General features: G+C 49.5%; 3 protein-coding genes and 1 long non-coding RNA gene across 41 annotated transcripts; 1 reads left to right on the top strand and 3 right to left on the bottom strand.

Annotated features, from left to right (window-relative positions):
* The first annotated feature begins 40634 nt into the window (after positions 1-40634).
* Positions 40635-118199, top strand: PIK3CD (phosphatidylinositol-4,5-bisphosphate 3-kinase catalytic subunit delta). Of its 30 annotated transcripts, none has more exons than XM_063786475.1 (25): positions 40681-40821; positions 53647-53809; positions 80194-80298; positions 99653-99825; positions 104799-105027; positions 105107-105336; positions 105698-105877; positions 106217-106366; positions 106795-106884; positions 107952-108173; positions 109182-109278; positions 109373-109503; positions 109871-109921; positions 110002-110169; positions 110387-110508; positions 110704-110847; positions 111021-111120; positions 111235-111413; positions 111504-111616; positions 111788-111866; positions 112385-112552; positions 113229-113352; positions 113553-113698; positions 114081-114213; positions 116186-118199. In XM_063786475.1, exons 4-25 carry the CDS (start codon positions 99685-99687, stop codon positions 116321-116323), a joined length of 3135 nt encoding a protein of 1044 aa, XP_063642545.1. In that variant the 5' UTR covers positions 40681-40821; positions 53647-53809; positions 80194-80298; positions 99653-99684; the 3' UTR covers positions 116324-118199. The 30 variants fall into 30 exon arrangements, 29 of the variants coding, with proteins under 29 accessions (XP_016809158.1, XP_063642618.1, XP_063642603.1 ...); XM_063786541.1 differs by having other exon boundaries at positions 40745-40821; positions 106304-106366; XM_063786568.1 differs by having other exon boundaries at positions 40745-40821; positions 106228-106366.
* LOC746645 (putative uncharacterized protein PIK3CD-AS1) lies at positions 41618-44134 on the bottom strand. The gene is made up of 2 exons (XM_001160864.7): positions 43261-44134; positions 41618-43106 (listed from the first exon to the last, which is right to left on the bottom strand). The coding sequence occupies exons 1-2, from the start codon at positions 43497-43499 to the stop codon at positions 42842-42844; spliced, it is 504 nt and encodes a 167-aa protein (XP_001160864.1). The 5' UTR covers positions 43500-44134; the 3' UTR covers positions 41618-42841.
* On the bottom strand, positions 61441-76293 carry LOC107974851 (uncharacterized). 2 transcript variants are annotated; one of them, XR_010148297.1, is made up of 3 exons: positions 76045-76284; positions 69422-69845; positions 61441-61753 (listed from the first exon to the last, which is right to left on the bottom strand). It is a non-coding gene; the product is annotated as an uncharacterized LOC107974851 (long non-coding RNA). The 2 variants fall into 2 exon arrangements; XR_001717906.4 differs by lacking the exon at positions 61441-61753 and having other exon boundaries at positions 69555-69845; positions 76045-76293.
* A 100-nt stretch (positions 118200-118299) lies between the features above and the next one.
* Positions 118300-214317, bottom strand: CLSTN1 (calsyntenin 1). Of its 8 annotated transcripts, none has more exons than XM_003307798.7 (19): positions 213434-213784; positions 162764-162886; positions 145864-145893; positions 144494-144689; positions 140853-141061; positions 139132-139281; positions 138829-139014; positions 133749-133997; positions 133238-133359; positions 130444-130606; positions 126815-126871; positions 125203-125360; positions 124785-124933; positions 124266-124492; positions 123282-123452; positions 122711-122856; positions 121073-121208; positions 120514-120698; positions 118300-119998 (listed from the first exon to the last, which is right to left on the bottom strand). In XM_003307798.7, the coding sequence occupies exons 1-19, from the start codon at positions 213522-213524 to the stop codon at positions 119801-119803; spliced, it is 2946 nt and encodes a 981-aa protein (XP_003307846.3). In that variant the 5' UTR covers positions 213525-213784; the 3' UTR covers positions 118300-119800. The 8 variants fall into 8 exon arrangements, with proteins under 8 accessions (XP_003307846.3, XP_009446201.3, XP_016809218.2 ...); XM_009447926.4 differs by lacking the exon at positions 213434-213784 and adding an exon at positions 212755-213013; XM_016953729.4 differs by lacking the exon at positions 126815-126871 and having other exon boundaries at positions 213434-214317.
* Between the last annotated feature and the right edge of the window lie 16482 nt (positions 214318-230799).

The raw sequence follows: 230799 nt of genomic DNA, 5'->3' as shown, positions 1-230799 counted from the left end.
AGCAGAGAAGCTCAGTTTTCTTAGGCAGGGTTTCAACTGAGAAGAATTTACAGGTTACAGTAAAGAAATCTTGGGCCGGGTGCGGTGGCTCACGCCTGTAATCCCAGCACTTTGGGAGGCTGAGGTGGGTGGATCACCAGAGGTCGGGAATTTTAGACCAGCCTGACCAACATGGAGAAACCCCATCTCTACTAAAAATAATAATAATAATAATACAAAATTAGCCAGGCGTGCTGGAGCATGCCTGTAGTCCCAGCTACTTGGGAGGCTGAGGCAGGAGAATCTCTTGAACCCAGGAGGCGGAGGTTGCAGTGAGCCAAGATCGCACCATTGCACTCCAGCCTGGGCTACAAGAGCGAAACTCCGCCTCTAAATAAATAAATAAATAAATAAGCCTTATTGGTTTTGGTAGATTTTAGCCAGCTGCTTTATTGCAAACTGTTTTATCAGTAAGGTCTTTATGACCTGTGTCTTGTGCTAACCCACTTTTTTCTGTTTTATATCAGAAAAGTCTACCGATTTTTCTTTTTTTAAGTTCAAAAACTACTATAGCATACCACCCACCATACCAACCTACTAGCCGTGTGACGCTGGACCCCTCTGTGCAACAGGAAAGGGCCTAGGTGACCCCCTGTTTCTTCTGAGGGACGATCAGAGGCAGGAACTCTCCCCCCACCCCCACCATAGGTGTCTTCTGTGGGGTCCAGAGTGGCTCTACCACTGCAAAATGCTTTCTGTGATTTCAACTGAGGATATCTTGCTACAAAGGCAGAGGGAAGTGGGGAAAGCTGTTTTCAGTCCTTAAAGGGCTGAAGTGCAGCCCCCTGGGCTTGGTGCCAACTTGGGGTTCTCCACACACCCTTTCACCAGCCAAGTGTGCGTGTCCAGCCCTGTTCACCGGGTGGGACTGAGCTGGACCACAGTGAAGGAGGGGAGGACTCCGGGATTTCCACAGCAGGTTCTTTCCTTAGTTCATCCATCCTCAGCCACTGTGCAGCCATCAATACGGTGCCCCTAGGGTGGGCCAGACTGTGCTGGGTCCACGAGATACAATGAATGATGAGCAACACTGAGCTGTCCCTGTCCCAAAGAGCTTACCTCGAGTAGGGGGTCAGACTTGGGCAGGCACACAGATACTTATGTAATTATCCACTTAAAAGTGCAGCAGAGGCCCAGGGAAACGCCAGCAGGGGCATCGCATAGGTTGTGAATTTAGTTTTTGAGTTTTTTTGTTTTTTTTTTTTTTCCTGGAGATAGGGTCTCGCTCTGTCACCCAGGCTGGAGTGCAGTGACGCGAACTTGACTCACTGCAGCCTCCATCCCCTGGGTCCAAGGGATTCTCAGGCCTCAGCCTTCCGAGTAACTGGGACTACAGGCGCACACACCACGCCCGGCTAAATTAAAAAAACTGGGGGCTGGGCACAGTGGCTCATGCCTGTAATCCTAGCACTTTGGGAGGCTGAGGCGGGCAGATCACCTGAGGTCAGGAGTTCGAGACCAGCCTGGCCAACATGGTGAAACCCTGTCTCTACTAGAAATACAAAAATTAGCCAGGCAAGATGGTGCACACCTGTAATTGCAGCTACTCGGGAGGCTGAGTCAGAATTGCTTGAACCCAGGAGGCAGAGGTCGCAGTCAGCTGAGATCGCACCACTTCACTCCAGCCTGGGCAACAGAGCAAGAGTCCATCTCAAAAAAAAAAAAAATTTGTATTTTTGTAGTACAGACGGTGTTTCACCATGTAGCCCAGGCTGTCAACTGAGTTTTGAGCATTTGCACTGGACGCTTCAGAGACGCCCACTGGAGTCCTCTGCCCTGTGTTCCCTGCCTGGAGCTTGCACAACCATGCAGCACGCACCTCTCATCCTTCAGTTCTCATCCTAAACGGCCACCCACCGCCTGCGAGAGGCCTTTTCCCACTGTGCTCTCAATATCCGCGAATCACTTCCACTAAATCTGGGCTGTGATTGCCTCATGACCGCTGGACTGCATGCCTCCCCCATTAGAATGTCATTTCCACTAGAACAGGGCCCTTGGGTCGTAGTTGGGGCTCATTAAACATTGAATGAATGGTTGAATGAAATGTCCCTTAGCTACATGTAGGCATCTCCCGGTCTCAGCTCTGAGGGGAGGTGGCAGGAGGCACACACATCTGGAGCTCCTGAAGCCAGGGTGAGAACAGTGAGCTGCAGCTGAGGCTCAGAGCTCCTGGCTTCGGGGCACCCGTTCTGGAGCTGGAGGGAAGGGAAGTGGGTTGGAGGTGAGCCGGTGGCTCAGCTGGGCCAGAGCTGAGAACAGATCACGAGGGAGGCTTGGGAAGGGCCGTCCTGCGTGCTCCATCTCCAGAGAGTTCCAAAATTCACTTGGGGCTGGGTATGGTGGCTCACGCCTGTAATCCCAGGCATGGGAGGCTGAGGCAGGAAGATCTCTGGAAACCAGGAATTTGAGACCAGGCTGGGCAACATAGTGAGACCCCATCTCTACAAAAAACTTTAAAACAATTAGCCAGGCAGGCCGGGCACGGCGGCTCACGCCTGTAATCCCAACACTTTGGGAGGCCGAGGCAGGCAGATCACCTGAGGTCGGGAGTTTGAGACCGTTCTGGTCAACATGGTGAAACCCCATCTCTACTAAAAATACAAAAATTAGGTGGACGTGGTGGTGCGTGCCTGTAGTCCCAGCTACTCGAGAGGCTGAGGCAGGAGAATTGCTTGAACCTGGGAGGCGGAGGCTGCAGTGAGCCGAGATCGCCCCACTGCACTCCAGCCTAGTGACAAAGCGAGACTCTGTCTCAAAAAAAAAAAAAAAAAGAGTGACCTCTGGTCGTCCTCACTGCTGCACTCCCACCAGCGCCATGACAGTTTACAGATGCCATGGCAACGTCAGGAAATTACCTTCTATGGTCTAAAAAGGGGAGGCAGGAATAATCCACCCCTTGTTTAGCATATCATCAAGAAATAGCCATAAAAATAAACAGAGCAGCCCATGGGCTGCTGTGTCTATGGACTAGCCATTCTTTCACCACTTTACTTAATAAATTTGCTTTTGCTTTGCACTGTGGACTTGCCCTGAATTCTTTCTTGTGTGAGATCCAAGAACCCACTCTTGGGGTCTGGATCAGGACTTCTTTCCGGTAACACAAGAGTGCAGGGACCGTGACCCCCTCTACCTGGAACATCAAACAGGAGTGCAGATGTAGTGGTGCTGAATGAATTTTTTTTTTTTTTTTTTTTTTTGAGACAGAGTCTTGCACTGGTTGCCCGGGCTGGAGTGCAGTGGCACAATCTGGGCTCACTGCAATGTCCGCCTCCCGGGTTCAATCGATTCTTCTGCCTCAGCCTCCTGAGTAGCTGGGATTACAGGCACCTGCCACCACACCCGGCGATTTTTTGTATTTTTAGTGGAGATAGGGTTTCACTATGTTAGTCAGGCTGGTCTCGAACTCCTGACCTCGTGATCTGCCTGCCTCGGCCTCCCAAAATGCTGGGATTACAGGCGTGAGCCACCACGCCTGGCATGAATTTTCCTTCACTGAAATTTTTTTTAGAGACAGTCTTGCTCTGTCTCCCAGGCTGGAGTGCAGTGGCGCTATCTCGGCTCACTGCAACCTCCGCCTCCCGGGTTCAAGCAATTCTCCTGCCTCAGCCTCCCCAGTAGCTGGGATTACAGGCATGCGCCACCATGCCCGGCTAATTTTTGTATTTTTAGTAGAGAGGGGGTTTCACCATGTTGGCCAGGCTGGTCTCAAACTTCTCACCTCAGGCAATACACCCGCCTTGGCCTCCCAAAGTGCTGGGATTACAGGCATGAGCCACCACCGTGCCCGGTCAGATCTCTTTCACTGTCATAATTTTCTCACTATTATGATTTTTGCAAAGGTGGCTTCGTTCAGCCTGGGAACCTTCCAGCATCCTGCCTCAGCTCACTAGAGGGTCAGAGCTTATGTCACCCCAGACCTCTTGTCACCTCTGGCCATTCTTGTCACCATCTTGGTTTTGGCGGGTTTTAGCCAGCTTCTTTATTGCAACCTGTTTTCTCAGCAAGGTCTTTATGACATGTGTCTTGTGCTGACCTCCTGTCTCATCCTGTGACTTAGAATGCCATAACCATCTGGGAATGCAGCCAAGTAGGTCTCAGCTTCTTCACCCAGCTCCTATTCAAGATGGAGTTGCTCTGGTTCAAATACCTCTGACACTTGGGCTAACAGTGTGGATGGGAGGGGAAGACAGGATTAAAGGAACAGTCACAAATAATGAATTACAGTTATCAGAAGAGACAGCAGAGGGCTGAGTGTGGTGGCTCCATGCCTTGTAATCCCAGTACATTGGCAGGCCGAGGTGGGCGAATCACCGGAGGTCAGGAGTTTGAGACCAGCCTGGCCTACATGGTGAAACCCCGTCTCTACTAAAAATACAAAAATTAGCCGGGCATGGTGGTGCACACCTGTAATCCCAGCTGCTCCAGAGGCTGAGTCAGGAGAATCACTTGAACCTAGGAGGTGGAGGTTGCAGTGAGCCAAGATTGTGCCATTGCACTCCAGCCTGGGTGACAGAGCGCGACTCTGTTTCAAAAAAAAAGAGAGATCTGAGCTAAGCAACTCCCTCTTGCCTTTAACCTCCAAACTGCCCTTGATCATTCCGGGGGCATGGGCCAAGCTAATTTTGGGAGGAATTTAGTTTATGGTTTAACCTTAAAGCGAGGATGAAAATAACCCTTCCCAAAACTAAACTGGATTGGTAAGACTAATGAAAGGCTACAAGGTCAGGATTGTGAGAGGGGCCTGAATTCTGTAAAATGTAGGTGTAGTTATAAATGATTACCAGCCATTGTTCCGGGGCTCATAAGATTTGCAATTTCTCCAGTTGCTCCTGTAAGTAACATCACTATTGTATAATTTGAGATTGGCCTTTTGTGATATCTTTTCAGACTTTGTATTTCTGAAGACCAGGTGCTCCACCCAGCCAGAGACTCAGGACTCAGCTGGTCCTGTGGCCCCTACCCAGAAGTGGAATCAGTAGAGAGGACCAGTTTCCATACCCCTATGATTGCATCCCCAATCAATCAGCCACACCCACCCTCTAGCCTCCTGCCCACCAAACTATCTTTAAAAACCCTAGTCTCTGAATTTTCCAGGAGAGTAAATTGAGTAACAGCAAAACTGTGGTCTCCTGTTTAACCAACTCTGTGTGAATTAAACTCTTTCCTTTGCAATTTCCACCCCCCGCGTTTTGTTTTTTGTTTGTTTAGTTTTTGTTTGTTTGTTTGTTTTTGAGACGGAGTCTTGCTCCGTTACCCAGGCTGGAGTAGAGTGACAAGATCTCAGCTCACTGCAACCTCAGTCTCCTGGGTTCAAGCGATTCTCCTGCTTCAGCCTCCCGAGTAGCTGGGATTACAGGCGCCCGCCACCATGCCCAGGTAATTTTCCGTGTCTTGATAAATCGGCTCTATCTGGGCTGTTACATGAGGGCCACTGGGGATGTCCCAGGTGGCAGCTCCTCACCAGTCTCATGCTGGAAGACACTGGGGAAACCGGATCCATTGATCACTTTGCTTCCTTGGAACTGTTATGGGGAAGGTGCCTGTGCCACCCACACTCCATACTTAGTCTGTGAGGTTTAAGACTCGGGTAGGGGTCAGGGTATAGATCCTCCCCCACCCCCTCAGTCTGGCGGTGCAGGGATAGGAATGGACATTTTCATCTTCATACCATAATTTTTTTTTTTTTTTGAGACGGAGTCTCGCTCTGTCACCCAGCCTGGAGTGCAGTGGCGCGATCTTGGCTCACTGCAACTTCCGCCTCCCGGGTTCACGCCATTCTCCTGCCTCAGCCTCCCGAGTAGCTGGGACTACAGGTGGCTGCCACCATGCCCGGCTAATTTTTTGTATTTTTAGTAGAGATGGGGTTTCACCATGTTAGCCAGGATGGTCTCGATCTCCTGACCTCGTGATCTACCCACCTTGGCCTTCCAAAGTGCTGGGATTATAGGTGTGAGCCACCGCGCCCAGCCTATATCATAATTTTTTTTAAGCAATGATGGGGTTGTGCCTCCACCCCTTCCAGCGAAATGAATAAATAAGAGCCTGTCTGGACAGAGTGTTAACTTCCAGTCCCTCCTAGATTGGACTCTGGATGCATGTTCATCTTCTCTGATAGATAAACATTCCCAGAGAGGGTTTTTATGATGATTAGCTTCCTTCTGGACAATCTACCTTTAATCAGATAAGAGAAATTCAGGAAAAGCCCCTTTGTGCATTTGCTGGTTTCCAAATCCCTTCAGTTTGAAGTCATCATCATAGCAATGCGGCATATTTTGGGATGTTATTTCCTGGATTCCTTCAGCAGCCACCTGCTGCTGGGTATTTAGGCTTAATTAAAGTTGGCAAGGCATGCTCAGCTAGAGGCTCAGCTGCATGGGAGATGAGTTATAGGAAGTCCTATGTACCTAAGGGAAGCTCAGAACACTTTTATTGCACATTTTAAATAAATGCCTCTGGGCTGGGTGCAGCGGCTCAGGCCTGTAATCCCAGCACTTTGGGAGGCCAGGGCGGGTGGATCACCTGAGGTCAGGAATTCGAGACCAGCCAGGCCAACATGGCGAAACCCCATCTCTACTAAAAACACAAAACTTTAGCCGGGCTTGGTGGTGGCGTGCGCCTGTAATCCACGCTACTTGGGAGGCTGAGACACAAGAATCACTTGAACCTGAGATGGGGTGGTTGCAGTGAGCCAAGATCGCGCCACTGCACTACAGCCTGGGCAACAGAGCAAGACTCTGTCTCAAAGATAAATACATACATACATACCTCTGACCTGTGCCTTGGGGTGGGGTCTTACTCCCTATACAAATGGCCTGGGTGGGAGACAGCAGCAAGTCCTGATACAAGAATCCCTCTGGGTTCTTAGAATTTTTTTTTTCTTTCTTTCTGAGACGAAATCTAGTTCTGTCGCCCAGGCTGGAGTGCAGTGGCACGATCTCAGCTCACTGCAACCTCTGCCTCCCAGATTCCGGTGATTCTTCTGCCTCAGCCTCCCAAGTAGCTGGGATTACAGGCACCCGCCACCACGCCCGGCTAATTTTTGTATTTTTAGGAGAGACGGGGTTTCACCATGTTGGCCAGGTTGGTCTCGAACTCCTGACCTCGTGATCCACCCACCTCGGCCTCCCAAAGTGCTGGGATTACAAGTGTGAGCCACCACGCCTGGCTGGGTTCTTAGAATTTTGAGTTGTAAAATAAAATTTGGAGACCCTCTAAATTTACTAGGGCAGAAGGGAACTAAGCCCTGGAGACTGATTCACATAGCATGTTTGTAACTCCTGCCTTTCTTAGATTGCAGATTGACTTTCTTCCCCATTGTTCTTGTTCTGTAAATGACTAGGAGAGATCAGAGACCAGACCTCCTTCCCCTCCAATCACTGATCTTTGTTATAAATTAACTGCCTCCTCTATTGTCCTGTGCCTAACTCAGACCAGATGGCCCAAAGGACCCCAAGACTGTTACATCTTCAGTGTTAAGGTTAAAATATACCTTTCCTGAAAGAAAAAGACCACCTCAGCTAATCAGATTGCATTAAGCCTTATAGAGAAATATGTTGAAATTCTGTTAAGCGGCCCTGAACTTTATCTATGTAAACAATCCCGAATTTCTACACTTCAGATCGAAACTGCCTTTGCACAGATTATGACAGTGAGAGGAATCTAACATGGCTGACTCCATCTTGCTTCTAGCTTCCCAGGCTGGCTGTCCTCACTCAGTCCTGGGCGTGGGCCAAGCTAGCCTTGGGAGGAATTCAGTTTATAGTTTAACTTTGAAGCAAGGATGATAATAGTCCCTCCCTACAACTGAGCCGTCCTTGTTTGGGGGCTGAAACCGCCTTTGTGAGACTAATGAAAGGTCACAAGATTAGGATTATGGGAGGAGGCTGAATTTTGTTAAAACATAGGCATAGTTGGCCGGACGTAGTGGCTCACGCCTGTAATCCCAGCACTTTGGGAGGCCGAGGCGGATGGATCACGAGGTCAGGGGTTCGAGACCAGCCTGACCAACATAGTGAAACCCCGTCTCTACTAAAAGTACAAAAAATTAGCCGGGAGTGGTGGCAGGCACCTGTAATCCCAGCTAGTCAGGAGGCTGAGGCAGGATAATTGCCTGAACCCGGGAGGTGGAGGTTGCAGTGAGCCGAGATCACACCACTGCACTCCAGCCTGGGTGACAGAGTGAGACTCCATCTCAAAAAAAAAAAAAAAAAAGGAGCATAGTTTCTATAATTCCTTACTGCTCAGGAGTCATATGGCCAGAGGTCACAAGATGTGTGGCTTCCCCAATTGCTCCTATAGATAACATCACTATTGTAGAAACTAGGATTGGTCTTTTGAGATGTTTTTCAGACTGACCCCCTCCAGACTCATGACTAATGACTCAACCAGTCCTGTAGCCCCAGCCAGAGATAGATGGACCATTTCCTACACCCTGTGATTTTTATCCCCAACCAATCAGCAGCATCCATCCCCGAGCCCCTGCCACCAAACTGTCCTTGAAAAACCCCTAACCTCCGAGCTTTGGGGAGACCGAGTTCAATAATAACTCCACCTTCCATGTGGCTGGCCTCGAATTATTAATAATTAAACTCTTTTTTTTTTTTCTTTTTTGAGACGGAGTCTCACTGTCGCCCGGGTTGGAGTGCAGTGGCACGATCCTGGCTCACTGCAAGCTCCACCTCCCAGGTTCAAGCGATTCTCCTGCCTCAGCATCCAGAGTAGCTGGGACTACAGGCACATGCCACCATGCCTAGCTAATTTTGTATATTTAGTAGAGACGGGGTTTCACCATGTTAGCCAGGCTGAACTCGAACTCCTGACCTCAGGTGATCCACCCGCCTCCGTCTTCCAAAGTGCTGGGATTACAGGCAGGAGCCACCGCGCCCGGCCCTAAACTCTCTCTTTGCTGCAATACCATAGTTAATAAATTTGTATGCCTTTTTTCCTTTTTTTCTTTTTTTTTTTTCTTTTTTTTTGATACAGGGTCTCACTTATGTTGCCCGCGCTGGAGTGCAGTGGTTTTTCACAGGCATGACCACAGCACACTACAGCCTTAAACTCCTGGGCTCAAGTGACCCTGCTGCCTCGTCCTACCAAGTAGCCCTTTTCTCCTCTTAATCTGCCTTTTGTCAATTGATTTTCATCAAAACTTCAGAGGTGGAAGGAGAAGTTTGCCCTGGGCCCCTGTAGTTTTGGCACAGTGAGCAGGATTCCAAAACCACTCTGCTCTTCTAGAAGCTGTAGTCAAGGGAACCCAAGGCCTGAGGAGCCAGCAGAAGGGTAAGAAATTCTTACCAGCCAGGTTACTGGCCTCTCTCTCTGTAGAGTCTGGTTGAGCAGATGGTAAAAATTACTGTTTATCTCTTTTTCCTCTCCAAAATCTTGATTAATGAGAGAAAAAGATTTGTATGATTAGTCTTGGGTATAGCAACCCTGATGTACTTTTTTTTTTCTTTTAAACAGAGTCTCACTCTGTCACCCAGGCTGGAGTGCAATGGTGTGATCTTGGATCACTGCAACCTCCCCCTCCCAGGTTCGAGCCATTCCCCTGCCTCAGCCTCCTGAGTAACTGGGATTACAGGTGCCCACCACCATGCTTGGCTAATTTTTGTATTTTTAGTAGAGGCAGGGTTTCGCCATGTTGGCCAGGCTGGTCTAGAACTCCTGACCTCAGGTAATCCATCCATCTCGGCGTCCCAAAGTGCTGGGATTACAGGTATTAGCCACCGCGCCTGGCTTGGTGTGCTTTTTGCTATGAATATTCATATTGTCTGATCCTTTTCCCCCCAGGAATAGTATTTTCCTCTGTCTTTGTCTTTCTGTCTTGTTCTGTCATAGACAAGGGCACCACAGGGTGGAACACAGACTTAAAACTCCTAGAAGTCCACTGTTCAAGCTGGCCCTGCATACTGGTCAGTTTTGCCATTCTGACCAGGTCAGCTTCTATTTAGACAAATCTTTTTTTTTTTTTCTTTTTTTTTTTTTTTGAGACAGAGTTTCGCTCTGTTGCCCAGGCTGGAGTGCAGTTGCGCAATCTCGGCTCACTGCAAGCTCCGCCTCCCGGGTTCACGCCATTCTCCTGCCTCAGCCTCCAGAGTAGCTGGGACTACAGGCGCCCGCCAACACGCCCGGCTAATTTTTTTTTGTATTTTTAGTAGAGACGGGGTTTCACCGTGTTAGCCAGGATGGTCTCGATCTCCTGACCTCGTGATCCGCCCGTCTCGGCCTCCCAAAGTTGCTGGGATTACAGGCGTGAGCCCCCGTGCCCGGCCTATTTAGACGAATCTTGCTCAGGGTCCCCACAATAAAAACCGGATGAGATACTGTGTTAGGCAGTTCTTTTTTTTTTTTTGAGACTGAGTTTTGCTCTTGTCCCCCAGGCTGGAGTGCAGTGGTGCAATCTCGGCTCACTGCAACCTTTGCCTTCCGGTTTCAAGCGATTCTCCTGCCTCTGCCTCCCGAGTAGCTGGGATTACAGGCACCCACCACCACGCCCAACTAAGTTTTGTATTTTTAGTAGAGATGGGGTTTCACCATGTTGGCCAGGCTGGTCTTGAACTCCTGACCTCATGATTCACCCGCCTCGGCCTCCCAAAGTGCTGGGATTACAGGCGTGAGCCACTGCACCTGGCCTGCACAGTTCTTGCATTGCTGTAAAGAAATACCCGAGACGGCCGGGCGCGGTGGCTCACGCCTGTAATCCCAGCACTTTGGGAGGCCGAGGCGGGCGGATCACGAGGTCAGGAGATCGAGACCATCCTGGCTAACAGGGTGAAACCCCGTCTCTATGAAAAATACAAAAAATTAGCTGGGCATGGTGGCGGGCACCTGTAGTCCCAGCTATTCGGGAGGCTGAGGCAGGAGAATGGCGTGAACCCGGGAGGCGGAGCTTGCAGTGAGCCGAGATTGCGCAACTGCACTCCAGCCTGGGCAACAGAGCAAGACTCTGTCTCAAAAAAAAAAGCATAACAAAGAAATACCCGAGACTGGGTACTTTATAAAGAAAAGAGGATTAATTGGCTCACGGTTCTGCAGGCTGTACAGGAAGCATGGTGCTGACATCCGCCTGGCTTCTGGGAGGCCTTAGGGAGCCTTTACTCATGCGGAAGGCAAGGTGGGAGCAGGCACAGCACATGACAAGAGCAGACATGGGTGGGAGAAGGTGCCGCATGAGATGTCACTCACTATCGCAAGGACAGCACCAAGGAGATGACGCTAAACCATTTATGAGAAATCCACCCCATGATCCAGTCACCTCCCATCAGGCGCCACCTCCAGCATTGGCAATTACAATCCAGCAGGAGACTGGGGGGACAAATAGCCAAACTATATCAGGCTCCCTCTTGTCTTGTTTTATGTCCTCGAGAGCTTGACTTGTGGCAAGGGGGAGCACTCTCTCTTAGTCTTCACCATCTGCGGGGCATGATTTTGGGATCACATCCAGTGTCCAATCTGAAAAGATTGGGAACCCCAAGACACATGAGATTTTAGGCAGGTTACCCTTTGTTCCGAATGTGTCAAGCTCTCAGGGGAGTTTGAGGAAGTCCCATTTGTAAGGGGACTTTGTCATCTCAATGCATGCTGCTTGGTTAGTCCCGGGAAAATCCAACCCCAGGAGGACCTACCCAGTATCACAGAGTAATGCGCCTGTGACTGGCAAACACCCCAAAATGTGCAGGGTACTAGAAGTACCTTATATACAAACACCATCCTTAACTGTCTGTGGCAACAAGAGTCTTTTGCCACTCAGGCACAGTGGCTCACGCCTGTAATCCCAGCACTTTGGGAGTCCAAGGCAGGTAGATCACGTGAGGTCAGGAGTTCAAGACCAGCCTGACCAACATGGTGAAACCCCATCTCTACTAAAACTACAAAAAAATTAGCCGGGTGTGGTGGCGCATGCCTGTAATCCCAGCTACTGGGGAGGCTGAGGCAAGAGAAACACTTGAACCTGGGAGGCGGAGGTTGCAGTGAGCCAAGATCACGCCATTGCACTCCAGCCTGGGTGACATGAGCAAAAATCCGTCTCAAAAAAAAAGAGTCTTTTGCCATCTTAGCCTATTCCTGGGAGTGATCATTGAGACTGCCTCTTCTATGCCTGTTCCGGAAAACACCTCTTGACTGTATGATAAAAACTTATTAATCCCAGCACTTTGGGAGGCTGAGACGGGCAGATCATCTGAGGTCAGGAGTTCGCGACCAGTCTGACCAACGTGGAGAAACCCCATCTCTACTAAAAATACAAAATTAGCTGGGCGTGGTGGCGCGTGCCTGTAATCCCAGCTACTCTGGAGGCTGAAGCAGAAGAATCACTTGAACCCGGGAAGCAGAGGTTGCAATGAGCTGAGACCGTGCCATTGCACTCCAGCCTGGGCAACAAGAGCAAAACTCTGTCTCAAAAACAAACAAACAAACAAAAAAAACACAACTTATTGTTAACCTGGAAAATTACCTCCTGGGCTTTCCATGAAGAGGTGGATTGGACTGAGTCACTATTAGAATAAATACATCACTGAAATTTTAATTCTCCATGGCTAAAAGATGAATATTTTAAATTAGAAAGACTTCTATATTTGAAAAATATTTTAGACCTCTCTCATTCCAAACAATTGCTTATTTGAATTTATGGTGGTTGAAACTTTTTTTTTTTTTTGAGACAGGATGGAGTGCAGTGGCACGATCACTGCTCACTGCAGCCTTGAACTGCTGGGCTCAGGCGAGCCTCCTACCTCAGCCTCCTGTGTAGCTGGGACTGCAGGGGCAGGCCACCACCCTCAACTTTTTAATTTTTTTTAGAGATGGGGTCTCAACTGTGTTGCCCGGGCTGATCTTGAACTTGTGGGCTCAAGCAGTCCTCCTGCCTTGGCCTCTCAAAGTGCCGGGATTACAGGTGTAAGCCACCATGCCCAGCCCAAACTTTTTAGAAAACACACATAATAACTGGGAGAGGTGGCTCATGCCTATAATCCCAGCACTTTGGGAGGTCGAGGTGGGCGGATCACTTGAGGTCAGGAGCTCAAGACCAGCCTGGCCAACATGGTAAAACTCTGTCTCTACTAAAAATACAAAAATTAGCTGGGTGTGGTGGTGCATGCCTGTAATACCAGCTACTAGGGAGGCTGAGGTATGAGAATCACCTGAACCCAGGAGGCGGAGGTTGCAGTGAGCCTAGATCACGCCACTGCATTCCAGCCTTAAAGAGCAAGACTCTGTCAGAAAGGAAGGAAGAAAGAAAGAGAGAGACAGAGAAAAAGAAAGAGAGGAAAGAAGGAAAGAAAAAGACAAAGAAAAGAGGAAGGAAGGAAGGAAAAGAAAGAAAGAGAGAGAAAGATGGTCTGGAGTTAGAAGGTTCAGTTGAATTGTTTGGGGTGACAAGGCAGGAGAAACTGACTCTACCAGGCTATGGACCCAGGTTCCCTGTCCTCTGCCTTCCCACCTATCACAGTGGGCGAACTGTCCATGCTGCCATCCCAGCCCATACCCCACACCTCCTACCCACCACACCTGATCCCAGTCTGCTCAAGGACCCGGATATGGCAGCTGCCCACCCCTCCCTCCTCTCCCTCTTCTTCCTCCTCACCGCTTTTCCTTTTTCCTGGGTTACTCCCAGGATTACTCGCAAACAGGCCGCCATTTCCCCCTCCCATCTGGAGACACCTTTCTTTCCTTTTTTTTTTTTTTTTTTTGAGAAGGAGTCTCGCTCTGTCGCCCAGGCTGGGGTGCAATGGCGCGATCTGGGCTCACTGCAAGCTCCGCCTCCCAGGTTCACGACATTCTCCTGCCTCAGCCTCCTGAGTAGGAGTAGGTGCCTGGGACTACAGGCACCCGCCACCATGCCCCGCTAATTTTTTTTTTTTTTTTTTTTTTTTTTTTTTGTATTTTTAGTAGAGACGAGGTTTCACCTTGTTAGCCAGGATGGTCTCAATCTCCTGACCTCGTGATCCACCTGCCTCGGCTTCCCAAAGTGCTGGGATTACAGGCGTGAGCCACCGCGCCAGGCTGGAGATACCTTTCTTTAGGGTATATGTCTTCATTGTATTTTGTTTTTTTTTGTTTGTTTGTTGGGTTTTTTTTTTTTTTTGAGAGTTTGAGATTTTTCTCTTTTTATTTATTTTAGAGACAGGGTCTTACTCTGTTGCCCAGGCTGAAGTGCAATGGCACAATCAGCTCACTGCCTCAAACTCCTGGGCTCAAGCAATCCTCCTGCCTCAGCCTCCTAAGTAGCTAGGACCACAGGTGTGCACCACCACACCCAGATAGTTTTTAAAATCTTTTGTAGAGACAGGGTCTTGCTATGTTGCCCAGACTGGTCTCAAACTCTTGGCCTCAAGCGATCCTCCCACCTAAGCCTTCCAAAGCGCAGGGATTACAGGCCTGAGCCAGTGTGCCAGGCCACAAACTTTTTTTTTTTTTTTTTTTGAGATGGAGTTTCGGTCTGTCACCCAGGCTGGAGTGTGGTGGTATGATCTTGGCTCACTGAAACCTCCGCCTTCTGGGTTCAAGTGATTCTCCTGCCTCAGCCTCCCAAGAAGCTGGGATTACAGGCGTGTGCCCCCACACCCGGCTAATTTTTGCATTTTTAGTAGAGACAGGGTTTCACCATGTTGGCCAGGCTGGTCTCAAACTCCTGATCTCGGGCAGTCTGCCCACCTTGGCCTCCCAAAGTGCTGGGATGACAGGCATGAGCCACCACGCCCGGCAGATTTTTCAAGATATAATATCAAGTTGAGGGACAGCTCTCCCTCTTTGCCTTTCATTTCTTTCCTTCCCTTCCTTGGAAATTCAGTCCAAAAGGCACTGGGGGAGTTACAAGCCATGGAGCGGCCCCCCTGGGTGGCCAGGTGTGCCCATCAGACCTCCAGCCAGGTGAGGGTGGAAGTCACCCAGGAGGGCGACCTGCTGGGAGGTATCAGAGCCTGGCAGGGGTGGAGAGGAGGGAGTCCTGTCAGGGAGTCAGAGTGGAGTGAGAAAGGCAATTGGTGGGGTGTGGGAGCCCGAGTGGGGTGAGGCGGCACCTGGGACATGGCACTGGTGACCAAGGGCCCTACCCCACTTTACTCTTCTCCATAGCACTTACCACTGTGCAAGATGTTAGGAATGTACTTGTTTGTTTCTGTATCATCAGCCGCGCCCACCCACCCACTAGAAGATCCTCCAGGGCAGGGACTTGGTCACTGCTGTATCCTCAGGGCATACTGGTGGCATTTGATAAAGTGCAGAATGAATGGGTGTAACTTGTAGCCCCTGTCCCTTGACCATCTCAGACAGCAAGACTTGGCAACACCTGCATGAGGCTGCGGGCAAGAGAGAGAAGTGAACCCTGTTGGGGATTTCTGCTTTGACCACAGAGGAGAGAGGGGATAAGCTTTCGCTGAAGCAGAAAGGAAGAGTGAGCCAGGGGCAGATCCGGGTGGCTGGGGAGTCGGGTTGGGGCAGATTCCGTTTGCAGGGGCCTGCAAGTGCCTGGGTGGGGACGCCCGCAAGGCTGCTGGAGAGGGGGTCCGGGGCACAGGGTCGCAGAGCTGGGCAGGGAGGAAGGGAGGGTGAGCTCCAGGCTGAGCTGCCAGTACCAAGGCTGCGGCAAGCAGCTCTAGAACAATCTGCCACTTGCAATGCAGGAATTAAGAAAGGAGGCCAGGCGCGGTGGCTCACGCCTGTAATCTCAGCACTTTGGGAGGACGAGGCGTGGGCGGATCACCTGAGGTCAGGAGTTCAAGACCAGCCTGGCCAACATGGTGAAACCCCGTCTCTGCTAAAAATACAATTAGCTGGGTGTGGTGGCGCACGCCTGTAATCCCAGCTACTCAGGAGGCTGAGGCAGGAGGATCTCTTGAACCCAGGAGGTGGACGTTGCAGTGAGCCGAGATCGCACCATTGCACTCCAGCCTGGGCGACGGAGAGAGACTCCGTCTCAAAAAAAAAAAAAAAGAAAGAAAGAAATGGGAGGTTTGGAGGGACACAAAACACAGTTTCAACAAAATGAGCTTTGCTGACTCAGTACCTGCCCCAGGACCCCAGCAGCGCCAGGGTTTACGCTCATTTCTCCATCCCTGGAGGAAGCGGGCAGGAGAGAAAGTGAATTCCGCTTTCCCAGTCCCGAGAGTGCGGCGGAAACCACGCGGCGCCGCCGGGCGGGCAGCAGGGGGAGCCGCTGAGCCAGGGGCTGAGGGTTGCAGGCGGCTGTGGCCTTGGCCAGGCATCACCACCAGGTGGCGCCGCGCGCTTCCCTGGCGCCCAACCCGGAGGCCGCGAGGTCGGGGAGCGGATGCCCGGGGGAGACGCCGGCTGGGCGACCTAAGGCTCCGGGCACCCGGGCTCCGTGGCGGCCTCTTTGCCTCCTGCAGGGGTGGCGGCAGCACAGAGGTGTGCACCTCCACAGCTGGCTTCACACCCGCGGAGATGGAAACCCGTGCACGAGGCTGAGAGCACGAGCATCCAACAGGCTGGGGTTTGAATCCCTGCGCAGCTGCCTGCACGAAGGCGTGCGGCCTCGCCTCTCTCCACCTCAGACTTCGCGCCCGTCAGTGGGAGCATGACGCTGATCTCACAGGGCGGCTGTAAGGATTAAATTAGGTGGCAGTGGTGATGATGACGATGATGATAACTTGTGTACTGAGTTCTCATCCAGGTCTGGCATGGTTCTGGGCACTTTACAGATATTAACTTATGATTCTAGTTCCCTGTGATGTTGGGGTGGCTGAGGACCAGGGGCTGAGTCTCCTGCACAAAGGGAAGGGCGGCCAGGCCTCCCTTATCGCGGCCACCTTCCCTGCTGGCCCCGGGTGCTGTTGGTGCTGAGGGATGACTGCTGCCCAAAGGCAGTAGAGAGAGGAGGGGCCTTCGATGCTGAAGGCCAGGGGGCCTCTTGTTTCTAGTTCCGCAGCCCCGCAGCCCACGGCTACAGGGAACAGAGGCCGCGGGTGGCAGAGCCCCACTGTTGATCTGAGAACTATGGAGGAACCATGGAGGCAGATGGCACCTCCCGCAGGAGCCAGGGGGTTGAGGCTGCAGTGAGCTGAGATCGCGTCACTGCGATCCAGCCTGGGCGACAGAGCAAGACGCCTGTAGTCCCAGCACTTTGGGAGGCTGAGGCCAGTGGATCACCTGAGGTCACCAGTTTGAGACCAGCCTGGCCAACATGGTGAAACCCTGTCTCTACGAAAATACAAAAATTAGCTGGGCGTGGTGGCGCATTCCTGTAACCCCAGCTACTCGGGAGGTTGAGGCAGGAGAATCGCTTGAATCTGGGAGGCGGAGGTTGCAGTGAGCCAAGATTGTGCCACTGCGCTCCAGCCTGGGTGACAGAGTGAGACTCCATCTCAAAAAGAAAGAAAGAAAAATACTGTTAGCGCAGAAACATCCAGTCTCACAAAGCCCAAAGATGCCGTTCTAGAATATACTAGAAGGATAGCTCAAACACTCACATTTTATGGGGGTTCACTCTGTGTCAGGCACGATTATAAGCATTTTTACATATATGAATTATTTCCAACAACAATTCTAAAAGTTGAGCACCGGCCTCCGCTGTGGTCTAAGCAGCCCCAGAGCCTTCTGGGAAAGGCGCCCCTGCCATGGAGGGAGGATGGGCCAGTGGTGGGTGAGTGGAGGCCACAGCTCAGCTCTGAGGTTTCAGCCTCAGTGACCAGGCAGACTGCCTTCTTTGCCTTCCTCACACGGAGGTGGCCCAGAGTTGGTGGCCCTGGTGAGATTGGTTGGAGGTGTGTTGAGTTTGAGGGCTCTGTGGAATGTTGGGGGGATTTCCAGAGGCAGCTGGAGGGGAAGAGCTGGTGGCCAGGGTGGAGGAGTGGGTGGTGAAGGAGGAGTGGGTGGTGAAGGACAGACGAGCTGCGGTCAAGACTAGGGAGACACTGGGCAGTAAGGGTGATCCCGAGGACTCAGATCCCCCAGGGCCCTCGGAAGGAAGAGGTTGGGCGGTGGGAACTCCATGGGAAGGTCCCCAGAAGCCCCCGTTTGCCGTCTGTGGTCTGCCCTGGGGCAGGCAGGGTGAGGGGGCTTCATGACCCAAGTGAGGGGCGGGCCTGGGTGGGGAGTATTTTCAGCGGGTTCTCTCCCCACTGTCACCCCAGTGAGGCCACCTGAGGTCACCTCTTCCCCTGGGGGTCTCAGGCCACTGACGCCTCTAAGGACTGGGGCTGCTGTGAGTTGCGGCCCCGGGAGGAAAGGGTGAGTCTGAACTCACTTGAAGCTCTGAGTCCTGGGGCTTCAAGGCCACACCTACCTGAGTTTGTGTTGGGGGTTGGTGCCCTCCCTCTGCGGTTGTCACTGGGGTGCCTTCCCCCCAGGCTCCTTCTCCTCTTCTCCAAGAAAGAGGCCGGGGCACCTGTCCTCCCAGCTCACACATTCCAGGAACCCCCAGGGGAGGACGATCCTCAGCAGCTGACCCTCTCCCCTTTCTTACCACCAGCCGAGAATGAGGATGTGCTGAGAAGCCAGAAACAGCGCTCCCTGCCCCCCACCCCCGCCCCCACCACCACGCTCAGAGGCCTAGAACAAAAACATACCACAAATAGAAATCAAAGCCTGAGAAAGAATCGAGGAGCCACGACCCTGCCGTGGGAAAGGCTGTGTGACCTTGGCCAGATCACTTCACTTCTCTGAGTGCACTTGCCTGTCTGTAAAATGGGGTCATGGTCTCAACCTTGGGTTGCTGCTGGGAGAAGGTGAGCTAAGATGTCAGAGGCAGGGTGCAGGTGTGAAGTTCGGTCTAAAACAAAGCCCCTCGCCACAGGGTACTGGCCGGACTCCCAGCTCGCCCTAAGGCTCCCCGACCCCTGCAGTCGGGCCGGGACCGCCCCTGAGCACTTCCCCGTAAGGCTGCGGTGCACGGGCTGGGGAGCACTTCTGCACCCTCGCTCTCCACTTCCTGTTTTTCTCCCCAACGAATTTTGCGCCATTACTCTTTCATGGGGTGAGGGGGGAGTGGGGGCGGAGGCGGAGGCCTGCCTGGGAAGGAAGCCCGGGGGTCAGAGGCGCCCAGGACACCACGAGGTTGGGAGAGGAGTGTGCTTTGCACTCTGCACTCTCCAGCTCAGAGTAGCTGAGGATGCTAGGGAGACTGGGGGCTGGCCCACGGGGGGAGCAGAGGAGTCCTCAGTGCGGTTCTCACTCTGAAAACAGCATTTTTCCCTAGGCTTGAGAATGCCTCCGGGATTGGACTGATCCAGGCTGGACCCACGTCTGTCTGGTGATACCAGGGGCAGAGGGACCACTCTGACGGGTGAGTCTAGCCTCCCTACTCCCCGGAGGCCGTCAGGCCTTGGATCATGGACTGCAGGGTCACTCGGTGTCAGGCCCCTCCTTGAAGGGTGTGAAGGGGCTGTTCCTGCACTGGCTAGGATGTGGACACTTGTCCTTTCTCTTCCTCGGCTACAGCCCCCTGGCCCCTGGGCAAAGCATCATCTTGTCCCTTCATGACCACATCACTCATGTATTCCTTCATTCAGCATTTCTACAGACTCACTGGTGATGCCCTCTGGGTGCCAGACACAGGGGAGCAGCCCAGGAGCCTGTCCAGATCCATGTAGAGTCCCTGCTCCCAGGAGCAGCTGAGCGAATAGGCAATCATGGTTGAGTAGACCAAGAGCTGGGAGGGGATGATATAGCCAGGAGTATGATGAAGGGCCCCTTCGGGCAAGGGGGCCAAGGCAGGTAACATCTGTGCTGGGCCCGAATTCTACTGAGTAGTTAGCAAAGAAAGTGAGTGTGTGTGTGTGTGTGTGTGTGTGTGCAGAAGAGGGCAGAAGGAAGTGTGGGGAAGGGCACTCCAGGTAAAGGGAACAGCATGTGCAAACATCCAGAGTCAGACAGCAAGCCTGGGATGTTCTGGAGCTACAAGTCCCGGCTCCTGGCCCAGCAGGGAGGGCAGAGAGGGGGAAGTGATGGGAGGTGACCCTGGGAGGCTGGCTGGGTTGGCTCCATTCAGATGATTGGTCATCCATTTGTTCTCAAGCTATAGCCTCACCCTGCACACCAGGACAGAGTTCATGCCCCAGCCTAAGCTCAGAAACCAGCTCCCTTTCGCTCAAGCAGGAAAGGGGACTGACTTTACAGCAGAGATGCAGGGTGCTCTTATCAGACCCAGAGTTGCAGACAGCCCAGGGACACTTCTCAGTGCCACTCACCTGTCTGCCCCCATCTGCCCATCTGCATCACACCTGTCAAGCTGCTACATCCTGGATCCCTTCACCCAAAGAGAACTATGTGTGGTCCCAAGCCCACCTCCCTGGGAAGGACTTGATTAGCCTGTGTTGGATCCAGGCCTCCCTTCCAGTCCGTTCAGCTGGCTAGTGGTCAAGTGTGAACGCTAAGCATCTGTCCTCATGGGTACATGACAAAGGATTACCAAAAGGGGGTCAGACTGGCCGGGTGCAGTGGCTCATGCCAGTAATCCCAGCATTTTGGGAGGCCAAGGCAGGCAGATCACTTGAGGCCAGGAGTTCAAGACCAGCCTGGACAACATGGTGAAACCCCGTCTCTACTAAAAATACAAAAAAATATCTGGGCATGGTGGCAGATGCCTGTAATCCCAGCTACTCAGGAGGCTGAGGCAGGAGAATCGTTTGAACCCTGGATGCGGTGGTTGCAGTGAGCTGAGATGGCGCCACTGCACTCCAGCCTGGGTGACAGAGCAAGACTCCAACTCAGAAAAAAAAGGGAGTTGGGCAGGTCGGCCTAATGGCCTAAAGGCCAGTGGTGTCCATTCTAGTTCATTCCATTCTGGTCCTGCCCAGCACACAGGCCCTTGCCCGGCTCCTTTGGCTTTTCCCAGATATCCTCATTCCAGTTGTCCTTGCTTTACCTCGTCCTGCCACACCTCAAAGTCAACCTCAAATACCTCTCCCCCGTCAAATGAGGTGATCCAAGCCATCTCACCATGTCAAACTATTGCATCCAGGGCTCTATTCGCAGAGCTGCCATCTTCATCTGATATCCATCCTTCTTCCCTCCCTCCCTCCCTTCCTTCCTTTTTCTATCTTTCTTTTTTTTATTTTTGTTTTTTTGAGATGGAATTTTGCTCTTGTTGCCCAGGCTAGAGTGCAATGGCGCGATCTCAGCTCACTGCAACCTCCGCCTCCTGGGTTCAAGCAATTCTCCTGCCTCGGCCTCCTGAGTAGCTAGGATTACAGGCATGCGCCACCACGCCCAGCTAATTTTGTATTTTTAGTAGAGATGGGGTTTCTCCATGTTGGTCAGGCTGGTCTCAAACTCCCGACCTCAGGTGATCTACCTGCCTCTGCCTCCCAAAGTGCTGGGATTGTAGGCGTGAGCCACCGCACCTGGCTTCTTCTTTCTTTTTTTTAAAGACAGAGGGTCTCAACTATGTTGCCAGGTTGGAGTGCAGTGGCTATTCACAGGTGCAAGGATAGTGCACTACAGCCTCAAACTCCTGGGCTCAAGCGATCCTCCCACCTCAGCCTCCCAAGTAACTGGGACTGCGGCCATGTGCCGTCATGCCCAGCTGCCCTCTGTTTCTGCTGAATCTCTTCCCTGGTGGCTCTCCAGGATCCTCTCAACAGAGGAACAGATCAATTTAACCTCTCCTACCATACTTGATCTATAGAGCAAAAATGTGGATGCAATATACAAAGCACGCGCTGCAGCATTCCAGGTGGGCTGGGTCAATTGAACATTAGGAACAAGGTATCACTTGGGGTTTGCTCTGTGGCTACCTTCCTTGGCCCCTTTGTTGACAAATGTGACTACCCCAAGTTCTGCCCATTGAGAAGGAATCTCTAGATCCCTTCTAGTCTAGAGCCTCTCAGACCCACCCTTGAGAGTTTCTTGGGAAGGCGGCTTCTAGGAGGTGATATATTTACCTTAGCAACCTGATTCTTTTTTTTTTTTTTTTTTTTTTTGAGACAGAGTCTCGCTCTGTTGCCCAGGCTGGAGTGCAGTGGTGCCATCTCGGCTCACTGCAAGCTCCGTCTCCAGGGTTCAGGCCATTCTCCTGCCTCAGCCTCCTGAGTAGCTGAGACTACAGGTGCCTGCAACCACACCCGGTTAATTTTTTGTATTTTTAGTAGAGACGAGGTTTCACCATGTTAGCCAGGATGGTCTCGATCTCCTGACCTTGTGATCCGCCCGCCTCGGCCTCCCAAAGTGCTGGGATTACAGGCGTGAGCCACCGTGCCTGATCAGCAACCTGATTCTTGTTGGTGCTGGTACTTTGGCTTAGGAATTCTCCAGGTGGGGATGAGAGATCACAAACCCCAATTTGTCAGGCGTGGTTTCCTGGTTTTCAACTCTCGTAAAACGCTAGTTGGTTGCCTGTAACTTTTATTTGGGATCATGCCATTTACCAATAATCAATGTCGCTCTTGTCGCCCAGGCTGGAGTGCGATGGCGCAGTCTCGGCTCACTGCAAGCTCTGCTTCCTGGGTTCAAGTGATTCTCCTGCCTCAGCCTCCCTAGTAGCTGGGATTACAGGCGCTCACCACCACGCCCAGCTAATTTTTTGTATTTTTAGTAGAGATGGGGTTTCACTATTTTGGCCAGGCTGGTCTCAAACTCCTGACCTCAGGCCATCCACCTGCCTCAGCCTCCCAAAGTACTGGGATTACAGGCGTGAGCCATCGGGCCCAGCTAATGTCATGAAATCTTATGCGGTTGAACATTCAGCCTTAGACTAGGTCATAGGTCATGTCCCCAAGGTTTGGGTTTCTTAGCAGCAAATGTGAGGGCTAATTTCTTCTTTCAGCCTAAGAGTGAAAAGAGGAAATCATCGTCTGGCTTGGGATAGAAAGAAGGTTTTTTTTCTCTAATTTCTCTTGGAATGCTACCTCTGCCTGCCCTTCTACCACTGGACAATAGGAGATACCATCATGTTTGTCTGGGAAGAGGAAGTTCTTAAGAGGGACCAGAGACCTGTAATCCCAGGAGGTTAAGGGTTGTGTGCTCCTGTGGCTCTTTCCAGATATTCCCATTCCAGTTACTAGGCTCACAGACTTTTCTTTTTTTTCTTTTTTTTAGACAGGGTCTTGCTCTGTTGCCCAAGCTAGAGTGCAGTGGCGTGATCTCGGCTCACTGCAACTTCTACTCCAGGGCTCAGGTAATCCTCCCTCCTCAGTTTCCTGAGTAACTGGGACCACAGGTGTGTGCCACCACACCTGGTTAATTTTTGGGTGGTTTTTTTTTTTTTTTTTTTTTTGAGACAAAGTCTCACTCTGTCACTCAGACTGGAGTGCAGTGACATGATCTCAGCTCACTACAACCTCCGCCTTCCAGGTTCAAGTGATTCTCCTCAGATTCTGCCTCAGCCTCCTGAGTAGCTGGGATTACAGGCGTGCATCAGCAGGCCTGGCTAATTTTTGTATTTTTAGTAGACACGGGGTTTCACCATGTTGGCTAGGCTGGTCTTGAACTCCTTACCTCATGTGATCCACCAGCCTCGCCCTCCCAAAGTGCTGGGATGACAGGCGTGAGCTTCCATGTCTGGCCCTAATTTTTGTATTTTTTGTAGAGATGGGGCCTCGCCATGTTGCCCAGGCTGGTCTCAAACTCCTCAGTTCAAGTGATCTGCTCGCCTTGGCCTCCGAAAGTGCTGGGATTACAGGCATGAGCCACTGCGTCCAGCCTCCAAGTTTCTTAACACTTCAGCCTTTGAGTCCCATGAGGTCACTGAAAATAGTTTAACTCATCTGTTAACACAAAACAAGAACTGCCAGTGTCCCGTCCAAAAATAGGAAAACCTCATTGCCCCTCACTCTGCCTCGAGTCAGCTAGTTTCATACTTTCTTTGAAAGTAACTTGAAACTTAACGCCCCACTTCTGACACCAATATCTATATTATTTGGGATTTTTTTGTTTTGAATAACAATATCCAACTCAAGAGAGTTTATACTGAGCTGACTATTGTCTCCCCAAAATTTGTGCTTACCCAGAAACTCAGAATGTGATCTTAATTGGAAATAAGGTCTTTGCAGATGTAGTTAGTTGAGATGAGGTCACATTGAACTTGGGTGTCCTTATAGGAAGAGGGAAATTTACACCAGACGCGGTGGCTCACGCCTGCAATCCCAGCACTTTGGGAGGCCAAGACGGGTGGGTCACCTGAGGTCAGGAGTATGAGACCAGCCTGGCCAGCATAGTGAAACCCCCTCTCTTAGCCAGGCGTGGTGGTGCACTCCTGTAATCCCAGTTACTCAGGAGACTGAGGCAGGAGAATCGCTTGAACCTGGGAGGTGGAGGTTGCAGTGAGCCAAGATCTCACCACTGTACTCCAGTCTGGGCAACATAGCAAGACTCCATCTTGAAAAAAAAAAAAAAGCTACAGGAACCAGGAGCTGAAAAGATGAGAATTTTCTTTCTCATCTGTGTCCCTCTCTTCCTCTCTGTGCATCTGCTGCATGATTCTCCCCCACTCTCTCTTCCTCTGCATATCCACTCCTCTGATTTCTTTAGTCCTTTTGAGGGCAAAAGAGGCCCTGCAGCTCCCTGGCTCCATGTTAGACCACCCACGCTCCAGGTGTCTAACGAACACTAACTCTATTCCCTTGATTCCAATTCCATATTCCCAGGGAAATCACTGATTGGCTCGCCTTGGGTCAGGTGATGACCCCTGGTCTTATCAACTTGGATAGGGTCAAGGGCATGCTGGGCAGTCACACCTGACTGGAGACTGCTGGTGTAGCCATGTGGATGCGTGGGGGATCTCCTAGAGCCGGAGCTGGGCATCCATTGCCATAGCACTGTGCTCTTGCCATCTTGCAATTGCCTGGATTACAGCTGCAACTGGTTGAGGCTCTGCTGTCCACTGACAGACTTCTCCCATGCCAAGTGCATTCCTAAAGGAGTCCTTCTGATGGGTTCCCATCCCTGTACGGGGCTGCCCCTGTTACTGATGGAGCAGGCAGACATGTGAGCATCTGGCTGCCACAATTAGGGCCTGGAGCCCAGACAGATGAAACACTTGCCCATCCAAGGTCCTGGTATGAGCAGCAAGAGGGATTTGCTCTGACTTGGGAAAGGAAGTAAATAAATAAATACCCAGCTTTTTAATCTTACATTTATGTATTTTTATTACAGTGTTAGCAAAATGTGAGCAGACAGACAAAAATGGAGATAAAACATTTGAAGCCCCACCTCTCTCTCAGCTTCCATTGTTCTAAGTCCCCTCCCACTGTGCCCATGTGTGTATGTCACACACAGTTGTGACCCAGGTACAAACAATTCTGCATTTTTTGGGGGGGGGGGACATGGTCTCACTCTGTTGCCCAGGCTGGAGTGCAGCAGTGCAATCTTGTCTCACTTCAGCCTCCACCTCCTGGGTTTAAGCAATTCTCATGCCTCAGCCTCCCCAGTAGCTGGGATTACAGGTGCCCACTACCATACCTGGACAATTTTTGTATTTTTAGTAGAGACAGGGTTTCACCATGTTGGCCAGGCTGGTCTTGAACTCCTGGCCTCAAATGATCCACCCACCTTGGCCTCCCAAAGTGCTGGATTACAGGCATGAGCCACCTCACCAGGCTTTGCATTGCGTTTTTTCAGCGGAAGACACCCTCAGTTCCCATGATGCTGTGGGTCTTCAGAATTGTCATTTTCAGTGGCTGCTTGCTCTTCCATTGAGTGGATGTACCATGCCTTTCTCTGGACGGTTCCAGCCATAGGGAGAAGGCAGCGGCTGGCCCTCCAGGTGGTAATGGGACACATTTTCTTCCTCCCATTTTTGGTTCATGGGCCAACTTAATGTTATCGCTTGTCCAATAAGCCCTATGCCCCTCCTCCTACCCGGCTTCAGGGTTGTAGAAAGGCCACCAAGGAGGGCGAAGCGCACAGCTTAGGGCTTAGGTGGATAGAGTTCATGAACCTCCACCTATCAAGTTGGTGATCTTGGCAAGTTACCTATGGCATGGTTTCTTTTTTTCTTTTCTTTTCTTTTCTTTTCTTTCTTTTTTTTTTTTTTGAGACGGAGTCTCGCTCTGTCACCCAGGCTGGAATGCAGTGGCCCGATCTCGGCTCACTGCAAGCTCCACCTCCCAGGTTCACACCATTCTCCTGCCTCAGCCTCCTGAGTAGCTGGGACTACAGGCGCCCGCCACCACGCCCGGCTAATTTTTTGTATTTTTAGTAGAGATGGGGTTTCACTGTGTTAGCCAGGATGGTCTCGATCTCCTGACCTCGTGATCTGCCTGTCTTGGCCTCCCAAAGTGCTGGGATTACAGGTATGAGCTACTGGCCCTGAGGCCACATCTTTATACTTCTCATTTTATTGGCTGCATAATAATCCATAGAAGAGGCCAGGTATGATGGTTCACACCTCTAATCCCAGTGCTATGGGAGGCCGAGGTGGGAGGATTGCTTGAGCCCAGGAGTTTGAGACCAGCCCAGGCAACATAGTGAAACTCCATCTCTACAACATTACAAAAATTAGCTAGGCATGGTGGTGTGCACCTACAGTCCCAGCTACTCCACAGGATCACTTGAGCCCGGGAGATCGAGGCTGCACTGAGCCATGATCACACCACTGCACTCCAGCCTGGGTGACAGAGCAAGACCCTATCTTAATAGATAAGTAAATAAACAACAGCCAGTTTATTCTCTTCCAGTTCAGGTGGTCAGAAGTCTGAAGTCTCGGTGGAGACAGGGCCACACTCTCTCTGGAGGCTGTAGGGGAGGATCCTTCCTAGCCTCTTCCACCTTCTGGTGGCTCCAGGCACTCCTTGGCTTGTGGCCACATCACTCTGTGGGAGACTAAAATCTACCACCCCAAAATATATTTCTTTGCATATTTTGAGATGGCTCTTTAGATAAGCTGCAGACACAGGAATACCTCTGAAAAGTTGTTCTTTTGTAAAAACCATACACCTGTAAAGAAGTTCTAGGCCGGGCGCCATGGCTCCCAGCACTTTGGGAGGCCAAGGCAGGCGGATCACTTGAGGTCAGGACTTCGAGACCAGCCTGGCCAACATGGTGAAACCCTGTCTCTACTAAAAATACAAAAATAATTAGCCAGCCATGGTGGCAGGCGCCTGTAGTCCCAGCTACTCGGGAGGCAGAGGCAGGAGAATTGCTTGAACCCGGGAGGTAGAGGTTGCAGTGAGTTGAGACTGCGCCATTGTACTCCAGCCTGGGCAAAAGAGCGAGACTCTGTCTCAAAATAAATAAATAAATAAATAAATAAATAAATGAAAAATAAAGGAGCTCTACGTGAGTAAGCAGTGGATGCAAGCAGAGGCTTTCTCTAAGGCTCCTTATCAACCTAAAGATGGGTCTAGGAAAGATCCTGTCAGAGGAAAAGAGACTCACAGGCAACCGCCCAGATAAATTGCCACAGACCATCACCTGTTCTGCTGAGGGCAGTTCCAAAATTACCTGAGAGCCGTTATCTGCAGCTTTTCACTCGCTGTGCACTCCTGCCTCCCTCACCTCCCCATAGCTTGTCACCCCTCCCTGCAGAACCTCCAAACCCGCTTCCGATGCTATAAAAACTTCAATCATCTAGGCCGGGAGCGGTGGCTCATGCCTGTAATCCCAGCACTTTGGGAGGCCAAGACAGGCAGATCACGAGGTCAGGAGATTGAGACCATCCTGGCTAACACGGTGAAACCCCGTCTCTACTAAAAATACAAAAAATTAGCGGGGTGTGGTGGTGGGCGCCTGTAGTCCCAGCTACTTGGGAGGCTGAGGCAGGAGAATGGCCAGAACCCGGGAGGCGGAGCTTGCAGTGAGCCGAGATCGCGCCACTGCACTCCAGCCTGGGTGACACAGCGAGACTCCTTCTCAAAAAAAAAAAAAAAAAAAAAAAAAACTTCAATCATCTGACCCTTTTGCAAGCTTTTTTTTTTTTTTTTTGAGACACTCTTGCTCTGTCGCCCAGGCTGGAGTGCCTTGGTGTGATCTCGGCTCACTGCAACCTCTGCTTTCTGGGCTCAAGTGATCCTCCCGCCTCAGCCTCAGGAGGAGCTGGGACTACAGGTGCCCACCACCATGCCCTGCTAGTTTTTGTGGAGATGGGATTTTGCCATGTTGCCCAGGCTGGTCTCAAACTCCTGGGCTCAAGCCATCTGCCCACCTTGTCCTCCCAAAATGTCGGGATTACACGCGTGAGCCATCGCCTCCGGCCTGGGATTAGGATTTGGACGTATCTTTTTAGAGGCCACCATTCAACTCACTACATGTGGGAAATGGTTTCTTCTAATCCTAAACCTTCTCCCTCTCCTGCATGTACGCTTTTTCATCCTTGTCTTTCTGTCCTGGGAAAAAGTAACCATCTCTATTCCTTCTCATAGAGGATTTTGGGGATTCACGTGGGGTTACTCCTCACACTAGGTGCTTTTCAAGATAGAGGGCTAACTACCGAGAGTGGGTATTTATCTAGAGAGATAGAGGCTTTTGGAGCAGGAGCACCCTAGGTAGTGGTGGATGGGGCAGGGCCCAGCTCCATCCTGCTGAGCATCCCCGACAGGGTAACCTATTTGCAAAGCTTTTACTCGTCTCTAAACCACTTTTGCTAAAACGTCTATTTTTAGCCTCACAACTTCTCTGAAGTTGGAGTAACAAACCTCATTTTTACAGAAGAAACAGACTGAAAGGTTGGGGGCAGGGCTGCATTTCAGGGCCCCCAGAGGGGGAGGCTGAGCCCCTCCCCAGCCCCAAGGACAGAATTTCCAGGGCAGGGCTGGGAGAATAAGGCCTCGCTTTCTGGAGTTTTGCGCCTCCCTCTTCTGGGGCTCTGCCTCTGCCTGCCCCTCAACCTCAACCGTTGTCTTCAGGGTTTTTGTTTGTTTGTTTGTTTGTTGTTTCTTTGAGACAGAGGCTCGCTCTGTCATCCAGGCTGGAGTGCAGGGGCGCGATCGTGGCTCACTGCAACCTCTGCTTCCCGGGTTCAAGCGATTCTTGTGCCTCAGCCTCCCGAGTAGCTGGGATTACAGGCACCCACCAGTATGCTTGGCTAATTTTTTTGAATTTGTTTTTATTTTTAGTGGAGACGAGGGCTCACTATGTTTCCTAGGCTAGTCTTGAACTCCTCAGTTTAGACAATCCTCCTGCCTCACCCTCCCAAAGTGCTAGGATTACAGGTGGGAGCCACCGTGCCCGACCTCCTTTCTTTCTTTCTTTCATTGCTCAAGTTGTTCTAGCTTTGGCCACTGGAAGCTTTTTCAGTTCATCGCTGTGACCCCCTAGATATGCACCCATCATTGTGGTGTTTTGTTTGGAAGCACTTCTTTTCTTTCTGGAACTTTAAGATGCTCCAGTTTCATCTGTCCGTTTCTTGCTCTCATCCTAGAATTGCCAATTTCCCCAGGGAGCCCTGGTTCCTTTTGTGGAGGAAAATGGTATCAGAAACCAAGATCCAAGCCAGGCACGGTGGCTCACACCTGTAATCCCAGCACTTTGGGAGGCCAAGGCAGGTGGATCACCTGAGGTCAGGAGTTCAAGACCAGCCTGACCAACATGGTAAAACCCCATCTCTACTAAAAATACAAAAATTAGCTAGGCGTGGTGGTGGGCGCCTGTAATCCCAGCTACTTGGGAGGCCGAGGCAGGAGAATCGCTTGATCCAGGGAGGCGGAAGTTGCAGTGAGCCGAGACTGTGCCATTGTACTCCAGCCTGGGCAACAAGAGCAAAACTCTGTCTCAAAAAAAGAAAAAAAAAAGAAACGAAAATCAAGATGCTGGTGTGCTGGTGCATTCTCCTTGCTCCTGAGGTGTTGTTGCTTCTAGGTCTTTCCATTTGACTGAGCAAGGAAATGTACGTGTGTCTATTGCAGGCTTTTTCACATGTGAATCACAGTCCCGCCACTCCCCGGCTCAGCCTGGAACCTTCCCTCTGCTTTTCAGTGCTCTTTTGGTCAAATCCAAATCCTCAGCTGCCCCCTCCCGCATCCTCCTTGCTATCTGCACCCAACTTGGGCCTCTCTGCCTCCAGCATGCCACCACTGCCCAGGGCCTTTGCACCATTTCTTCCCAAAGCCTGCGATGCTCTGGCCTTCGAGACTCACGCGGCTTCTCCTCCGTCAGTCCATCCAGGTCCGTGCTCAGCTCCAGTGTCCTGATCTCAGGGAGGCCTTCCTAGCTCTGTAGTCCCCCTTCCCCTGTCTCTCCCCTCCTATCTTACATTTCGTGGCAGCACAACACTGTATCTTATTTTTATTCTTCTTAGTTTCTCTTCCTTACTGAGTATAAACTCCAGGGAGTTGTGGGGGTGGCAGGCCTGGGGCTTGTCCAGTGCTGCATCTCCAGGGCCCAACTGTAACAGGCACAGCTTGCTGCAAGATACACACTTGCTGAATGAATCAGTGTTGCAAAGCCCGGGTCACCTCCAGTGTATGGAGGGCATGAGGTTGAATCCAGGTGCCTGACCCCAAACTCTGCTGCTCCCCCACTTCCTCCACCACCTCTTGAACTTTGTATCAGAAGCAGGACTAGGGATTAATTGAACCCTCCCCCAGCCCTGGGTCAGAGGGTACATTATTGTTCCCTTGTGCCAGATGGGGAAACTGAGGCAGAAGTGACTCCTTCAAGGTCACACAGCCGACAGATGGTGGGGCAGGGATGTGAACCCTAGGTAGCCTGGATTTTGAGTATGTGTGTTTTACAGAAAGAATTTCTGGGGAGCCCCCATCTAGCTGGACCCAGAAACACAATCTTCACCAGCTCATTCCTGCCCTGGAGTCCTGGAGCACCTGGCCACCTCTGCGCTGTCTGCTCTGGCCCAGAATCAAGTACAAGGGGCACCATCCCCTCCACCTGCAAAACCCACAACCCCTGATCCTTTAAGTCATTCTCCAGCCCATCGGTCACAACCTGGGGATGGAGGGCACAAGGCCAGAGACTCCCAGCTCCTTTTCCCCAGGTATTCCCACCTGGCCACCTCTCAGCCCTCCTTGGAACCTGAGTTCCTGCAAGTCAGACTTTCTAGGAGTGGAATCTGACCTTGGCCTTGTTCTCTAACCATCTGCTCCACCCTTTCTTTGCCGTCAGCCTCACGTGATCCAGGGCAGCAGCTTTCTAGTTGTGTTGACTGGAACCTACGGTAAGAAATGCATCTGACATCTTGACTTCACACACACTCACACCTAGGAATGGAACCAAAGCCTGGGGAAGCAACACCCGCCCTTACTACAGGGAGTGCAGCCTGACACTGTCTTTCTGTTCTATTTTTTAATTTAATTTAATTTAATTAACTTGTTTATTTTGAACCAGAGTCTCACTCTGTTGCCCAGGCTGGAGTGCAATGGTGCGATCTTGGCTCACTGCAACCTCCACATCCCGGGTTCAAGCAATGCTGGTGCCTCAGCCTCCTGAGTAGCTGGGACTACAGGCATGCACCACCATGCCCAGCTAATTTTTGTATTTTTAGTGGAGACAGGGTTTCACCATGTTGCCCAGGCTGGTCTCGAACTCCTGATTTCAGGTGATCCACTTGCCTCAGCCTCCCAAAGTGCTGGGATTACAGGCGTGAGCCGCCGTGCCCAGCCTCTGTTCTATTTTTTTAAAACTTGGCCGGGCGCCATGGCTCACGCCTGTAATCCCAGCACTTTGGGAGGCCGAGGCGGGTGGATCACGAGGTCAGGAGATCGAGACCATCCTGGCTAACACGGTGAAACCCTGTCTCTACTAAAAATACAAAAAATTAGCCGGGCGCAGTGGCGGGTGCCTGTAGTCCCAGCTACTCAGGAGGCTGAGGCAGGAGAATGGTGTGAACCCGGGAGGCGGAGCTAGCAGTGAGCTGAGATAGTGCCACTGCACTCCAGCCTGGGCGAAAGAGCGAGACTCTGTCTCAAAAAAAAAAAAAAAAACTTGACCCACTGAATGGTTCTCCAGCACACTAGCGTGTCGCAACCTGCTGTTGCTGCTATTGAAAAATGCTCTTGGCCAGGCATGGTGGCTCATGCCTGTCATCCCAGCACATTGGGAGGCCAAGGAAGGTGGATCACTTGAGCCCAGGAGTTCAAGACCAGCCTGGGCAACATAGCGAGACCTCATCTCCAAAAATAAAAAAATGAGCCGGGCGTGGTGGCATACACCTGTGGTCCCAGCTACTTGGGAGGCTGTGATGGGAGGAGGATTGCTAGAGCCAATAGGTCAAGCCATGGTCACACCACTGCACTCCAGCCTGGGGAACAAAATCCTGTCTCAAAGAAAAGAAAAGAAAGAAGAGAAAGGAAGAAAAGAAAGAGAAAGAAGGAAAGGCCAGGCATGGTGGCTCATGCCTGTAATCCCAGCACTTTGGGAGGCCAAGACAGGTGGATCGCCGGAGGTCAGGAGTTCGAGACCAGCCTGGTCAACATGGCGAAAACCCATCTCTACTAAATATACAAAAAATTAGCTGGGATTACAGGTGCGTGACACCACACCCAGCTACTCGGGAGGCTGAGGCAGGAATTGCTTGAACCTGGGAGGTGGAGGTTGCAGTAAGCTAAGATCACGCAACTGCACTCCAGCCTGGGCGACAGAGTGAGACTCCATCTGAAGAAAGACAGAAAGGGAGAGAGAGAGAGAGGGGAAGGAAGGAAGGGATGGAGGGAGGGAAGAAAGATTAAAAAAATAAATAAATAACTCTTCTAGAGCAGAAACATCCAATCCTGCAAAGCCCAAAGATGCCGTTCTAGAATATAACTAAGATAGCTCAAAAACTCACATTTTCTGAGGGTGCCCCCTGTGTCAGGTACAGTTATAAACATTTTGCATATATTAATTCATTTAATCCCAACAGCAGTTCTGAAAGTTGAGCACCATTATTAGTGTCCCCAGGCTACAGATGAGGAAGCAGAGGCGTAGAGAGGTTAAGTCACCTAAGGTCACACAGCTCCACAGTGGCAGGGCCAGGCAGTTTGGTTCCAAAGAAGGTGCTCTTAACCCCTAAGCTTCACTATACTTTTCCTGGCCAAAGCAAAAGGGTAAAGACTCGAGCTGGGTAGTTTCTGCCTCGCCTGGAAGGAAAAGACCCACACCCAGCAAAGTGGGCTTCCTGCCAGGATGGGGCATGGAGGCAGTGTCTGGAGTCCCTTGTGCAGGGGCTGAAGAAGTGGGCTTCTCACACTTGCAGCCCCCACTCCCTGGGTGCTCAGAGTGGCTGCCCTGTGATAACCCTTCTTGTGGGCATGCGTGGGTGGCGGTGGTGAAGCCACTCTGGGTTGAGCAAAACAAAAATGTTTGCAGCATTTGTGAGAAGAAGCTGTGAGTTGCTTGGCTTTTGGAGGGGAAGTTCTGCAGGGACGTTCTGCAGGAGAGGGTTACAGGAAAGAAGAAAGCCTGGGCTGGAGTGGTGGCTCACGCCTGGAATCCCAGCACTTTGGGGGGCTTGAGTCAGGAGGATCACCTGAGGTCAGGAGTTTGAGACCAGCCTGGCCAACATGGTGAAACCCTGTCTCTACTAAAAATACAAAATTAGCTGGGCGTGGTGGCGGGCGCCTGTAGGTAGTCCCAGCTACTTGGGAGGCTGAGGCAGGAGAATCACTTGAACCCAGGAAGCGGAGGTTGCAGTGAGCCGAGATCTCATGACTGCATTCCAGCCTGGATGACGAGGAAGACTCCGTCTCAAATAAATAAATAAATAAATAAATAAATAAATAAATAAATATAAATGTAACCTTCAAGAACAGCCATCATTGTTCTTCAAGTTCCTGATAGAATCGGCTGCTGCCTTCCTCTATGCAGTTTCTGAGCTCTCTAGCTTTATTTTTAACTGTTGTCATGTGTGCCTTGGAGGAAGCTACCTCAAGTTCCCTTTGAATTGTCAAAAAAAAGAACTAGTTGCAGTGGAGAATGGACAGCAATCCTAGAAGAAACATGGCCCCTTAGCTGCAAGAAAGTCAACCAACATGCATTACTTACATCAGCTCTGGGGCCTTCCGCTCCTTTCTCAGGAAATTAATACTGATTGGGAAATACTTTGGCCCCATTTGATGGAAGAGAAAAGAGGTGTTAGTCATTAAAGGGTGGGGCTGGTCAGTGGAGAACAGGCTTGGACAGGCAGAAGCACACTGCAGGCCCTTCCGCAGAGCTTGCCCAGACCTCCAGGCCTATTTTTCTTTTCTTTTCTTTTCTTTTTTTTTTTTTTTTTTTTGAGACGGAGTCTTGTTCTGTTACCCAGGCTGGAGTGCAGTGGCGCAACCTCGGCTCACTGCCACCTCCGCCTCCTGGGTTCAAGTGATTCTCCTGCCTCAACTGGTAGCTGGGATTACAGGCGCCCACCAACACACCTGGCTAATTTTTGTATTTTAGTAGAGATGAGGTTTCACCTGTTGGCCAGTCTAGTCGCGAACTCCTGACTTCAGGCGATCCACCTGCCTCGGCCTCCCGAAGTGCTGGGATTACAGGCGTGAGCCACCGCTTGCCCAGCTTGAATGTTAAATTCAGCTTAAGCTTCCTGGCACCCCAAGCAAAAGAGAGGGTCATGATAAGTCCCTAGGGTCATGGTTTCAAAAAGGAAGTGTATCAGGTTTTCAGGAAAGTGAAACTTCTATTTTATTTTATTTATTTATTTATTTTTTTTGAGATGAAGCTTCGCTCTTGTTGCCCAGGCTGGAGTGCAATGGCATGATCTCGGCTCACTGAGGCAATTCTCCTGCCTCAGTCTCCCAAGTAGCTGGGATTACAAATGCCTGCCACCAGGAATGGCTAATTTTTTTTTTTTTTTTTTTTTTGAGACGGAGTTTCGCTCTTGTTGCCCGGGCTGGAGTGCAATGGCATGATCTTGGCTCACTGCACCTCTACTTCCTGAGTTTAAGCAATTCTCCTGCCTCAGCCTCCTGAGTAGCTGGGATTACAGGTGCCCGCCACCACGCTCAGCTAATTTTTTGTATTTTTAGTAGAGATGGGGTTTCACCTGTTGGCCAGCGTGGTCGTGAACCCCTGACCTCAGGTGATCCACCTGCCTAGGCCTCCCAAAGTGCTGGGATTACAGGCATGACACTGTGCCTGGCCATATTTTTATTTTTTATTTTTTATTTTTTTATTTTTATTTTTATTTTTAGTAGAGATGGGGTTTTGTCACATTGGCCAGGCTGGTCTCGAATTCCTGGCCTCAGGTGATCCGCCCACCTCAGCCTCCCAAAGTGCTGGGATTACAGAGCCACCGCACCTGACCGAAAGTGAAACTTCTTAGGACGGAGGCCTAACGAGACCCATGGCATGGTGAAAGTAGCAAGGATCTGGAAGAAGTTATTATAATAGATATTTATAGACTGTGTGGCCCTGAAAAAGGACTCAACTTTCCTGAGCCTCAGTTTTCTCATCCGTAAATTGGGGATAAGATTTACCTTGCTGGGCGGCTGTGTGTATCAGGGAGAAAATATAACTTCTCCTCAGCCCCGGTAAGTTCATAGTTGGGACAGCCCGCCGTAACAAAAGACAGATTCACGTGAAAACCAAGCAAGTTTATTAACAGATGCAGTGCACATCACGAGGCAGAAACCTCAATGAAAGGTGACCCAAAGCAGTGGCTCAGAACTCTGGCTTACCCAGAATCTTTGACAAAGAAGAATGAATTTTCAAGAAGTGACAAGACAAGGGAAAGCAGTTTTAGGCTTCCAGAGGTGGGGAACTGTGGGAAGGTAAACATATGGGAGAAAAGGAATGGAGGAAGGTTTGTTTGTAGACTCTTCTGGTGCCTCCGAGCTGATAAGCGTTGTCTCCAGTAAAGTAGAATTTATGTCCTGTATTTAGGCATGTAAAAAGTCAAGACTGAGCCAGGTGTGGTGGCTCACGCCTGTAGTCGCAGCACTTTGGGAGGCCGAGGCGGGCGGATCACCTGAGGTCAGGAGTTGGAGACCAGCCTGGCCAACATGGTGAAACCCTATCTCTACTAAAAATACAAAAATTAGGGCCGGGCTTGGTGGCTCACGCCTTTAGTCCCAGCTACTCAGAAGACTGAGGCAGGAGAATCGCTTGAACCAGGGAGGCGGAGGCTGCAGTGAACCAAGATTGCACCACTGCACCCCAGCCTGGGAGACTCCATCTCAAAAAAAAAAAAAAGAAAAGAAAAAATTAGCTGGGCATGGTGGCGGGCGCCTGTAGTCCCAACTACTTGGGAGGCTGAGGTGGGAGAATTGCTTGAACATGGGAGGTGAAGGTTGCAGTGAGCCGAGATCGTGTCATTGCACTCCAGCCTTGGTTACAAAAGCGAGACTCCATCTAAAAAAAAAAAAAGTCAAGACTGGCAGGGCAGGATGGTTCACAGCTGTAATCCCAACACTTTGGGAGGCTGAGGCTGGCAGATTGCTTGAGTCCAGGAGTTTGAGACCAGACTGGGTGACATGACAAAACCCTGTCTCTACAAAAAAATTAGCCCATGCCTGTAGTCCCGACTACTTGGCAGGCTGAGATGGGAGGGTCACTTGGGCCTGGGAGACAGAGGTTGCAGTGAGTTGAGACTGCACCACTGCACTCCAGCTTGGGTGACAGAGTGAGACCCTGTCTCAAAATAATAATAAAACAATAATCATCTTTTAAAAGTTAAGATTACAACAAATCTAGTTTACAGATCTTAACTTTTATTCATGATTCTTATTGTTATTATTATCATTATTATTATTATTATTATTAGAGACGTGGTCTCACTTTGTCACCCAGGCTGGATTGCAGAGGTGAGATGACAGCTCACTGCAACCTTGAATTTCTGGGCTCAAAGGATCCTCCTTCTACCTCAGCCTCCCAAGTAGCTAAAACTACAGGCACATGCCACCATGCCTGGCTAATGTTTTATTTTTTGTAAAGATGAGGTCTCACTATGTTGCTCAGGCTGGTCTTGATCCTCTAGCCCCAGCCTCCCAAAGTGTTGGAATTCCAGGTGTGAGTCATCCTGGCCTACTAATGAGTCTAAAATTGGGAGTCCCTCAGAACCAGGACAGGTTCAAAGGGCTTCAGCCAGTAACACAGTCAGAGTGTTTATGGATGGAAAACAGAAGTAAGCTATAGAGCTTAATTGGTTACAGTGTTTGCTTTGTTTGAATCAGTTGGCCACCTAAGATCTACTAAAGCTCAGCTGCTATAACTGACAAAAACTCAGCTATTTGCTACATGTATATACTCTTAAGTTAATTAGTTTCATTTACCATGAATGACTCCATATTGGTTTGGTCTGCTGGACCCGGTACAGGGGTCTTGTCCCAATCAATGGCCTCCTGCAAATTTTATTTAACAGGCAGAAAAGGGGAGATGATAGAAAGATCTCTTCATCTGCCTGCTGCTTCTTAATTGCCTTAAGTTCAAAAATATTTACGTCAAAGAGGTATATTTTGGGGGGACATATTCTGGTTTCCTTCATGGGGATCAAAGAGAACAATATGTAAGGCACATCTTAGTGCTTGACAACTTGGCATGCCTCCATTCTCCCGGCAGCATCTTGCATAGTAAAAAGCATGATTTGAATTGCTGTCAGCAAATACATATTCAATGAAGAATTCCTTTGGAAGATGCAAAACCATTCGTCATCTGGCTGTTTCTTGAAACAAACTCTAAAGACCAGAGGGCAGCGTTGAAAGTGCAGCCTAGCAAAAGCATGGTTAGGGCCAGGTGTTAGGAAACCTCAGGACGGGCTGCTCACTCGGCCGTCAGAGTTCCTTCTGAAACGTCCGTTTGTCTTCTGGCTCTTGGCATCCTTGAAACAGGCTAGAGACCGCTGCTAAGGCTCAGTGATCTGAGCCTGGGGTAAGCAAGAGGCTGTGAGCCTCAGACACTCCACTAGAAAGGATATTAGTGTGCATTCCTGGGGACAGGCCCAACGTTCCTTCCAAAAGGGACCTGTGGTCCTTCCTGGCTCCTCTGCAAGTGTCCACTGGAGAATACAGAACCTGCAGCCTGCATCTTAGAAAACCTGGACCAGGCCGGGCGCAGTGGCTTATGCCTGTAATCCCAGCACTTTGGGAGGCTGAGGCAGGCAGATCACCCGAGGTCTGAGTTTGAGACCAGCCTGGCCAACATGGTGAAACCTCGTCTCTACTAAAAAATACAAAAATTAACCAGCCATGGTGGCACGCATCTGCAGTCCCAGCTACTTGGGAGGCTGAGGCACGAGAATCGCTTGAACCTGGGAGGCCAAGGTGGCAGTGAGCCAAGATCATGCCACTGCACTCCAGCCTGGGTGACAGAGCAAGACCCTGTCTCAACAAACAAACAAACAAAAAAAGCAAAAACAAAAAAAACTGGAACAATTTAGCAAGCCACTCCATCTTACCCAAGCCCTCTCCCCTTTCCTGGCTGGAATAATGGCCTCTGGGCCTCTCTCTCTCTCTTTTTCTTTTTTTTTCAAAGCAGAATCTCACTCCGTCACCCAGGCTGGAGTGCAGTGGCACAGTTATGGCTCACTGCAGTCTCAACCTCCAGGGCTCAGGTGATCCTCCCACCTCAGCCTCCCGAGAATCTGGAACTACAGGTGCACACCACTAAACCCGGCTAATTTTTTCTATTTTTTTGTAGAGACTGGGTTTTGCCATATCACCCAGGCTGGTCTCAAACTCCTGGCCTCAAGGGATCCTCCAGCCTCGTCCTCCCAAAGTGCTGGGACTACAGGCCTGAGCCATCATGCCTGGCCTGGGCCTCTGCTTATTGCAGCCTCTGGAGCCAGCACGGGGCCCAAGGTGGTCCTGAGAGGCCCAGGCATCTCTTGGGTAGAAAAAGTCCTTCCCTAAGCCTCAGATCCCTCATCTGTCCAAGGGACCAATAACAGCTGCTTTACCTCCCAGGCTGGATTGAAGAGGGTCCTTTAAGCCATTGTTTCACTAAGCAATTGACCGGCTCACCCTTCACCCTATCCTGGGAGGGCATGAAGCCACTGTTGTAATCTCAGGGGTGGGCTCACCCACCACCCCCATACTCTTGGTCCACCAAAGCCTGGAGGTCGCTGCTGTCAACCCAGGGCTGAGCAAGGAGGGACTTAGGCCCTGGGCTGTCTCCCCCAGCCTCTCACTCATGCCTGCTGTAGGGGAGGAGAGAGTGGCCTCCCTCTACCCTCTAAATTCCTTGGCTGGGCTACACATTAAATTTACATAAGGCAGATTAACAAGAGAAAAACCATGTGTAACTACGACCTATGCATGGGAATCCCACAAAATACAAGACTGGATGAAGGCTCAGATGAATAAAGCTCATATAACATCCTACAAGGGACAGGAAACATTCCTTCAGAAAGGAATAGGGGCTTGGGTCAGGTGTGGTGGTTCACGCCTGTAATCCCAGCACTTTGGGAGCCTGAGGCGGGTGGATCATGAGGTCAGGAGTTCAAGAGCAGCCTGGTGAACATGGCGAAACCCCACCTCTACTAAAAATACAAAAATTAGCCAGGCACGGTGGTGTGCACCTATAGTCCCAGCTACTCAGGAGGCTGAGGCAGGAGAATCGCTTGAACCCAGGAGGCTGAGGCTGTGGTGAGCCAAGATCATGCCACTGCACTCCAGCCTGGGCAACAGAACAAGACTCCTCAAAATAAACAAAACAAAAAAAACAAAACAACAAAAAACAAACAAAAAAACACGAAAATCAGCTGGGTGTCGTGGCGTGTGCCTGTAATCCCAGCTACTTGGGAGGCTGAGGTAGGAGAATTGCTTGAACCCAGGATGCAGAGATTGCAGTGAGCCGAGATGGCGCCACTGCATTCCAGCCTGGACAACAGAGCAAGACTGTCTCAAAAAAAAAAAGAAAAGAAAAAAGAAAAAGAAAGAAAAGAAAAGAAAAAAAGGAATAGAGGCTTGGGATCCTGGGGAGGTGGTACACAAGTTAAGGGAGAGTGAGGGGAGAGAGGGTAAGGTGAATGAAGCTTGTCTTCTTATGCGGATAAAATTTCTCAGGTAAGAAAAGTTAGCTCTGAGCAGCCCTCCACCTGATACTAATACTTTACCAATGGAGATTTTCCTTTTCTTTTCTGTTTTTGAGACAGGGTCTCACTTTGTTTCCCAGGCTGGAGTGCAGTGGTGCCATCATGGATCCCTGCAGCCTCCATTTCCCTGGCTCAAGCCATCCTCCCACCTCAGCCTCCCGAGTAGCTGGGACTACAAGGTGTGCACCACCACGACTGGCTAATTTTTAATTTTTTTGTAGAGACGGGGGTTTCCCTATGTTGCCCAGGCTGGCTTGAATTCCTGGGCTCAAGTGATCCTCCCGCCTCGGCCTCCCAAATTGCTGGGATTGCAGGAGTGAGCCACAGTGCCAGGCCTGGAGATTTTCTTTATAGATAGAAATCATTTTACAAAAGGACAGCTTTTCAGATCTACTCCTGTGCCTGCAGTTTCTAAGAATAATCCCTTCAAAATATGGCGAAGAAGTATATTTTGGGGTGGCACACGCTAGTCTCCCACAGTCACATTTTGGGTGTGTGTCCTGAGCCCCAACACTGGTCACCTCGCAGTGGCGCTTGGGGTCCCTGGGTGCCTAGAGCTGCAGGTTACCCCCTCTTCTCCTGCTCTCAGCCTTTCTCCCGCTCCTGTTGAAATTCTTTCCTGCGTGAAGGCGGAGCGCTTAAAGGCGCCTAGGACCTTTATTTCGTTGTTTTCCTTTGCATAAAAAGAAAACTTGTTTTGTAGAAGGGCAAGCAAGGTGCAGCTTCCAGAGGCACCTGGGATGATGCCCCTCTAGCGGTAGGCGAACTGGGGGGTGTGGGCGGCGGGGGAAGGCGAGGCCCTGGGGGACCTGTTGTTTTTCCTGTTGCAAGTGAAAAGGAAACAAAGTGGGAAGTGGAGTGTGCGGGCTGGCGGCAGGCGGGGCGCCCCGCCGCGCCCCGCCGCGCCCCGCCTCCCTCCCTCGAGGCTCACTCGCGCCCAGCGCAGTCGCTCCGAGCGGCCGCGAGCAGAGCCGCCCAGCCCTGCCAGCTGCGCCGGGACGGTAAGCGATCGCCGCTGGCTGCGTCAGGGGAGGTGGGAAGAGGACCGCGGCCAGGGGCTTTGGGAGCTGCGGCTGCGCTCGGGGGCGCGGGGCTGGCTGGCGGGCGTCTCTCCGGCACACACAGCCCGTGCGCCCTGGCCCTGGGCGCCTCCCCGAGTCTAGCGAGCCGGGCCCTGGGAGCCCCGGGGGCCGGGCTGCTGGGACCTGGGCGGGGGCTGCCCTAGAGGCCCGGGGCCGTCCCCCGTGGGCCCGCCGAGAGGGGCGTGCGCAGCTCCCCGGCGCCTGCACTGCGCGCCTTGCCCGCCTGGCCCGGCGGCGGGGTTTCAGCTGCGCTCACAGCGGCGGTGCGGCCTCCCGTGCGCCGGCTGAGGCGCGAGGATACTGGAAGCGCTCAGCGCGTGCGCCCGCTCCGAGCGCTGACTAGAGGACCAGGGGCCTCCTCTGTACGGCAGCGGGGTCCACAGAGAGCGCGCTGGTGATGTCGCCCGAGTGCCCTGGCGCGGAGAGAGGGCTGCGCACAGTTCGCCGGCGCCCGGGTCCTGTGCGCCCTTCCCAGCCTGGGCAAGTGGGGAGCGGAGCTGCAGAGGGGCCGGGGTGGAAGTTTTCGGGGCTTCCTCCCGGCTCGTGGACCCGCGCCCCGCCTCCCAGTCCCGGGCCTCCCGCGTTGCTCGCCGCGTTTGCTGCAGCGGCGCAGGCGAGATCAGCTCCGGATCTGCGGCCGAGCCGGGGTTACGCCGGCAAAACCGCCCCCAGCTTTGCATTTCCGGACTTTTTAAAAAAATACTCTTACCCGTAATTCAGCCTGAATGAGGCTTTTTAAAAAAATCGAGTTTCCTGTTTTTATTTAGGCTTCCTCATTTGCACCTCCTCCTTTGAGGTAGAGAAGAGGAGAACTGGGACGACCTTTCGTGGGCACCAGGATGGGGGCGTTGCAGGGCGGGGAGACGGGGGTCCAGAGAACCGGGGAAGGGCCGCTGGGAGGTCCCGAAAAGTGCGCTGTGGGTGGGGCGAGGGTGAAGCAGGTAGGGACGAGATTTCCGGGGTCGCGGGTGGGGGGCGCCCTGGAGCGGCCAAGGTGCAGGGTCCTCGCGTGGCACCCTTGGGATCTGCCCAGTTTGCGGATGGAGCGCGGGGCTGATCGGGCAGGTCTCACTTGTGCAGGTGTTCCCTGGAAGGTGGGACCTGCAGATCTTGAACCCCACCAGATTCCATCAAGGGGGCTTCTTCCCGCCGATTCCTGAGAAGTCCTATCTCTGAGATGCTGGGCACAGCCGCACGTGGATGTGGGCGGGTGTGCCGTGGGTTGGAGTGGGAAGGGGCAATTATTCCTCTCTCAGGGCTCTCGGAGGGGAAGGTTTACTGCTCCCTAAGGACTTTGAAACCAAGGGCTAACCCCCTGCTCTCTTCCAGGAGAGTGGGATACCGCCCGGGTGCCTGACGGTGCCTTGGTGTTCTTGACAATTGAATGGTACCATCGGGACATTACTCCCCAAAGAACTGGTCGTTCTTACCTAGGTGATTTCAGTTGGACAACTGTAGGAGCTGAGTGGTGGTGTCTTCATTTTACAGTTAAGGAAACGAAGGCTCAGAAAAGTTAAATAACTCACCAAGCCACACAGTTTACAAGCAGTTTCTCCAGAATCCCAGCTCTTTCCGACGCCAGCACGTTAATCATCTGGGGGTGCCGTTGCTTGCGGGGGGAAGGAGAATGTCCTAGTAATTCTCTTGGGGGGGATTTGGAGGGGATGACTTTTCAGAGAGGCACCCTCTAAGATACCCTTGAGACTCCTCTGTAACACCCGCTGCTGCTATTCACACCCCCTCCCCAATTTGATTGATGTGTTGAGTGGGGCGGAAGGTTCTTTTGGTTGATGAGGAAGGTTCTTTTGGTTGATGAGGAAGGTTCTTTTGGTTGATGAGGCTGCGACCAAACGCAAGGAGATATAAATAGAGCTTTCTCTTTGGCTCTCTCTAGAGCAGAAATGCCAACCCCTTAGCATTTCCATGGCCTGCTGGAGTTTCATTTCTTGATATTAGGATTCCAGCCATCTTGGCTGGTGAGAGGCCTGCTGGCGGCTTCCTGGGCTTGGTCCTCTTTTGGTACTTTCACAGAATGATGGAAGACACTGGAGTGGGCTGGAGGAGTGCGCTTAAAACCCAGTTGTGGCTGAGAGCGGTAGCTCATACCTGTCATCCCAGTGCTTTGGGAGGCCCAGACGGGAGGATCACTTGAAGCCAGGAGTTCAAGGTTGCAGTAAGCTATTACAGTGCCACTGCACTCCAGCCTGGGTGACAGAGCAAGAGCCCATCTCTGAGAAACATAATACAACAACCCAGTTGCCTGCTCCAGAGACAACTAAGCTAGCCTCCTTCTGAGCCCCACTTCCCCCACCCTTCAGCCCCTGTTCAGAAACAGACTACATTGGCCACACTACTCACTTAGATGTTTCTGGAATTAGGGCACGTGCCCCAGAGGTACTCCCGACCACGCAGATGTCCCCTTCTGGCAGGAAAAGCGCGTTTCTGCGTTTCTGCAGCCTCAGTCCACGCCGCCAGGTCTTTGCACTAAGCTGTGGGCTCCGTTTCTCCTGCGATACTATGTTTAGCAAGTATTTCCTGAGATCACACGGGGGGCCAGGGGCTGTGCTAAGAACAGGGCAGGCAGACTGGGAGGGCATCAGCCCCTGGGGGGCTTACAGGACAGACAGTCCACCAATGGTTGGAGGCCAGACCCCAGAGCCAGTCCGCTTTCGCACAAGTGTCCGATGGAATTCATGGAGGTGGGAGTGGGGATGGTGAGAGTCGGTTCCTGCTTCACCTTGTTTTACTTAAATTGCACAGTGAAAGGGAGAAGTGAATGTGCAACGGATGAAGCAATTCCCCTTTGGCTGGGTTATTTTCAAAACCATTTTTGTGTAGAGAGCAGTTCCCGCCCTCCCTGAGGCCAGCTGCCGGTGTGGGCCTGATGGTGGGGTTTGGGGCCCCAGCAAATGTTTCCTTAACGTGGGACCTTCAGAAGGCTCTTTCAGGCTGGGCGCGGTGGCTCACGCCTGTAATTCCAGCACTTTGGGAGGCCGAGGTGGGTGGATCACTTGAGGTCAGGAGTTCAAGACCATCTTGGCCAACATGGTGAATATCTGTCTCTACGAAAAATGCAAAAAAAAAAAAAATTAGCTGGGCGTGGTGATGAGCACCTGTAATCCCAGCTACTTGGGAGGTGGAGGCAGGAGAATCGCTTCAATCCGGGAGGTGGAGGTTGCAGTGTGCTGAGATTGTGCCACTGCACTCCAGCCTGGGCAACAGAGTGAGACTACATTTCAAAAAAAAAAAAAAAAAGAAAGAAAAAAAAGCTCTTTCAGCCAGGAGGGTGGCTTCAGCTACTCCCCAGGGGACAAGTGTGTTTTTCAGCAAAGCTGTTAGAGAAGATGGTCTAGAAGCAGTACCCCAGGATGGAGGAGATAAGGAAGGGCCCTATCCACTGGAGGATGGCAGAGCCTGGCTTGTTTGAAAGGGAGGAAAATATTGTCATCTTGGTACCGGTGACAGTGTTTCATAAATAGCGAAGGTGGCAAAACGCCACCTCTCTCCCTACAGTTAACGCTAAGACTGAATTGTCTTTAGTTTGGTTGGTGGAAATCCCCGGCAATCATAGCAGAAATGCTGCTAGTTTCAAGATGGAAAAAATAAAAAACCCAGGAACCCCCCGCCCCCCCTTTTTTATTGCAGCTAAACACTGTGACTTGCTGTAGGTCCTACCAAAATAATGGGCCATTCTCCCCTCCCTGAGGGCCAGCACAGTCCCTAGGGCCTGTGAAAGTTCCCCTTCCAGCTGCACTGGCTGGATATGCGTGAAACTCCCCTCCCTCCCCAGAAGTCACAACCTTACCACCTCGGATAAGGGTCAGGGCTCCTGGAAATGGGTCCCTTTTCCTATTACTTTCTTTCTTTTTTCTTCTTCTTTTTTTTTTTTTTTTTTTTTGAGATGGAGTCTCGCTTTGTCGCCCAGGCTGGAGTGCAATGGTGTGATCTCGGCTCACTGCAACCTCTGCCTCCCAGGTTCAAGCGATTCTCCCACCTCAGCCTCCTGAGTAGCTGGGATTACAGATGTGCGCCACTATGGCCAGCTATTTTTAGTATTTTTAGCAGTGACAGTGTTTTGCCATGTTGGCCAGGCTGGTCTCGAACTCCTGACCTTAGGTGATCTGCCCACCTTGGCCTCCCAGAGCGCTAGGATTAAAGGCGTGAGCCACCATGCGCGGCCTTCCTATTACATTCTGAGCACAGGGGGAGTGATCAGAGTGAAGGGTGTGGCATTTCCAAAGTGGTGTTTCAGTTGGCTTCTGTTTCACTCATATTGGGGGAAATTGCTTCCACTTAGAGAAAATGCCGGAAGAGTGGGCGGTGCCAGGAGTAGGGTGGGGGAGGAGGAGATGCAGAAAGGGATAGACCTATTTGGGATTTTTGGTCCTGGAGGGATGCTGTACGGGTTAAGTATCCCTTATCCAAAATGCTTGGGACCAGAAATGGGGTGGAGTTTGGATTTTGGAATATTTGCATTATATGCTTACCAACTGACCATTCCAAATCCAAATATCTGACATCCGAAATGCTCCAAGGAGCTTTGTATTTGATCATGATGGCACTCAAAAATTTTGGATTTTGGAACGTTGTAGATTTCAGATTTGGGATGCTCAACCAGTGTTAACCTCCTGTGGTTGCTGTAACAAATGACCTCAAACTTTGTGGCTTAAAACAGAAACGTGCATGCTTATAGTTTCAGCTACTTGGGAGGCTGAGGTGGGAGGATCACTTGTGCCCAGGAGTTTGAGGCTGCAGTGAGCCATGATTGAGCCTGTGAGTAGCCATGGCACTACAACTTGGGCAACATTGCGAGATCCTGTCACTAAAAGAAAACAACAGCAATGGGCTGGGTGTGATAGCTAACGCCTGTAATCCCAGCACTTTGGGAGGCTGAGGCAGGTAGATCACCTGAGGTCAGGAGTTCAAGACCAGCCTGGCCAACATGGTGAAGCCCCGTCTCTACTAAAAATTCAAAAATTAGCCAGGCGTGGTGGCACGTGCCTGTAGTCCCAGCTATTCGGGAGGCTGAGACAGGAGAATTACTTGAACCCAGGAGGCAGAGGTTGTAGTGAGCTGAGATTGTGCCACTGCACTCCAGCCTGGGTGACAGAGCGAGACTCCATCTCAAAAAAAAAAAAAAAAAAAAAAAGTATTCTCTCACAGTTCTGGAGGCCAGAAGTTAAAAATTAAGGCATCAGCAAGGCCTCGCTCCCTCTGGGGGCTGTAGGGGGAGAATCCTTCTTTGCTCTTCCTTCTGGGGGCTCCAGCGTATCTTGGCCTGTGGCTGCATCACTCCAGTCTCTGCCTCCGTCTTCACAAGGGCATCTCCTCCATGTGTCTAGGTCTCCGTCTGTCTCTTTTAAGGACACTTCTTGTTGGATTTAGGGCTCCCTCAGATAATTCAGATAGAAATCATTTCAGGATCCTTAACTTACTTACATCTGCAAAGACCCATTTTCCACATTATTATTTTTCCAGATAATGTCCAGGTCCTGGGGGTTAAGACCTATCTTTGTGGGGGCCACCATTCAGCCCGCTTACAGATAAACAGGAATGTCTTTCTGTATTTTCTGGGGACGGTGGGAAGTGCGGTTATCTTTGCAGGGAAGCCGCCCTGTTCTGCCACTTTCCCCTGGGTGACTTTAGGCAAAGATGTCAGAGTCCCTGGTGGTCTCTGCTGGACCATTGACCCCAGCCTCCTTCCTGCTTTCCGTTCCCCAACTTTTATGAACTGGCAGTCCCCACCCCACCCCCAACCTCCTGGGGTCCCAGGAGCAGAAAACTTCTGGAGCTCAGGAGGAGAAATGCTTCTCTTACTTTCCCCAACAAACTCCTCCCTCTTTATCTTCAACAACAGTCCCTGCCCTCCGCAGCCCATTCCCAGCCCAGGGCTACTCTCTCTCTCTCTGAGGTCACACAGCCCCTCACATTTTGAAATTTCATCTGTTGGGCAGAGGTGGGGGAGGGCTCAGATGGTGACACAGACACTGCTCTGTTCCCACCTCTTACCCCAGGACATGGTATGGGGCTGGTGGCACTGGGAGGGGTTTGGGGAGCCCCATTAATCATTGAAGTTTGTAGGAGGGGTGGATAAGGACATGGGAGAATGATTGGGTGAGGTGCTCCAGGGCTTTCTGGAAGGGCTGGGCCCCCCCCTTGCATCAGCCACAGTGGGGGCATTGCTCTTTTCTATGTTGGTCATGAAATCTGGAAGAAGTGCTTTCTTACCAATAGAGAAGCATAATCAGCCTTGTTTTTGAAACTTTGGAAAACCATTTATGGCTGGGCATGGTGGTTCATGCTTGTATTCCTAATGCTTTGGGAGGCTAAGGAAGGAGGATCACCTGAGCCCAGGAGTTTGAGACGAGCCTGGGCAACATAGTAAGACCTCCATCTCTGCAAAAAATAAAAATAAATTAGCTGGGCCTTGTGATGCACGCCTGTAGCCCCAGCTATGTGGAAGACTGAGGTGGGAGGATTACTTGAGTCCAGGAGTTCAAGGCTGCAGTGAGCTATGGTTGCAACACTGCACTCTAGCCTGCGTGACAGAGTGAGACCCTGTCTCAAAAAAAAAAAAAAAGTCATTTATGTCCAGGTGAGGGTGGGGCTGGGTGAGGTGGTGGTTTTAGGGGGATTGCCACATGGGAGAAAATGTACTGTCTTTGGAGTCAGCTGAACTGGGTTTTTTCCCAGCCACATTTTTTTTTTTTTTTGGTGAGGCAGAGTCTCCCTGTGTCACCCAGGCTGGAGTGCAGTGGTGGGATCTTGGCTCACTGCAACCTCTGCCTCCAAGGTTCAGGAGATTCTCCTGCCTCAGCCTCCCGAGTAGCTGAGATTACAGGCACATGCCACTATACCTGGCTAATTTTTGTATTTTTAGTAGAGACAGGGTTTCGCCATATTGGCCAGGCTGGTCTCAAACTCCTGACCTCAGGTGATCTACCTGCCTCGGCCTCCCAAAGTGCTGGGCCTGGCCACCAAGCCACTTTTTATCTGCTGGGTGACCTTGGGCAAGTCACTTAACCCATCAGAACCTCAGAGTCCAGTTGTAACACTGAGACAGCAATACCTATCTGTTAGTCTTGAGGATTTTGTATATTATCCTGTGTAAAGTGCCAGGCACATAGCAATCCATGCAGTGTCTGCAAAGGAGCTGGTGTGGAGTGGATTAGAAACAGAAGTCATTTATCATCATCCCTCCAGCCCAACACAGCGGTTGCCCATTTGGGTATCCTTTCCATTAACTTCTTTTGGATGTGCATTTTAACTTAGTTGTAATTATGAGAACACATGGACACAGGGAGGGGAACAACACACACTGAGGCTTGTGAGGGTGGGGTAGGGGGTGGGAGAGCATCAGGATAAATAGCTAATGCACACGGGGCTTAATACCTAGGTGATGGGTTGATAGGTACAGCAAACCACCGTAGCACACGTTTACCTATGCAACAAACCTGCACGTCCTGCACATGTACCCCAGCACTTAAAATAAAAAATAATTTAGTCGTAATTAGTAGGCATATGCTTTTTATCTTAATGTTTATGTTTTAATTATAACATATACATAACATAAAATTGACCATCTTAAGCATTTTTAAGAGCGCAGTTCTGTGGGATTTACACTATTGTGCAACCGTCACCACCGCCCACCCTCAGGCATTTTTTTCATGTTGCAAAATTGAAATTCTTTTCCCCTTAAACACTAACTCCCCTCTCCTCCCAGCCCTGGCAGCCATTCTGCTGTCTCTGTGCTTTTGACAACTCTAGGTACTGCACATGAGTGGAATCCTACAGTATTTGTCTTTTTATTACTGGCTTCATTAATTTAGCATGTTTCTTGAAGCTTAATCCGTGTGGGGGTATGTATCAGAATTTCTTTCATTTTTTAAGGCTGGACATTCCACTGTGTGTAGGTACTACATTCTTTTCTTTTTTTGAGACAGTGTCTTGCTCTGTCACCCAGGCTAGAGTGCAGTGGCATGATCTCAGCCTCACTGCAACCTCCACCTCCCTGATTCAAGCAATTCTCCTGCCTCGGCCTCCTGAGTAGCTGGAATTACAGGTACGCACCACCACACCTGGCTAATTTTTGTATTTTTTTGAGACGGATTTTTGCTCTTGTTGCCCAGGCTGGAGTGCAATGGCGCGATCTTGGCTCACCACAACCTCCGCCTCCCAGGTTTAAGTGATTCTCCTGCCTCAGCCTCCCAAGTAGCTGGGATTACAGGCATGTGCCACCACGCCCAGCTAGTTTTGTACTTTTAGCAGACGGGCTTTCACCATGTTGGTCAGGCTGGTCTCAAACTCCTGACCTAAAGCGATCTGCTCGCTCGGCCTCCCAAAGTGCTGGGATTACAGGCGTGAGCCACCGCGCCTGGCCAGGACCATGTTCTTTCGTTCCATTCACCCGATGGACACTTCTGTTGCTCCCACTCTATGGCTTTTGTGAATAATGCTGCGCTGTGAACGTGGGTGGACAGAGACCTGTTGAAGTCCCTGCCTTCAGTTCTCTCAGGTATATACCCAAATTGCTGGATCATATGGTAATCCAATTTTTAATTTTTTTGAGCAGCTAGGCATGTGCTTTTGTGGTTTGCTTTTTTTCACTTAACATTGGCTCATTAACAGTTTTCCACGTTGCTTCATAACCTACGCATCCTTTTTAGTGGCAGTGTAAGTGCCATTGAGCTGCTATTGGGAAGCAAGAAAAAATTATAGTCATTATACCAGTCTTAGCAAGAATTATAGTCATACCATCATCCTTCCCACCCTTCTTGCCCAGATCCACCGGGAAAACAGAGGAATAGCACATGGGGATACTCCTTGGTGCCTCCCAGGCTGAGCGTGGGCGCACAGTCGGGAAGGCAGCTGAGCCACCCCTTCATGCCTTTATCTCCCCACTTCAGACAGCCAGCCTTTCAGTCGCCAGTTCTACTTTTTTGGGGTTTTTTTTTTCCATTTTAGCAGTTTTAAGGAACATTTGTATATAAAATGACTTTATTCTTGCATCTTGTTAATTATTTCTTCCTTGTATTTTCCCCTTTCATTTCCTACATGGTGAGATTTGGCTTTCCATTCAAGGATTTGTTCTTGCTTTCTTTTTTCTTTCTTTTTTTTTTTTTTTGAGACAGAGTCTTGCTCTGTCGCCCAGGCTGGAGTGCAACGGTGTGATCTCGGCTCACTGCAACCTCCGCCTCCCGGGTTCAAGCGATTCTCCTGCCTCAGCCTCCAGAGTAGCTGGGATTATAGGCATGCGCCACCACGCCCAGATAATTTGTGTATTTTTAGTAGAGATGGGGTTTCCTCGTGTTGGACAGGCTGGTCTCGAACTCCTGACCTCAAGTGATCCACCTGCCTCGGTCTCCCAAAGTGCTGGGATTACAGACCTGAGCCACCGTGCCCGGCCACGCCCAGCTAATTTTTGTATTTTTAGTAGAGATGGGGTTTCATCATGTTGGCCAGGCTGGTCTCTAATTACTGACCTCAGGTGATCCACTCGCCTTGGCCTCCCAAAGTGCTGGGATTACAGGCCTGAGCCACTGTACCCAGCCAAGGATTTTTCTTTTCTTTTCTTTTTCTTTTTAGGGTCTCATTCTGTTGCCCAGGCTAGAGTGCAGTGGTGCAATCACAGCTCACTGCAGCCTTGACTATATGGGCTCAAGTGATCCTCCTGCCTTAGCCTCTGGAGTAGCCGGGACTGTAGGTGCATGCTACCACCCCTAGCTAATTTAAAACATTTTTTTTTTAGTAGAGGCCGGGTGTGGTGGCTCACACCTGTAATCCCAGCACTTTTGGAGGCCAAGGCGGGTGGATCACTTAGGATCAGGAGTTTGAGACCAGCATGGCCAACATGGCGAAACCCCGTCTCTACAAAAAAATACAAAAATTGGCCGGGCGCGGTGGCTCACGCCTGTAATCCCAGCACTTTGGGAGGCTGAGGCGGACGGATCACGAGGTTAAGAGATCGAGACCATCCTGGCTAACACGGTGAAACCCTGTCTCTATTAAAAATACAAAAAATTAGCCGAGCTTGGTGGCGGGCACCTGTAGTACCAGCTACTTGGGAGGCTGAGGCAGGAGAATGGTGTGGACCCAGGCGGCGGAGCTTGCAGTGAGCCGAGATTGCACCACTGCACTCCAGCCTGGGTGACAGAGTGAGACTCTGTCTCAAAAAAAAAAAAATTAGCCCGACATGGTGGTGCATGCCTGTAGTCCTAGTTACTCAGGAGGCTGAGGCAGGAAAATCACTTGAACCCTTAACCAGGGAGGCGGAGGTTGCAGTGAGCCGAGATCATGCCACTGCACTCCAACCTGGGCGACAGAGCGAGACTCGATCTCAGATTTTTTTTTGAGAGACAAGGTCTTGCTATGTTGCCCAGGCTGGTCTCGAACTCCTGAGCTCAAGAGATCCTCTTGTCTTGGCCTTCCAAAGTGCTGGGATTACAGGCGTGAGCTACCACGCCTGGCCCGTTCAAGGATCTTTTTGTGGTCATTGTCCAGTGTTAGCCTAATGATAACAGCCTGGCTGGGATGAATGCCAGCGTGGACAGTCGTGCCATTAGACTTTTCCCACTGCACTCGTTCAGTGTAGATGACGTATTTCTTCCTTTAAACCTGGACCCGCTTTGCTGGTTTGCTGGCCTCTGTGGTGTCCTCACACAACCTGAACTTAGGCTTCTGCCTCAGCTCTTTGGAAAGAGGGAAAGACAATCTCTCTTCCTGCGAATATGGGAAGGTGCATAGAAACGCCTTTTGTGGTTCTTGCGGTGGTTCTAAGTCACGAAGGTATTGAACTTCATTTTGGCCACTCCGGCTTTGGTGATGGCCACAAAAGGGAAGAGCGGTTCCATTACTTTTTTCTTTCTTCTTTTTTTTTTGAGACAGCGTCTCGCTCTTTTTCCCAGGCTGGAGTGAAGTGGCAAGATCTCGGCTCACTGCAATCTCTACCTCCCGGGTCCTAGCAATTCTCCTGTCTCAGCCATCTAAGCAGCTGGGATTACAGGTGCATGCTACCATGCCTGGCTAATTTTTGTATTTTTAGTAGAGACGGGGTTTCGCCATGTTGGCCAGGCTGATCTCGAACTCCTGACCTCAGGTGATCCACCTGCCTTGGCCTCCCAAAGTGCTGGGATGACAGGAGTGAGCCACTGCACCTGGCAACGGTTCCATTTCTTTATCAAACTATTGCTCTGCGGAGGCTGTCTCTCTGTCCAGCCCATACCTGGACATTATGGGCTGTACAGCATGTTCTGTGGTCTGAAGAAATGACAGCCATCCAAACCCACACGGTGTCTTCTGTTCTGGTTTGGCTCTGGCGCTCTGAGCATTTGCATTTTCCACTGGGTAAGCAAAGCCCACTCCAAGTCAGCGTCCATTCAAGACCCAGTCGTAGTCCCCAGGGCTACCAGCCTCAGTTTCACTTGCCAGCTATGTTCAGGGCCTCCCACCAGGGAATCTACCCCACAGCCCTGTGCAGTGTCTGTCTCTCTCACTGGCACACAGAACAGTTCTTCCTGGCATTATGTGCCCGAGAGGGTGCGGAGGAACATGCTAGATCCAGCCCATCTCTGCACCGCTGTGGGGCCTGTATCCCCTCATTTCATGGACCCAGGTGGCCACCTCAAGGGAGCATGTGGGATATCTACCTGTTGATATCTACCCGTTGATTCCTGTCACCTTCCAAACCTAGAAGGCTCTTCTGGTGGGCATTAAGAGGTCTGACTTAATTTACTTTATTTTTCTATTTTTATTTTTTTAATTTTTTTTTATTATACTTTAAGTTCTAGGGTACATGTGCACAACGTGCAGGTTTGTTACATATGTATACATGTGCCATGTTGGTGTGCTGCACCCATTAACTCGTTATTTACATTAGGTATATCTCCTAATGGTCTCCCTCCCCACTCCCCCCATCCCAAAACAGGCCCTGGTGTGTGATGTTCCCCTTCCTGTGTCCAAGTGTTCTCATTGTTCAATTCCCACCTATGAGTGAGAACCTGCGGTGTTTGGTTTTTTGTCCTTGCGATAGTTTGCTGAGAATGATGGTTTCCAGCTTCATCCACGTCCCTACAAAGGACATGAACTCATCCTTTTTTATGGCTGCACAGTATTCCATGGTGTATATGTGCCACATTTTCTTAATCCAGTCTATCATTGATGAAGAGGTCCGACTTCAATGCACCCCTCGTTTTCTTTCTTTTTCTTTTTTTTTTTTTGAGACGGAGTCTCACTCTGTTGCCCAGGCTGGAGCGCAGTGGCATATCTCAGCTCACTGCAACCTCCACCTCCCTGGTTCGAGTGATTCTCCTGCCTCAGCCTCCCAAGTAGCTGGGACTACAGGCAGGCATCACCATGCTCGGCTAATTTGTGTATTTTTAGTAGAGACAGGGTTTCACCATGTTGCCCAGGCTGGTCTCGAACTCCTGGCCTCAGGTGATCCACCTGCCTTGGCCTCCCAAAGTACTGGGATTACAGGCGTGAACCACTGCACCCAGCCTACCCTCATTTTCTATAGGGCTGTGTCCCAAAGAAATATCCATTTAATAGGTCAGGTTTGCATTGCCCTCCTGTCTAAATGCATGGCCAGGCTGTTGACCACCGCCCACAAGGGGAGGGTGAACTGGCACCCAAAGCCCTGCACAGATACAGGGGGTTTGTACCACTGTTCAATTCTCCCATCACTGCTGGGAAAACAGCATGCAATTCGGCCCTTAGAGCTGATTTGTTTTTACCATCTTTGATCAGATTGGCATCTTTGCAAACGAGGCATTGTTCACCTTGGAACTGCTAGCCACCACCCCAGCAGCTCTCGTTTGGTCAGGGAGAGCTGTTTGTTGGGCACTACAGAATCCAGCTGCTCATCATAGTGCCAGAGTCAGTCCTAGGGGAAAAGAGGATCCCTGCTCATGTGAGTATCTCCTCCTTGCCTTCCCCAGGTAATGCCATCGTGTATAAATGATTTCTGTTTTATTAGGGAACTCTACTGGGCATTGTCATCCCTGTTAGAGTGTTTCCTTGACATCACCTGAGATGTCCTGGGTATTTCAGTCTTAAGATTATTTTATGTCCTAGCTGGGTGCAGTGGCTCACACCTGTGATCCTACCACACTGGGAGGCCAAGATGAGAAGATTGCTAGAGCCCAGGAGTTTGAGACCAGCCTAGGCAACCCTGTCCTACAAAAAATAAAAACAATTAGCTGGGTGTGGTGGTGTGCGCCTGTGATTCCAGCTACTTGGGAGGCTGAGGCAGGAGGATTGCCTGAGCCCTGGAGGTCAAGGCTGCAGTGAGCCATGATCGCACTAATGCATTTCAGCCTGGGTAACAGAGTGACAGCCTGTCAAAAAAAAAAAAAAAACCTGAGCAAGTAATTTCATGTTCTTCAGTCATATCTATCATAGGGGTAGCTTTGGTGAATGTCCCATGGCAAGGTAGTAAATGCCTCTCAAGTGGAAATGCTCTACTCCAAAGTCCCAGTAGTTACCTCATCTCTGGGAGATTTGGGTGCCGGTTCACCCTCCCCTACTACAGGTGCACGCCGCCATGCCTGGCTAATTTTTTGTATTTTGGTAGAGATGGGGTGCGCTCACAAGCTCTTGCCGTAGCTCTGGTTTACATTCCGCCCAGGGCTGTGGAACAGAATTCGCTCATGCCAGTACATGCCGGCACTGCAGCTTCTATTCTACACTGTGTGGGCTTGGTGTGGACATTGAGATGTCCAATTAATACTGCTTGAGGAGGGGATTTACACGCTTCCTGGTTTCCAATAGTAGTCAGGGGAAATATTCTGCAGCCAGATATAATATCCATTCTCATAAAATATTTAGGTAAAGGAGACTTCTTTCTGTTGAAACATTTCAGCTTTCATCATCCTATAAACCCTTTCATTCTTTTTTTTTCCCCCAAGACGGAGTCTCACTCTGTCACCCAGGCTGGAGTGCAGTGGTGCGATCTCCACTCACTGTGACCTCCACCTCCTGGGTTCAAGCTATTCTTCTGCCTCAGCCTCCCAAGTAGCTGGGACTACAGCTGCCCACCACCATGCCCATCTAATTTTTGTTTTTGTTTTTGTTTTTTGAGGCAGAGTTTTGCTCTTTTGCCCAGGCTGGAGTGCAATGGCACAATCTTGGCTCACTGCAACCTCCTTCTCCTGGCTTCAAGCGATTCTCCTGCCTCAGCCTCCAGAGTAGCTGGGATTACAGGCGCCCGCCATCATACCCTGCTAATTTTTTGTATTTTTAGCAGAGATGGGGTTTCACCATGTTGGCCAGGCTGGTCTCGAACTCCTGACCTCAGGTGATCTACCCGCCTCAGCCTCCCAAAGTGCTAGGATTACAGGCATGAGCCACCGCGCCCGGTCTTTTTTTTTTTTTTTTTTTTTTTTTTTTTTTTGAGGTGGAGTCTCACTCTGTCACTGAGGCTGGAGTACAGTGGTGCAATCTCTGCTCACTGCAACCTCTGCCCCCCCGGGTTCAAGTGATTCTCCTGCCTCAGCCTCTTGAGTGGCTGGGATTACAGGCACTCACCAGGCTAATTTTTGTATTTTTGTAGAGACAGGGTTTTACTATGTTGGCCAGGCTGGTCTTGAACTCCTGACCTCAAGTGAACCACCTGCCCTGGCCTCCCAAGTGCTGGGATTACAGGTATGAGCCACCATGCCTGGCCGTATTCAAAGATTTTCTGATTGGCAACTCGTTGAAAGAGTTAAGCTTTGTCTTGAAATCAGTAGAAATAAATGCTTGAGGTCAGGTGTAGTGGCTCATACCTGAATTCGAGACCAGCCTGGGCAACATAGTGAGACCCTCCCCCCATCTCTACAAAATTCTTTTTTAATTTTTATTTACTTATTTATTTTTTGAGGCAGAGTCTCGCTCTGTCACCCAAGCTGGAGTGCAGTGGTGCGATCTTGGCTTACTGCAACCTCTGCCTCCCGGGTTCAGGCAATTCTGCCTCAGCCTCCCCAGTAGCTGGGATTACAGGCTTGCGCCACCATGCCTGCTATTTTTTTTTTTTTTTCAGAGATGGAGTCTCGCTCTGTTGCCCCGGCTGGGGTGCAGTGGCATGATCTCAGCTCACTGCAACCTCTGCCTCCTGGGTTCTAGTGATTCTCCTGCCTCAGCCTCCTGTAGCTGGGACTACAGGCGTACACCGCCATGCCCGGCTAATTTTTTGTATTTTAGTAGATACGAGACCATGTTTTCCAAGCTGGTCTCGAACTCCTGAGCTCAGGCAATCTGCCCGCCTCTGCCTCCCAAAGTGCTAGGATTACAGGCATGAGCCACTGCGCCCAGCCAAAAATTGTTTTTAAAAATTAGCTGGGCACAGTGGCATGCACCTGTAATCCCAGCTACTTGGGAGGCTGAGGCGAGAGGATTGCTCGAGCCCAGGAATTCAAGGTTGCCAAGGGTGATGATCACACCATTGAACTCCAGCCTGGGTGACCAATTTATCCCAGTGACATATAATAGTTTCATAACATCCTTGCCAGCATTGAATAATATTGAAAGAATTTTTTTTTTTTTTTTTTTTTTTTGAGACGGAGGCTCACTCTGTGGCCCAGGCTGGAGTGCAGTGGCGCAATCTCGGCTCACTGCAAGCTCCGCCTCCCGGGTTCAAGTGATTCTCCTGCCTCAGCCTCCCAAGTAGCTGGGACCACAGGCTCCCGCCACCACGGCCGGCTAATTTTTTGTATTTTTAGTAGAGATGGGGTTTCACCGTGTTAGCCAGGATAGTCTCCATCTCTTGAACTCGTGATCCGCCCGCCTCGGCCTCCGAAAGTGCTGGGATTACAGGCATGAGCCACCGCGCCCGGCCGAAATAATGTTTTGCTAATAGGCTCAGAGGTAATTATTTAAAACATATCTTTCTTTTCTTTTTCTTTTTTTTTTTTTTGAGATAGGGTCTCACTCTGTCGCCCACACTGGAGTGCACTGGAGCAATCACAGCTTATTGCAGCCCCGACCTCCTGGGCTCAAGTGATCCTCCCACCTTAGCCTCCCAAGTAGCTGGGACTACAGGTGCTGCCACCATGCCTGGCTAATTTTTGTTTTTTTTTTTTTTTTTTTTAGTAAAGACAGGGTTTCGCCATGTTGCCCATGATGGTCTGGAACTCCTGGGCTCAAGTGATCTTCCCGCCTTCGCCTCCCAAAGTGCTGGGATTACAGGAGTGAGCCACCACGCCTGGTGTAAAACCTAGTTCTTTTATTGCCAATAAGTTTAAATAGCTTTCTTTCTCTTTACTGGCTGGATGTATAGCACGAGGTCTGCACTTCCTTAGTTGTCCAGTGAACCAACTCCCCGGGAGTTGGATTCACCTTGAAATTCAGTAATGCAGTAGTTAAACCCATGAACTCTAGTGCTGGACAGATTCAGATTCAAACCGTAGCTCTTCCACTTCCCAGCTGTGTGACTCTGAGGTGCCTACTTAACTTCTCTGATCCTCTATTTCCTTGTCTGTAAAATGAACCTGAATGGACCCGTTCCTAGGTTTGTCTGAAGGATTAAATAAGGTAAATAGATAATGAACATCACCTTCCACATAGTTGATGCTCTGTAAATATTAGCTGTTCTTATTCTTTTTTTTTTTTTTTGGTTTGGCAAATACTTTATTTTTATTTTTATTTCAGTAGTTTTTGGGGTACAGGTGGTTTTTAGTTATACGAGTAAGTTCTTTAGTGGTGATTTCTGAGATTCTGATGCACCTGTCACCCAAGCAGTGTACACTGTACCCAATGTGTAGTCTTTTATCCCTCACCCTCTCCTATGCTTCCCCTCATTCTTATTATATATTAATATAAATTAACAAGTCTCTGTTCTCCCTCAAGATTGATTTTGTTTTAATCTATAGCAGATTGATTTTTCTGCCTTAGAGGTAGATGATCCCAGAAGGGGAGCTGACAACCTCTTTCTGTCCAAATAGACTGTGTCCTCGGCTGGCTGACTGGATCTGGGTGTGAGCCTCCCTGAGCAAGCCGGTGAACCTATCCCATGTGGTCTTAGCTCCCTGAGCAGATGAGTAGGGGCTGACGGGGCTGTGTCTCCAGGACTCTGAGTCTGCTGTGGTCCTGCAGCCTCTGGAGCATGGAAATGGGGGCTAAGGACTCACTAATGGTTTCATTCAAGTCCAGAATTTGTCTTGGTGACTGTTCTGCTGCTCACATCCAGATGACCCTATATGCTGTTTGGGAAACTGAGGCAGCCAGGTGGATTCCTCAGGTATTTCAGGGGACAGAATCTGGGGCTTTGACTCCAGCTTGGGTTGCTGCCCATAATGCCTGCTCTTGAAACCTTTTAATTATTTTTATTTCTAATTAACTTTTTTTGAGACAAGATCTTGCTCTGTCACCCAGGGTGCAGTGCAGTGGAGCTATCACAGCTCATTGCAGCCTCAGTCTCCTGGGTTCAAGTGATCCGCCCACCTAGTAGTTGGGACAACAGGCATATGCCACCACACCCAGGTAATTTTGTAGCTTTTTGTAGAGATGGAGGTCTCCTTTTGTTGCCCAGGCTTATTCTGAGTCAACATGAGTGACCATGGCCCAAGAAACAGTCTCGAGAGGTCCTGAGAAAGTGTGCCCAAGACGATTGGGTTACAGTTTGGTTTTATGCATTTTAGGAAGACAGGAATTGTAGGTAAAATCATAAATCAGTACATGAAAAGTATACATTGGTTCAGGTCTCAAACTCCTGGGCTCAAGCGATCTTCCTGCCTCGGCCTCCCAAAGTACTGGAATTATGGGCATGAGCCTGCGCCAGACCTCTTAAACCCTTCAGAGTGGCCTTGGCTTTCGTTTTGAGGGGGCTTCAGGGAGCCTTAAGGGAGGAGAGGAAAGTCACGCAAACAGGGTGTGCTTGATGCCTGCGTTTTCCTCTTTACTGCTGACCTGCTGTTGAGGAGGAAGTTAAGAACATCAGGATCTTGGTCTCAAATGAACTACTTCATGAGAATTTTCTTCTAGGAGGAAAAACAAAAACCTCGACTTTCTCGTTACACATCCTTCTAAAAAATTCCATTAAAAATGTTTCTTGCCAGGCGCGGTGGCTCACGCCTGTAATCCCAACACTTTGGGAGGCCAAAGCAGGTGGATTACCTGAGATCAGGAGTTCGAGACCAGCCTGGCCAACATGGTGAAACCCTGTCTCTACTAAAAATACAAAAATTAGCTGGGCGTGGTGGTGGGTGCCTATAATCCCAGCTAATTAGGAGGCTGAGACAGGAGAATCACTTGAACCTGCGAGGCAGAGGTTGCACTCCAGCCTGGGTGACAAGAGAGAAATTCCACCTCAAAAAAAAAAAAAAAAAAAAAAGTTCCTCATATTCAGAGCCAAGGAAAGGAGATGTACTCCCAGACCACAACTTCTGTTTCTGATGGTTTCAAGCATCCAGGAGCCGTGACCAGGTCATGAATCTTTTTTTCCCTGTTGTGTGGTGTGATGAGTATTTGAATAATACAGCCCATCTGCTGTCATTTGGAAACCGGTGATGATGTGTGGTCTATTTTTAAATTGAGTGCAGCACATCTAATATGTGATAGTTTCCTAAGATGTGAATGGCTCCGTTTCTCCAGCAGGACCGTGTTTTGAAAATGAATAAAAGGTTGGCTTCAGATTAGCATTAAAAGCAAGAGTTTTAGAATTACAGGCTTCATATCTTGGCTTTGACACTTAACGTGTAGGGGACCTTGACAAGTTATTTAAGTTTCTGGGTTCTCATCTGAGAATTAGGATGATAGTACCTCTTTGACTGGATTGTCGTAGAGATGTCGTAAAGATTGGAAATAATGAAACACCTGGACCAAGTTATGGGTACCCAAAAAGTTGCAGTTTTTACCATTGGATGAATGAATCTTTGAGGCTCACACTGTGGTAGGGAGTGGATTTTTAAAAAACAATTTGTTTTTGGTTTTTTTTGAGATGGAGTCTCGCTCTGTCACCGAGGCTGGAGTGCAGTGGTGCGATCTTGGCTCGCTGTAGCCTCCACCTTCCTGGTTCAAGCGATTCTCATGCCTCAGCCTCCCGAGTAGCAGGGACCACAGGCACCCACCACCACACCCAGCTAATTTTTGTATTTTTGGTAGAGATGGGGTTTCACCATGTTGGCCAGGCTGGTCTTGAACTTCTTACCTCAAGTGATCTCCCTGTCTCAACCTCCCAAAGTGCTGGGATTACAGGTGTGAGCCACCGCGTCTGGCCTAAAAATTTATTTATTTAGAAACGAGTCTCACTCTACTGTCCAGGCTGGTCTTTTTTTGAGATAAAGTCTCACTCCGTCGCCCAGGCTGGAGTGCAGTGGTGCAATCATATCTCACTACATCCTTGATCTCCTGGACTCAAGCGATCTTCCCACCGCAGCCTCCCAAGTAGCCAAGAGTACAGGTTCATGCCATCACACCCTGCTCATTTTGTATTTCAATGGAAGACAGGGTTTCACCGTGTTGCCCAGACTGGTCTCCAACTCCTGGGCCCAAGAGATCCACCCACCTTGGCCTTCCAAAGTGCTGGGATTATTGGTGTGAGCCACCAGGCCTGGCCTGTCCAGGCTGGTCTTGAACTCCTGAGCACAAATGATCCTCCCACCTCAGCCTCTCAAGTAGCTGGGACTATGGGTGAGCCCTGCTCAGCCTGGCTCAGAGTGGATTTTAATGACAGGTGTTCCTGTCATGAGTTCTTGAGGTTTGCAGGGTGTAGTAAGCTTTATTCATCCATTACCTTATTTGATCTTCCCATGAATGACTCAGATGGAATGCGCAGAGCATGTGTCAATAAATATCCCATTTTGCTATGTTGCCCAGGCTGCTCTTGAATTCCTGGACTCAAGAGATCCTCCCGCCTCGGCCCCCCAAAGTGCTGGAATTACAGACATGAGCCACTACATGTGGCCTTGTCAGCATTTTCTAGCCTTTCAAGGTAGGAAGGAGCTTGGGTATCTGAGGTAAATACTGCTGGAAGTGAGATCTTGAGCAGGCCATTTTCTTCCTCTCCCAGGGTGGTGGCAAGAGCCGCCCCTGGCCCCACTCAAGGGGCCTGGACTGGAAGGTATGGCAGCTCACAGTGCGGTCTGCCCTCTGGTGACCTTGGCCACAGCAGTGGATTCTGGTGTCACCTGTGAGGCTCACAAGGCAGCACCCCAGGAGCCCTTGTGCTGCGGGTTCCCAGGGGGAGTGGGTAGGAGATGGCCGGGCAGCTGGCAGTAACCTTGACCCTGATGGGCCGTGTTTCTCCAACTTTCCCACCATCCCTCCAGCCTGAAGAGATGGGATGTGCAGCTCTTGACCTGCAGCTGCCCACCCCAACTGCGACCTCGCTTTGAAGCTTCAACTTCTATTTTTAATGCTAATGTTAATTTTACATTCGATTCCATGATATATCCATGTTTATTTTATTATAAAGCATATTTTCCCCTAACTTTAGAGTCAAATGGGTGCTCTGGGAAGATGTTTATGTTTTTTCTGTGGCTTCCGCTACTCCCAGCACAGCGACTCCAACCAGTTTTAAAAATGTGGATTAGTACCAAAGAGGATGATGAACCATTAGACGCAATTAGGATGAGAAATGCCGAGATTATTTATTTATTTATTTTTAGAGACAGGGTCTAGCTCTGTCTCCTAGGCTGGACTGCAGTGGTGCCATCATAGCTCAATGCAGCCTTGAACTCCTGAGCTCAAGTGATCCTCCCGCCTCAGCCTCCTGAGTAGCTCCCAAGTGCACACCGCCATGCCCAGCTAATTTTTTTCATTTTCTGTAGAGACAGGGGTCTTGCTGTGTTGCCCAGGCTGGTCTCCAACTTCTGGGCTCAGGCAATCTTCCCACTTCGGCCTCCCAAAGCGGTGAGATTATAGGTGTGAGCCACCGTGCCTGGTGGAGAAACGAATAGTTTAATAGCACTTTTATCCAATGTGCTTTGTTGGTTGAGTAACTGACTTTGGTTCAGGTAGAGAATTATTAAGATGCATTACCTCAAATGTAAACATTTTATTTTATTTTTTTCCATGGCTGGCCGCACAGAGTCCTATATACCTCTCCAGCAGCACTCACCTGGAGAAGCTGCTATGGATGCCAGCTACTGTTTTTTCTCCCTTCCCAATAAATATTTCATTTTCACTTAAAATATGGCAGTGTACGTTGGTTCCCTGATCTGCTCTCAGATGGCCAAGGGCTTATGTTTGAGTAGGTCACAGGTTCATCTTTCTGTATGAGGCGTACATGCAATGTATAATCCACTTTTTTAATCCTACTTTTTTTTTTTTTTTTTTTTTGAGACAGGGTCTCGCTCTGTCACCTAGGCTGGAGGGCAGTGGTTCAATCACAGTTTTCTGCAGCCTTGACCTCCTGGGCTTAACCCATCTTCCTGCCTCAGCCTCCTAAGTAAGCAGGGATCACACACACCTGGCTAATTTTTTTATTTTTTTAATTTTTTGAAACAGAGTCTCGCTCTGTCGCCCAGGCTGGCGTATAATGGTGCGATCTCGGCTCACTGCAACCTCTGCCTCTCTGGTTCAAGCAAACCTCTTGCCTCAACCTCCCGTGTAGCTAGGATTACAGTCGTGCACAACGCCACATCTGGCTAATTTTTGTATTTTAGCAGAGATTGGTTTTCACTATGTTGTTCGGGCTGATCTCGAACTCCTGACTTCAAGTGATCCACCCACCTTGGCGTCCTAAAGTGCTGGGATTACAGGCATGAGCCACCATGCCTGGCCTTGGCTAATTTTTTTGATTTTTAGTAGAGACGAAGTCTGGCTATGTTGCCTAGGCTGGTCTCGAACTCCTGGGCTCAAGCATTCCTCCCAGCTCAGCCTCCCGAAGTGCCGGAATTGCAGATGTGAGCCACAGTGCCCGGCCTTCCTTCTACATTTTAATAATTCCTGCTGAGCTTTTACAGTTGTCTTGCCTGGCCTAATTCCATAATTCTACAAGAAGTTTGTTTTATTGGGTGACTTGTCTTTTACTAGGTTTCTGAAGCACTCAGCTTTGTTTTCTTCATGGAATCAGCTTTCACACCCAGGGTGCACCCTCTTATGTAATAATTACATTATATGATTACACAGGTAAACAACTGCCATCCGATTGGAGCAGGCATGGCGACCTCTGTGGGCATGCAGAGACAGGAAGGAGGGCTCGACTCCATGGCACCCCGGGGGTGGTCAGCACGTAGAGGCCATTGGCCAGGGTGTTTGGTAAGGGCATGGAGAGCGCCATTCACCCCTGATTCTGCTAGGTAGGAGTCAGGGTAAGTCGTAGGGATCACAGAGCCTGGGCCAGAGGCAGGTTCAACTTAGAAATCCCTCCGGGACTAGGGGAAGCCCTCACTCTGAGAATGAGCACATGCTCCAGAAAGGGGGCATCAGGTAAAGTTTCTTTTCCCGTGGGTCCTGTCAGTAGCATTTGTACTTAGGAGCTTTGCCGTTTGCCAGCTGAAAGTTGCCATTTTCATTAACCTAGCTTGCCGTTTCTGTATCTAATAACAACAAACACTTTTGTAATATGTACCCTGTGCCAGGCAGTGTACTGGGCACTTTGAAAATATGAAGCTTGGCCGGGCGCGGTGGCTCATGCCTGTAATCCCAGCACTTTGGGAGGCCAAGGCGGGTAGATCACCTGAGGTCAGGAGTTCTAGACTGGTCAAGACCAGTCTGACCAATATGGTGAAACCTTGTCTCTACTACAAATACAAAAATTAGCCGGGTGTGGTGGTGGGTGTCTGTAATCCCAGCTACTCGGGAGGCTGAGGCAGGAGAATTGCTTGAATCAGAGAGGCGGAGGCTGCAGTGAGCTAAGATCGTGCCACTGCACCACTCCAGCCTGGGCGACAGAGCGAGACTCCGTCTCAAAAAAAAAAAAAAAAAAAAAAAGAGAAAAAGAAAAGAGAAAAAAGTAAAATACTAAGCTAGCCGGATACCGTGGTTCATGCTTGTAATCCCAGCACTTTGGAAGGCTGAGGTGGGCAGATCGCTTGAACTCAGGAGTTTGAGACTAGCCTGGGCAACATGGCAAAACTCCATCTCTACAAAAAAATACAAAAATTAGCCAGGCATGATGATGCACACCTGTAGTCCCAGCTACTCCAGAGGCTGAGGTGGGAAGATCGCTGCTTGAGCCTGGGAGGCAGAGGTTGCAGCGAGCCGAGATTGCACCACTGCACTCTAGCCTGGGCGATGTAAAAAAAAAAAGAGAGAGAGAAAGAAAGAAAGAAAGAAATACTGAGCTAATTAGCCTTATGACAACCCTGTTTGGTAAGTGCTACTGTGATTCCCACTTTACAGATGGGGAAACTGAGGCACAGAAAGGGGAAGTAACTTACCTAAGTCTTACCCAGCCAGAAAGTGGCAGAGGCTGCTCCTAACCCTGCACCATGCTGCCTCCAAACACAGGCTTGTTCCCAGGAAGAAGTGCTGGGTTGGGGGAGGGGAGTCCAGATCCCAGGGAGGAGGACTCAGGAGGCCTCTGGGAGTCAGGCGGCTATGCAGGAGGGGTTTCCTGGCTCTTTTTCACTTGTCCCCTCATCCCCACCCCCCGTCCCCACCTTCCCAGGACTTAGTTGGACTCCCAGGCAGAGTTCCTTGTTTGTTTTTGTTTTGTTTTTTCCTTTTTTTAGAGACAGGGTCTCGCTGTGTCACCCAGGCTGGAGTGCAGTGGTGCGATCATAGTTTACTGCAACCTCAACCTCTTGGGCTCAAGCAATCCTCCTGCCTCAGCCTCCTGAGCAGTTAGGACTACTGTGTGCACCACCACACCAAGCTAATTTTTTTTTTTTTTTTGAGACGAAGTCTTGCTCTTGTCCCCCAGGCTGGAGTGCAATGGCGCAGTCTCGGCCCACTGCAACCTCTACCTCCCGGGTTCAAGCGATTCTCCTGCCTCAGCTTCCCGAGTAGCTGGGATTGCAGGCACCCACCACCATGCCCAGCTAATTTTTGTATTTTTAGTATACATGGTGTTACACCATGTTGGCCAGGCTGGTCCCAAACTCCTGACCTCGTGATCCACCCGCCTCGGCATCCCAAAGTGCTGGGATTAGAGGTGTGAGCCACCGCACCCAGCCACACCAAGCTAATTTTCAGATTTTTTTAGATATGGGGTCTTGCTAAGTTGCCCAGGCTGGTCTCAAACTCCTGGGCTCAAGTGGTCCTCCCACCTCAGCCCCCCATAGTGCGTAAGCCACCGTGCCCAGCCTAGTTCCTTGCTCTTGAAGGTCCTTGTGTCTGATGGAGCTGGCGTCTTGGACTCTGATCCTCTACAGCAAGAGTGGGCAGAAGGATGCAGCTCTGGTGCCTGGCCCTTCCCCAGTTGGCCTGGGGTGGTGCCCATTCTCCCCAGTGCCAGGGGCAAGCAAGGCCTGGCCTCTACAATCTCAATGGCCTCCTTGCCCAACCCCTAGGCCTCTTTTGGGAAGTTGACCTAGGTGTCCTTGAGCTGGCAGTTCATACCATCTGGCTCCAGTGCACTGGCCTGGGAGAGGCAGTGGTACGGTGGTAAAGAGCAGGCTCCAGAATAAACCCAAACCCACTTCCTTCCCCGTCACCTCCTTGAGTCCCACTTTCCTCATTCATAAAACTGAATGCCTGCCTTCGGGGCTTGTCATGATGTTTAATGAGAAAATGGACATCAGGTGCCTAGTCATGGGGGCTGGCCGCTATAGCCTTGAAGATGAGCCTGTTGAAAGATGAAGAGGCTGTGCTATGGGACAGAGTCTGAACCGATCCCAGAGGCTCCAGGGGCAGGAGTGGCCCAGAGACCTGCTCTGAGAATGGAAGCAGTGTCACGGGCCCCCTGCCAAGGAGAGAGTGTGACCAGGACAATGACTGGTGGGATGAGGTATCCAGAGCCCTCTATGTCGTCCCCAGGATTTCTTCCTCTTTGGTTCAGAGCTTACAGGGTTGTCTGCAGATCTCACGAGGATAGGTGGAGGAGGACCCCTAAGCTGACAGCCGGGTAGGGAAGGAGGGCCTGAGTGCCGAGTGCCTGGGCAGAGAGCCAGCTGCAGATCTCACCCCAGGAGAATGGGGTGAACTACCACATAGCTGACACTTGACAGGGGGACTGCCATGAGTGTGTGTGTGTTTTGGGAGGGAGGTTGTTTGTTTGTGATTAAGTTGAGGTCAGGACAGAAGAAGGGAAGTGGAATTTGTAGTTTTAAGAGATATTATGTGGCCATCTTAAGATTGCAGCAGCAGACCAGGTGCGGTGGCTCACGCCTGTAATCCCAGCACTTTGGGAGGCGGAGGCAGGCAGATCACTTGAGGTCAGGAGTTCAAGACCAGCCTGGCCAACATGGTGAAACCCCGTCTCTACTAAAATACAAAAATTAGCCAGGTGTGGTGGCATATGTCTGCAGCCCTAGCTACTTGAGGGGATGAGGCAGGAGGATCGCTTGAACCAGGGTGGTCAAGGCTGCATTGAGCCAAGATCGTGCCCCTGCATTCCAGCCTGAGTGAAAAAGTGAGACCCTGTCTATAAAAAAAAAAAAAAAAAAAAAATTACAGCAGAGCCTGCATCTGGGAATTAGAGGCCGTGATCTTCCAGATCGTGCATGCGGATGTTTTAAATATATATGCCGTATGTTTTATAAATGTGTTTATTCATGCATACTGTACGTTTTTAATTACATGGAATCAACACAAGTTAGTTATTAAAAGTTTATAAAATATAGATTTGCCAGAGTAAGAAAAAAAAGAATCTGGGCCGGGCGTGGTGGCTCACGCCTGTAATCCCAGCACTTTGAGAGATCCAAGGCAGGCAGATCACCTGAGGTCAGGAGTTCGAGACCAGCCCATGGTGAAACCCCGTCTGTACTAAAAATACTAAATTAGCCGGGTGTGGTGGCGCCTGCCTGTAATCCCAGCTGCTTGGGAGGCTGAGGCAGGAGAATCACTTGAGCCCGGGAGGCGGAGGTTGCAGTGAGCCGAGATCACGCCATTGCAGTCTAGCCTGTGCAACAAGAGCGAAACTCCATCTCAAAGAAAAAAACAAACAAACAAACAAAAAAACACAAAAATCCGGCCAGGCACTGTGGCTCTCACCTGTAGTCCTAGTACTTTGGGAGGCCAAGGCAAGAGTATCAATTGAGACCAACCTGGGCCATATAGGGAAACCTTGTGTCTACAAAAAACAGCAACACAAAAACTACCCAGGCATGGTGGCACACACCTCTAGTCCCAGCTGCTCGAGAGGCTGAGGCGGGAGGATTGCTTGAGTCCGGGAGGTTGAGGCTGCCATGAGCCTATTATGGCATTGGACTCCAGTCTGGGTGACAGAGCCAGACCCTGTCTCCAAAAAAGAAAAAGACAAAAACTCCATCTTCCACCTACCCCAGAACCACGTCACCCAGTGGTTCCTAACCTGTCTCAGATTTTAAATCCCTTTGAAAACTGCAGAAAAGCATGGACTCTCTCCAGAAAAAGGCTCTTTCATCCATAGACTCTGTTGGTATGCAGGGAAGGACTGTTTAGGTCCAACCTCTAGCTTCTCTGTCGTATGAGATTCTGACTCTGAAACCAACCTCAAAGGGGCAAATCATTCTGACCCTGTGACACCTCTGTAAGAGACACTTGCCAGCAACCTATTCAAAGTCTGTCTTGAACCTGTTTCTATTTTCTTTCTTGACCACCTCTTAAAGAAGACATTGCACAAGTTTGCCCCTGCCATTTAAATCCTTTGTCCTAAATTTACAGCCCCTTTTTGGGGCTTTCAGCAAGGATCGACTTTCCCACATCATTGGGTGACTCTCCACTGTAGCATCGGCTCATTTCTGGAAGAGGACCATCCTTTGGGGCATGTGTAAGTCCCCTTTTGTGGGAAGGGCCTTGGCTTAGGCACGTGGGGAAGCATGCCTGCGAGAGCTGGGTGTGTGAACCTTCTTTCCAGATAGTCAGGAGAAACTTCTTTTTTTTTTTTTTCTTTTTGAGATGGAGTCTTGCTCTGTCACCCAGGCTGGAGTGCAATGGCACGATCTTGGCTCACTGCAACCTCCGCCTCCCAGGTTCAAGTGATTCTCCTGCCTCAGCCTCCTGAGTAGCTGGGATTACAGGCACGCGCCACCACGCCTGGCTAATTTTTGTATTTTTAGTAGAGACAGGGTTTCACCATGTTGGCCAGGCTGGTCTCGAACTCCTGACTTCAGGTGATCCGCCCACCTTGGCCTGCCAAAGTGCTGGGATTATAGGCATGAGCCACCGCGCCTGGTCTGGGGGAAACTTCTATAGAGGATGAGAAGTCAGGGATGTTGACTTCTCATGCTGGGCCTCAGGTGCTTGAGACCAGTCAGGCTCTCCCTGTGAAATTAGCAAGAACTTACCCTTTGGCCAAGTAGGCTGAGCGCCCCACACCCACATCGCCTGTTTACCTCTCAATATTCTCCCAGGCCTTGGTTAGCCGCCCTTAGCCCATGTCCTATTTCCCAGGCATGAGGAAGGCCCCTGATGACAGCATCACAGAGCTCTCCCAGCCCTGCAGGTGGCCACCCTTCCTGGAGACCACTCCTGGTGCTATTCCTTGGGCACCAGTGACTTTGCCTCTTCTCCTCCTCCTCTTCTTCCTCGTCATGTTTTAGCATAAGAAGCTTTATTGAGCTAGAATTCACATACCATACAATTCATTTAATGTGCACAATGCAATGGTTTTTTGTTGCTGTTGTTGTTATTGTTTTCGTTTTTATTTTTGAGATGGAGTTTCACTCTTGTCACACAGGCTGAAGTGCAGTGGCGTGATCTCAGCTCATTGCAACCTCTGCTTCCCGGGTTCAAGTGATCCTTCTGTTTCAGCCTCCCGAGTAGCTGGGATTACAGGCGCCCACCACCACACCGGGCTACTTTATGTATTTTTAGTAGAGATGGGGTTTCACCATGTTGGCCAGCCTGGTCTCGAACTCTTAACCTCAGGTGATCCACCCACATTGGCCTCCCAAAGTGCTAGGATTACAGGCATGAGCCATCATGCCTGGCCTAATGGTTTTTATTTTTATTTTTAAATTTTTTGTAGAGATGGAGTCTTGCTATGTTGCCTAGGCTGGTTTCAAACTCCTGGTGTCAAGTGATCCTCCCACCTCGGCCTCCCAAAGTGCTAGGATTACAGGTGTCAGTCACCAAACCCCGCCTCAGTGGTTTTTAGTATATTCACAGTTATGCAACCATCAGCATCATAAATTTTAAGCTGTGCATGGTGGCTCATGTCTGTAATCCAAACACTTTGGGAGGCTGAGTCTGAACTCACTTGAGCCTAGAAGTTCAAGACCAGCCTGGGCAATATAGTGAGACCCTGTCTCTATTAAAAAAAAAATTAAAACATTTTCATCACTCCAAAAAGAGATTTCACACCATTAGCAGTTACTCTCTACTTTTCTTCCATCTCTCAGCCTCTGGCAACCACTAATCTGCTTTCTATCTCTATGGATTTGCCTGTTCTGGACATTTCATATAAATGGGATGATACACTATGTTGTCTTTTGGGGTTGAGTTTGCACCTTAGCATATTGCCTTTAGAAACCTGTCTGCCTCATACCATTACAGAGGAGCTGTTGTTTGTACTGACCATTTAGTCCATCACAGGTATTGATGGAGCCTCTAAGCATGGAATAGTGCTGGCCCCACAGCAGGAACGCGGCAGCCATGGGTGGCGTATTAGTTACTGATTGCTGTTTAACAAATCACGCCAACACTTGGCAGACTGAACAGCAAGCATTTATGATCCTGTAGTTTCTGTCAATCAGGAATTCAGGAGCCGCTTCGTTGGGTGGTTCCGGTCCAGGGTCTCATGAGGCTGCCGTTGAGCTTTCAGTGGAGGCTGCAGGTGTCTGGGGCTGGAGGTACCTGCCGCAGTGTGGTTGGCAGGCTCAGTGACCGGCTGGCTGTTGGCCAGATATCTCAGTTCCTCTTCATGTGGGCTTCTTCATAGGGTGGCTTGAGTGTCCTTATAGCATGGCCACTGGCTTACCCCAGAGCAAGAGATGAGAGCACTGGAGAGAGAGAGAGAGAGAGAGAGAGAGAGAAGAGGGGAGGAGAGGGGAGGGGGTGCATAAGCCCAAGACTGAAGCCCCAGTGATGTTTCATAACCTAATTTTTTCATTAATTAATTAATTAATTTTAGAGATAGGGTCTCTGTTGCCCAGGCTGAGGTGCAGTGGCACAATCATAGCTCACTGCAGCCTCCAGCTCCTGGGCTCAAGCAACCCTCCAGCCTCAGCCTCTCAAGCAGCTGGGACTACAGGTATGCATCACCATGCCTGGCTGCTGCTGCTGCTTTTTTTTTTTTTTTTTTTTTTTGAGACGGAGTCTCACTCTGTCACCCAGGCTGGAGTGCAGTGGCGCAATCTCGGCTCACTGCAACCTCCCCTTCCCGGGTTCAAGCGATTCTCCTGCCTCAGCCTCCCGAGTAGCTGGGACTACAGGCGTGCGCCACTAGTTTTTGTATTTTTAGTAGAGATGGTTTCACCATGTTAGCCAGGCTGGCTTGAACTCCTGACCTCAGGCAATCTGCTCGCCTCGCCTCGGGCTCCAAAAGTGCTGGGATTACAGGCGTGAGCTACCGCACCTGGCCCGGATTCTTTTATAATCTAATGTTGAAGGTGCTATCCCATCACTGCGCCATATTCTTTAGGTCACGTTGACTGTGAATGTGGGTGGGGGCTACACAACGGTGTGAATCTCAGGACGGAAGTAACTGAATGTAGTTTCATATGGAGAGTGATCCAGCTTGTTCTGGAAGGGACTGCAGTCTGCCCGGGACTTAGCTTTGGAGAATGAGCCAGCTTATTCTGGAAGGGATTTCAGTCTGCCCAGGACTTAGCTTTGGACCAGCTATGAGTTCTCTGTGATGAAATCTCAGCTTTTCCCAACTGCAGCTTCAACCTCCTGAGTTCAAGTGATCTTGTTGCCTCAGCCTCCTGAGTAGCTGGGACTACCACCACGCCTGGCTAATTTTTGTATTTTTTGTAGAAATAGGGTTTTGCCACGTTGGCCAGGCTGGTCTCCAACTCCTGAGCTCAAGCAATCTGCCTGCCTTGGCCTACCAAAGTGCTAGGATTACAGACATGAGCCACCACACCTAGCCAAGGCTGCGTTTTTATTTTTTATTTTATTATTAGTATTATTTGAGACAGAGTTTCACTCTTGTTGCCCAGGCTGGAGTGCAGTGGCGCCATCTCAGCTCACTACAACCTCCGCCTCCGGGGTTCTCCTGTCTCAGCCTCCTGAGTAGCTGGGATTACAGGCATGCCACTACGCTTGGCTAATTTTTGGTATTTTTAGGAGAGACGAAGTTTAACCATGTTGGCCAGGCTGGTCTCGAACTTCTGACCTCAGGTGATCTGCCCACCTCGGCCTCCCAAAGCGCCGGGATTACAGGCGTCAGCCACCACATCTGGCCTGGGTATTTATTTATTTATTTCGAGACGGAGTCTCGCTGTCTCACTCTGTTGTCCAGGCTGGAGTGCAGTGGCACAATGTCAGCTCACTGCCATCTCTGCCTCCTGGGTTCAAGCGATTTTCCTGCCTCAGCTTCCCGAGTAGCTGGGATTACAGGTGCACACCGCCACACCCGGCTAATTTTTGTGTTTTTAGTAGAGACAGGGTTTCACCATGTTGGCCAGGCTGGTCTCAAACTCCTGACCTCAGGTGATCCACCCTCCTTGGCCTCTCAAAGTGCTGGGATTACAGTCATGAGCCACCACTGGGGTTTTAAGTGTGTAACAATGGATGTCCATTTTAGTGGGAACTGACCCTGTCCCTCAGGGACACTCATGGGCCAACCAGGAAAGGAGATGTCTCTGCTGACTTCTGTTAGATGGTGTAACCCATCATAGGGGTGACCCAGCGCCATGGTGGGACGTGTCAAACGCTTTCCCCACTGGGATTGGGCCCTGGACCTTTTTTTTTTTTTTTTTTTTTTGGCTGGGTCTCGCTAAGATGGCACCACTGCACGCCAGCCTGGGTGACAAAGGGAGACATTGTCTCAAAAAAAAAAAAACAAAAAACCAAAACAGGCTGGGCGTGGTGGCTCACGCCTGTAATCCCAGCACTTTGGGAGGCAGAGGCGGGCGGATCACCAGGTCAGGAGATTGAGACCATCCTGGCTAACACGGTGAAAACCCATCTCTACTAAAAATACAAAAAATTAGCCGGGCGTGGTGGCGGGAACCTGTAGTCCCAGCTACTCGGGAGGCTGAGGCAGGAGAATGGCGTGAACCCGGGAGGCAGAGCTTGGAGTGAGCCGAGATCGCACCACTGCACTCCAGCCTGGGCGACAGAGTGAGACTCTGTCTCAAAAAAAATAAAATAAAAACAACAACAACAACAACAAAAAAACGAGCCTTGTGCCTTATAGCAGTGGGACAACTTGGTGTTAGAAGCAGTTTTAGGTGGTGGTTCCAGGTGGGTTCTGATTCCTGCTCTGTCACTTCCTGCACGGCTTCGGCGTCAGTTTCCTCATGAAGATGACTATTGTAACTATTTAGTGGGGTTGTTTTGAGGATTTTATGAGATCTTCAGAGTTCTAGGGATCTCTTGCTACATAACAGCCTGTCCCAAGCTCAGCAGTATAAAGCAACACTGTGATGCTCACGGTCCCAGGGGCCAGGAATTCCGACAGAGCTCAGCAGGACGGCCTGGCTCTGCTCCCATGATATCTGGAGTCAGCTGGGAAGACTCTCAAGGGGTTGGTAACAACTTGAACAGGTGGGGTCTGGAATCATCTGGAAGTTTCGTCACTCATGTCTGGTACCTGGGTGGGATGACGAAGGTTGGGCTCAGGTGGGACTGTCAACTTGAGTGCCTTCACATGGTTTCTCCTTCTGGCTTGCTTGGGTTGTGTCACTGCATGGCAGCGTCAGGGTAGTCAGACCTCTAACTTAATGCTCAGAATTCCAAGAGCCAGCATTCTAACCAAGGAGGAAGCGGCATGGCTTCTCATGGCCTCACCTCTCAAGTCACTTAGCATCTCTGCTGCCATACTCTCTTGGCAGTCACAAGCCCACTTAGATTTAAGAGGAGGGGACACAGAGGCCATCTCTCAACGGGAGGAGTCCCTGCAACCACGAGCCACACATGCTTTTTGGCTGATACTTGAAAGAATGAGCAATGCAGGCTGGGCGCAGTGGCTCACGCCTGTAATCCCAGCACTTTGGGAGGCCAAGAGGGTGGATCACCTGGGGTCAGGAGTTCGAGACCAGCCTGGCCAACATGATGAAACCCCGTCTGTACTGAAAATACAAAAATTAGCCAGGCATGGTGGCAGGCCCCTGTAATCCCAGCTACTTGGGAGGCTGAGACAGGAGAATCGCTTGAACCTAAGAGGCCGAGGTTGCAGTGAGCTGAGATGGCGCCACTGTACTCCAGCCTGGGCGACAGAGAGAGACTCCGTCTCAAAAAAAAAAAAAAAAGAAAAAAGAAAGAGCAATGCAGTTGGGTGTGATGGCTCACATCTGTAATCCCAACACTTTGTGAGGCCGAGGCAGGCAGATCCCTTGAGCCTGGGAGTTTGAGACCAGCCTGGACAACACAGCAAGGCCTCAAGACCTCATCGCTACAAAAATTAAAAATGAGTTGGCACACACCTCAGCTACTCGGGAGGCTGAGGTGGGAGGATCACCTGAGTCCACAAGGTCAAGCACCTGTGATCGCGCCACTGCACTCCAGTCTGGGTCACAGTGTGAGACCCTGTCTCAAAAAAAAAAAAGAAAGAAAAAAGAATGAGCAATGCAAACCCAAGCTTTTTTTTTCTCTCTCTCTGCTTATATCCCCAACCCCTCAACTCCTGCCCCAGGTCACAAACTCAGGAAGCCTCAATTAAGACAAACTTTTAGTCTAAGCTTGGAGAATTGAGGAAGGAAAGAAGGAAGTGCCAGATGCTAATTAACTTTGCTTTTTAACTACAGATGAGCCACTTTTTGAGTTACCCAGGGGTGAGAGTCTCAAAGATAAATGAAAATATGTAAGGATGGCAGGAGAGCAGGGGCCTCTTATAATTAGGTCCCTCATTCTTGTGCTTTGAGAATAAAAATATCAAGGGTGGAATATGTGAGTAAATATGGAAACTCCTTTGAGGATTTTTTTGGAGCCCTCCTGTTTATTCTAATAGAATTAAAAACAAACATGTAACTGGTTTTTTTTGTTTGTTTGTTTGTTTGTTTTTGGTTGTTGTCTTTAGTTGCTTTTTTTTGGTTATACTTAATTTATTTTTTTTTATTTTTTGAGATGGAGTCTCGCTCTGTTGCCCAGGCTGGAGTGCAGTGGCTCAATCTGGGCTCACTGAAACCTCCGCCTCCCAGGTTCAAGCAAATCTCGTGCCTCAGCCTTCTGAGTAGCTGGGATCACAGGCATGCACCACCACACCTGGCTAATTCTTGTATTTTTAGTAGAGACGGGGTTTCACCATGTTGGCCAGGCCAGTCTCGAACTCCTGACCTCAGGTGATCCGCCCTCCTCAGCCTCCCAAAGTGCTGGGATTACAGGCGTGAGCCACTGCGCCCAGCGGTTATACTTAAAAATTTTTTAAAGAGATGAGTATCTCACTGTGTTGTCCAGGCTCGAGTGCAGTGACTATTGACAGGTGCTATCAATAGCGCACTGCAGCCTCAAACTCAAGCGATCCTCCTGCCTCAAACTCAAGCCATCCTCCTGTCTCAGCCTGTGAGTAGCTGCAACTACAGGCGCCCTCAGTGGTGCCTGGCTTTGCATCTGATTTTTTTCTGACTTTAGCCTTCCTGGTCTTGTCCCCACTCAGCAGTGGTGTCTTACCTGACCACACCTAGAAATGCTGAATGCCAATTTGAGTTAGAAAGAGAATAGCAGAATTCCAGCCAGGTTGGAGGCTAGGATATTGGTGAGCATTTGGGAGAAGCTGAGATTTCATCACAGCAAAAGTGTGATGAAATCACACATCATAAAGTGTCAGGAGAGGGAGAAGTGACTGATGCAGCAAATACTCTTCCATCTTCTAGGGCTCCTTGAAGGGAACAAGGGCTCCAATGAGTGGGAGCAGAGGCTCATTTGGTTTCCTGCCTTGTGTTTTGGGATTTAACAAGAGGATTGGCCCTTTTAGTAGCAAGTAGAGGGGCAGGAATCTAATTTATTGGCTCCATCATAGCTCACCGCAGACTTCTGGGCCAAGCAATCCTTCTCCCTTGGCCTCCTAAGTAGCTAGGACTACAGGCAAATGCCACCATGCCAGGCTCATTTTTTATTTATTTTTATTTTTTTTATTTTTAGTAGAGACGAGGTCTCGCTGTTTTGCCCAGGTTGTTCTTAAACTCCTGGCCTTAAATGATCCTCCCACCTCGGCCTCCCAAAGTGCTGAGATTACAGGCGTGAGCCACCATGCCCGCCTTAATTTACTCTGATTTTTCTTTTCTTTTTAAAATAGAGACGGGGGTCTCACTATGTGGCCCAGGCTGGTCTTGAACTCCTGGGCTCAAGTGATCCTCCTGCCCTGTCCTCCCAAAGTGCTGGGACTACAGGCGTGAGCCACTGTGCCAGGTCTGCTCTGATATTTAACAGTGGTAAAATTCATTTATCCACTAAATGACTTTATTTATACTCTCACTTAATTTCAGAAAGGACTGAAGGTACCTGAGCTGTGAACAAAGAATCAGAGACTGGTTTTTCCTCCATCTCTGCCACTAACTAGTTGTGCCACCTGGGGCAAGTCACTTGGTCTCCTTGGGTCTGTTATCCATGTGTGAGAGCCAATACTTAATATGAGTGCCAGGCACTGTTCTAGAGATTTTCCATGCATCTGTATTCACTCTTTTAATTCTTCTCTAAACAATTTATTAAGGTCTCTATCTTTTTAGAGTTTGTCAGGGCAGTTCCAGTTCATCGTGGCAATACAAGAAAGTCACTTTTGGGGGCTTTTGCCATTTCAAAGAATCTTGGATTTTTCTCTGGGCTCCAGAGACACCCGTGCCTGACACCCCCAATTTGAACCCCCAGCGGATCATTGGGTTCCATTGCTGATGGGGACCTTGTGTTTGAGCTTGACTTTCCCTCCATCCATGCTGGAGATAAACGGAAGTCTTCGCGCAGGGGGACGATTGCAGGACGGGGCCGCTAGGGAGGAGGGCTCCCACACGTGGGGAATGGGGGTGGAGGAACCGCTGAAGCTCGTCTGCCCTTTGGAAAATCTCGTTGGTGTCCTAGCCCTGGGATCATTGTACTTACCAGGTTGGGGGGCTCTGCACCCAGAACTCCTCCCAGCCTCTGTCTGCCCGTCCAAGGTCCGGCGTGACTTCCGGTGGCTGATTTCTCATCTTGGGGAAATCCCCGCCCTGGGGGGGTCCGGTGTGGCCTGCAGGGAGCCTGACTCACCCGTCGGCTGAGTCAGGGGGTCCCAGCTGCCCTCGGATGTCTGCTGCACCGCTCCCCTCCCTCAGGCGGGGGACGGCAGGAAGGAGGGAGAGATGGGAGGGCGTGGGGGCGGGGCCGGGGGCGGTCTCCAGCCCCCGGCCCGGGCTCCGCCCTCTCCCGGGATCTGTGAAAGCACAGCCAGGGTGCGGGCGGGTGAGTGCCCACCTGGTGCAGGGTGTGAAGAGCGAGAGCGCGTGTATGAGCACGAGCGTCTGTGGTCTCTGTGTGTCCGTTTACATGATTGCGCCTGTGTCTGTGTGTGCGCATCTGCATGCGTGTCTTTTTGAGTGAATGTCTGTGTGTGACTTCTAGGGACGGCCAGGGAAGAGGAGTGTCCCCTCCCACCCTGGCCCCCCGTCTTCTCATCCTGGCCTCCTCTCTTCTCTCTCCTCCTTGGGGGGTGCTCTGGGCATCCGGGACCCCTGGCAGGGCTGCCGGGTGCTGGAAGGACGCAGAGGCCGCCGAGGGCGGAGGGAAGCGTCAGGCCTGGCTGCGCGCCCCCTGGCTAGGGAGCTCCGAGTCCCGGCCGCCTGGTCCTTTCATTCTGGGCTTCTTCGAGATTCTCGAGGGCTTCCAGCCGGCAGTGTTTTCTCCTTGCCGTCTTCTCAGGCACGAGGAAGGCTCCTGGAGCTCATCTGCCTGGGATGGGCGGGCCCTGCCTTGACCTCACGTGCAGCAGTTAGGACCACCAAGGAGTGTTCTTCAAACCACCTTCTACCACCCCGCGGGACACGCCAGGGCTGATTCTGGTGCTCGCACCCCGCTTCCTCCTCTGCGTTCCCCTGTGGCAAAGGTTTGTCTTGGGCTGTGGACCCGAAAGAATATTCTAAGGGGAGATGGGCTCTTGCAGAGCAAGAGGGGTATGGGTTCAGCACCAAACTAAACTGGTGCCAGCGCTAGCTCTGCCCAAGAGGCTGTGCAGACAGTGTTTGTGTGAGTACGTGAGGGTGAGAGTCCCTGCCCGCCTAGCTTCGGCTTCCCCAGTTACAACCAAGGGAGAACAACATCTATCTTACAGTGTAGATGCCTGGATAAAAACTGGAGCGCCTGGCCGAGCACTTTGGGAGGCTGACGCGGTAGGATGGCTTGAGCCCAGGAATTCGAGACCAGCGTAGGCAACATAGTTAGACCCCCGCCTCTACAAAAAATTTTTAAAAATTAGCTGAGTGAGGTGGTGCGCACTTGAGGTCTCAGCTACACGGGAGGCTGGGGTGAGAGGATCGATTGAGCCAGAGAGGTAGAGGCTACAGTGAGCTATGATCGCACCACTGCACCCCCAGCCAGGGCAACAGAGCAAGACCCTGTCTCAAAAACAAAAACACTGGAGCGCCCAGAGTTTTTTTAAAGTGCGGGACAAGGATTGTCTCGGTGTTGTTACTGCACGCACACCGCCCGTTGTAATGGATAGATGCATTAGTGAAAGTGCTAGGTACACTCATTTATTTTCTAAATCTCACATATAAGGGAACCCCCGATGGAAAGGCCCATCAGCTAGGGAACAGCCAGCAGGCTGGATTTGAGCCCAGAGCCCGGGCTGGCCAATTACTCGAGTGAGCCTGGCTCCGGCTCTGTGACCTGGGTCCAGTACCCCGCCCTTTCTGCGGATGCCTTGCAAAGCGGGGAGCGGAAAGCAGTTTGGTGGACGACCAGCCCTCCCTTGCTTTGCAGGTGGCGCTTTCTATTTATTGATTGTAAGGTGAAACCTAGGCCAGAGCCAGCGTGCGCGCGCCGTCGGGGTCCCGCGGCTGCTCTGGGGCTCAGGGTGCGAACCCCAAGGGCCCCGCCTGGCAGCGTCCTGGGCCTCCGGGCGAGAACAGCGGGGGTCGGGGAGGATTTGCAGCGTCCACTCCTCTCTCCGCCGCCCGTGTGAGCTCGGGCGCTTCTCCCGGCTGGGGGTGTGAGAATTTGCCGACGGTGCCCGCGCCGCCGCCGGCCCCGGCCCCGCCCCAGCCCCGAGGACGCCCCGCCCCCAGCCGGCGCCCCGCCCCGCCTGCCCGTAGTCCCAGCCCCGCCCCGGGCCGCGCCCCTCCGCCGAGCCCCGCTCGCCTGCACCTCGCGCGGCGGGCCTGCCCTCCGGCCCCCGCCGGCCCCGCGCCGCTGCCCGGAGGCTGGCGTCTTCCCGTCACTCCGGGACCCGCCCGCTGTGTCCCCTGGGCAACTGTCTCCAGGGAGATCGGGCCCCGCCCCCGGCACCGACACCCGGTACGGAGCCCACCTGTGCGGGCGTCTGCGGGGTCCCCGTGCCCCGCCCCCAGCCCCGCCGGGCGTCCCACCCCGCCCAGCCCCGGGCTTTGTCCGCCTGGGGCGGGGTGGGCAGGGTCGGTGGAGGCGATCGGGGGTCCGGGGCCGTGGGGGCTGGGGGGGCCGAGGCAGGGGATTGCGTTCGCGGTGGGATTCTCAGCTATGGGCCGCGCGACGCTCTCCTCTCCTAATCTGGTTGCTTCCTTTTGTGCCCCCCGGGGGTCGGGAATCCCAGGTTTCTCCGCTGCCGCCCTTGATGGGATCCGTGAGGCCTCCAGCGGGCTTCGCACGAGGACGCGCCTGTTCGGGGCAGGCTGTTTACTTGTCGGGGACCCAGCAGTGGCTGTGCGCGTCCTCCCCTCCCCCTGCCCCCGATTCGGGACGGAGCCTCCTGCGCTCTGTCCCTCCCGAGCTGTGCCCTTGAGCCCAAGGGGGCTAGAGGGTGGCAGACCCAGATCCTGAGGTCCTGCGGCTTCCTCCCCGGGGGAGCGCCTTCTCCCTGGCCGCCCTCTTGTGGATTTTGTCCTGGCTCCTTATTTCCTGACCCGAATTCCTGAGGATGAATTCTCTCCTTCTCTTCCTTCTTGGCTCCCTCTGCTTTTGGCTTTGTTTTTCCTGTTTTGAAAGGGCTTTCCTTATGATCCTGTCTCATTTCCCTGTGCCAGAGCTACTATAATTTGTCGTGGTAACGGGTATTGGCCAGTCACTTAATTGGTCAGCAATGGAAGGGATTTCTTCCTTAGCCTTTGGTGCTGACCTCCTGTTTCTCTGGTGGCAGTGCCTTGCGAAGTGCTTGCCACTGTCCCCTGGATGTTGAGGGAAGGGAGCATCCGAGCCCGCATGCCTGGGCTCCCGCAGCAGGGTCCCTGGAGCATCTTTGCAGGGATAGAGGCCGCAGGGAGGACTCCAGCTTGGTCCTTGGGAGATGTGTTCCTGCAACCCATGCCTTTTCCAGCGGGTTCCTAGGGCTCTGCTGTTTGACTCATGGAGAAGCCGGTGGTTTTGGTTTTGTGCTGAATCGAAGCCCACCTAGTGGGCTCTGGGCCGAAGGCTCCCAGCTGTGGAGGTAGCTATGCCCAGGGCCTGGGGATGGGAGAAGGGGTTGGGTCTTTAGACTGGGCTGGAGCTCTGGTGTCTTTTTTCCCTCTTTGGGGTTCTGTTATTTCCTGGAGCGGCTGAGGTGGGGGAAGAAGCACCACAGATGCAAGGAGTGGGCGGCCCCTCCCCTCACACTCTTCCTTTTTATCTCCAGCCCAATAGGGCATGAATTTTCCTTTAGACCTGGGCCTCGAAAACAGATCCACATGGGGAATAAAGATTTCAAGTTCACCAACCTGCTTTTTGCATCCATCGAATGGAACTCGAACCCAGGCTTGGCTCAGATCAATTACTTTGCTTTCAAAAAACCAAACAAAACCAACAAACAGCTCTAAAAACGATCTGAGTCATCTGAGTGCACATTCCTGCTCCAGGCACTGGAAATGCTCCTGTGGTTGGTTTCAGTACCACCAAAGGGAGCTGGGGGTGGCATTGACGCAGATGGCAAGAAAGGCCGATCAAGTGGAATGTGATTGGTTTGCAAAAAGGAGAGACCTAGATGAAGCAGTTGATTTTGAGCTAATGTCCTGTAAGAGAATGCACAGGTTTCTGAAATTCTCTCTTGTTAAAATAGTTTTCTTTCTTTCTTTCTTTCTTTCTTTCTTTCTTTCTTTTCCCCAACAGATAAGGAGTCAGGCCAGGACGGGATGACACTCATTGATTCTAAAGCATCTTTAATCTGCCAGGCGGAGGGGGCTTTGCTGGTCTTTCTTGGACTATTCCAGAGAGGTAGGTTGGGGGAACGGGCCAAGTGTGTGGGGGAAGGGAAAGGAGATGTTATTTTGTAGATGGGTTAAGAATGTGAACAAACCCATCCTCCCCGACTCTCCAGCCAAAGGAAGACTTCTCTGTAGGACTAGCACACCCAGAGGAAGAGAGTGACCCAAATTGGTGCTAGGAGCGAATGAATGGGGAAGTGAACTAGACCTCAGCCATTCCCAGGAGAGAGATGCTGCTGCCTGGGAAAAGAAGGAATGGCTTTGCTTTGAGGAGTCCTGGAGCCCATTACTAAGCTGCAGCATTTGGTATTTGACTCACACTGGCCACGGTAGCGTTGGACTTGCCTGACTGGGGAGAGAAATATTAAAAGTTTTCTGGAGGAAATGGATTGAATTTTTATAATTCAGTATTGCTTCTCAAGGAGTCCCTAGGTGGGGCCGTTCTGTGTCTTCAGAGAGCTGGCAGTCACTGTCTCAGTAAGAGGATGCTCTTTGGAGTTTCCAGGACATTAGCTTAGAAGATGAATGCAGTCCTTTCATGGTGCAAATGAGGACACTGAGGCCAGAGACCGACACTGGCTGGACGTTGGCTACGCACACCCATCTGGGGGCCTGGAATAGCTGGGTCTGGCTTGGGAGCTCCATGACTGCGAGCCCTGCCGGTCCCCTTGCAAGCTCTGGGTGCATAACATATTCTGTGTGTACCCAGAATTCCACTGGAGCCGCTACTGTCATTTCAGGATGGAAAGGGGCAGGCGTTAGAGCGCGGTGGCGTCCTTAAAGGCTTTTTCCCCAACCTCAGCCTCATTTTCTCTAGCTCTTCATTGGTACTTTCCAAACTTGTTTGATGATTGCGGATCTCTTTTTAAAAATCAAAATATAGGCCGGGTGCCGTGGCTCATGCCTGTAATCCCAGCACTTTGGGAGGCCAAGGTGGGCGAATCACGAGGTCAGGAGTTCGAGACCAGCCTGGCCAACCAACATGGTGAAACCCTGTCTCTACTAAAAATACAAAAATTAGCTGGGAGTGGTGGCTCATACCTGTAATCCCAGCTACTCGGGAGGCTGAGGCAGGAGAATCACTTGAACCCAGGAGGCGGAGGTTGCAGTGAGCCGAGATCACACCACTGCACTCCAGCCTGGGTGACAGAGTGAGACTCCGTCTCAAAAAAATAAATAAATAAAATAAATAAAAATATAAAGCAGAATTTTAACCTATAAACCAGATCAAAACAGCCACTGTAAGAGAAACTAGCCCAGAACTCCTTCTGCTCAGCACCCTGTCCCACTCCCACCTACCTCTGAAGGCCTGGGGTGCTTCTTTGGAACCCCAGCGCTCCCCTGCACATAAGCAAAAGCCATAGATCATGTAGACCCCTGTTGGAGGATTAGAATTTCTTCCACACATCTATTTATACTGACTTGATCTTTGTCTCAGAAAATGCCTTTTAATAATATTTTTAATCCTCATGCTTTTTTATTTATAAAAATAGGAAATTAATGTCAAGTTTGGAAAATACCAAAAACATACAAGCATACTCGTCTATCATCTTACCGCCACCCCACCCTGCACCAGAGAAAACCACTGTTTCCTCGTTGGAGTATCCTCCCCCAAACCCCTCAGAGAGAATTCTGTCTGTATCTTTTATTTATTATTTATTTATGTACTTAATTTTTTTGAGATGGAGTCTTGCTCTGTCACTCAGGCTGGAGTGCAGTGATGCAATCTCAGCTCACTGCCACCTCCGCCTCCCGGGTTCAAGCGATTCTTCTGCCTCAGCCTCCCAAGTAGCTGGGACTACAGGTGTGCGCCACCATGCCCAGCTAATTTTTGTGGTTTTTTTTTTTTAGTAGAGACATTGTTTTGCCATGTTGGCCAGGCTGGTCTCGAACTCCTGACCTCAAGGGATCCACCTGCCTCAGCCTCCCAAAGAGCTGGGATTACAGGCGTCAGCCTCCACGCCCTGACCTGTGTTTGCACCTTTTAAAACTTGACTTTTATTTATTAGTAAGTATTATTATAGACTTTGACATCAACATAACAATCGAACATATATGTATTTCTCTGCTCTGTTTCAAAATCCCACTAAAATGAAAGTAAAGGAATAAGAAAAAATGTAAATTCTTAAAAAAAAAACTAGAAAAGTAAATGGTTGAGGAGGGTGGTATGAACAAAACCTTTGCAGGACAGGAAACCGATAGGCGAGAGGGAAGCTGAGTGGAGAATGTCCAATGTCTTGGGCCATGGGGGAGGCAGGTGGAGAAGGCAAAGGAATGGGGGCTCTGGGGATGGAGTGCTTCGAAAGGTGGTGTGTGCAGGGTGGGCTGGAAGCAGGAAGATTACTTGAAAGAGCATGGTAGGGTGACAGACCACCCCCCCAGCCACATAGCCAGATGGTTCCCTTCCCCACCCCAGCAGGTGGCAGGTTTCCGGCAGGCAGTGTTTTCAGAGAGGTTGGCCCAGCCCAGGGCAGCAGAGGCACTGCATGGAGAACGAAAGGGTCAAGCGAGTTTGTTTGCCAAGCAGTGAGGCCATATCCTGGGTAGCTCCCCAAACACCACAGCTTCCATACAGCCTCTGGGCAGACCCTTGGAGAACTTCTGTCTGAGCAAACTGATCTCACGAGAAAAATAACTGTCACATATTGACATTGAGGGGGACCTTGTTGAAAAGCCAGCTTGTTGCTAGGCACGGTGGCTCACACCTGTAATCCCAGTCCTTTGGGAGGCCGAGGCGGTAGGATCATCACTTAAGGCCGGAGTTTGAGACCAGCCTGGCCAACATGGCGAAACCCCATCTCTACTAAAAATACAAAAATTATCTGGGTGTGGTGGCGCGTGCCTGTAATCCCAGCTACTTAGGAGGCTGAGGCAGGAGAATTGCTTGAACCTGGGAGGTGGAGGTTGCAGTGAGCCAAGATCACGCCACTGCACTTCAGCGTGAGCGACAGAGTGAGACTCCGTCTCAAAAAATAAAAGTCAGCTTATTGCTTTGTCATTTCACACTGAAGCCTACCGAGCAGCTAGCCCTACCTGTGTACAAGCAGGGTTAGTGCCTTTCCCTTAGATTTGAATGGGCAGCCAAGGGCCATCCCACATGGAATGAGATTTACAGGCTAAATGTGGTGGCTCATGCCTGTAATCCCAGCACTTTGGGAGGCTGAGGCAGGAGGATCGCTTAAGCCCAGGAGTTCGAGACCATCCTGGGCAACGTAGGGAAATCCTCTTTCTACATAAAATAAAAAACAAGCCAGGTATTGTGGCACATGCTTGTGATCCCAGCTACTTGGGAGGCTGAGGTGGGAGGATTGCTTGAGCCTGAGAGGTTGAGGCTGCAGTGAGCCATGATCATACCAGTGCACTCCAGCCTGGGTGACAGAGTGAGACCCTGTCTCAAAAAAAAAAAAAAGAGAGAGAGAGAGAGACAGAGGGAGACTTCTAGTGTGAAAGACAGAGACCCAAATGAACAGAAAAAAAAAAATTTGAGAAGTCACAAACAGGGTTGTATGGGAAAAAAAAGGCACATTCATAAAATAATAAGCTGTTAGGTATTAAGATAGCAGAAGTAAAAATAGCAGAAGTAAAAATTTCAACAGAAGAGTTGGAAGAGTGAAAAACAAATTTCCAGAAAGTAGAACACAAAGACTTAAGAGATGGAAAATAGGAAAGAAAATATAGAAAAATTTGACTTCAGTCCAGGAGACCCAGCATGCACCACATAGGAGCTCAAGAAAAAAAGGCAAGAGAAACGGAGGAAGGAAAAGTATGTAGGAAAGAATTCTAGAACTGAAGGCATTTCTACTTTTAAACAGTCTTGAAGTAGTACCCAATACCATGAGTAATAAAAGGCCCACGCTATAGGACACCATCATGAACTTTCAAACTCCAGAGATAGAGAGAAGTTACTAAATGTCATCAGAGAAAAAAAAGGCCACATACAGATCAGAGAATGAGATGGCTTTGGACTTTTCAAAAGCAACAGTAGAAACTACAAGACGGGCCAGGCGCAATGGCTCACACCTGTAATCCCGGCACTTTGGGAGGCCGAGGCGGGCAGATCACTAGGTCAGGAGTTCAAGACCAGCCTGGCCAACATGGTGAAACCCTGTCTCTACTAAAAATACAAAAATTAGCTGGGCGTGGTGGCATGTGCCTGTAATCCCAGCTTCTTGGGAGGCTGAGGCAGGAGAATCGCTTGAACCTGGGAGGCGGAGGCTGCAGTGAGCCGAGATTGTGCCACTGCACTCTCCAGCCTGGGTGACAGAGCGAGACTCAGTCTCAAAAAAAAAAAAAAAAAGAAAAGAAAGAAAGATACTACAAGAAAATGGTCAGTGCTTTTAAATTTCTGAGAATTAATTAATTCTGAGGGAAATTAATTCTGTAATTGTCATTCAAATAAAAAGTACATTAAAGACTTTTTTTTTTTTTTTTTTTTTTTTGAGATAAGGTGTTTCTCTGTTACCCAGATTGGAGTGCAGCAGTGTGATCACGGCTCACTGCAGCCTCGACCTCCTAGGCTCAAGCAATCCTCCTGCCTCAGCCCCCCGAGTAGCTGGGACTACAGGTGTACGCCACCATGCCCAGCTAATTTTTATCCTTTTTGTAGAGATAGGGTTTTGCCATGTTGCCCAGGCTGGTCTCAAATTTCTGGGCTCAAGCAATCCACCCACCGTGGCCTCCCAAAGTGCTAGGATTACAGGTGTGAGCCATGGCACCTGGCCCACAAACTCATTTTCTAAGGTAAGAAGTTAAAATTTGACAGTGGGGTGGCTCGTGCCTGTAATCCCAACACTGGAGCCCAAGGCAGGAGGATCACTTGAGCCCAGGAGTTCAGGAACAGCCTGGGCAACATAGTGAGACCCCATCTCTACAAGAAATAATAATAATAAAATTTAAAAAATTTAAAAGAATAAAATTGGCTAGGTATGGTGGTCTACACTTGTAATCCTAGCACTTTGGGAGGCTGAAGCAGGAGAATTGCTTGAGGCCAGGAGTTTGAAAGCAGTCTGGGCAACATAGTGAGACCCCATCTCTACAAGAAATAAAAAGTTAGCTGGCGTGGTAGCATGTGCCTGTAGTCATAGCTACTCGGGAGGCTGAGGCAGGAGGATTGCCTGAGCTAGGGAGGTTGAGGATTTCACCACTGTACTCAGCCTGGATGAGACCCTGTCCCAAAAAAAAAAAAAAAAAAGAGAAGAAAAAAATAAGTTGAAAGTTGAAAACCAAGAAATATTACCATAAAACTGTTATTTAGAAATATCAAGGTCAAGCATGGTGGCTCATGCCTTGTAATCACAGCACTTTGGGAAGCCAAGGCAGGAGGATCGCCTGAGCCCAGGAATTTGCATCCAGCCTGGGCAATGTACTGAGACCTTGTCTCTACAAAAAATTTAAAAATTAGCCAAGTGTGGTGGTGCATGCCTGTAGTCCCAGTTACTGAGGAGGCGGAGATTGCAGTGAGCTGTAATTGTGACACTGCACTCCAGCCTAGGGGACAGAGTGAGATCCTGTCTCAAAAAAAAAAAAAAAAAAAATTGTAGGCTGAGCACAGTGGCTCATCCCTGTAATCCTAGCACTTTGGGAGGCTGATGTGGGGGGATCACTTGAGCCCAGGAGTTCAAGACTAGCCTGGGCAACATAGCAAGACCCTGTCTCTATTTTCATAAAAGATTTTTTAAAAATTTTGCCTGAGGTATAAAAACACACAAAATCTTAAATAAAAAATGGAAATATAGAGATAAATACTTAAGCAACTGAAATTTATTGGGTGTGGTACATATGTGGAAGTGGAGGTCGGAGGACTGCTACTTTGTACTGTAAGAGTTTTAGTTTTAATTAATTTTAAAAATCATGGACTTGTGGCCAGGCACGGTGGTGGCTCACGCCTGTAATCCCAGGACTTTGGGAGGCCAACATGGAAAGATTGCTTGAGCCCTGGAGTTTGAGACCAGCCTGGGCAACATAGTGAGAACCTATCTCAAGATAACAAAATTGTATTTCATTATTATTTTTTAAAAAAAAGTTTTTTTTTAATTAGCTAGGTATGTGGTGTGCACCTGTAGTCCCAGCTACTGGGGAGGCTGAGGTGAGAGGATCACTTAAGCTCAGGAGTTCAAGGCTGCAGTGAGTCATGATCACGCCACTGCACCGTAGCACGGGCAACAAAGTGAGACCCTGTCTCTAAAACAAAAAAAAAGTGCTGAGCGCGGTGGCTCACACCTGTAATCCTGGCACTTTGGGAGACTGAGGCGGGTGGAGCACTTGAAGTCAGGAGTTCAAGATCAGCCTGAGCAACATGGCAAAACTCTGTCTCTATTAAAAATGCAAAGGAGTATCTGGGTGTGGTGGCGTGCACCTGTAGTCCCAGCTATTTGGGAGCTGTGATGAGAGGCTGGCTTGAGCCTGGGATGCGGAGGTTGCAGTTTGCACCACTGCACTCCAGCCTGGGAAACACAGCCAGACCTTGTCTCAAAAAAGAAGAAGAAGAAAAAAGAAATAAAACCACGTACTTGTATAACTTTCCTAGAAATTAAAATAATAAATTTATTATGACATCCATATTCATTCATAACATTTCATTTTTTCTATGCTTTTTTTTTGAGACGGAGTTTCACTCTTGTTGCCCAGGCTGGTGTGCAATGGCACGATCTCGGCTCACTGTAACCTCCGCCTCCCAGGTTCAAGCAATTCTCCTGTCTCACCTTCCCAAGTAGCTGGGATTATAGGCATGCGCCACCATGCCCAACTAATTTTGTGTTTTTAATAGAGATGGGGTTTCACCACGTTGGTCAGGCTGGTCTCGAACTCCCAACCTCAGGTGATCCACCTGCCTCAGCCTCCCAAAGTGCTGGGATTACAGGCGTGAGCCACCATGGCTGGCCTTTCTATGCTTTCTAAAATGCTTTATCAACAAGCATATGTCACAGTGATAAATGTCTGTGCACTTAATGTGTGGGATATTTGCAGTGTTGTGTAGTGTGCCCAGGTGTCATTTTGATGACTGCATTCAGTTTCATTGAGTTAATGCATCATTTAGCCATTTCCTTATCACTTTCACAAACAATACCACATTGAATATCTTTGTGTATATAGCTTTTTTGACTTTTGAATTGCTTCTTTAGGATAATTCCCAAATTCCCAAAGTTACTAGGTCTGAGACCATGGATGTTTCTTTCTCTTGATTTTGATGTGTAGTATCTGAGGCCTCCACCTGGGTGCAGGCCTGTGGCCTCCCTGGTGGGCCGTGACCTAGGATGATGATGAGATGGTGGGGATAGCATTTTTTTCAGGGTAGTTAGCTTTTTTCTGATGGCAGCAGTAGAGGTCAGAAATCTTTGTTGCGGAGGCCAGGTATGGTGGCTCATGCTTGTGATCCCAACACTTTCAGAGGCCGATGCAGGAGGATTACTTGAGCCCAGGAGTTTGAGACCAGCCTGGGCAACATAGGGAGGTCCCGCCCCCTACAAAATAAATAAATAAATAAACAAAGCTCTGCACAGTGATGCACAGTGCAGTGATTTGTGTCATATTCCCAGCTACTTGGGAGGCTGAGGCAGGAGGATCTCTTGAGCTTACGAGGTCAAGGCTACAGTGAGCATGATGATGACACTGTACTCCAGCCAGGGCGATAGAATGAGACCCTCTCTGCGAACCGTGCCAAAAAAAAGAGTAGGCTGCTGGGATGAGTTCGGGCATTTCGGGGCATGTGAGCCCAGCACTTCCCCTCATCAACCCAGCCCTGCCAGCTCTTGCTGTACTTGTCCTGCACACGTCTCCTCATTGCTTTCCTACTTCCATTCTGGCCTCGCTCCCTTCCATTTTCCCACAGCAGCCAAAGCCATCTTTATAAAGCATAAAATCAGGCCGCCTCAGTCCTCTGCTTAAAACCCTCCAGTGATTTCTCCTTGTAATGATACTGGACTCCTCACCATGGCTACGGGGCCCTGCAGGGTCAGACTCACCGTCTCTCCCAGTCACCCTCTCCCAGTCACGCCCTTGACTTCAGGCACCTGCCTCCTGCCTCAGGGCCTTTGTACTTTCTTTTTTTTTTTTTTGAGATGGAGTTTCACTCTTGTTGTCCATGCCGGAGTGCAATGGCGCAATCTTGGCTCACTGCAACCTCTGCCTCCCAGGCTCAAGGATTCTCCTGCCTCAGCCTACTTGGGATTATAGGTGTGTGCCACCACGCCTGGCTAATTTTTTTGTATTTTTTTAATAGAGACAGGGTTTCACCGTGTGGGCCAGGCTGGTCTTGAACTCTTGGCCTCAAGTGATTTGCCCGCCTCGGCCTCCCAAAGTGCTGGGATTACAGGTGTGAGCCACCGCCCCCGGCCCAGGCCTTTGCACTTTCTGTCCCCACTGCCCGGAACCCTATTTTGTGGATTTTTGCTGGATCCTTCTCTCACTTGAGCCTCAACTTCAGAATGATCTCACCCGAGGACCCTTCCCTGACCCACCATCCAAAGGAAACACTGCCTGCAAGCCCCTTTTTATTATATTCCAGTGCTTTTACTACCTGAAGCATCTTGTTTATCTATTTGTTTTCTTTTTAACTTTGTATTTAATTTTTAAATATTTATTGATTGATTTTTGAGACAGAGTCTCACTCTTGCCCAGGCTGGAGTGCAGTGGTGTGATCTCGGCTCATTGCAGCCTCCCCCTCCCAGGTTCAAGTGATTCTCGTGGCTCAGCCTCCCAATAGCTGAGGTCAGATCCCTCAGACGTTCACAGCTGGGACGCCGTTCTTCCACCTTGGGCTCCAGAAAGAGCACCAAGGAGAACATTTCAGGACAGACTGTAAGGGTGGCGTGGTGTCCTGACCAGAACCCCATGTGCGGGAGGGCTCCGCTTTGCACAGCTGTTTCTGTGGATCATGCTGGCCAGGAGGTGGGAAGGTGAAAGGAGTTGTGTTCTTATCCTGTTTCCTTGGATATTTTATGAGTGACTTAGATGTGGACACAACTCATGCCTCAGGATTCTGGATGAGTCAGTGAGGAGGGATTGGTCACCGTCCATCACTGGGTGACGCGACCCCAGTTCCCCGCTCTGTGTCTAGGCCGTCTCACCTGCCCCCCGGCTCCACATCTGTCTGTAGCCTGCTGACTCCACAGGTCTGTCCCCCGCCCTCCCACCTGGGGAGTTTGCCCCTGGCAGTCTTTACGTGGCTATTCATTAAGCAGCTGAGATTCATTTGGTCTAAAATGGGGCTCCGGCTGTCTTATCCCACCAGCAATCTCTTCCTTTCCTGTCTCAGTAAATTCCCACCACCACTCCCATCTCCCAAGCCCAAACCTGGCTGTCGTCCTCACTTCCTCCTGCACCGTCCCCCAAGGGTCCCTCTGATTTAAGTATGTCTGGATTCCGTTGCTCTCCAGTGCTGTCTCCTTCTGGGTCAAGCCACTGTCATTAGTGGCACCGGCCTCCTTCCCCTGCTCCCTACTCCCCTTCCTCCCTGCTTCTCTGCAGTCCTTCCACACCGCAGCCAGCAGCGTAGTTGTGGATGAAAATCGCACCCCTCACTCCCTCACCTAAAATCCTCCAGGGCTGTCCATCTGCTCAGCGCAAGCCCCAGGTGCCAGCCCTTGTTCTGAAGGCTCTGCAAGACCCAGCCCAGTTGAAGTCTTCAACTTGCTCATGCCACACCCTCCCCTCCGTGCCCACCACCCCCTGCTCCAGCTGTAGTGGCCAGTTCTAGAAGACTTGAGTCCCTTTCCCACGAGATCCCCTGCACCTCGTGTAATTTCTGGCACTTAATCAGACTCCATAGATACTGGTGGGATAAATGAATCTACCTCGGACTGAATGATGGAGACAAAACATAAAATCAAAGCCGGGCGCGGTGGCTCACGCCTGTAATCCCAGCAGTTTGGGAGGCCGAGGCGGGCAGATCACCTGAGGTCAGGGGTTCAGGACCAGCCTGGCCAACATGGCAAAACCCTGTCTCTACTAAAAATACAAAAAATCAGCCAGGCACAGTGGCAGACACCTGTAATTCCACTTACGAGGCTGAGGCAGGAGAATCGCTTGAACCTGGGAGGCGGGGATTGCAGTGAGCGGAGATTGTGCCAGTGCACTCCAGCCTGGGCGACAGAGCAAGACTCTGTCTCAAAAAAAAAAAAAAATCCAATAAGATATGAGAGCCAATTATGTTCACAAGATGAAACTACCAAGGATAATTGTGAATTCCTTCATTTAGATCAGGAAATTCATGTTCCTGTACAGGCAGGGAGAACCTGGCTTACTGTGAAAAATCCCTGGAGGGCTGGCAGCCAATGAGTTCATGATGTGGCCACCAAAAATCTGCCTTGGGGTGAGAGTAGGGGAGCATGAAATACTCTCAGGCTAAGCAAATAGGAGCTCGGTGCCCAGAACATTCTTCTACAGCTCGACCTGCCAGGCCCTGTCTGTAGCATCTTGTTTTTGTTTTTTTGGTTTTTTTTTTTTTTTTTGAGATGGAGTCTCACTCTGTTGCCCAGGCTGAAGTGCAGTGGTGCGATCTCGGCTCACTGCAACCTCTGCCACCTGGGTTCAAGCGAGTCTCCTGCCTCAGCCTCCCAAGTAGCTGGGATTACAGGCAAGAACCACCACGCCTGGCTAATTTTTGTATTTTTAGTAGAGACGGGGTTTCACCATGTTGGCCAGGCTGGACTCGAACTCCTGACCTCAGGTGATCTACCTGCCTTGGCCTCCCAAGGTGCTGCCCTGGAGCATCTTGTTAGCTTGGAGTACCACACTGTGGCAAAAGGGTCTAAAAACTGTATCACAGGGAGAACACTGAGTGGTTTTGGGAATGCCTGGGCTGAAGAGAGACGCCTTAGGGCCTGATGGGGCCGCCATCCAGTGGTCCTGTGGACTCCTCTGTGTGCCTCTAGATGGCAGCACAGAGATTGGAGTTTGACTCTTAGAGGCAGGTCCACTTCCAAGGAAAGAACTTTCTTTCCTTTTTTTTTTTTCTTTTTTGAGACAGAGTTTTGCTCTTGCTGCCCAGGCTGGAGTGCAGTGGCACCATCTCGGCCCACTGCAAACTCCGCCTCCTGGGTTCAAGTGATTCTCCTGCCTCAGCCTCCCAAGTAGCTGGGATTATAGGCATGTGCCACCATGCCCGGCTAATTTTTGTATTTTTAGTAGAGACGGGGTTTCACCATGTTGGCCAGGCTGGACTCGAACTCCTGACCTCAGGTGATCTACCTGCCTTGGCCTCCCAAGGTGCTGCCCTGGAGCATCTTGTTAGCTTGGAGTACCACGCTGTGGCAAAAGGGTCTAAAAACTGTATCACAGGGAGAACACTGAGTGGTTTTGGGAATGCCTGGGCTGAAGAGAGACGCCTTAGGGCCTGATGGGGCCGCCATCCAGTGGTCCTGTGGACTCCTCTGTGTGCCTCTAGATGGCAGCACAGAGATTGGAGTTTGACTCTTAGAGGCAGGTCCACTTCCAAGGAAAGAACTTTCTTTCCTTTTTTTTTTTTCTTTTTTGAGACAGAGTTTTGCTCTTGCTGCCCAGGCTGGAGTGCAGTGGCACCATCTCGGCCCACTGCAAACTCCGCCTCCTGGGTTCAAGTGATTCTCCTGCCTCAGCCTCCCAAGTAGCTGGGATTATAGGCATGTGCCACCATGCCCGGCTAATTTTTGTATTTTTAGTAGAGACGGGGTTTTACCATGTTGGTCAGGCTGGTCTCGAACTCCTGACTTCAGGTGATCCACCTGCCTCAGCCTCCCAAAGTGCTGGGATTACAGGCATGAGCCACCGTGCCCGGTCAGGGAAAGAACTTTCTAAACACTAGAAGCTTCTAAAAATGGAAGTGCAGCTGCAGTAATGAAAATAGATGTTTTTAGCTGTAAGCGGCCAAAAACTCAGCTCAAACTGCTGTAAGTTAAAAAAGAAAAAAGGCTGATGAGACTGAAGAGTCCAGGGATAGACTGTAGCTTCAGGCATGGCTGGATCCAGGGAATCAAAGTTCGTCCTCAGGACCCAGGCTTGTACTGTCTGCTTTAGCCCCACTTTCCTCTGTGTTGGTCTCTTCTCAAGTTCTGCCCCTAAAGACAGCAAACAGTTGCTAGCAGCTCTAGGTAGACAGTCTGTCGTTTCTGCTACCCCAAGAAGAAGTCCCAGAGAAGCCTAGATGTCAAAACCCACTGGACTGACTTGATAGTCATATGGCCATCCTGGAATCCTGTAGTCAGGGAGATAACGTGTAGTGATTGGCTGGGCCTAAGTCTCATTCCCACCTCCAAGCCAATCCCCATGGCCCGGGCAAACTCAGGCCCCTGATTGGCTGTGTCTGAGTCTCAGGCTATCCAGGGAGCTAGGGGTGAAGTCAGCTTATCCGAACCACTTGGACTGAGTGTGTTGAGTTTTTGAAAAGTCCCCAGCTCCCAGATTAAAAAAAAAAAAAAAACGAACGTAAAGTTACTAGCACCCAGAAACCTCCCATGCGCCCTTCTAGTCACTCCCCCAAACCTGGGGTAACCCCTATTTCTTTTGCCACCATAGATTTATTAATTCTGCCTGTGTTTGTTTCTTTGTACAGTTGGAATCATAAGCACATATTTTTTTTGTGTGCAGCTGCTTTTGTCCAGCTTTATGTGTGTGAGAGTCATTGATACTGTTGTGTGGACTTGTAGAGTGCTCATTCTCATTGCTATATAACATTCTGCTCAGAGAGAGTATCACACATTATTTTGCCATTCCCCATTCTGTTGATGTGCATTTGGGAAGTTTCCACTTTGGAGCCATCATGAATAGTGATGCCATAGACACTCTTGCCCGTGTCTTTTGATAAATATACATGTATTTGCATTTCTCTGGGGTGTATACTTTGGAGCGGAATTGCTGGGTCCTAGGGCATAGGCATGTTCAACTTTAGTAGATATTGTCAAACAGTTTTCCAAAGCAGTTGTACTGGTTCGCATTCTTGGGGCATTTCTGAAGTCCCTGTACTCACTGGCATCTCTGTCCTGTACATATCAGAGAGCTATGGTTCTGGGCTTCATTCAGGGAAGAGTTAGGGCTGGTTGGCCACTGTGCTAGAGAGAGGTTCTTGGCCCAGAGAGACGGAAGGCACTTCCACTTTCTCCTGTCCTGTCTCACTGGTGACAGGACCTGGCATTTGATGTCCTGTGCAGACCAGTCTGATACTTTCTTTATTAGGAATGAGATTTTCTGTGAAAGTATTTCCCTACATCCCATTTAGGTAAGGTGTAGTTGAAGACTTCGTTTCCAGAGTGCTAAGGGGCAGGAGAGTGAGGGGTGTATTTTCCTGGAACCCAGGCTGTGGGTTGGAGTCCCTGGGAGCTCATGCCTCATGTGCTCATCTTGGGCCTCACCAGACTGAGTGGCCAAAGATGCCCCTGACTTTCCAAGCATGGTCAAAGCCCATTTCATATCATAAGTGGATTCTCCAGGATTCCTGACTCTCTCCCAAGTTGTTTTTTTGTTTTGCTTTGTTTTGTTTTGTTTTGTTTTGTTTTTGAGACAGGGTCTCACTCTATTGCCCAGGCTGGAGTGCAGTGGCACGATCTCAGCTAACTGCAACCTCCACTTCCCTGGCTCAAGCAATCCTCCAGCCTCAGCCTCCCAAGTAGCCGGGACTACAGGCGTGAGCCACCATGCCCGGCTAATTTTTGTATTTTGTGTAGAGACAGGGTTTTGCCATGTTTCACAGGCTGGTCACCAATGCCTGAGCTCAAAGTGATCCACTGGCCTCAGCCTCCCAAAGTGCTGGGATAACAGGCGTGAGCCACCACGCCCAGCCGGTCCCCCAAGTTTTGAAACAAAAGGAAGACTTTGGCTTGGCCATTCTCAGCAAGAGGAACCCAAAGTAGGATGTGGTTTTGCAATTGGAGGAAGTGGCGACCAGCAGTGGCAGCGCCTAGAGATATGCAGCTCTCGCTCCTCAGGGCAGCTGGGGTCCAGCTGACGGTGAGGCCTGGGCCCAGCCAGCGCTGCCACCCAATCAACATCTGTCTTCAACCAAATATTTCTTTTCAACTGTTTTTACAAGTCTTTAAAATCCAAGAGAATGTGATCTTTAAGTAGAGAAGTCTTTTCTTAAAGAATAAAAATCACAAATCATAAAGGCAAAGATTGATAATTTGACCGCATCAACATTAAAAACTTCTACTCACCAGGCTGGGCATGATGGCTCACGCTTGTAATCCCAGCACTTTGGGATACTGAGGCCAGTGGATCACTTTGAGCCCAGGAGTTTGGGACCAGTCTCTACTAAAAACATATATTTTTTTAAAGTCTCTATTAAAAATACCAAAAAAAAAAAAAAAAGGAAAAAAAAAGGGTGTAGTGGCATACGCCTTTAGTCCCAGCTACCTGGGAGCCTGAGGTTGGGAGGATCACCTGAGCCTGGGAGGTTGAGGCTGCAGTGAGCTGTGATTGCGCCACTGCACTCCAGCCTGGATGACAGAGTGAGACCCTGTCTCCTAAAACAAAACAAAACAGCAACAACAAAAAACCTTCTACTCACCAAAAAGACACCATAAGCAAAGCAAAAAGATGACTCAGATTAGAAAATATTTCCCGCTCATTCAACCAACAAAGGAATGGAATCTAGAATATATAAAGAAATCCTACAAAGCATTAAAAAAGATTAAGTAACCCCACAGGAAAATGGGCAAAGGTTATAGTAAGTAGCCTATTTGTAGAAAATAAAGGTTTTATGGAAAATCAGGGAAATGCAAATTAAAACAAGAGATAATTTCATTCACATCAAATTGGCAAAAATGAGTAAATTTGACAATACCAAGTGTTGACCAATATCTGGAGATTGATCTCCATACCACAGTTCTGAGATTGCTGACGGGCACCACCATCTTGAGGACAGTGTGGTGATATTTAGTAAAGTTAATGGTGTGGTTATACCGATCGTAGGTTATGCCACATGTGACTCTTGAGCACTTGAAATGTGGACAGTGTGAGGAATGGAATTTTAAAACATTTAATTTAATTTAAAATTGCTGTTGATTCATTTATTGGAATTTTTTTTTTTTTTTTTTTTTTTTTTTTTGTATTTTTGGTAGAGACAGAGTTTTGCCATGTTGCTCAGGCTGGTCTCAAACTCAAGCACTCCACCTGCTTTGGCCTCCCAAAGTGCTGGGATTACAGGCATGAGCCACTGCGACCAGCCTTAAGTGTGTTTAGAACAAACTGGGTCTGGCTAGGAGCTCACACCTGTAATGCCAGCACTTAGAGAGGCCGAGGTGGGAGGATCACTTGAGCCCAGGAGTTCGAGACCAACCTGGGCAACATAGCAAGACCCTGTACCTCAAAAAAAAAAAAAGTTAGCAGGGCATGGTGGCACAAGCCTGTAGTCTCAGCCACTCAGGAGGCTGAGGCTGGAGGATCGCTTGAGCCCAGGAGTTGGAGGGTGCAGTGAGCTATGATTGTGCCACTGTACTCCAGCCTGGGCAACAGAGTAAGACCCTATCTCAACAGAAAAAAACAACAAAAACCTGGGTCTGTGAACCTACTTTTCACCTGTAGATTGGATAAAATCTACATTCAGATCAAGTATTTCTGATGATAATCTAGAAATGAAATTGCAGTACACACTAAATGTAAAACACACACCAGATTTCAAAGATTCGATACCAAAATAAATGTCAAAATATCTCATTAGTAATTTTCTCTATTGATTATGTGTTAAAGTGACTATCTTTTGGCTATATTGGGTTAAATAAAATACATAATGAAACTTCATTTTATCTGTGCCTTTTCACTGTTTTTGGCTTTTTTTGATTTCTTTTTTTTCTACTTTTTTCTTTTTTTTTTTGAGACATGATTTTGCTGTATTGCCAAGCTGGTGTGTAGTGATCCATCATAGCATCTCAAACTCCCAGGCTCAAGTGATACTTCCACCTCAGCTTCCAAGTAGCTGCGACTACAGGCACGCTCCACCATGCTTGGCTAATTTTTAATTTTTTTTTTTGTAGAGATGGGCTCTCACTATGTTGCCCAGGCTGGCCTCTTAACTCCTGGCCTCAAGTGATCCTCCTACCTTGGCCTCCCAAAGCACTGGGATTACAGGCATGAGCCACCATGAGCCCAGCCTTTTCACACTTTTTAAAGTGGCTTCTGGTAACCTGGACATTACCTATGTGGTTCCTGTTGTCTTTCTCTTGGGCAACACTCAGCACTCTCAGATGAGCACAAGGGGATGGATTCAAGAACATACATTGTAGCATCGTTAAAAGTAACTAAGAAAAGTAGAAACCAGCCTTCATCTTCATCAACAAGAGAGAGGGTAAATAAATTGTGGTTTCTTTTTTTTTTTTTTCCTTGAGTGTTACATTTTTCTTTTTTTTTAATTTAACTTTTAAGTTCAGGGGTACGTTGCAGGTTTGTTATATAGGTAAACTTGTGTCGTGGGGGTTTGTCATACAGATTATGTCGTCACCCAGGTATTAAGCCTAGTACCCATGAGTTATTCTCCCTCATCCTCTCCCGACTCCCACCCTCCACCCTCAGGCCCCCCCCCGTGTGTGCTGCTCCCCTCTGTGTGTCCATGTGTTCTCATTTAGCTCCCACTTAACAGGTGAGAACATATGGTGTTTGCTTTTCTTTTCCTACATTAGTTTGCTGAGGATAATGGCCTCCAGCTCCATCCATGTTCTTGGAAAGGACGTGATCTCTTCTAATTGTGGCTTCTTTACACAATGAAATATTGTGCAAGAGATAAAACGAATGAACTAAAGCCATGTGTGTATCCGCCTGGGTAAATTTTTTTTTTTTTTTATAATTTTGTGTTTTTTTTGAGATGGAGTCTCGCTCTGTCGCCCAGGCTAGAGTACAGTGGCGCGATCTCGGCTCACTGCAAGCTCTGCCTCCCGGGTTCATGCCATTCTCCTGCCTCAGCCTCCTAAGTAGCTGGGACTACAGGTGCCCGCCACCACGCCCAGCTAATTTTTTTGTATTTTTAGTAGAGAAGGGGTTTCACTGTGTTAGCCAGGATGGTCTCGATCTCCTGACCTCGTGATCCACTCGCCTCGGCCTCCCAAAGTGCTGAGATTACAGGCGTGAGCCACTGCGCCTGGTCCCGCCTGGGTAAATCTAAAGAACAGCACAATGAGTGACCAAAGCAGGTCGCAGAAGACTCCGTGTGTACATACAGGCCTTTTGTTTGTTTGTTTGTTTGTTTGTTTGAGACAGTCTCACCCCGTCATCCAGGCTGGAGTGCAGTGGCGCAATCTGCTCACTGCAACCTCTGCCTCCTGGGTTCAAGCGATTCTCATGCCTCAGCCTCCCGAGTAGCTGGAATTACAGACATGAATCACCACACCCAGCTAATTTTTGTATTTTTAGTGGAGACAGGATTTTGCCATGTTGGCCAGGCTGGTCTCGAACTCCTGGCCTCAAGTCATCTGCCTGTGTCAGCCTCCCAAAGTGCTGGGACTGCAGGTGTAAGCCACCATGCCTGACCATGTGCAGATTTAAAGCACGCACTAGTACCGGGAATTGGATGTGGATACATGTTGGTATAATAAAAATATAAAAACATGCATGGACATCGGGCCAGTGGCTCATTCCTGTCATCCCAGCACTTTGGGAGCCCAAGGCAGGTGGATCACTTGAGGTCAGGAGTTCGAGACCAACCTGGCCAACATGGTGAAACCCCCATCTCTACTAAAAATACAAAAATTAGCTGGACGTGGTGGCAGGCGCCTGTAATCCCAGCTACTCGGGAGGCTGAGGCAGGAGAATCGCTTGAGCCCAAGAGCTGAGATTGCACCACTGCACTCCAGCCTGGGCTACAGAGTAAGACTCTGTTTCAAAAAAACAAAACAAAACAAAAAACATGTATGGAAATGATAAACAACCAGACTCCAGGTACTGCTAACCTGTAGTGGAGTAGGCTAGAGGCGGGGAAGGGAGAAGGGGACCTGGAAGAGGGGGTACACCAGGTCCTTTGTGTTTGTAACATTTTGTTACTAGGGGTGGGTATGACTGGAGGGTTTGGTATGATTCAAATTTTTTCTTTTTTTTTTGAGACAGAGTTTCGCTCTTGTTACCCAGGCTGGAGTGCAGTGGTGCGATCTCGGCTCACTGCAACCTTCAACTCCTGGGTTCAAGCGATTCTCCTGTGTCAGCCTCCTGGGTAGCTGGGATTACAGGCATGTGCCACCATGCCCGGCTAATTTTTATATTTTTAGTAGAGACAGGGTTTCATCTAGCTCAGTTCATCATATTGGTCAGGCTGGTCTTGAACTCCTAACCTCAGGTGACCTGCCTGCCTGGGCCTCCCAAAGTGCTGGGATTACAGATGTGAGCCACTGCACCCAGCCTGACTGGAATATTTTAACAAATTATTGGATGACCAAAGCCATTTTTAAACCTTTTGGTTTCTGGTCAGAAAGTTTCAGAGAGGCTGGATATGGTGGCTCATGTCTGTAATCCCAGCACTTTGGGAGGCCAGAGTGAGAAGATCCCTTGAACCCAGGAGGTCAAGACCAGCCTGGGCAATATAGTGAGACTGTCTCTACAAAAAATTAAAAAATTAGCCAGGTGTAGTGGTGTGCACCTGTAGGCACCTGGGAGGGTGAGATGGGAACATCACTTGAACCTAGGAATTTGTGTTACAGTGAGCTATGATGGCACCACTGTACTCCAGCTGGGGCAACAGAGTGAGACCCTGTTTCAAAAAAAAAATCTATTTCACAGCTGGGTATGGTGGCTCATGCCTGTGATCCCAGAACTTTGGGAGGCCGAGGTGGGCAGATCACTTGAAGTTAGGAGTTCAAGACCAGTCTGGCCAACATGGTGAAACCCTCTCTCTACAAAAGTACAAAAATTAGCCAGATGTGGTAACGCATGCCTGTAATTCCAGCTATTTGGGAGGCTGAGGCAGGAGAATCTCTTGAACCCAGGAGGCAGAGATTGCAGTGAGCCGAGGTGGCGCCACTGCACTCCAGCCTGGGTGACAGAGCAAGACTCCGGCTCAAAAAAAAAAAAAAAAATGTATTTCAAAGAACTGCAGCCTTTGGCCTCTCAGGTCTCAGGGCACCTGACCAGCTGTCCTGCCATCTCCCTTCTGTGCCAGCTGGTGGCCATGACTGGCTTTCGTGGATGTGTATGTTCCTGAGGAAAGATGATTTGCTGTGCGTGCTCCTGTGGGGAGGACATGCAGTGTCTGCCTGGGAGAAGGGGCAGCTGAGGCCGTGGCCCGGAGTGGTAGGAGCCACAAGCCACCCCGGGCAGGACGAGGCCTTGAGGGAGGTGAGCTTTTTGTACCCACAGGTCGGGAACTCACTCCTGAGCTTCCTGCTGTCCAAGGACCCCACCGTTTTCCAGGGAGTCCCTTCCAAAGGTCTCACCCAGCTCAGCTGAGGTAACTCATTTTGCCATTTCTTCATTTTTAGGACCACTGTCATCTGGGAAGTAACAACGCAGGATGCCCCCTGGGGTGGACTGCCCCATGGAATTCTGGACCAAGGAGGAGAATCAGAGCGTCGTGGTTGACTTCCTGCTGCCCACAGGGGTCTACCTGAACTTCCCTGTGTCCCGCAATGCCAACCTCAGCACCATCAAGCAGGTATGGCCTCCATCCGGTCCTCAGACCTTGGTGCTCAGAGAGAGAGAGAGAGAGAGAGACACAGACAGACAGACAGACAGACAGACAGACAGACGGACAGATGGACAGACAGATGGATAGACGGACAGACAGATGGACAGATGCATTGCTTTTCAGACTTGGGATCCTCAGATGAGAATTTTAAAAGATAAATAATGGTTGGTTTGTTTGTTTGTTTGTTTGTTTTGAGACGGAGTTTCGCTCTTATTGCCCAGGCTGGTGTGCAATGGCGCAATCTCGGCTCACTGCAACCTCCAACTCCCGGGTTCAAGAGATTCTTCCGCCTCAGCCTCCTGAGTAGCTGCGATTACAGGCATGCACCATCATGCCCGGCTAATTTTGTATTTTTAGTAGAGACAGGGTTTCTCCATGTTGGTCAGGCTGGTCTCAAACTCCCGACCTCAGGTGATCCACCTGCCTCGGCCTCCCAAAGTGCTGAGATTCCAGGCGTGAGCCACTGCATCCAGCCGATAATGGTTTTTTTGGTTTTTGTTTTTTGAGACAATCTCGCTCTGTCACCTAGGCTGGAGTGCAGTGGCATGATCTCAGGTGACTACAACCTCCGCCTCCCAGGCTCAAGCAGTTCTCGTGCCTCAGCCTCCTGAGTAGCTGGGACTATAGGTGTGCACCACCACACCTGGCTAATTTTTGTGTTTTTTAGTAGAGATGAGGTTATGCCATGTTGGCCTGGCTGGTCTTGAACTCCTGAGCTCAAGTGACCCACCCGCTTCGGCCTCTTAAAGTGTTGGAATTACAGGTGTGAGCCAACGCGCCCGACCCAAAAGATAAATCACGTCCATGAGTTGTTGAAAGACTTGTGGTTGCATCCAATTATTCCAATTTCAGCTTTCCCCATTTCACAGTGTATGTTTCCCTCTACTCAGTTACCCGATTATTCATGACTAGATGAGATTAGGGGCTGCCTCCCACGGTGGGCTTTCATCCTATTCATGACTGTGTCATCATTTTTTTTTTGAGATGGGGTCTCACTCTATTGCCCAGGCTGGAGTGCAGTAGTGCGATCACAGCTCACTGCAGCCTCAATCTCCCCAGGCTTAGGTGAGCCTCTTACCTCAGCCTCCTGAGTAGCTGGGACTACAGGCACGTGCCATCACGCCCAACTAATTTTTCGTGTGTGTATTTTTTGTGGAGATGGGGTTTCACCATGTTGCCCAGGCTAGAATGTGCCTTTCATTTTTGAAACCACACTCCATCCATGGCTGCCTAAGTGGTTTACAGGTCTTTTGTCTTTAAAGCTGTTGCCATAGTAAACAACATCTTTTTTTTTTTTTTTTTTTTTTTTTTTTTTGAGATGGAGTCCCGCTCTGTTGCCCAGGCTGGAGTGCAGTGGCGCCATCTCGGCTCACTGCAAGCTCCACCTCCCAGGTTCACACCATTCTCCTGCCTCAGCCTCCCGAGTAGCTGGGACTACAGGCACCCACCACCACGCCTGGCTAATTTTTTGTAAACAGCATCTTTGGAAAGAGATTTTGGTTTGTTGAATAATATTCAGGATGGACTACTGAGTCAAAGGATTAAATATGTAGACAATATTTGGTGGATATTGTCTTGTGACCTTCTAAAGGGCTCGTGCCCCTTACTAAGCGTGGGACTTGAGGGATCATGCCTTGGGCTGTGGGAGGGCAGGACCTTATCCCAGAATTTTATTTTATTTTTATTTATTTTTATTTTTTGAGACAGGGTTTCACTCTGTTGCCCAAGCTGGAGTGCAGTGGTGTGATCTCGGCTCACTGCAACCTCCGCCTCCCAGATTCAAGCAATTCTCCTGCCTCATCTTCCCAAGTAGCTGGGACTACAGGCACGTGCCACCACGCCCGGCTAATTTTTGTATTTTTAGTAGAGACGGGGTTTCACCATGTTGGCCAGGCTGGTCTCGAACTCCTGACCTCAAGTGATCTGCCCACCTCGGCCTCCCTTAGTGCTGGGATTACAGCCGTGAGCCATGGCACCCGGCCCTTATCCCAGAATTTTAAAAGCTATAATTGGGAGCAGGGAAAAAATACGAAAGAAGTAATGGATCATCTTTGAGAGTTTTTTCTTCTTCTCTTCCTGGAAGATGTCTTTAAAAATTAAGTTTCTTTTTCCTTCCATTGGAAGAGTAATATGGACACATTACAATTTAGGAAAAGGCCTGGCATGGTGGCTCATGCCTATAATCCTAGAACTTTGGGAGGCTGAGGCAGGAGAACTGCTTGAGCCCAGGAGTTCAAGACCAGCCTGGGCAACATGACAAAACCCTGTCTCTACAGAAAATGAAAAATAAAAAAATTAGCCAGGGCCAAGCATGGTGGCTCACGTCTCTTATCAGCACTTTGGGAGGCGGAAGCGGGTAGGTCACCTGAGGTCAGGAGTTTGAGACCAGCCTGGCCAACATGGTGAATCCCCATCTCTACTGAAAATACAAAAAATTAGCCAGGTATGGTGGTGGATGCCTGTAATCCCAGCTACTCGGGAGGCTGAGGCAGAAGAATTGCTTGAACCTGGGAGGTGGAGGTTGCAGTGAACCGAGATGTGGGCCATTGCATTCCAGCCTGGGCAACAAGAGCGAAACTCTGTCTCAAAAAAAAAAATTAGCCTGTGTGGTGGCATGTGCCTGTGATCCTAGCTACTCAGGAAGCTGAGGCAGGAGGATCGCTTGAGCCTGGGAGTTTGAGGCTGCAGTGAGCCATGATTTGCCACTGCACTCCAGCCTGGGTGACAGAGTGAAACCCCGTCTGTAAAATAAACAAACAAACAGACAGACAGACAAAAACAAACACAAAAAATAAATAAAATGTAGGAAAAGAAGAAAAAGTAGAAAAAGGAAAAAAATTACCTCTGATCCAGCCATATGAGAAAACCACAGTGAATACTTTGGCTGTTGCCTGTTTTCTCCTCTATGTACAGTGTTTTTTTTGTAATAATTCTGACTATGACCTTTCATTATCTTTTTTTCTGAGTTAACGGTATAACATCTTATTCATGTTATTAACTTTATATAGATACCATTGTATTTTATTTTGCTTGAGAATGGTCTCACTTTGTTGCACAGGCTGGAATGCAGTGGCATAATCCTAGCTCTCTGCAGCCTTGACATCCTGGGCCCAAGCGATCTTCCCATCTTAGCCTGCTGAGTAGCTGGGACTATAGGCATGCACCACCACGCCTGGCTAATTTTATTTATTATTATTATTATTATTTTTGTAACGGTGGACCTTGCCATGTTGCCCAAGCTATAGATAGCATTTTAGTTTTTTATTTTTATACTTTTTTTTTTTTTTTTGAGACAGGGTCTTGCTCTGTCATCCAGGCTGTAGTGCAGTGGCATGATCACAGCTCATGGCAGCCTCAACCTCCTGGGCTCAAATGATTCCCCCATCTCAGCCTCCTGAGTAGCTGGGACTACAGGTGCATGCCACCATAACCAGCTAATTTTTTATTTTTTTGTAGAGATGGAGTCTTATTATGTTGCCCAGGCTGGCCGTGAACTCCTGTGCTCAAGTGATCCTCCCACCTCAGCCTCCCAAAGTATTGGGATTACAGGAGTAAGCCACCGCACCTGACCTAGATGTCATTTTAAATCAGTCTTATTTTTCCACTTACAGAGCTGTGCATGTGGGTTATTAAAATTCAAACAGTGCAGAGGCATAGCATACACATCTCGATTTGGTCCCAATTCTTCATATTTGTATTTATCCCAGGGGCCAGATAGTAAATATTTTAGCAGTTGCTGGCTGGCTCTGTTATCTGTTGCGATGATTCAGTCCCGCCACCATAGGACAGGAGCAGCCCTGAGTGATATGTAAATGAAGGGGCGTGGCTTTTTGGGGTTAACCAGGTGGCAGGTGGATTTGGCCAGGAAAAGGGTGGTTTGCTCACCCCTGGTCTATGTTAATTGATATGTTTATTAGGGGTTTTTTTGTTTGTTTTTTAATGGAAATGGGCTTGACCCACACCTGCTGCTCTGTATCTTGGGGTTTTCCCCTCACTTAATGACACATCTTGGACCCCTCCAGGCCGGCACATAGAGCTGCTTGACAGTCCCTAGACTGTCACAGCTTGGCGCCATCCCACTGCTTGACAGACCATAGTTAGCCGTTGCCCTTGGTAGCAACACTGGGAACTTTCCTCCTTTCCCGTCTTCTTTGTGACTCAGTGGTGAACACCTTTCAACTGCTTGTTGCTGTGGGAGGGCTGGAGGCCCGCCATGGAGAATTCTCTTTGGGCCCCCTTGCTGTGCTAAATATTTCTGAGTTCGTTGCCAACATTTAAAAATCAGGGTTGCCAGGCTCAGTGGCTCACACCTGTAATCCCAGCACTTTGGGAGGCCGAGGCGGGCGGATCACCTGAGGTCAGGAGTTTGAGACCAGCTTGGCCAATGTAGCGAAACCCCATCTCTACTAAAAAAAAATACAAAAAATTTAGCCAGGCATGGTGGTGCATGCCTATAATCCCAGCTACTCGGGAGGCTGAGGCAAGAGAATCACTTGAACCTGGGAAGCGGAGGTTGCAGTGAGCCAGGATTGCGCCACTGCACTCCAACCTGGGCGACAGAGTGGGACTCCATCTCAAAAATAAAATAAATAGGTGAAGAACTCCAGGACAGTTAGCTGGGCTGCATGAAGGTCATGGCCCCCCGTCTCTGGAGTGACCTAGGGTGGTCCTGCGCTCTGGGAGGGGAGCCTGTAGGACGTGGTGCCAGCCCCAGATCCCAGCACCTCCCAGGTGCCCCCACAGAAGGGCATCGGTGGAGAAGCCTGTCCACCCATGGTCAGCACCCGGGGGGCTGCAGAGAGTGCAGATCTTGGGGTCTGCCTCTGCCCTCTGGGAGGTTTGGACCCCCAGGCTGGAGGCCAGCTCTCCACCCTCCCTCAGCCTCCCACCTCCCAGTGGCTGCCTTGGGTGGAGGGGCTGACCGGTGACTGTCCCTCCAGCTGCTGTGGCACCGCGCCCAGTATGAGCCGCTCTTCCACATGCTCAGTGGCCCCGAGGCCTATGTGTTCACCTGCATCAACCAGACAGCGGAGCAGCAAGAGCTGGAGGACGAGCAACGGCGTCTGTGTGACGTGCAGCCCTTCCTGCCCGTCCTGCGCCTGGTGGCCCGTGAGGGCGACCGCGTGAAGAAGCTCATCAACTCACAGATCAGCCTCCTCATCGGCAAAGGTAGCTCTGCCGAGTGGGCCGTGTGGCCGGGCTGGCCCTGCCTGCCCCACCCGCTGACCCAGCCCTCCCCACCCCGCAGGCCTCCATGAGTTTGACTCCTTGTGCGACCCAGAAGTGAACGACTTTCGCGCCAAGATGTGCCAATTCTGCGAGGAGGCGGCCGCCCGCCGGCAGCAGCTGGGCTGGGAGGCCTGGCTGCAGTACAGTTTCCCCCTGCAGCTGGAGCCCTCGGCTCGAACCTGGGGGCCTGGCACCCTGCGGCTCCCGAACCGGGCCCTTCTGGTCAACGTTAAGTTTGAGGGCAGCGAGGTGAGCCCATGCGTGGCCTGCGGCATCCAGGCTGCTCTGTCCATGGGGAGCACTTCCTCTGTGAAACTCCTCAGTCATCCGCAAGCCCCCCTCCCCCAGTGGCATCAGATGGTGTTTGCCAGGTGTCTGTGCATGTGTGGGGCTCAACTGAACGTCCCCCCAGGCAAGCTCAACGTGGCAGGATAACCAAGTGGCGTGGGGCGTTGGGCATCAGTTTGTTCATTCTTTGAACAAATATTTCCCAGTGTCATTTGTGAACTCCCCAGACCCTGCCCTTGGGGGCAAATAGGCAACCCTGCCCTGTGCCCCAGAACCCCGGGGGGCCTCGAGGGCAGAGGACTGACCTCCCTCCTCCCCACAGGAGAGCTTCACCTTCCAGGTGTCCACCAAGGACGTGCCGCTGGCGCTGATGGCCTGTGCCCTGCGGAAGAAGGCCACGGTGTTCCGGCAGCCGCTGGTGGAGCAGCCGGAAGACTACACGCTGCAGGTGAACGGCAGGCATGAGTACCTGTATGGCAGCTACCCGCTCTGCCAGTTCCAGGTGAGGCCGCCGAGGCCCTCTGCACTCTGGGCTCCCTCCGCCCTGGATAGGGCCTGGGTGGGAGTCGGGGAGCTGACATTTGGGCGCACCTTGAGCCTGCTGAGCCAGGCCTTTGGGTCACCGCCAGAGCATCCCCTGGTAGGGCTGGCCCTCTCTGAGAGCACAAGGAGGGGCTCCGTCTTGGGAGGTGGAGGTGGGGCAGGAAAAACCAGCAGGAAGCCCTCCCCTCTCCCAAGGCCTAGGACAGGCAGTGGGCAGCTTGGGGGGTCCTGGGAATCCTGGTGTCCAGGGAGTGGTTGGGGCCGCCCCACCGGCCGCTCACCCTGCACACCGTCTCAGTACATCTGCAGCTGCCTGCACAGTGGGTTGACCCCTCACCTGACCATGGTCCATTCCTCCTCCATCCTCGCCATGCGGGATGAGCAGAGCAACCCTGCCCCCCAGGTCCAGAAACCGCGTGCCAAACCACCTCCCATTCCTGCGAAGAAGGTGAGATGGCGCCTTCCGCCTCCCCTCTGAGCCACCCCTTCTTTCCACCTGGCGTCCAACTCCATGTGCTACTGGCATGGGTCCAGGGGCCCTTGGTATGGAGAGCTGGGGCTTTGAGCTGGGGAAGCCAACACAGCTGACAAGCGTCCTGGGCTGGGGGCCTGTGGGACTGCCGTGGGTGGGGGGGCAGCCCCATGCCTGGCTCACCGGCTGCCCTTCCCCTCTGCAGAGCTCAGGGGTGTTGGGGCCCCCTGGGGAGCCCGCATGGCAGGTTTTCTGGGAAAGGATAGCCTTGTGGACAGGCCCAAACCTGGCCGCAAACCTGTGACCCTCTCACCCGCCCCCAAGTGGTCACGGGCCTCACCATAGGCCAGGGAGACAAGCTGCACTTTGAGCCGTGTTAACAGCCCTGCTTCCCCGGCCCCCAGCCTTCCTCTGTGTCCCTGTGGTCCCTGGAGCAGCCGTTCCGCATCGAGCTCATCCAGGGCAGCAAAGTGAACGCCGACGAGCGGATGAAGGTGGGGCTCCTGGGATAGGTGGGAGAGACACTGTTTTTTTGCACAAACAAGGTGGCTGTATCCTGGAGGGGTAGCAGAGGAAGGAGGGGGATCACATGAAAGCCACCTGACCACATTACCCAGCATCCCTGCCTGGGGCGCTGTGAGCGGCTTGAAAACAGGAAGTGGGGAGGGGGTGGGCCAGCCGGCCCTGGAGGCCGATTCGTAGAAACTTGGGCCAAGCAGCGTTCTGGGTATTTGACTTTGGTGGAGGTTATGGGACCAGGTTCAGCCCAGGGATCCGGGACCGCAGAGCTGGGGGAAGGGCCGGGCATGGAAGAGGGGCTGGGTCCAGCTGGGCTGGGGGCTGTGGTGCTCCCTGGAGGCACCAGGGCGGTGCCTGCAGCCTGTGAGGGCTGCACCTGCCTCAACCTCTAGGGGCTGAGCCCACCTCCCTGTTGTCTCTTCACACTTTCACACACTCCATCGCAACAGCCTGCAGTCATGGGTTTTATTGTCCTGTTTGCTGGACATGATACCTGAGTCCTCAGAGGTTGGCCCTCCTGCCTGGAGTGTGTTTCACTGGGGAAATCGTATAAGCAGGGCAGGTCTGGGTTCCACTGGCAGGAATCGAGGGGGACTGGATCAGAGGGACTTCCAGGGTGGTGTTGTCAGGTGGAATTGGAAGGGGCCGGACATCAGGTGGCAGGAAAAGTCCTTCCCCACCCACATGGGCTCATAGGAATCTGAGAAGTCCAGGGAGCCCTAGAATGTTAGAGCAAGGGTCCCTGAAGTTCTTGATCCCTGATGGAGAAACTGAGGCCTGGAGTGGGGAATGGACATGCCCCGAGGTCCCCAGAGTTGGGGTAGCTGAGACAGGGCACCCATGCACAGCCCGTGGTACCCTCCCTCACCCCAGGGCCGCTCATGCCCCTCAGGCCTTCCCTGTGCTGCACCACCTTCCTTCGCGTGGGAAATAGAGTTCAGACCCACCTGAGGACATTCAAGGGGGAGACTGACACCTTAAGGGGGAGGGGAGAGGGGCTGGGCCTCTGCCTCCTCACCCATCATCCCGGCACCTTCTACAGTTGGTGGTGCAGGCCGGGCTTTTCCACGGCAACGAGATGCTGTGCAAGACGGTGTCCAGCTCGGAGGTGAGCGTGTGCTCGGAGCCCGTGTGGAAGCAGCGGCTGGAGTTCGACATCAACATCTGCGACCTGCCCCGCATGGCCCGTCTCTGCTTTGCGCTGTACGCCGTGATCGAGAAAGCCAAGAAGGCTCGCTCCACCAAGAAGAAGTCCAAGAAGGCGGTGGGTCCCAGGGCCGGCTGGGAGGGGTGCAGGCCCCGGAGAGCCAGTACAGCCCCTTGCTGGGCCACTCACCACTCTCCTCCCGGCAAGCACGCAGCCTGGGGATGGGGGTCCTGGGATTGCTTGTGGACCCCAGCCTCCTCACCCACCCTAGTCTGGCCACCAGCCCTGCTCGAGGGACACTCTGGGCTCCTGGGCTCCTGTGCATGCGGCCTCAGAATATCTGGCCTGGGCTGTGGTCCTGCAGGAACCTGCAGGTAGTGCCCTGGGATGGAAGGACAAGCACAGTGTCATCCCTGGAGCAGAAAAGCCTGAGTCAGCGGCTGGCCGGGAGGCGTAGTGGCTGGGTGCTGAGTCACGGTCCCAGGATATGGCTCCCCTCGGAGCTGACTCACTCTGAGCTGAGCTGGGCTGGCCTCTGGGGCTGTGCCGTCTGTTTGGGGATTTCTCAAGAAGCCAGGAGGGCCAGGCGTGGTGGCTCATGCCTATAATCCCAGCACTTTGGGAGGCCAAGGTGGTCGGCTTACAAGGTCAGGAGTTTGAGACCAGCCTGGCCAATATGGTGAAACCCTGTCTCTACTGAAAATACAAAAAAATTAGCCAGGCGTGGAGGCGCATACCTGTAATCTCAGCTACTTGGGAGGCTGAGGCAGGAGAATTGCTTGAACCAAGGAGGCAGAGGTTGCAATGAGCTGAGATCGTGGCACTGCACTCCAGCCTGGGTGACAGAGCAAGACTCCGTCTCAAAAAAAAAAAAAAAAAGCCTGAGTAGGGGTGAGGTGGGAACAGGAGGGTGCAGCAGGTGTCAGCTGGCTTCACCACTGGAGCCCTCAGAGGAAAGAGGAAAAAGCGGCTCCTCTCCTTCCCCAAGCAGGGTCTCCCAGGGGTCTGGTTGGGAGACGTTAGCTGGGCTCTGGGTCTTCTTGGGTGGGGTGCCTGGGGGAGGGCAGGGAAGCTGGGTCTGGAGGCCCCTGAGTGGCTGTCCTCACCTGCGCTGTCCTTCTGCAGGACTGCCCCATTGCCTGGGCCAACCTCATGCTGTTTGACTACAAGGACCAGCTTAAGACCGGGGAACGCTGCCTCTATATGTGGCCCTCTGTCCCAGGTCGGCCCAGGCCCAGGAGGGAGAGGCGTTGGGAGTGTGAGGGTCCCAGAGATGCTGGTCACCCCTCTACAACTTCATCTGCCCCTGTGTTCAGATGAGAAGGGCGAGCTGCTGAACCCCACGGGCACTGTGCGCAGTAACCCCAACACGGATAGCGCCGCCGCCCTGCTCATCTGCCTGCCCGAGGTGGCCCCGCACCCCGTGTACTACCCTGCCCTGGAGAAGGTCAGTGGGGGCCCCGCCGCGTGAGGCTGAGGGGCTGGCGCGGAGCTCTCCTGGCCCTGCTCCTGCAGCTCTTCAGAGGTGCTCCCTGGCCATGTCGGGGCTGGGCTACCAGGCATATCTGGGGCCTTCCCAGGGGCCATTTTGCCTGCAGGGATGCTGCGCAGTCTGATGACATTTTCGGTTGTCACAGCTGCCGGGAGGGATGCTCTTGGCATCTTGTGAGTGGAGGCCAGAGCTGCTGTGGATGCGCCTCCATGCAGAGGACAGCGCCCCCTCAAGGATGATCGGGGTGGCAATGCCCGGCCTGGGGGTCCTGCCCGGGCTGGTCCAGGCCCCTGGGGACGCTGAGTGCAGCTGTTTGTTGCAGATCTTGGAGCTGGGGCGACACAGCGAGTGTGTGCATGTCACTGAGGAGGAGGTGAGTGGGGTGGGGGTGTGGGGTGGGGGGCATGGAGCCGGCGTGGAACCAGCACCCTCACCCCTGCCCACACCCCTCAGCAGCTGCAGCTGCGGGAAATCCTGGAGCGGCGGGGGTCTGGGGAGCTGTATGAGCACGAGAAGGACCTGGTGTGGAAGCTGCGGCATGAAGTCCAGGAGCACTTCCCGGAGGCGCTAGCCCGGCTGCTGCTGGTCACCAAGTGGAACAAGCATGAGGATGTGGCCCAGGTGGGTGGGGAGGCACACCTGGGGGCGGAGCTGGGGGCAGACCACAGCCTCTGGCTACCCACCACCCTGACCCCGGCCAACCCCCACCCTCACCCTGGCCAACCCTCACCCTGACCCTGGCCGCCCACCACCCTGACCCTGGCTGGCCATCACCCTTACCCTGACCACCTCCACCCTGACCCCAGCCGCCCCCAAGCCTGACCTCGGCTCCCCCCAGATGCTCTACCTGCTGTGCTCCTGGCCGGAGCTGCCCGTCCTGAGCGCCCTGGAGCTGCTAGACTTCAGCTTCCCCGATTGCCACGTAGGCTCCTTCGCCATCAAGTCGCTGAGGAAACTGACGTGAGTCCCAGCTGGGCGCTCCCCGCTTCTCCAGAGGGCAGCTGTGTCCTGGCTGCCAGGACGTGGGCTCTGGGTGGGGCCTGAACCTTCCCGTGGGCTTGCTCCCTCCTGCCTGGCCTCCCTCTGGCTGCCGAGGGAGCTCCCTCCTGTCCTGAGTCGGGGAGCTCCAGGCCCCAGCGCCTTCCTTCCCTGCAGGGACGATGAGCTGTTCCAGTACCTGCTGCAGCTGGTGCAGGTGCTCAAGTACGAGTCCTACCTGGACTGCGAGCTGACCAAATTCCTGCTGGACCGGGCCCTGGCCAACCGCAAGATCGGCCACTTCCTTTTCTGGCACCTCCGGTAGCGGGACTTGCCCCAGCCGTTCTGTGGGAATCCCAGCCCCTGAGTCTCCCTGGAAGGCCACTGGGGACGTTTCCAGCAGGCCTGGGTGTCCTGGCCTCGCTAGGTCCTGCTGGGCGGGAGGGGCTGCGTGGTGCTGCCTGGTGAGGCTCAGCCCTCCCTTCACCTTCCAGCTCCGAGATGCACGTGCCGTCGGTGGCCCTGCGCTTCGGCCTCATCCTGGAGGCCTACTGCAGGGGCAGCACCCACCACATGAAGGTGCTGATGAAGCAGGTGAGGCTCAAGGCCCTGGGGGGCGGGCAGGGGGCGGCCCTGAGCGTCTGGGAATCCCCAGGGCTGGGTCAAGGCTGGGACCTGCCCACTGCCGCCCTCCCATCTTCCCACCAGGGGGAAGCACTGAGCAAACTGAAGGCCCTGAATGACTTCGTCAAGCTGAGCTCTCAGAAGACCCCCAAGCCCCAGACCAAGGAGCTGATGCACTTGTGCATGCGGCAGGAGGCCTACCTAGAGGCCCTCTCCCACCTGCAGTCCCCACTCGACCCCAGCACCCTGCTGGCTGAAGTCTGGTGAGCCCAAGCCCCGCCACAAGGGTTCCTCCCACCCCTGGGAGGCCAGCAGAGGAGCCCCTGCTGACTGCCCGCTCTCTGGCCTGGCAGCGTGGAGCAGTGCACCTTCATGGACTCCAAGATGAAGCCCCTGTGGATCATGTACAGCAACGAGGAGGCAGGCAGTGGCGGCAGCGTGGGCATCATCTTTAAGAACGGGGATGGTGAGGGCCTGGCCTCCCCACACCCCGCCTGTACTGCCCTGGGGGGTCCTGGGGTGCTCCTAGAGTGGGGGTGGAGAAGACAGAATCCTGGGACTTAAGGGCTTGGGTGTAGCTGGAAGCAGAGAACCTACCAGAAACTCACACTTCTCCTCCCACCGGCCGGCGGCACAGACCTCCGGCAGGACATGCTGACCCTGCAGATGATCCAGCTCATGGACGTCCTGTGGAAGCAGGAGGGGCTGGACCTGAGGTGAGGACCCTCACCCCACATCGTCCCTTGGTGTCTGTGCCCAGCCTGGGAGTCTGTGCCCCTGGAGGGGTCCTTGTTGAAGGTGGCATGACCATCTCAGCCGGGGAAAGGGCTTTCCTAGGAAGACCCGGAGGCGGTTTAACTCTAGGCCAGGAGGCGGCGGGCAGCAGGATGCGTGAAGGCTGCTCCTGAGGCTTAGCGTGTACCCTGCTCTGTTGCTTTAGTTGCCCAGGTGCCCCTGGCTTCCCCAGCCCATCTTGGGAAGCAGTGGCGTCTTCTCCCAAGGCCTCTGGCCGGTTCTCTTCCAAGCAAATGTGAACTCAGCTGTGGTGCTTTCTGCACCTCAGATGCTGGTGCCGGCATCTCCAAGGAGCCAGCATCTCTCACCTGCTTTTTAGCAATGTGGGCAGCAGCATCTTCTGTGGCTTTTTGGGGCACCATGAGTTTCTGGGGCTCAAGTGGCCTCAGGGACAGCCCTTGACCATGCCATTTGCCCATCCCTCTTCCCCCTTGCCTAGGATGACCCCCTACGGCTGCCTCCCCACCGGGGACCGCACAGGCCTCATTGAGGTGGTACTCCGTTCAGACACCATCGCCAACATCCAACTCAACAAGAGCAACATGGCAGCCACAGCCGCCTTCAACAAGGACGCCCTGCTCAACTGGCTGAAGTCCAAGAACCCGGGGTGGGTTTCAGGCCCAGGGATAGGTTCCCTCTCCTTTCCAAGAGGTGTGGAGTGGGAGGGCCTCGCCTGTCAGAACAAAGGAGCGGGGAGGGGCCTCAGACCATCTTTGTGGCTACTTGGCTCAGTTGAGGACCAGCCTGTGTCTGGGTTGGGGTGAGGTAGGTCTCTCTTCCCCAAGTATCAGTGTCTCTTGCTATGCAACACCATCCAAAGCACAGGGCTTTAAAAAACAGCCATTTACGATTGGCTCACAGATCTGCAGCTGGGGCTGGGCTCAGCCGGGTGGCTTTTCTGCTGGTTGCGCATAATCACTCATGCAGCTGTTCTCATCTGGTGCCTTAACTGGGCCAGCGGGTTCTGAGATAACCCATCTCATTCCTGGGGCCTTGGCGCCAGCTGTCTGTGATGCCTCTCTGCATGTGGCCTCCTCATTTAGCAGCCTCACCTTCCTTCCGTGGCTCTGTATTGAGGGTATGGGGTTCAAGATCTGCAGGGGTCTTCATGCCTTGGCTCTGGAATAGCGTCTGCAAGCGATGTCCAGCATTGTCCCCTCCATGTTCTGTTGGTCAAAGCAAGTCACAGGGCCAGATTCAAGGGGAGAGGGAGTAATAACCCACCTCTTGATAGGAGGAGCTGCAAAATGGTATGGCCATGCTTTTTAATCTTCCCCACCCAGGGAGGCCCTGGATCGAGCCATTGAGGAGTTCACCCTCTCCTGTGCTGGCTATTGTGTGGCCACATATGTGCTGGGCATCGGCGATCGGCACAGCGACAACATCATGATCCGAGAGAGTGGGCAGGTACAGGGGCTGGTGCTGGCGGCTGCTGTGGGGACTTGGCTTCTGGCCCCAGCCTGCTGGCCCCTCTGCCTAGCACACAGCTCTGTGGCAGGGGTCCCCCAGCCCTGCTGGCTTCCTGTCTCCCCTGGATTCTCTCCTGGATTCTCTCCTGTCTGACACCTTCTCAATCCTCCCCCTCCTCTCCTCTCCCCTCCCCTCAGCTGTTCCACATTGATTTTGGCCACTTTCTGGGGAATTTCAAGACCAAGTTTGGAATCAACCGCGAGCGTGTCCCATTCATCCTCACCTATGACTTTGTCCATGTGATTCAGCAGGGGAAGACTAATAATAGTGAGAAATTTGAACGGTGAGAGTGCCTGAGCCCCACCAGATGCCCCTCGGTGTGGGGCCCCAGGGAACAGGGCAGAGGTTCCCAGGCAGGGTGCAGGATGGGGCTCAGGTCTCAACCCCACACCTGGCCCCTCACCCCAACTGTTGATGGGTTTGGAACATGCCCCTGCTCCACCCTGCAGTGCCCCTTTTGGGCAATGTGGGCAGGTTTGTGGGTCATGTAGCAGGAGGCTGGCTGGGGCACAGGGGTCAGTTAGCAGAACTGGAGGCCTTGTGTCCACCCATTATCAGGGCAAGGGCAGGTGTCCTTGGGGAAGGGGCTGGTTGGATGCAGAGCAGCCCTCTGGCCTGTGGCTGGGAGTTCCCAGAGCCTCACTTCCTCTGTCCCCTACCTGCAGGTTCCGGGGCTACTGTGAAAGGGCCTACACCATCCTGCGGCGCCACGGGCTTCTCTTCCTCCACCTCTTTGCCCTGATGCGGGCGGCAGGCCTGCCTGAGCTCAGCTGCTCCAAAGACATCCAGTATCTCAAGGTATGTGCCGGGCAGGAGACTGCTGTCGCCAGTGGCCTTCCAAGGCCTGCCCCCGAGCAATGTGACCTAGGAGGGCCCTGAGTGCAGTAGGCCCCAAAGGGCACTGAGCTGTGTGTGCCTCATGCCGTCCCAGGACCCAGCAGTGGAGCTGGTGGGCGGTGGAGGGGAAAGTGGCTGGACCAGAGTTGAGCCGCCCGGGCATGGTTCCACTCAGTGGCAGATGTGTAGTGACCTCTCCTGGTTGGGGCGCTGTGCTCAGGGCTGCGGGGCTTTCAGGCGTCCACTAGGGGGCCTCGTGAGCTCTGGCTCCCTCTGCCTTCTAAAAGATATTATTTGGCCGGGCGCGGTGGCTCACGCCTGTAATCCCAGCACTTTGGGAGGCCGAGGTGGGCGGATCACCTGAGGTCGGGAGTTCGACACCAGCCTGACCAACATGGAGAAACCCCGTCTCTACTAAAAATACAAAATTAGCTGGGCATAGTGGTGCATTCCTGTAATCCCAGCTACTTTCGGGAGGCTGAGGCAAGAGAATCGCTTGAACCCAGGAGGCGGAGGTTGCAGTGAGCCGAGATTGTGCCATTGCACTCCAGCCTGGGCAGCAAGAGCAAAACTCGGTCTCAAAAAAAATAAAAATAAATAATAAAAAAAGATATTTTTCCAGGCCGGGCGCGGTGGCTCACGCCTGGCTCACGCCTGTAATCCCAGCACTTTGGGGGGCTGAGGTGGGCAGATCACGAGGTCAGGAGTTCGAGATCAGCCTGACCAACATGGTGAAACCCTGTCTCTACTAAAAATACAAAAATTAGCCAGGTGTGGTGGCACACACCTGTAATCCCAGCTACTCAGGAGACTCAGGCAGAAGAATCACTCGAACCTGGGAGGCAGAAGTTGCAGTGAGCCGAGGTCGTGCCACTGCACTCTAGCCTGGGCAACAAAGGCAAAACTCCGTCTCAAAAAATAATAATAAAATAAAAATAAACATAAATAAAAGATATTTTTCCAGGCTGGGCATGGTGGCTCATGCCTGTAATCCCAGCACTTTGGGAGGCTGAGGCAGGTGGATCACCTGAGGTCAGGAGTTTGAGACCAGCCTGGCCAACATGGTGAAACCACATCTCTACTTAAAATACAAAAAATTAGCCAGGCATGATGGCACATGCCTGTAATCCCAGCTACTCATGAGGCTGAGGCAGAAGAATCACTTGAACACGAGTGACTGAGGCTGCGGTAAGCCTAGATCGCGCCACTGCACTCCAGCTCGGGTGACAGAGCAAGACTCTGTCTCAGAAAGAAAAAATTGGCCGGGCACAATGGCTCACGCCTGTAAACCCAGCACTTTGGGAGGCCAAGGCGGGTGAATCATGAGGTCAGGAGATCGAGACCATCCTGGCTAACATGGTGAAACCCCGTCTCTACTAAAAAATACAAAAAATTAGCCAGGTGTGGTGGCGGCTGCCTGTAGTCCCAGCTACTTGGGAGGCTGAGGCAGAAGAATCACTTGAACCTGGGAGGCGGAGGTTGCAGTGAGCCGAGATCATGCCCAGCCTGGGCGACAGAGTGAGACTGTCTCAAAAAAATGTATATATACAGATATATATGTATTTTTTTTCCTTCTTGTGTCCTCTCCATGTGAGAAGGTGGGATGGGGCGGTGAGGCTGCTGGGGCCACACATGCTTGCCAGGACCATCCCTCTGGTGACCAGTCCCTGCAAAAGCAGCTGCTCCCACGCTCCTCCCAGAGCCATTTCTCCAGTAGGGGAGGCGAGGTCACTTGGGAACTGGGGGCTCTGGGGCCAAGATGTCTTTGGCACCTTCATTTGAGGGTGGGAGCGGAATAGAGAGCTTTTCCTGAGATGCTGGGAGCTCTCTACTAACCATTTCATTCAGTGACTCTGAAGTCCCCAGAGAGGGACACATCCCAGAGCAAAGTCCGGGCCCCCTTTACGTGGACACCGCTGTGATTTGTTTGCAGGACTCCCTGGCACTGGGGAAAACAGAGGAGGAGGCACTGAAGCACTTCCGAGTGAAGTTTAACGAAGCCCTCCGTGAGAGCTGGAAAACCAAAGTGAACTGGCTGGCCCACAACGTGTCCAAAGACAACAGGCAGTAGCGGCTCCTCCCAGCCCTGGGCCCAAGAGGAGGCAGCTGCGGGTCGTGGGGACCAAGCACGTTGGTCCTAAAGGGGCTGAAGAGCCTGAACTGCACCTAACGGGAAAGAACCGACATGGCTGCCTTTTGTTTACACTGGTTATTTATTTATGACTTGAAATGTTTAAGGAGCTAAACAGCCATAAACGGAAACGCCTCCTTCGTGCAGCGGCGGTGCTGGGCCCCCCGAGGCTGCACCTGGCTCTCGGCTGAGGACTGTCACCCCAAGTCTTCCAGCTGGTGGATCTGGGCCCAGCAAAGACTGTTCTCCTCCCGAGGGAACCTTCTTCCCAGGCCTCCCGCCAGACTGCCTGGGTCCTGGCGCCTGGCGGCCACCTGGTGCCTACTGTCCGACAAGATGCCTCGATCCTCGTGCGACCCACCCTGTGTATCCTCCCTAGACTGAGTTCTGGCAGCTCCCCGAGGCAGCCGGGGTACCCTCTAGATTCAGGGATGCTTGCTCTCCACTTTTCAAGTGGGTCTTGGGTACGAGAATTCCCTCATCTTTCTCTACTGTAAAGTGATTTTGTGTGCAGGTAAGAAAATAATAGATGACTCACCACACTTCTACGGCTGGGGAGATCAGGCCCAGCCCCATAAAGGAGAATCTACGCTGGTCCTCAGGGCGTGTTAAAGAGATCTGGGCCTCCTGTAGCTCACCCCGGTCACGCGTGAAGGCAAAAGCAGGTCAGAAGCGAATACTCTGCCATTATCTCAAAAAAAATTTTTTTTTTTGAGATGGGGTCTTGCTCTGTTGCCCAGGCTGGAGTGCAGTGGTGCAATCTTGGCTCACTGTAACCTCCGCCTCCCAGGTTCAAGTGATTCTTCTGCCTCAGCCTCCTGAGTAGCTGGGATTACAGGTGTGCACCACCGTACCCAGCTAATTTTTGTATTTTAGTAGAGACGGGGTTTCACCATGTTGGCTGGGCTGGTCTCGAACTCCTGACCTCAGGTGAGCCACCCGCCTCAGCCTCCCAAAGTGCTGGGATTACAGGCATGAGCCACCGCGCCCGGCCCACTCTGCCATTGTCTAAGCCACCTCTGAAAGCAGGTTTTAACAAAAGGATGAGGCCAGAACTCTTCCAGAACCATCACCTTTGGGAACCTGCTGTGAGAGTGCTGAGGTACCAGAAGTGTGAGAACGAGGGGGTGTGCTGGGATCTTTCTCTCTGACTATACTTTTAGTTTGAAATGGTGCAGGCTTAGTCTTAAGCCTCCAAAGGCCTGGATTTGAGCAGCTTTAGAAATGCAGGTTCTAGGGCTTCTCCCAGCCTTCAGAAACCAACTAACTCTGCAGATGGGGCTAGGACTGTGGGCTTTTAGCAGCCCACAGGTGATCCTAACATATCAGGCCATGGACTCAGGACCTGCCCGGTGATGCTGTTGATTTCTCAAAGGTCTTCCAAAACTCAACAGAGCCAGAAGTAGCCGCCCGCTCAGCGGCTCAGGTGCCAGCTCTGTTCTGATCCACCAGGGGTCCGTCAGTAGTCATTGCCACCCGCGGGGCACCTCCCTGGCCACACGCCTGTTCCCAGCAAGTGCTGAAACTCACTAGACCGTCTGCCTGTTTCGAAATGGGGAAAGCCGTGCGTGCGCGTGTTATTTATTTAAGTGCGCCTGTGTGCGCGGGCGTGGGAGCACACTTTGCACAGCCGCAGCGTTTCTGGTTTTTGGGTGTACAGTCTTGTGTGCCTGGCGAGAAGAATATTTTCTATTTTTTTAAGTCATTTCATGTTTCTGTCTGGGGAAGGCAAGTTAAGTATCACTGATGTGGGTTGAGACCAGCACTCTGTGAAACCTTGAAATGAGAAGTAAAGGCAGATGAAAAGAAAGAAAAAGCCTTTTTTTATGTTCTTATGTTCTCGGCTCAAAAAGAAACAAGGGAGTGTAGGTTTAAAACCAAAACAGGAGAGAAGACAAACCCCGCTCCGGCTGGAGTTAGTTAGAACCAGAACTTTATTGTAGCGGATACACTTTCTGACCTATCATGAGTATACACATCTGCGAAGGGAAACCGCGCGGCGACAGCGTGAGGACATCCCCTGTGCGTGAGCATCTGTCCGCTGTCTAAACAAACAGAGCAGCTACAGGGATGGGACATGGAGGATGGCCACACGTAGCACAGCCACCAGTGTCCTCAGAACTAGCAGTCAGGGTCACAGAACAGTATTCAAAATGATTGCCCACATGTTTTAGAAATCTAAAATTTTACATGTAACTAAGAGCAAAGTGCTATGTGGGTTTTAGACCATGACTGTTCGTTTGCTCTCCTTCTGCCCTACCACCAAGCAAAGCAGCAGGGCTCCTGGGGGAGAGGGATTTCAACCCCCCTGATGGCAGGGGGTGCTCTGGGGAGGAGAGAGGAGAGAACAGGCTGTTTTGGAAAATTCCAGCACTTTGACTTCGGGCCATGCGTCTCTCCTGGACGTTCTGAGTACGGATCGCTCAGGCCTCCTGCCGTCTCCAAAAGGAGTGGTCAGCCGGTCTGCAGGACACCTGTCAGTTTCTCCTTTTACCAGCAAGAAAATGTACATTTAAGCATAAACCACAAGGCTGCACACGGTGAGACCAGGCCACTGCCCAGGGAGCTGCTGTCGGAGGAGGAGTGTGGAAAAGGGGCCGGGGACCCCGCACGCCACACCAAATTAGGAACAGGTAGAATCCCAAAGGCAAGGCCCGGCTACTTGTAGCTACCAAAGAGCGGTCCCTGATCCAGTCTCTTGAGCAGCACAGCTAGAGGCCTGTGGCCCCCGACTCCCAGCCACACTCAGACCTGAGCAGGGGCTGGGGCGGGGCTGGGCGGGGTGGGCCTCTCCCTCTGGGGTCTGGGGAGGGAGGACCCGGCGGGAAGAGCCCGTGCTCAGAGCTCCGAACTTCACTTTACATTCCAGTCCCGGGTTACACTAGCACAAAGGACACAAGGAATCCGATTTATTTACAAAATATTAAAAAGTCAGTTAATCATCTACACAGTACCCCCCATCCTGCCATTATTTATACATGCACTAGTTTGGAAAAAATAAAAACTTTTTTTAAAAAAAGAAAAAAATGATTACCGGGTGGGAGTGAGCATGTTTTACCCTTTGTCAACGAGTCCAGCTGGCATGGCTTTTCTGGAGTGCGAGGGGCCAGCGTCCTCTCCCCGGGGGGAGACTCCAGACACAAACGCGGGGCCTGAGGCGCTGGGAGGCCCCTGTGCGAGCCGGATGGCGGCCAGAGAGGACGTGTCAGCTCCTCGTGGGACTGAAGAGCGCGACCAGGCAGAGGGTGGGCGGGGAGCCTAGGGTCCTACACACCAAGCACGGCGACGATCGTGGCGGGGAGGGGTCTGCACACCTACTGGCCGAAATGACTTTGTACATCGTGGACCCTTGGGACTGGGAGAACGGATGGCAGCAGAGTCTTCGAAAGCAGAAACCGAGGTGGCCGGGGGCACGGGTCAGTAGCTGAGGGTGGAGTCATCCCACTCCAGCTGCTGCTGCCGGGTTGCGTTCTGGGGGTCGCCCTGCTCCCCCTCCTCCTCCTCGCTGCTCTCCGACTCTGCGCTGGTGATGTCATCCTCGTCTTCGCCGTCCTCGCTCTCCTCTTCCTCTTCCTCTTCCTCCTCCTCCTCACTGCTGTGCTGGTCCTCATAGGTCTGGCAAGGAGAAGTGACGGCCACATGAGTCCGGCCCTGCCCACAGCCCCGTCACCCGGCATTCTCCTCTCGACAGCCACAGAGGAAGGAGAACTTGCCCCAGCGTCTCCCTCCCCAGCGACAGAGCAGCCAGGACGGCACCGGAAGTTATCTTATTAGAAGTGAAGGGAAAACAAAGCTCCAGTCAGCACCCACGGAGGCACCCACGGAGTCACCCACATACAAAGCAGCTTGGGACAGCACCTCGGCTGTCCCACCAGAGAACTCTCTCAGGATTACCATGACCCAAGAGCGCCAAGCCCTGGCATGGCTCATCTCTACACTTAAGGCAGAACGGCCTTGAATAAGGTCTCTCTCAGCCTCGGTTTACCCACGAAGACACCTAAGCCCCAGGCTTGCTGAGCAGATGACGCGATGGAAAGCACGTGAACCCGAAGGAGCCGCGCCGTACCGGCTTCTCGGAGGCCCTGGCCTGTGCTGCCTCTCAGTCCTGGAGGTCGCCCGCCCACTCCTACCTCCATGGGGTTGACGGTGATGGTCAGGGCAGAGTCGTCCCAGTCCATCTCGTTCTCCTTCCCAGTGTCCTGATCCCGCATGGTCCGCTGATGTGCGGCCCGGATCCGAAATACCCCCAGGATAATCATGAACACCAGGAAGCTGACGCACACCACGATCACAACGGTCGCAGTGCTGGGGACGACTGCGGGAGAATGAGGGGGCGGGGTGTGAGTGAGGTCACTCAGCCCAGAAGGCCACTGTGCCCTTGACCTCCTCGGCTGTGCCCGGTCAAAACGGGCTGGACAGCATGCTTCAGCTGAACCCACAGGCCAGGAGGAAATACCAGGAAAAGCTCGCCATGGGCCTCCAACCTGGCTCGGCCACATCCTGCTCTATGGCTGCGGGTGACATCATCTGCCCTCTTCGAGGGCTTTAGTTTCCTTGTGTGTGATGGGGAATAATTGGGACAGGGAAAGACTGGCGGTCATGCTGAGCAGGAGGCTGTGCCCACGGTGGGGTGGGGGCAGGGTGGACGGCATGGAGCATCTCCACTTGGTCTCCCTCCCCATGTCCTACCTGCGAACGGGTGGGGGTTGGCCAGGTTGTGGCCTGACAGGTCAACAAAGGAGCGGTGTTCCGGGTGCACGAACTGTGGCTGGGCAGCCATGTGGTTGGCGTGTTCCATGGGGTTGGCCGTGTGGATTACATTCACCTACAGCAGAGAAAGAGAGGATCGCTGGAGACAGGCATCCTGAGCCTGTCCAAGAGGTGACAGTGGAGTCCCGCAGCTGGCATGACCAGTGCCACTCAGAGTGGCTCCTGGACCGCAGCTGGGGGCAAACGGAGCTATGGGAAAAGGACAGAAAAAAAAAAATCAAGAGTAAGCACTTAAAAAACAAAAACAAAGAAAAACAAAAACCAACAAAAAAGAGTAATAAGCACTTAGAAACTGCTATAACAATCTAATATTCTCACACATTCCAGAAATGTATCACTTTTCTACTTATTAGTATTTGTTGAGACTGGGTCTTGCTGTGTTGCCCGGGCTGGAGCGCAGTAGCTATTCACAAGCATGATCACGGCTCACTGCAGCCTGGAACTTCCCTGCTCAAGTAATCCTCCCACCTCAGCCTCTCAAGCAGCTGGGACTACAGGCAAGCACCACGCACCTGGCTGCAATCCATTTTTATTGCATTTTATAAAAGATTATGCCCAAAACAAGAGCAGAAAAAGAAGCCGATGGTCCTTCCCCATGGGTCGTTTGGGAAGCACTGGCGTAGACCTTTTTCCTCAAACCACAGCCGTGTGAAAGACAGCACCAATCACTGCCATGGATTTCCTTTCAAATCTGTTACCCTCTGACTCAAACAAAACAGGCACCGAATTTAGCATTCTGCTCTTGAGTTCACGGTGATATTCCATTGCTAAGAGTAACTTTGGGTCAATTTTCTCCAGGCCACAGAGGGCCTGAGCGATGAAGCAGCTGCTGGATAGGTCTGTAGACGACCTCAGAGCAGGACGAGCTACCCTCCAGCCTGTGTGGCCTGTGAGTCACCAGCGCCAGCCTTGGCAGCACTGGTCCTGCCCGTGCGGGTCCCTGCGTGAGCCCCTCTCAACCTGGGCCGAGGACTCGACTTCATTCACAGGAGGGCCAGTGACCTGGCACAGATGCAGAGAACTTTTGGTTCCCTGGATGCTGCTCTTTCTAAAACAGTGTCCTTGGCTGGGCACAGTGGCTCACGCCTGTAATCCTAGCACTTTGGGAGGCCAAGGCAGGTGGATTGCTTGAACCTGGGGGCACAAGACCAGCCTGGGCAACATAGTGAGACCTCGTCTCTAAAAATAAATAAATAAATAAAACCACATCCTCCTGTTTCTCTGATGGGAAATCTCAAGAAGCTCCAGAGGCATTAACTGCCACTCGCTCTTTGTCACCTCCCTGCAAAGTTCCTTAGGCTCCAACTCAGGCTGAGGCAGCCAGGGAAAGGGGAGCACCCCCCACCCCAGCTCACCCCAAACACAACTTGTCACTCCAACAAGCCCAGGTGCAACCTGCAGCAGGCCCCAGGCTGGAAAGGCGACCCCCTAGAATGAGCCTGTATAGCTGCCATCGTGAATGCTCTGAGGGTTGGCGTTTGTGAATATTAGGGCTGCGAATCAGCGCCCTCACTCACTGCTGCTATTGGCCCTGCTCAGTGGGAGCCTTGTACTCACCTCCACCTTAAATTCATTGCTGATGTAGCGGCCATTCAGCTCTGAGCAGATGAGCTTAAACTTACGGTCAAGCAAGGACCTGGCGTGCCAGTTCCGATAGCGCAGCAGGTGCAAAACCTCCTCGTAGCTGGCCATGGTGTCCACGCCTGCAGGGGTTGAAAGGGGGAAGATTGCCAGGTGGCTTAGGGCAGGAGCATGGGCAGGGCTGCAGCCGTCAGCACAGGCAGGCTCAATTAGACACCCAGGTTAGCTAGGCCAAGGGGTCACACAAGTTGGCTTTCTAGCCATGGGAATAAATGCAATGTGCATAGGGGCATTCTTCCCTCTGTGGGGGACGTGTCATCCCACGCCTCAACCCTCCCCCTTCAGAGAGTAGTGGCTACACATCCGGTACCTGTCCAGGAGACAGGAGTATGCGTGCAGCCAACAATGATCCCAGCGAACGTGCTCCTTCCCCATCTCCCTCTAAGATAACTCAACATTCTCAGATGGCAGGCAGCAGCCAGCCAAGAGCTCTCAAAGTCCCCTCTTGCAGCCTGGCCCACCTGCGTGGCTGCAGCGCTCCCCTTACCTGTGAAGGTCATGCCCAGCTCAGAGCTGCTCACTTCAATGCCCTTCTGCTGCAGGCGGGCCATGTCCACCTCCAGGCTCTCCTGCTCGTGGTTCAGCTCCTCTCCCTCCACCGTGACCTCACAGGTATCCAGGTCGTGCACGATCTCCTCAGACACCAGTGATTCTTGAACTGCAAAAGAGGCCCAACCAGAAATATTAAGTAGGGGCAGTGGGGCCCAGCGTGGCGGGGCACACTGGATGCCCTGCCAGCTCACCCCAAACCTACAAGAGCCAAACCTACATGGCTCTTGTAACGACCAATGACAGAAGCAAGCGAGAGTTGCTTTCAAGAAATGGCTGGGCGCAGTGGCTCACGCCTGTAATCCCAGCACTTTGGGAGGCCAAGACGGGTGGATCACCTGAGGTCAGGAGTTTGAGACCAGCCTGGCCAACAGGGTGAAAGCCCGTCTCTACTAAAAATACAAAAATTAACCGGGCGTTGTGGCAGGTCCCTGTAATCCCAGCTATTTGGGAGGCTGAGGCAGGAGAATCACTTGAACTCAGGAGGTGGAGGCTGCAGTGAGCCAAGATGATACCATTGCACTCCAGCCTGGGCGACAGAGTGAGACTCCATCTCAAAAAAAAAAAAAAAGGGGGGAGTTTCATGTGTCCTGAGCAAGAATTGTGGGGACATTGTGCCCCCATGGGCTGGCCAGCCTGGCAGGTGCAAGCAGTGTCTCCCGCAAGTGCCCTCAACCCCTCAACCTCAAGCCACATCTCAAAGCCTGGCAGCAACCAGGAAAAGATGTAAGACCCCTCCAGATGGGATTCCAGAGATCACCATGAGCTCCAGCTCATGGGTCAGATTCCAGAAGCACACCCAAGAGAACACCAACGAAAGATTAAAACCTCCCCAAATCCCACAAAGAGCCCCGCCAAGTACATGGGGACAATGGGGTTTCCGGCCGAGGCGAGGGAGCCCGCGCCCCACAGAGCACATTACCTGTGGGGTCCTCAGCCCCGTCCCCTTCAGGCTCCACTTCTCTCGTGATGGTGCTGATGATGCGAAGCTCAGGGAAAAGGAACACCCCTTCTGAGCTTTCAAATTCAGAAGCTGCTCGGGCAAAATGGTGGACGCCGCTCAGGCTGATCTTGGGCTCCTCGGGCTGTAAAACCATCACGTAGCCATCTACCGGGGGGACCGAAATGCAGGTGGCCTCGTTAAAACACCTGCCAGCAAGAAATGGGGAAGGGTCAGGGCTTTGGGAGCCGATCTTGGAGCCCACCTGTGCAAAGGCACATGGAGGTGGGATACAGAGGCCCCCACTAACACCTGCCGGGGCCACTCCAGGAACACACTTGCAAACATGATGCAGAAATATCACTCAGCTCTCTCCCCCACACTTTCTGGTAACACACGATGGCTCACCTTTCCTTACAGAAGGGGTTAGGCTGTCTTAAAAACCTAAATATACAAGTGTCATTGGGCAAAACAGGCCTGCTGTTGAAAATCAGGACGTACTTGATTGTGCTGGTGATTTTGAGTCTGCGAATTCCGGGCGTGGGGAACTGCCGGGAGTTCAGGTACGAGATGTGCTGCATGGCCTTATCCAATTCCCCGAGGTCTTCTCCCTCCAAGGTCAATACCAGCTGGCTGGGGTGTGCTTGGATCTGAAATCACACCAGGCACAGAGAGGAGAGGAATAAGCCAGTAACTGCAGGAGCTGAAACCACAGATGCCTCCACAAAGGGGATTGGCCTGGGTTCGATTTGAATTGCTGACTTGAAAAAGAAAAGCTCGTTTAAGTCCAGCGAACACAACTCTTTTACCCAACAGTAAACGTATCAATCACAGATTACCCACTCCCTCATCCCACCAGCCTCCAGGGCTGTAGTCTAAGGGGCCCATGAGTGGTGTGCAGTCGAGCGCTCGGTGTTACCTGCACGCCTCTGCCACTGTCTTCGAGGACCTGCAGGTCCAGCCCCTCCTTGCAGGTATACAGACAGTCGATCACCTTCTTATCCGCGAGTTTCCCGGAACGGAGAGTTAAGCCAGCCAGATTGCCTCGGAAAAACTGGGTCATGTGCAGGTCGCCACCTTTGGGTCAGGGGAGAAAAGGCGAAGTCAGGCGTGCAACCCAGCATCGCCCAACTCACTTCTCACTCAACACGGTGTTACCGGTGCTGGCAGCTCAGTGGATGGACATGCAGGTTAGTTCATACCAAGTCCTGTTAGCCTTGCAATCTACATGGAAGCGCAATGAAGAAATTAAACCGTTTATGATCATGCACATGGCCTGGAGAAAGGGAGAGTTGGGGGTGTCTCACCTGAAGCCAAGAGGTCCCCTGAGGGTCCCCACACCTCTGGCCACTACCTGGTAAGGTGGCCTACCCTGTTCTCATCACCAGGGTGCATGGTGACACTTCCTACGCCACCAGCCTCTCCAGCCACTGCCTTCTCAGCTGGCTGGGTTCCACATGGCTGTTTTCTCTACCTGGCACGCCCTGGGGAATGAACCCACACAAGCGAGGCAGGGAGGATAAAAGGGAGGCTTAAAATACTCCCTGCACGGAACGGCCTATTTCAAGGATGCTATGGTGTTAAGTCCCATCCTTCCTGCCTCCTCCTGAGGATTGCTGAGAAGTGCAGATGTTACAACGAAAACCAAAACCCAGAAAATGGCCCTTGACAGATGACAAGAAAGAGCCAGAAACAGGTTACACTAAACCTTGTTCTTAAACTGAAAAGGAAAAGGGACAAATTTTCAGCAATGTGTCTCATTCTGGTACGGAAATCAGGCACTGTAAATCATGACTAGGAATTGAGGTTTCTAAGAAACGGCTATTTGCCAGGCATGGTGGCTCATGCCTATAATCCCAGGGCTTCGGGAGGCCGAGGCGGGTGGATCACCTGAGGTCAGAATTTGAGACCAGCCTGGCGAACATGGCGAAACCCCGTCTCTACTAAAAATATAAATATTAGCTGGGCATGGTGGTGCATGCCTGTAGTCCCAGCTACTTGGGAGGCTGAAGCAGGAGAATTGCTTGCACCCAGGAGGTGGAGGTTGCAGTGAGCCAAGACCGCGCCACTGCACTCCAGCCCAGACAACAGAGCGGGACTCCATCTCAAAACAAAAAAAAAGAGAGACGTCTATTTAAAATTTACTGTCAATCAGGACAGAATATCTAGAAACAAGTCTTTTCCTGTCTCGTGGTTCATCCACATGACAGTCACGAGGCAGCCTCCCAAACCCTGCCTGTAAGACTGAAAAAGCAGGGAGCCTCATGCAGGGGGGTCAGGGTCAAACTGGATGGGGGGGGAAGTCCCATGCATGCACTGCCTGAGATGTCATTTGTCCTCACTCCAGCTGGGGTCAGAATGGGCAGAATAAGGGAACTCCATGAAGCAATGGGGAAGCGCAATGCAGGGAAGCAGCTCAGATGGTGTCCGGGACCAAAATGCAACTGGGGCGTTTCATGCGACACATGGAATGAATCAGTCTCATCTTTAAATGAAACACAATAGTGAATGTAGGGAAAAAATCCAGCAACCTGCAGAGGCCACAGTCACAGGCTCAGTTTCATTGTCATTTTCAACTCCTGAAAACTCTGTGGAAAAGCAAGACAAAGACAACAGAAAAGGACTGAGAGGTTAGGGTCTTCAAACCGGACCTTGAAAACCAGGTTTGAAGCAACCAACTATAAAACATGAAGAGAAAATTCCCTTGTGATCCTGCTCTGGGATGTACCCATCTGGACGCAAGCTTGTATTTAATCACCTTTTCCCAGAGGTGACTTTACCACCCCCAACCCCAGGCTTCTTTTGTTCCACCTTCCCACATCCTCCTTGCCAAAACATACGTTAGATTCAAAATAAGATGAATGAAAGCACACACATGGAATTCGTTCCCCTCCCCAGTCCGCGCTATGAAGTAGGACACTCCACAGAGGCTGAGCCTGGGCTGCAATGCTGCTCCCGATATAAACACCACCAAGTTCCGGACCAACGGCACCTCTTCTCCTAATAGGGAAGACACTGCGCAGACAAAACGGCATAGCACACACGTGTCCAAAGCCTGGTACACAGTAAGCATGCGGAAGTCTGTATATTTTGGAAGCTCCAAACAAGTTTACATCTGTCTAGCCATTAACCTTTGGGCGACAGAGGAAAGAAGACATTCTCAATCACTTTTTCTGAATGAGAGGGAGATGCAGAGGCTAAGGAACCCACCTAGGGAAGCATAGCCTACGGTGGACCTGGGGACCCTAACCACCTTCAGCTCCTCTAGCTCCTGGATCCAGTGTCCAGAGTAATACAACCTACCAGAAAGGCACACACACAGCGGCTAAGCACAGAACCAACACTCTCCAGGTCATGCTGAGGGGAAAGGCCACTCCTCAAGCCCTGCAGCCCTGCAGCCCTGCAGCCCTGCAGCCCTCCCCTCTATGGTGTGCTAGGGCCCCTTTTGGGCTGCGGCTGTGCGGGGCCGCATCAAGGGGCAAGGCTAGAGGTGTATCCAGGTGAAGCCCATGTGAGCCACGGGCCTGTGCTACCTCCACACACACCAAGACTCCCCCACAACACGCTGGTAGAAGGGAATGAAGCTGCTGCCCACAGCCCAAGCTCTCCACGGCCAACGTGTAGCAAAAGTGGCAGAATCAACCACAAAAAAGAAAAGGAGATCCTCTCTCCTGTTAACTGAATTTTAAACAATCTCTGTGGGGTTTTTTTGTTTGTTTGTTTTGAGATAGAGTCTCACTCTGTTGCCCAGGCTGGAGTGCAGTGGTGTGATCTTGGCTCACTGCAACCTCAGCCTCCTGGGTTCAAGTGATTCTCCTGCCTCCCAAGTAACTGGGATTACAGGCGCACGCCACCACGCCTGGCTAATTTTTGTATTTTTAGTAGACACAGAGTTTCACCATGTTGGCCAGGCTGGTCTCGAACTCCTCCTGACCTTGAGTGATCTGCCTGCCACCGCCTCCCAAAGTGCTGGGATTACAGGTGTGAGCCACTGCGCACGGTCATCTTTCATAAATTTCTAACCTTACTCAAGGTACAATGTTTCCATAGGGAGAAAAAACTAATCAAAAAGTAATTAATGATGATGATACCTTGAAATGACACAGCAGAGTCCAGTGCAAGGGTCAAAGTGGGAATCATGAACCTCTGGGGTAACCTGAGGGTTCCATGAACTTGGATGGGAAAAATTACATGCTTATTTCCACTAACTTCTGAAATTCAGCATTTCCTTTGGCAATAAATGTAGGCTACACACCACAGCAGTTAGCAATGACTGCAACTTTGTCACCAATAGAACGCACTGATATTTGCACACCAGGCCACAGCTGTTGCAGATGCCACAGGGATCCTCGCGCAGCCCTCACAACTTGGAACTTACACCGTTGGACCTGCTGCTAAAGCTGGTTCTTCATTTGTTAACATAAAGTACCACTGGTGTTACTGTTTCACAAATGTAGTATTTCAGGATGTTAATAACTATATTTCAGTTTAACTGATTACCCTTGAATCCTAGGTATTTATTTTGTAGATTAATAAGAAGGGATCCATTGGCCTTGCCAGACCACCCAAGGGCTCCATGGCACAAAAAAGGGCTTAAAACCCCAGGTCTGAGCCAGGCGCAGTGGCTCATGCCTGTAATCCCAGTACTTTAGGAGGCTGAGGTGGGAGGATCTCTTGAGCCCAGGAGTTTGAGATCAGCCTGGGCAACACAGTGAGACCCCATTTTTATAAAAAATTAAAATAATAACAATAATAAAAACCTTGATCTGGTGGGTCTGAGTGTGGGCCCAGAATACACAGGTTTTTCTTTTTTTTTTTTATTTTGAGACAGGGTCTCACTCTGTTGCTCGGGCTGGAGTTGCTCGGGCTGGAGTGCAATAGGGCATTATTTTTTTTTTTTTGAGACGGAGTCTCACTCTGTCACCTAGGCTGGAGTGCAGTGGCGCTATCTCGGCTCACTGCAAGCTCCGCCTCCTGGGTTCACGCCATTCTCCTGCCTCAGCCTTCCGAGTAGCTGGGACCACAGGCACCCGCCACCACGCCCGGCTAATTTTTTGTATTTTTAGTAGAGACGGGATTTCACCGTGTTAGCCAGGATGGTCTTGATCTCCTGACCTCGTGATCCACCCACCTCAGCCTCCCAAAGTGCTGGGATTACAGGCGTGAGCCACCGCGCCCGGCCAATAGGGCATTCTTGGCTCATGCAGCCTCTGCCTCCTGGGTTCAACCGATTCTCCTGCCTGAGCCTCTCGAGTAGCTGGGATCACAGGCACATGCCAACATGCATGGCTAATTTTTGTATATTTAGTAGAGATGGGGTTTCACCACGTTGGCCAGGCTGGTCTCGAACTCCTGACCTCAAGTGATCTGCCCGCCTCAGCCTCCCAAAGTGCTGGGATTATAGGTGTGAGACACCGCGCCTGGCCCACAGGCTTTTCAAAGTAAAAAAATTCAAAACCCTGGCTCCTGATTCATCAGCTGGGTGACGCCTGGCTTGCTGCTTCTCTGGGCCTGAGTTTCTTCAGCTATAAAAAAGGGATTCTAAGGTTTAGGTGAGACGATGTGTATAAAGGAGTTGGCACACAGCCTGCCACTTGGTAAGTACAGGTAAGAAGCACTGGTGCTCTGGTGGTTATCATATCCCCTCTCAGCAGAGACTTCCATGGAATCCTCCCCACACGTGGCCCTTGCTGAGGGTGAACAGAGCCCTCGCAGCCCTCCTACCAGGTCACCAAGTGATAAACACTCTGGAAGAGTCCTCCAGGTCCAAGGCGCACTTCTACTTCTGCGTCCTTTATTTCTGTGCCTGACTCTTGCTGTTGCCTCTTTGTCCTTGTGAACCTTTCAATAAACGGATTAATTTATAAAACAGTTCCCCCCACTACACGCTCCCTCTGTGGAACGCTCCCTCTTGGGTTTCCGGGAAAGGTGACGGTGTGGTCAGTCCTATCACCTTTATGGAGCACCCACAGACAGAGCTACGCTAGCTAGAGTGGGGTAACGGCAGTGTCCCCAAAAAGGCTGTACACAGGAAATGGAAGGAAAAGATCCAGGACACGAGGGTAAGGCTGTAGGATACCGATCACAGCCTGCTGCCACCAACCTAGTAAAGAGGTACAACTTAATTCTCGAGTCGAGGGCGGGGGGTAATGACAGGTACCTTGCCAGCAAGCCCCCACCACGAGCTGAGTTTCTATCTTGGATGGATGGAGCGGGTAATCCTCAGTCACAGAGAAGGGCTCGTGGGACGTGCCATCCACATAGAGAGTCACGCTCGGGAATTCTACATTGAGGACGTAGTGGTGCCATTCCTCATCACAGACCTACAGAGGCAAAGGGAAGCGGGGAGGTGTGAGATGTCCACTTTCCTTCTCATCAATGCCCATGGAAACCAAGTCACCCAACACAAGGGTCTTCCTAGGAGGAAAAGGATGAAAAAAATCTAACCACAAAATATCTGCAAATACATCTCACCAAAAGAAGCCAAGCATCTCTAGGGCATTTCTAAACTACGTGGCCCGCATTGCTCACTAACCAGAGGACACAGCCCAAGTAGGGAGCTGCCCAATTCTGCTCTGCCAACAGTGTGGCACCAGGAAGTTCCTGTATGGGCAAGCTGGATACCCACCCTCGAAAGGGTTGAGTTAGTTTACCACTGGCCATTCCTTTTCTGAATAAAAATAAAAAGTGCCTTTAGGCCGGGCGCAGTGGTTCATGCCTGTAATCCCAGCACTTTGGGAGGCCAAGGCGAGGAGATCACTTGAGGTCAGGAGTTTGAGACCAGCCTGGCCAACATATCGAAACCCCATCTCTACTGAAAATACAAAAATTAGCCGGGTGTGGTGGTGCACGCCTGTAGTCCCAGCTACTTGGGAGGTTGAGGCACAAGAATTGCTTGAACCCGGGAGGCGAAGGTTGCGGTGAGCCGAGATTGCGCCACTGCACTCCAGCCTGGGTGATAGAGCAAGACTCTATCTCCTCCCCACCGCCGACAAAAAAGTGCCTTTAATCTCAGAATAAGGCACACCATAGTACATGTATTTTCTTTTCCAACTCAAAGTTGATGATCTCAATAAATATGAACATCAGCTCCAAGGGCACCCCAAACCAAACTGTGTTCCCATCCTGTGATGAACGAGTGTGTGAACACGCATCAGCCAGCTGCAATGGGCCCTTATCTGGGTCGTAACTCAAACAAATTGTAAACACAAAAACATTTATGAGGCTACTTGAAATCTGAACATTGACTGGCTATTTGATCGTATTAGAAATTTTACTGTTAGTTTTTTTTTTAATGTGAAAGAGTGCTGTGATTACGCTTGTCTATGAGATACGTCATGACATACAGGCGGGCGTCTACAAGAATGAAATGCTCTATTTGGGATTTCTTGAAAATTATTAAGTAACGTTTGAGGGGGTGATAAAAATTTTCAGCAGTGAATAGGGGTAACAATGAAACTAGACTGACCAAGAGTTGGCAACTGTTGAAGGCATAAGGGCACACAGGGCTATTCTTTAATCTGTCTGTTTTTATATAAATCTGAAATTTTCCATAATACAGTTTTTAAACAGTATATACTTAGAAGAAACTAAATATATAAAGGCAGACTATGGCTACTATAACAGAACTGTAGCTAAAATGTCCACCTATGTTGCAAAATATTTTTCCAGGACTAAGCCTTTCTTTAGTTTTTTGAAAATAATTAATGGTAATAGTTTCTGAGAAATAATCACTCACATAAATAAAAAAATACACCAATAAGAGATGAATGCTACCCAGCCTGACCAAAATGGTGAAACCCCATCTCTACTAAAAATACAAAAATTAGCCGGGCGTGGTGGCGCACGCCTGTAATCCCAGCTACTCAGAAGGCTGAGGCAGGAGGATCGCTTGAACCCGGGAGGTGGAGGTTGCAGTGAGCCAAGATCTCCACTGCACTCCAGCCTGGGCAACAAAGCGAGACTCAGTCTCGGGGGAAAAAAAAAAAAAGAGACAAATGCTACCAACTGGACACCCACTTCAACTTTCCACTATCATATACTTTTTCCTTTCTCATTTATTCTCTTTTACTTTTATCTATCCTATGATTATTTTTAGACACTATTATATTTTAGCAACTGCAGGCACATATAACATATGTCAGCTTTTGTCCACTAACTCCATGAGACAAATAAAATGATGATAAGGCCAAAGGTTTCCTTCTCATCCCAACTCTACATCAAAAGAAAAAATGATCTATTCTGATTTTAATAGAGGGTTCTAATTTTACAGTGCTCTCTCGTTTCCTGTAGCACGTGGGGTTTTTCACAGGATATTTGCTTTCTATCACAGCAACTGCTAGAAAATTAGCTTTGCGGCTGGGCACAGTGGCTCAGGCCTGCAATCCCAGCACTTTGGGCGGCTGAGGTGGGTGCATCAGTTGAGGTCAGGAGTTCAAGACTAGCCTGGCTAATATAGTGAAACCTCATCTCTACTAGAAATACAAAAATTAGCTGGGTGTGGTGGCATGTGTCTGTAGTCCCAGCTACTCATAAAATTATAAATATACACTGACTATACACAGCCATTCATGTGCAAGGTTGCAGTACCTGCTTACTCTCTCTTAGAAGATGACAGTGTTTTTCTTTTTCTTTGGAGACGGGGTCTCACTCTGTCATCCAGGCTGGAGTGAAGTGGCACAATCGCAGCTCATTACAGCCTTGACCTCCTGGGCTCCATCAATCATCCCACCTCAGCTCCCCAAGTAGCCAGGACTACAGGCATGTGCCACCATGCCCAGCTAATTTTCGTGGTTTTTTTTTTTTTTTGTAGGGTCAGGATCTTAGTAATGTTGCCCAGGCTGGTCTCGAACCCCTGGGCTCAAGCAATCCTCGTGCCCCAGCCTCCCAAAGTGCTGGGATTATAGGTGTGAGCACCTTGCCCGGCCCTATTAGTGCGTTTTCAATTCACTCACCTGATTCAACTTCCAGTGGAACTCTGCAGGTCTGTATTTCTTCTCCTCAGAAGGATCCTGACGGAAGAGGAAGATCAGCCGGCACCCGTGGACATAGAGGGAGTAGTGGTGCCGATTCATATCTGCAAAGGCAGTTTCTATGGGTAAATTGCCAACTAAAGACCCAAAGGAGAAATAAAAGCTGTTTCTTGAATGGATTTTGAAGACACAATTTCATCTGCATAAATGAACTCTTCGGCTAAGCCAAGGCAGGGCTTAGAAACAAATACACTTGGGCTTTCCTGAGAGGCGGAGCCTGTGATCACCGTGGACCCCACTGAGCAACAACAGCTAATACCCAAATGCCCAGGCCGTGACTCTAGGGAACCAAGTGCCCCAGGCACACAGCATGGCACACGGCCTACGAGCACCAGGCTGGCAGGGGACCCTGGGAAAGGAGAGGGAGCCTGCCGCTGGCACCCACCCCACTGGACGCTGGGGCCTGGCATCGCTTGCAGAGCTATTACCCTACCTGTTTTATCAGAACTGCAAAGAATTGTCTCCTTCTTCCTGCCGAATGGCCCATGTCTCATCCACACCGAGATGGTGAACGGCTCTTTGGGGCTGACCGACACGACGCCATCCGGGATCCTCACTGCCTGGGTGCCGTTGAACTCAAACACCTGGTCGCTGTCGTGGCCATTGTCGGTGGGCAGGCCCACGGTCCAGTTGAGGGATCCACTCGGGGATGGCAGCAGCTCGGCAGTGCCCGCGGCCGCACCTGAAGCCACAGTGCTCGGTGAAACTCACGTGAGGAGCCAGAGGTCCCGCGCACCTCATGCCCCCAGGCACGTGCTTGTCTTACACTTAGGCAATCTGCTGGCTCCAGTTTACTTTTTTTTTTTCTTTCGAGACAGAGTCTTGCTTTGTCCCCAGGCTGGAGTACAGTGGCGCGATCTCGGTTCATTGCAACCTCCACCTCCCGGGTTCAAGCTGTTCTCCTGCCTCAGCCTCCCGAGTAGCTGGGATTACAGGCGCGCCCCATTAAAACTGGCTAATTTTTGCATTTTCAGGAGAGCCGGAGTTTCACCATGTTGCCCAGGCTGGCCTTGAACTCCTGACCTCGTGATCCGCCTGACTCGGCCTCCAAAAGTGCTGGGATTACAGGCGTGAGCCACCACACTTGGCCCTTTCAGTTTACTTCTCTTCAAAAATCAGGGTTTTAAATTACAAAAATAAAAATAACAACCATGGATTTGTTTAAGGAAGGGAAAGGGCCAGGCGTGAACCCGGGGAGCGGAGCTTGCAGTGAGCCAAGATCGCACCCCTGCACTCCAGCCTGGGCAACAGAGCGAGACTCTGTCTCAAAAAAAAAAAAAAAAAAAAAAAAAAAAAAGAAGGTAAAGGAAGCATTTCTTGTAATCTGATTCAAATTATACCATTTTAGTATAAACACCCAGTCCTCCTTTGGTAAATATACACAAAAATGATGAGTTTTCTTAGAAAAATGGAGTCCTGGCAGGGCGTGGTGGCTCACACCTGTAATCCCAGCACTTTGGGAGGCCAAGGCACACGGATTGCTTGAGCCCAGGAGTTGGAGACCAGCCTGGACAACATGGCAAAACCCTGTCAATACAAAAAACACAAAAATTAGCCAGGTGTGGTGGTGCATCCCTGTAGTCCCAGCTACTTGGGAGGCTGAGATGGGAGGATCACTTGAGCCCAGGAGGTTGAGGCTGCAGTGAGCTGTGACTGTGCCACTATACTCCAGCCTGGGCGAGTGCGACCCTGTCTCAAAAATATATAAACAAATACAATAAAAGTGGAGTCCTGCTAGGTATGTGCATAATACATATATATCCCTAGCAATATTCTTCTATCGTGTAATTTAAACTATCTGAATAGTTGTTTTTTTTTTTTTTTTTTTTTTTGAGACAGGGTCTCCTCTCTCGCCCAGGCTGCAGTGCAGTGGTGCAGCGTTGGTTTAGCGCAGCCTTGACCTCCTGAGCTCAAGCAATCCTCCCACCTCAGCCTCCCAAGTAGCTGGGACCACAGGTGTGTGCCACCATGCCCGGCTAATTTTTGTGTTTTTGTAGAGACGGGGTTTCGCCATGTTGTCCAGGCTAGTCTCCAACTACTGGGCTCAAGCGATCCATCCGCCTCAGACTCCCAAAGTGCTGGGATTATAGGTGTGAGCCACCGCGCTCGGCCTGAATAGCATTTCATTGTACAGATACAGCATCACCTACTGACCAGCCTCCCAGGTGGGCACAGAGGCTGTCCCTAACCTTTTCCTATTATAAACCTCACCTGCATGCACAGCTTTATGTGTCTCCATGATTATTCCCTTAAAATAAATTCCTAGAAATGAAATTACTAAGTCAAAAAACATAAAAAATGTTTTCCAACCATTCTTATGTATTGCCATGTTCAAATTAAAAAATTTTTTTTTTTGTCCACAGGAAAAGATTTTGCAAGCTCCTTCTTGACTAAGCTATTACTCGGAGCAGCAGGCCTTGGCTGGACCAGCCTGGCCTCTTGAGTAACAGAAGACCTTGGTCCAAATCTTAGCTCCTGAAGCTAGACGTGGTGGCTTGCGCCTGTAATCCCAGAACTTTGAGAGGCTGAGGCGGGCAGATCAACTAAGGTCAAGAGTTCAAACCAGCCTGGCCAATATGGTGAAACTCTGTCTCTACAAAAATACAAAAATTAGCCAGGCATGATGGCAGATGCCTGTAATCTCAGCTACTTGGGAGGCTGAGGTGGGAGAATCACTTAAACACAGGAAGTGGAGGCTGCAGTGAGCCAAGATAGCACGACTGCATTCCAGCCTGGGCGACAGCGAGACTCTGTCTCAAAAGAAAAAAAAAAACCACACACACACACACACTAGAACCTCAGCTCCTGAATATGTGGGCTTGGGCAAGCTACTTAACCTGCTTTAGTCTCAATTGTTTAATTCCTCTGTAACAAGGTCAATACCCACCTACTTCGTAGACTTGTTGGGAACATTAAGCTAAAACACACATAGAAGTACCTGGAGTAAGGCCAGGCGCAGTGGCTCATGCATATAATCCCAGCACTTTGGGAGGCCGAGGTGGGTGGATCACTTGAGGTCAGGAGTTGGAGACAAGCCTCGCCAACATGGTGAAATCCCATCTCTACTAAACATACAAAAAGTAGCCAGGCATCATGGCACATGCCTGTAATCCCAGCTACTTGGGAGGCCGAGGCAGGAGAATCGCTTGAACCCAGGAGGCAGACGTTGCAGTGAGTGAGATTGCGCCACTGCACTCCAGCCTGGGCGACAGAGGGAGACTGTCTCAAAAAAAAAAAAAAAAAAAAAAAAAAAAAGTACCTGGTGCATAGTAAGCACTCGAATTATTTCTATTCTTCCTAACTTTATTCTGCTGAAAAAAAATTCACTTAATACCATGAAATGAGAGACGGAATAAATTTTATATATTATACTTACATGCATGGTTTAAAACAGAAAATGTGCCAGACCTCCTGACTTAAATATATTTAGGTGACAATTATGAATATTTGGATTCAGAGTTGCCAAACACCCCCATATGCTCATCATTGGGCTGTGGCAGCATAATGTCTAGTTTTCTACTTTGGTTTATTTACCACATGATAATTTTCTTCTTATTTATTGTTTTTTTTCTAAGACGAAGTCTAGCTTTGTCACCTAGGCTGGAGAGTAGTGGCACACTCTTGGCTCACTGCAACCTCCTGGGTTCAAGCAATTCTCCTGCCTCAGCCTCCCAAGTAGCTGAGATTATAGGCACCTCGCACCAGGCCTGGCTAATTTTTTATTTTTAGTAGAGCGGGGGTTTCATCATGTTGATCAGGCTGGTCTTAGACCCCTGACCTCAAGTGATCTGGATAATTTTCAATTATAAACCAGTGGCCGGGCGCGGTGGCTCATGCCTGCAATCAGCACTTTGGGAGGCCGAGGTGGGCGGATCACGAGGTCAGGAGATCGAGACCATCCTGGCTAACACGGTGAAAACCCGTTTCTACTAAAAATACAAAAAATTAGCCGGGCATGGTGGCAGGTGCCTGTAGTCCCAGCTACTCGGGAGGCTGAGGCGGGAGAATGGTGTGAACCCAGGAGGCGGAGCTTGCAGTGAGCCGAGATGGCACCACTGCACTCCAGCCTGGGTGACAGAGTGAGACTCTGTCTAACAAAAAAAAAAAGAAAACCAGTAACCTAAGTCTCATGGTTGTTATCAGGCTAGTGAAAAGACTAATCAGTTTAAGAAAATGCTCCCTGAAAAGCTGTTTCACAAAAGCTTTTTGAAACACAAAAGACCCTTCCAATTTATGAAGACGCTGCTTCATTTAGTGGGATTTTATCACCAGTCAACTAAATGTTCTTCCCTCAGCATCTTCCATGACAGCCATCCATACCTCACCTCTTCTTCATTTAGATAAACCAGAAAAATATCCGCAGCTGACGGTAAAGAGAGACCTAGCCTTCTGGTGGGTTTCCCAGTAATTCTGTCTCTCAATTTCTCCACACAATATTGTGATATAGAAAGTCTATTGAGATTCTAAGTTAGATGTGGCCATCTTTAGTTCTGATTTTCTACTTCATGTTTGTCAAAAGCTATTGTATTACCTATATTTTTCCTTCAGTTCTTTTTGAGGCAGGTTCTCACTCTGTCATCCAGGCTGGAATGCAGCGGCGTGATCTTGGCTCACTGCAACGTCCACCTCCTGGGCTCAAGCGATCCTCCTCCCTCAGCCCCCCAAGTAGTTGGGACTACAGGCGTGCACCGCCATGCCCGGCTAGTTTTTGTATTTTTTGTAGAGACAGGGTTTTCTCCATGTTGGTCAGGCTGGTCTCGAACTCCTGACCTCAGGTGATCTGCCCGCCTCGGCCTCCCAAAGTGGTAAGATTACAGGCATGAGCCCCCATGCCCTGGCGTTTTTCTTCAATTCGTAAGTAAACATCTCATTTCATGTAAAACTCACTCCATGTACTCCTATAGAAGCCCTTTTTGGATGATTCTCAAGAGTATGCTGGAGAAATACTTCCTTCAAATCAGTGGTTCTTTTTTTAAAACAGGGTCTCACTCTATTGCCCAGAGTGGAGTGCAATGGTGCCATCACGGCTCACTGCAGCCTCAACCTCCCGGGCTCAGGTGATCCTCTCGCCTCAGCCTCCCAAGTAACTGGAACTACAGGTCCATGCCACCATCCCCAGTTAATTTTTCAATTTTTTGTAGAGATGGGGTATCGCTGTGTTGCCCAGGCTGGTCTCAAACTCCTGGGCTCAAGTGATCTTCCCACCTCGGCCTCCTAAAGTGCTGGAATTACAGGTATAAGCCACCACATCTGGCCACCAGTGGTTCTTAAAATGCACATATACACAACATGTTGAATAGACATTTAGGAGTTGATGTCCACCCCCTGCCCCACCCCCGAAGCCCATCCAGTATGAAAACTAGCCAGCAAGGCAGCAAAGTTCACTTCAGAAATGCAGATTCTCTATCACAGTTTATAATTATGAACACAACACACACAAGTATTTCCAGTTGTAAAGGTCCCTCCCACCTTCACCAAAGCCAGCCAGATGCAAGAACGCCTGGTCTCCTTACCACAGAGCCGGTGGAGGGACTTCTCTGAGTAGGTGTCTCGGTCGCAGCCTTTCCCTATGTGGCTGGTTTCTAGCTCCACTGTGGCCTGTACTGAGGCGACTGGCTCGTCACATGTCTCCAGGTGGATATTTGGAAAGATGGCCAACGCGCCGGTGCCCGGCTCATACTCAATCCTGTTGTTCCATCCTGTGTTGGTCCACAAGTCAGCAGGGGAGGAGAGAAGGAAAACACACACTCTAGGTTGCTGCTGCATACATCAGTTTTAAGAGCAGATGTGAGCGCAGGGGAGAGAATGAAGCTCACCTTGCCACCCAGGGGTGCAGGTGGGCTTAATGCTGATCTTCACCAAAACATCTTCTGTGGCTCTTTTCTTCCCACAGTCATAGGCAGTGACAGTCAGCTTATATTGATGTTCTTTCCCGTAGTTTAATTTCTCTGTGTTTTTTATATAACCTTACAGAGGGCAAAAACAACAGTGAGAGCCAAAACCCACGCTGGTTTTACTTTTGTTGTCCTAGGCGGAAAGACAAAATGCATAGGCTTTAAGCCCTGTAAATACTCAGCCAGAAATAAACATATGCTTGGGATGCTTAACCCTCAACCTGTCCTCCCTGAGCCCTAACACGCAATAAATCCATCCTGAAGAGTTTCAACAGAAGAGACGGAGCTACACAGCTCAGTCTCCACTTACTCTCACAGTGTTACATTGGGCTTTACATTAAGATTTAACTGTTTACATACATTCAGAGAATTAAAAAAAAAAATAATTCAAGTACCTCAAATATTAAATATAAGATCGCTGATCAAACATTTACTATATTAAAAGAAAGAGAGATTTCCTACCCCCACCTGCTTAGAACAGAAGCCTGCTTTTTGAACGTGGTGAGTACAGATCTCTGGAAAATGTTTGCAACGTCCATAATTCCATCAAAGATTCTAGACTGTGCATTAATTAACAATGGAAACACTGTATTATCTTTTTTTTTCTTTTTGGAACAGGGTCTCGTTCTCTTGCCCAGGCTGGAGTGCAGTGGCCTGATCTCGGCTCACTGCAACCTCTGCCTCCTGGGTTCAAGCGATTCTCCCACTTCAGCCTCCCAAATAGCTGGGACTACAGGTGTGTGCCTGCAGTCCCAGCTACTAGCGAGGCTGTGGCGGGAGGATCCCGTGAGCCCAGGAGTTCGAGGTTACAGTGAGCAGTGACTGCACCACTACATTCCAGCCTGGGCGACAGAGCAAGACCTTCCCTCAAAAAAAAAAAAAAAAAAAAAAAAAAAAAAAAAGATGTCACAGGAGATTCTAACTTAATGGAGAACATGGCCAGGCGCGGTGGCTCACACATGTAATCCCAGCACTTTGGGAGGCCAAGGTGGGCGGATCACCTGAGGTCAGGAGTTCAAGACCAGTCTGGCCAACACGGTGAAACCCTATCTCTACTAAAAATACAAACAACAACAACAAAAAATTAGCTGGGCGTGGTGGTGGGCACCTGTAATCCCAGCTACTCGAGAGGCTATAAGGTAGGAGAATCACTTGAACCCGGGAGGCAGCGGTTGCAGTGAGCTGAGATCGCACCACTGTACTCCAGCCTGGGGAACAGAGTGAGAAACTGTCTCAAAAAAAACCCACAAAAACAAAAACAAAAAACTTAACGGAGAACAGAAAATGAGACAAACTAAGTGTACAGGTCAGCCTCATTCAGATGCATGTGGACTGAAAGTTAAGAAGATTAAAAAAATAAAGCCATGTCAGGTAGGAGGATTTTTATTTGATTTTGGTGGGAAAGCAAAAAAGAGGTGAGCCCCACAAGAGAACACAGGACTTACAGGTTCCAGAGAAGAAGTTGTCAGGGAACAAAGTAGAAACTTAAATGTTTTTACAATTAAAAGCAAACACACACCAGGTTAGGTCTCCAACTTGTGAGTTCCGTGAAGTTCTGACCAAGCACAGAAGCTGGGGTGTAAAGTCAGTGGGGTTAGCAGGGACTGTCTGCCTAGCTGAAAAGCCGGCTCCTCGATTCTTACCATCTTTGTCGACAGTAAAGGGCACGTCTGGAGTGATGATTTCGTAGCTGCAAATCTGGCTGAACTGAGGAGAGCAGTCGGCATCCACGGCCTCCACCCTCAAAATGCTGTCGTACTGCTTCCCCTCGATGACCGTGGCTTTGTAGGACTTCTCCTTGAACACGGGCGCGTACTCATTCACGTCGTTCACCTGAATATGAACAGTTGCTCTGGACAAACGGAGGGAGAAAAATATTTTTCTGCTTGTTTTCGGTGTGAGAGAGAGACAGAGTGTGTGTATGTGTGTTTACCCAATTCTGCCCTACTTTAAAATTTCCTGTTTCTGATACCTTGTTTCATGAAATTCATATGATGAAGTCAAAAATTAAACCAAGCTATTCACTGCTTTTCATTCAAGTGTGGAGATAACAGAAAGTTAAAAGAGGGATTTGGGTCGATTCTTCCATATCCTAAGAATAAAGCAAAAAACCAATCATCTAAAATAAAAGAGACTTGGGTGTTTTTTTTGACAATATGGGACAAGACAGGCAGAAGGGAGATAAACAATACCAGACGTCTGTTTGCTCTCCAATTATAAAGTTGAAACATATTTTGTAGCAAAATCCAGAAAAAAAATAGAGCCAAGGGAAGAAGGGGTATGAAACAGAGAAAGCATGAGATGGTTTGATTCTGAGAGTTCAAACGAATTCTGTCCTACTTCTAGGGAATAGGCTAGAGTCCATGGCATCATCTGGTCCTGATTCAACAAATGGAAGAGCTCAGGAGAGGCAGGCCGTTGCCACCTGCCAATACCCCAGCTCAGTTATCAAGAAAATTAGGGTGTCATCAGACCTGGCTACAAATAAAGAAAACTGTAGGTTTCAAGGGCTAATGGTCAGGGCATGCTTCTGAATCAGACAAGGACTTTGGTCAAAATCTGACCTTTTCAAGGGAAACAATAACATTACACTGTGGAGAAAGAGAAGAGACTCACTGGGGCACTGCACCCTCTGCTCACCATGAGCCTCCTCATCCCAGTGCCATCGGTCTGACCCTCACAATGGGTTATGTGACACCATCTCACCCACATACCCTTCTTTAGTAGATGTGCTAAGTAGAAACTGAGACTCAAGGCCGGGTGTGGTGGCTCACACCTATCCCAGCACTTTGGGAGGCTGAGGCAGGAGGGTCACCAGAGGTCAGAGTTCAAGACCATCCTGGCCAACACGGTGAAACCCTGTCTCTACCAAAAATACAAAAATTAGCCAGGTGTGGTGGAGCGTGCCTGTAATCCCAGCTGCTTGGGAGGCTGAGGCACAAGAATCGCTTGAACCCTGGAGGTGGAGGTTGCAGTGAGCCGAGATTGTGCCACCGCACTCCAGCCTGGGTGACAGAGCGAGACTCTGCCTCAAAAAATAAGTAAATAAATAAATAAATAAAAGAAAAAGAAACAGACTCAACAAAATTAAATTTGCACAATGCCAAAGGGCTAGCAAGTGGTGGAGAAAAGACTAGAGCTCTAGAAAAGACTAGAGCTTACAATCTAATTGTAGAAGACACTGGACTTGAGAACACCAGCAGTCCCCAACCTTTTTGGTACCAAGGACTGATTTCATGGAAGGCAATTTCTCCACAGATGGGGGTGGGAGGATAGTTTTGGGATGAAAATGCCCCACCTCAGATCATCAGGCAGTCGATTCTCATAAGGAGCGCACAACCTAGATCCCTGGCATGCTCAGTTCACAACAGGGTTCGCGCTCCTGTGAGAATCTGATACCGCTGCTGATGTGACAGGAGGTGGAGCTCGGGCAGAAATGCTCACTCGCTCACATGCTGTTGACCTCCTGCTGTGTGGCCTGGTTCCTAACAGGCCACGGACCAGTACTGGCCCACGTCCTGAGGTATGGCGACCCCTGTTCTATGTTGTCTTGTCCAAAGCCCTCTCTGCTACATCTGCAGTTCCCAACTGGCAGGAGGTGCAGCAACACACTCAGGATTGTGGCAGCGAGTCAGCCTACTTCCACCAGCAGTGACTAATTTTTTTTTTTTTTTTGGAGACGGAGTTTCATTCTTTTTGCCCAGGCTGGAGTGCAATGATGTGATCTTGGCTCACTGCAACCTCCACCTCCCAGGTTCAAGTGATTCTCCTGCCTCAGCCTCCCGAGAAGCAGGGACTACAGGCGCGTGCCACCATGCCTGGTTAATTTTGTATTTTTAGTAGAGACAGGGTTTCTCCATGTTGGCCAGGCTGGTCATGAACTCCTGACCTCAGGTGAAAATCACCTCAGGTGATCTGCCTGCCTCGGCCTCCCAAAGTGCTGGGATTACAGGCGTGAGCCACCGTGCCTGGCCAATTTTTGTTGTTATTGTTTTTTAGGGACAGGGTCTCATTCTGACACTCAGACTGGAGTACAGTGGCACAATCATGGCTCACTGCAGCCTCAACCTCTCGGGCTCAAGCAATCCTCCCGCCTTAGCCTCCCAAGTAGCTGAGACCACAGGCATGTGCCACCATACCTGGCTGTTTATGTTTTGTAGAGATGGCATCTCCTACATTGTCTAGGCTGCTCTCAAACTCCTAGGCTCAAGCAATCTTCCCACCTCAGCCTCCCAAAGTGCTGGGATTATAGGTGTGAGCCACTGCACCTGGCCAACAATGATTAAGTTTATGCCCTTAGGAATTACAGCAAAAGATAAATATGACAACAAAATAACCTTCCTAAGGGAGAAGCAGACTTTTTCAATTTTTAATGTAGGGCCTTTATTTCTTTAATAGAGTATTTGGTGTGATAAAATTATTCACTCATTCATTTATTAAAAACCTAGGCCGGGTGCGGTGGCTCACGCCTGTAATCCTAGCACTTTGGGAGGCCGAGGCAGGTGAATGATGGGGTCAGGAGTTTGATACCAGCCTGGCCAACATGGTGAAACCCGTCTCTACTAAAAATACAAAAAATTAGCCAGGCGTGGTGGCAGGCACCTGTAATCCCAGCTACTCGGGAGGCTGAGGCAGGAAAATCGCTTGAAACCGGAAGGCGGAGGTTCCAATGAGCCAAGATCGTGCCACTACACTCCAGCTTGGGTGAAACAGCGAAACTCCATCTCAAAAACAAAACACAAAAAGGCCAGGTACGGCTCACGCCTATAATCCCAGCACTTTAGGAGGCCCAGGCAGGCGGATCACCTGAGGTCGGAAGTTTGAGACCAGCCTGACCAACATGGAGAATCCCCATCTCTACTAAAAATACAAAATTAGCTGAGCGTGGTGGCGCATGCCTGTAATCCCAGCTATGCGGGAGGTTGAGGCAGGAGAATCGCTTGAACCCAGGAGGCGGAGGTTGCGGCGAGCCAAGATCATGCCATTGCACTCCAGCCTGGGCAACAAGAGCAAAACTCCATCTCAAAAAACAAACAAAAACAACCCCAAAAAACCTAATATGCCTAATGTGAGCGAGGCTCTTGCTAGAAACTGTATACAAGGGTAGACAGACATGATTCCTGCCCTCCAAGTGTTTACAATCTAATTGTAGACACTTGAGAACTATCTTCTGCCTATTTCAAAAACACAGTCTTGGGGAGCAGGCAATAGTCACTACTATTTTCGTTCTGCGCACACACGTTTACTCGGTGGGTTATGTTCACTCTTTGTCCAGCTTACTTACTTATGAGACTTTTTCACGTTGGTGCCATCAGGTCCCTTCCCACAATCATAGGCCTGGATGGTGAATGAATAGTCTTTCTGCAGCTCACAGTCCAGTTTCTCTTTGGAGCGAATGACTCCCTCACCAGTGGATTTATCCACTACCACTGCATCAAAGGGGACATTCTGCCCGTGAATTTTAAATCCACAAATCTCACCTAGGGAGTCAAAGCAGAACAGGTTAGAATTCCTACCACATAGATCTTCTGCACCTTGCCCTCCTCCCCCCATCTCCACCCCCAAAGAAAATAAATGACAACAATTCGGCAGCCAGGGGTTTGGAGGGTCCGTGGACAAAGCAGGGGCACTGTGTTTTAAACATGGGGAAGTTCTGGGGCTTTAGTAAGATGAAGCAGATTCTGGCTTTCCAAGCAACTTGTTTACTTTGCATCCATTCATGCAGGAATACAAAAGAGAGAGAGAAGAAAATATAGACAGGCATTCCACAGGAGCACTTAGACAGCTCGAGGGTAAAAGGAGTCTCATTAGCACACAGCCAGGCCTGAGAACACCAGCGCTGCCCCAGCTCCTGGGAGGGCTGGCAGCCAGTTTGATTTGGACCAGAGAGAAGCTAAAACGCAGTTATGTGTTGAGAGAGGAGGAAGCGTGAGATATAGGATCAGCACCGTAATTACAGAAATTCTGTCAAAAAAAAAAAAATCAAAGGAAACAAGTCTTCCTGTGCAATGAGCCTGGCTAAAATTAGGGAATCAAAACAAACTACTCAATGAGAAAGGTAGAAATACCGACTCGTCAGGCATCCATTTCAACAGCTATTTTATCATCTACGATTCAGACACAGTTTCTATTATGGGAGGGACTGGCTAGACTTGCCTTTGTTTCGGACTTTATCCTATCAAACCTGAAAAAGACACCAGCCTGGGAACTTCTCTGCATCTAAATTGGCTCACAAGCTTAATTAGGAGTTAAAAATCTATGTTTCCATTCTTGTCCATGGGAGAACAGTATAAATGTTTTGATGTCAATGTGAAACTCCACAAAATGTATTTCACATGAAAATAAGACTGCACTCCTTCCACAATTCCAACTAATAGAAAATTGTTACAAAGCAAATCTCTGAAGTTCGATTAAACAAAAATGTACAGTGTTATCCATACAGTTCAAATGGATGTCTGATTTCCAGATATTTCTAACCAAGGGTCTGGTTACATACAATTTCCATCAATATACTTTAAAATAGAAACAAAGTAGGAGAATAAATAAGGATAAAAGAGCATGACAGTTTCTTCTGTTTAAGGGCTGATTCCCAATTTTATAAACAAAGTTAGTGGGTTAATATTCATAAGAGGGGAAGAAAGAACCCTTTATCACCTTCTTTGGTGACTGTCACCTCAAAACTCTCTAAAGGGAGAAAAGATAAGCCCATGTCAGTAATACAGGAAAGAATGAAGACGGAATACACTAAGGAAAAAAGTCAAAGGTGCACATATTACACATTTCCACACCAAGCTCAGCGACCGGCTTCTACGATTGCTACAGCAAAACCTAATCTTCAGGAACAAAATGTCACTTTGAATCCAACTTACCATGAACTACTGCATAATTCTGAAGTTATTAATTTAGGGATGAAATACTCCTACATGAAGTGTCCTAACACCCTCAGGGGTCATTAGGATTTTTCTTTTTTTTGAGACAGAGTCTCGCTCTGTCGCCCAGGCTGGAGTGCAGTGGTGCGATCTCGGCTCACTGCAAGCTCCGCCTCCTGGGTTCACCATTCTCCTGCCTCAGCCTCCCAAGTAGCTGGGACTACAGGCGCCCGCCACCACGCCCGGATAATTTTTTGTATTTTTAGTAGAGACAGGGTATCACCATGTTAGCCAGGATGGTCTCGATCTCCTGACCTCGTGATCCGCCCACCTCGGCCTCCCAAAGTGCTGGGATTACAGGCGTGAGCCCCCGTGCCCGGCAGGATTTTTCTTTTAATGAACACTCTAGTGACAAACCATGAATAAGTACATCTATTTGTTATTTTGCAGTTTTCAGATGTTCATTTCCAACCTAAATTCTCTCAGCTAGATTCTGGTAACATTCAACTCATCAATAGATTTAATGAAACAAAAATTTGGAGCAAAAGGTTTTTTTTTTTTTTTTTTTTTTGAGATGGAGTCTTGCTCAGTCGCCCAGACTGGGAGTGCAGTGGCGTGATCTCGGCTCACTGCAAGCTCCGCCTCCCTGGTTCACGCCATTCTCCTACCTCAGCCTCCCGAGTAGCTGGGACTACAGGCGCCCGCCACCATGCCCGGCTAATTTTTGTATTTTTAGTAGAGACAGGGTTTCACCATGTTAGCCAGGATGGTCTCGATCTCCTGACCTCATGATCCACCCACCTCGGCCTCCCAAAGTGCTGGGATTACAGGCGTGAGCCACCGCACCCGGCCGGAACAAAAGGTTTTAACCCTTTGTTCTTGAACTGAAAAAAATGACAATATTTTTCTAATCCAAAGTACCCAACCAAGGCAACAAATATAAACCCCTCTGCTAATGGAACATCTGCTTAAATGTGAATAGAAACCAGATTCAAAACTAACTGTAGGGATGCTACAACGGTCACTGTTTTCATTACATGAAAGCTCTGTTCTACCAAGTCAATATATATATATCCTGCTTATAAACCCTTTACTATGGAGGAGTGGAAATGTGAAGAGATCAGGAATTCCGCTGCCCCTCAACACACTGGGCCCTCACTGGTGGCACCTTCTCTCCCCCAAAGGTAACACGACCTGAACTCCCTTGCTTTGCTAATAGTGCTACCATTGTTTCATTTTGCTTGGTTTTAAGGTTTTAAAAATGGTATCACATGGCATGCAGTTTTTTGTTTGTTTGTTTTGGGGGGGGGGGGACGGGGGACGGAGGACGGAGTTTCACTCTTGTTGCCCAGGATGGAGTAACAAGATCTCGGCTCACTGCAACCTCTGCCTCCCGGGTTCAAGCGATTCTCCTGCCTCAGCTTCCTCAGTAGCTGGGATTACAGGCATGCACCACCATGCCTGGCTAATTTTGTATTTTTAGTAGAGATGGGGTTTCTCTGTGTTGGTCAGGCTGGTCTCGAACTCCTGGCATCAGGTGATCCGCCCGCCTCGGCCTCCCAAAGTGCTGGGATTACAGGCGTGAGCCACTGCACCCAGCCCACATGCAGTTTTTATGACTTGTTTCTTTTTCTTTTTTTGAGACAGAGTCTCACTCTGTTGCCCAGGCTGGAGTACAGTGGTAGCATCTCAGCTCACTGCAACCTCCACTTTCTGGGTTCAAGCGATTCTCATGCCTCAGCCTCCCAAGCAGCTGGGATTACAGGCGCCTGCCACCAAGCCTCGCTAATTTTTGTATTTTTAGTAGAGATGGGATTTCACCATATTGGCCAGGATGGTCTTGAACTCCTGATCTCAAGTGATCCGCCCGCCTCAGCCTCCCAAAGTACTGGGATTACAGGCGTGAGTCACCACACCCGGCCATGACTTGCTTTTTCATGCAACTTTGTGTATCTAAGATTTATTCATCCTTGCTGGTACAGGTAGCTATAGTTTATTCATTTTCACTACTACCTAACAGTGAGAATCCACGGGTCAAAACATGTAAAGTGCTTAAAACATTGCCTGGCGGAAAGAGAGCACTTAACAAATGTTTGCTATTATTACAATCATTTTCCACTGTGTGAAAATGCCATCAGTTGTTCCTGCTGTTTAAAAACAATGGTGTCATGATTATTTCGGTCCCTGCTTGCTGCTGCACGTCTACAAGAGCCTCTGTACGCCTGTGCTGCCTAACATGGCAGCCACTAGCCATGTGGGGCTGTTCAAATGCAAATGAAAATTCAAGCTAAAAATCAAACAATGTGAAAAATCCAGTTCCTCAGTTACACTGGCCAGTTCTCAAGGGCCCAGCAGCCACATGTGGCTGGTGGCTGCTGCAAGAAGACAGTGGACGCAGAGCGCTCCCCTTGGCACAGCAAGTCCCACTGGACAGAGTTGCTTTGAATTAGGGGTCTGCAAACTGCCGTTTCCAGAAAGTCCAACCTGTTCCTGATTTTGAAGAGCCCACACGCTAAAAACAATTTTTAATAGTACTTCATAACATGAGAAAATTACATGAATTTCAAATACAAATACAGTTTCTTTTTGTTTGTTTGTTTTGAGATGGAGTCCTTGCTCTGTTGCCCAGGCGGGAGTGCAGTGGCACGATCTTGGCTCACTGCAAGCTCCACCTCCCGGGTTCACGCCATTCTCCCACCTCAGCCTCCCGAGTAGCTGGGATTACAGGTGCCTGCCACCACGCCTGGCTAATTTTTTTGTTCTTGTATTTTTAGCAGAGACGGGGTTTCACCGCGTTAGCCAGGATGGTCTTGATCTCCTGACCTCGTGATCCTCCCGCCTCGGCCTCCCAAAGTGCTGAGATTACTGGCGTGAGCCACCGCGCCTGGCCTCAAATACAGTTTCTATAAATATATTTCACTGGAACACAAACATGCTCATTTGTTTAATGTATGGTCTCTGCTTTCACACTGCAAGGGCAGAGGTTGTTGCAGAGTTACATCATTGCGAAAGAGATCCGAGGGGCCCCAAAGCTTAAAATAGTCCCTATCTAGTTCTTCACCGAAAAGGTTTGCTGATCTCTCCTCTAGAGAGACACCCATGAGTAAAACTGCCCGGTACCAGATGTGTCCAAATGTTTTCCAGGATGTGCTAACTCACAATATTACATGTTTTGATGCATATTAATACTGCATAATACATTTTAAAGTAATTTAGGTTGCCCAGCTTTAATTTGGATAAAACTTCTCAGTTTTTGACTTGAGTTTACTGTGGAATAGCGAGGCAGTTCCACATCATCTGAACTGACATTAATGACAGTGACTGTGGTGTGCTTTCCTGACACAGGTCTCTCCATAGGTAAGTGCAGATTTCCTGCTTGTTGGTTGGTTGTTTTAGAGACAGGGTTTCCCTCTGTTGCCCAGGCTGGAATGCAATGATACAATCCTAGCTCTCAGAATAATCAATATTCTGAGTATTGACATTGGCTACTTTAATGAGTTCCACCAACAGGATATGGTGCCTCAAATCCACCAGTACTTATTCAATTGCTAGTCAGGCTGGGTCCTTTACCTACAAGGACTTAAAAAACCAACTCGCCAGGTTGGCAGTTCAAGGTGGCAGGTGCAGTGTGGGCTTTGCAAAACTCAGGCAGACCTGGGTCTTCCGCACCAGCCTTGCAACCGAGCCCATCACTGCAGAGCCTGCTGAGCCATCTGCAGGGTCAGCCAGTACGCCTACCTCAAGGGGCCATTTGTGCATTCAACCTAAAACTCTACTTTTAATAAGGAAGACGGATCGGACTGGAGCAAGACAGGGGCTACCACAGTACCTCTGATGAGATACAATGAGGGCTGAACTAGGCACTGTCCCAAGGAGACATTTAAGAGATTTTTAGGGGAATAGATGAGACCTCCACCTCCTGAGTTCAAGCGATTCTCCCACCTCAGCCTCCCGAGTAGCTCAGACCACAGGTGCATGCTACCCATTCCTGGCTTTTTTTTTTTTTTTTTTTTTTTTTTTGCTAGAGGCAAGGTTTCACCATGTTGCCCAGGCTGGTCTTGGACTCCTGAGCTCAAGCGATCCATCTGCCTCAGCCTCCCTCAGAGCTGGGATTACAGGCATGAGCCACCACGCCCGCCCCAGTTCACGGTAGTCAAATGCATGCTACGGCACCATCACATACGAAGGTGCAGCTCCACCACTTGCTATCCTAAACTCAGCCTCTCTCAAACTCAAACAACCTCATCCGTTGCAGGGAAGGACCTCTCAGAATTGCCTCTCACATCCCAGTTCCTTTCTGCCTGCTCCCTCCCACTCAATTCAGCTGGCTCTGTTAGGCAAATCTACCTAAAACCCTGCTTTTATCAAGCTGAAAACACCCAACCAGGTTTCCCAGACAACCTCTCCAGTTAGGCTCTCCTAGGAATGGGCCAAATCCTTCCCAGTCTCTTTCCCCAAACCTTCATTCCCCTAGGAGATCATCTAAAATGGTCAAAAGGAACTTTACTTAAGAAATTTGAGGGGCAGGCCTGGTAGGTCACACCTGTAATCCCAGCACTTTGGGAGGCTGAGGTGGGTGGATCACCTGAGGTCAGGAGTTCGAGACCAGCCTGGCCAACACGGTGAAATCCTGTCTCTACCAAAAATACAAAAATTAGCTGGGAGTGGTGGCGTGTGCCTGTGGTCCCGGCTACTTGGGAGCCTAAGGTGGGAGAATCACCTGGGCCTGGGATGTAAGCCTGTAGTGAGCCATTATCATGCCACTGCACTCCAGCCTCTGTACTCTGGGCGACGGAGTGAGACCATGTCTAAAAATTTTTTTAAAAAAATTTTTAAGGAATTTTTAAAGCAAAACATAAAAATATGAAAAATGGATGAACCCAACAAAGTCTAGATTTGACTTCTGGATATCCAAAGTCACATGCAGGGTTCTCAGCTGACAGCACTTTGCCCTCACTTTCCTCATCTGTGCCTTTGACAAACCCCAGCTTTAGGCTGGCCCTGCTGTTCTTTCGAAGTCTTCTTCCTAATCTGAGGATGGCCCCTCCTACACACGTCTCCCAGCTCTCAGGGGACCCTGCCCTTATATTGCAAGTGTTTCCTTTGCTCCTTACGTATAACAGCTAAGGTTCTCTGATTGTAAGCAACAGAAATCCTTTCTAGGTAACTTAGCAAAAGGAAACTGATTGGAAAACTATCAGGAACTCATGGAACTGACTGTAGGCCAGAGAAAGGGACTTGGAAACAGGTGGAAGCCAAGGCAGCTGGAGACCAGGAAACAGGAACCGCAACAGTCCCACTGCAGAACAGCCTGGACAGACAGACCCGAACCGCAACTATTCTTAGCATCGCTGTCGCTCCACTCACCATTCAAACTTCAGGGAGGGGCACCTGTTCAGCCTAGCTCACACTATCCACACACTTGGCTAGGGGCAGCTGGGTAACAGGTTGTAGATCCACTGATCTGTGCCCAATGGGAAACGGATCACGGGGTTGTAAAGAAGAGAAAATGGGCCGGGTGTGGTGGCCCACACCTGTAATCCCAGCATTTTGGGAGGCCAAGGTGGGTGGATCATCTGAGGTCAGGAGTTCGAGACCAGCCTGGCCAACATGGTGAAACCCGTCTCGACTAAAAATACAAAAATTAGCTGGACGTGGTGGCAGGCACCTGTAATTCCAGCTACTCAGGAGGCTGAGGCATGAGAATCGCTTGAACCTGGGAGGCGGAAGTTGCAGTGAGCCGAGATCATGCCACTGCACTCCAGCCTGGGCGACAGAGTGAGACTCCATTTCAAAAAAAAAAAAAGAGAAAATGGACACTTGCTAAGCAGCGACTATCCACTTCTCTCTGCTCCACTTGGCCTTGGTGCCCACACTCAACGGCTGGGTGTCCGGGCTGTCCCTGATGTTTGGTGACCTCTGGCTTTCTTGCTTACTGGTCCAGGCTAGTTTCTGGAATGAGCTCATATGTGTCTCTAATCAGTAGTTTTTTCGGGGTACCTTTTTTTTTCTTTTTTTTGGAGACAGAGTCTCGCTCTGTCACCCAGGCTGGAGTGCAGTGGCACAACCTCAGCTCACAGCATCCTCCACCTCCTGCGTTCAAGTGATTCCTGTGCCTCAGCCTCCCGAGTAGCTGGGACTACAGGCGCACACCACCACGCCTGGCTAATTTTTGTATTTTTAGTAGAGACAGGGTTTCACCATGTTGGCCAGGCTGGTCTCAAACTCCTGACCTCAAGTGATCTCCTCGCCTCGGCCTCCCAAAGTGCTGGGATTACAGGTGTGAACCACTGCACCCGGCCTAGGATACCTTAAATATATGTAACAATAATCACAGACTCCAAGAGTTACGCTCTCGCAAGTTCCTCACTGACTACAGCAGTGGCTCTCAAATTCTAGTGTGCCAAAAATGGTCTGTGACGCTTGTTAAAAATGTGGTTTCCAAGCTCCATCCCCAGAAATTCTGACTTGGTGGTTCTAGGGGCAGAGCCCAGTGATCTGCATTTTGAGCAAGCACTGCCAGATGACTCCAACACAGACAGTCTGCAGACCTGGGAAGGTGGCCCATCGGGGGTTTGCAAACCTAGCTGGCTGGTATGGATTTCTCAGGTGCCACTCCTGGAGGTACAGACTAGGCAGCTGAGCATGGAGCTCAGGAACCTGCACGCTACACCAGGGCCCCAGGTGATCCAGACACAGCATTGGAAAACCCCATGCATCCATTCAGCCTAGCAATGGAAACCATGTAGACTCAAGTTGACTTCAACCCTGTGCTCCTCTATACCCCACGCCACACAAGCTGACCTGGTCACCTACCCTGGGAGGCCCTTCCAGTTCCCACCTCTGCTCCCACCTCTCCCCTCTCTTCACTGCCTATGCAAACTCCACCCACCCTTTACAGGGCTCGAGCCCTGCAAACCACTGTAGAACCACTTCTGGGCTATCTCAGCCCATTCAGTGTTGCTACAAAGGAAGACCTGAGGCTGTGTAAGTTATAAAGAAAAAAGGTTTCTTTGGTTCACACTTCTGATGGCTGGAAAGTTCAAGGTTGGGCATCTGCATCTGATGAGGGCCTCAGGCTACTTCCACTCACTGCGGAAGGCCAAGGGGAATCGTGTGTAGAAATCACATGGTGAGGGAGAAAGAAAGAGAGAGAAAGAGAGAGAAAGAGAGAGAAAGAGAGAGAAAGAGAGAGAAAGAGAGAGAAAGAGAGAGAAAGAGAGAGAGAGAGAAAGAGAGAGAGAGAGAGAGAGAGAGGTGGGTGGGGGAGGAGGAGGAGCAACCACAGGCTCTTTTTAGCAATGAGCTCTTGTGGGAACTAAAAGAGTGAGAATTCACCCACTACCCCCCACCCCACCACCTCACCCCCATAGCCAGGGACAACATTAATCTATTCATGAAGGATTCACCCCCTGTGACCCAAACACCTCCCATTAGGCCCCACCTCCAACAACGGGATCAAGTTTCAGTTAGGGGCACCATGGCTCATGCCTGTAATCCCAACACTTTGGGAGGCCAAGGCAGGTGGATCACTTGAGGTCTGGGGTTCAAGGCCAGCCTGGGTAACATGGTGAAACCCTGTCTCTACTAAAAATACAAAAATTAGCCAGGTATGATGGCACAGGCCTGTAATCCCAGCTACTCGGAAGGCTGAGGTGGGAGAATCGCTTGAATATCTGAGGCAGAGGTTGCAGTGAGCTGAGATCCCGCTGCTGCATTCCAGCCTGGGTGATGAAGTGAGGCTCCATCTTTAAAAAAAAAAAAAAAAGTTTCCACATGAGGTTTGGAGGGGACAAACATCCAAACTGCAGCACTTGCCTCCTTAGCCCACACCATCATTGCCTCTGTCACTTGGGGCTGAACTACAAGTTTCCTAGTATCCTTTGCCAATCTTGGTTTGGCCCTCTTACCTACATTATCAGTGGCTTTGAAAACAGGAACCAACTTTTACACTTTTTTTTATCATCTCTGGAAAACCTAGCATAGCTACCTAGTATTTAATCATTACTGATCCCAAACTCTTCCTGGGTGGTGTCTACATCCAAAATGGGTCCATTCAAGTCAATCACGGTTAATAAGAAGCACCTGTCCTAACATTCAGCTACTTACTTAAAATTGTTACTCAATGCATTATTGCCTTCGATTAAGCTGAAGCATGTGAAATGTCATTTTTTTTTCAAATACCTTAATATTTCAACATTTAAAAAAATTGGGCCAGGCGCAGTGGCTCAGGCCTGTAATCCCAGCACTTTGGAAGGCAGGCAGATCAACTGAGGTCAGGAGTTCAAGACCAGCCTGACCAACATGGAGAAATCCCATCTCTACTAAAAATACAAAATTAGCCGGGCGTGGTGGCGGGCGCCTGCAATCCCAGCTACTCAGGAGACTGATACAGGAGAATCGCTTGAACCCAGGAGGCGGAGGTTGCGGTGAGCTGAGATCGCGTCATTGCACTATAGCCTGGGCGACAAGAGCGAGACTCCATCTCAGAAAAAAGAAAAAATTGGCCTGGTGCGGTGGCTCAATCCTGTAATCCTAGCACTTTAGGAGGCTGAGGCAGGGGGATCTTGAGGTCCAGAGTTTGAGACCAGCCTGGCCAATATGGTGAAACCCTGTCTCCACTAAAAATACAAAAATTAGCCGAAATCACTTGAACCCGGGAAACGGAGACTCCATCTCAAAAAAAGAAAAAAAAATGGAGGCCAGGCGCCGTTGCTCCACCTGTAATCCCAGCACTCTGGGAGACTGAGGCAGGTGGATCACCTGAGGTCAGCAGTTTGCGGCCAGCCTGGCCAACAAAGCGAAACCCTCCCTCTACTAAAAATACAAAAATTAGCCGGGCGTGGTGGCGGCGGGCGCCTGTAATCCCAGCTACTCAGGAGGCTGAGGCAGGAGAATCGCTTGAACCTGGGAGGTTGCAGTGAGCCAAGATCGCACCACTGCACTCCAGCCTGGGCGACACAGCGAGACTGTCTCAAAAAAAAAAGGCAATTTCATGCAGGTCAACCAATTCACTGCTGCAAACACAAGGTCAGCTCAGTTACATGTGCTAAAAAAGCAAAACTGGGCAGTGAAATGCAGCAGTTAACCCCACTGGCCACCCTCAGGGCATGTGAAGCACATTCATAACAAAGAATACAGACAAGAGTATCACAGGGCTCCTCGGTGGGCTCTAACTGACTATCAATGAAAACTAAGTTCCCATTCTTGCCCTGAAACTTCTTTTGGATTCTATTTGTATCATTATGGTTCAACCAATCTTGTAAAACATCCATACTTAATCTGGAAAAGCAGGAAAGAGATTGCTAGAACACCACCACCTCCTAGAAGGAGGAGCTCTGAAGAGGAAACAAGGAGAGGAGGCACGGCTTCTGACAAGAACAGAATGCGTCATCTTCAAGGCCCCAACCCTGTGGCCCACACATGAAGCTCAAGCTGGTAACTCTCCACGAAATATATAAAATGTAAACAAAACAGGCCGGGCGCGGTGGCTCATGCCTGTAATCCCAGCACTTTAGGAGGCCAAGGCGGAGGATCACTTGAGGCCAGGAGTTCGAGACCAGCCTGGCCAACATGGTGAAACCCCGTCTCTATTAAAAATAACAAAAAATTAGCTGGCTCGTGGTGGTGCACGCCTGTGATCCCAGCTACTCGAGAGGCTGAGGCATGAGAATTGCTTGAACCCAGAAGGCAGAGGTTGCAGTGAGCCGAGATCGCGCCACTGCACTCCAGCCTGGGTGACAGAGCGAGACCCTGTCTCAAAAATAAATAGATAAATAATAAAATGCAAAAATTGTTTTCTGACCCATGACTACTCAGGCTTTCAGCAGATTAAGGAGAAGGTGCAGAACAAGAAACTGAATCATTTAAATTTCCTAAAACACTTGACAAATACCAAGACTCTGTATCAGAATTTCACCCCAAGGAAACAATCCGGGCGAGACTGGATCTTCATTGTGAATGTCTGATTAGTGATGACTTACAAGGAGCTTCAATGACTAAGCTCCCAGCATTGCATGTGCATTCATTTCAGAGCTCTAACAAGTGAACTCCTGTGGCTACCCACACACACACGCCTTGTAGTGGGATCACACTATGAACTGGAATGTTCACACAGTGAGCTGGGCCCAGAGGCGGCTCTGTCACTTATGAGCTGTGTGATCCTGGGTAAACTCATCTCCTCCCTCTACAAATATCTATGGAGTGACTGTGTCCCAGGCACTGACGGAGGTTTTGGGGATAAAATGGAAAACAAAGTAGCTTCTCCTGCTGTCACGCAGCTGGCAGACACGCTGAGCCTGGTTCCTCACCTGGAGAACAGGGACAGTGGGCATGTCTACTGCATAAGGTTGGAGAAGAGAGGCTGGGCGCAGTGGCTCACGCCTGTAATCCCAGCATTTTGGGAGGCCGAGGCGGGCAGACTGCCTGAGCTCAGGAGTTCGTAACCAGCCTGGGGAACACGGTAAAACCCCGTCTCTAATAAAAATTACAAAAAATTAGCCAGGCATGGTGGCATGCACTTGTAGTCCCAGCTACTCGGGAGGCTGAGGCAGGAGAATTGCTTGAACCCAGGAGGCGGAGGTTGCAGTGAGCCGAGATGGCACCACTGCACTCCAGCCTGGGCAACAGAGCAAGACTCCATCTCAAAAAAAAAAAAAAAAAACCTGCTGAAAAGAATCGGAGAAAGTAACCCACACCGGGCCCTGAGAGCAACCTCTGCCACACTGCAGGCACTCAATAAACGTTAGATGCCACCACCATCACCACCCTCCTCCTCAACATGGTGCGAAATTAAACTCAATGTCATCACCCAAATCAATCTAAGATGAAAATAAGGCTCCAGGTCTAGCCTCTGTCTTATCCAAAAAATACTTTAGAAAGTCTGCAAGAAAATGCAACACTATAACGACTTTTGTAGAAAGATGAAAAAATATTTCTCACAAAATGTTAAGTGAAAAAATATTTTTAAAAGATTCTATTAGTAGTAATAACAGCAGCGGCAAATACTGTAGGTGGTAATTACTGTACCACCCACTGTTTAAAGCTCTTCACACGTATGAATAAAGAAGCTAACATTCCCCCAAACCAATGAGGTCTGTAACATTAATGAGGTCTGTGACATCTTATCCTTTTACAAATGATGAAACGGAGGCACAGAAAGGGTGAGTAATTTGCCTAAGGCCACACAGCCAATAAGTAGCAGAGCTACGATTCACTCACTGGTCCCTCGGCTCTAGGGTCTCTGTTCCTGACCTCCCTTGCTCAGTCTCATAGGGTCCTGTTCTGTGCTGGGTGGCACCATGGGGGCGGGGTTCTGTGTTCGGTAGCACCATAGGGACAGGGTTCTATGTTGGGCAAAATCATGGGGGCGGGGTTCTGTGTTGGGTGGTATCATGGGGCTGGGGTTCTGTGCTGGGCGGCACCATGGGGGCAGAGTTCTATGTTGGGCGGCACCATGGGGGCGGGATTCTGTGTTGGGCGGTACCATGGGGGCGGGATTCTGTGTTGGGCGGCACCAGGGGGGCGGGGTTCTGTGCTGGGCGGCACCAGGGGGGCGGGGTTCTGTGTTGAGCGGCACCATGGGGGTGGGGTTCTGTGCTGGGTGGCACCATGGGGGCGGGGTTCTGTGTTGGGTGGTATCATGGGGGCGGGGTTCTGTGTTGGGTGACACCATGGGGGCAGGGTTGTGTTGGGTGGTATCATGGGGGGGGGTTCTGTGTTGGGTGGCACCATGGGGGTGGGGTTCTGTGCTGGGTGGCACCATGGGGTTGGCGATCTGTGTTGGGTGGCACCATGGGGGCGGGGTTCTGTGTTGGGTGGCACCATGGGGGCGGGGTTCTGTGTTGGGTGGTATCATGGGGGCGGGGTTCTGTGTTGGGTGGTATCATGGGGGCGGGGTTCTGTGTTGGGTGGCACCATGGGGTTGGTGATCTGTGTTGGGTGGTATCATGGGGGCGGGGTTCTGTGCTGGGTGGCACCACGGGGGCGGGGTTCTGTGTTGGGTGGTATCATGGGGGCGGGGTTCTGTGCTGGGTGGCACCATGGGGGCGGGGTTCTGTGTTGGGTGGTATGGGGGTGGGGTTCTGTGTTGGGTGACACCATGGGGGCGGGGTTCTGTGTTGGGTGGTATCATGGGGGCGGGGTTCTGTGTTGGGTGACACCATGGGGGCGGGGTTGTGTTGGGTGGTATCATGGGGGCGGGGTTCTGTGCTGGGTGGCACCATGGGGGCGGGGTTGTGTTGGGTGACACCACGGGGGTGGGGTTCTGTGTTGGGTGGCACCAAAGCAACAGAAGAGGGAGGGAGGGAGGAAGCAACACAGGGAGAAAGTAAAGGAGAAAGGGAAAGAGGGAGGGAGGGAGGAAGGCAGGGAGGGAGGGAGGAAAAGGGGGAAGGAGGGAAGAAGGGATGGAAGGAGTGAGGGAGGGGGGAACAGAAGGAGGGAATGAGGGAGGGAGGGAGAAAGGGGAAAAGGGAGGGAGGGGGAGGGAGGGAGAGAGGAAGGAAAGGACAGGGAGGAAGCGAAGGAGGGAAGGAGAGAGAGAGGAAGGAAATGAGAGGGAGAGAGGGAGGGAGGGAGGGAAGGAAGGAGGGAGGGAGCTAAGGAGGGACACGGCTGCAGGTCAGGTGCTCCCTCCCCCCCATACAGCTGCCCACTCCTCCAGCAGAGGACCCCACGCTTCAGTCAAGGGGATCAGTTGCACTCCTGTGTGTATACTAAAGGACTGAAAACCTATGTCCACACAAAGACCTGTACAGGAATGTTCACAGCAGCATGACCCATAATAGCCAAAAAGTAGAAGCAACTCAAATGTCCATCAGTGGATGAACAGAGAAACAAAATGTGATCTACTCATAGAATGAAATAATATCCAGCAACAAAAAAAGGAATGAGGGGCTGCTAGGCACCTAACACAGGTAAACTGTGAAATCACCATGCTGGGAGACGCCCATCACAAAAAGCCGTACAGTGCATTTACATGATTATCCAGAAGAGAGAAATCTGTAGTGGTAGCCAGGGCTTGGGAGTGAAGGAGACTGAGGGATGAGTGCCACTTGGCGCAAGGGTTCCTTTTTGGGGTGATGAAAATGTTCTGGAGTTAGACAGTGGTTGGCAGGTGCATGGTTTTTGGAACATTCTAAAACTCAATGAGCTGTACACTTTAAAAGGGTGATTTTTTGGCCGGGCGCGGTGGCTCACACCTGTAATCCCAGCGTTTTGGGAAGCCGAGGCAGGCAGATCACGAGGTCAGGAGATTGAGACCACGGTGAAACCCCATCTCTACTAAAAATACAAAAAATTAGCCGGGCGCGGTGGTGGATGCCTGTAGTCCCAGCTACTCGGGAGGCTGAGGCAGGAGAATGGCGTGAACCCGGGAGGCAGAGCTTGCAGTGAGCCGAGATCGCGCCACTGCACCCCAGCCTGGGTGACAGAGCGAGACTCCGTCACAAAAAAAAAAAAAGGGTGATTTTTGTGGCATATGAATTATCTCCAAAAAAGAAAAAAGAAAGAAAAAATATTATATGAGTAACTGTGCTTCCCCCATGAAAATATCCAAAAGGAAAATATTGACTTATCTATCCACTATGGCAAATACAACCAAGTTACCACTATAATTGGATTTAAATTGCTTTTCTATACAGTTAAAATACATATCACAACATATAATTTTTGTACATCAGTAAAAAAAACCTGAGAATCTCTAAAAAATAAACTTGTATAAGTATTATTTCATCTAGAATATCTTAAGTTTGAGAAATACACAATAAAATTAAATACAGTAAGAAAAAAATATTTCATTGATAAGACTTTTTCTTTCAAAGTTAACACTCGGCGTACATTTCATTTCCTACTTCCTTGTGAACTTCGTGCAGTTAAAGATGTAGCTACGTCATCGTAGCAGGCAGCTGTCCCGCCTGGGCTGGAGCCCTGCCTCTGCACCCCACGACCAGCTACAAGCCCAGAGCAACAGCTTAACTATTCTGTGCCTCCGCTTCCTGCCTTTAATGCAGAAAAGCGTATTTATTATCTTATGGTTATTGGGGATTAAATACAAATTTATATTTGTACAGTACTTAGAGTAGTGCCTGGGACATTGCTATGCATGCTTTATAAGTGCATGCATTACTGGCTGGGTGTGGTGGCTCACGCCTATAATCCCAGCACTTCGGGAGGCCAAGGCAGGCGCATCACCTGGGGTCAGGAGTTCAAGACCAGCCTGGCCAACACGGTGAAACCCTGTTTCTAATAAAAATACAAAAATTAGCAGGGCATGGTGGCGGGCACCTGTAATCCCAGCTAATGGGAGGCTGAGGCAGGAGAATTGCTTGAATCTGGGAGGCGGAGGTTGCAGTGAGCCAAAATTGCACCACTGGACTCCAGCCTGGGCGACAAACTGAGACACCGTCTCAAAAATAAAACAAAATAAAATAAAATAAAATAAAATAGTGCATCAATTATTAACAACATAGTAAGATCACACTGCACGAACAACAGGACTGCTGATACTTCACAAGGCAAAGGAAGACCTGAGGGAGCAAATACACAAGCCTGGACTGCAATCACTTCTTGAAATGCATAAAACATCAGTAATGTATATAAAACTGCTCAAAAACATAAACTAAATAATTCTGTTAAAATGATCTATCCACTAGCACTTTGCAAGGCCAAGGCAGGTGGATCACCTGAGGCCAGGAGTTCGAGACCAGCCTGAACAACATGGTGAAACCTCATCTCTACTAAAAATACAAAAATTAGGACGGGCATGGTGGCTCAAGCCTGTAATCCCAGCACTTTGGGAGGCCAAGGCGGGTGGATCACAAGGTCAGGAGTTCAAGACCAGCCTGGCCAATATGGTGAAACCCCATCTCTACTAAAAATACAAAAATTAGCTGGGCGTGGTGGCAGGCACCTGTAATCCCAGCTACTCAGGAGGCTGAGGCAGGAGAACTGCTTGAACCCGGGAGGCAGAGGTTGCAGTGAGCTGAGATTGCACCACTGCACTCCAGCCTGGGTGACAGAGCAAGACTGTTTCAGGAGAAAAAAAAAAATCTGGGGGAAAAAGCAAAAATAATCACCCTGGCAACTGGACAAATGCTGTGTGTGTGTTCACGGCATGGGGTACTGCCTCTACTGTCCTTTTCATCAGAATTCTCTCTGAAAATTAATAAACACACAAAACAACTTGGGAGGCTCTATCTTTACAGCATAAGCTGGTTCACGGGTGACTGTGCTGAAAATGTGATGTGGCGCCTAAACAGAATGAAGTACAAATTTATTTTTCAAATAGTTCTTCAGAAACAAACTCATGTTTATTTCCTTCAACTTACTATAGTAAAATTAACATATGTTTCATACAAATTCATCCAATTTTTCTTATTTGTCCCTAGACAAATAGAACACTTTTTTTTTTTTTCTGAGACAGAGCCTCACTCTGTCGCCCAGGCTGGAGTGCAGTGGCGCGATCTCGGCTCACTGCAAGCTCCGCCTCCTGGGTTCACACCATTCTCCTGCCTCTGCCTCCGGAATACCTAGGACTACAGGCGCCCACCACCACACCCGGCTTTTTTTTTTTTTTTTTAGTAGAGACGGGGTTTCACCGTGTTAGCCAGGATGGTCTCGATCTCCTGACCTTGTGACCCGCCCGCCTCGGCCTCCCAGAGTGCTGGCACAGGCATGAGCCACTGTGCCCGGCCAGAACACTCTTTAATACGAGAAGTTTTTGTTTGTTTTGTTTTTTGAGATGGGGTCTTGCTCTGTTGCCCAGGCTGGAGTGCAGTGGTGCAATCAAGGCTCACTGCAGCCTCCACCTCCTGGACTCAAGCAATCCTCCTGCCTCAGCCTCCCACAGTGCTGAGATTACAGGCATGTCACTGTGCCCAGCCATGCAGGAGAAGATCTGATCTGGAAAAATATGCAAAAACAACTCTTAAAAATTAACTTTACAATGTCAACTCCAACTCTGAGGCAGAAAAAAGGTGGCACAGCCCATTCTCTACCAGTTAAGGACCCAACGTGAAGCCAGAACGGCTCTGACTTGGAAAATGCTATTAAGTGTTAGCAATGTACACGGTTATTACAGTATAAAATCTCCAAAGCAATGCTACAGGTTTGTCTCTATAAAGACTGAGGCTACAATCTCATGTCTTTAAAATTCACTGAAGGTAAAATCTATGCCAAAAGCATTCCTCTATAAAGACCGCTCAGCTTCTTCAAGTAAGTCTTCTCAGGTCATTGAAATCTAGGTAATGCAAGGAACCCCTGGCGCTGTGATTCTCCGGCTCCATGCCACTTGAGGACCAGCAACACCAGCAGTACCTAGGAGCAGGTGAGAAAGGCAGAATCTCAGGTCCTCCCAGACCCGCTGTCTCTACATTCCTCAGGTACTCCGTGTGCACCCTAGAGCCAGGGATGCACTGGTCTAGGAGTTATCTGGCTACATTAAGATAAAGAAAAAAATTATGCAATTAAATTAAACAGTTTGTTTTTCAACTATAAGAACAGGCCTTTTTGTCAGCTACCCCAACTATTAAAAGGAAAAAAAAAACATGATACAAAGGACGCTACAAATAACCCTCAGCTATGGAGACATTTTCAGAAACGCTCAGCATTATCCAAATGGGATGTGCAGAATGCTTCCTGACCAGGCCCGATTCATCAAGAGTCAATGAAAGCCCCGTTCCTACCTGCAAATCGCAGAGGCGCATCTTTATCCAGCGCGATCAGTGGGGGGTCGAGGAGCACCGTGTTGTCGTTCTCTGTGACTATGCCGTGGTAGGTGGGCTCCAGCCAGGGCTTGTGCTTGTTAACTGTGTTTAAAACAAGAGAAAAAAATAGACAAGGTTAGAAATATTATTTTCAACTCCACTACTTTTGAAGACACACACCTGCTATTAAAATAATAAAACTCATTAGGCTTGAAGACAGTGCTCACAGTTCTGTCACAAAATTTGGTATCAAGACCCAAATGAGATGAAATTCTAAATTCCAGAATAAGTAATGTAGAAATTATCTGAATCCATGAAGCAACCAGAAATAAGAAATAAATTGCTCTAGAAATCAAGAAAAAAAAAAAGACTGATGGCTACAGGAAGACTATCTCTGTTTTCAGCCTATCACTGAAAAGTTACAAAGAAAGGTATTTTTATTTCTTTATGATTTTTTGAGACAGAGTCTTGCTCTGTCACCCAGGCTGGAGCACAATGGTGTAATCATGACTCACTGCAGCCTCAACCTCCCAGGTTCAGGTGATCCTCCCACTCAGCCTCCCAGGTAGCTGGGACTATGTGTGTGCACCACCATACTTGACTTATTTTTTTTTTTTTTTTTTTTTACTCTTTGTACAGACAGGGTTTCACCATGTTGCCCAGGCTGGCCTTGAACTCCCGGGCTCAAGTGATCCACCTGCCTTGGCCTCCCAAAGTGTTGGGATTACAGGCGTGAGCCACAGCACCTGGCCCCAGTATTATTATTTTTTCTTTTTTCTCTGTTGCCAAGGCTGGAATGTAGTGGTAGGATCTCAGCTCACTCACTCATTAAACCACCGCACCCAGCTGCCCAGTATTAATTTTAAATTTGTATTACAAACAATAATGTAAAGCAAAGATGCAAAACACAATAAAGTATTAAAATAAAACTCAATGCAGAATTTCAGAAAAACCCACCACTTGACTGAAAACAAGAGTGTTTAAGAATAATCCATCCGGGTGTGGTGGCTCACGCCTATAATCCCAGCACTTTGGGAGGCTGACAAGGGCGGATCACCTGAGGTCAGGAGTTTGTGACTAGCCTGGCCAATATGTTGAAACCCTGTCTTTACTAAAAATACAAAAATTAGCCAGGTGTGGTGGCACACACCTGTAATCCCAGCTACTCGGGAGGCTGAGGCAGAAGAATCGCCTGAACCTGGGAGGTGGAGGTTGCAGTGAGCCAAGATCACGCCACCGCACTCCAGACTGGGCGACAGAGTGAGATTCCGCCTCAAAAAAAAAAAATAATAATCCACTTTGGAGTTAGGCTTGGGGTCCAATTCCAGTCTCCATCTATTATGAGCTGTGTGACCTTAATTAAGTACATTAACTTATTACCGGAAAAGGGTCCCAATCCAGCCCCCAAGACAGTGTTATTGAACTTCATGCAATAAGAATTCGGGGCAAGTCCACAGAGTCAAGTGAAAGCAACTTTATTAAGAAAGTGAAGAAAGAAAGAATGGCTACTCCACAGGCAGAGCAGCCCTGAGGGCTGCTGGTGGGCTATTTTTATGGTTATTTCTTGATTACACGCTAAACGAAGGGTGGATTATTCATGAGTTTTCCCGGAAAGATATGGGAAATTCCCGGAAACTGAGGGCTCCTCCCCATTTTAGACCACATACAGTAACTTCCTCACGTTGCCATGGCATTTGTAAACTGTCATGGTGCTGGTGGGTCTCTTAGCATGCTAATGTATTATAATTAGTGTATAATGAGCAGTGAGGACGACCAGAAGTCACTTTTGTCCCCATCTTGGTTTTGGTGGGTTTCGGCGGGCTTCTTTATGGCAACCTGTTTTATAAGCAAGGTCTTTGTGACCTGTGTCTTGTACTGACCTCCTACCTCATCCTGTGACTTAGAAGGCCTTAACCTCCTAGGAATGCAGCCCAATAGATCTCAACCTTATTTCACCCAGACCCTATACAAGATGGAGTCGCTCTGGTTCAAATGCCTCTGACAAACTGATCTCAAGTTCCTCGTTCGTAAACCAGGGACACCCCCACCCTCCTCACGGTGATGGCCCGGATCACTGGAGAAGTGCTATCTTGTCCCTTCTTGATTGGGACTCTACCAGAACTGCTACTTTTGCTTTTCTGGCCGCTGCTGACCTCACTTCCCTGAGAAGATGATCATTTAGCCCCTGTCTGCTTTGCTTTGCCTGGGGCTCGGCTCCTAAGTGTCGATGTCAGACGTCCTCCTGGTAGCCATGAATCCCTCCCTGAGCCCACAGTATCTCCACACGCACACTGGGGGCCCTGTTCCACAGCTCAAATCTTTCCATTTTCCTTTTATGTTCACCTTAAGAGGGTTAACAGCTTCCATTATAACCTCAGAGTATGAATGAACCAGGGGACTCCTCGATTAAGCTGATCTGAAAAGATGGAAAGAAATGGCTTGAAAACATTGTTTCCAAGTAGACGGGGCCTACTTATTGAATGAACCACTCAGGTTCTGTTAAGTGTGAGTCAATCCAGAAGGATCTTCGTGCAACATTTCAGGATGTGATGCTACCTCTGCTGTACCTGCACTTTCCCCAGAGTGGCACCCGGGGAGGGGGGTCACGCTCACGTGTAAGGCTCAGAGTAGGCGTGTGAAGGCTTGCATCTGGAAGGAAGACAGACCAGAACAAAGCTGCCTCCTCTCTTTTTTTTTTTTGAGATGGAGCCTTGCTCTGTCGCCCAGGCCGGAGTGCAATGGCGCGATCTCGGCTCACTGCAACCTTCGCCTCTCAGGTTCAAGCAATTCTCCTGCCTCAGTCTCCCAAGTAGCTGGGACTACAGGCGCTCGCCACCACGCTCAGTTTCTGTATTTTTAGTAGAGACAGGATTTCACCATGTTGGCCAGGCTGGTCTACCAACTCCTGACCTTGTGTTCCGCCCACCTCGACTCCCAAAGTGCTGGGATTACAGGCGTGAGCCACTGCGCCAAGCTGCTGCCTCCTCTCGAATTAATGAAACATTTACCAGACATTTGTACACACCACATCCAAGCCAAGAGCAAATCCTTCTGGCTTCACTTCCTAAATAAATCCAGACCCCGGGGAGTTGTTGTTTAATGGGTATAAAATTTCGGTTTTGTGAGATGAAAGGAATTTGGAGGTTGGTTGCACAATAGTGTGAATGTACTTGATGCTACTGAACTGAATGCTTCAAAATGGTAGACGGGAAAATTTTGCTGTAGTTTACATTTAAAAAAAAAATCCACATACACACAAACTCAGACACAGCCATTTCTTATCCTCCTTCCTGAAAGGTCACAAAAGCCAAGTAACAAGCCTCCCTGTCCTTATCCCGGCACTTACTCGGCAGCCAGAGGGAAGCTTCTACAACAATGGGTCTTCAACTTTGGGGTCTCAGAACCCCTGTACACCAAAAAGTTACTGAGGGACCCAAATAGCTTTTGTTTAAATGGATTGGTCAGTCAGTTGATTATCCATCCATCCACCCACCTATCTCTATCTATCTATCTATCTATCAGCATTTATCTATCTATCATCTATCAGCATTTATCTATCATCTATCAGCATCTATCTATCTATCTATCTATCTATCTATCTATCTATCTATCTATCAGCATTTACTACACTGAAAATTAAAACCAGTCCAGGAGCAGTGTCTCATGCCTGTAATCCCAGTGTGTTGGGAGGCTGGCCACACAGATCACTTGAGGTCAGGAGTTTGAGACCAGCCTGGCCAACATGGTGAAACCCTCCTGTCTTTACTAAAAATACAAAAATTAGCCGGGTGTGGTGACACGCACCTGTAGACCCAGCTTCTCGGGCGGCTGAGGCAGGAGAATTGCTTGAACCTGGGAGGTGCAGGTTGCAGTGAGCCAAGATCGTAGCACTGCACTCCAGCCTGGGCGACAGAGTGAGACTGTCTCAAAAAAAAAGGAAAAAAAAAAAGCCTGGGAGCGGTGGCTCAAGCCTGTGATCCTGGCACTTTGGGAGGCCAAGGCAGGTGGATTACTTGAAGTCAGGAGTTCAAGGCCAGCCTGACCAATATGGTAAAACCCTCCTGTCTTTACTATAAATACAAAAATTAGCTGGGCGTGGTGGCACACGCCTGTAGTCCCAGCTACTCAGGAGGCTGAGGCAGAAGAATCACTTGAACCCGGGAGGTAAAGGTTGCAGTGAGCCAAGATCTTGCCACTGCACTCCAGCCTGGACAACAGAGCGAGACTATGTCTCAAAAAACAACAACGACAACAAAAAAGATAATTTTAATACTTATTAACTCATCTAAAAACCAAACACATTATATAATACATTCACATAAACAATATTTTTATGAAAATAACTTTTTGAAAACAAAGCTTACTAAGAAGAGTGGCAACAGTTTTCTGTTTTTGCAAATCTTTGTTGTCCACTTTCACAGAAGACACCTGAGTTCTCGTCTCTACCCCTGCTCCCCCTGCACTCAGCCTGCTGCCTTGCTCCCCTTCACATAGTCTCTAGAAAATGCCACAGTGCAGCCTAAGAGGATGAGAAAACAGCAAATAATGTCTTAATATTGTTACAGTTCTGCCCTCTCACATCCTGCCAGGGTTTCAGGGACTCAGTATCTCACTCGGGCTCTGTTGAAAAGGTCCTTCCTGCTGCTCTCACCAACCTTGCTCTGTCCCTCTGTTCCAACACCTAGGGAGAAGACGGCAGGGGAGGGCACTGGAGCCCAGTGCCCAAAGGCCTGGGTGGGTCCTGCCTGGGCTCCAAAGGGCCCGCGACCTCAGGGCCTTCGCTTCCTCATCTAGAAAATGGGGACAATAATAGTCCCCATCTCATAGGTCGTTGTGTGATTAAACATGCAATCACAGTTCATTACATATAAAATGCTCAGAAGAATGTCTGGCACTCAGTAAGTATCAAAAGGTGGTGGTGGTATTTCTCCTCCCCAACACACACACACACACACACACACACACACACACACACACACACGCAGACTGTGAGAAAGTGGCCTTTTCATTCTCTAATTCCCAGTACCTGGAATTATGCTTAGCACACATGCAGGAACTATTTGGGAAATGAGTATATAAGAAACCTCAAATGCACAAATCAGATCAGTTGCCCTGATTTATGAATTCTCTCATGGAGAAGATAGCTTTGGAGCTGGGAATTCAAAAGATACTGCGAAGGTGTTTTTTTTTATTTTTGTTTGTTTCTCCAGGTGGATGTTCTGAGCAAGAGAGCTAGAAAATCTAGAGACAACGCACGAAACCAACAGGTCAAAAGACATCAGTCTGGAAAAGGTTAAGTTTTGGAAGGTTAGATTACAGAGGGACTTAATAGGAAATCAAACCCAGACCATAAAGACCAAAAATAAAAGTGTCTTTGAAATCCGTCTTCTCCCCCCGTCCATAGGCTGCTCTGAAACAAGAGACTGGCTAAGAAGAGAATAAGGGGCCGGATGCGGTGGCTCACGCCTGTAATCTTAGCACTTTGGGAGGCCAAGGCGGGTGGATCACCTGAGGTCAGGAGTTCGAGACCAGCCTGGCCAACATGGTAAAACCCCGTCTGTACTAAAAAAAAAAAAAATTACAAAAATTAGCCGGGCGTGGTGGCAGGCGTCTGTAATACCAGCTACTCAGGAGGCTGAGGCAGGAGAATCGCTTGAACCCAGGAGGCAGAGGTTGCAGTGTACCAAGACCGTGCCATTGCACTCCAGCCTGGGAGAGAAGCGAGAGACTTCGTCTCAAAAAAAAAAAAGAAGAAGAAGAAGAAGGCTGGCTATGGTACGGCACCTTTCTCCTGCAAGCCTCCCTGGAGCAGCAGGGGGTCTGCCGGCGGGAGGTATGTGTGAGGCTGTCTGTAGGAGCTTTACGCACAGACTGCACCAGCATCAGGTCTGAAACGGCTCCCTGAGAGAATAACTTGACTTTGCAATCAGGTTGAACACTTTATCTAACCACTGAAACTCAACATCCTCTCCAGATTATCTTTTTAAAAAAATTTTTAGGACGGGTGCAGTGGCTCATGCCTGTAATCCCAGCACCTTGGGAGGTCAAGGCGGGCCAATCACCTAAGGTGAGGAGCTCAAGACCAGCCTGGCCAACATGGTGAAACTCCGTCTCTACCAAAAATACAAAAATTAGCCAGGCGTGAAGGCAGGTGCCTGTAATCCCAGCTACTCAGGAGGCTGAGGCAGGAGAATCGCTTGAACCCGGGAAGTGGAGGTTGCAGTGAGCCAAGATTGCACCACTCCAACATGGAGAAACCATGGAGTTTGACTCCAGCCTGGGCGACAAGAGTGAAACTCTGTCTCAAAAAACAAAAAAAAAGTTTTTTTAGTTGAGATGAAGTCTTGCTATGTTGCCCACGCTGGTGTCAAACTCCTGAGCTCAAGCAATTCTCCCACCATGGCCTCCCAAAGTGCTGGGATTACAAGTGTGAGCTACAACATCCAGCTCAGGTATCTTTGAAAATAAACCATGCTATGATGTAGGCTGGAAGAAGCTTAGAGTTACAGGTGTAAGATAGGCCATTTTAAAGAAAGGACTCCAAAAACTCCATTGTTTGTTACCAATCTTTCACTTTCTTTTTTTTTTTTTTTCTTTTTTTTTTTTGAGATGGAGTCTCACTCTGTGGTCCAGGCTGAAGTGCAATGAATGGTGCAATCTGGGCTCACTGCAACCTCTGCCTCTCAGGTTCGAGTGATTCTCCTGCCTCAGCCTCCTGAGTAGCTGGAATTACAGACGTGCATCACCACACTCGGCTAATTTATTTGTATTTTAAGTAGTGATGGGGTTTCACCATGTTGGCCAGGCTGGTCTCGAACTCCAGACCTCAGGTGATCTGCCTGCATTGGCCTCCCAAAGTGCCAGGATTACAGGCATGAGCCACGGCATTCGGCCTCCAATCTTTCATTTTAAAGCAAAAATTGCTAGTTCAATTTGCCACTAATCAAATTAATATTTGATTCCAATTTGGCTTCATACTTTAAGGTTTTATTAATAAAATTACAAGCATTATAAATACTAAAACTAAATATTCTTCTAATATTTGAGTCCATAAAACTCCTGAGACTTAAACTAAATGAATTTATGTCTTTATTTAACCCAACGGGGATGTAAAAATACCAGGCAGAGCACATTACAGAAAACCCATGATGAGTAGTAACGTAAAATGTGTGTTTCTGCTGCCCGAATGGAAAGGCCTGCAGCTGAAATGGCTAAGGGTTCGGTGGAAAAATAACTGTGTAACTATGTTCCCAGTATTCCAATTTTATAATTCAAATTTTCTAAATCGCTCTTAAGCTGGCAGTAGAATGAGATCTGGCCAGTTCCAAAGACTGAACTTTTAAATATTTAATGAGTGATATTTTTAATATTTCATCACATTCAATTTGCATTATAAAACATTTATAGAAACAAGTGACCGATGTTTCTGTCATCACCACAAAAAAATGGCAAAGACAAGAGACTACTGGCTGCAAGTCTAGGAACATGTCACCTATGTCGGAAGTCTATACCTGACTGATTTCATCACATTCTAGGTTTTAAAAAACAAACTAAACTGCTTCTCCTGCCTCCCTTGACCTCAGCCATGGCGAGTAGCCGTGGCAGCGAATCCAAATGCGGTGCGGGAGACCATGGACAGGATGCTGAATAAACTGTGTGTTGTGCACCTGCATCTTGACTTTGATCCATCACATGAGGTGTGGAATTTTCCACTGTGGTGTCATGTCGGTGCTTAAAAAGTTTCGGATTTTGGAGCATTTCACATTTCAGGTTTTGGGATTAAGAGTATCCAACCTGTACTAATCACACATTCTGCTTGAGATTTCAAGAATTTAGAATGCTGGCTTAGATATGGAAACTCCTATTTGTGTACGGCTTTGTGAACAAGAAATTAACCCAGAAGCTTTATCATCAGTTATTAAGGAGCTTCGCAAGGCTACTGAAGCACTAAAGGCTGCTGAAAATATGACAAGCTGATTTTCTGGGGAAATTCTGATGAGATATGTCAAGTTCTGCAAGAGGATTTAAAGATTGCACAGTAGTCGAGAATGTACAATGATACTGAATGCAGCAGTGTAGAAAAATTTTCCTTTTTAAAAGAATTATAAAACCATAGCATTATAAATCAGTGGAAAGTGGCTTACAGACAGAACTATCAGATGTGTTTACATCACATCTTATTCTTTTTTTTTTTTTTGAGGCGGAGTTTCGCTCTTGTCACCCAGGCTGGAGTGTAGTGGCGTGATCTCGGCTCACTGCTATCTCTGCCTCCCGGGTTCAAGCGATTCTCCTGCCTCAGCCTCCCAAGTAGCTGGGATTACAGGAGTGCACTACCACACCTGGATAATTTTGTATTTTTAGTAGAGATGGGGTTTCTCCATGTTGGTCAGGCTGGTCTTGAACTCCCGGCCTCAGGTGATCCGCCCACCTCGGCCTCCCAAAGTGCTGGGATTACAGGAGTGAGTCACCGCGCCCAGCTTATTCACTTTTTTTAACGGCTCTAATGCTTCCACATCGCCATGTTCATATTTATGTATTCTTTATTTATAGCTTTGATAGCTTTAATTTTCTAAGCAGTCTATCAGATGTGCACATCTGCTGTGCCTGTAGTGGAACCCATCAGTAGTAGTGTGTAGTAGTTGTGACTTGTTGACATTTCCACTATAAATTTTAACTTTGAATTGTTTATGCATTATAACTGTGGATTTATATTGTATTGGGCTGAAAGCTGACAGAATTTCAGCCACCATTTGTGAATTTTGATTTAGATTCATTATGTATGTCGGAATCTTGTTTTTTAAAATAAGAGCATGGAAAACATTTCTTGCAATCTGATCTTTAACAAAGAATACTTAGTTTTTTAAACAGTTTGTTGGGCAGCTAATAATGTGAACCAGGTCATTTTTGTATTGAGTAAAAATTTAAACTCCTAGAAACTTAGATTTTAAAAGTAATGACAATGCTTAGGTTAGTATTATTTGCAATTCGAATCATTTACATCTAATGAGAATGTTTTCTTAAAGTTTTATACCCTATAAATGGAGGCCTAAAAAAATGTGTAAAATGAAACATAGCAAACATGCCAAACTCCTGTTTACTTTTCTTACATAAAAGTAATTTGAGTCCTTGACTAATAAATCTTGAATGGTTATTTAATAAGTTATTAGGTAAGTAATGTGTTTCAAAAAAAACTAAACTTTGAATGTATTAATTTAAAACAATGCAAAAGCAAAGCTGGCAATCAAACCTTCTATAAGTGCAGGCTGTAGCTAGGCACACACCTATCATTTCAGGATATGACTCATTTTTTAAGGTTATGGTAGATTTCAGTCATTAGAAATTATTTGATTTTTAAGTCAAGAAGAAAAAAATACAATAATCAACTTTAGGATTAACATGAATATAAGCTATGCTGCCCCAGCACATCCCAACTCTGTGGGCTAAAGAGAGGCTAGACCCGGGCCAGGCGTGGTGGCTCACACCTGTAATCCTAGCACTTTGGGAGGCCAAGGCAAGCAGATCACCTGAGGTCAGGAGTTCAAGACCAACCTGGCCAACACGGTAAAACCCCGCCTCTATTGAAAATACAAAAATTAGCCAGGCGTGGTGGCACACGCCTATAATCCCAGCTACCTAGGAGGCTGAGGTAGGAGAATAGCTGGAACCTGGGAGGTGGAGGCTGCAGTAAGCTGAGATCGTGCCATCGCACTCCAGCCTGGGTGACAGAGCGAGACTCCATCTCAAAAAAAAAAAAAGAGAGAGAGAGGCTGGACCCATGCCTAAGTCACAAGTAACGGGGATTTCAGCAGGCTGGTTGCAGAGCCCAAACGCCAACCACGGGTCCCAGGGTGGCCCTGATATCAATCAACCCAGTACACGAACAGTTCCTTTCCGGTTTACTCACTCATATGGATGGTTCCCCACTTACAGTGGCTCAACTTAGGATTTTTAGACTTTACAAAGATGGGTTTATCAGAACATAAACCTGATTGTAAGTAAAGAAGACTTTGTAACTAGAAATCCACGGTTTCCAGCCAGGCGCAGTGGCTCACACCCATAATCCCAACACTTTGGGAGGCCCAGGTAGGAGGATTGCTTGAGCCTAGAAGTTCGACACCAGCCTGGGTGACAAGGTGTGATCCCGTCTCTACAAAAAAATGTTTTAAAAAATTAGGCTGGACACAGTGGCTCACGCCTGTAATCCCAACACTTCGGGAGGCCAAGGCAGGTGGATCACCTGAGGTCAGGAGTTCGAGACCAGCTTGGCCAATGTGGTGAAACCCTGTTTCTACTAAAAATACAAAAATCAGGCTGGGCACAGTGTCTCCCGCCTGTAATCCCAGCACTTTGGGAGGCCGAGGCGGGTGGATCACCTGAGGTCAGGAGTTCGAGACCAGCCTGGCCAACATGGTGAAAACCCGTCTCCACTAAAAAAATACAAAAATTGGCCAGGCACAGTGGCTCACGCCTGTAATACCAGCACTTTGGGAGGCCAAGGTGAGCAGATGGCCTGAGATCGGGAGTTCGAGACCAGCCTGGCAAACATGGTGAAACCCTGTCTCTACTAAAAATACAAAAATAAACCAGGCGTGGTGGCGGGTGCCTGTAATCCCAGCTACTTGGGAGGCTGAGACAGGAGAATTGCTTGAACCTGGGAGGCAGAGGTTGCAGGGAGCCAAGACCACACTACTGCACTCCAGCCTGGGCAACAAGAGTGAAACTCCATCTCAAAAATAATAATAATAATAATAATAATACAAAAATTAGCTAGGCATGGTGGCAGATGCCTGTAATCCCAGATACTTGGGAGGCTGAGGCAGGAGAATTGCTTGAACCAGGCTGACGGAGGTTGCAATGAGCCAAGATTGCGCCACTGCACTCCAGCCTGGGCGACAGGAGCGAAACTCTATCTCAAAAAAAAAAAAAAAAAAATTAACCAAGCGTGGTGGCATGCACCTGTAACCCCAGCTACTTGGAAGGTTGAGGCAGGAGAATCTCTTGAACCTGGGGGGCAGAGGTTGCAGTGAGCAGAGATTGTGTCACTTGCACTCCGGCCTGGGTGACAAAGCGAGATTACCTCTTGAATAAAAAAAAAAAAAATTAGCTGGCATGGTGGCACATGCCTGTACTCCCAGCTACTCGGGAGGCTGAGACAGGAGGAATGTTTCAGCCCAAGAGTTACAGGCTGCCGTGAGCCAAGATCTCACCACTGCAGTCCAGCCCCAGGGAGAACAAGACTATCTCTAAAGAAAAAAGAAACCCACTGTTTCAAACAAGAGTGTGATGTGTGCCTCTTATCATGACACGTAGGTTGGTCACGTCTGCCCTTAAAAAACAACAGCTAAATATTTCAAGATACTGTTGACGTCTCACCTATAAATCCTAGATGATGTTACAGGTTTCATTTGCAGATTCAACTTTTAAACCTTGGTCTATCATAAGAACCTGCAATTAAGGAACACTGCCAGCAGGTGGCGACAGGTGCCCTTGCATGCTCCAAGTTCTCAGGCTTTGATTTTCAAAGGCGAGCTAGTAGGCCCTTGTTAAAGATGACATGGGTAGAAAAGTATCTTAAACTCTTAAGTTTAAAATCTCCAGCTGATTCTTTTTTTCCTCAAAAAAGCATTCGGAACAGGTAAAATATTCACAGTTTTAAAATCAAAATATAAAAAGGCATTATCTCTGGGTCTCTAAGTATTGTCCCTAGTCATAAATTTTTTTTTTTTTGAGTCTTGCTCTGTCACCCAGGCTGAAGTGAAATAAAACTACAATGTGTGCCACCACTCCCAGCTAATTTTTGTTATTTTTAGAGGAGAGGGGTTTTCACCATGTTGGCCCAGGGTGGTCTTGAACTCTTGACCTCAGGTGATCCACCATGCCTGGCTAATTTTTGTATTTTTAGCGGAGACAGGGTTTCACCATGTTGGCCAGTCTGGTCTCAAACTCCTGGCCTCAAGTGATCCGCCTGCCTCGGTCTCCCAAAGTGCTGGGATTACAGGCGTGACCCACTGCACCCAGCTGTAAAACAGATTTTTTAATTACTCTTATTTTTTTTTTTCCCAAAGACTGAACACTGCCAAAGAATCTCTGTAAGCACAGGTTTAAGGATTTCTTCATCAGAATCCCAAACAAACTAAATTTTAAAGTGTTGATTGAAACACCAAATACATAGCTTAGACATTATTTAGATCAGGGTTTCTCAACAGCTGGACATTCTGGGCCAGACAATGTTTAGCTGTGGGGCTGTCCCGTGCATTGTGGGATGTTCAGCAGCATCCCGGCCTCAAAACCACTGGATGTCTGCAGCCTCCCCACCAAGATGTGCCAACCAGAAGTGTCTCCAGACATTCCCCAAGATCCCCTGGGGGTAATCCTCCTCCCTCCTCCCTTGAGAACCACTGACTGACATCCACCCCGTTAAGGAAAACCAATGATGTCTACATGAAAATCACCTGTACACTTTAAAAGAGCCACTTTAATAATTTGTGCATTACGTTGATGTGAATTTTTTTTTTTTTTTCCAAGTCAGGGTCTCGCTCTGTCTCACAGGCGTGGGACACCCCACCCAGCTTGAAGTTAGTTTTTAAAATAAAAACACATTGAGGCCGGGCACGGTAGGTCATGCCTGTAATCCCAGCAATTTGGGAGGCTGAGGTGGGTGGATCGCTTGAGTTCAGGAGTTTGACACCAGCCTGGGCAAAATGATAAAACCCTGTCTCTACAAAAAATAGGAAAAAATTAGCCAGGCATGGTGGTGCACTTGGGAGCTACTTGGGACATCCCAGCTACTCGGGAGGCTGAGGCATGAGAATCGCTTGAGCCTGGGAGGTGGAGGTTGCAGTGAGCTGAGATCACACCACTGCACTCCAGACTGAGTGACAGAGCGAGACCTGCCTCAAACAAACAAAAAACACACACATTAAGTGTCAAATAAATTCTTAAGCTAACAGAACAATTGAGTTTTTTAATAGTACAGTGAAACTTTCCCTGCATTTATTCACTTTTCCCAGAACATGCATCATACCACCACATACTGTTACACACAATGCAGCTGTTCTACGAAAGGTGAGGCTGGGCGCGGTGGCTCACGTCTGTAATCCCAGCACTTTGGGAGGCCGAGGCAGGCAGATCACCTGAAGTCAGGAGTTCAAAACCAGCCTGGCCAACATGGCGAAACCCCCGTCTCTACTAAAAACACTAAAAATTAGCCAGGTGTGGTGGTGGGTGCCTGTAATCCCAGCTACTCAGGAGGCTGAGGCAGGAGAATTGCTTGAACCCGGGAGGTGGAGGTTGCAGTGAGCTGAAATTGATTGTGCTATTGCACTCCACTGCAGCCTGGCTGACAGAGTGAGACTCCGTCTCAAAAAAAAAAAACAAAGGTGAGAGCTGTTTGCAAGCTCTGCACATCTGGATCCACTCTCTTGCTCACAGGCTGGGACACCTGCCTGTCCGCCACCAGGTGGTCTATGGCTGGGCATGGGCTCACCACTACCCAGCTCACAGGGCTCCTCGTGTTGGGGAGCGCAAGGCATGCATGGTGGCATCATGAGAAAAGACCAGGGAATGAGCAGAAGCAGATGGAGGAGGAACCCCTATGTCCTTCTCCCTGGTGCACATCCCACCCTGAACACTAAGAAGGAAGCAAGGGGACCAGACCCTGCACATGAGCCTCAGGGTAGGATGCCAGGAGAGTCCCAAGAATGAACTTGGGGGTGAAGAGGTGGCTGCAGGGGTGAGATGAGAAGGGGAAGGGGCTGGGCTGAGACTGCAGTTTAGAGTCTAGGTATCTCCCGCACACGGAGATGGGGCTGTCCCCAACTAGAACTGAGAACTAAGGAGGAATGACAGGGCAGGAGAATCCAGAAGAAGGGGCTTCTGTTTCCCCCTTCTTCCATCCATCCATCCGTCTTTCTCGAGGCCCAGGTAGTCTTCTAGGTACCAAGAAAATAATGGTGAGTAAAACAGCCCCTGCCCTCTCAGAGCTTGTGTTATGGTTGATAAAAATATGAATTTGAAACAGAACCTGCAAAGTAATCCACACTTCCTACAATTGCAACTTTTGAAAGCTTAAAGTGAGCCTTCTAATTTTTTTTGTTTTTTTTGAGACGGAGTCTCACTCTGTCGCCCAGCCTGGAGTGCAGTGGTGTGATCTCGGCTCACAGCAAGCTCTGCCTCCCGGGTTCACGCCATTCTCCTGCCTCAGCCTCCCGAGTAGCTGGGACTACAGGCGCCTGCCACCACGCCCAGCTAGTTTTTTTTTTGTTTTTGTTTTTGTTTTGAGATGGAGTCTCGCTCTTTCACCCAAGCTGGAGCTGGAGTGCAGTGATGCTATCTCGGCTCACTGCAAGCTCCACCTCCCGGGTTCATGCCATTCTCCTGCCTCAGCCTCCCGGGTAGCTGGGACTACAGGCACCTGCCACCGTGCCCGGCTAATTTTTTGTGTTTTTAGAGAGACGGGGTTTCACCATGTTAGCCAGGATGGTCTCGATCTCCTGACCTCGTGATCCACCTGCCTTGGCCTCCCAAAGTGCTGGGATTACAGGCGTGAGCCACTGCGCCCAACCGTGAGCCTTCTAATTTTTCCTCCAAATTCCAAACAAGTTTTTTTAATGTGGGAAAATACACAGTATAAAAATTTACCATCTTAACCATTTTTAAGTGTACAGGCCAATAGCATTAAGTACATTCACACTGTCATCCAACCGTCACCACCACTATCCGTCTCTAGAACTTCTTTCATCTTGCAAAACTGAAACTCTGCACCCATTAAATACTAACTTCCTATTTCCCCTCCCCCAGCCCCTGGCAGCCACCATTCTATTTTCTGTCTCTGTGAATTTGACTATTTGACTAAGGGTCCGGCGTGGTGGCTCAAACCTGTAACCCCAGCACTTTAGGAGGCTGAGGAAGGTGGATCGCTTGAGTTCAGGAGTTCAAGATCAGCCCGGCCAACCTGGTGAGACCCCGTCTCTACAAAAAATACAAAAATTAGCCAGGCATGGTGGTGCCACACTTGTAGTCCCGCCTACTTGGGAGGGTGAGGTGGGAGGATCACCTGAGCCTGGGAGGTCGAGGCTGCAGTACGCCAAGATGGTGCCACTGCACTCCAGCCTGCATGACAGTGAGACCCTGTTTCAAAAAAATAAAAATAAAGAATTTGACAATTCTAGGCCAGATGCGGTGCCTCATGCCTGTAATCCTAGCACTTTGGGAGGCCGACATGGGTGGATCACCTGAGGTTGGGAGTTTGAAACCAGCCTGGCCAACATGGTGAAACCCCATCTCTACTAAAAATACAAAAATTAGCTGGGCATGGTAGTGCATGCTAATTCCAGTCACTTGGGAGACTGAGGCAGGAAAATCGCTTGAACCCAGGAGGCGGAGGTTGCAGTGAGCTGAGATCATGCCACTGTACTCCAGCCTGGGTTGGCAGAGTGAGACTGTTTCCAAAAAAAAAAGGAATTTGAGGCCGGGCGCAGTGGCTCACGCCTGTAATCCCAGCACTTTGGGAGGCCGAGGCAGGCAGATCATGAGGTCAGGAGATCGAGACCATCCTGGCTAACACTTTGAAACCCCATCTCTACTAAAAAATACAAAACATTTGCCGGGCGTGGTGGCAGGTGCCTGTAGTCCCAGCTCCTCAGGAGGCTGAGGCAGGAGAATGGCGTGAACCCGGGAGGCGGAGCTTGCAGTGAGCCAAGATCATGCCACTGCACTCCAAGCTGGGCGACAGAGCGAGACTCCGTCTCAAAAAAAACAAAAACAAAAGGAATTTGACTATTCTAGTACCTCATATGAGTGGGATCACACCACACTTATCCTTTTGTAACTGGCTTCATTAGCATAATGTCCTCGAGGTGCCCCCCTGCTGTGGCATGCATTGGAATTCCTTTCTTTTCGAGGCTGGATGATGTTCCGTTAGAAGGATACCATGTTTTGCTTATCCATTCCCTGGTTAACAGACGCTGGGTTGCTTCCACCTTTTGGCCATTGTGAACAATGCTGCTAATGCTGGTGTACAAATACCTCAAGGCCCTGTTTTCTAATCTTTTGTGAATATGCCCAGAAGGAGGACTGCTGGATCATATGGTGATTCTATCTTTAAGGTGATTGTATCTTTCGTGTTTTGAGGAGCCGCCATACCATTCTCCACAGTGACTGCACCATTTCCCATTCCCACCAACCGTGCACAAGGGCCCCGATTTCTCCACCTCCTTCCCAGCACTTGTTATTTTCTGCTTTTTGATAGACCATCCTAACAGATGAAACCAAACATGCTTTATATCAAGTAATTTTACCTTCTCATATTGTGTAAAATTGATAAGATACCAAAGTAGACAAAGGAGAGTAAGGAGCCCCATGTGCTCACTAACCACTATAATGATCCACGCAGAATGAATCTTGTTTGACTTCACTCCCACTCCCAACACCAATACCACTTATTTTGAAGCAAATGCCAGACATCATATAACTTCCCCTCTCAATACCGCATCATACATCTCTAAAAGATAACAACTCTTTTTAAAACTAACCATATCAAGTCCAATAGAGCTTAAAGGTAAAAAATAAAATAAGCTGGGAGAGGTGGCTTATGCCTGTAATCCCAGCACTTTGGGAGGCTAAGGAGAGTGGATTGCTTGAGCCCAAGAGTTCAAAACCAGCTAAGGCAACATGGCGAGACCCGTCTCTAGTGAAAAATACAAAAATTAGCCAGGCGTGGTGATGCACACCTGTAGTCCCAGCTACTTGGGAGGCTGAGGTGGGAGAATCGCTTGAGCCTGGCTGGTAGAGGCTGCATTGAGTCATAACTGCACCACTGCACTCCAGTCTGGGCAACAGGGCAAGGCCCTATCTAAAAAAATAAAGTAAAATAAATAAAAACTAACCATAATGGCAGTATTACCTAAAATTTCACAATTATTTAATATCATCAAATACCTAATCAGGGTTCCTATTTATCTGCTTGTTTGGTGTATCAAATAATTTCACTCAAGACTTTTCTCGCTCTGTAGGGTAAGTTTGTGTTGTTTCACTCTGAATTCTGCTATGAAAGAAAAATGAAAGCATTGATAACCTTGAACAGTAATGCTTAGGGGTTTCCACAATGTCGCCAATTCTTTTTTCACCTTTAAGTATGTTTATTAAGTAGGTTTTCGTAGATGTTATTTATCAAATTGAGAGAGAGCCCCTCTACTACTAACTTTGAGAGTTTTCATCATGAATGAATGAAAAGCATCTTCTGAAATGCTATTTCGGCATTAATTGGTATGCTGTGACTTTTCTTTTTTAGCGTATTGATTGGTGAATTATTGACTGTCAAATGTTGAAACAGTCTTATGTATGTGGACTAGATCCTATACGGTCATGGTGTATCATTCTTCTTGCACATTGTTTGATTTGATTTTTGTTGAGGACTTTTTAAATGTTTTGTTGAGATCACCATTAAAATATTTTGTCAGTATATTTCAATTCACTTTTCTTTTGAAAATTCTGAAAATTCTACTGGCATGAATATATCCAGTTCTGTATACTCAGCATCAAATATTACGCATATTTCGGAGCACAGGTCAGGCGCCGTGGACTCCCTTTTGCTGACCACTGAAGCTAATCTAGCGGATTCAGCTACATGAAAGGCAAGAGACAGCAACAATCACAAGGCTATTTTTGAAAAATCAGGGTGTGGTGATCGCAAATGTGCTTTTAAAAATTAGGATTAAAAAAAAAACAGGGCCGGGTGCGGCGGCTCATGCCTATAATCCCAGCACTTTGGGAGGCCAAGGCGAGTGGATCACGAGGTCAGGAGATCGAGATCATCCTGGCTAACAAGGTGAAACCCCGTCTCTACTAAAAATACAAAAATTAGCCAGGCGTGGTGGTGGGCGCCTGTAGTCCCAGCTACTCGGGAGGCTGAGACAGGAGAATGGCGTGAACCCAGGAGGCGGGAGGAGGCAGAACTTGCAGTGAGCCGAGATCGCACCACTGCACTCCAGCCTGGGCAACAGAGTGAGACTCTATCTCAAAAAAAAAAAAAAAAAGATGGAATTAATGTTTCCCCTGTTAAACCTGGCTTAAATATAGCAACCCCAAAGCTGAAAGACAAAGAATTTGAAGGTTTGTAGTTAAAGTGGCAGGACTTCCTAAAGCAAAGTTCACAACTTTTTCAGATCACAGGCTTTTTGCTCTGTTGCCCAGGCTGCAGCCTCCAACTCCTGGACTCCGGAAATCCTTCTGCCTCAGCCTCCCGAGTAGCTGGGGAGCCACCATGTCCAGCTACTTTTAAAATTTTTTTGTAGAGAAGGGGGTCTCACTGTATTACCCAGGCTGGTCTCGAACTTCCGGGCTCAAGCAATCCCCCTGCCTTGGCCTCCCAAAGAGCTGGGATTACAGGAGTGAGCCACCATGCCCAGCCCAAATCCTTTTTTTTTGAGATGGAGTCTCACTCTGCCACCCAGGCTGGAGCACAGTGGCACAGCCTCAGCTCACTGCAACCTCCGCCTTCTGGGTTCAAACAATTCTCCTGCCTCAGCCTCCTGAGTAGTTGGGATTACAGGTGCCCACCACCATGCCCACTAATTTTTGTATTTTTAGTAGAGATGGAGTTTCAGCATGTTGGCCAAGCTGCTGGTCTTGAACTCCTGACCTTAAGTGATCCGCCTGCCTCGGCCTCCCAAAGTGCTGGGATTACAGGTGTGAGCCACCACGTGCAGCCTCAAATCCTTTTTAGTTTAATGTTAAGATTTCTGGCCAGGCCCAGTGGCTTATGCTTGTAATCCCAACACTTTGGGAGGCTGAGGCGGGTGGATCACCTGAGGTCAGGAGTTCCAGACCAGTCTGGCCAACATGGGGAAATCATGTCTCTACTAAAAATACAAAAATTAGCTGGGCATGGTGGCGGGTGCCTGTAATCCCAGCTACTCGGGAGGCTGGGACAGGAGAATCATTTGCTACTCGGGAGGCTGGGGCAGGAGAATCATTTGAACCCGCGAGGTGAAGGCTGCAGTGAGCTGAGATCGGTCGTGCCACTGCACTCCAGCCTAGGCGACAGCGAGACTCCATTTCAGGGGGAAAAATAACAACAATAACAACAAAAAACAGGCCAGGCACCAACCCAAAACATAAGCAGCAAGTGTAACAGCAATGCCGGTATTCCACACTGACTTCCATCCTGAGCTTCCTAAACAACTCTCATATGCCATGGCTGGCAGTCTCTCTTGAATATCACAGGTGTGATGTGGCAGCCTCTCCAGCAGAAAGCCTCATGGTCCACCTACAGCAGTGAGATTTCCAGCAGCAAAGGCTTTAGCATAATCCTTCCAGAAGTTCCAAAGCTGACAGGTGAGATGTGCAGGAAGGGCCACTCTTAAAACACTTAGGAAATAAGGGGTCTCCCTCATGATTGGGCTGTAACCTTGGGAGAGTCATCTTATAGCCATCCTGTAGGGTATTAATTACCAGGGACACAGACTCCAGCCACGAGTGTCGGGAACCATGCCCTTGGCTATGGTATCCCTGGAAACACAGCATGCCCTTGGCCTGAATCCCAGAATACCCCAGAGAGGATGCATGAAGATGGGTCCCTGAAACAAGAGCACGTTTGCAGGTAAAAATCCCTAGGGAGCTTTGGGGTCTTGGACCAAGGTGGATGGGCGCAGGGGTGGGGTCAAGTTTCTGCTAGTGTTTCTCAAGCTCCGTACCCTCAGGAGCAGCTGTTCACGTGTGAATGTTGAGTAGTCCTATTCCAGAGCTAAGTTTTGTGAAACGGAGTGAGAAGGGGGCAGGGGAAGAGACAGAGGTGGACAGCCTCTCATTCCAACATTTATCTCTAGAGTAAGCAAAGGTGGGAAACTGGAGAAATCTCGATTAAAACGCAGATCCCTTTTTTTTTCTTTTGAGACAGAGTCTCACTCTGTCCGCCCAGGCTGGAGTGCAGTGGTGTGATCTCAGCTCACTGCAACCTCCACCTTCCAGATTCAAGCGATTCTCCTGCCTCAGCCTCCCTAGCAGCTGGGACTATAAGCACGTGCCACCACACCCAGCTAATTTTTGTATTTTTAGTAGAGACAGGGGTTTCACCGTGTTTGCCAGGCTGGTCTCGAACTCCTGACGTCAGGTGATCCACCAGTCTCAGCCTCCCAAAGTGTTGGGATTACAGGCGTGAGCCACTGCGCCCAGCCTAAAATACGGATCCTAACAGACGAGGGGAGATCAAACCTCATATAGTAAAGAGCACGCCCCCATCCATCCACGGCAGCTGTGGGCCGTAATGGGGCGCCAGGCAAGATTTTCTAGACAACCCTGTTAAACTGCACCCGCTGGGCCCCCGCTTCAAATCTGAGACAATCAATCTGACCTGGCGCTGACAGGTTTGCTGTGGAACAATTTGATGCACTCCCCAACAGAGAACAACGGCCTCACAGAAGGTTCATGAATGGAGGCCATTCGAAAGCTTTCTTGTGAGCAAAGAAGGGAGGTTATCAGCCTTCCTGGGCAATTTCCACTTTGACTCCGAGACGCTTTTTGCCCTCTGTATGTCCCGCCTCGGGTGGGGTCTTCAGCTTTGCTCTTCTAAGAGATTAACTTGCAAGCAGCACCAGTTACAGCCACTGCTGCTAGCTTGTGTTTTAGCATGAGCCTCCCTGAAGCAAAATCATCTCAAAACCTCTGAAATGTAACGTACAGAATTTCCCACAGGCAAAACAGTGCAAAGTTGGGAATATCTTCAGTGGTACCCACTGCCTTTCTGTCCATGCTGCTACCAGCTTCCTAGAGCTTCCCCTGGTGGGCCAGGGTTTCCAACAGACACCTTCCCCCATAAGTGCTCACTTCATTCGCACTGGGTTAGAACTCTCCTGCTCCAACTTCCCGTTTCTTCACAGCCCCACTAACACTGGCCACTTAGTTCAATAAACTAATTGGAGGTGGATGCTAATGACCGGTAATGACTTAAGGCACTCACACTTTGTAAAGAACATCAGCAATTTACTATAAAAACAGGGTAAGTAACGCAGGCACTTTGCAGGCTGGTGGAGGAACACGTTTTCGGAACAGAGCCCTGAGCTTTCTTCAGTTTATACCTTGTCCAGAGAATTAAATACACAGCACCAGGGGAACAAATCCAATGCCAAACCACTATCAGAACATTTCCAACTGTTGACCATATACTTTCATTCACCAATTAACTGTTGTTTTTTTGAGATTGAGTCTCCCTCTGTTGTCCAGGCTGGAGTGCAGTCACACAATCTCAGCTCACTGCAACCTCCTCCTCCCAGGCTCAAGCAATTCTCCTGCCTCAGCCTCCCAAGTAGCTGAGATCATAGGCATGCTTCACCATGCCTGGCTAATTTTTGTATTTTTAGTAGAGACAGGGTTTCGCCATGTTGGCCATGCCGGTCTTGAACTCCTGGCCTCAAATGATCTACCTGCCTCAGCCTCCGAAAGTGCTGAGATTACAGGCGTGAACCACCACGTCTGGCCTTCAATTAACTCTTACGATCCAAGCCAGGCAGGAATCTAGCTACACAACCAGGGACATGCCATGATTTCCTTCAATTTCCTATTTTGCAATGTTATCAGAAAATACGGGCTAGGTCTGGCCTTTTCTTTCTTCTTTATCATGATCACATTTGTCTTGAATTAAAAATAGGACAGGGCACCATCCTTAATCAAAACATAACAGACCAGGGGTAATTTCCAAGTTCTGTATGTGTTTTTTGTCTCCTGACCTTCACATACAATGGAAAACTTTATCATATATAGTTCAAAACAGTCCACACAGTATTCAAGGCCTGATGGCATTCATTATCAATGCCAAGTTCTTAACAGCTGTTACCCAAAATACTGTCACCAACTGACTAGGATTGTCTAATAAATCCATGAAGGCTAATCAGAAAAAAAAAAGAAAAAAAAATCAAGATTCTGTCTTTGCGCCCCTATTTTTTTTGCTTTTATTATTTACATTCCTAAAATACCAACAATAGCAAGAGTAATGCTTTTACATAGAATTCTTATATCATTTATAAAACAAATATTAACTTTTTTTTTTTTTTGAGGTGGAGTTTCATTCTTGTCACCCAGGCTGGAGTACAGTGACCCGATCTCGGCTCACTGCAACCTCTGCCTCCTGGGTTCAATCGATTCTCCTGCCTCAGCCTCCTGAGTAGCTGGGATTACAGGCATGCGCCACCACGCCTGGCTAATTTTTGTATTTTTAGTAGAGACGGGGTTTCTCCATGTTGGTCAGGATGGTCTGAAACTCCCAACCTCAGGTGATCTGCCCGCCTCAGCCTCCCAAAGTGCTGGGATTACAGGCATAAGCCACCGCGCCTGGCCAAATATTAACATTTTTAGAGCAACAGAAAACAAAACCGCTCAATCTTATTCTGCCACTGAGTCACTGAAGAAGCATGTTTATTTTTATTAAAAAGGGCAGAACCAATAGAAGGATAAGAGAACTACAAGATTGGGGAAGACATGAAGGAAAAAGAAAAAAATGTACTTTCCTTAAGTTATTTTAAGGAAATAAAGGACACTGGCTGGGTGCGGTGGCTCATGCCTGCAATCCCAGCACTTTGGGGAGGCCAACGCAGGAGGATCACTTGAGGCCAGGAGTTAGAGACCAGCCTGGGCAACATGGTGAGACCCTGTATCTACAGAAAAATTTAAAATTAGCCAAGCATGGTGGTGCATGCCTATAGTCCTGGCTACTTGGGAGGTTGAGGCAGGAGAACTGCTTGAGCCCAGGAGGCTGAGGCTGCAGTGAGCGATGATCACACTACTGCACTCCAGCGTGAGCAACAGAACAAGACCCTGTCCCCACCTCCAAAAAAAAAAAAAAAAATCTGAGGCTGGGCATGGTGGCTGACGCCTCTAACAGCACTTTGGGAGGCCAAGGTGCCCGGATCACTTGAAGTCAGGAGTTTGAGACCAGCCTGGCCAACATGGTGAAACCCTGTCTCTACTAAACACAGAAAAATTAGCTGGGCGTGGTGGTGGGCACCTGTAATCCCAGCTACTCGGGGGGCTGAAGCAGGAGAACTGCTTGAACCTAGGAGGCAGAGGTTGCAGTGAGCTTAGATCATGCCACCGCACTCCAGCCTGGGCGACAGGGCAAGACTGTCTCCAAAAACAAAAACAAACAAACAAAAAAAAAACAGAAAAAAACAGGCATTTGACCTGGCATCTCCTAATTTCCTGGTGACTGAGGACAAGATGGTGAAATGGAAACTGGATGAAAATAAAGATGGGTGGGCCAGGCGCGGTGGCTCACGCCTGTAATCCCAGCACTTTGGGAGGCCGAGGCGGGTGGATCACGAGGTCAGGAAATCGAGACCATCCTGGCTAACACATGAAACCCCGTCTCTACTAAACATACCAAAAAAAAAAAAAATTAGCCGGACGTGGTGGCAGGCGCCTGTAGTCCCAGTAACTCGGGAGGCTGAGGCAGGAGAATGGCGTGAACCCGAGAGGCGGAGCTTGCAGTGAGCCAAGATCACGCCACTGCACTCCAGCCTGGGCGACAGAGCGAGACTCCGCCTCAGAAAAAAAAAAAAAAAAAAAAGAAAGAAAAGAAAGATGGGTGAATTATTTACAACAGGTTTAATGACCACCCAAAAGGTCACTGAATAATAAACCCGTGGAAACCTGCAACGGCCTCTGATAACCTTTAAAAGGCATCATACTTGGTTGGCTCTGTTCAACCATTACATCAAATTTGAAAATAACACGAAGCCAGAATGAACAGATGGAATGTGGAGTCAGGATTCAAAACTGCTTGACGGAGCAGAGTGGAGAGTCAGATACGGCAAGATGAAATGCAACAGAGATAAATGCAGAGACTCACACTAGAACAAAACATCAAGCTTGAAGATGAGAAGCATGGTTAAACACTGGTGCGTGGTAGGGGTACTTGGGGGTTGGAGTTAAATAAAATGCAGTGTGACAAGGCTGCTGAGACACTTAGACAAGGGAATGCTAGCCCCATGCTACTCCAAGGCTGTCCTTGAGTCACGAATTCTGTTAAAACCTTGGCCCCATCTGAAAGGCATCCAAAGAGAAAGAAATCAAGCTGGACTCAGGAGGCTCAGGCAAGAGGACCCTTGAGCCCACCCAAGAGTCTGAGTCCTAACTGGGCAATACAGTGAGACCCTGTCCAAAAGAAAGAAAAGGTGGGGAGAGGAAGGGGCAGTGGGGGAGGGAGAGGGTAGAAAGAAAATCAATCAGGCTGGCCATGGTGGCTCATGCCTGTAATTCTATCCCTCTGGAGGCCAAGGTGGGGACAATCACTTAAGCCAGTAGTTCAAGACCAACCTGGTCAACATTAATGAGACCTCAATCTCTAAAAAATAAATTTTTTTAAATTAGCCTGGTGTGGTGGTGCATGTCTGTAGTCTCATCTACTTGGGAGGCTCAGGCGGGAGGATCATGTGAGCCCAGGAGTTGGAGGTTGCAGTGAGCTATGATTATGCTACTGCACCCCAGTCTGGGTGACAAAGCAAGACCCTGTCTCAAAAGAAGAGAAGAGAAGAGAAGGCTGGCTGGTGGAGATTTTGGAAACAAAGTGACATGAAAAACAGCTGAAGGAACAGAGGAGGCTTGGCTAGGAAATGAAAGAAGCTGATATGGAGAGAGAGAGGGGAGGACAAGGTAAATTCCCTTTCCTGGCAGGAATGTTAAAATATTTCAGCTACTGATTGGCGGTTCCTCAATCAATTAAAAATAGAAATACTGTATGAGGCAGGCAGATCACTTGCGACCAGGAGTTCGAGACCAGCCTGGCCAACATGGTGAAACCTCATCTTTACTAAAAATACAAAAATTAGCCAGGCGTGGGGGTACATGCCTGTAATCCCAGCTACTCGGGAGGCTGAGGCAGGAGAATTGCTTTAACCTGGGAGGTGGAGGTTGCAGTGAGCCGAGATGGCGCCACTGCACTCCAGCCTGGGCAACAGAGCGAGACTCTGTCAAGAAAGAAAGAGAGAGGGAGAGAGGGGAAGAGGGAGAGAGGGAGAGAGGGGAAGAGGGGAAGAGGGAGGGGGAGGGGAGGGAAAAAGAAAGAAAAGAAAAACTATATGACCCAGATATTCCACTCCTAGGTATACATCCAAAAGAACTGAAAACAGGTACTCAAATACTTATGAATGAATCATCACAGCAGCACTATTCACAACAGCCAACAGCCAAAACCATCCTAAAACCTGCATCAACAGATGAACGGACAGACGAAATGCAGTCTATCCAAACAAGGAACCATAAAAGGAATGAAGTACTGATATCCACAACATGTACGAGCCTCAAAAAATTATGAAACTCAGAAACATTCAGCTAAGTGAAAGAAACCAGACATAAAAGGTCACGTATCACATGATTCCCCCACTTATATGAAATATCCCAAATAAGTAAATCCATAGAGACAGAAAGCCGATTAGTGGTTGCCAAGTGCTGGGGGCAGAAGGGAGTAGCAAATGCCTGTTTAATGGGCATGAGGTTTTCTTTTGGGATGACGAAAACATTTTGGAACTAGATAGAGGTGGTAGTTGCACAATGCTGAATGTACTAAATGCCACTGGATTGTACATTTTAAAATGTGATGCTGGGGCTTCCAGTTTCCAGTCCAGCATGTTAGGAGATTAGAAGTTGCTAATCTGTCCTAATAACAAGTAAAAAAGCCAAAGAAACTGAAAAGTCAAGAACTATTCTTAGATCCCTAAGAGAAGTGAGATCACAAGGCAATTGCTGCCCCCCAAAATTGGAGACAGGCTGCGTGTGATGGCTCGCACCTGTAATCCCAGCACACTTTGGGAGGGCGGGGCAGGAGGATCACTTGAGCCCAGGAGTTTGAGCCCATTCTGGCAACAAAGTGAGACCTCATCTCTTACTAAATCAAAATAAATTAGCCAGACATAGTGGCGCACGCCCATGGTCCCAGCTACTCAGGGAGCAGAGATGGGAGGACCACTTGAGCCCAGGAGGTCGAGGATCCAGTGAGCCCTGATCGTGCCACTGAACTCCAGCCTGGGTGAGAGCAAGACCCTGTCTCAAAAAAGAAAAAAATACATAAATTTTAAAAATTGGAGACACAGGCAAATACACAAGGAATCACAATTTACAGAGCAGAAACCTCCATGGGAACCGGTGCCAGGGTAGGAAAACCTAAGCTGTAATTGACAAACTGCTGGAGTTCAACGTGCAGAACTCTGAGAGTTAAAAATTCCAGGGAGCCGGGCGCGGTGGCTCACGCCTATAATCTCAGCACTTTGGGAGACAGAGGCGGGTGGATCACGAAGTCAGGAGATCGAGACCATCCTGGCTAACACGGTGAAACCCCGTCTCTACTAAAAATACAAAAAATTAGCTGGGCGTGGTGGCGGGCGCCTGTAGTCCCAGCTACTTGGGAGGCTGAGGCAGGAGAATGGTGTGAACCCAGGAGGCAGACTTTGCAGTGAGCCGATATCGCGCCACTGCACTCCAGCCTGGACGACAGAGCAAGACTCCATCTCCCAAAAAAAAAAAAAAAAATGCCAGGCGCGGTGACTCAAGCCTGTAATCCCATCACTTTGAGAGGCCGAGGCAGGCAGATCATGAGGTCAAGAGATCCAGACCATCCTGGCCAACATGGTGAAACCCCATCTCTACTAAAAATACAAAAATTAGCCGGGCGTGCTGGTGGGTGCCTGTAGTCCTAGCTGCTTGGGAGGCTGAGACAGGAGAATCATCTGAACCTAGGAGGCAGAGGTTGCAGTGAGCCAAGATCGTGCCACTGCACTCCAGCCTGGGTGACAGAGCAAGACTCCGTCTCAAAATAAACAAACAAACAAACAAAAAAACACACTTATAAATATAACACGTGGATCAAAAAAGAAATATCGAGGAATTTTAAAATGTTTTGAACTAAATGAAAAAGAAAATATAATTTATCAAAATGTGTGGGATGTAGTGAAAGCAGTGCTTAGTGGAAAACTTAAGCATTTAATACATATATTAGAAAAGAAGAAAGAGCTAAAATCAATCATATAAGCTTCAACCTTAGGAAACTAGAAAAAGATCAACAGATTAAATACAAAGAGAGCAGAAGAAAATGAAATAAAAACTGAAACAAAAATCAATAAAACTGAAAACAGGAACTCAATAGAGAAAACCAACAAAACCAAAAGCTGGTTTTTTGAAAAGATCAATAAAACTGATAAGCCTCTAGCCAGGCTAACTATGAAAAAAAAGAGAGAAGACACAAATTCCTAGTATCAGAAATGAAAGCAGGAACACCACTATAGACCCCATGGATATTAAAAAGATAAATAAAGGGGCTGGGCATGGTGGTTCACGCCTGTAATCCCAGCACTTTGGGAGGCCGAGACAGGAGGATCGCGAGGTCAGGAGATCAAGACCATCCTGGCTAATACAGTGAAACCCCGTCTCCACTGAAAAAAAAAAAAAAAATACAAAAAAATTAGCTGGGTGTGGTGGCAGGCGCCTGTAGTCCCAGCTACTTGGGAGGCTGAGGCAGGAGAATGGCGTGAACCCGGGAAGCGGACCTTGCAGTGAGCCATGATCGTGCCACTGCACTCCAGCCTGGGCGACAGAGTGAGATTCCGTCTCAAAAAAAATAAAAATAAAATAAAATAAATAAATAAGAAAAAAATACAAAAAAAATTGGCCAGGAGCGTGGTAGCATGCGCCTGTAATCCCAGCTATTCAGGAAGCTGAGGTAGGAGAATAGCTGGAACCTGGGAGGCGGAGGCTGCAGTGAGCCGAGATTGCACCATTGCACTCCAGCCTAGACAACAGAGTGAGACTCAGTCTCAAAAATAAATAAATAAATAAGAGGCTGGGTGCGGTGGCTCACATCTGTAATCCCAGCACTTTGGGAGGCCGAGGCAGATGGATCACCTGAGATCAGGAGTTCGAGACCACCCTGACCAACATGGAGAAACCCCAACTCTACTAAAAATACAAAATTAGCTGGGCATGGTGGCGAGCGCCTGTAATCCCAGCTACTTGGGAGGCTGAGGCAGGAGAATCACTTGACCCAGGCGGCGGAGGTTGCAGTAAGCTGAGATCGTGCCATTGCACTCCAGCTTGGGAAACAAGAGCGAAACTCCATCTCAAAAATAAATAAATAAGAAATATTATGAACAACTCTATGCCTAAAAATTTGATAACCTAGATGAAATTTATCAATTCCTTGGAAGATACAATCTGCCAAAACTCACCCAAGAAAAAGCAGACAATCTAAATAGACCTGTATCTCTTAGAGAAACTAAATCAACAATCAATAACCTTCCAAAACGAAAAGTACCAGACCCAGATGGGTTCACTGGTGAATTGTACCAAACATTTAAGGAAGAAATTACACCAATTCTCTACAGAAGCAAAGGGAATACTTCCTAACTCATTCTGTGAGGCCACCATTATTGTTTGTTTGTTTTTGTTTTTTTGTTTTTGAGACAGAGTTTCGCTCTTGTTGCCCAGGCTGGAGCGCAGTGGCACGATCTCGGCTCACTGCAACCTCTGCCTCCTGGATTCAAGTGATTCTCCTGCCTCAGCCTCCCAAGTAGCTGGGATTACAGGCATGCACCACCACGCCCGGCTAACTTTCTGTATTTTTAGTAGAGACGGGGTTTCTCCATGTTGGTCAGGCTGATCTCGAACTCCGGAGCTCAGGTGATCCGCCCACCTCGGCTTCCCAAAGTGCTGGGATTACAGGCATGAGCCACCACGCCCGGCCTCGACCACCATTATTCTATCAAAACCAGACAAAGATGTTACAAGAAAACTACATAACCAATATCTCTCATGAACACAGATGCAAAAACCCTCAACAAAGCAAGCAAAAAAACAGCAAACACACGTTTACTATAGTGTTCTAAGTACTTTACAAAATTGGTTCAATCCCCCCACCCACTCTGTGAGAGGGGTATTATTATCATCATCCCCATTTTACAGATGAAGAAACTGAGGCATGTAGAGATTAAGTAAGATGTCCAAGATTACAGAGCTAATGAGCCGCAGACCTGGGGTCTGAACCTCAACAGTTTAGTTCAGAGTTCATGCTCATAACTGCTCCACTACGCTCTTGCAGTGACAACATTTAGGCAGAACTGAGACCCAGGACTTTCTGACAAGGAATGCTTCCCTCCAAAATAGAAAGATGCTCTCTGATTAGAAGAATTCCAGCAGGGCCTGGCTAAATTATATCAGGCCACACTGTGAAGAGGATCCTACATCAAAAGCTGCCCCAGCCAGACCATTTCTAAAGCTCTTGTCAACTCTGCAACTGTGATTTCAGCAGAGTGTGCAAATTTCTGAGATGTTCACATTAAAAAGTGCTACAAATTTTCAAATAATGTGACTTTGTTAACAGGATGTACTCTCCATCCAGATTTTTTAAACTCCACTCTAATTTTATAATCTACTTTCCTGACTCAACTGTACATGAGAGAGGTACAGACTCACCCAAATGTATGCTTTCTGAATATTCTCTATTATAGGGAAACAGGGTTAAAGACACCCCAGACCAGATCCCACTGTTTATTCTACTTTCCCTATTCTGAACTACGAAAATATCACACTGACGACAATGACAACTTCACTTGTTTCCTCTTTGGTAAAATGGGCTGACTGCGCTAAATGATTTCTCAAGCTCCTTCCATTTCTAGAATTCTAGCCATATAATTCAGGAGTTGATTTCCTTCGATTTTTTTTTTTTTTTTTTTTTTGAGACAGAGTCTCACTTTGTCGCCCAGGCTGGAGTGCAGTGACACAATCAGGGCTCACTGCAGCCTCAAGCTCCAGGGCTCAAATGATCCTCCCACCTAAGCATCTCAAGTAAGTGGGGCCACAGGCACCCACCACCACACTTAGGTAATTTTTTATTCTTTGTAGAGACAAGGTTTCGCTATGTTGTCCAGGCTGGTCTCAAACTCCTGGCTCAAGTGATCCTCCCGCCTCAGCCTCCCAAAGTGCTGGGATTACAGGCATAAGCCACCACGCCCAGCTAAAAGTACTTAACATTCTAATGCAAAAATAATATACAAGCAAACAGAGCTTACTTAAGTGGGAAGGCACGCTGCCAGATTCTAAAAGCAAAGGATTCTATCATAAAAGGGAGGAAAGGATTAGATAACCTCTCAAGGGGAAACTGGATTTATGGGATATAGTCTAGGCAAAAACCAGATCATTGGTAATCAAGGATAATACCAAAACAAACCAACAAACCACCCAAAACAGCAGCTCTCAACCTCTCCCATCAAGGCAGACAGCCCAGGTACAGGCCCACGCACAGCTATTCCATGGGTAAAACCAGATTCTGAGAAAAGCTGAAAAGATTTTTCATAAAAATAAAGCAAACAGTAGCACAAAGGTCTTTTATCATGGTAGTTATAAAAAGTGTCTTACGGCCGGGCGCAGTGGCTCATGCCTGCAATCCCAGCACTTTGGGAGGCCAATGTGGGCAGATAACTTGAAGTCAGGAGTTCGAGACCAGTCTGGCCAACACGGTGAAATCCCGTCTCTACTAAAAATACAAAAATTAGCTGGATGTGGTGGTATATGCCTGTAATCCCAGCTACTTGGGACGCCGAGGCACAAGAATTGCTTGAACCCAGGAGGTGAAGGCTGCAGTGAGCAAGATCACACCACTGCACTCCAGCCTGGGCGACGGAGCAAGACTCCATCTTAAAAAAAATTAAATAAAATTAAATTTTTTTTAAAAAGTGTTTTACAATGACATCAGCCATTTAAAGGTCTCAAAAAGGCCATCTTGTGAGGAAAAACGAAAGTGGTAATCTTTTTCAACTACTGAACTTTTGTTAAAGCCTTGATCTTTTTCTAGACCTCAGGAAAATATTAATATGGTGAAAGGATACACTACCAAAGAATAAGCCCAAATAAACCTGATTTTAACGTTTACTTATATTTTTGTACCTATTCTTGCCTTTTCCTTATTAAAGGCGAGGGGCCGGGCACGGTGGCTCACGCCTGTAATCCCAGCACTTTGGGAGGCTGAGGCAGGCGGATCACGAGGTCAAGAGATTGAGGCCAGCCTGGCCAACATGGTGAAACCTCGTCTCTACTAAAAATAGAAAAAAATTAGCCGGGCGTGGTGGCGGGCGCCTGTAGTCCCAGCTACTCAGGAGGCTGAGGCAGGAGAATGGCATGAACCCAGGAGGCAGAGGTTGCAGTGAGCTGAGATCATGCCACTGCACTCCAGCCTGGCGACAGAGAGAGACTCCATCTCAAAAAAAAAAAAAAAAAAAAAAGGCGAGGGTAATAATCCACAAGCATGCAGATCCTGACTGCACATGGGAATGGGCACCACCTGTCCACCTGTGAGGGCCTCCCTGGGAGCAGCAGCAGGTGCTCTATGTTATGGGCAATTCCAGGCCATATGGAGTTCAATAATGAACTCCACCCAGCTTCTCCACTTAAGAAAGCAAGGAGTGGCAGGAGCTGTGGCTCACGCCAATCATCCCAGCACTTTGGGAGGCCAAGGTGGGTGGATTACTTGAGCCCAGGATTTTGAGACCAGCCTGGGCAACATAGTGAAATCCCGTCTCTACAAAAAATACAAAATTTCAGGCAGGCATGTAGTCCCAGCTATTCAGGAAGCTGAAGTGAAAGGATCACCTGAGTTCGGAAAGTCAAGGCTGCAGTGAGCCGAGTTTATGCCACTGCATTACAGCCTGGGCGATGGAGTGAGACCCTGTCTTAAAAAAAGAAAGGCCGGGCACAGTGGCTCATGCCTGTAATCCCAGCACTTTGGGAGGCCGAAGCAGGGGATCACGAGGTCAGGAGTTCCAGAACAGCCTAGCTAACACAGTGAAACCCCGTCTCTACTAAAAATACAAAACTTAGCTGGGCATGCTAGTGCATGCCTATAATCCCAGCTACTTGGGAGTGAGGCAGGAGAATCACTTGAACCTGGGAAGCAGAGGCTGCAGTGAGCCGAGATCGCGCCATAGTACTCCAGCCTGGGAGACAGAGCAAGACTCCTCTCAAAAAGAAAAAAAAGAAAAGAAAGCAAGGGGCAATGTAAACTATGAAGAGACATAATTCCAGGAAAAAGTTGAACTAACTCTCATTTCGTTTTTAAGCAAGTAAATCACTAGTAAGCTTTGCTTTGTTACTTCAACTATTATTTAGAAGCAAATTACTGGTGACATGTCCCCTAGTTGTATCTTGACATCAATGACTGCCCTAGAGCAGCAGTTATCAGAGCGTGATCTAAGGACTCCTGCGGGGGCAGGGAGGAATCCCCAAAGCTCTCTCTTTCCCAACGATCATATCTGTGTGAAGCTCAGTTTTCTTCATCTACTTCAAATAGATAACAGACAATGCAGAATCTAGCTGTTTTCTCTTAAGTTGGACATTAATGAGATTCGCAAAAACTTAAAATGCCAGTCTTCTTACTAAGTTGTTTCTGGTTTTTGGAAAACAGTTAATTTTCACTAAAAATATGTTATTTAGGTTGGGCACAATGGCTCACATCTGCAATCCCAGCACTTTGGGAGGCTGAGGCAAGTGGATCACCTGAGGTCAGGAGTTCAAGATCGGCCTGGCCAACATGGTGAAACCCCATCTCTACTAAAAATACAAAAATTAACCAGGTGTGGTGGTGCGCGCCTATAGTCCCAGCTACTCAGGAGGCTGAGGCAGGAGAATCGCTTGAACCCAGGAGGCGGAGGTTGCAGTGAGCCAAGATTGTGCCACTGCACTCCAGCCTGGGTTACAGAGCAAGACTCTGTCTCAAAAAAAAAAAAAAAAAAAAAGTTATTTAAGTCACCATGCAATGGGTTTATCATTGCTATTTTAAATAATTTAATAATTACATTATTTAATAGGTTCTCACTTTTTATTTCTAATAAATATCCATAGATAAAACCCACATATGGCTGAGCATGGTGGCTCAAGCCTGTAATCTTAACACTTTGGGAGGCCAAGGCAGGTGGATCGCTTGAGGTCAGGAGTTCAAGACCAGCCTGGCCAACATGGCCAAATCCTGTCTCTACTAAAAATACAAAAATTAGCTGTCCATGGTGGTGGGCGCCTGTAATCCCAGCTACTCCAGAGGCTGAGGCAGGAGAATCACTTGAACCCAGGGCGGGGGGGGTGGGGGTGGGGGGGGGAGGTTGCAGTGAGCTGAGATCACGCCACTTCACTCCAGCCTGATAAGAGCAAAATTCTGTCTCGAAAATACAAACAAACAAACAAAAACACATAACCACAAGCTCTTTAAAGTCCATGGTAATTTTTGAGCACAGGGGTCCTGAGACCAAACAATCTGGGAACCCTAAAGGGTTAGGTTGGGTTCAATTCTACTGCATCCCTCTAAGGGATTAGTTTACACACCATACCTGGGGCAAATGTCTGCTGAATGAATGACTTTAAGAGAATGTTACAAAATACCCTGTAGAATATGATTGCATTTTGTTTAAAACTTTATGTAGATAAATTTTTACAATGAAAAAAATCTATAAAAATAGACACAAGGCCGGGCGCGGTGGCTCACGCCTGTAATCCCAGCACTTTGGGAGGCCGAGGCATGTGGATCACGAGGTCAGGAGATTGAGACCATCCTGGCTAACATGGTGAAACCCTGTCTCTACGAAAAATACAAAAAATTAGCTGGGCGTGGTGGCGGGCACCTGTAGTCCCAGCTACTCGGGAGGCTGAGGCAGGAAAATGGTGTGAACCCAGGAGGTGGAGCTTGCAGTGAGCTGAGATCACACCACTGCACTCCAGCCTGGGCAACAGAGTGAGATTCCATCTCAAAAAAATAAAATAAAAATAAAAATAGACACAAAATGTTTACGGTAATGATGTCAAAGAGGCAGTCTTTTAAGTCTTTTTACCTTACTTTCATTCTATTTTGGACTAACTGTGTTTTCTTGTTCTACAGTAAGGGCGTGGGGGGCGGGTCTGGAGCAGCATTGCCTAAAGTGTGTTCCCCGGGACACTGGTGCCACAGGTGCGGCAGAAAGAGTCCCAGGTCAAGTGAGTTGGTTTTACCCCCGGCTCAGCAATTCCTCCAAGTGCACTCAAGCCTGTGAGAAGCCCTGCAGTAACGAAACCTGTTTAATGTTAACAGCGTTTCCCAAGCTTATGTGACCGAGACCTCATTGACCTAACAGCACCTGTCCACGTCACACACCTAGGGAGACCCATCTCTCATCCTAGATGAGTTTCAAGGGGAAGCCTGCAGTTGGTCACTACATCCTTACCATTAGAAGTCACTACATGGACTATGTCACCATTATTTACAAACGACAACTTCTAGCAAAGATAATATTAAATGATACATGATACATCCCACTGGAATAGCTGGGAGTTATATCAAATACATTTTTTACACTGACTTTAGTAAAATGCCTCTATACAAAGGAGTAAATTTACTTCATATAGATTTAGGAACTTGGTAAATTCAAGTAACAATTTTAAATAGCAATATTTCAGTTAAATTCTTTGATGAAAAACTCTAAGCGCATCTGGCCCTACATCATTCCTCCACACAGCGTACAGCAGTCAGCATCCCCTGAAAGGCGTGGCCACCGTGCAGAGGCAGTGCCTGCAGAGGCAGCTGCTTGCAGAGGGCCCACCGCCCCCGGTTGTGGCTCTCCTGCCTCTCCTCCACCTCAACACCTTCCTGCCCTTGGAGGCCGTGCCTCTGCCTGGGCATGGGGGCCCCTCCTCCCTGGGCTTCCTGACGTGCTTCTGCAGATCCCAGTGGCAGGCTACTCTCTCCCTCCTTTTCTTCTCACTGGCTCGGTCACCTAGGACTCCAGGAACTAGGCTTCTGCCTCCTTCACAACCTTTCTCTGGTACCTCAGCCTCCTAGCCCCTTCATCCCAGGTGGGGGTCAAGGGGCCACTGATTGTGGCTGCTGCCCCCACAGAATCCTGCGGCGCTGCCACTCCAATGCCTCCCACCACTCCACCTTAACCAGCGCCTCACCGCTGGTTTACAGAATGACAGCAGTCCCTCTGTATCCACCAGGGTAGTGGTTCCAGGACCCCAGTCTACACCCGAATCTACACATACTCAAGTTGTTGGTCCTGCAGGACCCAAGTATTCAAAGAGTCAGTGCTTCCCATATGCGGGTGTCACAGCCCACAAATACTGTATTTTCCATTCACGTTTGGTTGAAAAAATCCACTTATAAGTGGACACATGCAGTTCAAAGCCATGTTGTTCAAGGCTCAACAGCACCGTACTGCAACATGGGTGAGCGTGAATGCGTGTGCATGCATGCGCTGGAATTTACTGCCAATCTGCCCAATTCCCACTTGTTACAGGTTAAATATGTTTCTGACAGTCACCTTTGGAGCTTTATAAGCATTGTTTATAACAAATTTCCAGGGGGAAGATACAATTTGGGTTCCAACTTGAACTCCAAACAGATCAATATGAGTTACCTTTCCAAATCAGAAATGGCTTAGGTACCAGGAAACAATGTATCAAGACAAAGCTAGGTTGAGGCAGTTTGCCAGTGATTACTAGACGATCCCATGAGCAAAGGTAGTCAGGAATTTCAGCAAGGGGCAAGTTCGGTTTACCCAGGCCTGGGGACAGACTGAGTGGAGAAATAACACGTGCCCGAGCTCTCAGGAAAAAGGCCTCAATCTGACCAGAACTAGCATGGACTCACATTGGTTGTCCACTGCCATGGGCTGCTCAGATGCCAGGGTTCCATCACTGCTCTCTGCACCAGCTTGCCCGAGCTTACCTGTCTGTACTTGGGTTTCCAAACGATAAGAGTACAGCCGGGACTGCTCTAGCCTGAGCCAAGGCTGCTGTCCCAAATCCTCATCTGGTCTCCTGCATTCTAGATATAACAGAAACTTCAGGAAACCCTTTTCCCCTTCTCCCTCAGGCCTAAGCAACAACCAGATCTGGCCCAAGGGGCCCATGTTTGTTCTCCCTTTGTCCCTGGCTTCACTGTCCACCAGAGTGAAAACCTCATACGCAGAAAACACCCACAACCCAAGCTGAGGGGAAACAATGGCCCTCCAGGCTCTGCCCTTATTCTCTGCCAAGACTTACACCTCTGGCCTTATGCTGTCACTGTCCGCTGGCCCCAGATGCCTCCCAGAGCCCTCCCTGAGAAGACACAGGATGTGAGTGACAGCCCATCAGACACACACCCCCCAGTCTCCAGGAGTCACTCTGAAGCGCCCACCCAAATGCGGATCTGCCTTACTCGCCTGATGGTCTGTCCTCTTCCTGGGTCAGCACCCAACCCTGAATAATTCACTCCTTCAATCTCTGCAGTCAGGCTCCTGTGCACACCACTCTGCACCGTGCATTCCTGAAGATAACATGAACGGCCTCTTAATCACCACCCCACCTGCCTCTCCTCGGTCCTCATGCTTGCATTCACTTCTCTAAAATCTAAACTGGGCCGGGCAGGGCGGCTCATGCCTGTAATCCCAGTGCTTTGGGAGGTCAAGGAGGCTGGATCACTTGAGGTCAGGAGTTTGAGACCAGCCTGGTCAACATGGTGAAACCCCGTCTCTACTAAAAATACAAGCAGTGGCTCACGTCTGTAATCCTAGCATTTTCGGAGGCCTGGGCAGGTGGATCATGAGGTCAAGAGTTCGAGACCAACCTGGCCAACATGGTAAAACCCCATCTCTACTAAAAATACAAAAATCAGCCGGGCGTGGTGGTGAGTGCCTATAATCCCAGCTACTCGGGAGGGTGAGACAGGAGAACTGCTGGAACCTGGGGGACAGAGGTTGCAGTGAACCAAGATCACACCACTGCACTCTAGCCTGAGGGAAAGAGCAAAACTCTGTCTCAAAAAAACTACAAAAATGATACCAGCTACTTGGGAGGCTGAGGCAGGAGAATAGCTTGAACCTGGGAGGCAGAGGCTGCAGTGAGCCAAGATCATGCCACTGCACTCCAGCCTGGGCAACAGAGTGAGACTCTGAGAAAGAGACAGAGAGAGAGAGAGAAAGAGAGAGAGAGGGAGGGAGGGAGAGAGAGAGAGAGAGGAAGGAGGGAGGGAGGGAGAGAGGGAAGGAAGAAGGGGGAAGGCAGACGGAGGAAGGGAAGGGGGGAGGGAGGGAAGGGGGCAGGGAGGGAGGGAAGGGGGGGAGGGAAGGAGGGAAGGGGGAGGGAGGGAGGGAAGGAGGGGCGGAAGGGAGGGAGGGAAGGCAGGCAAGCAGGGTACGGTGGCTCACGCCTCTAATCCCAGAACTTTGAGAGGCCGAGGCAGGTGGATCATCTAAGGTCAGGAGTACGAGACCAGGCTGGCCAACATGGTGAAACCCCATCTCTACTAAAAATACAAAAATTAGTCAGGTGTGGGAGTGTACACCTGTAATCCCAGCTACTCGGGAGGCTGAGGCAGGAGAATTGCTTGAAGCCGGGAGGCGGAGGTTGCAGAGAGCCAAGATCATGCCACTGCACTCCAGGCTGGGCAACAGAATGAGACTCTGTCTCAAAAATAAATAAATAAAGACTGGGGACACTGGCTCACGCCTGTAATCCCAGCACTTTGGGAGGCCACAGCAGATAGATCACCTGAAGTCAGGAGTTCGAGACCAGGCTGGCCAACATGGTGAAACCCCATCTCTACTAAAAATACAAAAATTAGCCAGGTGTGGTGGTGTACACCTATAATCCCAGCTACTCAGGAGGCTGTCAGCAGGAGAATCTCTTGAACCTGGGAGGCGGAGGTTGCAATGAGCCAAGATTGCGCCACTACACTCCACCCTGGGCGACACAGTGAGACCCCAGCTCAAAAAATAAATGAATAAAATTAAAAATAAATAAATAAATAAAAATAAAATCTAAACTGTTGACCACATCTACCTAGAATGCCTCATTCCACACACCTCCGGATCCTCTCTCCTCTCTGTTCTCTGATCAATTATCTTGCTCCTGGGACCCTCACAACAATGTATGATATACTTTATATGCAACAAGAAAAATGCAATCAACACAATCTGTTCAGACCCACTGCCATATGCATTACTTTAAGTAGCAGTTAAAAAGCCCAAACCTTCTAAGAACACTCAGAAAAAGCCTAGAAAAAGACAAAGTTAATAAACTTTACCAAATGAATCTGCAAATATATATTAACCACTGGTATTAATGGCCTCTCTAAAACATTATTTCATTCAAACAGACAGTAATGTCGTAGTTGTTATTAAAGTCAGCAGAAGGGAGGGGAAAGGCTATGTTATGAAGCTATCCCAGTGGTACTTACTCCAATTTAGAAGAAGTCTTAACATGTCAGATTTCATATAAAAAAGCATTTAAGCCAGTATTTATTTTCTATTCAAGGCTCTGAATGTTTAGAAGACATGTATTCGCTGCTTCCTAGCTAAACAAGAGGCGGCTCTCGTACACTTGGGCATGGACTTTTTAAACCCTTGCCAAATGAAAATGTTTTCTACAAGAATCATGAGCTGGTATCAATGGATATTTACAGACAGCTCAGAAGCAAGCTCTGACCTTGCCAACTTAGGGCTTTATAATCAGTCAGGATTATCAAGGTCCCATTCCAACTAGTCACAAGGCACTAGTAACTGAGGGGCTCAAAAACTCAAAACGACTGTACCCCACCTGTTACTCCCCACCCCCACTGTTCCTTTAATAATTTTAGCCCAGAGTGAGAGGGCCTAAGGAGAAAATGAAATTCAAGTCAGTGTGTTTTACTATTTACTTAGTACTCTGATAAATGCTTGAAATGCATGGCAAAAAAAAAAAAAAAAGAGTAGAGATTATCCAAGAATTTTAATGATTTGTTATCCTTTTTACTAATTCTGTAAGTAATAAGAAACTAGCATCAATTAGTCAAATCATTTTAAAAGTAAACATAGGCCGGGGCGATGGCTCACGCCTGTAATCACAGCACTTTGGGAGGCTAAGGTGGGCGGATCATGAGGTCAGGAGATTGAGACCATCCTGGCTAACACAGTTAAACCCCATCTCTACTAAAAATACAAAAAATTAGCTGGGCGTGGTGGCGCATGCATGTAATCCCAACTACTCAGGAGGCTGAGGCAGGTGAATACCTTGAACCCAGGAGGCAGAGCTTGCAGTGAGCCGAGATCGGGCCACTGCACTCCAGGCTGGGCAACAGAGCAAGACTCCATCTCAAAAAAACAAAAAGAGTAAACATAATCTGCTTAACAGAAGGGCTTTAGTCCCCCAGATCATATGCAACCCTAATCTTCTGTGAGCCTCTGTCTACCATCGGTTCTCACTGTCCACTGAGAACGGAGTAGAGCCTGTCCTTTGCTTGTTGCTGAGGATGGAAAGATGAAGGGGAAACCTGCACCCTGAAGCCACTTAGAATAAAAGACAGGAGTCTTTTCCCAAGGGGAAGGAGGAGCATTGGCCAGAGATGCAGCTGACAAGAGACACAGAGGACAAGCAGCTCTGGTGAAAATCTCAGGCCCTGGGCCCACAATTTGACTATTAATATTCTGTCATCTAAGTTTATCAATACTCAGGGCCAGTTTCCTGCATGTGCCAGGAGCCAGGCATAGAAGGGCCCCAGGGTTGGTTTAAAAACCTATTGCTGGCTGGGCACGGTGGCTCATGCCTGTAATCCCAGCACTTTGGGAGGCCGAGGCGGGCAGAACACCTGAGGTCGGGAGTTCAAGACCAGCCTGACAAACATGGAGAAACCCCATCTCTACTAAAAATACAAAATTAGCCGGGCCAGTTGTGGTGCATGCCTGTAATTCCAGCTACTCAGGAGGCTAAGGCAGGAGAATCACTTGAACCCAAGAGGTGGAGGTTGTGGTGAGCTGAGATCACGCCATTGCACTGCAGCCTGGGCAACAAGACTGAAACTCTATCTCAAAAAAAAAACAAAAAACAAAAAAAAAAACCTATTGCTGACCAGGTGAGGTAGCTCAGCCCATAATCCTAGCACTCTGGGAGGCTAAGGCGGGAGGATCACTTGAGGTCAGGAGCTCAGGACCAGCCTGGCCAACATGGTGAAACCCCGTCTCTACTAAAAATATAAAAATTAGCCAGGCATGGTGGCGGGTGCCTAGTAATCCCAGTTACTCAGGAGGCTGAGGCATGAGAATTGCTTGAACCCAGGAAGTGGAGGTTGCAGTGAGCCGAGAGTACACCACTGCACTCCAGCCTGGGTGACAGGGCAAGACTCTGTCTAAAAAACAAAAAGAAAAACCTGTTGCCATCTTGAAATTTTTTATAATTTTTGGGACAGATGCAGTGGCTCACGCCTGTAATCCTAGCACTTTGGGAGGCTGAGGCGGGTGAACTGCCTGAGCTCAGGAGTTCAAGACCGTCCTGGGCAACCTGGTGAAACCGTGTCTCTACTAAAAGTACAAAAAATTAACCAGGCTTGCTGATGCATGTCTGTAATCCCAGCTACTCCGGAAGCTGAGGCACGAGAATTGCTTCAACCCTGAAGGCGGAGGTTGCAGTGAGCTGAGATCATACCTCTGCACTCCAGCCTGGGCAATACAGCAAGACTCTGTCTCAAAAAAAAAAAAAAAAGAAAGAAAGAAAAAGAAAAACATTTTTAATAATTTTTGAACAAGGGGCCCCACACTTTGTTTTGCATTGGCCCCTTGGATTATGTAGCTAGTCCTGTCAATCTTCATCATTAACTACATCTGAAATATGCAAAACTCAGTGAGACTAGAGTCTGCATTTCAGATGGAATTAATTATACCCTTTAAAAGCCACTTAATAGACAACCTTATACAAATCATTCTGAAGTTTCACATTTCTTCAATTTAAATTTATGACATTCAACTATTTTGAAGTGGTCCTCAAAAGTACTATATAAGAAAAATGTTGGCTGGGCGCGGTGGCTCGCGCCTGTAATCCCAGCACTTTGGGAGGCCAAGGCGGGAGGATCACAAGGTCAGGAGATCGAGACCATCCTGGCTAACACGATGAAACCGTCTCTACTAAAAATACAAAAAAAAATTAGCCAGGCGCGGTGGCAGGCACCTGTAGTTCCAGCTACTCAGGAGGCTGAGGCAGGAGAATGGCATGAACCTGGGAGAAGGAGCTTGCAGTGAGCCAAGATCACGCCATTGCACACCAGCCTGGGTGACAGAGCGAGACACTGTCTCAAAAAAAAAAAAGAAAAAAGAAAAATGTTAGGCTGAGCATGGTGGCTCATGCTTGTAATCCTAGCACTTTGGGAGGCTGAGGCAGGGAGATTGCTTGAGTCCAGGAGTTTGAGACCAATCTGGGCAATATGGTAAAACCCCATCTCTACCAAAAAAAAAAAAAAAAAAAAAAAAGCCAGGCATGGTGGTGTGTGTCTGTAGTTCCAGCTATTCAGGGGGCTGAAATGGGCAGATCGCTTGAACCTTGGGAGGACGGAGATTGCAGTGAGCTGAGATCGTGCCACTGCACTCCAGCTTGAATAAAAATTTCTTTGCTATACTTTAAGTATGTAAACAAAGAAGACATTCATTTTTACTGAGTTTTAAAATTCACTTTGAATCTAAAGACATATTTCTAAGCAATTTATATGTTTGAAGATTGGGTAATTGAGGAATAGTTAAATAAAATCAAAGGACTAGAAAAAATAATTTACTTTTTAACAAAGCACATTTTTAGCCAACTAGCATAACAAAAATGTAATGAATGAAGAAATGTCAGCTGGACATGGTGGCTCACGCCTATAATCCCAGCACTTTGGAGGGCCAAATAGGGCAGATTGCTTGAGCCCAAAAGTTCGAGACCAGCCTGGGCAACATAGGAAGATCCTGTCTCTACAAAAATTTTAAAATTAGCCAGGCATGGCGGTGTGCACACCTAGTCAGGAGGCTGAGGTGGGAGGATAGTTTAAGCCCAGGGAGGTTGAGGCTGCAGTGAGCTGTGATTGTGCCACTGCACTCCAGCCTGGGCAACAGAGCAAGATCCTGTCTCAAAAAAAAAAAAAAAAGAAAAATGTCACTTTTCTAAACTAGTTGTAGTTTGAAAATTCTCGTGTTTTTTCCAGTCCCTTTCATTAAGTTAAGCCCTGCTCCTGGAACCAGGATATTGACTCTGCATGTGTCTGGGTGGCTGTCCCCCAAACACTGCATGTGTAGCCCTGTGCTAGGCTCAGATTTCCTGAGAAATCTACAGAAATCAAGGCCTAGGCCTCAGTGCTCTCAGCCTCTCTTAATGTGTGAGGTGGTAAAAACAACAGACTGTAGGCTTGGATGCCTGCAAAAATACGAAGGCGTGATAAAATTTAGTCCTCAGGAAAGCTGACCAAAGGCTCAATGTTTTTAAGAAAAGGGTTGTTGTGTGAGCTACCAAGAGCCCCATAGCAGTAGAGTTCAAACAGAGGCTGAATGATCAACACACAAGGACATATGAGGAAATGTCTGTTTTACAGGGAAGGCTATTTAAAGTATAGAGGAAAGAACTTTCAAAATTCCTTTCAACTCAAAGTCTAAAGTCCAGAGTAGAAATTATATGAGAGACAATGGCAAAGGAAGGAATTGGTTGGATGAAATGCCGGTTTGCACCTAGACTAGGAAAAATTCAACTTAAAATTCTAACAAACCAGAAAACTGTGAAATGTGTATTTGATTCGAAAAATGCTCCTGTGAGTGATTATGGAGGTCAAGTGGATACAGGATGGTGCAGCCACTTTGTACAACCAACTGGTAGTTCCTCAAAATGTTAAAAACACAGGCCGGGCATAGTGCTCACGCCTGTAATCCCGGCACTTTGGAAGGCCAAAGCAGCTGGATCACTTGAGGTCAGGAGTTGGAGACCAGCCTGGCCAACATGGTGAAACCCCGTCTCTACTAAAAATACAAAAATCAGCTGGGCATGGTGGCAGGCACCTGTAATCCCAGCTACTCGAGAGGCTGAGGCAGGAGAATCTCTTGAACCCAGGAGGTGGAGGCTGCAGTGAGCCAAGATAACATCACTGCACTCCAGCCTGGGCGACAGAGTGAGACTCTATCTCAAAAAAAATTTTTTTTAATTTAAAAAGTTAAATCTAAGAGTTACCCTAAGACCCAACAATTCCACTTGGGTATATACCCAAGAGAAATGAAAACATATGTCCACACAAATTCCTGTACAAAAATGTTCATAGTAATATTTTCCAAAATTAGCTACAAAGTGGAAATAACCCAAATGTCCATCAGTGAATAAATGGATAAACAGAATGTGTTATATCCCTACAAGGATATATTATTTACCTATGAAAAGAAACGAAGTCCTGATACATGCTACAACATGGATGAACCTTGAAGACATCATATTAAGCAAAAGAAGCTAGTCACAAAAGGCCACATATCATGATTCCATTGATGTGAAATGTCCAAAATAAGCAAATCCATAGACAGAAAATAGACTAGGGGTTGCCAAGGGAGGAGGAGAGGAGGAGGGAGATGGAGAATGAGTGCTAACAGATATGGGGTTTCTTTTGGGAGTGATGAAAGTGTTCTGAAATTAGATAGTGGTGATGGTTGTGCAACTTTGTAAATATACTAAAATCACTGAATTGTATGCCTTAAAAGGTTGAATTTTATGGTATGTGAACTATAGCTCAATAAAGCTGCTTTAAAAAAAAAAAAAGGAGTGGATGCAGAAAAAGGTGGGTTTTTTTGTTTGTTTGAGACAAAGTCTTGCTCTGTCACCCAGGCTGGAGTGCAGTGGCATGACAAAGGTGGTCTTCCTTTTCTTTTGAGATGGAGTTTTGCTCTTGTTGCCCAGGCTGGAGTGCAATGGTGTGATCTCGGCTCACTGCAACCTCCGCCCCCTGGGTTCAAGCAATTCTCCTGCCTCAGCCTCCCAAGTAGCTGGGATTACAGGCATGTGCCACCACGCCCGGCTAATTTTGTATTTTTTAGTAGAGATGGGGTTTCTCCACATTGGTCAGGCTGGTCTCTTTCTCCCAACCTCAGATGATCCGCCCACCTCGGCCTCCCGAAGTGCTAGGATTACCGACGTGAGCCACCGCACCCAGCCGGTGGTCCTCCTTTGTCCTACACAATGACTCAGAGAAAGTACAGATCAAGGTAGGCTTGAAAAGTAGCAGACTCAACAGAAGTTCTTGTCATGGGAGAATCAGACAGAACGAAACAGATGGCTGAAAGATGATTCTTCGGCCGGGTGTGGTAGCTCATACCTATAATCTCGGCTCTTTGAGAGGATGAGGTGGGAGGACTGATTGAGTCCAGGAGTTCGAGACCAGCCTGAGCAACACAGTGAGATGCCACGTCTATTAATTCTTTTTAAGATAATGATTCATGTCTGACCAAAGAAGTAAAAAAGAAAAAACATGACTCTTCTTTTGATATGCTATCACATACTTCTTATTGGGGTTCCGGAATGGGAAGGAAGCTAACTTTCAGATTTTTTTCTTTTTTTGAGACGGAGTTTTGCTCTTGTTGCCCAGGATGGAGTACAATGGCACCATCTCGGCTCACCGCAACCTCCACCTCCCGGGTTCAAGCAATTCTCCTGCCTCAGCCTCCCGAGTAGCTGGGATTACAGGCATGCACCACCACACCCGGCTAATTTTATATTTTTTAGTAGAGATGGGGTTTCTCCATGTTGGTCAGGCTGGTCCCGAACTCCTGACCTAAGGTGATCCGCCTGCCTCGGCCTCCCAAAGTGCTGGGATTACAGTTGTGAGCCACCGCACCCAGCCAACTTTCAGATGTTTTATAGGCATTTAAGCTGCTTTAAACTCTGCTACTTTGAAGTACGTGAATCTCTGCCAAGAACCTTTAAAAATAAAAACTTTAGTAACAGATCTTGTGAAAATTTTTAATCTAATAAAAATATCCTAAAGCTAAATCAAAAAATGAGCAAAAATATACCTAAAACATAGGAGAGAAAGAACCTATCAAATCAGCGACAACTGAAAGCAGCATTCTAGTTCCCGGGTGGTGGCAGCTCTTAGGGAAAAGACGGGTATTGTATGTCAGGCTGACACGGTGGGGAGGCTGCCGCCATTTAAGGGTTCCTATATATGGCCTTTGCATAGCCTCAAAATGTCACTTTTGAGGGTCTGTTAGTTTGGCTTTTTTTTTTTTTTTTTTTTAGAGACAGAGTCTTGCTCTGTCCCCCAGGCTGGAATGCAAGTGGTGTGACCTTGGCTCACTGCAGCCTCAACCTGCCAGGCTCAATCAGTTCTCCAGCCTCAGCCTCCTGAGTAGCTGGGACTACAGGCATATGCCACCATGCCCAGCTAATTTTTTTGTATTTTTAGTAGAGATGGGGTTTCACCATGTTGCACAGGCTGGTCTCGAACTCCTGGACTCAAGCAATTCACCCATCTTGGCCTCCCAAAGCACAGGTGTCAGCTACCATGCCTGGCCGTTTGGGTTTTTTTTGTTGTTGTTTTTTTGTTTTTTTTTCCTGAGACTGAGTCTCACTCTGTCGCCAGGCTGGAGTGTGGCGGTGCGATCTCGGCTCACTGCAACCTCCGCCTCCCGAGTTCAAGCAATTCTCTTGCCTCAGCCTCCCAAGTAGCTGGGACTACAGATGCACGCCACCATGCCCAGCTAATTTTTGTATTTTTAGTAGAGACAGGGTTTCATCATGTTGGCCAGGATGGTCTCCATCTCTTGACCTCATGATCCACCCACCTTGGCCTCCCAAAGTGCTGGGATTACAGGCATGAGCCACCGCACCAGGCCTTGGTTGTTTTTTAATGCACGAACATGACATTGCATAAATAATTTTCACCAATCTTGAATCTGTAGTCCTGAAACACTACTAAAATCCGTATTTTGTAGCAAATCAACATTTTAAATTTCACTTATAAAGACATATTTCTTCAAGCAACTCTTTTTTTTTTTTTTTTTTTTTTGAGACGGAGTCTCACTCTGTCGCCCAGGGTGGAGTGCAGTGGCGCGATCTCGGCTCACTGCAAGCTCCACCTCCCGGGTTCACGCCATTCTCCTGCCTCAGCCTCCCGAGTAGCTGGGACTACAGGCGCCTGCCACCACGCCTGGCTAATTTTTTGTATTTTTTTTTAGTAGAGACAGATGGGGTTTCATCGTGTTAGCCAGGATGGTCTCGATCTCCTGACCTCGTGATCCACCCACATTGGCCTCCCAAAATGCTGGGATTACAGGTGTGAGCCACCGCACCCGGCCCCTTCAAGCAACTCCTCACACCAAATTAAGACCCACTGAAAAAACTAGTTTTAATGATCTAAGCCCTCAACCAGAATACATAAGACATAGACTCTTGGCGGTTTTTTAGGATAATCAGATCTCTATTTTGTTTCAACTCTTATAAATGAAAACTACCCCAAAAAAATTAAAAAACATATTTTCCTGTCTCAGCAATAATAAAAATAACTCAGTACTTTTTTTCCTTTGTTCTAAAATTTTAACCTATCTCAGCTTCCTCATTTTAAACATTTAGACTTGGTTTAATAAGCTTCACTAAGCCCTGCAGCTAGTGTTATGAAATTACAGCATTTTCTAGTTTCAATGTAATATTTTATATCCCACAAAAATTTCATTTTTTGGTCATATTCTTCATAACTAAAACTGAAATATTAGTTGCTGTTTTTGGCTTAAATATCAAATACTGGCACAGATAATGTATGATATGACCTCCTAAACCTTCCTTTTGAAAAATAATTCCTATAAAACTGCTTGGTTTCATGCTTTTTCTCCCAAAAGAAATATCCAGCCAAAGGACGAATTCCAGCTAACTGAAGGTTCCAGTTAACCGAGTGAATGCTCTAAAACTGGAATATATTCAAAATTGTTCATATTTTATTATTTCTTCAGCAGTTATAGGCCTCCTTTGAGAAATAAATGTTATTTACTTTCAGTATTAAAAATGTTAGACTATGGGTAATACTGAGGTCTATATTCGAACGACTTTTTTCCACATCGTTACTTCTGAAAAAACGAGGTAACAAATTAAGAAACCATCTTCCCAAAAAAGCTGAAAATTATAGTATTTTTAAAGGGACTAACAGGGGTAGCCACAGAGCTACAGCCTTCAAAGGCTGAGACAGAGTTTCATGATCTAATATCCCCAATACTGCAACCAACAGAATCGATCCTTGAACTTTTTTTTTTTTTTTTTTTGGTATTTTTGTAGTGACAAGGTTTCACCATGTTGCCCAGGCTAGTCTCAAACTCCTGGGCTCAAACAATCTGCCTGCCTAGTTCTCCCAAAGTGCTGGAATTACAGGGGTGAGCCACCGAGGCTGGCCCCATGATCCTTGAAAATTTACCCACTAATGAATTCCCATATCCACACTGCAGAATTTAAGTTTGGGCCGGGTGCAGTGGCTCACACCTGTAATCTCAGCACTGTAGGAGGCAGAGGCAGGCGGATCACTTGAGGTCAGGAGTTCAGACCAGCCTGGCCAACATGGTGAAACGCTGTCTCTACTAAAAATACAAAAATGAGCCCAGTGTGATGGCATATGCCTGTAGTCCCAGCTACTGGCGAGGCTGAGGCAGAAGAATCTCTTGAACCCGGGAGGCGGAGGTTGCAGTGAGACAAGATCACGCCATTGCACTCCAGCCTGGGTGACAGAATGAGACTCTGTCTCAAAAAAAAAAAAAAAAAAAAAAAAAAAAACTTAAGTTTGCTTTACACTATGTAATTTTTTTCAGTATATAGCATTTATCTGTAAAGTGAAAATTAGGATGCAAAGCTACTACGCTGTCTAAACTGAAATGCTGTTATCCATCCACCCATTCATTCATTCAATCACACAATACTGGCATGCCTCTGGTGTGCTGGTGACGGGAAACATATGCAAAGCAGATACCCTTCCATCTTGGGGCATATGTTCTACTGAGGGGAAACAGACGATAAACAATTCAATAAGTAAACAACAAGGCATGTTAGAATGGGCTAAGTGCTATGCAAAAAGAAAAAGTGTTGCAGGGAAACAGGATTTAAGGGTTCAGGAAGAGAAATGATTTCAAATAGGATGGTGAGGAGAGGCCTCACTAAGCCTGTGTGCAAATGGAAAAGTAACAGTGAATTTTATGTATTATGTGGCTTCGAAATGCATTACATGGTTGCATTTTTTAAATATTCATATAAGCTTTCTATTTTCTCTGCTTCACTGTTCTATTTCCCGATCTCCATGAAGAAGGCAGGTAGCTGAAGGACATGACCATCCAGGGCATGCCAAAGATATTTCTTCTAATATTTTGGCTTACTGAATTTGTTTTTAAGATGGAGTCTTGCTTTGTCACCCAGGCTGGAGTGCAGTGGCGCAATCTCGGCTCACTGCAACCTCCGCCTCCTGGGTTCAAGCAATTCTCCTGCCTCAGCCTCCCAAGTAGCTGGAATTACAGGCGCCCACCAGTACACCCAGCTAATTTTTATATAGTTAGTAGAGATGGGGTTTCACCATGTGGGCCAGGCTGGTCTCGAACTCCTGACCTCAGGTGATCCGCTGGCCTCGGCCTCCCAAAGTGCTGGGATTACAGGCGCAAGCCACTGCACCCAGCTCTACTCAATGTTTTTTGAGAACTACAGCTATAATTAAAATAAAATTTGAGGGTCTCTACAAAACTAAGAGTCAAGATGCAATTTATATTAGAAAATCTATCATTTTCTCCAGCAGTCTGTACGTAATCTAACATTAACAATTATTAAAGGTAGCTACAGCATGAACAGGAGTTCATGTCGTACTGCCTTACAGCCGTAAAAAATTCAAATATTAGTTGAAACGATCTCTTAAAACGAGCCCACACAGTGTCTCCAAACTGTAAATTTACATATGAAATTCACTTGTAATATTTCACAATGAAATTGTTTATTAGCATTTCGTGTTAATAAGTCCAAGACATTTTCTAACTTGCAACCTGATAAAAATGCATACGAATAACTGATGTGTAAAATGTCTTTATTCCGAAGACTAAGAATCTTGAACTACTGTAACTGCACCAAGAAAAACTTAGAGAAAGCAAATTACAAATGACTCAACTAGTCAACACACCTTTCACACAAGATTTCTGTAGGTCTCAGGTAATGAAGATATTCAAAGTTGAAACGTATGCTGTTTAAGTAACCAAGGCAATTAAATAATGACTAACAAATGTAGGTGCTATTTAAGAAAGCACCAATTTTAACAAGAAATGGTATCACTGACTAAATATACTTAAACTGTTCCCAAAATACCCAATCCAAGCACATATTTTTAAAATGTGTGGGTTTTCCCCAAGAGAAGCAAAACTTTGACATTTCTCTTGGATATATTAGAGTTTCAGACCTCCAACCCACATCTGGAAAAAACATTTCAAACTTAGCTTGATGTTACTTTTAAAAATCAAATGGCCAGCAATGAGATACTTAGTGACTAAGATCTGAATTTGACAGAGTCAACAGAATGTTAGAAATGAAATAAAAGAAGTATTCAAAGTTTATCATCCTCGATGTTTAGAAAGGAACATGGAACAAAAGATGCATTTGCCGCCTCTGCCCTTTAATTCGTGAACACCATACTTCTCTCCTTATGTCACGCCAGGGAAGGGAAAATAAGAATTTTTAAAAAGCTTGCTAAATTCAAATATGACCATTTCATCTAGATGTCTATCAATTCTCCTCCCCAAAATTTCTTTTGATTAAAAAAAAATCAGAACAACAGATTTAAGCCTACAGTAGATTCTACAGACTACACCTAGATTACTTTGCTCTAAGGCCAAGGAAAATGTTTACGATTTCAAGATCCACTCAGAAGCAAATACTGTATCTGCAATGCGTAAGCTTTTCGTTGGCAAGACCAGTCAATAGCAGAGGCATGCAAGGTTTAAAAGGTTAAGTGGATGAAGGTTAAAAGCTAATAATAAATTAGCCAAGAAATATTACTTCCCACCGAGCCATAAAATAATTTCGGTCCTACAATCCTAAAAAACCAGAGAGGTTTCTCGTTTTTGTAGAGGACATCTAACCCTCCACGGTCTAAATGACCGTCAGAAAAACAGCACCAAGGCACCAGCGGTAGCAGAGACGGAGATTTCTAACACTGGGTGAGCCCGCGGTCGCAAATCTCATCGCGATTTCACCTTTGGGTGAAAAGGTGGGAGGGAAGCACGAAGTTTCAGCCTCGGCTCCACTGGAAACAGACAACGTCTGAAGGACTCTGGGAGGAGGCGGAAAGGGGCGAAGTCGTGGTGTCCGCGGTGCAGCAACACAGAATCGGGATCTTGGAAACGGGATGCGGAGGAGTGGGCTCTTATGTAAGCACACACCAAAACTGTGCGTGCACCCCCCGCCTGATGCACATCTGAGCACACGTACACAGAGCATCTCACCCAGGGGTGCAGCCCCAGCCTGCGTGCGCCGCTGAGCAGGGCAGACTGACCCTTCGGCCCGTCTGCACGTTCCCCCAAATCAGCGCAGCCACCACCATGGGCTGCAGTGGGGGCGGCCCAGGCCCAGGTGCCCCGCCCGGGACGGAGCCTGGCTTCCCCGGGACGCCTGCAGCGCGCGCCCACAGTCTCCTGCGCTCTGGCCCCAGCTCCGCGAGCCCGACCCCCAACCCGAACCCCACGCCCTGACCCGGCTCCCTGCGCTCGGACCCGACTCCCCGCATCCCGGCTCGAATCCCGGCATCCGGCCCTACTCCCGCACCCGGACCCGAATCCCCGCACCGGGACCCGAATCCCGCACCCGGACCCGAATCCCGCACCCGGACCCGAATCCCGCACCGACCCAGCGGCCCGACCCAGCCCCGGGGCTTACCTCGCGCGGCCCAGACCCCGCCGCCGCACAGCAGCCCGGCCAGCAGCAGCCGGGCGGCCGGGGCCAGCGCGGGCGCGGGGCGGCGCAGCATCGCCAGCCCGGGGCGGGAGCGGCAGGGAGGCGCGCGGGACGCCGAGCGGAGCTCTCGGAGCTCTTGGGGCTCTAGGGGCCTGGGGCCAGCTGCTCCGCGGCGCGGGGAGCTCCGGGGGTCCAAGGAGGAGCCGCCGCCGCCGCCGCCGTGACGCTGGGCCGCGCGCTCAGGACGCAGCGCCCTCCCCGCCTCGGAGCAGCGCCTTGCTGAAGGCAGCGGCAGCAACTAAGATGGCGGCGGCGCTCTCTCTCGGGTCCGGCGAGGGTACCCGGCCGGGGGCGGGGTGGCGGCGGGAGGGGCGGGGATGGGGAGCGACGCGAGGCACGCGCGCGGCCGACCGGGGGAGCGCGCGGGCCCGGGAGGGGCGGGGGAGAGGAGCGGAGGGAGCGCGCGCGGCGGACCCGGCAGCGGGCGCGCGCCTCCGAGCCCGTCAGCCCCGCCTGGAGCGCGCGCCCGCGGGGACGCGCCTGGGGTGGGTTCCGAGCGGCCGGGAGGGGCCCGGGGGACTGTATCCCTTTCCCCGGCCGCAGAGGGAGAGCCTCAACTCCGCGTCCCTACGCGCGCTCCCGGGCTCCTAAGGCCGGGTGAGCGGTACCCGGGGACCCGCGCCTCCTTCTCCACCCCGGGGACTCATCCTTCCCACCCGCTCCGCCGAGGAGCGCAGACCCCGGCGGAGCAGTGCGACCCAGGACCCTTGTCACTTCGGGCAGGTCGCGTCGCCCCCCAGAACCTCGGGGTCCTCGTCTCCCCAGTAGAGGTGATGAGAGGGGTCACGAAAGGGGGTCCAGGAGACGAGGTCAGCGAAACGCGCCTGGTAAACAGTTAAGGGCCGCGCAGCACTACCCACACCGGCTCCCGCCCCGGGACCTGCCCCCGGGGAGTCTGTCCTGAATTCACTGAAGGAATCTATTTGTGACTTTCAAAAGGCGGCTGGTGTGCGCGCTCTTTCTCAGTGACATGGTGCGATGCTGGTTCTTAGAAATGCGGAGGTCCGAATGGATAGAGAGGACAGAGAAGCCCTCCCCCTCTACCGTGGATCCCTACAGGGATCTTGGGGTCCTCCCAATTTCCCAGCGTCCAGCGGCCCCCTCCTCCTCTCCTCTGGACCCCTGGCACCCCCCGCAGTGGAGGAAAGGCCTGGAACAGCCGTGGATGGGCGTGTGTGCAGGCACTGTACCCTATGAGACACTACTGGCTCCATTTTGCAGATAAGGAAACTAAGTCAGAAAGGTGAAATGACTTCCCCCGTTGGGACAACTATTGTAAAAAGAATCAGCCCTCAAGGACAGGATGTTCGCATTAGGGGGACACCAACAGCAAAAAGTGGAACCCTAAAATGTTCATTTTTCGAGACTGCTGGAGGAGCTATCCATGAATGTCACTGCTCCAGGAGGGGGTGGAGGAGGCTGGGTGGAGACTGGTTTGTGGGGCGCAGAGGACTTATTTAGGAGACTAGTGGGCAAAGAGCCCAAAAATGTAGATTGAGGTCAGATTGGGGGAATGGACTTGATCCTACAGTCAACAGGAAGACCTGGAACGGCTGGGAACAGCTGTGTGATGTGACCTGGGGAAGGCTTCAAAAGCAATCTGGAATCCAACTCCCTGAGCCGTGTTCCCCGTAAGCGTCCTGCACCAAAGCCTACAGATTCCATCTAGTTAATGTCTCTCCTTTCTTCCCCTGCTCCCCCTCCCCTGCGTGGAGGAAGACCGGACTCTCCTTGGCTGGACCCTTCCCAAAGCACCTGCCTGGCCCGGGCAGGCTCCAAGCCACACCCACCACTCCTTACAGCCAAGGCTTTGAGTCATCTTCTCCCCTGGTGACGGGTGTTGCCATTGCTTCTGCCACTCCTGGAGTTATAAACTCAGTGAGTGCCTCCCTGCTGCCACCTCATCAGGTCCAGACATCTCTGCCGGGCTTCCCATCCTCCACCCAGCTGACCTCAGGGCATGCTGTCTGCCACTGTCTCTTCTTATTCATTCCCCTCCCAGGGCCAACATCACACTTCCTCCTCCACCCATACCCAAGCCTCAGGTCCTTACAAGGAGCTTCTGGGCTGTCTCCTTCAGGAAGTCCTCCTGCCAGCCCTCCCTCTCCAGCCCCGAGCTGCTCTAACCAAACAGTTCAGCTTTATAATCTGCTGCCTGTGCTGTCGACTGACTAATCCATCAGTGTCCTTTTCTCCTCCCCACTGTATTCTAGTGGGAAGGACCCAGATGGTCTAGTCAGACGGGACTGGACTTCAGTGCTGGCCTCTGCGAATGCAAACGACCTTGGCCAGGTTATGGAACTTTCAGAATCTCTTTCCTCACCTGCGAAATGGAACAATATCTACTTCTTAGAGTTGTGAGAATTAAATGAAATGATGCCACATAGATCTAGAAATACCAGGCTTTGTGTGGCAAATAAATGAAAGTGCCACATAGAGCCTGGTGTTTCTAGATACATGAGTTTCTTTTTCCCTTCAAGAAGAAGGCTTCTGTGCTTCTAGTATACCAGCAAACAGAGTAGGTACTCAATAAATAGTGATGAACTCAATGAATTGCTGAGTTAGGTTTTATTATTATGGAGCTCACATCTCAGAGGGTGAAAAAAGATGTACCCTGTAGATTTCCAGGGACCTTCGAGATTTGCAAAACATAAAATCGGAAAGGTATAATCTCAGAACTATGTTTTCAGTCCATAGACTGATGATGCCAAAAGGGGAAATTTAATGTGTTCAGTTCTATTAAAAACACAAACAAAAGCTCTTCAGTGTCTGGAATCCTGATCCCTTTATCTTCTCACCCTTACTGTCCCTTAAAGAAACAGAGATAGGTCAAAAAGATCCAGGGTCAGGTGGGGCAGATAGACGGCTTGGTGAGCTCAGTGCAACCTGCACCTGCTGGGATTTCACCCACATGAGAGTGAGTCCAGCTTGAAAGTCTCGGAAACGGGGGAACCAGTAAACTCAGTTTCTGCTCTGCCTGACAATAGCCTCAGCCACATTGGCACATTTCAAAGGTTTCCCCCATGATGGATTAGTTAATCCTCCAAATGGCCCTGAGACAGGGATCGATTCAGGCTTATGCTATGGTTAGCTGGGAGAGGGGCCTTGCCTGAGCTGAGCCAGCCACTGACAAAGTGGCAGCATCAGAGGCCCTGGAGCCATGGGGAATGAGGCATCACCCAGGCCCGTCCTGAACTGGGAACATAGACTTGAGGATAAGGAGGTGACTTTGTTAGCTGGTGGAGGAAGATCTGTACTTTCGAATGTATAGTGACTCTATCTGAGACAGTAGATGAAGCGCACACAAGAAAATTTTCCAAGATGCTGCACCTTCTGAGATGACTGTTGCTGATACCACATCACAATAACATATCATCTGTAACTCCAGCAACACTCTCCAGAAGGTACTTTTGGCCAGGCACAGTGGCTCATGCCTGTAATCCCAGCACTTTGGGAGGCTGAGGCGGGCAGACCACTTGAGGCCAGGAGTTTGAGACCAGGCTGGCCATCGTGGCAAAACTTTGTCTCTACTAAAAATACAAACATCAGCCAAGCATGGTGGCAGGTGCCTGTAATCCCAGCTACTTGGGAGGCTGAGGCAGGAGAATCACTTGAACCTGGGAGGCAGAAGTTGCAGTGAGCCAAGATGGCGCCACTGCATTGAAGCTTGGGTTGACAGAGCAAGACTCCAACTCAAAAAAAAAAAAAAAAAAGGTACTTTTATTGTTCCTATTTTACAGATGAGGAAAATACCAAATTTGCTCCAGAGTACATTGCTAGAAAGTTGGATCCCTGAGATTCAATTTCATGTCCATCTGAACCCAAAACGGTGCCTTAGCCTCAGTGTGAAATTACCCCACAGATACCAAAATAACCCCTGCACCAGGATTCCACAGCTTGGAGCCAGCCTGCTCCCCAACAGTGAGAAGGTGGGGCTTCGAGCAAGCCCTGGCTTTGCCACCTCCGACTGTTGAGGCCGATCTCAAGCCTGGACTTCCTCACCCGGGACATGAGTTCCCGGGCCCGGAGTTGCGGTGAGGATGAAATGAGATCACATGCAGGAAAGCTCTTAGGCAGCAATGCGGAGCCGCGGAGCCATTCTCAGGCGGGCGTGTTACTACTGTTTTGCACAGTGTGGGCTTGGCGGGTGTTTGTGGAGCGGAGCCGGAGGCAGGTAAGCAGTTATTATAGCCGCTTTCCTAATAATGTGCTCGGGAACAAACCCACTTGAAAGCGGCAGCAGGAGAAGGTTATGAGAATCTTGATGAAAGCAGCTAATTAGAAACTCCTGGAAGTTCTTTACTGAAAGAACCGCAGCACCCAGAACCACCACCAGGGTCCCCCTCGGAACCCCAGAAATTACAAGTTGTGGCCCCATCTCTGTGTTCTCGTGTGCCGGCCAGGTCATTTCGTTGCTGTTAAAAGGGATAATTAACGAGAAGGAAAATGATGCTGTGCTTAGGAGCAAGGACTCTGGTTGGACAGAATGGTGCAAATCCATTTCTGTCCACTTCCTTCCTTTTGGTAAAATTTCAATTTAATTTTGCTTTATAGTATATTAAATATTTGGCTGGGTGCGGTGGCTCACGCCTGTAATCCCAGCACTTTGGGAGGCCAAGGCGGGCAGATCATTTGAGGTCTGGAGTTTGAGACCAGCCTGGCCAATACTGCAAAACCCAGTCTCTACTAAAAATACAAAAAAAAAAAAAAAAAAAAAAAAAGGCCAAAGTGGGCAGATCACCAGAGGTCAGGAGTGTGAGACCAGCGTGGCCAACTTGGCAAAACTCCAAGTTTAGTCTCTACTAAAAATACAAAAATTAACTGGGTGTGGTGGCGGGCACCTGTAGTCCCAGCTACTACTTGGGAGGCTGAGGCAGGAGACTCACTTGAACCCCGGGAGGCAGAGGTTGCAGTGAGCCAAGATCGCACCACTGCACTCCATCCTGGGCAACAGAGCGAGACTCCATCTCAAAAAAAAAAAAAAAAAATTAGCCCAGCAGGTGCCTGTAATCCGAGCTACTTGGGAGCTGAGGCAGGAGGATCGCTTGAACCCAGGAGGCAGAGGTTACGGTGAGCCAACTGCACTCCAGCCTGGGTGACAGAGTGAGACTCTGTCTAAAAAAAAAAAAAATTTTTTTTTTAAATAGGGGCCGGGTGTGGTGGCTCACGCCTGTAATCCCAGCACTTTGGGATGCCAAGGTGGGTGGATCACAAGGTCAGGAGATCGAGACCATCCTGGCTAACACGGTGAAACCCCATCTCTACTAAAAATACAAAAAATTAGCCTGGTGTGGTGGCTGGCGCCTGTAGTCCCAGCTACTTGGGAGGCTGAGGCAGGAGAATGTCGTGAACCTGGGAGGCAGAGCTCGCAGTGAGCCGAGATCGCGCCACTGCACTCCAGCCTGGGCAACAGAGCGAGACTCTGTCTCAAAAAATAAAATTATATATATATATATATTTCCATGGCTCCAAAGTCATATCTAGAAAGCAGGGTGTTCAGAGAAGTCTAGATCTATTCCTGTTTCCTCCTCCCTATATCCTCCTTCCTTTATAGGTTACCATTTCTTCTATTTTTAGTTTATCTTTCCATTGTGTTTCTTTTTTCTAAGTACAAGCAAATAGTTGTATATATGTCTTTCCCTTTTCTTAGCTAAAAGGCAGCAAATCATACCTGCTACTCTGTATCTTGCCTTTTTTACTTCATAAAACATCCTGGAGATCATACCATTGCAGTATGTAGTACATACAGTCTTTTTTTAAAAAAAAAAAAAAAAACAGGGTCTTGTTCTGTCACCCAGGCTGGAGTACAGTGGTGATCATTGATCATAGCTCACTGCAGCCTCAAACTCCTGGGCTCAAGCGATCCTCCTGCCTCAGCCTCCTGACTCACTGGGACTTCAGGTGTGCAACCCCCACACCCGGCTCAGCATTTGTTTTCCTAGCTTCGTAGTGCTGTCCCGCGTGGACTTACCAGAGTTTATTTAATCAGTGCCCCTTATTGAGGAATATTTTTCCCCTGTTGATGGGTCGTTTCCAATTTTTTGTTTTTATGGAATGCTGCAGTGAAGCCTTTTTTTTTTTTTTTTTTTGAGACGCAGTCTCGCTCTGTTGGCCATGCTGGAGTGCAGCGGCGTGATCTTGGCTCACTGCAACCTCTGCCTCCCGGGTTCAAGTGAGCGATTCTCTTGCCTCAGCCTCCCGAGTAGCTGGGACTACAGGCACGCGCCACCACACCCAGCTAATTTTTGTATTTTTAGTAGAGACGGGGTTTCACCATGTTGGCCAGGTTGATCTCAAACTCTTGACTTCGTGATCCACCCGCCTCAGCCTCCCAAAGTGCTGGGATCACAGGTGTGAGCCACTGCGCCCGGCCTGCAGTGAAGCCTTTTTGTACCTTTTGCCATTTTTGCCTCTTTCTACCTGTGTGACCTTGGGTAAGGCCCTTCACCTCTCCAATCTCAGCGTCTCCATCTGTAAAACAGAGACAAGCCCTCCCCACTGGGTGGTTGTGAGGAACAGATGAGGTGATGTGCAAAAAGCAGAGCACAGGGCCGATTCCTAGAAGCAGGTGTTAACCAGCACCTGCTGTTACTAGCACCCATTATTGTTCACGGCTAGGAGCCTTAAGCTACTGTGGCAGTGGCAGCAACCCTAACTTAAGAAGGGGCACTTCAGGCCGGGTGTGGTGGCTCATACCTGTAATCCCAGCACTTCGGGAGGCCGAGGTGGGTGGATCACAAGGTCAGGAGATCGAGACCATCCTGCCCAACATAGTGAAACCCCGTCTCTACTAAAAATTAAAAAATTAGCTGGGCGTGGTGGTGCATGCCTGTAATCCCAACTACTCGGAGTCTGAGGCAGGAAAATCACTCCATCTTTTTTTTTTTTTAAGATGCAGTTTTGCCCAGGCTGGAGTGCAGTGGCATGATCTTGGCTCACTGCAACCTCCACCTCCCGGGTTCAAGCGATTCTCCTGCCTCAGCCTCCCAAGTAGCTGGGATTACAGGCATGCACCACCACGCCCAGCTAATTTTTGTATTTTTAGTAGATTTGGGGTTTCTCCATGTTGGTCAGGCTGGTCTTGAACTCCCAACCTCAGGGGATCCGCCCAACTTGGCCTCCCAAAGTGCTGGGATTACAGGCGTGAGCTACCGTACCCAGCCTGTTTCAGACTCTTTCTAATGCTCTCTATGGCTCTCCATTTGCAAAGGAAGAACTAAGGGCATTCCCAAGCATGAAGCATTAGCTATTGCTGGCTGGTGAATTTCCAGAGAAAGAAAACCTCACCTTCCCCAGAGGCCAGGCAGCTCATGTCTGCACCCCGAAAGGTGGGATGAGGATTGGGGTTTTGTGCTCATGCTGCCTCCCACTGCAAAACCAAAGGCAACACACAGCATGTTCCCCTTCCCTCTGTGGATGGGCAGCCGGGGGAGGTCCCTTGTGTGTGTGTGTGGTGGTGGGGAGGCGGTGGCTATTTTATTCTGCAGCACGAATTATACACCCCAACGCAATATACAGCACACACAACATGTAGGCAAACGTGATCCTTAGCCTCTGGGGATACACAAGCCAAACACGACATGCCTATCCACACATAGCACCCCAGTGCCAAGAGAATGGGCTGGGTTTGCAGGGAGGAGCAAGAGAGGAGGGAAAGCCTGGGGCAGAAGGGTCACGGCTTCCCCTACACTGCAGAGGAAATGGCACAGAGAAAACAGCACCAAGCTTAGAGTCAGGAGACCTGGGTTCTATCCATAGCTCTATCATAATATGTTGGAACTGGGGGAGGCTGTTGGGTAAGGTGGTTAAAAAACAAAAAAAAAGGAGGAATGTCTTATATGGCCTTGATTCAAATAGACTTGGGTTCCAGTTACTAGCAGAAAAGACCAGACAACCTGATCACTCTGAGCTTCAGTTTCCTCACCTGTAAAATGGGCATAATAATACCTCCTTGGGCCAGGCGTGGTGGCTCATGCCTGTAATGCCAGCACTTTGGGAGGTTGAGGCAGGTGGATCACCTGAGATCAGGAGTTCGAGACCAGCCTGGCCAACATGGTGAAACCCTGTCTCTACTAAAAATACAAAAATTAGCTGGGCGTGGTGGCGGGCGCCTGTAGTCCCAGCTACTCAGGAGGCTGAGGCAGGAGAATTGCTTGAACCTGGGAGGCGGATCTCTTGAACCTGAGATCACGCCATTGCACTCCAGCCTGGGCAACAAGAGCGAAACTCCGTCTCAAATAATAATAATAATAATAATAATAATAATAATACCTCCTTTAGATTGTTGTATTAAGTGAGAGGATACAGATAAAGCGTTTAGCTCAGCGTTTGACACAAGTAGATGCCCAGTTAGGTGATTGCTCTTACAGTGATGGTGGTGGTGGTGATATATGTGGGTGTACTTTGAAAAGTCTAGGCCGGGCCAGGCGCGGTGGCTCACACCTGTAATCCCAGCACTTTGGGAGGCCAAGGCGGGCGGATCACGAGGTCAGGAGATCAAGACCATCCTGGCCAACACGGTGAAACCCCATCTCTACTAAAAATACAAAAAAAAATTTAGGCGGGCGTGTTGGTGGGCGCCTGTCGTCCTAGCTACTCAGGAGGCTGAGGCAGGAGAATGGCGTGAACCTGGGAGGCAGAGCTTGCAGTGAGCCAAGATAGCACCACTGCACTCCAGCCTGGGCCATAGAGCGAGACTCCATCTCAAAAAAATAAATAAATAAGGAAAAAAAAAGTCTAGGCCAGGTGCGGTGGTTCACGCCTGTAATCTCAGCACTTTGGGAGGCCAAGGCAGGCAAATACCTGAGGTCGGGAGATCGAGACCAGCCTGACCAACATGGAGAAATCCCATCTCTACTAAAAATACAAAAATTAGCTGGGCGTGGTGACACATGCCTGTAGTCCCAGCTATTCAGGAGGCTGAGGCAGGAGAATTGCTTGAACCCAGGAGGTGGAGGTTGCAGTGAGCCAAGATCATGCCATTGCACTCCAGCCTGGGTAACAGAGCAAGACTCCATCTCTGAAAAAAAAAAAGAAAGAAAGAAAAGAAAAGTCTAAGGAGGAGATGGGCACAGTGGCCATGCCTGTAATCCCAGCACTTTGGGAGGCTGAGACGGGCGGCCACCGGAGGTCAGGAGTTTGAGACCAGCCTGGCCACCCATGGTCAATATGGTGAAACCCCATCTCTATTAAAAATACAAAAATTAGCCGGGAGTAGTGGCGGGCACCTGTAATCCCAGCTACTTGGGAGGCTGAGGCAGGAGCATGGCTTGAACCCGGGAGGCAGAGGTTGCAGTGAGCTGAGATTGCGCCACTGCACTCCAGCCTAGGTGACTGTGGGAGACTCTGTCTCAGAAAAAAAAAAAAAAGAAAGAAAGAAAGTCTAAGGAGATGATGATGCTATTATAACTACTTTCATGTAGCACATCAGCATTTGCATTTGTAAGTATACTCCCTGTTTCAAAGAGCATCTATATGCATTTTGGTCTAACAGTAATCTCCTGGATGAAGGTTCTTATCATTCCCCTTTAACTGGTGGGAAGCAGGAGTTTAGAGGGGTTGAGTGGCTTGTCAAGACCATTCAACTGACCAGGCACAGTGGCTCACACCAGTAATCTTAATTCTTTGATGAGGCTGAGACGGAAGGATATCTTGAGGCCAGGAGTTCAAGACCAGCCTGGGCAATATAGTGAAACCTCATTTCTACCAAAAAAAAAAAAAAAAAAAGTTAGTTGGGCATGGTAGCAGGTGCCTGTAGTCCCAGCTGCTCGGGAGGCTGAGGCAGGAGGATCACTTGAGCCCAGGAGTTCAAGGCTGCAGTGAGCTATGATGGCACCACTGCACTCCAGCCTAGGTGACAAAAGCAAGACCCTGTCTCTGAAAAAAGACCTTCCAGCTTAGAAGTACCATAGCCAGGCCTCAGATGAGGCTTCTCTGGCTTTTTGGTGCTTTTTCCTTGACCTTGAAGCTCCCTAGGCCAGAAAACTGCAGTAAAAATCAGAGCCAGACTTCAGGACGTCTAGTCCTCTCCAGCCCCCTGCTCATGTAGTTGTTTGCGGACACAGCTTTTTTCCTCCTTCCTCTTCTGGGTGACAGGGATTAACACCCACCCCGCCCCTAGAGATCTAGAAATACAAATACAGCCCACACATTGTTCTGTGGGCTAGCCCTCCAGGAAACAATCTACATTCATTTCTGATTTCATGCTGGTAGCAATCCCATGCAATGAATACTATTATTATTATTACTTTTTTTTGAGATGGAGTCTCGCTGTGTCATCCAGGCTGGAGTGCAGTGGCATAATTTTGGCTCACTGCAACCTCTGCCTCCCAGGCTCAAGTGATTCTCCTGCCTCAGCCTCTCTAGTAGCTGGGACTACAGGCGCCTGCCACCACACCTGGCTAATTTTTGTCTTTTTAGTAGAGGTGGGGTTTCACCATGTTGGCCAAGCTGGTCTTGAACTCCTGGCCTAAAGTGATCCACCCACCTCTGCCTCCCAAAGTGCTGGAATTACAGGTGTGAGCCACTGTGCCTGGCCTTATGAATACAATTAGTATCCTTATTTTACAGAAGAGTACACTGGGGCTCAGAGAGGTTATGCGATTTGCCCAAAATCACACAGCAAAGTGGTAAAGCCAGGATTCAAACCTAGATCCGCGGCCCTAAAGCCGACGCTCTTCCCCACATTACTGCTCTGATGGTGAACGTTTCTGCAAGGCCATGAGAAGACAGAGGGGCACCAAGGTGGAAGAACTGCTTGGCTGCTGGTGTCCATCCTGTTTGATAGCCCCCTCCAGCTCTGAGAACTCATGCTATGGTGAGTGTCAGAGTGGAGCCAAGACACTGGGATGGAGCAGTGGCGGGAGGGGGGTCCCTGACCGTAGGCTGCCAGGAAGTCCTCTCTATGCAAGGACAAACCTGTCTTGATCATCCCAAGCCAGAGCACGCACTCACACTCGTGCAGACATGCCTCTTCACTTGCAAGCAGCCCTTTCAGGTGTCCACACCCTTCTCGAACCTTCTCTCATTTAACCCTGGCTCTGCTACTTCCTAGTTCTGTGGCTTCTCTTGTCTATTTCCTCATCTATAAAATGGGATAGTAATGACACGGGCCTCATAGGGATGTTGTGTAGATTAAATATGATAAAGCATGGGCTGGGCACGGTGGCTCGTGCCTGTAACCCCAGCACTTTGGGAGTCCGAGGTGGGCGGATCACTTGAGATCAGGAGTTTAAGACCAGCCTGGCTAACATGGTGAAACCCCGTCTCTACTAAAAATACAAAAATCAGCCAGGTATAGTGGTGCATGCCTGTAGTCCTAGCTACTTGGGAGGCTGAGGCAGGAGAATCGCCTGAACCCAGAGGGTGGAGGTGCAGTGAGCTGAGATCGTACCACTGCACTCCAGCCTGGACAACAGAGCGAGACTCCGTCTCAAAAAAAAAAAAAAAATTTATAAAAAACAGCAACAACACAACACATGAAATGCAGGTGTCCGAGGTGTCCAGCCCACTGCGAGTGCTCAGTGAACGGTGGCTCTCATTCTAGCTAGGACCGTTACTGGGCATCCCACAACCCCCAGGGCATGGACAGGGTAGATGTGGCTGACCCTCCTCCTCTCCTCTGCCCTCTACCTGGCCAAATCCTTCTAGTTCTTTGAGTCACTGGGGACTGAGTCCCTGGGTCTCTGATGAGGGAGACCCAGCTAGGTGCCTTCCTCCCAGAGCCTACCCTCCCTGTGGACCTGACCCACGCCCCCAGGCATCTCCAGATGCCTGATCTGGGGCCCAGAACGTCCCAGCAAGCCTTGTTGACAAGGGCCTGCCACTGCCCCATTCCCTGTCCAGCCTGCGGGAAAAGCTGGGAAGGAAACGCTTACCCAGGGAGGGACGTCTCTGCTTCTACTCCTGTGTGCACCCCGCTGCCAGGGACCCCCCAAGGCCTCTGCTTTCCAGTTCCCCTTGGGCCTGAAGGGGCAGCAGGAAGGAGGGTGATTCCTGCCTCCTCTCCCTTCTCGCTCAGCCGGCCTCATTGAAGTTGCAGCGCTGGGACTTTGATCATCAGAGGGCATTGATTTAGGGGATGCAAATGAGAAGACTGCCGGTCTGAGGAAGACAGGCTTCTCCCCTGACAGCCAGTGGATGGGGCTCCGAGAATTCTCAATGAGCCTCCCTGCAGCTGGCTTAGCAGGAGCCAGGGAGGAGCCCGGAGCAGCCTGGGAAAGGCAGGGAGGCAAACTGGAAGTGCGCTGGAGCAACATGGGCCCCTCCCACTCTGCCCAGACCATGGGAAGTAGGGATGACCTAGTGGCCCAGAGAGGGGTGGTGTGGAGGAGTCTGTGAATCTCCTTCCTCCCCTGGTCCTTGGCAGCACAGGCCCAGCTTGGAGCTGTGCCGAGTGGGTGAAGAAAGACCACCTGAGCTGCAGGCTGAAGCCTCATTCTGTCCCTGGTCTGCTGCAGCCAAGCCAGGGAGCTGAAGGAGGAGGCAGATGGGCAGGCCGAGGGCAAGGAGCCTCCACACATGGTGGAGGGCGGGGGAGGCTCTGCCTGGTGCCAGCGCTGGGCAGGAGGTGCTGCATGTTAAGATCACAGCTAGTGCCAGCTTCCAGGCCTGAGCAGGCCACCTTCCAGCTGCAGGAGGCAAGCACGGGCAGGACAGTCTCCAGATAGCCTGTCTCTGGGGCCATGGAAACACAGAGCACTCAGGCCTGCTGCTGAGACGGGCACCAGGAAGAAGGGACATGAGCATTGTGCTACAGCATTTGGCCATCTGCCCCTGGACCTGTCTGCCACTCTAGGGATGAGGAGAGATGGCAGCCCTGAGCGTCATGTCTCCAAAGCCAACCCAGACCTGCCCCAGGGCCCCCAAATAGTCCTCACCTGTATGTGAGTCACACCGTGCCGCAGAGAACAACCCCCAGAGCACCTGAATCACTTCCTCCCTGCGCCAGGTGTCTGCCAAGGTGTCTGCCAAGGCCCCAGTCAGGCTGCCACAGTGTCAGGACTTGCAGAAGGCTCTGGAAACCTCGCTTCTGCAGCCTGAAGCTAAGAGGCCCTTGGACACCTTTATCTTGCCTCTAGCCAAAAAGGCCAGGCTTTGGTGCCTGGCTCTGGACAGGATCCAACCAGGGTGCCCCACTGTCTTATCCGTCCCCTCCTCTGAGCTTCCCCCGGAGATTTGCCCTGAGCAGGATGAAGGGGAAACGGATGGGAATTTGTTCATCTTTGCTAATTTGAAAAGGGGCATAAACAGTGGAGCTCCGTTGCACGGCTCTGCAGAGGGTGTGGTTTAGGTCCAATTATGTGCGATTAGTGGATTTGTTCTTTGTTCTGTGGCATATTAATTGCAGATCTGGTATTCTGGCAATTAACACAATTATGGGGTCCGTTTCTCTTCCGGCAGGTCATAAGCCACATGCTTTCGGCCAGGGAGTTCGAGCTGGTGAGAGGGAGGGGGATACCCGTGAGGAGAATGTCCACTGTTATATGGGTTCAATTATGTTCCCCCCCAAAACTTAGATGTTGAAGTCTTAACCCCCACTACCACAGAATGTGACCTTATTTCGAAACAGGGTCTTTACAGAGGTTATCAAGTTAAAATGCAGTCATTAGGGTGATCCCTAATCTAATAGGACTGGTGTCCTTATAAAAAGAGGAGGTTAGCGCTGGGCGCGGTGGCTCACGCCTGTAATCCCAACACTTTGGGAGGCCAAGGCAGGCGGATCACAAGGTCAGGAGATCGAGACCATCCTGGCTAACACGGTGAAACCCCGTCTCTACTAAAAATACAAAAAATTAGCCAGGCGTGGTGGCGGATGCCTGTAGTCCTAGCTACTCAGGAAGCTGAGGCAGGAGAATGGCATGAACGTGGGAGGCAGAGCTTGCAGTGAGCTGAGATAGTGCCACGGCACTCCAGCCTGGGCGACAGAGCAAGCTCCATCTCAAGAAAAAAAAAAAAAAGAGAGGTTATGAGGTTAGGACACACTCACAGAGGGAAGACAACATGAAAAGACATAGGAAGACGGCCATCTGCACACAAGCCAAGGAGAGCGGCCCGGGACACCTTCCCCACAGCCCTCAGAAGGAGCCAATTACTGCTTGGGAGTCTGAATGTAGAATGAAAGAAAGAGAGAGAGAAAAAAGGAAAGAGGGAGAGAGCGATAAAGAAAGGAAAGAGAGAGAGAGAAGAAAGAAAAGAAAGAAAGGAAAGAAAAAGAAAGAGAAAGAAAAAGAGAAAATTTTAAGGCTGGGCACAGTGGCTCATGCCTGTAATCCCAGCACTTTGGGAGGCTAAGGCCGGCAGATCATATGAGCCCAGGAGTTTGAGACCAGCCTGGGCAAGATGAGGAAACCTCATCTCTACTAAAAATACAAAAATTAGCTGGGCACAGTGGCAGGTGCCTGTAGTCCCGGCTACTCGAGAGGCTGAGGCAGGAGAATTGCTTGAACCCGGGAGGCGGAGGTTGCAGTGAGCCGAGATTGCACCACTGCACTCCAGCCTGGGTGACAGAGTGAGATCCTGTCTCCAAAAAATGAACAGATAAATAAATTTTAGAAAGAAAGAACGGGCCGGGAGCGATGGCTCATGCCTGTAATCCCAGCACTTTGGGAGGCCGAGGGGGGCGGATCACGAGGTCAGGAGATCGAGACCATCCTGGCTAACACAGTGAAACCCTGTCTCTACTAAATATACAAAAAAATTAGCCGGGTTTGGTGGCAGGCGCCTGTAGTCCCAGCTACTTGGGAGGCTGAGGCAGGAGAATGGCGTGAACCTGGGGGGCAGAGATTGCAGTGAGCGGAGATCGCGCCACTGCACTCCAGCCTGGGTGACAGAGCGAGACTCCATCTCAAAAATAAATAAATAAAAGATAAAAAGAAAGAACGGACCCTGTTGACCTTTTGTTTTTGTTTTTGTTTTGAGACAGGGTCTCGCTCTATCACCCTGGAGTACAGGGGCATGGTACCTCAGCCTCTCAAATAGCTGGGACTACAGGTGCACGCCACCACACCCAGCTAAGTTTTTAATGTTTTGTAGAGATAGGGTCTCACACTCCTGGGCTCAAGCAATCCACCCGCATTGACCTCCCAAAACGTTAGGACTGCAGGTATGAGCCACCATGCCCGGCCCGTGCTGACATGTTGATTTCAAACCTCCAGCCTCTAGAACTGTTAGAAGATGAGTTTCTGTTGTGTCAGCCACCCAGTGTGTGGTACTTTGTTACAACAGCCCTAGCAAACTAGTAGACCCACCTCTGTCCCAGGCAGTGTCTGCCAGGTGGGACACAGAAGCAGGGGTGTAGTGGCATGATCACCGCCTCACTGCAGCCTTGACCTTCTGGGCTAAAGCAATCTTCCCACCTCAGCCTCCAGAGTAGCTAGGACTACAGGCGTGTGCTACCATGCCCAGCTAATTTGTGTATTTTTTGTAGAGACAAGGTCTCACCCTGTTGCCCAGGCTGGTCTTGAACTCCTAGGCTCAAGCAATCCACCCACCTCGGCCTCCCAAAGTGTTGGGATTACAGATACGAGCCACTGCACCTGGCCGGAAGTTGGTATTAACACCCATTTTATAGATGGGGAAACTGAGGCTCAGAGAAGTCACATACCCATAAATAGCAGAGCTCAGACTTCAACTAAGACCTCTGATTTACATCTAGTTTTCTTTATTCACACCAGCAGTTTTCATGAGGTATTCCACCAAATATTCAAAAAGGGCTCCGTCAGCTGGGTGGGGTGGCTCACGCCTGTAATCCCAGCACTTTGGGAGGCCAAGGTGGGCGGATCATCTGTGGTCAGGAGTCAATCAGAGATCACCCTGGGATTGTTTTTGGCACTGGGAGAACAGCCTCCTTTCTACTGAAGTTGCCAGGGGCCATGTCTCCCCATAGGAGGAGATGCCAGTCTGTCATAGGAGATAATGAGGCCAACAGGCAGAGTCAAGAAGAAACAGAATAAATGGTCCTAAAGGGAGAGGGTGTTTGGGAAGCAGTCCCTCAGGCCCTGGTCCCTGAGGCCCGGATCCCTGCACAATTGCCTTAATCCTGTGAGCTACCTTGAAACACTTCCAGAGATGAGAGCCAGCTGGAGTTGGGTTTCTGTTGTCTGTAATCCTAGTCAAACCAAAAAGTCTGCCCAGACAAGTCCTCAAGCCCCTTCAGCAGCCCAGAATTGATTTATCAGCCAAGACAGCCTCAGGGTGCCACATGGTGCCAGGGCCCAGCCCCACTGAAACATCCCCTAAGGAACATGAGCCAGTAAAGCCAACAGGATGCGCTCCTCTCTAGATCCTGGATTTCCTTGTTGTCAGCACCACTTTGGTTCAGAAAATAGGATCAGGGTACCTGTGGGCCACAGAGGGTTCAGCAGAGAAGCCACTCAAAGGTCAGGATGATTCAGTCATTTACCGAGCCCTTGTGGAAAGCCCACTATATGTCAGGTGCCGAGGACATGGCAGTGAAGAAGCCAGACAAGATCCAACCATGCAACTTGGCTTCTAGCGTGAGGAGTGAAACATAAACAAGTAAACAAAGAAATTCATGAATAAAAAAATAAAACAGGAAAACGGGAGTGTGTTACAGAGTGGAAAGCAAGGCCGGGCGCGGTGTCTCATGCCCGTAATCCCAGCACTTTGGGAGGCCGAGGCAGATGGATCACTTGAGGTCAGGAGTTCAAGACCAGCCTGGCCAACATGGCGAAACCCCATCTCTACTAACAATACAAAAATTAGCCAGGCACAGTGGTACCTGCCTGTAGTCCCACTTACTCAGGAGGCTGAGGCAGGAGAATCGCTTGAACCCAGGAGGTGGGGGTTGCAGTGAGCCGAGATCATGCCACTCTACTCCAGCCTGGGTGACAGTCAAAAAAAGAGTGGAAAGCAAAATAGGGTGGTCAGGGTGAACACTCTGAGGGGGTGACATTGGAGCTGACATCTGAACATGGAGAAGGATTCAGCCATAGAGGAAGAACATTCCAGGCAAAGGAACAGCAGGTACCAAAGCCCCAAGGTGGGAGAAGCTCAGCATCTGAGGAACAAAAGGAGGCTGGTGGCTGGAGTGGGAAGAACAGGGGGACGACAGAGATGAGGTCGGATTAACAGGAGCCCTATCACCGCGGCCTTGGGCTGCGCATGCCAAGAAGGGCAGATTGAGTCCTAAGAGCAAAAGGCAGGTCTGCCTTGCAGGGTCCAGGGTGGGGACCAGGACAGCCTTACTTGTGATGCCAAAGATGCCAGAAAAAGCAAGTGGCTCTCAGTCATGACCTTTTGGGGGAACCCTTGGACTGGGAACAGAA

Source organism: Pan troglodytes, chromosome 1 (genome assembly GCF_028858775.2).
Source record: "Pan troglodytes isolate AG18354 chromosome 1, NHGRI_mPanTro3-v2.0_pri, whole genome shotgun sequence".
NCBI classification, from domain to species: Eukaryota; Metazoa; Chordata; class Mammalia; order Primates; family Hominidae; genus Pan; species Pan troglodytes.
The sequence above is the reverse complement of the archived record's forward strand: the minus strand, read 5'-3'. Positions and strand labels throughout refer to the sequence as shown.

Coding starts and splice junctions, on each gene's coding strand:
- LOC746645 (XM_001160864.7), bottom strand. CDS start 43,499: ATGCCCTCCCAGTCTGCCTGCCCTGTTCTTAGCACAGCCCCTGGCCCC. Junction 43,107..43,260: donor CTAATTCCAGAAACATCTAA/GTGAGTAGTGTG, acceptor TCTGTCACCCAG/GCTGGAGTGCAGTGGCACTG.
- PIK3CD (XM_016953669.4), top strand. CDS start 99,685: ATGCCCCCTGGGGTGGACTGCCCCATGGAATTCTGGACCAAGGAGGAG. Junction 106,367..106,794: donor CTCCCATTCCTGCGAAGAAG/GTGAGATGGCGC, acceptor CCCGGCCCCCAG/CCTTCCTCTGTGTCCCTGTG. Junction 112,553..113,228: donor CTGAAGTCCAAGAACCCGGG/GTGGGTTTCAGG, acceptor TTCCCCACCCAG/GGAGGCCCTGGATCGAGCCA.
- CLSTN1 (XM_009447926.4), bottom strand. CDS start 212,998: ATGCTCTGTGTACGTGTGCTCAGATGTGCATCAGGCGGGGGGTGCACG. Junction 139,282..140,852: donor CTTTACTGTCGACAAAGATG/GTAAGAATCGAG, acceptor GCCCTCTGTAAG/GTTATATAAAAAACACAGAG. Junction 133,360..133,748: donor TTGCAGTTCTGATAAAACAG/GTAGGGTAATAG, acceptor CTGCCTTTGCAG/ATATGAATCGGCACCACTAC.